This window comes from Pongo pygmaeus, chromosome 7 (assembly GCF_028885625.2).
Source record: "Pongo pygmaeus isolate AG05252 chromosome 7, NHGRI_mPonPyg2-v2.0_pri, whole genome shotgun sequence".
NCBI classification, from domain to species: domain Eukaryota; kingdom Metazoa; phylum Chordata; class Mammalia; order Primates; family Hominidae; genus Pongo; species Pongo pygmaeus.
The window spans coordinates 145,562,923-145,851,280 of record NC_072380.2 but is presented as its reverse complement, the minus strand read 5'-3'; the positions used below and the strand labels follow the sequence as shown (position 1 = coordinate 145,851,280).

At 40.6% G+C, this 288,358-nt stretch overlaps 3 protein-coding genes across 27 annotated transcripts in view; 1 reads left to right on the top strand and 2 right to left on the bottom strand.

The window, feature by feature from the left end:
- TG (thyroglobulin) overlaps nt 1-119,605 on the bottom strand; it is a 279,014-nt gene extending 159,409 nt beyond the window's left edge. Inside the window, exons 1-34 of the mRNA XM_054499133.2 lie at nt 119,496-119,605; nt 118,367-118,475; nt 116,799-116,896; nt 115,070-115,273; nt 113,709-113,868; nt 104,952-105,058; nt 104,309-104,452; nt 103,922-104,107; nt 99,377-100,477; nt 98,358-98,942; nt 92,897-93,136; nt 89,036-89,173; nt 88,576-88,653; nt 87,912-88,024; nt 86,488-86,590; nt 85,266-85,466; nt 79,913-80,125; nt 78,473-78,627; nt 73,833-73,989; nt 72,093-72,314; nt 65,858-66,007; nt 61,886-62,056; nt 56,254-56,370; nt 51,510-51,625; nt 49,325-49,433; nt 43,631-43,822; nt 33,194-33,361; nt 21,045-21,110; nt 19,043-19,123; nt 15,419-15,556; nt 14,187-14,363; nt 12,594-12,705; nt 10,264-10,343; nt 9,393-9,536 (exon numbers count right to left, since the gene is read on the bottom strand). Of these exons, the coding sequence (XP_054355108.2) occupies nt 9,393-9,536; nt 10,264-10,343; nt 12,594-12,705; nt 14,187-14,363; nt 15,419-15,556; nt 19,043-19,123; nt 21,045-21,110; nt 33,194-33,361; nt 43,631-43,822; nt 49,325-49,433; nt 51,510-51,625; nt 56,254-56,370; nt 61,886-62,056; nt 65,858-66,007; nt 72,093-72,314; nt 73,833-73,989; nt 78,473-78,627; nt 79,913-80,125; nt 85,266-85,466; nt 86,488-86,590; nt 87,912-88,024; nt 88,576-88,653; nt 89,036-89,173; nt 92,897-93,136; nt 98,358-98,942; nt 99,377-100,477; nt 103,922-104,107; nt 104,309-104,452; nt 104,952-105,058; nt 113,709-113,868; nt 115,070-115,273; nt 116,799-116,896; nt 118,367-118,475; nt 119,496-119,562 (6,202 nt within the window). The 5' untranslated portion in view covers nt 119,563-119,605. The remainder of the gene's footprint in view (nt 1-9,392; nt 9,537-10,263; nt 10,344-12,593; nt 12,706-14,186; nt 14,364-15,418; nt 15,557-19,042; nt 19,124-21,044; nt 21,111-33,193; nt 33,362-43,630; nt 43,823-49,324; nt 49,434-51,509; nt 51,626-56,253; nt 56,371-61,885; nt 62,057-65,857; nt 66,008-72,092; nt 72,315-73,832; nt 73,990-78,472; nt 78,628-79,912; nt 80,126-85,265; nt 85,467-86,487; nt 86,591-87,911; nt 88,025-88,575; nt 88,654-89,035; nt 89,174-92,896; nt 93,137-98,357; nt 98,943-99,376; nt 100,478-103,921; nt 104,108-104,308; nt 104,453-104,951; nt 105,059-113,708; nt 113,869-115,069; nt 115,274-116,798; nt 116,897-118,366; nt 118,476-119,495) is intronic.
- Nucleotides 119,606-137,840: 18,235 nt separating this feature from the next.
- On the bottom strand, nt 137,841-211,802 carry PHF20L1 (PHD finger protein 20 like 1). 19 transcript variants are annotated; one of them, XM_054497774.2, is made up of 21 exons: nt 211,474-211,802; nt 209,201-209,320; nt 192,506-192,677; nt 192,268-192,352; nt 188,258-188,346; nt 187,946-188,035; nt 183,052-183,265; nt 182,354-182,482; nt 175,964-176,046; nt 172,201-172,453; nt 169,999-170,187; nt 169,530-169,736; nt 162,988-163,044; nt 161,668-161,775; nt 154,671-154,835; nt 149,961-150,142; nt 148,871-148,970; nt 147,100-147,295; nt 143,798-144,158; nt 142,339-142,504; nt 137,841-140,878 (listed from the first exon to the last, which is right to left on the bottom strand). In XM_054497774.2, the coding sequence occupies exons 2-21, from the start codon at nt 209,281-209,283 to the stop codon at nt 140,736-140,738; spliced, it is 3,072 nt and encodes a 1,023-aa protein (XP_054353749.1). In that variant the 5' UTR covers nt 209,284-209,320; nt 211,474-211,802; the 3' UTR covers nt 137,841-140,735. The 19 variants fall into 19 exon arrangements, with proteins under 19 accessions (XP_054353749.1, XP_054353755.1, XP_054353757.1 ...); XM_054497780.2 differs by having other exon boundaries at nt 182,354-182,479; nt 187,946-188,023; nt 211,474-211,780; XM_054497782.2 differs by having other exon boundaries at nt 142,339-142,501; nt 182,354-182,479; nt 187,946-188,023; nt 211,474-211,780.
- Nucleotides 210,410-276,557, top strand: TMEM71 (transmembrane protein 71). Of its 7 annotated transcripts, none has more exons than XM_054497798.2 (11): nt 210,410-210,488; nt 210,912-211,178; nt 228,786-228,861; nt 230,410-230,470; nt 235,659-235,871; nt 240,536-240,708; nt 258,517-258,702; nt 264,420-264,495; nt 272,279-272,340; nt 272,442-272,499; nt 275,514-276,557. In XM_054497798.2, the coding sequence occupies exons 3-11, from the start codon at nt 228,822-228,824 to the stop codon at nt 275,527-275,529; spliced, it is 885 nt and encodes a 294-aa protein (XP_054353773.2). In that variant the 5' UTR covers nt 210,410-210,488; nt 210,912-211,178; nt 228,786-228,821; the 3' UTR covers nt 275,530-276,557. The 7 variants fall into 7 exon arrangements, with proteins under 7 accessions (XP_054353773.2, XP_054353771.2, XP_063525162.1 ...); XM_054497796.2 differs by having other exon boundaries at nt 210,430-210,488; nt 258,514-258,702; XM_063669092.1 differs by lacking the exons at nt 210,410-210,488; nt 210,912-211,178 and adding exons at nt 226,995-227,207; nt 260,856-260,912 and having other exon boundaries at nt 258,514-258,702.
- The last annotated feature ends 11,801 nt before the right edge of the window (nt 276,558-288,358 follow it).

Sequence of the window (288,358 nt, the reverse complement as noted above, 5' to 3'; positions counted from 1 at the left end):
TTGATCATATAGTAAACGTTCAATACATCCTGTCTATGATTCACTCTTAATACTGCCCTTTAACAATAATATACCCTTGCCATGTCTCTTGTCCCTGTGTGTCTCCATGAAAAGCCATGGGTCAGAGTCATGCTGTATTCCGGTCCCAAAGTCCTTGCGTGGGTCCCCTCACATCCACCTCCTTCTCTGCCTTCTTCACTTTGGTCAGATATGCCAAGCCCCAGCCTCTTTGGGTTCTAGAGCCTTCAATCCTATTATGTCTTTTCCCGCTTGGCATCATCTGCCTGGAAGCACCTGCTACTATCACTCTAAGGCACCAGATCTCAAACTTTGGCAGACTTCCAAATTACCTGGAAGGCATGGTAACACACACCTTGCTGGGTCCCACCCCAGAGTGTCTGATTCCGCAGGTCTGGGATGGGATCTGAGGTCTACATTTCTAGCAAGTTCCCCAGTGCTGCTGTTGCTACTGATCCACACTGAGCTAAGGCTTCTGTCATCTCACGTTCTGGGAGCTCCTAATATAACTCATAATCGCTCAGAAGTACCCCCATGTTCCTCTACATCCAGCTGGCCAGCTTGATACTTGTCACCCTGTTGTCACTTGTTTAAAATGTCTGTTCTTCCCAGAAGAGACTCTCAGAACCAGGCTCCTGAGAGTGCAATCTTCAGAGAATAATTTGACTATCTATATTGAGGGCATTCAAATGTCCACACCCTTGGATCCAGTAATTCTGAATTACTGGATCTGCTCCTAGAAATTTACTTTGAAATTCAAAGCAAGCTCTGTTTGCAAAGGAAACATTTCCCAATACTGATTGAACACTGGCAACTACATAAATGCTGAACACTATGAGAATGGTGGCGTGAGCTACAGCACATCTACCGGGGGGATTACCATGCATCTCACGTCAGCAGAGCATTTACCACACAGTTCTGCTGCGTTGCTTTACTTTCCTTTCACACCCACCATCAGTGAGAAAAAGTAACAGACATTATCATCCTTTGCGTGAGACCTGCTTTATTGTACAGGACTCAGATGAGCCCTGAGAATCCTCAGCTTCCATATGTAGGTAGCAATTTACGTAGAATCTATTCTTTATCATCATTCACATCCTATGAACAGCTTCTTAACCTTTTACTAAGCATAAAGTCTGCTGCTGGCACTAGGCTACCATTTGGCATGCAGTTATCTCATTGAATTCCCTAATAATCTGATGAGACAGGGCCTACTGTTACCGCACGCAGTGCTGTGCTGGCAAATATGTTACAACTGATGAAGCGGGAGTAAGAGCTATTTTTTACTCACAACATTGCTGATACCACATCTGTCGGGTTTTTTGCCCCCACACCAACCAATTCTTCAACCCTCTGGACCAGTGATTCAATTCAATTCAGACACTAACTACCTGGATTTAAAGTCAGACCCCACAGGTTAAGTCTCAGTCCCAGAAGACTGCCCCCCACTTCAGATACCAATCACAAGCCCTGAGCCTCCTGCACTTCTGACCATATAAATTGGGGGTCTCTGTGACCTCCTCCTTGGGGTCAATAATTTGCTAGAATGGCTCCCAGGACTCGGGGAAACCACTATCTATTAAAGTTTTATTATAAAGGATACAACTCAGAAACAGCCAAAAGGAAGGGGTGCATAGGACAAGAGGGCGGCGGGGGGAGCCTCCACACCCTGTTCAGGTGCTACACCCTCCCAGCACCTCTGTGTGTTCACCAACTCAGAAGCTCTCCAAACCTGGTTGTTGAGGGGACTTAAGGAGGTTCCATCACATATGAGGAATTGAGTAAGTCATTGGCCATTGGTCAATGAACTCAATCTCCAGCTGTTCTCTTCTTCTTGGAGGTAGGGGAGTGGGACTGAGAGTTCCAATCTTCTACTCTTGCCTTGGTCTTTGTGCGAGCTAGCCCTCCTTCTTAAGCTGTCTAGGGGTCTCCAGCCACCAGTCATCTTATTAAAAGACAAAAAGATACTTTTGTCACTCTAGATATCCCAAGGGACTCAAAAGCTCTTGACTTAGATGCCCCTTCCCCAGCCCCCTTGTCCTATGCACCCCTTCCTTTTGGCTGTTTCTGAGTCGTATCCTTTATAATAAAACTTTGATAGATAGTGGTTTCCCTGAGTCCTGGGAGCCACTCTAGCAAATTATTGACCCCAAGGAGGAGGTCATAGAGACCCCCAATTTATATGGTCAGAAGTGCAGGAGGCTCAGGGCTTGTGATTGGTATCTGAAGTGGGGGGCAGTCTTCTGGGACTGAGACTTAACCTGTGGGGTCTGACTTTAAATCCAGGTAGTTAGTGTCTGGATTGAATTGAATCACTGGTCCAGAGGGTTGAAGAATTGGTTGGTGTGGGGGCAAAAACCTGACAGATGTGTTATCAGCAATGTTGTGAGTAAAAAATAGCTCTTACTCCCGCTTCATCAGTTGTAACATATTTGCCAGCACAGCACTGCATGCGGTAACAGTAGGCCCTGTCTTATCAGATTGTTAGGGAATTAAATGAGATACTGCATGCCAAATGCCAGCAGCAGACTTTATGCTTAGTAAAAGGTTAAGAAGTAAATGTTAGTAAAAGGTTAAGAAGCTGTTCATAGGATGTGAATGATGATAAAGAATAGATTCTACAGTAAATTGCTACCTACATGTGGAAGTTTCTATGTGGGTTGCAGAGACACATAATTAGAAGAGCTTGTCATTTCCTTTCCAGATTCTTACATCTAGAATTGCAAGAGGGTCCAGAAACATTTGCTTAGCAGAAGACAGGAACTGTGAGGCTTCAACTCTCTTTTCTAGAAGTCACATTTGACTTTGTAAACAGATCTTGCCCCACTTGCAGACAATGCACAGCTGCAGATAAGATGGGCAGCCCTAGTTCTCTTCAAAGAACAGAGAGTCCCAATGCCCCAGAGGCCCACCCCTTCCAGGAAGCCCTGGGCTCTGGGGTACGTACTGCTTAACCACAGAGCAGCCCCTTATTCCACGCACCACCCCCACCTCCCCTCAGCACTTATACCCTTGTCCTCTGGAGGCTTAGAACAGTTCCTCTCTGGCTCTACTGCCAGGAAGGGGCTGCAAACAGTCTCATTTGCATTCACATTGCTTAGCCTGAGACTTTGCAATTCTATGCTAAGATGCATGGAACTTTCTGCTCACTTCTGAACTCTGCTCATAGCAGAATCAGAAGGCCCATGGCTGCAGGCTCTTTGGACTCTCCTCTTGGTGCTCTGCTGCACTAGGTCTGTGCTTTTCTCTTTCTGAATGCTGGGAGACTCTGCTCCGTCCTTTGATCTGTGACCACAGCCCTGTAAGAAAGTTATGTTGCATTGTCCATGTGTGCAGGTCTCTGCCTCTGAGGCTGTGAGATCTGTAAGGGCAGGGACATGCTACCTCCTCTCTACCTACTGCCTATGGCTAGTCAGTGGCCACTGCTCCTTCACCCCACTTCCCTTTCTCTATATCCAGCTTTCCCCCAGAGTCACTTTTGTATAATCCCTTGCAGAACAGAATTTCCTGTTCCTCTCTCATGCTCTGAAGAAGCACCCCCAACACCCTACCTCTCCCCTGGGATTCCACTACAGTAATATAAGCCACATCATGGTGTAATTCTCTGAGGCTGGGGAGGAGAACAGCACCCTCCTCCCAGAGGGGTGTGAGTTGATACAAGGAATGCCTTTAGAATAGTGTCTGTGACATGGTTTGGAGGTGTGTCCCCTCCAAATCTCATGTTGAAATGTGACCTCCAGTGTTGGAGGTGATCCTGGTGGGAGGCGTTTGGGTCATGGGGATGGATCCATCATGAATGGCTTGGTACTGTCCTCACAGTAATGAGTGAATTCTCGCTCTATGAGTTCACACAAGAAGTAGTGTTTAAAAGAGGCTGGCACCTCCTTTCTTGTTCCCTCTCTCTTTCTCTCACTCTCATCATGTGACAGGTCTGCTTCCCCTGCACCTTGTGCCATGAGTAAAAGCTTCCTGAGGCCTCTCGAGAAGCTGGGCAGACGCTGGTGCCACGCTTGCACAGCCTGCAGAACCATGAGCCAAATCAACCTCTTTTCTTTATAAATTACCCAGTCTTGGATACTCCTTTATAGCAATGCAAAATGGATGCATACAGTCTGACATACAGTAATGCTTAAGAAAGGTTTGTTTTCTTTAACATCTGTCTCCTTAGCCAGACTGTCAACCTTTTGTGGGCAGTGACTTCTACCCTCTGTACTTCCAAGGTGTTTGGCATATAGTAGGAACTCAATAAATCTCAATTCCTAATTGATCCTAGTGGCAATTCCTCAGAAACAGGGGACCTAGTGTGATACGGTTTGGCTCTGTGTCCCCACCCAAATCTCATCTTGTAGCTCCCATGATTCCCATGTGTTGCGGGAGGGACCTGGTGGGAGATGATTGAATCATGGGAGTGGGTCTTTCCCATGCTATTCTCGTGATAGTGAATGGGTCTCACAAGATCTGATGGTTTTAAAAATGGGAGTTTCCCTGCATAATTTCTCTCTTTGCCTGCTGCCATTCATGTAAGATGTGACTTGCTTCTGTCTGCCTTCCGCCACGACTGTGAGGCTTCCTCAGTCATGTGGAACCATAAGTCCAGTTAAACCTCTTTCTTTTGTAAATTATCCAGTCTTTATCAGTATGTCTTTATCAGCAGCATGAAAATGGACTAATACATAGTGTTAATGGGCTCATAGTCATCACTCAGTATAGATGTCACTACACTAAATGACCAAACCATGGACTTGAAGCAAGGCCAAAATCTATTATTGAAAATATTCATCAAATCCTTGGTAAAAAATGTTTATCTCAAGTGCCGGTGCTGACAGAGAGGTGAAGGAGAGGATCCTATCCATCCTGCAAGGCTCAGGCCCAGAGATTCCTGTCTCTAGGCAGACTTTCCTAGTCCCATAGAGGCTACTTCCTACTATTATGTATGCAATTACCTAATACAAAGCTAAGAGTGGGGAAAAAAGTAATGACAATGTCAGCTTCAGTGCTGGGATTTTACATCAGCATACTGGTGTGGTTTTGTTTACTAGAGAAAATAGACTCCAATGTACTAATGTTCAGAACTCAGCTAATAAGTATGCTTTGGCTCAAACTATATCATAAATCAAAAGATGGTTTCTTACTGGTCCACATGGCCCAGCTGTGAGAATACTGTAATTTATTAAACCAGTCTCCTTAAGTAAGGTTACCCTTCTCAACCTAGGTCTTAGGAGGAAATAATCCACAAAGTCTTAAGACTTATCCCACCACCCACTTCTGTTTGATGAAGACAACTTAAGGGAGAAAGAACCCTGTCCTGCTCTGCTGGAGAGTCAAATCACACCATGTCAACACAACCTTGTGACAGCCAGTCCTCCTCCTTCTGTTCTGAAATGAGAACCATGGAGCCACTCACACCAGAATGCCCATAAGCCATGTGCATCCCATGGTGTTTCCTGCTCAGGGGCCATGGATGGAAGAATGAGAGTCTGATGACATTGTAGCACTTTTTCTTTCTCTCCTCAGGCACCCAGACACTGAAATCAGGCAGTGCACAGTGTGAAAGGCCACCCGCTTGGGGAGAGGAGATTGCAGGAGCTGGGCCTTAGGCCAAAAAGAGGGCCCACAGGAACCTTCCAGCAACAGGCTTCCACACCTCCTCTATGGTTTCATTGTTTGTCCACTCCAAAACTCATGTTGAAATTAAATTGCCATTGCAACAGTAATAAGAGGTGAAACCTTTATGAGGCAGAGCCCTCATGGATGGGACTAATGCCATTATAAAATGGCAAGTTTGGTCCCCTTTCTTTTCTTTGCTCTTCTGCCTTTCCCCATGGAAAGAAGGCCTTTGACAGATGCTGGCTCCTTGATATTTGACTCTCCAGTCTCCAGAACTGAGAGCCAATACATTTCTGTTTATTATAAATTACCTCATCTGTGGTATTCTGTTATAGAAGCACAAAATGGACTAAGACACCTCCCAAGCACAATTTCTTTCTCCTATGTTTCCGTGACACTTTACTGATAAGTGTTCTAGTATTTCATTTCTTCTGCTATATTTAATCATATTTCCTCATATCTTTCTCACTAGACTGTGTCTAAGGAAAATGAATATATCTTATTAATCTCACTTTCCACAGTGCCCAGCACAGTATATAACTGAAAACAGACACTCAGTCAAGTTGAAAAACTTATGGTAAGAGAGACCCAGCACAAAAATGTTGTATTTATTTATAATCTTTAACTCCTTCTTAGACTGTGAGTGACTGCAAAACAGAAATCATGGCTTTTTCACCTTCAATCACACAACATAGTGATTTAGGGTCAGAAAGACTTGTGTCCAAATTCTAACTCTGATTTACCTTCTGGTGACCTTGAGTAAGTGACAGCCTCTCTGAGCCTCTACTTCCTCATGATACATGGGTGTGAAAATTAAGTGAGATAGTGCATGCAAAGTGTTTGGAATCAGCCAGGCAAGCCCAATACATAGAGGTTATATTGGTAATGCCAGAGGACCCCCAGGTATGATTAACGCTCAGTCAATGTTGGTTGAATAAGAACCCCTCTGTGAATGTTTAATTCCCTGCTCTAAGTTTCTGGTCAAAACTCCTGAGTCGAGTCCCCAGACTGACCCCACAGAATATATGCTGGAAAAAGTTAATGATCTATGCAGTCAGATGAAAAGAAAAAGAACAGATGGAATGAGTTGGGACAATGAGTACCTTGATTCCTTCCCCTGCCAACTCCTGTCAAGATGTTGTAACACTCTGGTCTGATTCTCATTACTTCTGAACAAATGAATTACTTCTTAAGCTTCTTTTTACCTGATTCTTCCATGAGTAATATGAAGACGGAAAATGACATTTTTAAGACTTTGGTGAGGTAAGGAGGTGAGAGGACAGATGGGGCAAGGGGGAAGTGAGAGGCGAGAGCTCAGTTCTGAAGTCTCCCAAATACCTAGTGCTGGCACTGGGTCTCCTTTGGGGTCAAAGACCTGGGCAGGTATTTTCTCCCTTCCTCTATGAGTTAAAGCAGGGAAACTGTTATATATGGAACATTATTCCTTTAATAGAAACCCACTGAGGATATTTCATTATACAATCCTGATGTTTTTCCTAAAATAATTTCAGACGTTAAAATAAAATAAAAAGCCAATAGAGTCAATTCAGATCAAATCACAGGATGCTGAAGGTGGACACCAGCAGGAAGATTCCATTCAAACTGGTAATAATTAACTCCAGAAACATCTTCCATGAAGTTGAGGCACTCACAGGGAATGGGTAGGCTCATGAGCAAGGGCCGAGGGCCAGATCCTGCCTGGGAGCTGCATCTGGATCTTTCAGGTTGGATATGGCTATGGAACAAGGCACCAAACCACCAACTGCTTTGATTTGTTACTTTATTAGTATTTATTCTTTTTAATGTGTTAGTCAATTTCTTGTTAATCAATTGAGTTGGGGGAAAGTCAGTCAGGAAAGATATCTAGACATTTTCCTATCTAGTCATTTTTGGGATGTGAAAGACCTGCCAGGAGGCAACATCGTAAAGGGAAGGAGAATAAGTTTGGGGTCATCAGGTCTGGGCCTGAAGCCTGCCTCTGTTTCCTACCAGCTGTGTGGTTTGGGTCAAGCAATTCAACTTTCTATGCTGCAGTCTTCTCACCTTAAAATGGAAGAAACAATACCTACTCTGCCGGAGTATTATGAGTATTAAATGGTATAACCCATGTAAATCCATCATGGTCTGAAACAGCAGGGACATGAAGAATGTAATTTCTTCTCTCTTTGCCTACTTTGGACAAAGGGTTATATTGGGTGAAATAAAGAATGTGGCTGCATGCGGTGGCTCACGCCTGTAATCCCAGCACTTTGGGAGGCTGAAGCGGGTGGATCACCTGAGGTCAGGAGTTCGAGACCACCCTGGCTAACATGGTGAAATCCCGTCTCTACTGAAAATGCAAAAATTAGCTGGGCGTGGTGGTGGGGGCCTGTAATCCCAGCTACTTGGGAGGCTGAGGCAGGAGAATCGCTTGAACCCAGGAGGCGGAGGTTGCAGTGAGCCGAGATCGCGCCATTGCACTCCAGCCCGGGTGACAAGAGCAAAACTCCGCCTCAAAAAAAAAAAAAAAAAAAAAAAAAAAGAATGGTCAAAGGTAGGGATCTCGAAGACCCCTTCCAGATTTCCAGATCAGACAGTCCATGGTTCTATTTTCTAGGGCAAGTGCTAAGTAAGAGCCAGAATTCACTGTATATTTACTCTGAAACTAACAAGGAAGCCACTAGTGGGAGAAGTTGGAAATACTAAACCTCTGCTCAGCCTCTCTCTAATTTGACTCCTCCTAATTGAACACAGGGTGTTCCATCTTTTTGGATCTGGGACATCTTTGTGAATTTGCTTCTGGGACACAGGATGAAGATGTCTAGTTTCCATGTGGCTGCCCACTATTCCCCAAATCTATCCATACCATAAACACCTGTGATGTAAGTGGTGCCAGAATCACAGTGAGTCTCATTCGCTATTTTCACCAATGGAAAAACTGAGGAAGTGGTGTGACTTTCCGAAAGACAAACCCATAGTAAGTAGATGGCAGAGTCGGAACAAACCTAATGTCTCCTTATCTGAGTCCAGGAGCTCTTATGCCACACTGTAAATGCCATTCATTCCTTCATCAATTTCATATTGAGCTCCTAAAACGTGCCAGATAGATATAATCAGAATCATACTTTAAGGACCCATATTGGGTCAATGCTGCCTTGGCCCTGAAGTCCTAACTCTATATGCATTGTCAAATACACATTGGTTGTCCCTGTTTTCCTCCATGGGACTACCATGTGCTACATTGTCTTGATTGTCAAGGTAAGAAAACCAAGGGAATGTGCCAGAGTCTATATCTATTGATTTTGCCTGTCCAGCAACAGTGCCTTCACTATTGTTTGAGGAACACCCCCTACCCTAGTGCATACCATCTTGTTAGGACTGTCAAGCTGCCCCACTCTCCCTCTGGCAATGTGTTGACTAAGCCCAGGTGGGACCAAACTCTCCCCCTTGAATTTAAAGGTTGAATGTAACCACTAAACCCTGTGGAGCAGATTAACGATGATCATGGCACACTGAAGAAGTTGCCTATTTGTTCTTGTTACATACATCCATGGAAATGGTCCATTTCCATCTTTACTGAGACCTAGTTGCTCATCCTTCCTTTGAGTCAATGAGCAAACTTCCAATAAGTTTCTTGTCTGCTTAAGTTAAACAGAATCCATTTCTGTTGCTTGAACCCAATGAATCTTGATTAATCTACTCACCAATCCAAGAACATTGTCCTAATGCATGGCTGGGAAATAGTTAACTAAAGATGCCCATATAGCTGTCATGGGAAGGGTACTTACTGGGCTTCTGGTACCATCCGAAGGGATAGGTGTGGACTTCAATGTCAGGAGAGCCACAGTCCAAAATGCGCCAGGCTCCTCCATTCTCCTCACTGCACATCTGAATTCCCAAGCTGCTCAGAGTGAGACATGTCACCTCTCCTCCTGGGGTTAAAAAAAAAAAAAAAAAACACGATCAGGTAACTGAGTACAATGGAAGAGTCTAATGAATGAGAAAAATTCTGCAAGTGCATTGTTCAGCAGACATTTGGGATAGACCACTATATTTCAGATACTATCTCAGCCACTGCTGAAAAACCTGGTACCTGAACTCAAGGAGCCTCTGATCTAAGAGCAAAGGGATAGAGGTGGCTAATACTTATCAAGCACCTATCACGTGCCCAGGGCTGTGCTAGGTCTCTGTTGGTATCACTTCACTTGGTCCTCACATAACCTTATGAGGAAGGTAGCTTTGGTAGCCCTATATACAGATGAGGAGGAAATGGAAGCTCAGGGAGATTAAGTGACTTTTCCAGAATCACTCACTAGTAAGGGAATCAACCAAACATTAAATACATGTCATACAAATGGATCCAAAGTTCGCCAAGCTGGTTGGCCCAAGTATTCGTTGAAAGATGAACAAAAGATATCTAAGCCAAGAGTACAAGAAAGGAAGTTTGGCCAGGTAGAACTGCATATGTAAAGTGATGATCACTGGACTAGGAGCCATGTCTCAGCTACACATTAGCCAGGTGCCCTCTCCAAGCCCCCATTTCCTTGTCTGTGAACGAGGATAGGAGATGCTGAGGATTTGTAAAATCATAGATGTGAATGTGTTTTCTAAACTGCAGAGTGCTGTGCGCAAGGGAGAGGAAGTTGTTACTATTATTACCTTTTAACTGGGAAACATTTAGAAATCCAAAGCCAGTGCAGCATGGGTCCGCATCACACTGTCGTTCACATTCAAAGAACCTGGCATAGGAAGAGAAAAAGCAGGCCTGAAGGTTTTCACTGGTGACCCACGACCTACTGGGTGGGCTGATGGTAGTCATTCTTGCTTTGGGGAACCAGCTTTTTTTTTTACCCCCTACTTAAACTGGGGGTGCTTTGGTCAATATGCATGAGTGGATTCTTAGCTTTGAGGTTCTTTCTGAAAACAAAATTCTACTCCTCTCAGGAATACTGTCCTGCCATTAATCATTTATTCACCCATTCATTCATCACGCATATATTCTGTGCCTATTATGTGCCAGGCTCCAACCAAGCTAACCTAGGATCCAGAATGTACTCTTTCAATCCTTTCAGGTAAGCAGAAGGTCGCAGCTTTGGACTCTGGGAAAATAAAGAAATAACAGGGAAGGCATTTCTAGAACGAGGAGAGTCCATGGGCTTACAGTCAGGGTGACCCAGCCAGGGGCCTGTTTAAGCAGCCAGAGCCGAGCCTGTGCTCCCCTTCACTTCCCCTCTTACTCACTGTACAACGTGGATAATCATGCTCTACCAATGCACTTCTGTTTACTGGGTCAGCCCATCCAGCCAGGCTCTCTCAAGACTGACCTTCTTATCCACTCAATAACTAAGCCCCACCCTCAGCTTCTACGGCTATTCATGGCAGGAGGGACTTAATGGCTCCAAACCAATGTTTCTGGGGTCAATTCCAAGTTTACCCTGCCCCGACCACTCTGCTCCAGTCTGACCACTCATTCTTGACTCCTGAGAGCTTTCTCAAACACTTAGCCCCTTCTTGGTGAGGGGATCCTGCCTCGTATTGCCATTCTCCTTCCCTGAACCCAAGCCACATCCCAGCGGTGATGCTTTTACCTGCTGGGCAGCATCTCCAATGTTGGCAGCTTCCGTGCCCTGATGCCTGCAAGTCACCTCTCTGCTTTTCCATCTCCTAGTTCTCCACTAACCCATCCACTTACCACTTCCTTTTCCTATCTCGGAAGCTCATTTCTAAGATCCAGTCTGGACCATGGATTTTCCCAGCCAACTACATTTCCCTGAGTCCAGACGCACAATCTACTCCCCTAGTTCCCATCCCAGCTCCACGGTCAGGCTGATCCCTGGTTCCAACCCTCCTTTTCATCCACTGCTCCCATCAGCACAGTGGTGTCCAGCTGAATCTCAAGACAGGCTAGCCTGCCTCATCTTTTTACCCCCATTTTCAAAAGTAGATCTTAAGCACCAGCAACGTGATTCAGTGTCATAACTCAAGAGCACTTCATAGATCAATGGTTCATGAATGGATGACCCTTGAATTTTTAAGTATAAAAGAATCACTGGGGAAGCTTCCTTAAAGGTCAGATTCTTGAACTCCATCCCAGGAAGTGCTGATTCAGCAGGTTTGAAATAGGACCCAAGGATGCAGTTTATAAATAGGACCCAAGAATGCAGATCTGTGGATCTCACCCATTAGAATTCACATTCAGCTCTCCAGGTGATTCTAATGGGTCAGATCCACAGACAATACTAGGAGAGACATCATCTTCAATTAAAACAACTAAATAATGACTAAGCAAATAAATCAATCATAAAATAAATTTAAAAAATAAATAAAAAATAAAAATTATTTATATGTATATGAGTCTGTTAAAATTTCCACTTGCTCTCTAGATTCTGAGCACTGCAATGTGAGGTTTTGAGAATCAAATTTAGTACCATACTTGATAATTTATATTAAATAATGCTCGGTGGCTCTTTCATCATCCAGCGAGTAGTTCAAGGCTAAATGTTGTGCTTACTATCAGTAATTTACCTTAGCTGAGGTTTTCAGATATGGTTACCTCCTTATTATCTTTTACCCCCTTAGCTTCGGATTTTATAGTTTTTGTGCTTTTTTTTTGTTTTTTGTTTTTTGGTTTTTTGTTTTTTTTTTTTTGACAGAGTCTTGCTCTGTTGCTAGGCTGGAGTGCAGTGGCGCAATCTCAGCTCACTGCAACCTCCACCTCCCGAGTTCAAGTGATTCTTCTGCCTCAGCCTCCTGAGTAACTGGGACTACTAGCATGTGCTGCCACCATGCCCAGCTAATTTTTGTATTTTCAGTAGAGACGGGGCTTCACCATGTTGGTCAGGATGGTCTCGATCTCTTGACCTCGTGATCCGCCCGGCTCGGCCTCCCAAAGTGCTGGGTATGCTTCTGTTTTTAGCTGTGATTGTGTCATCTTCTTTGAGGAAGTATTATTAATAATAAACATTAGGGGTGAGACACAAGTAGCTTACCCATTAGAAATAGATTTTTCCGACATGGGCACTTTATTTCTAATGGATATCCCCAACAGTTTTTGGAATGGCAGGCGAGTGTAAAAGTTCTTCACTTTATCTTCCAGTATAACTACATAGAGGAAGAAAGAAAATACATTACTTGGAGATTTGCTGTAGTCATGAAAATATGAGGACAAATGAGTAAAACATAGACTGAAAGTTTCCAGTTAAAGATGACATATTAAATTCATATTAACCCTCATTTCCTATCTCAAATCTCACTAAAATGATGGTAAGTCCACAGGGACAAAGATTTTTTTTAAAAAGTGGAGACACAGCAACAAAATGTTAGAAGCTAGAAAGCATATGGAGGAATAAAAATAGGCCTAACAGACCAAGAAAACTACTCAACTTTTCTGTGGGAAGAACCAAGAAGCAATGCCATCTGCCCTCTGGAATCCCACAAGGTTTAAGTATGGTAGCCCTGGGGGTGAAGATGGCCCAAACAGAAGTACTGGCTGGAATCTCTTTAAGAAGCTATTTGGCCTCTAGATGCTCTCCTCTCCGCAGCTGACAACAGCCCTCTCCCCACCATGGAAGAAGATAGAAGGTTCATTCTCTCAAGACGACAGAAGAGAGGATCTCTTGGGTGCGTCAGGTACAATCCATGGCACGATCACTTCACAGAAAGTAGGAGATTCTTTCAAGTCAGCCTGCATAATGAATATTGAGGTGTCCCCCCCACATTTTCCAAATTTATTTGGTGCCCAAACCACCAGAAGCCAGGTTCATGCCCCAAGGCCAGGTGTTGAGAAACTCCTCTGAAGGAGGAACCTAAAAATACTGGCATGAGGAATTCCCCAAAGGGCAACCCAACAGGATTATCCCTCAAAGAAACCTAGAGTCAACAAGTTCCCACCACACATTTGGGGGCTGCCCAGTCAGCTTGTGGACCCCTTTGACATTGGAGTGGAAAAATAAGGGTCACGGGACATCTGAGAAAGACCTCCAACAAAGAAGATAGAACAGTAAATGAAAGGTGAAAACATCTGGAGAAAACAGACTGTATGGGGTTAAAAAAATCTCCAAAAATATGGCATCATTAATGGCCTGGGAGAGAAAATCACCTTCTATCTTGTTAAAGTCAATGTTGCTGACATTCTTTGTGATATACAGCCAAATGGGATTCTGATGCATGTATTAAAGGTGGCTGTCTTAGGAGAGGATTATTTTCTACTGTCAATTTGATGCAGTTCTAAATGGCTTCACACCTCTACAAGGAACATGAATAACTTTACTTTTAAAAGAAGAATAAATTAGTTTTAAGTGTGAATAAACATTTTGGGTTTTATTTTTTTAAAGCCTACTTCTGCATTGAAATACTGCCCCCACATAACCCTTTTTCATATTTTTTGTTTAAACTGAAACAATTACGCAGTAGTTTATTGATCCTAACTGTGAAAGTTTGGATCCATGTTCCCATCTTCTTGAAACCAATAAAAGTATAAAGAAAACGTTTTTTAAATAAGAAACTAATGTGGATCTTTCTAAAACCACAGAGCCAGCAGAACATTGGAAATACAGTTTATGCAGATCTCTCCAAGTGCTCACCTTTCTTCCGGAACAGGGCCTTTGGCATCTGAGGCAGGATCAGTCTGCAGCCCTGGGCATTGGACTCCATGATGTCATCACACACCTGTGCCTCTGGGTAGAGGGTGCAGGTGAAGTACAAGGATGCACTCTCTGTTATCTCTGCGAGCTGACAGAAAGAGTGCTCCTGCACACAACCTACAGGCAAAAGAGTAGTGTGATTTTAGTTTTTGTGGGGTCTACATGGAAGAATAATCTCTACAGGATTCTCTGGGTGGGGAAATGCCTGGTAGAGATCCCTCCTAGTTAGGGCAGAGGTCTGAGACTGTCATGATCACCCAGTCTGGAAGGCCCATGCAAAAATGCTAGGGTTCTGCTAGCTGGGGAGGGGGCAGTGTGCTTCTGAATAAAGGCAGAGTTGAAGGCATAAGGGGCAAACCTCAAACTCAGCAATACAAGAGGCAAAAGAGTAACATTGCATTGGATCTACCCATGGCCATCTCAGAGGGAGTCAGGATCTGCAGACCAGAGGTCACGGGACTGTAAAAACTGTGAACTTTGTGAATGGTCTCCCTGTACCTGTGCCCAAGTCAGCCTGTGCCCCTAGTATATACAAGCTCCCCAAGGGCAAGGAACATGGTTGATTTGATTCATTTTGGGTGTTCTCTTTCATCTCCAAAATCAAACACAAAGCTTTGAACATAATGCATACTTAATAAATGCCAAATTGATGGATGGATAGATGGATGGATGGATGGATGGATGGATGGATGGATGGATGGATGGATGGATGGATGGATGGATGGGATGGATAAATGGATACATGGATGGATGGATGGATGGATGGATGGATGGATGATCAAATGGATGGATGGATGGGACGGAAGGATGGATGGATGAATGGGATGGATGGATGGATGGGATGGAAGGATGGATAGGATGGATAAATGGGTAGACGGATGGATGAATGGGATGGATGGGTGGATGGATGGATGGATGGATGGGTGAATGGACAGATAGATGGAGAGACTGGTGGAAGAAGATAGGTTATGGAAGCAGAGTAGAGATTAACTACACTGTAACCTTCTTGAAGATAGGGGTTATGTGCTATCTTTCTTTTATATCATCTACAGTGATCCATGAGTTATGACACAAAATTTGGCCTTATCTGTGTCTCAGGAGTTGCCAAACTTGGCCTGTGATGTCTGACTACAGTGTCTGGAAGAAGAAGGACGAGGCCTAAGGATACTTACGAGAAAGGCACCACAGGTTTGCCTGCTGGGCTGAAAACAGGTGCTTGAAAAGCCAGTGCTTCTGGCTGGGTAGTGATTGATTTCCATTGACAATGACCTGGTTGAGGTCCACAGGGGAGAAAAGTTCTGTTGTCAAACCTGAAAAAGAAGCAGGGAGTCAACTTCCCGCATCTTTAACTCTAGTGAATATGAGAAAAACACAAGAAAGAAACACACACACACACACACACACACACACACAGAGAGAGAGAGAGAGAGGGAGGGAGGGAGAGAGAGAGAGTGTCAGAGATAGAGACAGAGACATTTTTATGCTGTGTGAAACCAGAGCAGGATTGAAGTTAGTAGAGCTGGGAGTCGGGTCAGACAGGAATAGTTCAGAAGGCCCCAGGAAGTCCTAAAAATTATGGGATGGCAAAATCTTAGAATCTGGGTTTAGATAAAGCCTTGGAAGTTATCTGGTCCACATTTTCACCTAATGCAGAAGTTTTCCCCTGGAGACTTCTGTCTAATGCCTCTATAGCTCCACATGACATCATTGTGCTGACCACAACAGCCCATTCCATCATTAGGAAGTTGTATAGTCAAGTCCTCTTTTCGTAACTTTGAACCACTGATCCTCTTTATGTCTTCTGAAGCCACATGGAAGTCCAGCCTCTCTCCCAAATGGTAGTCTTCATCTATAAGTTCAGCTTTCAGCTCCACTTAACCCAAACTTCAAAGTTTTAGCTCAACCATTCCCTGACTCTGTCTTCAGAGATTCACATGCCATGATCCCAGCTCTTCCTGGAGGCCCCACTGCCTACGAAAATAAGTCCAGCTTCTTTTCTTAATCTGGTCTCTACTTGCATTTTGAGCCTCAACTCGGATTGTCTTGATTTGCACTTCAGCAACACAACAGCCCTGCTAACTCTAGCTCATCACCACACTGTTTGCAGTCCCCATGCAATTGCCCATGCTCTTCCCTCCGTTGGCTCAAGCTCCATTACACCTTCCTCCCCCACCCAGCTAGTGCAGCTTGTGCTTCGAGGATCAGCTTTGATCCCTCCTGCTCTGATGTCCTGTGACTCTATAAAGAGGTTCTATAGGGCCAAGGGCCCCAACACCCAGGCCCAGTGGGGATAGCTCTGTAACCTTGGAGGGCTCTGTCTTCCAGGGGGATGTACAATGGTGGCAAGATGCAGATCAGGGAGATGAGCTGGAGAATGTTTGCAATGTCCATTCATTCAGGGCTCTGTATAAGGTGTACTATATCCCATATACACCTCCACTTTGCTGTGGACTTGGGCACTGCACTTTCCTTGTAGTGCTTGTCAGCAGCCATTTTCCACACTTCATAAAGCAGGCTCAAGGAGACTGAGCTTCTTCACTAGAAAGAACCACTGGACAGGGTAAAGGCTTTATGAGTACTTGGCAAGGTCAGAAGTTTAGTGCTGGCAGAGACCCCAGAGACCATGTCGCTGTCCCAGCCTGCATCTCATGTGATTGTATGATGGCCAGTTCCCAAGCCTGTTTCCTCACTGAACCATGCCTGGCACAAGAGGACAGAGACCTCAGAGATCATATTGCCTCCCCAGCCTTCATCTCACATGATTGTATAATGGCCAGTCCCCATGTGGGTCTCCCCATTGAACCATGCCTGGCACAAAGTAGGAGCTCAGGGAGATGACAGATTCCCCCTCAAGACATCAGAAAGAGAAGAGAAAAAAGGCAGCAGGACTGAAGGCACACCTGGTCTCAGAGCCTTGGCACAGGTGTTCCCCTTACCTGGAACACCTTTTCTCAGGCGTACCTGGAAGCGTCTGGCAGATCCTTCTGGCCTCCCCCGAGAAAGCTTTCGTGCCCCTGCAGGCTGCTAGCATTCCTTCTCCTGCATTCTCACTGCACCTGACACCTGTCCACATTGCACCCCTTGCCACATTGTCATGCAGTGGCTGGCACATGGAATTCTCACTAGTGTGTGAATGTCCAAGGCCACAGCCACATGTGCTCAAAAATGTCTGGTTGGATGAAAGAATGAATACTGTAGCCACTTCATCTTATACCTGGTTTACATGCTGTATTAGATAAAGCCATTTCCTATTTCTCTTAAAACTACGTGCCCTCCTTAAAAGCAATGAGACCAATCACTCTCTTTGGCTTCCTGGGTTTGTCTTAAACATTCAGACTGATGGGAGTAACCTGATACACAAAGGGGAAGATTCCTCATGTCCTCTGAATCAGACAGGCCATTCTCATGGACCCTGAGAAGCACCATCCGAGTAAACAAGCCCACGTGGAGATGCCACTGGGCCTGGACTCAATGTGATTTTTTCTCCAGGCACTTTATCTCCTTGAGCCCAGGAATGCAATCAACTGAGAAAGGGAAAACTGAGCTGAGCCTTGCCTATTCACCCTGACTCCCCGCAAGGTCTCCAGTGGGGGCCAAGCTCCCCTTCTAGGGGAGAGGGAAGAAAGCAGGGGGCGGGGGGAGCATCTTGTGTGAATCATGTGAGAGTTTTGTAGATGCTGCCCTAAAGTAGTGTGTGATGATGGATTTGACAGAACCTTCTCAAGTGCCACTAACTCCCACACATTTACATTATCACAAGCTGTGTGGCTGCCCCTCAAAGGCACTGCCGAGGTTGAGGATTACAAACACAATGCCTGATCAAGCAGGGGAGGGCAGGGTGCTGGGCATTTTTTAGGCATGTGTTAAGCACCAGGCACTGTGCCAAGTGGTTGCTATCTAATGGGATAAGAGGTAGACAAGATTCTTTTACACATGAATCCAGGGATCTTAGCAGGGAAGCAAATTACCCATGGCCGTGCACTAAGGCATGTAGTCAGTGGCAGAAACATGGTTCAAGCTCTAGTATCTGCTCTGTAATGTGATGTTTTTTTCCCGTGTACCATGCTGCCTTCCTATGCCAGCAGTCTGATCTGGCTCTCCCTCTTCTTATTCCCTTCTCCTTCCTTCTTTCCTTCTGCTCCTACTCCTATTCCTACAGTGCATCCATGCATGCAAACACACACACACACACACACACTGCAGACCACATGCAGATGTCTTGTCTCCTGGTCCTTGCTGAGCCCATATTGAGCAGCTGATCTCCCTCTCTCTCTGAGTTTTAGCTCCACCTCAGTAATAATAATCACAGACTCTGGAGGTAGAGAAGTCCAGACAGTACATACGTACTGTTCCTATTCATGTTTGGAATCACAGCTTTCACTGTATGCCATGACATGCAAAAGATTCTCATAGACATGTCATTTATTAAACAATTTCAGAATATTTACACTTTGTTTATACTCTTCAGGGTGGACATAAGTGAAGCCCATTGGCCACAGTCGGGTGAACCTTGCTCTTTGTTTCTTTTTTCAGGTTTTGTTGTTATGGTTGTCTTCATTTCCAGTAACACTGATGAATTTGCAATGATTTTGCCTTACTTTCTGTGCCAATTGCCCATCTGAGGAGCTTCCCATATTTATGAGTTGGATAATTGGGTTAAAAGATTAAAGCTGGATACAGAATAGAGTGATGTCAATACGTCCATTCATTGATATTCATTGATTAAACTCTTGGTGCACCCATTTAGTCTCTGCATTCAGACACCTAAGTGTGTGAGAAGGTTTTGGGGTTGGTACCTGTTTCTGTTGGAGATGCTGGCCTTGGCACTGTGTCTTTTCTACATCCCATAGACTCAGGCCGAGACCCCATGTCAGAATCTAGGACGAAAAAAAAGAGTTGTTGCAATGCTGGGGAGAAGGGGTAGTACTCCACTGGTCAACAAAATGGTAGTAGTAATGTGAGAAAAATCAGGCCCTAAAGCCAGGTGCCTTAGATAAGAGCTGCAACAGATGCCCTGACATAGATCTGCACTCTTTTTTATATGGAACATCATCCAACCTCTCAATGATAGAACACTCATTATCTGTGATATTGAAATTATTAACATATGCAAAGCCCTTTCGAGTTAACAAAATATGCTCGTAAACATTGCTGTTTATAACACCCTATGTAGGTAGGGAACAAGATTTCCATTTTACTCTTGAGAAAACTGAGACTTAAAGAGGCAAAATAATTTATCCCAGACCACTCAAGTGGCCAGTAAATGAATTAGAAATTTTAAAAATTTAACTAAATGTTCAAGTCAGGAACAGGTCTTCCATGAAAGCGAGTGAGCCTGTGGTGGTGCAGGTATCAGGCAGGCCTTAAGGTACTTCCCTGTAGTGCGGCAAATGTCCTGGAGAAATGTAAGTCCCTCATTTTTCATCAGCTAACACTTTATCAGAAATTTCTGATAACTAGGAAGTGCTGGACTTGGGACCTCCTACCAGTGTCTGGTTTCAACCCCAGGACCTCCCAGGCATCCCATGGGCATTTCATGTACCCTCTCCAAGTCTCATTTTCCTTGCCTGGAAAATGAATAAAATATCACCCCCTCTTTAGGCCTACATTATAGGTATAATTAAATGAGAAAAGAAGTACATAATTTCATTTTATCTCTTTAAAATGAAAATGATGGTAAACACCTTCCTTTTCATTTTCTCCTCCCCCTCCTTTTCTCCTCTTTCTCCTCCTCTTCTTCTGTCTTCCTTTTTCTCTTCATCACCAACACCCCCACCAACATTACTCAGCAGGTATTATATGCACAGCACTGTTTTGTGCATTGACGTATTATTGCTCAGGCAGTTCTGTGGCGAGTGGCATCTGTATCGCATGTTACCCATGGGGAATCTAGGCATGAGGGGCTGGTCCATGGGCTCCCAGGCACATGAGTGGGGATTGATAGGAAAAGGATTCACATCCCATCATTCCAAGTCTGTGCCTTCCTGCTCTTTCAGTTTATCAGCATATAGAAGCAAATCACCAATCCTCTCTCGGAACACTGAAGATCAGCGAGGACAGATTAGGGGAACAGGAAGGAAGTTCTATGGGGTCAGAGGCCTTTTCTCATGCCTCTCACCCAGCACATACGGCCATGACCTGTGATGGGCCACTGCTCTATCTGCTCCCTCCTGAGGCCGGAACCCTTCAATAGTCAGGGCTGTGCCTCTCATCTCTCCCTTAAATGCCTTTCATTTTCCCTGGGTCTGAATAGGCACTTGGTCAACATTCAGAAAACTTGAAGGAGGACAAAGAAGCAGAAGGGAAGTGCCAAGCATACACATTGTCGGACTCTCCATTTTTCCCCCACTCTGTCCCACACACCCAGAGTAGCATTATCTCTGAGCAGGAGATCAGGGCACTACCTGCCTGGGGTCCTGTCCCCAGTCCCTGGGCCTAAGGGTGAAAGGCACATGGGGCTGAGTCCAGTTGGACAAATGCCTCCTGTGCTTTGCAATGGCCCTGAATTCCCCTCCTAGGAACAAGGGTGTCTTGTGGTCAGCAAGCTTTATCTCACGGGAACCTAGTGCTTCCTCTATCCAACCCTTCTTGGGTTTCCACAGTATTCCTTTTTCTTTTAGACTTTGGTATCTTATCTGATGAGTTGGGGCCCTTCTATTCCACAGAAAGTATGCATTTGGAAAGTGACTCTCTACCTATTCTTCTACGGAAATAGAGTGCCCTGTGAATGAGAGGTGGTGCCAGACAATCTCATGTAATCAGCATCCTGCTAACCCCCTTTTCCACCATGGAGCTCACCTTTCCAGAGATAAACCTGCTGAAAATTGGTAAAGGTGTCTTGAGTTCCTTCTAGGGGTGTCAGACCTGCAAAGGAAGATGTTTATTTTTATGAGCTTGAGTGTGCTGTCACTGGGTATCCACCACTACTGCAATAGCCCCATCTCCCTTGACACAGGCTCTTCCCAGGCCTGAAAACTCTGTTTCCCACGTAAGGTGTAACCCAGAAGCTTCTTGCAGCTCTATTCCAGCTCCCTGGTACAAAACCAGAGCTGGTAAGACATGGGTGTCATACTCAGGGCACCAAACGGACTACTTTCGTGAGGGGTTGTGAACCTATGATTCGGGAGAGTCATTTAAGGAACTGGAGATTGGCTTGAAGAAAGTAAAGCTCCTGGGACACTCGAGGGCTGTGTGAGTTTCTCACATCACTTAACTCCTCAGAGACTCTTGCCTCACTGGTAAATGTGGACAGCAATTTTGAGAATGGGAATACTGTATATAAACTATCCTCTGCAGTCCTCAACATTTGATAGGCAGCCACTTGTTGGCGGCTGCCACAACTCAACTGATTACTAATATTATCCAATTTTCCTTTCTGGCAAACTGTTCCCCCCTGGATCCCATTCTGGATGAGACTAGACTTGCCACACCATTTCCTGATGGTCAGTGCTGCGTCTTTTGCCCCTGCTCAGTCTTCAGTTCCTTTCAAATTCCCTGTGACATGGAAGGTGAGGGAAATAGCCCAGATAGCAGAGTCTGGAGGCAAATAAGCCCCATGCTATAGGAGAGGGCTGGCTGACAGCCTGGGACATCGAGATATGATCAAATTTTGTTTTTAATTATTATTAGGAGCTAGTCTTTTTATACCTTTATTTAAATTTTTATTTTATTTTACTTTAAGTTCCAGGATACATGTGCAAAACTTTGTGCTGGTTTGTTACATAGGTATACATGTGCCATGGTAGTGTGCTGCGCCTACCAACCTGTCATCCAGGTTTTAAGCCCGCATGCATTAGGTATTTGTCCTAATGAAGAGCTAGTTATTTATTGATAAACGGTTATTACCATTTATCCAACACTAGCAGCGGTGTCTAAGGGAAAGAATACAGTCATGGGTTCTTAGTTTCTGTTTCTGGTTGGGCCAGTAAAGCCCCTTCCTCATCACTCTTTTCTGCTTATCACTAAAGACAGAAACTAAAAACCATGGTTTCAGAATACTAAAAACCTAAAACAAAACAAAACAGAACAACAACAACAACAACAAAAGGTGGATTGGACAAGCTTGCACGAAAACCTTCCATATATTACCTAATTTAAAACTCACAGGCATGCTATAAAGTAAGGTCCCCGATTTCCACATAAAGGAATCAAAGTCAAGAAAGGTTAATGCAAGAATTTAAACCCCAACTATTTGGCTTCAAATCCCATACTCCTTCCTAACCACCACACTAGGGAGAGGATAATATACAGCCATGCATCTCTTACCAACCAGAATATGTTCTGAGAAATGCAATTTTGTTGTTGTGTGATCATAGAGTGTACTTACATAAGCCTAGATGCTCTATATACTTTTATTTACATATATTTTTTCATACAAAAAAGTCCCAGCATCATTAATGAATCTTAATCATTTCCCCTATTTGATCTGAAATGTCAGTATCAAGTGCTATGTATCAGGTTTCTATTATTATCCATTATAATCTTATGCATTAATCTTATAATATTATTCTCCATTTAATCTTATGGGACCATCATTACATACGTGGTCCTTCATTGGTCAAAATGTCTTTTTGAGGTGCATGGCTGTACTTCAGAATTCTGTCCATCTGACATGGCAAAAATGTTAAAGGTGTTTGTGTTTAAAGAGGTGAACTGAACTCTCTGGAAAACTCCGTTCTCAAAGTGACAAGTTCCCCCGGGGCTGACTATGTTCTAGGACATAAAGGTGAGACAAAAAGACCGAGTTGCACTTTCATTTGATTTTACTTCTGAAATGGGAATAAACAATGGTGCTAGAACTTCTCAGACTGTGCAATGTTGAGATGTTTCTCTAAAGGATCTACTCAAAATTCTGTCATAGCCTTCTTTAGAAGGTAAAAGTTATTTATAGCAATTTGGGAAAGTGAACACCTATGGCATCTAAGGGATGTAGACTTGGATCTCTGCAATTACTGGATTTGTCCTCCTTGTCCTCCACACTGCGGAGGAGACCTCACCATATACTCCTACTGCAACAACACAGAACCAGTGGTTGCGCACCTGCTCACTTTGTGTTCCGTTTTCACTCTCTCCTCATGATATCATCATTTGCTTATTTCAAAGCTCAGGCTATGGGGTTTTAGACTTTGTCACAAGGGAAATCAGATAATTTTTTTTAATCTTTTTTTTTTTTTTGAGATGAAGTCTTGCTCTATTGCCCAGGCTGGAGTGCAGTAGCATGATCTCGGCTCGCTGCAACTTCTGCCTCCCAGGTTCAAGCAATTCTCCTGCCTCAGCCTCCCAAGTAGCTGGGATTACAGGTGCCCACCACCATGCCCAGCTAATTTTTGTATTTTTAGTACAGACAGCATTTCACCATGTTGGCCAGGCTGGTCTTGAACTCCCGACCTCATGATCCACCTGCCTTGGCCTCCCAAAGTGCTGGGATTACAGGTGTGAGCCACTGTGCCCAGCTTTAAATCTTTGTATACCCAAATCTATTGATATATTGATTCTTTAAAGATAGATAGATAGATAGATAATAGATAGATAGATAGATAGATAGATAGATAGATAGAGATATGCCATATGTAGATACATATAGAGAGAGCTATAGATATAACCTATATACTCATATAGGTAATACAGATGTAAAGTGAATAAGATTTTTAAAATACTTTTGGTCATGCATTATAATTCTTATTTAACCTGTAAAACTTAAAGAAACAACATTTATCTCTAGAGTATTGTATTGCTCTCAAGTCTAAGGCTGAAGCCAATGACCACATTAAGAAGCAGTTTACCATGAAACACATTTGCAGCGACCTGGATGAGACTGGAGACTATTATTCTAAGTGAAGTAACTCAGGGATGAAAAACAAAACATCAAATGTTCTCACTGATATGTGGGAGCTAAGCTATGAGGACGCAAAGGCATAAGAATAATACAATGGACTTTGGGGACTTGGAGGGAAGGGTGAGACAGGGGCGAGGGATAAATGACAACAAATAGGGTGCAGTGGATACTGTTCAGATGATGGGTGCACCAAAATCTCACAAATCACCACTAAAGAACTTATTCATGTAACCAAACACCACCTTACCCCAGTAATGTATGGAAAAATAATATATACATACGTATGTGTGTGTGTGTGTGTGTGCGTGTGTGTGTGTGTATGTATGTAGTTTACCATGAAATAATTGGGGAATTTGGGTTACGGTCCCTCAATACAAATACAAATTCTGTCACATCCCCATGCCTGCCCCTTCCTAAGAGCTGTAATCCTTAGGAAATGTCAAGAGGAAAGTCTTTACCTCTCAGCAGTCTCAGTGTCTGACTTGGCGGTGAATTGGTGGTGAGTATTTCACTCTCTCTGAGACTCTTATTTTTGTCGGTGTGTGTGTCCTGTTTTACATAATGTCAAAAATTATAGATGTTCTTCACCACTCAGAGACAAACGGGTGCTTCCCGCAGGTGCACATCAGTTTGGGACTGTATTTTTGGCCCAGAATGTACTGAACTGTGATAGGAAGCAGACACCTTATACACTCTGGCCATCTCAAGGCAACAGAGCCCTGGGTCTGCCAGCCTGGGAAATATGCTGTCTTAAGTTCATCGTTGGTTTTTGCCTGTTTCAACACAATTTAATCCAATGGAATTCAACTAAATTCAGCACACATATGTAGAGCACCTTTGTAGGTCCAGAAAGTCACCTGACCAGCATCTGCAGAGATTATTGTGTCCTGGGAAGTACCTTTGTCAATCAGCACAAGGAAGGTTATAACCCCTTGGTGGTCTTCATTATTAATATGATTCCCAAGTCTCCGTAGGAATACATAGAGAATACTGGGTAAAAGAACGAATGTTGCCCTTCTTTCTCTTATCTTACTCATCTCTCATTCCCATCTCTACACCCAAACTCACTTCCTCCTGCTTTCTAAATCAGTTAATAGGACCATCTTCTTCTTGGGTCATCCTTGACTCCTTCTCCATTAGTCTCCATATCCATTCAGACTAGTCCCTAAACAGTTCTTTAATATTTCCTCTCCTCCGAACTCTTCCTCTCAGCTCAAGTCTTACCACATCTCCTAACTCCATTAGGCTTTAGCTAATCCCCACCCAGGCTTTGACCTTGGTCCACTCCCATCCCTCAGCCACATAGCCCCCAGGTACTCATCCTGAAAGACAAACCTACCTTTGGTCCTGCAGGAGCTACAAGGATGTCAGAATTCAGTTCCTTGCAATCTGGCTCATGACAGCTGAGCAGCCTCCTGCCCTGATCTGTCTCCAAAGTGCCCACCTCCCGAGTCACACTGAATGCTTGCTGTCAGGCCTCTGCGTCGTTGCATGCATTTTTCTGCCTAGAACCCTGTTCTCTTTCACTTCATTGACCTCTACTCATTCTTTAAGAATCAGGTTCTGCATCACTGCCTCCTGAAAGGCTTTCCTGAGCTCTCCAGCTGGTCACATGACCCCCTCCTCTGAGTTTGCAGTATTCAGAGATCTTCTCTTTCTCTCCCCTCATGCCTGGTAGTTACTGTCCAGATTCCTGGATACACTGTAAGTCCCCTCTTTATATCGTCCACTCCCCCAGCACAATTCTTGGCACAGAACTGGTGTTCAGTATATAAATAAACGCAAGGATAAATGAAGGAGGGAGAACAAAACAATGAATGATACTCAGAGACCACCAAATAAACACAGAACATTGCCTTCCCACGCATCAGGTTAGCCCCGAATTAGTTTTCCTAAACAGACTTCTGACCCTTTACTCCATTCCCCAAAATTTCCCTAATAGAATAGAATAAGAAGGTACACAGAACGCAAGCAAGTATCATTCCACCTCTTCCCTGATAAATGATCACAGTTTTGACTGCCTAGAAAATACTTTCATTTCTTCCACAATAACTGAGTTAGAATATCCCTTCTACACACACAGGCCTCCAGCCCCTGAATCAGGGTCGCTGCCCCTGTGATCAAGTCTGGAGGAGCACAAACACACTGAGAACTTGAGGGTCTGGGCACAGAGCCTATTCTCCAGCATTGCTGGGTGTGGCGTGGTCTTTACTCAGAAAACTTCTGAAGCAATCATGCACTGCGTCTGTGGCAGTCAATTTTAATCCACACCCTCAGATTAAACTGGACAGGATCCTAAACGGAAAAGCACACTCTAGGAGTGGTCACGTGGCACAGAAAAGCTGCTGTCCAGGAGCCCCGCCCTCCAGGAAGAAGTCACAGATACATCAACTCTTTATCCCAGTTAACACCACCACCACCGGGCTTTGTTAATTAGCATAATGAACGCTGGAAATAAGTACATATTTATTGGTCAGATTCATAGCATTCAAAACATATGGCTTGGCTAAATGTATCACAGTGTCACTCCTATGCTGGCAGGAAGAGATTGTGACAGATTCCTGAGCCCAATAGCCCTAAAGCCGTGGCTTGATTCAAGACGGGTCTGTGATCAGTCACGGATCTGAAGGATTCTTGTTCATCTGATTTTGACAAGAAGGTGAGTTGAGTTCAGCTGTGAGAATAGTATTGGTTATGTCTTAAATAAACCTTTCCAACAAGGTGCCAAGGATAGCAAGATGGGGCTTCACTGGGGTCACTGAACAGGTGACAGGTCGCGACAGTTTCTGGGCCTGTTTGCTAATAACTGCTTGGATGTGTGGCAGAATTTGGAGACTTGCTTTCATTACAATCCACTAGTGACTTGTGGGGGGAAAGACCTCCAGCCACCAAAGATGACCATTATGAAGAATCAGCTGACACTCCTGGGCCTCCAGTGTGGGTTAGGTAGGTTCAGAATGGCTGCTGTAGGTCCTAGAGGCATTGATATAAGGATGGAGTCTCCCAGGGTCCTTCCCAGCAGATGGTGCCTAGCCTCAGGGGAACCAAGGCCTGCTCAGCTGTACCAATACAGTGGCACTCGCCTCAGGAGGTCATGTGTTTCCCTTGCCCCTCTGCTAGACAGTGAGCTTCCCTAACAGGAGGCAGATATCAGGATCTCTACATCCCACTTCCCAGCGTGAAGCAGATCTCAATAACGATCATATGATCGTGGAATAAAGGAAACCTGAGCTGTGCTACTGGTGAGCTGAATAACCTTGAGGAAGTTCCCTTGAGTTCCTATGCCTTACTCTCCCCCTCAGTAAATGGAGAAAATGCCATTTCTCTCCAGGTCTTAGATGATGAGTGGAAATGACATATGCAACATGAACTGCTGGTCTATGCCCGGGGCTCTGAGGGAGCTGCAGAAAGCCACAGCTGCCCTTGGCACAGTGGCAGGATGGATGGGCTAGGAGCTGCTGCCCTCCCTGCAATTGTCAGCCAAGTCCTCTGCAGCACCACTGGGTACACACCCTGTTCCTTGGCCCAGCTGGCGGGGTCGTTCTGAAGTGTGTTTTGCACTGATCCAGGGAATTAAGTACAACCGGCCTCAGAGTCCACCCTTTATTGGCTGTTGTGTCTTCTCTGTGTTACTTCCCCTGAGACTCTGTTCATATTCCTTGTCCTTCCTATTTAAATGACACTCCTGAATCTTTGTCTCATGGTTGATTCTGGGGGAATCCAAACTATAAACTAAGACACAAACATAGCACTAAGCACATGGCAACGCACAACCTGTGACAGCAGTAACTAATAACTGTAGGGCCCTTTTTAAATGACTCATCTTATTTCTAGGCATTCATCAGCCATCTAATCTAGATGCATCTGGTTGCAATGAGTACCACAGGTATATTGTAACTTTCTCCACTGAGGTCCTGGCACCCCATGTTAATGACAATCACTGACATAAAACAGACCCCTATAAATTGAACACCAGGCATCAGGCAAAGCCTCACAATCACTCAACATCAAGCCTTTTGGATTCAGGATGAACCCAGTAGTATTTCTGCCAAGACTTTTTTTTTTCCTATCAAATTTTACATCTGTGTGGCATTAGGGGACATTTAATCTGCCTTTTTTCCATTCATTTGCACTTCAAGATTTGTCAAAAACTAGCCATATGCAGCCCCAGAGCTTTCTAAGATGTTTTTCTGACAAATAAGAGGGTTGACCCAGCCAGCAGCAAATAGTTGAATACACTCAGAAATGCTCATTGGAAATTTGGGAGATCCAGATCCTGAGTGGATTTCTCTCTGGAGAACACATGTCAACCCAGTTACCAAGGTGAAGCAAAATCTCATATTCTCAGCCATCACTCATTGCTGATGGCAGGAAAGAGAAACCTCACAGCAAAAGGTGCTGTGTCTCCAAATTAGATAAAAATAGCCTCCAGGTGTTTTGTGGGATTAGTTGTTTGGGGTATAATTGTTTGTTTGTTGGGGGCTGGTGTTAGAAGTCAGTCCTAACTTCTGTGTGGCAAGTGACCTGAATCCTTACCAAACAGGAAAGGATATGCTAAGGGGACATTCTGTGTTCCTACTATCCTTGTCAGTCCTCTAAGATGGGCAAACAGGAGGCCTGCTGTATTTAATAATCTCTGTATCTCTCACCCCATCTAGCCTGTGAGCTCCTTAAGAACAGAAACCACTGTCCCCATCTTTGCCTCTGGACCTGGCCAGGTCACCTCACCCTCACATCCACCCAGCAGCTGCTCAGGATATGAGGGAGGGAGGAGGAAACACAAGGGCTGCTCCAACCTGGGGAAGGGCTCCCCACCAACTCACCTCCTCCAAAGCTGTTTGCACATCTCCCAGCTCCCCTCTGCAACTCACAGTTGACCCTACAGCTTTCCTGAATCTTCTGTTCCCTTCTCCCAACAGCCCTGTAAAATCCTTGAAGTAGAATATCCCATTAGCAGGCATTAATAACCCAATATCTGGAGCATAGCTGGCCCCAAAGTGATGTCTGAGGAGTGACACACTCAGTTACTGGAGACTCCTTAATTTTTCTGGCACAATAACAAGGAGAACTCCAAAGCACTTTCCACTTCCAGTAAATTGCACATAGGATGGTGGAAGCAAAAGGTGGCAACGAGGAGTGGGTAGAGAGCTTCCACAAGATAGCACTGATCTCCTAAGCTGAAGGCTTGAGCCCCAGCCATGGCACTAACGCAAAGATTGTTTCTTAAAGCGTGTCACGTCATAGCTCCAAACTTCACTCTCATGAGTGAAATTGTGATATAACCAACTGCCTCACCAGAGTGCCCAAAGGATCGATTGAGTTGTACGTGAAAGTACTTTGTATAATACAGTGCAGATATTGATATATTTACTACTTGAATTTGTGTTCTCTTGGGTTGTGATTTCCTACACCTGGCAATCAATTCATTTGTCCTTTAAAAAGAAATGCCAATTCTGCATTACCCAGGTCATGTGTTGAACCATAGCCTGATAGTACCAGTGAATTGATGAAAGCAGATGTCTGCACCCAGAAGTCCCATGGATGCCTCTATTGGGTGTGCTGTTAGGGAACCAGGGACCAGAGAACAAGGCATTCTTTGACAGCCTGGGAAGCCTGCCAGCACTTCACTCAGTAATCTGTGAACGAATGCGCCCATTGCACAGACGGAGGCCCTGAGGCTGAAGGTGGTCAAATGTCTTGAATAAGGTCACAGAGCTAGGGGAAAAGCCAGGCTCAATTCCAGGCATTTTCACTCCCAGCCCTTTGTGCCACATCTCCAGTGTTCACCACGAGCCTGCCGTGCTCAGCACCACTCTGCTGCTCCACACACATTCTTCTTTAATCCTCTCAACTACCTGGAGAGTCAGAGTCCACCATTATCCTCACTGTATAATTGGGAATACCAAAGCCTAGAAGGGCCACACATTGAGGAGATATTCACACTGGAATTCAAATTCCAGGGCCTGATTCCAGAGTCTGTCTTCACAACCATCTATCCTACTGTTAAACTGGGAGGAAGAGGCCACTCCCCAATCAAGTTTAGTGGGGATGGAGTTTGTCTTTATTGTCCCTAGCACCTCCCTATGTTCTTTCAAATCATTCCATGCCCTCCCCTGCAACTGTTCCTATACCCAGAATCCTCCTCTTTTCCTCCATCAATATCTGTTGTTGGAAAAGGGTATCTATCAGTTCTTCACACTGTAGTTAGAATTTAAATTATTACACTCCCTCCCTCTCACCTCCAGGGGTTAATCGTACTAAGAGGCTGACCTCTTATTTTGAAGAGGAAATATCTGTGCCCTGTTGCCTTCAGTTGGAGGTAGCCTCCTAGTCAGCCTTTGTATAGGGCAACCTCCAATTTGGAGTATCAAGGCTGCCTGAAATCCCTATCACAGTGCACACTTCTTAAAGTCTTGCCCTCACCCACAATACACACACACACATACAGGGCACTGAAAAAAACAAACATTTCAAAAGTCTTTTGGTAACCACTACTCTGGGAGGCCAGACAAGGGCACAGTTCTCATTTCTTGGGCACATACCAAGCACATGCTCTGGGTTGAGCAATTCACTCTGGATTTACTGCCATGAATATATCATATGTCTTTCTTGAAATGCCTGTGTTCACCCTGTGCTACCTCTTGGAGTAATGAATACCATATGTTTACTACCCATCATATAAATAAGCGATTTGATTTTATCAACCCCAGAAGAAACTATTTATGCTTCACAGAATTCCACCAAATTCTGTGATTTTTATTTCAGAATTTGGTGACCATGCACTCACAGATACATGTGTCTTTTTCTATGCCATCATTATAAAGCATAGCTCAATGGTGGGAATCCAGAAATTAATGAAACACAATTCAGTTTTTAAAATATGACAGAAAACAATGACAAATTGAAAAAATAATGATAACACCATCTAATATCAATACCACAGATCAGGAACTCTGCTAGTTCTTGATCTGCAAGGGCCCATACAGAGGAGTGGTTAAGAATGGCAGTGAGAGAGCCAGAACGCCGGGCTTCAGATCCCAGCCCTCTTATTTACAAGCTCTAAGACCTAGGGAAGTCCCCTAACAGCTATGTGCCTGAGTGTCTTCAGCTGGCAAACGGGGACAATGATAATAAGAGTGCCTCCCTTGAAGCACTGTGTTGAGGACTTGTGAGTATAGGTCAAGGCCTCAGAGCAGGGCTGCCTCAGAGGGTGTGCTACATAAGTAATTTCTATTATCCTTATTTTTTTATTGTTATATCCTCTCCTTTCATCCTCCCAACCCCGTGAGATGGGTACTGGTATTACTGTCATTATATAGACAGGCAATTAGGCCTGAAAACATTCATTGACCTACTCCAGGTCACACAAGTGGTGTCCAAAGCTAGGATTTAACATCACAGACAAACCTTCCACAGACAGGCAAATGTGCAATGGTGGCACGCTGCTGACTGCACTGCCTAACAAAGGAATGGTCAGAGCATCCATGAAGCTCTGTAGTCGAGGAAGCACTAAGCCCTGTGGGTAGTCAGGGACGGCTCTTGGAGGAGGTGACATGGAATGCTCTGCCATTGGAACCCTGAGAAATGCAGGATATAAAGGTGTGAGTCTCAGAAGCTTCCCTGGGAGGCAGGAGAGAGCCTCTGCCAGCCTTTCGGAGACCACTTCCTGCAGCAACATAAGCACCCAAGGGTTCCCACAAAAAGAACACCACTGACCCTCTCACATCAGGTGCTCAGCCTATCTAGTCAGCACCTGCACATGCCTTCACTGCTCTCAACTCAGAAGGTGGAGTGGAAGCATGGAGGTGCTTTCCCAGTTCAGGTTCTGGCAGATAAATAGACAACGAGGAGCAGGGCTTCCCCTCAACCTCACTCTGGAGCTGGAAGAACGAAAGGAGCAGTTGGCCCCATCTTCATCATAACTCAGACTCTCAGCAATGGAAGGAAACTTTCAAGCCATCAGTGCTACATAAGCATTATCTGGACCACTTGTTAGAACACAGATTCCTGGGACCCACCCTGAGGGCTGGGGTGTGGCCTGAGACTCTGCATTTCTAACCAGCTTCCAGTGATGGTGGTGCTGGTCCTGTCTTTCTTGATCACATCAGTGGTACATGGCTGGCCAGTCCCTAGCCCAGCACAGAGTGGGCATCCACTTTTTCCTGATGGGGGTCTGCCGGGAGAGGCAGTGCAGAGCTGTGAAGGTAGACAGGAGATGCCACTGGCTGGGGGGGGGCCTCAGGCACTAACTGTCCCTCTCTGGAAACTGAGAGGCTGGGGCAGATGATCGCAGAGATGCAGCCTCACTATAATGTTTATATGTTTGTAGAAAAGAGCTTCCAAGAGAAAGAAGGGGCAAGAGAAAGCCCAATGGTTATTTCTGTTAGTTGAGTCCATGCAATGGAGCCCGCTGTCCCCTGCACCCATCACTAGAGTGGGCAGTACAATTGGTAAACCTGGAATTTCTTAACTTATAGAGGGGGAAAATATGCCTGGATGGGCATTAGTTTGGGGGACAGATTGCATTTCAGGCTCCAGTTTTCCATCCTTCTTTGTAGTCATACAATTTGCACATGACTTGGCAGTTCCCCCCACTAAAGGAGCAGAGTCTGTTTCCCACCCTTTGTCTCTTGTTTGGCCATGGGATTTGCTTTATCCAATAGGATGAGGCAGAAATGGTAACGTGACAGATCTGAGCTCCACCAACAGAGGCCTTGCTTATTTCTCCTTGTTCCTGCTTCTGCCATCTACAGAAGAGTACGTTCCTCCGGAGGAGGATGAGAAACTCATAGAGCAGGGCCCAGATGTGCCAACCAAGACTAGACGAAATCCATCAATTGCCAGCTAACCCCAAGATTCTTGAGAGCAGCAGACTTGCCCTGCTGGGCCATCCTGCCCACAGTCCACCTGCAATCTGAGGAGCTAAATGGATGCTTCCCATAGAGTTCTGCTGAAATGCTAGGGTTGTTTCCATCCAGTATGATTGGTAAAGTTTTCTTTTCAGAATTATAAGCTCCTCAGGCCACAAGGAGGGCTCATAAGAAAGTAGCAGAGGGCCTTGCTGGTGGGAAGAGTAATTTTGAAAGAATATGGACAAATGGCAAAGACTTACTCTTGATGAACTCCTGGCCTCCAAGATGCAATGTCACCTGGTGGCTCTCCTGGTCATATGTCACACCAGGACACGTAGCATTAGCCCGGGCTTCAGAGGGATCCATCCAGTCTTTGACATTACAAAGCAGGACACTAGGTGAGCTCAGCAACCCACAGATGACATCACCTGAGAATCACAAGAGGGAGGAGAGGTCAATGTGATGGAGGGGGACCTTTAGAGACTCTTCTCTGTCCCCTGAGAGCATTTGCAGATTAAGATAGGTGACAGCATCTCAGGAGAAGACATAGACACTAGAATTCAAGAGCCTGGTTTTAAATTGAGACAATCCTGCCTGTGATTCCTGCACTTGTCTTATTGGCAAATTTCCAAGGGAAGGGCCACCTTCAAGCCTACGGATCCTTTCCCTCCCTATGAGAGCTTTCTTTCATGGCGTCCACAGCACTAACAGCACCTCCAACATCCTGGGGGCATCACTGCCAGAATCCTCAGTCACCATGGTCTACACCTGCTGAACAGGGTGATTTTCCTGAGCTGCTGCTGCTTCAGTTTCCTCTTCCTTTTTCTCCTCCCCTTCTGCCTCATTTCCCGTCATATTCACTCTCTCTCTTTCTCTCTCACTCTCGCTGTCACTCTCACTCTCACTCTCGCTCTCTCACATGCACATACACACACACGTGATCAACCTTGAAGGGGCTCATAAAGGAGTACTTAGATTCAAAGTAAGAAACTATTTTTTTGGGGGGGATGGAGTAAGAAACTATTAAAAACTAAGACCTACGCACCAATGACACATATTACCCTATTAGGAAGTGAGCTCCTCGTCTTTGGACATATCCAAGCAGAGACTGTGTGTCCATATGCCTAGGATATGTGGAGAGAAATCTGTAACTAGGGGAGATGACATTGGACTCTTTTATCTTGAATATGTCTCCTGACTCGGAATTTTAAAAAGCTACCCAAAAATTATGACTTTGTTTAGCATCGGAAAGACCTACTCCCAAGGTAATGGAATTTGATAGTGATTTTAGCTGGATACATTCAAGTAACTCACACGTTTTTTTATATCTGCTATGTGCCAGCCACTGTGGTAAGTCTTTAAGTATATTAATTCCCTTAATTCTTATAGACATTACTATCTCCATTTTACTGATGAGGAAACTGAGTCTCATGTAAGTTAATTAAGCTGCTTGAGGATATTCAGATTTATAAATTTATATCTATGCCATTTGGATAAATAAACCTTTTAGGGAGTAGAGTTGTTCAGACTCCTCTGGAAAAAAAAAGAGCAATATATTATCCCACAACTCCTACTCCATTCCTCATTCTCATTTCCTAATTTATGTCCAATCTGGATCTAGTTCGAAACAATTCTATCTCCAAAATTTCCCCAGAGTAGGTGACTCATGGATGTCTGGCTTAAAAATTTTACATTGTGTCCTTTTCGCTTCTGCTGGCCACTGTTAAACCGCAGTAGTTAAAAAACCAGCAGCAGTGAATCTCTGAATTTTTTTAAGTGGCCTTCCAGGTCATCTCATACGGTGGTTTCTGAACAAGGATGCTTAGACTGATGACATCAGAAATGCAGGGAGGGTTTTGAAAATGCTCATTTCTAGGTATCAACCACAGACTTTCTGACTTGGTAGGTCATGTGTATGGGGCGGAGTGCATTTGGACATACATGTTTGTAAAGAGCACCATGGACAATCACTGACCTAGTTAGACCACCTCGTTTTACTGATGGGGAAACTGAGGCACAGAAAGGAAGAGTGGTTTTTCTAGGAGCTAGGAAATTGTGGAATGGCCAGCAGGCAGCAAGAGCCTCAGCAAGCTGCAGGCTTGAGGGCCGGCTGTGGAACGTGAGGGCAGCACCAGCAAGCGGCACACTCAGAGCCCGGGAGAGTTCGAGGAAGGCTGATCACTGTGGTCTGGCTCACTTGAAAGCTAGGAAACAGAATGATGCAATTAACAAGAGGCACAGTGCATTTTTCCTTTTGCTCTCAGACCTCAGTAAAGAAACCCATGCAGCTTTCCTCTTTAACTAGTGCCAAATGTCCCTGAGAAGGCTGTGCCTGAGAGGTGGGGGCCAGGGAGAGGCTGGAAGTCACTTTGCTGGTCATATATTGCCAGCTTAGCTTCAGTTGCACTCCTGTGACCCTGAGGCCATTCAAGGCCCTCAGAGCCCCACTTCCAAGCAGTCTCCACTAAAATGTAGTTCAGAAGCCCCATGAATTTTCATTAATAACTCTCAGTGGAAACAAAGCCATGGAGGGGTGGAGATTGGAGGAGGCTGGAGACTTGTTGGGAGGGGAGAAAGGAAAGGAGGGGAAGGAGAGGAATCCACCAGAGCTAAATGACTTTCCAGGCTGTGGTAAAGGATGCAGCGGAATTCTGTTCCTGGTCGTCAGCAGATCCAGCCAAAGCTTCATAAGTTAAAACTCCAGATTTGCCCACTGGACAAGACTGGGGAAAACATCTGCCTGATACTTTATGTGTATCTCAAAGAAGGCTTGACTTTCAGCATTGCAAGGTGAGTGTTTAGTTCAACATAATTCACAGATCACAGGTTAAACTTGGAGGGAAAAGCAAGCAAGCTGCCTGCCAGAAATATCATGGAAAAAAAGGATTTTGTGGGCTTACCGCTCCATGGAACAAAAACATTCTTCCATATATGATCCTAAGGAAAATGAAATCAACCTTTCCAGCTTGAAAAAAATCATATGGTCTGGTGAGTCATCGTGCATCTGGGGAAATTGTGGTATCTTCAGAAAATACATTTAGTTCAAAGAGGAATCTTGGACTTGAGTTATGTTGTTTCTAAATATAGATATACATCAAGACAAATATGGGTGTGTGTGTGTGTGTAACATATTTTTCCTATCTAAACACTAACAGGAATCCACATCACATAATCATAGAACATTAAATGTAGAAGGAATTTTAGGAATCAGCTCATTCCAATCTGTGTTCCTGCCCCACGCCTCCAACAAAACATTCTCATTTTAGCCACCTCAACCACTGTGAGCTAAACTCAGCATTTTTCAGGAATCACCTTGTTTGAACTCTCAGCAGCACTGAAGACTGTTAACAACTTCCTCACCATGCAACGATCTCCCACCCTAGCTTTCGCGAGGATCCACTATCCCCATCTCCTTCTCCCCCTCTGGCTGCTCCTTCTCCATCTCTTTGCATATTCTCTACCTGTTATGTAGCTGTTCATCAAGATCAGCTCCATCCCCCTTTATCTCCTCATTCTGCACCCTCCTCCTAGAAAACCGCATTCATATCCACACATTTGACACCACCTCGAAGCTGTAATTTACACATTTATATCTCCCATCCACACTTCCCTTCTGAGCTCTGGATCTTTGCATCTAAAAACTCAGCTGACATTTTTTGGATGTCTCAAAAGTCACTTCAAACTTAGCATACCCCACATGGACCCACGGCCTTCCTAAATCTCCCTCTCCCATCGCCAAATTGGACATCCAATCTCTTTCATGCTTTGCCACACAACAGGTGAACAAGCTAGATACCCAAGAACAATCATTGACACCTCTTCCTCAACCCCCAAATTCAAAGTCCTATTGAATTTGCCTCCTGCGAATGCTTTATATCTGTCTTCTATTCCCCCTCTCCACTGCAATAGCCCTAGCCTAGGATACCATACCTTCTACCCTGGACTACTGCGACAGTTTCTAACTCATCTCTGTATCTACTCTGACCCCTAGCCACAACCTTATCCACATTCAAGCCATGACATGACAAGCGCTCATGTCAAAGTTCAAATCTGATCATGACACTTCCTTGCTTAAAACATTCAGGGGCTTCTAGTTGTTATTAGAATAAAACAACTATTCACGCCACCTACAAGGTTCTCCTCACTGTGGCCCGGCCTCTCCCTCCTGCCCCTTAAACCTCTGGCCTTGTACTCTCTGCTCCAGGGACCACGGCTTCCTCTAGGCGTCTCTTCTTAATCCTGCACCCTCTTCCCACAGGGACTTTGCATATGCTATTCTTTCCATTTAACATCACCTTCCCTCTTCTCTTTATCTCATTTAAACCTACACATGATTCAAGATTTCGGAAAGTCTTAATTTATCTCTCTGAATGGGGCAAAACACTTATTACATGTTTTCAATGCAATATTCACTTGTCTTCAGAGTCTAGCAATTAACAATTATCCTGTTCTCCCTCTGGACCTGAGAGGAGGAGGTGGAAACGGTGGGGGTGGGAGGGGGAGTAGAGCACAAGTGTCTATGTCATAAGTCAGGAAAGCCGAGTTCCCTTTGCTGACCACTGGAACACGGGCATTTGGCAGGTCACTTCCCCACTTTGGGGTCTGCCCAATTCAGCAGCATTCCTCTGCACCTACAGTAAGCATGGCTGTCCTAAAGGCTGAGGATAAATAACTCTTTCATAGCCTGGGGAGTTCGAATCCACCAGGGAGATGGATATGTGGACTTGGATAAAAAGAGAAGGGACAAAATAGTACTCCAGGAAGAGGAAATCACAAGGAGAGCTTAAAGTTGAATAGGATGACTTGGAGGATGGGGAATCTAGTCAAGTAGGTGGGGGTTGGTGGTGAGAGGCCAATTAAGAGACTGGTACAGGTGCCAAGAAAATAATAATACAGGCTTAAATGTAGACTGAGGTGACAGGGATGGAATACACCTCGATCTCAAACAAAATAATAAGAGAGCAACAGGAAATTGGAGTGACAGCTTCACAGAAGGGAAGAGGGCTGTGGGGCATTCAGCATGATACCAGGTCTGTGGCTCAGGTGCCCTACACTGAGATCAGCTGGTTTAGGGTAAAAACTACCCATTCATTTGACTTTGAGATTCCTAACGGATGTCCAAGAGGATATATCTGGACAGCAGATGAGTGTATGGATGTCGACCTCTGCAGAGAGGTCACACCCAGAACAAAGACCCACAAGAGGTGGAGGTGGGACCTATCCATATCTAAGGATTCAACCCAGAAAGCTGAAGGAGAAGAGAAGGCGTAGTTTAAGGAGCAAGAGAAGGGCATCTTGGAGGTCAGGAGAGGAGAAGGTCGAAAGAACTGGACAGCAGGAAACAGTGACAGCTGCCAGAGACAACAGGCCTTCGGAGGACCAGAAGATGCCCCCCCTGGTGACTGGAGAGCTGGTAGAAGCAGTTTGGGGGTGAGACAGGGTCTCAGCTTGCAGGGTCTGGCTGTGGTAGAGAAGGAGAGCAACCGGAGAGGCACTCGAGGGAAGGTCGGAGGTCAAGGACTCTGTGGTGCCACGCACGTGTTGGATTTTAAGAAGGGAGAAGGGCTAAGAACACTGTATCTGCCTCCTGCTGGGGAGTCCTGGAAAACACTGGGCTGGGGACAGGTGGAGAGCAGGAAGGAGGGCAGGGGCATTGTACTAGGCTGTTCTAGCAATGATATAGAGAAATACCTGAGGCCGGGTAATTTATAAAGTAAAGAGGTTTAATTGGCTCATGATTCTGCAGATAGTACAAGAAACATGGTGCTGGCATCTACTGCTGGTGAGGCCTCAGGAAGCTTACATTCATGACAGAAGGTGAAGGAGGAGCGGGCATGTTACAGGAGATCAGGAGTTAGAGAGAGGGGAAGGTGGCATATACTTTTTTTTTTTTTTTTTCACTTTCCAACCCAAGTGTTTATTTTCTGATACACCAGACATGCATTTCATCAGTGATAAACAATTACTCTGCTTGCTTACTCACGTTAAAGCCAGCTCTAGTAGTACCCTAGAGGCCCTCAGAAAAGATACTAAGATGTAGGACAGATCCATTAAATGTTATATGTAAAAGCCACATCTTCTCCATACTTCTATATCACAAAGGTTTTGAAGACATCAGGAATGGGTCAGGTGGAAGGGCCCCTCTTCTCCAATTGCCACCATGGTTTGGGAGTTATAGATAAAACAAGACTTTCTACAGTATGACATTTATGTCTCAATGCAATCAAATTAAAAGTTTGGTGAGCATTTTACATTGTAGAATATAGTCTAATGTTTAATTGCAAAATACAGTATAATGTTCATTACCATGAACTTCAGGATCAGCTAGACTCTGTATGACCGTAGGCAAGTTTTTTGAGCTTTCTGTGTCTCTGAGTCCTCATCTGTAATACTAGGTCAATAATGCTTCATTGGTCCAGAGACTATTTTAAAGATTAAATTAGATATTATGTGTAAAATGCTCACGGAGTACCTTATATAGCAATTCATGCTAGCTATAATTTTGAACTAGGCCAATGTGCCAGCTCCTGCAAAAAATCTTCTTATACTTTCCTTCTCCAAGGGCCCTCACCCATTTCTTTTTTTTTTTATATTTTTTTTTCTTTTATTATTATTATTATTATACTTTAGGTTTTATGGTACATGTGCGCAATGTGCAGGTAAGTTACATAAGTATACATGTGCCATGCTGGTGCGCTGCACCCACCAACTTGTCATCTAGCATTAGGTATATCTCCCAATGCTATCCCTCCCCCCTCCCCCCACCCCACAACAGTCCCCGAAGTGTGATGTTCCCCTTCCTGTGTCCATGTGTTCTCATTCTTCAATTCCCACCTATGAGTGAGAATATGCGGTGTTTGGTTTTTTGTTCTTGCGATAGTTTACTGAGAATGATGATTTCCAATTTCATCCATGTCCCTACAAAGGACGTGAACTCATCATTTTTTATGGCTGCATAGTATTCCATGGTGTATATGTGCCACATTTTCTTAATCCAGTCTATCATTGTTGGACATTTGGGTTGGTTCCAAGTCTTTGCTATTGTGAATAATGCCGCAATAAACATACGTGTGCATGTGTCTTTATAGCAGCATGATTTATAGTCCTTTGGGTATATACCCAGTAATGGGATGGCTGGGTCGAATGGAATTTCTAGTTCTAGATCCCTGAGGAATCGCCACACTGACTTCCACAAGGGTTGAACTAGTTTACAGTCCCACCAACAGTGTAAAAGTGTTCCTATTTCTCCACATCCTCTCCAGCACCTGTTGTTTCCTGACTTTTTAATGATTGCCATTCTAACTGGTGTGAGATGGTATCTCATTGTGGTTTTGATTTGCATTTCTCTGATGGCCAGTGATGATGAGCATTTTTTCATGTGTTTTTTGGCTGCATAAATGTCTTCTTTTGAGAAGTGTCTGTTCATGTCCTTCGCCCACTTTTTGATGGGGTTGTTTGTTTTTTTCTTGTAAATTTGTTGGAGTTCATTGTAGATTCTGGATATTAGCCCTTTGTCAGATGAGTAGGTTGCGAAAATTTTCTCCCATTTTGTAGGTTGCCTGTTCACTCTGATGGTAGTTTCTTTTGCTGTGCAGAAGCTCTTGAGTTTAATTAGATCCCATTTGTCAATTTTGGCTTTTGTTGCCATTGCTTTTGGTGTTTTAGACATGAAGTCCTTGCCCATGCCTATGTCCTGAATGGTAATGCCTAGGTTTTCTTTTAGGGTTTTTATGGTTTTAGGTCTAACATTTAAGTCTTTAATCCATCTTGAATTGATTTTTGTATACGGTGTAAGGAAGGGATCCAGTTTCAGCTTTCTACATATGGCTAGCCAGTTTTCCCAGCACCATTTATTAAATAGGGAATCCTTTCCCCATTTCTTGTTTTTGTCAGTTTTGTCAAAGATCAGATACTTGTAGATATGCGGCATTATTTCTGACGGCTCTGTTCTGTTCCATTGATCTATATCTCTGTTTTGGTACCAGTACCATGCTGTTTTGGTTACTGTAGCCTTGTAGTATAGTTTGAAGTCAGGTAGTGTGATGCCTCCAGCTTTGTTCTTTTGGCTTAGGATTGACTTGGTGATGCGGGCTCTTTTTTGGTTCCATATGAACTTTAAAGTAGTTTTTTCCAATTCTGTGAAGAAAGTCATTGGTAGCTTGATGGGGTTGGCATTGAATCTGTAAATTACCTTGGGAAGGATGGCCATTTTCATGATATTGATTCTTCCTACCCATGAGCATGGAATGTTCTTCCATTTGTTTGTATCCTCTTTTATTTCCTTGAGCAGTGGTTTGTAGTTCTCCTTGAAGAGGTCTTTCACATCCCTTGTAAGTTGGATTCCTAGGTATTTTATTCTCTTTGAAGCAATTGCGAATGGGAGTTCACTCATGATTTGGCTCTCTGTTTGTCTGTTATTGATGTATAAGAATGCTTGTGATTTTTGCACATTGATTTTGTATCCTGAGACTTTGCTGAAGTTGCTTATCAGCTTAAGGAGATTTTGGGCTGAGACCATGGGGTTTTCTAGATATACTATCATGTCATCTGCAAACAGGGACAATTTGACTTCCTCTTTTCCTAATTGAATACCCTTGATTTCCTTCTCCTGCCTAATTGCCCTGGCCAGAACTTCCAACACTATGTTGAATAGAAGTGGTGAGAGAGGGCATCCCTGTCTTGTGCCAGTTTTCAAAGGGAATGCTTCCAGTTTTTGCCCATTCAGTATGATATTGGCTGTGGGTTTGTCATAAATAGCTCTTATTATTTTGAGATACGTCCCATCAATTCCTAATTTATTGAGAGTTTTTAGCATGAAGGGTTGTTGAATTTTGTCAAAGGCCTTTTCTGCATCTATTGAGATAATCATGTGGTTTTTGTCTTTGGTTCTGTTTATATGCTGGATCTTGCAAGAACTCACTCACTGTCACAAGGACAGCACCAAGCCATTCATGAGAGATCCACCCCTGTTACCTAACACCTCGCACTAGGCCTCACCTCCAACACTGGGGATCACATTTCAACATGAGATGAGGAGGGACAAACATCCAAATTGTATCAGGCATTGCCCTGCAAAGGTAAGACAAGGGGCTCTTGTACCCAGGAGGCAGGGTTAGTCCTTCTCAGAAGGAGACACCCTCTACCCTGAGCCTGGTGAGGATATTGTGTAGATGCTGGAGGCAGCAACAGTCCTTGAGGTGATACCAAAAAACACCTGCTTCCTGATCAGCTCCATGTCTCAGTTAATAGTCTTCAGAAAACCGGGGGTCTCTCTGTCTCTAGCTCAGCTCACAATGACACCCACTCTGAACCGAATCCTCCCACTCTCATCTAAATACTGCTCATTCCACAAAGCCTGGCCCAAGTTCCTCTTCTTCCTGGTAGCCTTCCCTGACCTCCCTGTTGTTATCCCCTTCCTTCACACTCCAAGACTTCTACGTCTCTACCTCATCAGGCATTTGCATCTCACACTGCCTAGTTCTCGAGCCTCATGCTGAGTAGTGCTCCAAACATGTTTGCTGAATGCCAGCAGCGATGAATAAATGAGTAAAGGCCATTTATTCCCCTTTCACGGTGCACACTGCCTCTCCCACCAGACCCTAAGTCCTTTTCATCTGTTTGTAATGCCTAGCACATTCAATTGCACATATATGGTGATCAGTTAGAGTCTCCTGTTGACTTAAGTGAGAACCATAACAAGACATATCAGACTATTTCAATTTTTTCTAATCTTTAGAATTTTTCATAAATTTAATGTGGCCAGTCACATAGTGGCTTACAGTTTGATGCTGCTAAGGAGAAATAGGGTTGGTTTTCATATAAAACAGTTATAGTTTGATGCTGCTAAGGAGAAATAGGATTGGTTTTCATATAAAACAGTTAAGACCCTCTTAGTCAATCAATGGCACACCAGGAGCCAAATCTATATGCAGCATTTTGCACTCATTATCTTTATAACAAGTAGTCCAATAGAAAGTATCATTATTTCTATTTTATAAACAAGGGAAGTGCAACTTCGTTTAAGTAACTTGTCCAAGATCACACAGCTAGAAAGTGACAGCAGTGACTAGAACCCAGCTCCATAACACCAAAGTCCGTTCTCAACCACTAGGCTACACTCTTGAGTACATGAATTTATTTCCATAAACAGAAGTGCATCTCCATTGCTGAGATTCTATTGAAAATGATAGGCCTATTGATCACAGGACCTGGTATGCAGTGGGTACCCAATAGATCATTGTTGAATGAATGATGGTGAGATATGGGAATGAGCTAACATTTTTTGACCAAGTATGTCCAGTCCTGGCTTCACAAGTGACAGTAAGGTGCTGTGGAAGACACAACTTGGGTCAAATCCTGGCTCTATCATTTTTCAAGGTGTCTGAACATGAGCAAATGATTTAAATTATCTGAGCCTTAGTTTCTCAGTGTGTAAAATGGAGCTTGCAATATGTCCCTTAAAGACAGTAGAAAGGAATAAACCAGTATTACAAGGTGAAGGGGCCAGCACAGTATGTGACATGTGGAATGTGAATGTGAGTATCATGTGTGTATTGTGTACTTGACTATAGCCTTCTATTTGGGTGTAGGCACTCACACTGTACTCCCCATGCAGCTCCATGTTGTGTGTCCTGGCTTCTGCATCCCTGTGTGCTCCCCATCCCTTGTTAGGCCCTGGCTCTCACCGCCAACATTACCTCCTTGGACCTGTGTGAGGACGAAGCCATCGCAACACAGATCATGGTCGCATGCAAGAAGACAGAAGAGGTGAGCATCAGTCAGATTGGCTCCTGAGGCTGAGAACACAATGGGGTTGTACAATCCAGAAAGCATGTTTTGGAAACCAGTGGGTTCAAAGCTTTTCTGAAGTGTTGTGGTGGATCCTTGGCCTGGGGGAAAGGCAGAACAAAATTTTAAAAGACCTCAAAACATGGCAGAGTTGGACAGAGCTTACTGATCTCATAGGACAGTTTGTTGACTTAGCTGCAACTGTGCTCGAGGCAGCGTGTGGGCCAAGATGAGATGCTCTCTGTGCCACAAAGCTTCTGGATGTGCCTGTGCATGAAGAGGGTAGGGCCAGCCAAGGCCATGGCCCCAAACCCAGGAGATCGGGACAAATGCCCAACACATCTTCAAGGGTCCAAAGGGTATGTGTAGAAAATGGCCATATATTTTTATGTTTATTATTACCAGCAAATATGTATTGAGCTGTAAGTATATACACAGACCCCATGCCACATGCTCTACCTACGTGGTTTCATTTGATTTTCGCTGCCTTGCTCTGCTATCACACATGTTTCTGTCACACAAATTAGTTTAAACATGTGGTAGGGAAGCTTGGCCACTGTAATGCTGAAGTCACATTGCTTGCACTATCTACAGTTTTCTGAGCATGTCATTGCCTTGTGCCACCAAACATCATTAAAGGAATGCTCTGTAGACAAACGCAGCTGAATGCAACAAACTGCAAGAACTCAGGACTGTACACAATACCCATGATCCCACATTCTTCCTCTTGCCTGAAACTGGCCCCACCCAGGGGCTGTCTTCAAAGTGACCATTGCAGAGTTTTCCCTTCCCTTTGTGCAAGCAGCCCTTGTCTCCATAACTCAGCAGCCTCAACCCTTCCTTACACCCTCCCCATCAAGCTACCTTGCCCTTTTACATTTTCAGAAGCATTTCTTTATTATGAATTCAAAATATCTTTTTTAAAACTGTTCTAGCATTTTTAAGTAGAATTGTTAATGTTTTTTTCCATTGGTCTACCTAAAAGTGGCATGGCTTGGGTTTCCCGTCCCTAAGTCTAGTTTTCAAATTAGCCCTGTTAATTTTAGAGTGTCATTTTGCAAACATGAGATTTTCCAGGGATAGATATATAGAGCACTATATCCTAAATGTCTGACCCATTCTTATGCCCATTTTCCATTTGAGGAAAAGTCTTGACATGCAAACTGTCTGGCTAGGGTTTACACAGCCGGTGAGTGGTGGACAGAACACCAGGGCCTGTGCCCTTCACCACTCTGACTTCCCATCAGCCTGGCAGATCACCACATCTTATCTGACTCACACACCTGGAGGTCATAGAGAGGTTTTCAGTGTGAGACCCAAGAGCACGAGCTTCAGGTCAAACAGATCTGAGGCACCCTGCCAAGGAAGTCCCTAATTCCTTGGATCCTCAGCCTCCCAAGCTTCCCATCTGTACAACGCGGATGATAATAAGTAATCCTCACGGACATTGAGCTGATAAAAAAAACATATACTGGGGCCGGGCACGGTGGCTCATGCCTGTAATCCCACCACTTTGGGAGGCCAAGGTGGGTGGATCACTTGAGGTCAGGAGTTTAAGACTAGCCGGGCCAAATGGTGAAACCTCGTCTCTACTAACAATACAAAAATCAGCCGGGCATGGTGGTGCATGCCTGTAGTCCTAGCTACTCGGGAGGCTGAGGCAGGAGAATCCCTTGGACCTGAGAGGCAGATGTTGCAGTGAGCCGAGATCCCGCCATTGCACTCCAGTGTGGGCAACAGAGTGAGACTCCATCTCAAAAAAACAAACAAACAAACAAAAAACCATAGACTGTATATAAAAGGGCTGAACAACAATGAGCCTGACACTTAGCTTATGCTCAGCAGGTGTTTTACATATCTCCAAAAAGCCAGCATCTTCTCCCTCCAAGCATTGGCTCACTCAGCCCCTTCTGCCTCGAACGCAAATCCACTCATCACCAAAGCCCAGCTTTATTTGAAGGGTCCATCTCTGCATTTGTACAGTTAGAATTCATCTCTCTCTGCCCTGATCTCTCATACATTCTATTTGTGCCTGTACTAAACCCTCTACCGTCCCTCTCCCTGTATTTAAGCTACTTGAGAGTCGGCCTCCCCTACAGCATGTAATTCTCCAATGTTTGATGCCGTAATCATAGCCTTATGTGACTATTTAAAAATCAATGTCAGTTAATCAAAGTTAATATTGCAATAGCAACCTTCCAAATGCTCAATAGTCATGAGTAACTAATGAACAGCATAGATTTGTAGACCATTTCCATCACTGCCAAAGGTTCCATTGGACGGCGCTGCTCTGGAGTCCAGGGCCACATCTCAGCTCCCCTTGGTATCTTCCACGTAGGGCAGGTGGCAGAGAGGACCACCTATCCTGAGAGCTTTGCATAGTGGGCTGCTTTTTTTTTTTTTTTTTTTTTTGAGATGGAGTCTCACTCTGTTGCCCAGGCTAGAGTGCAGTGGCACAATCTCGGCTCACTGCAAGCTCCACCTCCTGGGTTCACGCCATTCTCCTGCCTCAGTCCCCTGAGTAGCTGGCACTATAGGCGCCCGCCACCACGCCCAGCTAATTTTTTGTATTTTTAGTAGAGACAGGGTTTCACCGTGTTAGCCAGGATGGTCTCAATCTCCTGACCTCGTGATCCGCCTGCCTCAGCCTCCCAAAGTGCTGAGATTACTGGTGTGAGCCACTGCACCTGGCCAGTGGGCTGCTTTTCATCCTTCAGATCTCAGTTCCAATGTCCCCTCCTCTGTGATTCCTTCCCTGATCACCCTGAAGCAGCTCATACCCGTCTTTACCTCCTCGTCCTGTTTCATTTTCATCCAAGCACCTACTGCCCTCTGAGATGATCTTATTGCTGGTTCAATTCCCCTATCAATCAATGATTCTGTTTTGCTCACAGATGCATCCACAGTGCCTACAAAAGTGCTTATTGCACTGCAGTAGTAGAAGCCTAGACAATGAAGCAGGCCAGGAAGGCCTTTCAGACTCAGAGGAGGTTCCACTTTGATGTCATATGTAGTAAGATGGTTCCTTTTCCTAGACCTCATCTGTGAGATGAGGGGTTGGGCTAGACAATCTCTAAAGAACCTTTGGGCACTGACATCCTTTGATTCCGAAAGACGCCATGGCTCATCCCCCAAGTTGAAGGCCACAGACATTAAGTAGGAGTAGGCAGCATAGGGTATTGGGTGACAGATCAAGCTCTGAGACTCTGGCCCTTTCTTTAGTCCCACTGAAGGTTACTGAAGGTCAGAGATGGAAATGGACATGATTAACTACCCACTGGGAGCTGAAGACGTGTGTGGGCAACTTTCAGAAACTGTGTCCTGTCCTCCTCGGTTGTGACATAGTCCCATTTTACAGAGGAGAAACTGAGTTTCAAGTGAAATAAAGAAGTTGTTCCTGATCAGAGACAGATTCAGGAAGAGAGAGGCGGGAGTTGGAAGCCAGACCCAACTTATTCCTCCTCCCCTCCTCCTCCACTCCACCCGGGGCTAGAACGGCTGCCGGCTGCATCTTCTGCTTTAAACCAAAAAGCAAAACAAACCAAAAAAAGCAAAATGTAGTTCTGCGCTTGATTTAGTTTGGCAACAAGGAATTTTCCCGATTTCCTTTGTAATTTTCCCCAAAGTATAAACTTTCAGAAGACAAAAAGGAAAAATAAAAATAACAAACACTAGGACTTTCTGTGTGATGTTGAAAAAAAAAACAAAAAAACACTTAAACAGAAATACAATTGCATTTTTTAAAATGTCATAAAAGGGTAAGTCATGATTTTAAAGGACATTTTGGGTAGGGGTTACTGTTCTCTTTTGATTTTTATTTTTAGAAAATAATCCCTATGTTTTGTTATTTAAAAAGAAAAACAGGATAGTAAAAATAATTGGAATAAAGATTGTGGCAGAAATCCTATTGACCCTTCTCACTAGATTAGAGAGATCCGAGTGACCCTAGTCACTAGATTAGAGAGATCCAAGTGACCCTGGTCATAGATTAGAGAGAGCCGAGCTCTGCCAGACTCCAGTCTCCCAGGCAAACTCTTTGTGAAGTGGGGATGATGGCATTAGGTGAAAGAAGGACCACAGGGAAAAATACACAAACACTTGTCCCTGCTGTGGGCTCGCAATTGCTACCGAGGTCAGGGCAGCTTTGGGCCTGGGCTGTGGCATCGTCTCCACTTTCTGCTTTTCCTGGCACAAGTCTGAAGCTGCTGGAAGCCCAAGCCACTTGTCCTGAGTTACGAATCTCAGAGAGTGACACCTGTCCTCCCCTTCTCCCAACCCCCAAGTCCCAGGTCGAGCTCCCTTTGGCTGTCATCTGGTGCACAGCCATGGCCTCGGGCCCTCAGGAAACTTTTTAGCAGGAACAAAGATGATTACAGAAATGTTCTACACTCGCTGAGCTTTCCCCATGAGCCCGGCCCTGTCCTAACAGCTTCACATGTGTCACCTCATTCCAATCTGCCGATGACCTTGGTCCACCATGACTCCTGTTTTACTAAGGAGGAAACTGAAGCTGAGAATGTCAAGGAACAGGCCCAAGACCATGCAGCTCATATGCAGCAGAGCAGGGGTTCCACATAGGCAGGCGGGCCCCACTGTCCTCCCTTGCTCTGCAGCCCTTAACAGCTATGAAGGAGCTACAGGGCATAGGTCAGAGCCTGGCTGTGGCCCAGAGCGCATGGCTCAGAGCGTGCCTTGCTGGCATGTTTCCTTTGCACCCCGCCAGAGAGGAGGCAGGAGGTGAGCAGGGTGGGACAGAAGACCTCAGGATTCCAGGGAAAGAGCTCCTGCCTCTCTCACGTGCCAGCAGCAGCCCAGAGCACTTCCTTATGTGTACATGGGGATTGGAATCCCCTTTGTGCCTTTCTCCAAGAGTTTCCACGAGTGTGAAATGAAAAGATGAATGAGAAAGGAAGCCATAAACTATACAGTACTACACAGCTTGCTACTCAAAGTGTGGTCCCCGGACCAGCAGCACTGGCATTCTCTAAGGGGTGATTAGAAAGGCTAGCCCTTGGCCTGACGCCAATGATTTACTGACTCAGGGTCTGCACCTTACAGGGCCTGGGTTCGCTGGGAGGAAAACGTCCTGGGAGGGTAGAGATTAAGTGGGGAGAAGGAGAGAAGGAGAAGCTCTATGAATCAGAAAGCCCGGGAGGAGCGGCTGCTGGGAGTCCAGCACCCAGGCCCCAGCGAGCGGTTTGCTCAGCCTCTTGGGCTGCGTGGGCCTTCAAGATGGCACAGGCTGAACTCAGCGGGTTCTGCCAAGATCCTTCACTTCGTAGCTTTGTGTCCACTCTGCAACTTAGCTCTGCCTGCAGAATGAGGCTCTCAATCCTTGCTAGATTGCAATGGGATCAAATCTGATGGCACAAAGGAGAATGATGTGGAAATCCCTTTGCAGTCTCAGGGGAGGTCAGTGCCTGCCTGAGGAGCATGCTGTGCTGAGTCTGCCAAAGGATGGAGCTCAGAGAAGCCAGACTGAGGGTGTGGAGTGGGGAGGGGGACAGTCTGGCTCCTCCTCACACGCACCTGCTGGAAACCAGTTCCAAACATGACCGTGTGGAGCCACTGTGGCCCTAAGCCAACCAGCCTGACCAACCTACCCTTTTTCAAATACACAGCTGGAGAATCTTGACCACGGCTCCTCACTTTCACCTGGCAGTGAAGACTTCCAAAGCTGGTGGCCTTTGAGTTCCCCAGTGCATCTTGTTTCTGGAGATGGAAAGATGCTGCATTATTATCCTGCGATATTTAATAATTCAATCCAACAAACATTCATCCAACCCTAACCATGGCTAGGCACCAGGGCTACAAAGGTAAGTTAGTTTCTCCTGGTCTATTGGAGGAGACAGACATGTAAGAAGTAACTTGCAGCCCAGAGTGTTAGCTGCAAAGATACACATAATTAAAGAAGAGGTAATTAGAGAGGAAGGAGCAATGGATTCTATTCAGAAAGAGAAGCTAGAAAAGTTTCCCAGAAAAAGTGCATCTGAGTGAGGTTCTGCAATATTAATGAGTTTGCCGGGCCGGGTGTGGTGGCTCACACCTGTAATCCCAGCACTTTGGGATGCCGAGGTGGGTGGATCATCTGGGGTCTAGAGTTCAAGACCAGCCTGACCAACATGTTGAAACCCCATCTCTGCTAAATACAAAAAAAAAATTAACCAGGTGTGGTGGCATCTGCCTGTAATCCCAGCTACTCAGGAGGCTGAGGCGGGAGAATCGCCTGAACCCGGGAGGCGGAGGTTGCAGTGAGCCTAGATTGCACCATTGTACTCCAGCCTGGACAACAGAGTGAAACTCTGTCTCAAAAGAAAAAAAAAAAAAGAGTTTGCCAGATGGGAACAAGAGAGAGCCGATTTTAAGCAGAGGAAACAGCAGACACAGGGACCCAGAATTTCATGGGTGTTTTCAGAACTAGGTTCAGTAATTCAGTAATTTTTGGACTGTCAGTTATGAAAGGGGAGTGACAGGAGAGGAGAGAGAGGCTGGAGCTGGCTATGAAAGACCTTACAGGCACTTAGTTTCTGTTCAGGGAGTATCTAGAAGAAGGTTCTTAAGCTCGGAGATGGTGAGGTCAGACTTCCAGAGATCTTGCAATTCTCGGCCCTTTCTGATCTCTCTTTCTGACTTATTTTCAGCAGTCTTGCTATGTGGATGAGGTAGGATAAATTGGTTTGTTTTGTTCCCAGTATTTTGCCTTCCCCCTCAACGTTGCCAAATTTTGAGTTTCCTGTGGGAATTTTTGGAGGACAGGGGCTACAGCAAGGCTGTTTGAAGGCAACAGCTCTTCTTGCTTTGCAGAAAGCCTGAACTCACTGAAGAGGCAACGGCCTGGGGAGAGGAGGAAGAGCCTTGGAGAGCAAAAAGAAAGAAGAGATTCCCGCAGACCTGAGAAGAGCTCATGTTTATGCACGAGCACGTGTTCATGAATTGGGAAATTATGAGACAGGAGACTCCTGCTTTTCACTGGAGGAAGACAGGGTCTAATTATCCTAATTTGATGGTACCACATGAAACTGACAATACTCTACAAGCTTGGACTCACAGAACAGCAATGTTATGTGGTTCTAATATTTAATATTTTTTCCTTTTTAAGCCACAATTATAGGTTTTTTTGTTTGTTTTTTGATGGAGTCTTCACTCTGCAACCCAAGCTGGAGGGCAGTGGTGCAATCTCAGCTCGCTGTAACCTCCGCCTCCCGGGTTCAAGCGATTCTCCTGCCTCAGCCTCCCCAGTAGCTGGGATTACAGGTGTCCACCACCACACCTAGCTAACTATTTTGTATTTTTAGTAGAGACAGGGTTTCTCCATGTTGGCCAGGCTGGTGTCGAACCCCTGACCTTAAGTGATCCACCCGCCTAGGCCTCCCAAAGTGCTGAGATTACAGATGTGAGCCACCATGCCGGGCCAACCACAATTATGTTTTATTTCTACAATGGGAAGGCATACTCAGGTCTGGGACCCCAAGGGGCAGTGGTGTTTAGGGCCCCCTCACATCTTGCCCACACTGCCTGATGGGGCAGGCAGTTCTCTCCTGACTGACTCGTCAGGAATCCACAAGGCTCAAGCAGATGCCCCTTACTCCAGCTTCATCTTGGGTCTGTCTCTGGCCTATCGCAGCTTCAATTTGCCAAAGTCCCATTGCTTTGAAGAAATGGAGGTAACAGAGGATCAGCTCTCGACAACCTCATTCCATCACCTGCCAACCTGCTGCCCATTTCTCAGAGCACATCTGATCCAGAGTGGATGAGGAGCAGAACCACCACGTGGCTGCCCCACCTCACCTGGTCAGAAGTCATGCAGTCAACATTGTCACTTGTCCAAGCATAGAAATCACAGGAAATCTCTGGCTCCGTTGTGGACACGGTGAAGAAGCTGCAGGCCTCGTCCTCTGCGCAATCTGCAAGCACCATGGGATGGTCACTCACCTGGCTTTCCCAGGGGATGCTGAGGGCAGAGCAGACACATCCCCCTGCCCCTGCCCCACATGCCCAAACACACACACACACACACAAATATGCAGATATACAAATACACACACCCCCTCCAAATACACAAATATACACACACACATGCACACACACTTCCAAACACACAAAGACACACAAATATACACCTAAATACACACAGACACACACAAATATACACCCAAATATACACACAAACCCCCCACACACACAAACATGTGGATACACAAATACACACCCCCCTCCAAATACATACAAATAGGTACACACACATGCACACACACCTCCAAACACAAAAACACACACATACACCTAAATACACAGAGACACACAAATATACACACAAAAACCCCCCACACACAAATACACAAATACACATCCAAATACACCCAAGCACACACACACACACACACAGCTCCAAACACACATACAAATACACACCCAAATAAACACATACCTCCAAATAAACACCCAAACACACACACACAAATACACACAAATACACATTCAAATACACACACCTCCAAATACACACACACACAAATACACACACAAATACACCCCCCAAATGTACCGCCACAAACACACATATAAGCACACATTTATTAAGTACATACCATGAACCTCATGCAGTGTTAAGTGTTTTCGGTGTATTGAATCATCGATCCCCCATCTTACAGTTAAGGAACTGGAGCACAGCTCCGTTCAGGCACTTACTCACCGAGGTCACAAAGCTACCAAGTGGCAGAGCTAGGATTGAGATCTAAGTAGTCAGACTTCAGAACTTGTACAGTTACTAAGCTGTATCTGCCTAAATTAAACCTTTTTTACATTTTAATTGCTTCTATTCTATGAGGAGCCAAGCCTAGGTATCCACTGAGATCATAACTTTGTTCAAGGCTATGTCCCATTTCCATGAGGAACAGACAGCAGCCTTGCAGGGGATTGAATGATAGAATAGAATTCCCACTTCCTACAGTGAGTACCCTCTCAAGATGACAAGAGGCCACGCGCTTAATGAGGGCAGGGACCACGGCTGCTTTTTGTGGACACTGTGTGATAGGCATGAAGCATTCAACTGTGTAATATTCATGAATAATGATGGCAATTAATGATTTATCAGGGATTGAAGGTTTTGGTAGAAAATGTAAATTAAGGAGAAAAAGCGTACACTTACATATTTATCATTACAAAGCACTTTCACATATATTATTAATACTGATTCTTGCATTAGGTAAGAGGTAAATTTAGAGAGGGAATACCAAGACTAAAAATCAGTACAGTCTGTGGCTGATGGGAGCAAAGCAGTAACTTGAATACCTTTGCAATCCAATTCCTGAGCCCTTCCCACTGTATTTGCCCAGCTGAAAGGCGAGGGAAAGCCACTGGTATCTGGGATGGAGATGTCTTCCTTTTCTCTAACAGGACATCTCACAAACTGCAGCTCTACTGAGATGACATTCTTGGGTGCAGAGGTGGCCTTCTGGGGGTTTTCATCATCTCCTGATTTTCATCTCAGCATTGTACAGCTGTAATGTCTTCATGAACTAGGCACTGAGAGGTTGATAATGTCATTTTACCCAGAAACTGTCTGGCTTATTCAGAACACCCCCCGCCCCAAAAAATAATTCTGTTTTAAAATATTTTTTTGAGACAGGGTCTGACTCTGTTGCCCAGGCTGGAGTGCATTAGCGCAATCTTGGCTCACTGCAACCTCTGCCTCCTGGACTCAAGCCATCTTCCCACCTTAGCCTCTCAAGTAGCTGGGATTACAGGTACGCACCATCATGCCTGGCTAATTTTTGTATTATTATTATTTTTATTTTTTTGTAGAGATGCAGTTTCGCCACATTGCCCAGGCTGGTCTCCATCCACCTGCCTCGGCCTCCCAAAGTGCTGGCATTACAAGCACAAGCGACTGTGCCCAGCTCCAAAGAAAATAATTCTTACTGGTCCACTGGCTTATGGCTCTAAAGTTCTCCTGTCCCCTTAACTGAACTAACCTAATCTTCACGGCAAGCAGATCCCTGCTTCGGGCTCAGAGACAAATTCAGTCAAGAAAACAATTAAAGTTCTGGATCAGTGTTAGAAGGATGAGCACCCTGGACCCTGGTTGGTTAAGTGCTGAACTAGAACCAGGGTTCCTACCATGACCCCAATCATAGCTTCCCCTCACGCCCCCAACAATCCACATTCCTCTCCTATTCCCGATCATGCTATTTAGTTCTCTAGATGACTTGGTTTTCTTACCAGTCTCCCCTTTCCCCACCAACAATGATATCCACCCCTTCACTGACTCAGTGGCTTTATTTTCCTGCCACTTAGATGGCCCTTTGATCTACCATAAAACCACCTTGATTTTTTGTTATGGGCTGAATTATGTTTTATCCTCACAATTTGTATCATGTAGTCCTACCCCCAACACCACAGAATGGGACTGCATTTGGAGTTAGGGTCTTGAAAGAGGTAAATGAAGTGCATAATGAGATCATTAGGGTGGGCCCTAAGCCAATAGGACTGGTGTCCTTATGAGAAATAAAGATTAGGATACAGACACACACATAGGGAAGACCAAGTGAAGTCACAGGGAGAAGTGAGTCACCTGCAAGCCCAGGAGAGGGGCCTCAGAAGAAACCAACCCTGCCAACACCTTGATCCTGGACTTCTGGCCTCCAGAATTACAAGAAAATCCATTTTGTTGTTTAAGTCCCCCAGTCTACGGTATTTTGTCCCAGCAGCCCAAACAGACTAACACAGCGCTGGATGCCTGCCTGGACCTCTACTCAACCTGCAAATACTGCTTGTCTTGGATTGCTCTGCTCTCGTTTGTCTGATAGGATGGCATCTTGCTGGACCTCCTTGATGTGGCTCTGTTTCTCAAACTGTTGTCTGTTTCCTCTCAGCATATTTTAGACACTGAACTCAGTGGCCCACTTGGCTAAACCATCTCTGGACATGAACAGATGGACATGTTTTCCCTGCTTGCCTCACTCCCTAAGATTCTGCATCCTCTTTTGCTTCCCATCCCACCAGTTTGCCCTTCCTTTTTCTTTCTTTCTTTCTTTTTTTTTTTGACGGAGTTTCACTCTTGATGCCCAGGCTGGAGTGCAATGGAGCGATCTCGGCTCACTGCAACCTCCACCTCCCACCAGGTTCAAGCAATTCTCATGCCTCAGCCTCCTGAGTAGCTGGGATTACAGGTACCCACCAACATGCCTGGCCAATTTTTTGTATTTTTAGTAGAGACGAGGTTTCACCATGTTGGCCAGGCTGGTCACGAACTCCTGACCTCAAGTGATCCACCCCCCTCAGCCTCCAAAGTGCTGGGATTACAGGCATGAGCTACCATGCCCTGCCTGCCCTTCTAACTTAAGCTGTGTCACAGTGTGTGCACACATTAGCAGGTATATGACAATCCTTGTTGAGACAAATAACTGCCAAAGCTGTCCCTCAAGTCTGTCATCCTCATGCTGATTCCTCACATCTACTCATTTGACCACTTGGTTCTGTCCCTACATTCCTGTCAATATCTCTCATTCTACAAATATTTCCTTCAGCTTCTACTTCATGCCTTGCACTCTGTTTGTGAAACAAACTATAGTGTGCTCACCATAACCAAAGCTGATATCCAAAACAGATTTACACTCAGAGTGTTAATTACTTAATAACTACATCACATGTGGGTACTGAGGAAGGCATAATGCAGTGGTTAAAATGGCAAAAATAGACACTGGGGACTACTGGGGGGAATACAGGGAGGAGGACAGGGTTGTAAAACTAACTACTGTGACTACGCTCACTACCTGGGTGATGGACTCAATCGTACCCCAAGCCTCGGCAGCATACCACATACCCATATAACAAAACTGCATGTGCACCCCCTAAATCTAAAATCAAAGATGACATTATTTTTTAATATTTTTATTTCAATAGCTTTTAGGATACAAGTGGTTTTGAGTTACATGGATGCATTGTATAGTGGTGAAGTCTGAGATTTTAGTGCACCCCAAAGATAAAATCATTTAAAACAAAAAAAGACTGCAGGCTTTGACGTTGTTACTTTGGGTTTGAATTTAAGCCCTGACCCTTGCTGGTTCTGTGTCATTGAGCAAGTCACTTACACTCTTAAAGCTTTATTTTTGTCTTCTGTAACTCAGGATAGCAATGGCCACTTTATGGGTGGCTTTGGGATTGTGAGATAATCCTTGTAAATATGCATGCTCAATAAATACAGCCTTTATTAACACCTCTCTGACCCCACTGTTAAAATAGGGAGATACAGATCCTGACCTGGACACATAGATCTATGCCAAACTAATTTCGTTCATTTCTACTCCTTAACATGTGCCACGTGGATAGCATACAGTAGATACAATGTCAACTCTGCAATTAAATTATGAATTGAATATGCCTTCTGGAAATCAATTCATTTATAGTGTTTTTGATAAAGTATGTTTTTAAATTATAGTTTTAATGGTTTGATTTGGTTTGTCTCGACAACTCTCAGCAGAGCTTATTTCCACACCCTCTTCTGAGTGCATATCTCCCCACCACTCCTCACCTCTCAAGCACTGCATCACGGGGAACTCAGAATCAGGAACTTTGGATCTGACAGCCACAGGAGCATTGGCATCGAAGATCACCTTTGATTCTGGAGCCTTCTCAAACTTCTGCATCACTGAAAATCAAGCAGATTTAGTAAATCTGACTCAGAAGGGTGTAGGGCATCTGCAGAGAAGCCGTAAAGACTGTTAGGTCAAGAAGTCAATACCCATTCGTAGCTCTTGGTAACATAAATGTCCCAGGAAAAGCAATTCTTTTGTAAGGTAGCTCCAACATACTGCTCCATATCTAAAACTGAGAGTTACAACTTACCAGCTCTCCCTGCTTCTCCCTTATTGTCATGAAGTGAGGTGGAAATTTAATGTTAGTCCTTTCAACTATTTTCTTCTCATTAACATTGATAATATAAACTTATATTTCTCTGTCCCTATCCTTCAGTGCTAATTACATCATATAATTATTTTACTGGCATTTTCTTTGTGTAAAACAACTTGAATTCTTTCTGAAATTAGGTAAGTTATTTTTTAAAAGACATGTGCATATGTATTTAGGTAAATCTGAAGACATGTCATGTGGCTCAGGCATTTTTAAGATTGTTTAAGTGATTTATTAGCATCTGTTTTCCTAGCTACCATCAACACACTTGAGTTCCATTTGATAGGAATAACAGTCACAAGCTCATAAAACTAGACAAGTGAGGAGGAAGAAATATAATTTCTCAGGGCTATGAGAGTTGGAACTTTTTCTTCACCAAGAAAAAAAGAAAGCATGGAGGCTAACTCTCAAGGAATGAGATTCACCTTCCAAGCCACAAATTCCCAAGAGTGTCAATATCTTACAGTCTTACAGGTAACTGTCAAAAAGAAAGACTTATGTACAACCTCAAAGGCACATGAGTATTGGTTTTTTGCAAACATAATTATAAACATATATACAAGCACTAATTATGTACATCCATTGCTTTATTTAAAAAGACTTATATCTAGATTGGTTTTCATCAAGTCAATAAATTCAAGGCCATCCAAAGTGATCTTTTCTCAGCTTTCATAATAAGTGCAGAAAAAAATGTTTATTCCTTTTGGGATTGGGTTGAGAGAAGTGAGCATTAATAACATGCTCGGCCAGGCGCGGTGGCTCAGGCCTGTGATCCCAGCATGCACTAAGCCTTCAAAAGTGTGTTGATAGAGAAAAGAATTCTGATTTTACAGACTGGCCCATCCATGTTAATTGCTGAAGTTGCCAATTTCATGTGCTCTGCCCACACTCAGCCCTTCCTCGCTCATCTCTTTTTTTATTTTTATACCCTTTAGTAGCTCATTTGTAGAGACTGCAAGCTCCAGTCCAGCAAATGCCATGTTATATTCATCACAGTGTCCCTAAGTCTTGATTGGTACAGACCAGATGCTCAAAATATTCTAGGAGACTCAATAAAATTTGAAAGGTCTTTCAGTTTCTAATTAAATTCTGCCAAAGATACAGTAAATTTAGCACTTCAGTAGAGAATCTGCTGGTTTTCAGAAAAGGGACACCTTGGAGACAGAGATCTTCACATTTCAGGATTCTGTGAAGAAGCTCATGGCCAAGCAGAACAAACAATCCATGAACCAATTTGCCAATGCATTATGCCAACGGAGTCAGTTTGCAGATTTATACATTCTTTGGTATAATTTCCCATTTATCCAATTTATACTTAATGGCTATTTACAAATGTCTTAAGGAAAGCATAAAATGTTAATATTGAAGCACAGTATATATTAATATTTCATCATATTTTTTTCATAGTTTATTGTGGCTACTTAGGTTCCCATCTCCTTCCAGGGCAAAGACAATATTCTGATCATATTTGAACCCTCACTAGCCAGAATAGTAACTGAGACACTACTTTCCTGTATATTGAATGGATGGAGGGAGCGAGGGAGGGAGGATATGAGGAAAGGAGGGATAGCCAAATGAATGACTAGCAACATCATCACAACACCAGGAAACCAGGAGACAACATTATGATGGCACAATTCCAATGTCAGGTGTACACCTCTGTTCAGGCACTTGATGTGGTATATGAAATCTTCAGCATAGGTCGACAAAGATCAGAATTAGGAAAATGAACCTAAAGTTAAAGGGAAGATGAACTGGAAATATTTCCAGTGAGCAAGGTGGAAATATTTTTACTAACTCTGCAAGTAAACAAAGGAAACAGAAGATCAAAGGGAGTGCTAGGAAGCTGCAGCAGGAGAGATTTCAGAGAGAGGCAGCAGGCAGTCGGGGAGAGGCATCAACTCGGGAGTGAGCCCTCAGCTCGAGTCCCAATGCCACCACCAGCTCTGTGTCCTTGGACACCTTGCAACCTCTGAGAGTTTCAGTTTTCTGGTTGTGAGGACTAAATAATATAGCATGGAATGGTATACGGTATATGGTAACCACTCAGTAAGTGCTAAGTCCCTCTGTCCCCTGCAGAACACCTTGCCTAAGTCTCAGGGCTTGTAAAGCCCTCAGTTGACCACAGGAATTGAGGTGGTGGAAGAATCTCCTTCCCTGAAGACCTTTAGGAAATAGTTTCAAAGAATCCCATACAACTAGAGAGATTTGTTCATTCTGTCAAAGAGTACCTATGGCCCTGGAATAGAAGAAGAAATAAGACACAATTCTAGCCCCAAAGGAACATATGGTCTAATGAGGTTAGAGCCCAGAGGGAAGGCTGGGATACTGCAAATAGTGCTTTATCCCAAGAGCAATGAAGAAACACTGAAGAGTTTTAAGGGGCATTGCATAAGCAGAATCTCCTTTTAAATAACAGCTCTAGAAGCATCATAGAAAAACTGTTGGACTGAAGCAAGAAGATGAGTTAGGTGGGTATGGCAGTACCATGTAGGTAAGAGCAGAGGCCTGAACAAAGGAAGTGGCAAGAGAGCTGAGGAAGGAGCAAATTCCTCTCAGTTAGGTACCTGTCTGGGGAGGTATAAGTCCCTTGCTTAAGGACCTAGCCTCAAGGACAAAGCCTTAAACATTTTACTCCCAAAGAGAAAGTTCCTCTCAAAGGCAATTCTGAGAAGAGATGTGTTGACATCCCAGTGAGGGCCCAGCTTAGTGGCACAGAAATCCCCGGGCATATCCAGAAAGGGAAACTTAAGCTCAGAGCTTTGCATAAGAAGCCAAAGATGCTGAAGCTCTATCTGGAGGCTATTCAGAAGCCAGCGCCTCAGGGAGGCATCATCAAAGTTGTCAAAGCTCAGCTGTGACTCCTGAGCAATTCTGGTGTCACTGATTAAACCACTCTTTCTGCCCTGAACACTGGGCAGAATACACCATTAAATGCCCTACAAACTGCATAAGACAATCCTCAAGGCCAAGCCATTGACAGAGATGCAAAGAGAGCTCAGAGCACGTAAGACAATAATCCCAGGACTGACGGTGATCACCAGGGCCGCAGGGCAAGTTGTATCATCTAAGGACACAGTCTCCTTCATTTGTGAAGCATCTGGCTAACTGATCTCTCAAAGCACTTTCCTGCTATACTTCCCCTGTTTTTTCTGCCCAAGAAGATGGGTGTTGGGAAAAAAAATAAGACTTTCATTGGATTTGCAATTTATTCAAGAATACACACACACACACACACACACACACACACACACACACACACTCCTTAGGACTTGTTAGCTCTTCACTAGAGAAGGGAAATGATTGCTCTGAGAATTAGAAAATGAAAATTTCTCACTTGGATTTTCACTAATGTTTTATTCCATGAGCTGTACCAGCTTCCCTGGAGGACAGGTAGGCTATGCATGTATATGTGTGTGTATGTGAGGATATGTTTATTGAGGAAGCAGGTAAATCTAGGTGGAAACAGATTGGTGGAATGAAGAATACAAAGGTTTGGTAGTTCGACATACACCAATTCAAATTCTAGGTATATTCTATCCTAACTATGGAACCAAGAGAAGTGCTTAGACATTCTTTGCCTCAGTTTCCTCAGCTAAAATATTGGCAATAATATCTACCTTTTAGGACTACCATGGATTCAAATTTGATAAACACATAAAACACCTGGCACACAGTAAGCCCGTGTATGTTAGGCCCTCTCCTTACACAGAAATACTAAGAGACTGGCTTGCTTGGGCTTGTCAAGTGTGCAAAGGTTAGCCACAAGACCTCAAGCAGAGGCAGGTGGCTCCAGGGAAAGGTGGAACAGGGTCATAAAGACTGAGAAGATATCAGGATTAAGGGACCTTGCAGACTATTTCAGCCTCCCTCCAAGTTTAACAGATGGGGAAACAGGGAAAATACTGTTTCTGAGCCTTCTTATTCTGAGACGTTTATTACCTCTGGTAGGTAATGCCATTGCTAAGGCACTCAACGGTGGAAACCGATGTCTCCATTTTACAGACGAAGAAACTGCTGAGGGTAAGTGACTTGCCTAAGACTACACAGCCAGTAAAGACACCATTGGGATTAAACTACTTCTGATCCCACAGGACATACTCTTCTCTTCTGTTCCTCTGGTTCCCATCACACTATATATTGTAGCATATCTGATGGTTCACCTGGGACTTTCCCATCCAGTATCTCACTGAGGAACTGTACATGGTACAGGGTAGAGCTCAATACATATTTGTTGACATTACAGGTTCATGTTGATTCTCAGGAAAGAGACTGAAAGCCACTGGGGAGACTGAGGATCAGAGGGATTGAGCAACTTGCTCTAGATCACCCAGCAATTAAGATATGAAACAAGGCCTGGCACACAAGTCTTCTACAACAGAAGTCCCCAACCCCTGGGCCATAGACTGGTACCAGTCCATGGCCTGTTAGGAACTGGGCCACGCAACAAGAGGTGAGCATTGGGAGAGTGACTATTACTGCCTGAGCTCCGCCTCCTGTCAGATCAGTGGCAGCATTAGATTCTCACAGGAGTGCAAACCCTATCGTGAACTGTGCATGTGAGGGATCTAGGTTGCATGCTCCTTTGAGAATCTAATGCCTGATGATCTGCCACTGTCTCCCATCACCCCCAAATGGGACCATCTAGTTGCAGGGAAAAAAGCTTAGGGCTCCCACTGATTCTACGTTATGGTGAATTGTATAATTATTTCATTATATATTACAATGCACTAATAACAGAAATAAAATGCACAATAGATGCAATGTGTTTGAATCATCCTGAAACCATCCCCACCCTGCCACCCCTGGTCTGTGGAAAAATTGTCTTCCATGAAACTGATCCTTGATGCCAAAAAGATTGGGGACTGCTGCTCTACAACGTCCTACTGAGGAAGAAATGCTGACTAGATTAGTGAAGGCAAGCTGCCTAGAAGAATGGAGGCCTCCACAGATCTTTTAATATAAAAATTCATCTCTTGTGCATGCTGAAGTACTTAGAAGTAAGGGTTCCTGATATCTGGAATTTACATACCAAATGATTCCAAAAAAGAGAGAGTGAAATGTTAACAATTTTTGGATCTAGGTGATGGATATTTGTTCATTTTATGGCTCTTCCAACTTCTACACAGATTAAAATTTTTCAAAACAAAAAGTTGGAGACAAACGCACCTCCAGCTTCTCTCCCTTTCTAAAAAGCCCTTGAGACTACTCTCCAGTCCCCAGGAACCACGACTGATTTCACCCCCAGCACCTACTCAAACACTGTGAGTCCTCAAGTGGGGCCTCTGTTTCCCACCATGGCAGCCTCCGCCCCTCGCCGTCCACACAGAAGGCTTTCCCACTGCCCCCGTCCCTCTGGCTGGCTCGATACTGGCCATTCTGGTCACATTGCAGGCCTGCTTCGTTCCTCTGACAGTCAGTGACACCTAGAACCAATAGATTGACATAGTCATCAATAATGGGCCTCTGGAATCCCCTGACTCCTACTCCCAGGCTCTCGGTCATTGACAAGGTGTCCAAGTCACACATCTAACTCAGACATTCCAGCTTAAAACTCTTCAGTGTCCCCACTGTTCTGATCAATAAGGCCCCTGTGATTTGGCCGCCACCCACCCTAAGTTCTGCACACATAGCCCATGCTTCACACACCACCTGCTTCATTCCATGCCCTGAATACACCAATCTCTCTGATACCATTTACTCCGACACAGGCTTTGCTCATCTGGGCCCTCTCCTGGCCCACAGCTCCCCCAGTCTTTGCTGCATGAACTCTCCACCACTCACCTGTTTTCATCCCAATTCTCATTGTCTCAGGAAAGCCTTCCTACTATGGTCTAAATCTATGGGTGCCACCTGCAAAAATTCACATGTGGAAACCCAGTGCCCAGTGTGACAGTATTAGCAGTTGGTGCCTTTGGGAGATGATTAGATCATGAGAGTGGAACACTCATGAATGAGATTTGTACCCTTTAAAAGAGGCCCAAGGGGGCTCATTTGTTCCTTCCAGCATGTGAGGGCACAGTGAGAAGGCACCATCTGTGATACCTTTATCAGACACCAAATCTGCTGACACCTTGATCTTGGACTTCCCAGCCTCCAGAACTGTGAGAAATAAATTTCTGCTGTTTATAAGCCACCCAGTTTATGGTATTTTCTTATAGCAGCTCAAATGGACTAAGACATCTCTGGACGTCCCAGCCCAGTCAGGCCCAAATGTTACACACTATCCCAGGGACCCACACCTCTCCTTCACACTGTTACAATTCCCATTTTTCTGTGTGAATGAACAATTGATGACTGCTTGCCTCCCACTGGATAGACGTTCTAGAAAGGCACAGACCAGGTATGGTTTTGCTCATTATTGTATCCAAATGCCTTGCTCAGTGTCTGACCCACAAAACAAGCTTCCTCCCAAAATCAATAAATGCTAGTCAAATCCATGGATGAATACCTCTATATCCATGTTCAAGCTGTTTCTTCTTCCTAGAAGGCCTTTCTCCACTGGGCCCCCTAGCTAATGTCCCCTTGTCCTTCAAGACCTCTCACAAGCTGCTATAACAGTATCTAACATGTACCTCCATTATACTATTCATTACATCACATGGATATGCTCACATGTTTCTTTTCCCTGTCAGACTCTAAACTCCTTGAGGACAGGGACTTTATCATTACTTGTTTTATTAAATATATACCCACTATACACTTGGCAGAAAGCAGGTACTCAATAAATTTTGGATGAATAATATTAAAAGGGAATGCCTTTGTTTGGTTCTCCAGGTCTGGGAAGGAGGTGAAAGATAATATTTTATGGCCGCCCAGAGATTTCATAACATCTGAGTTTCTATATTTCCAGACTATTGGTTATGTGATTCACCATTGATTAATAAGAGCTTTTTTGTGGGAGGTTACAAAGGCCATTTTTAAATAGAATACTTTGCATGTCATGCATGCTATACATGAGCTAATACATCAATAAACAAACAAACAAGTAAATGAAGAGCTACTTCTGCTGAAAAGTTATCAGCAGAACCTCAAACATGGTCCAGTGAACCAGCTAAGTTACAAAATGTAGGAGAAAAGTATAAGTAAGATCAATAATAGAGACCTGAACTATGTAGAGGAGTTGGGATTCTAAAAGCTAACCTAACACCAAAAGGAAATCAAAGAAATATTGTAATCTGGCATTATTTAAAACTTGGCAGACTCTTCTGCCCTGTGCTTCTCTTCAGTACAATTCCATCTAAGAACACAGGCCTGGTAATTCAATGCGAGTTAATGAGTCATAGAGAAGTTTCTTAGGTATGAACAGATCCTTAGCACAGACTCCAACCTTGATCCTAGAGAACCATTCACTAAAATCTGTTTCACTGCTCAGGGAGGATGTTTGGGATAATGGCAACAATGATTCAATACAGCTCTCTACTACTGCATGAAAATGCAATCAATGCTCACCCCCAAAATGGGTGGGGAATAAATGCTTATTGTTTATGCTAAACATTTTGATTCCACTTTGCTACAGACTGATTGTTTATGTCCCTCCCCTACCAAATTTATATATGGAAGCTCTAATCCCCTGTGTGATGGTATTTGGAGGTGAGGCCTTTGGAAAGTAACTAGGTTTAGCTGAGGCCATGAGGGTGCAGCCCCCGTGATGTGGTTAATGCCCTTAGAAAGAGAAGGACAGGAGATTTTTCTTTCTCTTTCTCTGTGTATGTACTAAGCAAAAGCCATGTGAGGACATAAACAGGAAGAGAGCCTTCAACAAGAACCCAATCATATGGGCACCCTGACCTCAGACTTCCAGCCTGTAGAACTGTGTGAAATAAATGTGTTGTTTAGGCAACCCAGTGTATGGTAATTTGCAATAGCAGCCTGACCTAAGACATCCTTTATTACCACCCTGTGAGTGAGTTATCATTGGCTCCATCTGATACATGAGGGAGTTGACATTCAGAAGAGGAAGGTAGCTTGGTCCAGGTGCCAGTAAGAAGGGAGAGTGGCGATCAAACCTGGTCTGGCTGGTGCAAGCCTCAACCTGTGTCCTCTATTCCCTGCCATTTCTGTCATATCCCCTCCTTAAACAAGGCTCAGCACACTACATTAATCTTCTTTTAAGAAAGTGCTTCTCTGGTATTTTGATAGCACTTCAAGTCATCTCAAACTACAAGTACTCAAGTCACTGTGTACAAACTGAGGGTGATGCCCAGATGTCAAGGACACTCTATTTTCCCAGTGAAGAGTTTATTCTCCAGGAAGAATGCCAGACTCTCAGCCTATAAAATTCCTTTTACTTTTATTTTATCGGAATTACTGTTCTATTATTACTGCTTTCCTGACCAGGAAACTTCCCTGAGCAAAGAAAGTATCTTGATCTTTTCTGATGACTTGTTTTAAAAATTCTAGAAATTATTTAGATTGTAAGCACAACAGTTTCCTTCACATTGACACAGTTTCAGACTAACAAGAAGAGATGCACAACAAGGCAAGTTAGGGGTCCTTGCTAGGAAAAAAACCCAACGATACCCAGAGGACTATTAAGTAAGTAGGTCGAGTGAAATCACGTGACATATAGGAAGGCCACACGTACATACAGTCCTGGCAAATTCATGCAGCAGAAAAGGAAGATGAGCTACATAGCAGTAATGACTATAGGTGGAAAATATCTTCCATTTTTCAATCTGATAAGGTTGACTTACAAAAATCAGAAGTTTCAGAACTAGATAAAACCAAGATCAAAGACCAGTTACATCATCCATTAGCTGAGTGACTTTGACTAACTTTCTTTTCTTGGAGTCTTAGCTTTCTTATCTGTAAAAGTTGGGCTACTAATATTGGAAGAGGTATTGGGAGCATTGAATGAGGCAACACAGGTAAAATGCCTGGCCCAGAGCCTGGCAGTGGGTAAGTATTCAAAGATGGCAGCCCCTTTGATTATTATGTTGTGTACCCAATAGTTCTTACAGGTAGGCAATTTTGCTCTCCCTGCCATTTCCACCCAAGAGACATTTGGCAATGTCTGGAGACATGTTTGGCTGTCACAACTTAGGGAGGGGTGCTACTGGCATCTGAGAGCTAATGATGCTACTAAATAGCCTACCAAGCACAGGCCAACCCTGCACAAAGAATTATCTGTCCCAAAATGTCAATAGTGCAGAGATTGGGAAACCCTGTTGTGTTCCATTTCATTGCAGGGCTTCTCTTTCAAAGAAGCACCCCACAGAACTTACAGTGAGTCTGGCTGAAAGCTCCGGCAGAAATGGTCATTCTGCCCACAGGACATGGGACACAGGCCAAGCTCCCTGCCTGTTCTTGGTAGAATCCAACAGGACAAGGAATGCATTCCTCATCTTCGGAATAGCTTCCTTCAGGACACTTAACTAGAAAAAAAACAAACAGAGAAATGATGTTAAAAATCAAGACACATGCTTCACAGTTACAATCCCAGAACACACAGGGTAAAGAAAATCCTCAAACCAGTTCAAGAGCTCATTCATTTAACAAATGTCCACTGAGAACCTACTGTGTGTCAGACTCTAAGAAGCAGGGAAGCAGCTGTGAAGAAGTCAGGCGAGCTTCCTGCTGTCCAGGAAGTGACATGCTTGTAGGAGATGAGAGGGTCAGACAGGGATTTCAAATATGGGTAAAATAAAGACGGGGGTTGTTTTACTTTGTTTCTGGGTTCAGAGTTGTGTTCTTGAGAGTCTGCCAAATAACTTCCAGAATAAGTGAGCTTTTACCCAGCAAAAGGTGGAAGCTAAAATCCCGCTCACTACTGGCAGCCCTTAGTCTATCGCCCTGTTACATATGTTAATACATCACTCCCATGGAAAGTCTGTATTTTATCGCCATTTCACAGTTGAGAAAGCTGAGCCTCAGACATCCATGCATGACTTCCTTGTATGCTTTTCAGCAAAGGGCAGTGGGAAATTAAATTATAGAATATGCCAAGCACAGTGCAGATATTTTAATCTGTTTTTCTTACAACCCTATGAGGGAGTTATCATCTCCATATAAGAGTAGAGAGAACTGAGGTTCAAGGTTAGGGTTGGCCAAGCAGTGAGGTGTCAGAGGTGAGATTTGAGCCCCATTCATTCATCTCCAAACCAAAGTCTTTGTTCCTTCCACCAATCCAGCCACCTCCCTCTGGCAGAGAAGTCAGTACCAATGAGTGGGACGTGCTGAGATGGAGCCAATGTTGATTTAACAACTACTATCTCTGGTCTACATGTGTAGTTGGCATTTCTGAGTAAATTAGAAACTCGAGCCACATCTTGGAAACTGAACAGTGTGTTTTTTGGTCTGCCCAGAGCAATTAATATCCTCCCTCCGAGAGTGGAGTTTCGTTACTTCTATGAGTCAAGTTGGTGATGATTATCTCTAGCATTTCAACCCCAGAACTGTGGCCTTTTTTCAAGTGGCCTCCAAATTCACCGCTGAAGGAAAACAAAAGCCTTTCGGCCAGCCTGCATTGCCCAGCCTCCAAAAGCCTAGGTGCGGGCAACTAGCAGAAATGAGAGAGCTAGAACTTTACTTCCGCTGCAAACCCCACAGGTCCCAGACTCTTGTCTGCGCTCAGGGAATGCACACGCTGTTTCCTCCCACCGGTTCTCTCCGTCTCTGACGTCAAGTCTTTTCCACCCAAAAGAGCACGTTTCTAAGTCAGAATGAGACCACGGCTGCCTTACTGTCAACCTTCCCTCGGGAGAAGGGGCTCTCTCAAGACCATTGGGTCCACTGCCACCAATAGGTGCTGACCCTCAGTTAAATCCCTCGAAATCACTGGAAAATCCTTTAGCCTCAGACCCCTCCTTCATATTAAGCTGGTGCAAAAGTAATTGTGGTTTTTGCAATTAAAAAAAAAAAAAAATTGCAAAAACCGTAATTACTTTTGCACCAGCCTAATAAAATAAGACAGTTAAACCTATTTGAGTTTGAGAGTCTCACAGAGCTTTAGGGCCAGGCCACCCCTCCTGCCAACCCTTGTCCACAAACCCCCCCAACAGTGACAGCTGCATTTCTGCTGAAGAAAGACATCTGTGAGGAACCGTAAATGTCCTTCAACCCTTCGGAAGGTGGCTCAAACCCACACCTGGTCCTCTCTTTCTCCAGCTTAAAGTCCTTCCATGATCCCATCTCCAGCCCACTCCCCTTGCTGTGCTCCGAGGCCTCTCCTAGCCTGTCCCTGTCTCTCTGGCCCCACCTCCTGTCACGTTCCCCACATACCCCATTCCCCAGCTGTACAAATTATGAGCACTGTTTCCAAAGAGTCAGCAACTTCTTGACTCCCTGCATTTATACCAATTTTCTGGAATGTTCTTCTTCACTTTAGCACCCTCAGCACAGGTATACACACACACACACACATATACGTGCACAAACATGCACTACCTTCTGTCTGCTCTTGTCTGAGCAACGATTCCTCCTCAGCTTTCAAGATTTCTGCCAGCATTTCCTATCCCAGCACACCTGCCCTGACCACCCTGGCTGTGATGTAACAGGCTTCTTCACAGGATGATCCAGCTGAATACTCACTGACCTCTCCCCAGCCAGGCTGTGAGTGCCTTGAGAGTGGAGCTTTGTTTTTTGCCTCCCTTAGTGTGTAAGATGGCATATAATATTTTGAAAGTCTGGATGGATGACAGGAAAGAAGTAAAAAAGGAAGTAAGGGAACGAAGGAAGGAAGGAAGGAAGGAAGGAAGGAAGGAGGGAGGGAGGGAGGGAGAGAGGGAGGGAAAGAAGGAAGGAAGGAAGGAAAGAAGAAAGGAAGGAAGGAAGGTAGGCAGGCAGGCAGGCATAATTGGTTCAGGAAAAAAAAAATCCATAGGGAACCAGCTCTATTAGAAGAAATTATAGTGAATGAGTGAAAGTTAATATCATCTAGAATGGAATATGAAAAATATAGACAATTTCTCTGTTATTCTCCTTCATAAACTAATCTGCTATGAAGGCTGCCAGCAGGTAATTTCAAGGAGAAGCCATATGGCTGGCCTTGAGGCAAGAGGGTGAACAAAACTGACTCCATCAGGCCTGCAAATAAGGTCTCTGCTCCCTGGCCATCACCAATTCCCTGGATCAAGGCTGCTGTGCCTACATGAGTCATGAGCGATAGACTTTCCTACTGGACCTCTGAGTCACTGCCCTCTGAGGGGGCCATCCTGATTAGCCCTCCTCCAGGATGACACAGAGAATCCTGCTTTATTGCCACAGGACAGTGCTCTGCCTTGTAACATCAAGGCTGTGTCCCAGATATGTTTTCAAGAGAAAAGTGCCAATAAGAATAGATACAAGAATGAGAGGGTGTGATTTCACCAAGAACCTCCTTGTTGAGAAGGGAGACATGTGATGCAGAGGACAGAACAAAGAACTTGGAGGCAGACAGAGTTGGATTTAGATCTCAGCACTGCCAATTTTCACAACAAACCATTTGCCAACAGTTTATTAAGTGCTGTGCTCTGCATTATTTCATGCTATCTAAACAACAATAGGTATTACCCCATGCAATAAGTATTATTATCCCAATTTTTCAGAAGATGTCTAGTGAGAATAATGGACTTTCTCCAGGATCCACAATGAGAAAGTGTTGGAGCTAGGACTCGAACCCGGGTCCACCTGACTTCACAGAGCAGTTTCCTGAAGTTGTATAGCACTATAGGCCCCTCGGTTCCTCGTCCATTAGACAGAATTAATAACACCTGAGTCTCTGGACAGTAAAATGTTAGTAAGGCCACACAAATATCAAAAACTCAGTAAGGGGCAGGTACTAGAACTGATGCTGAAGAAAATTCAGGGCTTTTGTTACTGCTTTTGAGACTTCCATTCTGGATCTTTCCAACCCTTTGGAGTAAGAGGATGGGGCTATGTGGTGTGATTGACAAGTCTTTGTGAGTCAGCTAAAGGCTGCAGCAGCTGGAAGATAGAGTGTAGGTTTATCTAGAGCAAGACTGGCAAACCACAGCCCATGAGCCAAATTCAGCTCATCTTCTGTCTTGGTAAATAAAGTTTTATTAGAACACAGCCATATGTTTCTCCCCACAATGGCTGAGTTGAGTCACTGAGACAGAGACCGTATGGCCCCCAATGCCTAAAACATTGCCATCTGGCCCTTTACAGGAAAGGTTTGCTGAGTCCTGTTTCAGCCCAGGTGTGCCCTGGGCAAGGTCTCCCATGCAGTCTCTTCCCTGCGTCCCATCCTGTGGCTCCCACAGGGTCCCTCGGAAGCCCCGTGCCCTGACACCAGCTGCTGATTCCCAGGCCCTACTCTTTCCTCTTCAGGCAAAGTTGAGCTGAGCGGCCCCTCCCATCATTCTTGTTGACAGGAACTAATAATTGAGCTTCCTAGAAGGAATCTTGAAACCAAGTTTCTTGGCCAGCCCCTTTATTTTACCTGTGTGTTGTGGGGGATGGAAAGGAAGACACTCAGAGGAGATAGAACTTCCTTGAAGGCACAGAGTCAACACAGGTTCTCTGCCTTCCCTTTACCTCCTTCTCTGGCTGCAGAGGGCACCCCTGAGGACAAGGAAACTCCTGGGGCTGCTTCCAGACCCACGTGGTACATCACCTGGGGCAGCTATGAAAAGCAGGCTCCTGTGGCCCCTGCTGCCAACACGCACACACACAACATACACATGTGCATACACACATAGACACATCATACACATGCATACAAAAACACAAACACACTCACACATATGCATATGTACATCAGACACATATATACACACCACACACATACATACACCAATACACATACACACTCACACACTCATACACACCACACACACAAGTACACCCCTGCTAGTTCAGCATCTGGCGTTGAAGCCAAGGGCTCTTCACAATAAAGTCTGTGAACATGGGGCAGGTGCTCTCTATGTGACTCTCCCTCTCTGCAACCCTATTTCACCCACCCTGGGGTGGCACCATCCACTCCTGCTTCTGTTTCTTGTCCCCTTGGTTTGGGCAGCTCTGATGGAATGGAAAGAAAGATCACAGGCTCTGGTCCCAGAGGACCTGGGCTTACTCGCCCTCTATTAAACAGTTAGGTGAGCTAGAGTCCCTCCTCTGTGTCAGCCCCATCCCAGGCACGACAGGTGCCCAATCTCATTTAATCTGAACCCCAGCTTCTTTGTCAAATGAGGAAAGGACCTGCCACCAGGGGCTATTGTGAGAGTTAAGTGTTTGTGCAGGTGCACTCGAACTGCAGAATTCTCCATAAATGCTAGTGGGAAGTGGTTGTCTTTCTGTTTTCTGTGTTAGGATTTAGCTGCATCTTAAATCCAATGTGGAGTTTACAATTTGGCATAGATTTCAGAAAAGGAAAGGCCATTTGGCTTTTATGTTGCGACCAACATAAATAATTGAAAAAAATAACTGAGAAACATCTTCTCTTTCTTTAGCTCCATAAAAATGTCTTTCTATCTCATCCCACACAGGAGGAAGGCTTCTCATCAAGAGACCTTTGAATCTTCAATGGTAGACATGACAAAGGTCCCCCCAAAGATATCCATGTCCCAGTCCTCAGAATCTGTGAATATGTTAGGTTACATGGCAAAGGGAAATTACCAGTGCAGATTTAATTAAGGTCGCTAATTGGCTGACCTCAAAATAAGGGAGTATCCTGAATCATGCAGCTGTGTGTAGTTCTAAGGTCCTTGGAGGTGAAAGAGAGTCAGAGGAGATGCGACCAGGGAAGGGGGGTCAGAGAGCTGAAATGTTGCTGGTTTGGTGAGCAAGAAAGGAAGCCACCAGCCAAGAAATGTGGACAACCTCAAGAAAGTGGAAAAGATGAGGAAACAGATTTCCCCAGGGGCCTCTGGGAGGGGTGCAGGCCCTGCCAACAGCTTGGTTTTAGCCCAGTGATGCCCGCATTGTAATCCAAACCTATAGAAATGTAAGATAATACATCTGTATTGTTTTCTGCCACAAAATTTTTGGTCATTTACTATGGTAGCAACAGGAAACTAATGCAACTTCCATTAAAGGAATCTGCATCACTTTCCCGTTAAAAATGGCCCCCAAAATATTCACAGGCGAGGCAAGAGCAACCCAAGTGAACCTCAGTCAGGAACCATTTCCCTGAGTTTTAAAGCCCTGGGCTGATGAACGACCATTTGGAAATTGTGGTGAGTAACATTGCCACAACCAGACTGAGAAATGTGCGCCCAGGATACAAATGGATGTTAGCCTTCATCACAATGATGGGGCAGCCCAGGCCCAGGGTCCAAGCGTATCAATAACTAACAGAAAGAATCACTGCAAATATGGGGCTCTTCCTTCTGCCATGCCACCTAGCAGATGGAGACTATACACCCATGCACAGTAGATGATTGAAAACTTTTGCTCATCAACTAAATGGATGATTCTCAGCCCTGGATGTCCAGAGTAGCCTCTCTCCAGTGCTGAGGTGGCCTTTCCTAAAGCCTCACACAGCTCCACAGGAGATATCCAGGGAGAGAGTGGACCTACCGCATCCCAGTCCATCCTGACTGGCCTCACTTGTCAAGACTTGGTAGAATCCTTCTGAGCACCCAAACCATGTCCTGGGAGAGGTGCCAAAGTGGTCCCCTTGGAGGAAGCGGATGGTGGTGTCCGCTGGGAACGTCTTGGAATCCAGATGAAGCTGGAATGAGCCACTCTGGATCAGATCTGTGAAGCGCCCAAGGAGATCCTTGCCCACCAAGGCTCTCTCTGTAAGACACAGGATAAGGTAGAGGTCACCCCCACTGTACTCTGCTAGGGCCAGGGAGGATCAAGCAGGGCAGAGATGCCTAGAATATCCAGGCTGGAATGAGACATAGGCATCATGTGGTGTCTCATTTTACAGAGGGAGGAACTGAGGCCTGGAGAAGGGGATGGACTGGCTCAAGGTCACCCAGGAATCGGAAGCACAAGTAGGGACTCCAACCCAGATTTCCTGGCTCTTGCCATTTCTGTGGCACCAGTGCAACCCGTATTAACATAGGAGATCAGGTCTTCAGTCACTAGTCTAAGGTTCAAGATTCAGATACTCATCCACCTCAACCCTCAATGAGGCACTGAACACCTGTGAGCCTCAGTTTTCTCATCTGAAAAACGGCTTGGGAATGGCTCTCTTTGCAGTTGGTGAGGGTCCTAGGAGAGAATGTGTGTGAAGTGACCACTCAAAAAGAAAGCAAGGACTTGAAGAGGCAACAGGGCCTTCTGCCTCAGTGTTTAGCTAAACACCGAGAGGCCTCCAGTTGTCAAATGATAAGTAGTTCCTAGGAAGAAAGCAGGTGAGCGCCGTGCCAGGAGCTGGGGCAGATCCCTGCACACAGCAAACATTTCGGCTGTAACAGGCTACTGTAGAGCCAGCCCATGGTCTCCAATCACAGTCTCACTGCCTCACCATTGAAACAAGCAATAAACATCTCATGTTTTTACAGCTCCAAACATACCCACATTATCCATGCTCTCTTTGGAGAAAGATGGAAGGGGACCCCTAATCCACAATGCTGGGGCTCCTGGAGAATTCATAATTCTTCTGAATTATTATTTAGAGGATTATTATCCTGAGAACTAGTGAATGACAGAGATGCAGTCTCCTTCCCGGCAATGTTTTCCGGAAGTTCTTCCCCATAGAACAGAGGACAAACTCCAGCCAATCCTGCCCCGGATGTTTGGCCACTGGATGGTGGAAGAGAGAATGGAGTTGCCTCTCATTCTCTGGTCAGAAATGTACGGGCTCTTTCCTACCCTACCAGAAAGCTCAGAGCTGAACATGGCACATGCCCACAGTAGGTATCATAAAATCCATTCTTCTTCTCTCTCTCTTCTGTTGACTCATCCATATCACGACTGCCCTGTTTTAAATGGTGTAAGTGGTCTGAAACGTTTTACAATTGGAAGTGGATGAGACACAAGTTAAAAACTAATAAAGACTTCCCCAGCCCACCCTGCTGTTCTCTTCACACATTCTGTTTCACCTCTCTGCATGCAGAAAGTCAAGAGAAGTATTAGCAGATGTTCACGACACAGAACCAGGCTCTTTGCTGACATTATTTAACTCTAGTAAACGATTGGCAAGAAGTCTATTGATTATTATATATTTTAAAATGATTAGCTCTCCCCATAATCTTCATAAGAAGACATCATGGGCTTCTTCACTAGCTCCATTTGGCAGATGAGAAAACTGAGACTCAGAGAGGCTGCATAGCTTATTCTAGGTACTACCACAGAAAAACATACCAATGTCATGTAAGTCAGGAAGAGAAGCCACTGGGATGTCCTCAAGCCGTGATTTCCATGTAACATTCACTCCCAAACGCTCCCTGGACAGACAACCCACCTGCACAGAGGAGTTGTTGCAGACAGGAATGGAAACCGGGGTGCCAAAAGTCTTCACCTACAAGAAGACAGACACTTTCAGCTCAAGAACACAGAGTAGAAATCTAGTTTTGTTGGGTCCATACCAGGAACCGGAACTTGGCTTATGTTACTCCCTTCAATCCTCCACCAACCCTACTTCAGGGGGTCAAGGAATAGTGACCCCCTTTTCCACACGTGAGGAAAACAGGGTTCAGAGAAGTTAAATAATCTGCCCTGGTCACGTGGTGTACAGAAGTATAAGTGGAGGAAGAGCAGGGCTCCATGCTTCAAAAGCCCAGTCACCATATTTCACTGGTGAAACAACTTTAGCCAACTCTGCAAATGTCTTCACCATACATGTATTCAGCAGGACATCTCCGAATCCCTATAGCATCCATCAGCTCCTCAACGTTGGCTATGCAGCCTGGTCTCTCCTCCCAGCCTAAGTATGGCTGAGTTGTGCCCACTGAATTTCTGTGAGTGATGTACTGCAGGCTCCTCAGGGTTGGGGAGAAAGAGACGGTTGTGAGGCCTGTTAGCCCAAGGATGGTGCCAGGCTTTGGTCCAGGGTTGAACACAAGGTTCATCTCTCCCTCTTCATATCAGCCCCTTTCAAAGGGTGTCTTAGCTCATTTGGATGAATATTATGAAATAACCACAGACTGTGTGTCTTATAAACAACAGAACTTCATTTCTCATAGTTCTGGAGGCTGGGAAGTCCAAGATCAAGATGCCCGCCATGCATGGTGAAGGTTCTCTTCATAAATGTCTGTCTTCTCACTGTGTCCATGGTGGAAGGGGCAAGGATCTCTCTGGGGCCTCTTTTATAAGGACACTAACCCCATTCATGAGGGCTGCACCCTCATGACCTAACACAAAGTCCCCTAATACTATCATGTTGGGGATTACGGTTTGGATATGAATTTCGGGGGGACACAAGCATTCAGATGATGGCAAAAGGTAACATTCCAAGAGAGTTTATATAAAGCCCAACGGGAAGTCAGTTTATCAAAAGCTTGGGTGCCTAGAGAGTGAATGGAGGGTTCTAGAAGGAAAGTGAACTCTGTCACCAATGAGTAATTCAGAGTTGATGTGGCCCTGGCCCTCAGCCTTCACCACAAAGGGCCTCAACTACCTTCTTCAGAATGCAGACAGTACCCTGAAAGCCGGCCCCAGGGGTCCAATGCATATGAAGCCTGAATGTCAGCATGCCATCCATCCCAATGGCCCTGGTACCCAGACCTTACTACGTGCCATACCCAGTGCCACACCCCTGGTGAAGGTGAGAACGTGGATGTGGGTGTCCATATAGTTGTCATTTAATGAGATCCTGCTGTGTGCCAGGGGCTTAGTATTCTCAGAAGACACTGTGGCACGATTTTTGAACATGTGTTATTCATCAGGCCCTGTGTGAAGTGCTTTAAACATATTAGCTAGTTTAATCTCCAAAACAAGTCTATGGAGTTGGGACTCGCATTACCCCCATTACAAATGGAGAATTTGCCTCTGAGAGGCTGAGAAACTGTCTAGGATCCCACAGCCAGTAGGTGGTAGAGCCGAGATTCAGAACTCCACTAACCCCAGAACCTCCTTAGCTCTCAGCAGAGGGTAAAGAGAAAAAGCTTTGGATCTGTATGTTATCTCACTTAACCTGACCCTCCAAGATGGGTTCTCCTAACCCCATTTCACAGATGATTGAAGCTTACCAAGCCTGGGAAAGGCCCAGGTCACACTGGTAGGAGTGCTGGAGCCAAGGTTTGGAGCCAGATCCAACTGACTTGAAAGTCTATGTATCATCTCCTCCTTCTGAAGAATAAGACTCCCTTCTTAGAAGCTCTGACCTTAGAAGCTCTCTGTCTCATGGCCATACCCTGACACCTTGTTTAGGAAGCCATTAGGACTAGGTCCCTGCCCAGCTTCCTCCTGACCCTATCTCTGTCTTCAGCATGGTCCTCAGCTCTCTAGTCCCCTGGATTCCAGAACATTTTACTCCTTTCTGCATGGGATTTAATTTCCCCATGTTTGAAACACATGTCTTCAGCCATTCCCTGCATCCAAAACCTTAGTCATCCTCAACACTTCCATCTTCCCACAACACATCAACTACTACACAGTCTTGTAGGCTCTGTGGTCCCAATATGTAAAGATTCCTGCTGCTTCTCATGTTCTGCACTGCCGCCTGGCCCTAGGCTGCAGTGAGGACCCCTGCTCCTACCTTGAACCCCTCAAAGCCTACCCTCTACATAGCAGCTGGAGAAAACTGTAAAACTCCCATCATCCTGTCACTTTTTCAACTTCAGTGAGGTCCCATCACATGCAGAATAAAACTCACCATCCTAGCCACAGCCAACAAGGCCTTGAGCCATTTTCAACATGCACACCCCAATTTGCAGTTCCCTCTTTTGCTCTGCTCACTCATACTGGTTCCCTCAATTTTATGGCTCACACTAAGTATGTGCCCATCACAGAAACTCTGACCTTCTATTTCCTCTGCAGGGGTTCCTCTCTCCCAGAACTCACAGGCCCTCAGCCTTACCTCACTCCCGTCCCTTCCAATAGCACCTCTTGGAGGCCTCTCCCTGAGCTTTCTATGTAAAACCCTTCTCATCTCACCATCTTCCCTCTCAAGCAAGGCCTGACCTGCTTTATTTCCCCTCTTAGCTCTTACCTTTACCTGACAGGTACTTGTTTAGTGTCATCTCCCCAAAGAGCAAAGAGGTGATCTCGTTAACTGCTGCATCCTGAAGACTCTGTCATGAACCAAACTCTAGCCAGGCTCCTCTGAGCCCTCTTACTAGACCTCAGCCTTGACCTCAAAAGACTTGAACAGGCACTAACATTGTTTCTAACAGCTCAAGGCCAGACCCCTGGGAAGACCCTAGCCCCTAAAGTGCCTGTCTAGAAAACTCAAGGCTGCCAAGAGAATTCACTGTTAGTTCCAGCAAACACCTGAAGATGGGGCCCCTGTCTCCAGCCTCTGTGGGAGGCTGCAATAGCACCGGTTAGCAAACCCGGATGGGTTTTACATGGATTAACTCCCTTTCCTGTTTTTTTTTTTAATTTTTTGCTTTCCTGATGCTACTGAACCCCTGTTTATCACCCCCATTCCCTCACTCTCCTTTTAAAATGCCCAGTCACCTCTGCACAAACTGAAGTTGAGTTCAGTTCATGATGAACTCTTTTCCCCACTGCAATAATATATTCCTGATTAAAATCTGTCCTGACCACTTTAACTAGTATTGGCTTTATTTACCTTCAATAATCCTCAGTGCCTAAATACGTGCCTAGACTGTAATAGACACTCAAATATTTGTTAAATGTAAGAATGAGTGAATGAGTGAATCAATAAATGAATGAATTAATTTGGTCTAGATAGACCTGGACTTATTAAGGGATGAGAAATCTTGGACAACTAACTCACCTATGTCTTTAGTTAATTCACTTGTAAATTGAAGGCTACTGATACCCACCAAGCAGGGTGCTGTGATGATTACAGGTAAGGAATGTAGAGCTTCTAGCATGGCATCACAAATAACGACACCCAATAATTAATAGGTATCACTGACACTGTTGTGAGTGTATTTCCTTGAATAAAAGGACAAAGTCTATTCATGCCTCTGTTTTAACATCAGTAATCTCTGTGTATTGTTTTATAAAAAGTGTGTTCTCCAAAATTCTTTTTTTATTTTTTTAAATAATTTACATGATACTCAACCCTAATGTTCTCCAAAATTCTTAACATGAGGTCCCAAAAATGAGTTGCTCTGATGATTTAGCAAACTTTGAGCAGAAAAAATGATTTATTTAACTGAGCAACCTTTAAAGACTCCTTCTTTAAACACTTGTGACTTCAAATAACCAAAGCCCTTATATATTACACAGCTGAAAAACTCTATTTTATATGGTAGGATGCCTTTCCAGGTGGCATGCAATATTCTTCTTCTGGGGAGGATCCATAATGCCTCCTCTCGGTTTTGTTAAGAAACACATCTAACACTGTGGTGCGCAGAGTACATTGTGAGGTTTTAGCCTTCCTGCCCCATGTTCCCAAGCTCTTTCTCTATGGGTGGTGGAGGTGCTAAAAGGTGATCACAGCTCTGTGATCAAGTCAGCCAGCCTGGCCCTACCTTCTCCTGGTTGTATGACTCTGGAACAAGTCTTTCAGCTCGCCGGTCTTCATTTTCCTCATATGCACAATAGCAATAATAATAAAGTCCCTATGAGGATTGCATTAGCTAATTTATACCAAAGGATGCCCATATTAAGTGCTCAGTAACTGTTTGACATCTTTATGTAGAAAGAATGGCCAATGATGAGATGGGTATGGATTCTGCCTCTGCTGCTATGTAATTAACCTTGGCCAAACTACTTCCCATTTCCGGGTTTTTTTTTTTTTGCACATTGATAAAATAGTGAGGGTTGAACTCAAACCCTCAGGTTAATGTGAGCCCTCAGGTTTTCTGACACAGTAACCTTGAGTTCAGTCCAAGCCCTCACTGTGGGGAAGGCCAGGCACGTACCTGGATCTGGCAGAAGCCGCGGGCCGTCAGCTCATCCAATATGAAAACCTGGAAAGTCTGCAGCAAACCTGCGTAGTCAGCACTGCACATCTTGCCCGGCGGGAGCTGGAGCTGAAAGTGCCCTTGGGTCTGGATGGTCTGCCACAGCTGGGGCCCTGCAGGCAAGCACCAGAGGTCAGCAGACAGAGGCAACGGGCCTGTGGAGTTATTTTATTTGTCTGGCATTTCCTCTGCAAAAATAACCCTTCCTCATTTAGCTCGAAACACACAAGCACTGCCATTTTGCATTGTCATTCTGAGTCTAAGTACTTTCCAGCATAACAGGTTGTCTCTGAAATTACTGAGCATCCTCACAGAAAGCTCAGTCCTGCCTCATCCTCCAAACCAGGGTGCTTTACATTTTGGGGTCCTGGACATTCTCCTTGGAGAATCTTCTATGACATCTTGCATACAGACAGGGCCACTCTGTATGGTTTTTCAGGTTAAGAATAGACATCACAGATGATGGGAATGAATGGTATTCTCTAAGGTTGTTCAGTGCACAACCTGAACAATCATGCACAGCAGCCTGTATTCAACTTCAGGAGCTCAAGATTTGTGCCTCTTTTCCCCAAAGTCCTTTGCTCTAGGGTCAGTTGTGACCATCCTGGTCTTGATTTCAGCATAGTCAAAGTGACAGGCCATTATTTATTCAAATCACATTTTGAATTTTCTGGATGGGGACCCTCTATAACCCAGAGTGCTTTGCAACAAATGCTCTCCTTGACACTCTGGCATCCACCCAGAGCCTTGTGACAGTCCCAGGATCTTGGTCTCTCTCCCAGATGCCCTTCCCACTGCACTGGGTGGACCAAGTGCCAGGTCCCAGAGTGGGTTCAGTGTGTGACAAGGCAAAAGGAGCTCTGGTCAGAGCACTGGGAAAGAGGGCCGAAACTTACACAAGTTCCAGCAATCAGGACTGATGCCCTACCTGGAGCAGAGTCCAGGGCCTCCTTCTAAGCCAGGCATTAGCCCTGGAAGTCCAGGTGGTCTTGGAGAGAGGCTGATGGGGCAGGGTCACTCAGAGACCAGGAGAGCAGCTCTGACATGCTGCTGAGCATGTGAGCCACCTATCCAGCTGTTGGAGCACTGACCTGCCCAGTATTTTTCCTGAATCCAAGACATCCCAAGAAAGTTGTAAGGATGGCAATTCTCTCAAGGAGCAGATGGTTCCAGAGAAGGGACAAAGAAAGCCTAACTCCAGGGGTCTGTGAAGGACATCTGCTCCTTCTAGAAGAAAATGCTCCATGGGACTCTCTCTCATCTCTTGGTGCCACCTGGCGTACCGTGAACATGCTACATTTGGGTGGGGAAATGGAGCAGCCACACCTCCACATCTCGGTCCCAGCCCTAGCCCTGAGAGGGAGCAGGGTACAGGATAGATGCTCTGAGGCCACTCACGTTGGCAGGCCCGGGGCTGAGGCGGCTGTGACTCCCAGCGTCCGCTCTCCAGGCTACATATCAATGGCCCCGGTGGAAACACGCTCCGGGAGCCCTGGCGGCACAGCAATTGGCACTGCTGGATGGCAGCCCCTATGGGGCCTGAGGTTGTCTCACACAGGATTGTTCCACCAACCACCTCCGACACGTTGAATGGCAGCGGACATCGCGGGCCTGGGAGAAGGAAAGTGGAGCCGTGGTGGGCACCTGCCCAGCCTCGGGAGGACTGAGCACGCCTGTTTGTGGGCATCTCCTTCTCACTCACACTGAGCCCTCCTCCTCTTCCCTTCCCTGGATCTGTCAAGCTCTCAGGGCCTGGCCTGGGCCTGCTCCCCTTCCTCTCTGCCCTGCCCTCTACTTGGATGAGCCCACCTGCTCTCAGTTTTAACAGACACCTAAGCATGAATGCCTCGTGTAGCTTCATGTCCAGCTCAGGCACTCGAGCTTCTTCTCATCTCTAAAGCCAATTAATTACCACCTGGTCTCTTCACCTCAAAGCCCACCGTCCAGGCCTGAACTTAGTATCTGCCGCCCCTGCCTCAGTGCCCCAGGCACAAGGATCAGTACCACCAGCCACCCAGCCGTCCCAAGCCAGCCACCAGGTGGCCTTCCTGCAGGGTTCATCTCCTCTGTCTTGGTCACCATTCACACCTGCTCCATGTCTCTTCGTTCCCACCGCCACCTCCCTCATTTAGACATCCTTCATTTTCTGCCTGAACTGCCAGCAAATGCTCTTTGCCAGGTTTCTGCATTTAGGCCTCACCTCCTCCTGCCTTTCTGCTCATACGTCCCACTCAGTCCCCGCTGCTGGCAGAGAAATTATGCCAGAGCCAAATATCAGCTCTCAACTCCCTCCTGTGCAGGCTGAGCCTGCCTTCCTCTTCACTCTCATCTCCTCCAGCTCCCCAGTGCCTCCAGGAATATCTATTACTCCCTGAACACATCTCCAAGCCTTCCTTCTGCCTGCTCCTGTCTGGAAGATTCCTTTTTGACCCTCAAATATCAACTCAACACGTTCTGTTGTCTACTACTGTCATGATTCTCCCAGGCAGACTTAGGTCTTCCTTTTTTTGAATTCCCAGGCCACCGGGTACAGGCCTTCCTTTTGTCAATTGTTAGAACCTCTAATCAGTGGCATGCTGGTCACCCCACTGGGTTGAGTCCACAGGGAAAAAGAGGGCACCTCTCCTCTGTTCACCCAGGCCAAGGCACACAGCTGCCCCAGACACAGCTCAATGAATATGAGTTAAGTAAATGGGAAAATGAGTAAATTAAAGAGCAAACACACACATCGTGACAATTTCACACCATTAGAGATTTAGTTCATTATCAGACTCAGGCACAGTCTTTTGACCAGTATATGCCTTAACATCTGCAATCTGTAAGGAATATGAGGGTATTCAGGGCTTCAAAGAGGAAGAATGACCTATTTTGATCTCCAGAACCAAACCTGGGCTTTTTTGTGATAAGGGCAATGGTCCCTGGCCAAGAATTTGCACAGCGATTTGCAGTAGGCTTCTTGAGCTGTCTTTTACCAAGTCCCAAGTGTAAGTGGGATGGCAAGAGTTCACCTATGAGCTCTGGACCAGCCTGCAGGCTATGAATCCTGGCCCTAATACTCACTAGTTCAGGGTCCTAAAGCAAATTAATTAGTGTTTCTGTGACAGTTTCCTCACCCATAAAATGGTGAAGATGGCAATAATGCCTACCTCCTAGTAGGAGTATTTATTTAAAAACTACTATGGGATATGTAGTATGTGCCAGGTATACCATTAAGAGCTTTGGTAATGTCAGTTCATATAATGTTCCCCACAACCCTATGGGATAGGTCCCATTATCCCTATACGGACGCCAATACTGAGGCACACAGAGGGTGAATGCCTCTTCTTTGGTGGGACAGCTAGTAAACAGAAAAATCAGGATTTGAATCCCATTATCTTTGCCCCAGAATCCACGTCCTCCACCAGTGTGCTAGATGCATGTGTGTACATAGGTAAGAAGTGGGGTGTCAATGAGTGTGTAAGCATCCTTCCCATTTCAGTGAATACAGGTTTCCCCTCTTATCCCACAGGAATGGTCTGCACCTGTGGTTTTTCCGGTTTTTTGTTTGTTTGTTTGTTTGTTTGTTTGCTTTTTACCCTCCCTTGCCTTTTGGAAGTGGGCCAGTGAGTGATCTGATTCGGCTAGAAAGGGGTTTTCCTCCTGGGGCCACAAACATCACCTAGGACACTGACGCTTCTCTTGCCAGGGCACCTACCCTCCCCAGCGGACCTGTTTTCCCACAGCCTTATTCCCCATGTCACTGAAATGAAGTGACTCCCTGGCTATGGAACAACCCAGCTGGCCCCCACCACCAGGGAGGAGTGGCTAAGGAGAGAAGGAAGAAGTGCAGAAACTAAAATTATCTGAATATCCACAGTGGGCCCAGCCCCAAAGAGTACACTTTACATCTTTAATTTCATGAAATCCTTCCAAAACTATACCACTGGGAGCCCTTATTGCTACTTTAGAGATGAAGAAAACAGAGATTCAAAGGAGCTAAGTGGCTCTCCTGGGGACATGTGTTGGTGATTGGACTAGAAGCCAGACCTGCTCACTCCCACCTGCCATCGTACAAGAGCTTGCGAGCACTGCCTGTCTTCTGTATGCCAGGACTGCCCAAAGGCCTCCCAGGCATTGACTCCATCTTCACAGCAACTCTGTGGGGCTGGACTGTTATCAGCCACGTCCTGCAGATGAGGCCCCTGAAGCCTAGAGGCTTAATTTTGCCACCCAAAGCCCAACACCAGGAAGTGTTGTGCTTTGAGCTACCAGGCTAATGCTCACTGGAGGCAGGATTTTCCAGGAATATGACATTGGATGCAGAGAGAGGCAACTTGGTATCTGTGCAAGTCCAGCCCCTAAGTAATACCGGCAAAAATAGTAATAATATGTATTAAGTGTATTAGTGATTCCAGTGCTCAACCGTTTACAGAGATTGTCTTAATTAGTGCTAATAATGACTCAAATAGCTACTATTCTCCTTTCTCATTTCACAGATTGAGACACTGACATCCAGAGAGGTTAGGGGACCAGCCCAAGGTCACCTGGCAAGTGAGTGGTGGAGCTGCCATTCAAGCCTGTCTGTCTGCCCCCTGCCCCTCCATCACAGTCTGCAGTGAGTCAGCAGAAAGAGGTTTGGGCGTCTCATGTTAACGCCATCCTCCTGGTGCACTGAGCATGGCCAGCCTCTGGCCTCAACTCCAGGACCCCAGGACTATTCCACTGTCCTGTGTTTAAATGAATGGTGTTTGTTGGTTCCTGATCGCATGACCAGGAGCCTGGTCACTTTAAGACTCTCAGGAAACCTGGGCAATGTTCCAAATTACTGTCTATATTAAATCTCTCAGCTTTTCCCAAACTCCCTTGCCCCGCTGTGGAATCGGAAGAGGCCAATGCTGGTTGTTCCCACCACCGCCCATTCCATCTGCACCTGCATGGGGCAGGAGTGGCCTGCCAGGCCCGGCAAGAATTAGGAATCTTCCTAGACTTCCAGCCCAATCCCAAAGGCTGGTGGCATCAGAAGAGCAAGTGAGCACCTACCCAACCGTCAAACCCACGATGAAGCCTTAACAAATGTTAGCTCCCCAGTCTTAAAAACAACTCAGCCAATGAACTGCTCCCTTATAAGGAGAGGAGGCCAAAGCTCTTCCTTTGGACATATTTATCTTTTTTCTTTCTTCATTCAATAAGGCCACTAAATGACCTTCTGGAGCCTTCCTCCTGCCTTCTTCTAAAGCCCTTACAGCTGTACAGCACAGGGTTTCATCAGCGGGACTCCAGGTTAAATCCTGGCTGCTCCACCTGCTAACCGTGTGACTTTGGACATGTTCATAAGCCTGAGCCTCAGTTTTGCCATCTGAAAAATGTGGAGATAGAAGAGCTCTATTTACCTGCATTGTTGGAAGGCAAAAATGGGATAAGGGATGTGAAAGGCACCTTTGAACAGGTAACCTGTACACAGGAACTATATCATGGAGTCCTACATGGCCAAGCCACATAGAGTCTTCCTAAGCGCTAAAGGAGCTGTGCTCCAGACCTGTTCCTGGAGGAGGCCACACCGGTCTGTGTCCTGGGTCTCAGTGCAGACCACTCCTAGATGACCTGGAAGTTGAATGTTGATTGTGTCTGACTTAAGGTGGACCCTTCATTTCTCTCCCTATTTCAGAAGCACAGGGCAGGCAGTTGCACGCATACATATCCACGGAGCACCTACTGTGTATCCTGCATAGTGATAGCAGCTGAGAGTCAAGATGCGGATGAAGCAGGGCCCCACGCAGAGGGGAGCAAAACAGGACTTTGGGGAAACGGTGTGTGGTAAGAGCCTTGGGCACAACACAGGTTCAGGGCAGGAGGGAGTACGGACAAAACTGGAAAGCAGCCCCCGCAAAGAGAGTGGGGGGACTCTTCCCTCCCACCCCTGCTTCTGAGGCTCCTCCCGTCTCTTTACAAATATCAGCCAGAAGTATCACTAGACCTAATTAAATTTCCCTGCAGTTCCAAAATGTTGCTTAGAGATTAGAAAATAAAAATAAGGAAAGAATAACAACATCAAAAGAAAGGCAATTGTGGCTAACTCAGAATCATTTAGCACAGTATTTTGCAACTTTGCCAGACCCACCACCCCAATTTGTAATAAGTATTTTGTAATGTCTCCATTTCCTGCCCTGAAAAGAAATTCACAGATAGTCTAACCCACCTACTCACATAAATTTAAAAATGACTGTAATGTCCTGTGACTTGAGCAGATTGGAGAAATAAAAGGTTAAAAATCAATAATAATATATTTTAATATTTAACAATATAGTTCAATATTCTATATATTGATGTGATGTATATTTCAATATTTGACATTCACTAAATTTTCAAAACTTGAAATAAAAATAAACAAGTTAACACCTCTACAAATTCCTGAAGTGCCCCAGTGAGGATGGAACCATCACACTGAGATCCTGCAACCACGGTCCTTCTCCACTTCTGAAGACACAGAGAATAAGACCCAAAACTCCCGGGCAGGACAGCCCCCAAGCTTCTTGAGGTGCCAGTTCTGGAGGTTCCCTGCCCAGGCTCTTTCTGACTTCAGTTCCCAGCAGGAGCGTCTTCAGGAAGTAGATGTAAGTTTTCACACAAAGGGACTCAACCACAACTACATCCCTCCTGCACTTCCTGCCTCCCCTCCCACCCCTGGCTTCCCAGCTTCTCTAGAACTTCACCCAGTCTGGATCAAAGAACAGATATGCAGGCGTTGTCGTTCCCCCAGTGGGTCATGACTTACTCTCGCAGGCTGGCTGGCTCCCGGCCACACGTGTCCCAGGCACCTCTTCACCGCTGTCCATGACACACCAGCAGCTGCCCTGGGCCTGGTCGCATTGCACTAGGGAAAAGCCCCCGTCCTCTGCCCTGCAGGCTGGGACATAGCCTGGGCCGACTCTCCTGGAGAGGACTCCACTCTTGAGCACATTGCAGAGGCTTGGGCCTGACACAGAGACAAGCCAGGTGGGCTGGGGACTCGGTGCCCACTCCCTGCTCAGATGCCCAATCACCCTCCCCACCACCCACGGCCACCCTCAGCCCACCTGCCTGCAGGGCCTTCCAGAGGTCTGGGGCTGCCTGCCCACCAGGAGGTTGAATGACAACAAGGCAAAAACCAGGCCTGGCTCAGGTCTGTACTCTCTCCCCTCCACTGCCTGCCCTCAAGCAGCTTAGAGTCTTAAAGGAGAGTTAACAAGTAGGTAAGCCGGTATAGTTCTGTGAAATAAAGGCAACAATAGTGCAGTGTAGGAGTCTATGGAGGAAGACAGAGGCCAGCAGAGGCTTCCTAGAGGGACAGATGTGTGGTCGGAGCAAGAATTTGTCAGGTGGGGGGTGGGGGAGGGGATAGACAGACATATTGCAGGTGGCACAGCCAGAACGCGTGAAGGCCCAAGTGGAAGAAAGCGTCTTCCTTTTTCAAAAGTCTGACCAGAATTTATCACAACTGCACCCTGAAGCACAACTGATGGAGAGGAAAGAGAAGCTGAAGAAGACACACCAGAGCCAGATGCGCAGGGCCCTCGAGCCATTCCAGGGAGCTCGAGCATGGCCCTGAGGATGATGGGAGCATTTACGGTGTTTAGGCAGAAGAGGGACATCTGCACATTGCCCTTTGGGGACATCACCTGGGCTTCACTACGGAAACCAGATGGCAGGACCACACATCCGGCCAGCCCTCCAAAGCCCTAGGGCCCCCTTTGATGGGGACCAATGCTGGTTTGCACTTCTTAGACACAAAGCACAGCCTACTCCCTCCCACGTTTGCTTCTCCCAAGAAACTGCAGAGATGGGAGAATATTGCCCCTATTTCATAGATGAGAAAACTGAGGCATAGTGAGGTCAGTAGCTGTGCCCCCACAGCTATGGAAGCGGTAGAGCTGGGACATGAAGCCAGCTCTTTGGGCTCCATGCTCAGTGCCCTACAGAAGAGGTGAGAAGCCATGCCAGGAGGGGCTGCCACTCACACTGGGCACTGCTGTTCGAGCCAGGCAGCAACTCTTCTCCTGATGCAGGGTCCACACACCAGGTGCCAGCATCCGATGCCTGCAGCCTGGCATACTCTCCTGTCTGAGACAAAGCCGGGGTCATGTCAGTCACTGTGGGCAAGACGCTCTAGTGGCCAACCTGCTGCTGACCGATGTCAAAAGTGTCCCTTCCAAAACAACAGGTGATGGCTTCTCCAGATGGAGAGATGTGGAGGTGGGGAGAGGTGCTCTCCTGTTCCCAGCCCTTTACATGCATCATTTGATTGATGGCTACAACAGCCTCATGAGGCATGGACCATGGTTCTACCACTTTTGGGTGGGGGAAACTGAAGCTCTCTCAGAGAGGGAAAGTGGGGCAACGCCTCATAGCTGGTGAGTGAGAGGCAGGTCAGGTCCGGGCCCAAACATCTAGACCCAAAGCCTAGCCATGCTCCTGGACCAGCCTCACTAATTCCAGAAATGATTTTGACAAGTACTAGAGTCCTCCACAGGAACTGGCCTTGCAAACCACACCTCAGAGTGCCTCTAAGCTCCACTCTGTAATCCCTTTTCCCACCATGGGACATTGTGGCTTCTACCTCTCCTTCTCTCTGTGGAAGCATCAGTGCCCAGGAAGGAGAAGCAGAATTGCATTCCACAGTAGGTGCTTTCCAGCCAAGATTTAAAAACTAAATGATATTGACTAACTTCTCTATGAAACTATTCTTAAGAGGGTCCATGCTTACAGTACCAAACAATAATAAGGAAACTTTTGCTTAGCACTGTACAGTTTCATGAGTTTCAACACTGCTGTTCCATCTGCTTCTCATCAAGTCTTTGGAAGCTGAGCAGAGTGGGTGGTGGTGTTCCTACCATCCTATTTTAGAAAAAGGACACTGAGCCCAGAGACTTCCCTCACTTGGCAAGTAAGTGGTTAAGTTCTGGGCATAAATTCGTTCTCTAGGAGCTCTATATCAGTACTTGCCTGAATTATGAATTGTTACAATCACCCCGGGAGCTAGGGAGGGAAAGAAGCTGGTGTCCTCTGTGTGTTGAGAACCTGGGACACAGTAAGCATAGGGCCTTGGCCAAGATGCCTTTAGGAAAAATATGATAGCATGTTTTGTTTATTTTTCAAAGAGTTCTTATGAAAGGTATTTCCCTGGAGTCTCAAAACAATCCTAGCATTAGCTAGAACAAAATGTGGCCTGATCTTATGATTAAACAAAAGAAACTGGGACACAGAAAAGGTAAGTAAATGGCCCAAGGTCACAGAACCAGGTTCTAGCAGGCCCAGACAAACACTCAGGCTGAGAACGTTATGTGAGCTTTTAACTAAGCTGAATGTATTGAACAAAAAGAAAAATCATCTTCGACCAGCAGGGACAAGTCCCGGCTCCAATCCTGTGCTTCCAGACCCTTACCTCTAGGCAGGCTGGAACGAACAGGTCTTTTGGAGATGGGTTTTCTTGGGATCTAGCCTGTTTCCAACTGGAAAGCAGCCCACTGGTTCGAGATTTCTCGCAGGTTGTCTGGCCTGTGGGAGAGAGAGGTGCTTGTAAAGGACTGGTCGTGTCAGCCAAGGGAAAGAGGGGATCCCAGGCTGACCCTAGGTTTCAGGGTCATGGGCCTGGGTGAATGCAGGTGCTCTTCATAGAGAGTCAGAACCTCTGAGGACAAAGACTCATGTGGGACATGCCAGCTTTGAGATGCCAAGTGGATTGTGGATTACACATGGCTGAGCCTCAGGAGAGGGATTGGGGCTGCAGGTTCAGAAGTGAGGCGGTTGCTGAAACTACAGGAGTGGCTGAAACTGCCCAGCAGGTGTACAGAGCGGGAGAACCAGGGGTCTTTCAACAGTCTCAGCTGTTTCCTTCCACCTGCAAAGCTGGGAGCCTTCCAACTAGGAAGTGCCAAGGTCAGCGCAAGCTTGCAGGCCTGGGGACTTGGGAAATGTGTCTGGCTGCACCCGGGGCCTGGCTGAAGGGCTGGGCCGTGGAGTCTCCAGTGGTTGGGCAACCACAGCTGACTAGACCAGTGATGCCCACCAAGGGGGGTCAGGAGGAGAACTCTGCAGGCTTCACTTACACTGTGGAATCTGCAGAGAGCGGGCAGTCAGTGAGGCAGGGATGAACCCTCCTTTCTCATCTACACACCAGCAGTGCCCTGGAAAAAAGCCAAGAGGAGAACACTCAGGAATGGCACTAGGGACTTACCCTGGAGTGTCCCATGAACAACTTTTCTTCTTCACTCATAGCAGTGCAAGCCTGGTCGCCTTCTGTCCCCAGTCTAGACCCCCAGTTGGACATTGTCCACAATCACTCTGATGCCCCCAGTAACCACCCACTTGTCTTTCAGGCTGGTGGAAGTTCCCTGCTCCTGTTACACAAGTGAGATAACTGGAGGCCAGAGAAGCTAAGGAATTTGTCACCAGCTGCTAAAGAAGAGCCTAAGAGTCCAGCTCACTTGCCTCACAGTGTGGGGCTCTGTCCTCTAAAATAAAAAAGGGGTGTCACTTGGCCACCTGAAGGTGCCTATCCCTCCTTACCAGTCCCGGTGTGGCACTGCACAGGCTCCCAACTTCCAAACGCATCACACTGTGGCATGTAGGGGCCCGACCGCAGAAGGGCGGATGCTCCAGCCGAGTCGTCCAGGGAAAAGCGGCGTCTCTGATAGAAGCTTAAGGCTGGAGTCAGGGAAGGAGAAAAGCAGAATACGACCACCTGCTCTGTGTGGGCTCTGTCGCTGAGAACAACCACATATGTCCTGGTTCCAACATAAGGAGGCCTTCTTATTTATTTATTTGACAAACATTTCAACCCACAGTATTACAAAGGCTCCTTGCACAGTAGGCAAGCACTCAACAGATTGTCCTTTAAGAATAACACTTAGGCTGAAGCTTGAAAGAAGGTTATAGTAGACCTCTACAATAACTTCCATACAGAAATCAGTAGGTCAGTGAAGTGTCTTCAGGCACATGAGATAATAGTAATAATAGATAGGCTCTATACTCATATGTTATGTGCCAGGCACTAGCTAAATACATACCTTAATTAATTTAATCCTCACAGCAATCTAGAAGAAATGTCATGTTATCCCATTTAATGGATGAGAAAACTGAGACACAGATGGATTAAGCAACTTAACCAAGGGTTCACAGACAGAAAGGGGCGTGGTTGGCCTTGGAACACAAGTGGGCAATCGACGTCACCTGCCCTCATATGTTTCCCTACCAAACTCCTACAGTTTAGTTTTTAACCCCTTTGAAACTTTGATATCCACAAAAATCATTATCAGATCTTCACAGCAGCTCCATGAAGCCAGAACTTTTACCCCAGGTGAGGACACAGAGGCTCAATGAGGGAGGTTATATGATGAACCACTGGCCACCCCACTAATGAAACTGCATCTGTCCTCAGCTCTTGCAGGCCCCGACACGCTGGGCTTTGCACATGGCTTTCCCCACCACCAACATAGTACATAGTGTTCCCATTTATTGTGTTAGATTTGCCTCCTCCGCACTAGCATTTAAGCTCTTTGGTGCAGAGATTAGTGTTTATTTTGCATGTAGAGGAGTGTCTGGCTCATAGCAGGCACTCAAGAAATCACCGATTGGGAAAAAAGCATGAATGAATGCATGAGGGAGACAGAAAGAAGCAAGGGTGGGCAGCAGGCGGGACACACATCAGTTTGGTGTGGGTCTTACCAGGCCCAGTCTGATTGGCCCTGACCACCACCCTCCTCCTAAGTGGCCATGAACTGTCACCTGAGCTCTTTCTCCACCCCTGCTGGCGCTTGGGGCAGGTTGGGGTTCCTCACCAGGATCCTGGAGGGAGAACGGGAATATCTAGGGCAGCACTGTTGGCAGTCACCTGCAGCCCATTGGGACAGTTCTCCCCACTCCCCACCTTTCAGAAACAGGCTTCATGGCTCCAAATGGGAGAGCTTGCAGATACAAGGATGCCACCAACTCACAGTCAGAGCCCATCTGGGGACACCAGGACCGACCTCTGAAGCAGCCCCATACAGTGGACAGCGTTCTGGAGTCTGCCAGGCCTCCTTCTGAATCCCGGCACTGCACCTCCTAACTGTGATCATGAGCAAGTTGCCCAACCTCTCTGAGCCTCAGTTTCCTCATCTATGGAATGGGTCTAACACTCACCTAACAAGACAACTGTGATATTTACATCAAAGGAGCTGATAGGCATTAAGCACCAAGTGCTTGCCAGACACAGCTGTGTGCATTTCCTCCCATAGCCTTCGCCACCCTCATTAGGCCCTCAGACATGGCTACCATGTTCTAGTGGCCAAAGGCACTTCACTCTGGGCCCTCAATCCCCAGACTCTCAGGGAAAAGACCAGGCCTGGTCCTCTATGGTCCCTTCCTCTTTTCTCTACAAGCTCAGACATGCAAAGCGGAGCATGTGGCTACTTGGATAGGAACTTCTCGGCTCGACTTCTGAAGAAAATGCCAACATGCCATTCAATGACTAATCTCAACAGCACCAGCAACGTTGCCTCCCCTTTCTCGACATTTCCCTCCCTGACCAAAGCAGTCACAACTGAAGGAACATCAATCCCACTTCTCTCTTTGATTACCTCAAATCCTGTCTTTGTACAAAAATGTAAAACAACACGGTTCTTCCCAAAAGCAGAAGTCTCTGAGTCTCTGAGGAACAGAGAAAAGCAGTGTCCAGGCATAGGATGAGGGTAGTAGATGGAAGAGAGAGAAAGAAGGGAGGAAGGAAGCAATAAGGATGGTTAACCACCAGCTACTGAGCTCTTTGTAGGTGTCAGGCACTGTGCCACACACCAGGGATATAGAAAGAATAAGACATAGTGCCTTGTTCTCCAAAAGAGATGTCTGGTGTGAGAGAGAAGCAGGAAACAAAGATGGCACACATGAGATTGTCACGTGGTATTAGGAGAACAAAAAGATCACTGAGACCCAATCCCACGCTGGCCATAGACAACGTGGAGTGCCTGCTGGAGTGGATGGGAAGGCAGGGAGCTGCCCTCCTGCTGGAGGGATTCTCTTTGACTTGGAGCAGATGTTGTCAGGGGAGGACTGCCTTGCTGTTTGGTGACTCAAGCCCAGAAAGCTAGACAGGGAATCAGCTGAGACCATTTGACAGGGATGTGGATCCTGAGTAAGATTCAAAGACAGATGAATCATTTGTCCTTGTCAAGTTGATGTGGGGTCAGTGAGAAATCTTGGAAGGGACCTGTTCTCCTGCTAGAGCAGCTGTGAGGCCATGGAGGAAAAACAAGTGCTCTAGGATGAGGCAGAGCTAGGCACCGACCTCAGCAATACCTGGAATCTGCCTGGCGGGGAACAGGAGAGATGAACTGGAGGACCAGGTCTCTGGGCTTCCCATCCAGGCCCACTGGTTATCACTTGTGTGAATTCGGGCAAGTGACTTAACCTCAGACTCCGTTTCCCCATTTGCAAAGAATTGTGGATGGTGATTATACCGTCATTCTCCTGGAGCTGTCAGAGGATTAAATGTGAAGATCTGATAATCTACTTAGCACAGTAAGTGCCCGCTCAAAGGTGAGGTTAGAATATTGTTTAGCTGGCCGAGGACTGTGACTCATGCCTGTAATCCCGGCACTTTGGGAGGCCGAGGCAGATAGATCACTTGAAGTCACAGGTTCAAGACCAGCCTGGCCAACATGGTGAAATCCTGTCTCTACTAAAAATGTGCAAATATTAGCTGTGCATGGTGGCACACACCTGCAGTCCCAGCTACTCAGGTGGTTCAGGTGGGAGGATTACTTGAGTCCAGGAGTTCGAGGCTGTGGTGAGCTATGATTGTGCCACTGCACCCCAGCCTGGGTGACACAGCAAGACTCCGTCTCAAAAAAAAAAAAATAGCATATTGTTCAGCTGTTATTATAGACCAGAGGACTGCAAGCTCCCTGAGCTTATGCCTCTGTTGCCTGCAGGTAGTAATTCCTGCTTTTTGGAGTTACTCTTGGGATCAGATGAGATCAATGTGTCATAGTTCCTTAATATTGAGGCTTCCTCTCCCCTCCCGCTGTATGGTGTTCCTGAATCCCTGGAAATGGAGGGAAGCTTTGGAGCAGGCCATGAGGGGTGTTTGAGCATTCACGGGCTTGGGTCCCTCACATTTTAACAAGAATATTGGCTTTGTGGGAGCGGCAGGTGCCATCTGAAACCTGCCCTAGGATAGATTCGCTGGAGAATTAAGGAGCATTTTAGAGATGCGTGCAGCATTCCAGCTTTGACTGGTGCCCCCAAACCACTTTGCCTTTTCCTTCCCAAGAACCCATCAGTCTGGTAAAGCCAAACCACAAAGTCCTAAGGATGACTGAGGAGAGACGAATTTAAGCTCCTGCTTTTCCAAAGCGATGCAGTAAGAAAGCTGAAGGGCACCACACTCACTAGACTGAGCCGCCAGGCGAATGGCGTAATCACTCCCGCGCAGAAACTGCTCCGCGAAAGCCTCCCGGGGCGGGAAGAGCGGAGGAAGGCCGAGGTCCTCATTCCTCAGCCGGATTCCCTTGGCCACCAGGAAACTCTCCCCCGGAGGGAACCGAGAACTGTTGGAAGCTGAAACAATATCTTCCGTTTCCCTAATGAACTGCAGTACACGGAGCTTCGCTTCCTCACAGGAGCCAGGACCTAGGGGAATAAAAATAACACAGATGGACTCACTCACCACGTGGACCTCCCTCTGACTCCCATGAAGCATGTGTGCCCTCACACACACACATACACACCACACACACACACACCACACACATACACACCACCCCCCTACACCACACACACATACCACCCCCTCACACACACACATACATACCACACAACACACCGCACACATACACACCACCCCCATACTACACACATACACACCACACACATACACACACCACACCACACACATACACACACCACACCACACACATATACGCCACCCCCCCACACTACACACATACACACCCCACACACACCACACCACACACACACACACAACACCCCCCCACACTACACACATACACACCACAAACACACCACACACACATATACACACCATACACACAGTATGCACATACAGATCACATACACCACACGTACACATACACACACACCACCCCCACACACACCACACACATACACACCACACACATACACACACACCACATATACACACCACACACACTCACATACACACCACACACACACCACACTCACCACACACATACACACCACCCACACACCACACATACCACACACACACCACACATACACACACAGATACACACCACACACAGACACCCTCCACACATATACCACACACATACATGAACACCACACACATACACACACCACTCAGACACATCACACACCATACACACATACCACACACACACACCACACACCACCCACATACACACCATACACACAACCACACACATACACACCACACACAGTACACACACATCACACACAGTACACACACACCACACCACACACACATGCACACACGCACACCACACACACATACACCACATCACACACATACACACACACCACACACATAAACACACACACCACACTCATACACGTACCACACATACACACACAACACACACCTACGCACATACCACACACATAAACGCACACACCATACACCCATATAGAAATACACACACCCCATAAATGCACATCACACACACATACATAAACACCCACTACACCACACACATACACACACTACACAATACACACCCACACGTGAGCACATTTTTGCCTCAGCTGTTTCCTTCGCAGCAGCTCTTTCCACAACCTGGAATGTTCCTTGTTTTGCCTCCACACTCTCATTCAGTCACCATTTGTGGAGGACCCACTGCATAAGATGAGTAATAGCTCATACTCGCTCCATGCTGGGCATCATCCTGAGCACATCTACACAGACAATCTAATTGATGCAACAGTCCAATAAAATATTCTTATTCTCATGCTACAGATGAGAAACTGAGGCATGGAGAAGTCATATAATTTAAACAAGTTCCCAGCTAGCAAGTAGCTGATTCAGAATTTCAATCTAGACAGTCTCACTCTGGGAATAGTGACCTTGACTAGCTGTCTCTAATGAAGGACAGACAGATGATGGATGGATGGATGCATGGATAGATGGATGGATGGAGGGATGCATGGATAGATGGTTGGATGGATGGGTGGATATCTAAAGTTGAAGGGAGGCACTGTAGGTTAGCAGAGAGTTATTCCTGTGAAGAGGAAAGACTGTGGCACTCAAAGACCTTTGTGTTCAATTTTTTGGGTCATTTATTAGTTGTGCGACCATGGATAATGCACTTAACTTCTCTGAGCTTCAGCCTCCTGATCTGTGCAATGGGAAAAATTGGGGCATCTAGTCCACGGGGTTTTGTAATGAGTCTTTTAAGTGTTGCAGTTGAAGTGCTTGGCACAGCATCTGGCACATGCTGTCCTTGGCAGTGTCACTTAGCAAAATCCACCCTCGCCAAATTTACTTCAAACATCACATTGTGAATTCAACAGTGAGGGTGTCACTGGATTCTTTTGAGAACATGGGATCAACAGAAAACTTTGATTTCCAGAATTTGAAGTTATTGTTTTCTTGTTCAAAAGGATATTATCAAATAATTTATTCTATTAATCCCAGGGATTTTGCATCTCTGAAGCAAAAACTCACATTTAAAAACCTTGGCTTGCTCTACATTTCTTCCAGGATAAAGTGAAAATCTACAACTGGGCACATAAGATCTTTTAAAATATATCCCCAGCTGGATGCAGTGGTTCATGCCTGTAATCCTAGCACTTTGGGAGGCCAAGGCAGACAGATCACTTGAGCCCAGGAGTTCAAGACCAGCCTGGACAACATGGTAAAACCCCGTCTCTACAAGAAATGCAAAAATTAGCTGGGCATGATGGTGCATGCTTGTAGTCCCAGCTACTTAGAGGCTGAGGTGGGAGGATCGCGTGAGCCTGCAAGGTTGAGGCTGCAGTTAACTGAGATCATGCCACTGCACTCCAACATAGGCAACAGAGCAAGACCCTGTCTCAAAAATATTATAATCTGTTCCCAATTTACTATCCGCCTCCTCTTCTTTCATTCCCTCCTGCGTCCCCTCCCCTCCTACGTCTATAACCTTTTCTCCACCTCACTCACAGCTTCATTGACTCAGTGCATGCTATTTCCTCTGTCCCAAAGGGCCTGCCACATCTGTGCCTGGACAAATCCCTCTTAAGATTCATCCCAGTAGTTGGGGTCAAGCTAATCTTTACCCCAATCTTCAATGAGTTAGTAGCCCCTTTCTCTGAGCACCCTCCACTGCATTCTCCATGTACATTATCTCTGTTCCACCATTGCCATTTATTACTTTCCTGATAACATCCTTGGTTTCCCCACTGGTCTCTGAGCTTCTCAGAGCAGACACCATCCTTCACCTGACTGTCTTCCCATCATACAGTATGGTGCACACAGTAGGCAGTTCATAAACGCATATTAAATGAAGAAAGCAAAATTTCAAACAGGCCAGAGATAGCAATGCAGACTCAGACTCCTAGAGGCCCGAGCCATCACCCGTGTGGGTGACGCATGTAGGAAGTTATTGGTCCCTTCATTACTCACTATCAACTGTATTAATCCAACCATCACTTATTAAGTACTTCCTGTGTGCCAAGTCTAGCACTTTACATCTATTACCTTTTGTAATTCTTCCAACAAGCCTTTGAGGCAGTTATGTATCGTAACTCAGATTTTACAGATGACTCTAAGACTCAAAAGAGCCTCTCTTAGGTCACAGAGCAGTACATGGTAGAACCATGGTACAAGACAGCTACTGTTCTGTCCTTCAGGCCAGTCCTCCTCAAGCTTTTGGCTGCATTGAATTCCCCTGGGAATATTGTAGAAATGCAAGTTTTGATTCAATAGGTGGGGCCTGAGATCCTGAATCTTTAACGAGTTCCCAAGGTGAATGCCAATGCCGCTGGACCACACTTTGAGTATCAAACCCTTTCAATAGCATACCCTTATCAACAAAAGAGTTTGAATATGCACCCCCCCAAAAATGGGTATTTCTTTATAAGGCATGTATACATACTACTAAAATAATACACTACATGAAGATTTTTAACTGTTTCAGCTGTTAAACATTTAATTGCAAAAATGAAAATATTAATAGAAATGTGAAAGGAAGATAGGAAATACTGAATAGAGATGGAAGTTCTAACATTTTCTCCCTAATGGATCATCTTGTATCCAGTCTCTTGTTACTCAATTAAAAAAAAAAAAAAAAGGCCAATTACTCCAAGTCTAGTTCTAACACTCTATCCAGAATTCAGACTAAGGTAAGACTAGTCACTAAAGTAATCCCAGCACTTTGGGAGGCTGTGGCGGGTGGATCACCTGAGGTCAGGAGTTCAAGACCAGCCTGGCCAACATGGTGAAACCCCATCTCTACTAAAAATACAAAAAAAAAAAAATTAGCTGGGTGTGGTGGCAGGCACCTGTAATCCCAGTTACTTAGGAGACTGAGGCAGGACAATTGCTTGAACCTGGCAGGCGGAGGTTGCAGTGAGCCAAGATCGCTCCATTGCACTCCAGCCTGGGCAATAAGAGTGAAACTCAGTCTCAAAATAAAATAAAATAAAGTTACTAGGTACTTTTGGTATCAACAACTCACGCTCCTAAAATTGCATACAAATAGGACCAAATTTAGTCTTAGATAATTTAAAATTATAGGAATGTCCCCATGTAAGAGACCTGACCACTGGTATGGAGAATGATTCTACAAATACCACAAAAATAAATAAGACTTCTTATCTAACAGCCAGGCCAAGATCAATGTGTTAACCTTGAGGGTTCTATTGCTAGAACTTGACATTTGAATGGAGAATCCTTGCATTGTCATCTCTGGGCTGTTCAAAATGCCAAGGGTATTACTGTTCTCATCACATGGTACTTTCACCCGACATTTAAAAAACCCAGTTGCTGCTAAAGCCTAAAATTTGGCTAATATCAAAATAGTCTAATGGATTTTAACATTACTCAGGAAGGTCCACACAATATTAAACTTGCAAAGAATGAATTGAGAGATTTCACTGAACAGCTGTCATATCACCTATAATATTAGCAATGGCTGGTTAGAGAGATTTGGATTTGGTGATAACAGTGTTGAACATGTCTGATTGTTCTTTCAAACTGCTGGCACAGCTAAGGGGGATAAGGCATTTTAACTGAAACTCAGTGTCAGCTTCATTCTATTTATGGCTCGTATATCATAGCTTTCCCATAAGTCTACCTGCCACAAAGCTGAATGTATAGACCTCAATTAGCGGCTCTCCAATCAGCCCCTTAGTTAAATCCTTCCAAATCAATTAAAGCCACTTCAGGTGGCACTCTCCTGAGATCTGCGCATTTAGCAGCATTCTGTGCAAGTAGCAGGTTCACTGTAATACTCATTGGTCAATTAAAAGGTACACCTAACATAGGAGCGATTACCAAACATTAACCATAGGAGGACAAGGGCCAGGTCATCTCCACTTTCATAGCCTTCATCAGCTCTAAGATGAAGATGCTTTGCACACAGAAGACATCCAGTAAAAATCTAAGACACTGATTGAAGTAATCAATTATATGGAAGTTTTAAAATATGCTGTATCAATCTTGCCAACACCTGACTGTGTTGATACAGGGAAGTCCCTTCCCCTCTGTGAGCCTTGGTTTTCTCAGCCATCTCTAAACTCCATTCTAGCTTTGACACTCAATACCCTCCCACTAGACATCCTTTTTTTATATGTTACACACACACACACACACACACACACATTTAACTCTTCATATGCGTTAGCTCACATGTTGGGAGCTTGCTTGGCTCAGCCCGCGTTCCTTCCAGTTCCTGGCCAGCCTCATCCACACACCAGCAGTTCCGAAGGTCGAAATGTGCCAAAAGAGTGCTGAAGTCTGAGTAGGACCCCGGGTATTGGCTGAGTTGGCCATTTAAGATCTGCCAGAAGAGGTAGGGCTCCAGGAGGACATTCTCCCTGGGCTGGGGCCGTTTCCCTTCCAGTGCTGCTAGTGGGACATCTTGCAGAGAAGGGTATTGTGACAGCACCGGGAAGACACCTTGCTGGCCAGCTTCATACAGACTTTGAATAAAGAAACTGAAGTTTCCGGAAGCTGCTTCTCTGTAGCTCATGATCTTCACTAGCAGCTTGGCAGGCGTCAGATCCTGGCCCTTGTTCTGAGCCTCCCATCGTTGGTACCACTCGAAGACCTGCTCAGGAGGCCCATCGCATTGCACTTGTCTCCACTGCCCATCGGGACTGCACTGTGGGATGTAGGTGTCGGAAAGGGTGGGTAGCATGCTGGAGTTAGAGAGCAGGGCCTGCACCGTCCTGAGGAGAGCTTGCTCAGCCTGTAATTGACAGGGTGTGGGGCCTGGGGAGGAACAATGAGCAGGTGTTTCAGTTTAAGAAATTTAACAAACTGGAAATACCAAGATAAAACCACTTAACTGTCCAAACTCCGTCTAAAACCTTATATAGCCATAGAAATACCATGAAGCTTAAATTTGTAAATAATATCTAGATAGGCATTGCCCCATGACTAAATCAGCACCATTGACATCAGTTGGTGGTCAGCACTGCAGAAATGTGGCAGTTCTTTAAGGTTAAACAAATCTCCCTATTTACTCCTAGGTCTAATTAACATTATCTAGGCATTCCTGGATAATTTTTAATATAAGCAGTCAATTTTGTCCTTAACTGAAGTGTAAGCATTGGCCAGGAGTGGATTTCTATTACTGTACTGCATTGGGTCAGGTCCTAAAGAGAGACTAGGGAACCTACAGATTGAATACCCAACAGACTTACATTTCTTGGGCTTCCCTATTGCACTTCGAGTTCCAGGAATGGCCTGACCCTCAGCATCAACACAGTAGCACTCTGAGTTGAAGCACTGGACAGGCAGGAAATGTCCCTCACTAGTACAGGCAGGGACAAACAAGCTGGAGCCAGCAGGCTGGCTGCCCATGAGGCTTTGCATGCGAGCCCTTTGCTTTTCACAGTCTGTGGGGCACCTCGGCTGTCCACCTCTGACTCTTGAGCCTGGAAGCTCTTTGCCCCAGGAATTCACACACCAGCAGTCTCCGGCAAAGCACTGGACATCCTCATAGCTTCCTTCTGTCGTGCATGATGGGACAAATAGCCTTTCAGGTGTCTGCTCACAGGTCTGGGAGCTGAGCACCATTTCCATCACATCACCTAAATCTCTTGCCACATCTTCAGGCACAGAGATAGCATGTTGCAAGAAGAGAAGGAATTCTGGAAGCTCCAGGAGAGAAGCAAGGAATTTAAGGGCGTTTTGGTTCTCTCGTAGGTTAATTTCAAAGCCAAAGCTGCCCACCGTTGGCTTATTCATAGTACCATCCTTCTTAGCAGCTTCAGCGGTTCCTGTGGAAGAATTTGAATCTAATCCCACAGAGAGTGGCTTGGCCAAATCTTCTTGTCTCCCTCCATTCAAGAAGCTTGCAAGACCAAGTTGCTGGAAAAATTGACTGAAGTTAAATGTGCCTCTTGTGCCAAGGGCTCCAGACAAGTTAAACTGGCCAACATTCACCAAAAATTTCCCTCCAAAAAGGTTTTGCTGGAGTCTCTTTGGGTTGGTGGTAAACTGAAGGGCAAGACGAGCCAGCCCTCGGGAGGGAAAAATTGCTCGGATGGCTTCTTTGAGAAGACTTTCTGAGACAGAAAACTGTTGGCTCTGTCCCTCCACCATTGGGTGGAGAAGCCCAGAGTCCACAAAGAGCTCCTTGATCGTGGGTGGGCAGGATGTGGCAAATCTGGCTACTCTTGGAGAGGCCCATCTTTTCTCTGGGGAAGAGAACAGGTCGTGCTGGCTGAAGTAGCCTGAGGTCCCAAAGTAGAGTCTCGACAAGGCCTGCTGCCTTTTGGAGGCACAAGATTGGCCTTCAGCTGCATGAGACAAAGTGAAATGGGAGAAAAGGTTTTAATGTCACAAGCAATCCTGAGACAGCTCCTCAGATCTTTTAGGTAGTAAGAAGCCAGAACGTTCAATGAAGGACACCTATGTTAGAAACCACTTTCTTCTCTGTGTCATTTTATTTTTTCCTTTCCCCTGAGCTGCCTTTGTGGGGCCATTTTGGAGGTGTGACTTTTCCAGTTGGCATGACCACTCCCCCAGCTCTAACTAGAGGTTGATCCCTTCTAAGGCAAGTCTTGAAAATACTGGCTCACTTTCTGAAAATCTGACCTCACTTGCCAATGGTACTCAGGTGAATAGTGTCCCCCCCACACACACAGACATGATGTTCATGTCTACAGGGAACCTCAGAATGTGATTTAGAAATAGGGTCTTTGCAGATGTCACCAAGTTAAGATGATGTCATACTGGATTGGGGGGGCTCTAAATCCAATGACTGATGTCCTTATAAGAAGGTCATGTAAAGAAACAAAGATGCACACAGGGAAGAAGGCTGTGTGCAGACAGAGGCACAGATTGGAGGGAGGCAGCCACAAGCCAAAGACACCAGGGATTGCCAGCAACCACCAGAAACCAGGGAGGGACAAGGAAGAATTCTGTCATAGAACCTTCAGGGAGAGCATGGCCCTGCCCACACCTTGATTTCAGACTTCTGGCCTCCAGAACTAGGAGGGAATAAATTTCTGTTGTTTTAAACCACCTGGTTTGTGGTGACTTGTTGTGGCAGCTCTGGGAGACTAGTACACCACACATTCCTATGTGTATTTAATGAAATGTTGTCTTCCAGCATTCTCTCGTTGGAATTCTCAATAGACTTTAATGCCTCACTATGTGCTTTTAGTATGGCTAATTCCTCCTTGGGAGTAGTCTTTTCTAGGCTAGCTATGGTCTCCTTGAGGGCAAGAACCATATCTGAAATGCTGTTAAGTGGTTCCTATGATAAGAAATATTTTCCTGTATTGTAATATATATTATAATATAGGAAATATAATACTTCCTATAATATAAAACAATAATGCCTACTCAGTGTACACACTTAGAACATTCTTTGGCTTCTTGACCTTTCCTAGAAATTACTAATTTAACAGTGATCAGCTCAGCCAACTCTTTGCATGGTCAAGTCATTCTATCTGAACATCCTAGGCTGACTGTGGCCACATTAAGAGAAAAAAAATGTAAAATTCAAACACCAAGGAGCTGTCTCAGTTACATAGGTGGATGTAAGTAAGCTCCATTTTTCTCCATAAAATCATAACTCTTACCTTTTAACCACCACGCCCCCCCCAACTTTTAAAAAATATTTTTTTCCTCTTGATTCACACAAATGCCAAAAAGAAAGTCAGCCAATTTCCTTCTGTAACCAGGCAACAGAGAAAGAACTGGAAAATGTGGTGGGAGGGGAGAGATTGGCAGCATCAGAGCACGTAACATCCCTCAATGAGGCCATGGCCTTTTTTAACGGATATTACAGGAAGGTATGGCAGAAATAAAGTTTACTGCTTTGCTTAGTCTTCTTCCAAATTAAGAGCTTACCCTTTCCCTTTCCATCCATTTGTTATGTAGTGTTACCAAAGCAAGGAAATTCAATTACTGTTTCCATGTGGCATTTATTTCCACAGAAATAGGACCTGATATACCAGACAGAACAAGTGAAAATACATAATCTATTTGTGCACTTGATAGAGCCATTTATGGTCTTTAATTTGGAAAGCCATAGTTCTTCATTTCCACCTGGAAGTTGGATGGCATAACATTCTCTAGGTTTTAGTAGAAATGAAATGTGATTGTAAATACTTTCAAGAAAGTGTCTCCAAATTTTCTTTTTCGACATTCTCACACTTAGCAGATAGAATATAACCACACACCATGAAGAATATTCAAAAGGTTAAGTTGGACAAATGCAATGATTTAGCAGGAATTATTGAATGAATGTTAATATATATATTGAAGCTGTAAAAAACCCTGCATTGGTGTATCACTATTCCAAATCTTTTAAAATCTACCCAGCATCCCCAAGTTGGAAGCCTAGGAATGCTCCTGGTTCTTCCCTTCCTCATCATAACATCCTTCAAAATTTCACCAGGAGGAGAAAATGGGGTCTGGCTGGAATGCCTAATAAGAGTTCTCACTGTCTCCCACTGTTTCTGCTTTAATGTTGGCCCCATACTGGGTTGAATAGTGTCCCTCAAAATTCATGCTCTTCCCAGAACCACAGAATGTGACCTTATTCGGCAGGAAGGTCATTGTAGATGGGATTAGTTAAGATGATGTCTGACTGGATCAAGTGGAGCCTTAACCCAACATGACTGGTCTCCTTGTAAGAAGAGGAGAAGACTCACAGACAGACACAGAGGGAAGATGGCTATGTGGCAATGGAGGCAAAGACTACAGTAATGCTCCCCTAAACCAAACAATGCACAGATTGCTGGCAGCCACAACAAGCTAGGAAGAGGAAAGAAAGGATCCTCCCCTAGAGCTTTCAGAGGGAGCACGGCCCCGGCTGACACCCTGATTTTGGACTTCCAACCTCCAGAACAGAGACAGTACATTTCAGTTGCTCTCAGATGCCCACTTTGTGGTGATTTATTACCATAGCCCTAGAAAATTAATACAGACCCCATCATCTCTGGAACATGGCAATGACCTTCGAATTAGCCCCGTTGCCTCCAGACTAGTGCTCCTTTGAGTCTCTCCTCCAGAATTTCTTTGCCTTACATGCAAAATCCACAATGATACTGTCCAACTTAAAACCTTTCACTGTCTTCACCTGACCTCCAGGATGAAGCCCCCAAGCCTTTGTTAGGATAACAAAGACCTCATTGTCTTACCCCTGCCTTTCTTCAGAGTCCGGAGCACCTCCCTATTCATACTCCAGCAATTTTTTTATCTATCCTTCTTGCAGATTAGATGATTATTGGCATATCAATGCCTATTATTCTGTCCTTCTAATTTTGCTTCTCCTGCTCTCTATATAGAGAACACCTTTCCTTACTCCTCTCCTTCAGGAAACATCTTAGAAGATTCTGATCAAGTATGGCCTCTTCCATGCATTCTTCCTAAATGCCTCCTTCCCATACCTGCTACAAGATCGAATGCCCACCTCACCATGCTCCTTTAGTTACGTGCATGCTCCTGTCTCATGGCACATGGGAACTCAATTCTCTTTTATTTTTCTTCATCTATGAGCCCCCTAATATTCCCTGAGCTCCCTGAAAATGCAACGAGGTCTGACACAAGATGAGAAACATGTTGGAAGTTAATGATGATAAACTGGTTCTCAGACAGGTTGAGCTTGAAGGGCCAGTGGGGCACACCAGAAGGCAGTTGAATTAATGGGGTTCAGAGAGGTTGGTCTGGAGGACCGCTAAAGTAATATGATCCGAGGCCGAAAGAGGAAGCCCCCAGAGGAAACCCACCACAAGATGGCGGCTCCCCTTGCTGCCGAGTTCCATGCATTTCCTTCCCCTGGGCGTCCACACACCAGCAGGGCCCTTCCATCTGGCACTGCACCGCCTGATAGTCTCCATTTTGGTGGCAGCTTGGAACATAGGGGTGACCAAAGCTGGTTGCCGTAAACCGCTCCACTTCACATTTTGTGGGGCCTAGAGGAAATCCACACAGTAAAGAAGACAGTGTCAACAATGCTTGGTGTCTTCACAGCATGCACTGCTGCTGGCTCTTAACGATTCTTTTCATCTCTGCCCTCACTTTGGTGGAGCAGCCACACACACCATAGCGACTTTGAAATCCAAGAGGCGTCCTCCTAATGGAAACACGCACATTGTTGGCAGTTTATTACTTACATCGGAATCTGCCAGAGATGAGTGATTGAACTGCGAGGAACCGTCTCTGCAGTATCCGGTACAGGGTGGTTTCAGTGAAGGTGGAAGGAAGGTCCAGGCCAGCAAAAATGGTGTCATAAATTTCATCCAGTAACAACTCCAAACCTGAGCAAAGACAGCAAGACTTTCAGAGATGGTCTCATTCAGAAAAGAAGCCCTGACCTTGTTGTGCAAACAGATACTGAGAGAGAGTGCCTTCACCAGCATCATTAGGCAATAAGTCTGAACAACAATTTAACAGTTTCCAAAGTCAGAGCTGCTGTGGATGGTTGTGCAGGTTGTTCATAGGAACAAAGGAGCAGTGCTTATAGAATAAGAGATTAAATCCATCCTGTGCTCCACTCGCCAATTTCGGGGCTGCATCTGCCCAGAGCGGGGCACTTCTTTCCAGTGTGCACAAAGGCACTACGTGGGCCAGCAGCAGCTGCATTCACCATACTGCAAGATGACAGTTTGCTAAGGTTGTGTCCTCCTCAGTGCCCACAGCAGCCTGGCAGGGGGCAGGCAGTCACTCTAGCTGTGCTTTACAAGCAATGTTATCCAGGCTTTCAGACCTGAGGAATAACACTCCCTCCCTTCAGATCATCTGAGGGGTGTCACTCACCTGTCTCAGCCAGTTCCCGCCCTTGGCTGTCAGCACAGTGGCAATACCCAGATACCTCAGGGAACCTCCTCTGGAAGGAACTGAAGGTCACAAATGCATCTGGAAACCTTGGAGAGAATAAGATTTACGGTCACCATTCATAAAGGCAAGTCATCACAAGCTTTTCCTGTAGAAATAAATGTGGCCAAGTCCACGCCTAGTGAAAAGGAATGTCTACTTTCTTATCACATGACAGTTGCTTCATGCTTCCTGCAGTAAATGCATTTCCTTTACAAATTAGTTTAACCTGGCTGGAACCAGGCTGGACCTTGTAAAATAAAGCTGTGCATAGCTGTCGCCTACTAATTAGCTGTTTTCCTCACTTATGGCATTTGACCAATTTATGCCCATGCGTTTGTCTCATAGGGCAAGGCAGAAAGCAGTCAAGGAAAATCACATTAACTGGTTCCTTTCCTGGAATACAGCTCTCGAGACTAAAGGCCAAGTCTGCTTTACAAACATATGGTACATTGGAGATGATCTCACTTTGGGAGATCAAATGACTTCAGGCCCCTTTACAACTTTTCAAAAGCTTGAAAAGAAGCCAGCTGCCACCACAGGAAATCCTTAAGAAGGAAATGTATCCAGTCCCATAGTTGAAAAAAAACACAAATCAATACAGCATCACTAACAAGGGCTATCCATCTCTTTCCGCAAACTGAGGAAAGAGATCCCCTAATCACATCTGGCCTGGCAATTGTTATAACGAGCTCATCAGCTGGGTTCCCTTTCTTAGAAGTAATAGAGAGGTAAGGTATAAAAAGCCATATTGAGGAGTTCTACCCCTGTGCAATGATTTAGCAACCAGAGAGCAACTGTTCATCTTTTATAACATTTAGAGATTTGTTTTCATGCCCTATATAACTATATAACTAATATATGAGGTCCAAGCATAATGTGTTTCTACCTATGTCTGAAATATATTTCCCAACAATAAGTTAATGGAAGCAGCAGCTCTGTACATTGATAGGCCAATTGCTGTGCAATCTATTCTAGCAAAATATTGAAAAGAACATTAATGTCCAATAGTAGAAAATTAAGAAGTAAATTATAGTAAATGCCCTAAATATAATAAAATTCTATGATTGAGGATGATGCTTATAAATTCTAGCCAAAAGGGAGCGTGTATAACATTATGTAAAAAGGTTAGATTATAAAATGCCATACACATGTATTGCAATTACAACTGTACAACTGAATCACTATTGGAAGTCAATGTATGGTGTAGTAATTGCTGAGAGCCTGGCTTTGAATTTCCATTCAAGTTAATAACTATTATTTAATTTGAATGGAAATGGATATGCAAAACAAAAGCTATAAATGCACTATAGGATTATGGATGAGGTTTTTTTCCATGCTATTTATCTATTATTCTGTGTATGTGTGTTAAACAGAATGTTACAATAAGCGTGTTGCATAACAAAAATTAAAAACTCACTTTGCTTAGTTGCCACTAATAGGGAGGTAGGGGGTATATAATAAAAGTTCATTAATCAGAGCCTAGGATAATTCAATTTTAAAAATACTCATAATAGTATAATAATAACTTTTATTTACTGAGCACTACTTTGTAAAAGACTATCTGCAAATTGTTTTAGTACACATTGATTCATTTGATCCACCTAACACTCCTAAAAGGAAGATGGTACATTTTAATCCCCCTTTTAGAGATTAAGAAGGTGAGGTATATGGGCCACTGTTTTGAACTAGTGGTGGGAACTAGGGTTCAAACCCTGGTCTTATCCACTACATGCTGCCTATCTCTGCCAGTGGTATTATTCAGTGTGTTTTTGGCTGCACCTGGCTTCTGTCCTACATCCTACCCTGCAAGGCATGTGACTCTGTCTGACACTGCTCCATATGCCCAGCACCTCGCTCTTCCTGGCATCTCATAGATGTTGATGACACAAGTGCTGGCCCGAGGTGGGTTCTGAAACACATTGCAGCGTGAGGCACAAGTTTAAATCACTCTAGTTCCATGCTTGGCTAATTCAACCCAGAGACCCACCTCAGCGTCCTGGCTCATGGCAGACAGGACCTCCACGGTCTTTGAGCCATCTTCATCCTACCACTTTATGGTCAGAGCCCCTCTCTGGGAGTTTCTGGTCTTATAAACTGCCCAGTACCTGGACCTACCAGTGTTTTTTGCATGGACCTCACTCTTGATATTCCTGCTTCTCGCATATTGGAGATCACCCTGTCTTCAGCTCTGGAGAGGGTCCTCCCACCCTCCCAGTAAGACCACCCTAAGGCCAGTTACTGCCATCTGGGCTCTCTAGGGCTGTTCTTTGCTGACCTTTAGTACAGACACCCTGTGCTGCCATCTTTAATCCCTTCTTGCTAATTCTGTATATAGTGAGAAGAGCTAATATGATTGTTGCTATTAATTACTATTCATAAAATAATCACAGGTGATACGTATGAACAATCAGACCAAACGCTCTCCATATTTGTCTCATTTAATTCTCACAACCCTTTAAAAATCTCCATTTCCCAAATGAGAAAACTAGGATTCTGTGTGGTGATGTGACTGGGTCAAGATCATCCAGCCAAGACCAGGGGCCAAGAATCCCAAGTCCATTTCCAGTGCCCTTTCAACAACAGCAGGTGGCCAAAGGGTGAGACTACCACTCCAATAGAGCACAGTCCTCTGGGGGCCCTGCCCTGCAATCACCAGTGATTTCAAGCTCTAATCTTCCCAATTTCCTGTGTGCCCACAACTCCATTTGATACAGTTTGATTTCTGTGGCTAATTTCTGAAATGATATCACTATCTATGCATTTTGGACTCCTTCTCCATGGTGCTAATAATAATTAGCACCATGAAGATTGTTTAGCTGTTATTCTGCTACTGTCATTAGTGACTTACTGTCATCAGGGAACAGGGGTTCTGTCATGCTTTCAACCTCCTCTTTATTAGATCTCCTGCCCCACATCAACCAAAAGAAGTCAAAGTACTGAGACAGAACCCAAAGCCCTGATGAAAGCTGGAAAGTCTGGCTCCATCCCTAGCCTTGGGTCAGCTGGACCAAAGAATGCCCCCAAAGGAGGTGAGTTTGAATGGGATTCTAAAGCCACAAATGGTGATTTGACCAGGAGACAACAGAGGAGTGAAGAACATATGTAGAAGGGTCATTTGCATGCCTCCAACTTCAAGGTGGGAGACAGAACCAAGGTGTGGGCAGCAAGGAAAACTGAGATATTGGTAGTCACCGAGGGAGGTACAAGTCTGGTAGAGAATGCCAGGACCCAAGATTCGCAGTCTCTGAAATACGGCACCTGAAGACGATTTTTTTTTTTTTTTTTTTTTTTGAGACAGAGTCTCTCTCTGTCACCAGGCTGGAGTGCAGTGGTGCGATCTCGGCTCACTGCAAGCTCCGCCTCCTGGGTTCAAGCGATTCTCCTGCCTCAGCCTCCTGAGTAGCTGGGACCACAGGTGCCCACCACCACACCCAGCTAATTTTTTGTATTTTTAGTAGAGACGAGGTTTCACCGTCTTAGCCAGGATAGCGTCAATCTCCTGACCTCGTGATCTGCCCGCCTTGGCCTCCCAAAGTGCTAGGATTACAGGCCTGAGCCAGCGCACTGGCCCTGAAGATGCTTTTTATAGGTGCCAGCCTTTGGAAACCACTGGTCCTTCAGCAGCAGGACATTGTCAAGTCGTATGGTCCCCTGTGGCATACAGTGTTCCCCCCTGCATGAGGACCCAAGGAACCAAGTTCCCTCCATCATCAATAGAAGAAAACATTGTGATCCCTGAGAAACTCGTATTTTTATCTGGTAGAAACCAAGCAACTTAGACTATTTCTTTTCTTTTCTTTGGTTACAGGGAGCTCACAGCCAAATATGCAGCCCCTCACATTTGTTAGGACTTTGTAGAATGAGTGATGTGGGCCAATCTTTGCCTTGCCGTATTCTGATTTTCTACTTTTATGTTGCCTTCCTCATGATTCCCTCTAATTTCCATTTTTATCCTGTTTTGGGCATACCAGAAGAAAAGAGGAAGATAAAATCTACACAATTTTTAAAAATTGAAAAATAATATATTTTGGACTACCACTCCAATAGAGCAATCACCAGTGAGTTCAAGCTCAGAATCTTCCTAATTTTCTGTGTACCCACAGTCTAGTGGAAAAGGAGGTTTGCCTTTTGTTGAATAAAAAGCAAAATCTCAGGGTGGCTATAGAAGAATCCTCAAGAAAGCAAATGCTAGCAGAGGGGCAAGGGGTGGCATTTCTGAGTTTATGCTCAGATTACGGCCAACCTGGACAGAGAAATTACAACCAAGGCTCAGAGGAATGCAAAATTCTGGTCTCCACTGGGCATCTGGTCTTGTTCATTTGCAGAGTCTGATTCCTGCCTCTGGGCTCAGTAAGATTCTCTAATGTCTCCCACAGGCAGTTCTTTGGAAATCTAAACAATGACTCACAAATGAGCCATGTATTTCATTCTCTCCTGGACTAGGGAGGGTGCTCCTTAAAAGAGGGGGCCGTACCGGGTGCAGTGGCTCACACCTGTAATCCCAGCACTTTGGGAGACTGAGGTGGGTGGATCACTTGTGGTCAGGAGTTTGAGACCAGCCTGACCAACATAGTGAACCCCGTCTCCAGTAAAAAACACAAAAATTAGCTATGCGGGGTGGCGCATGCCTGTAATCCCAGCTACTTGGGAGGCTGAGGCAGGAGAATTGTTTCAGCTTGGGGGGCAGAGGTTGCAGTGAGCTGAGATCACACCACTACAATCCAGCCTGGGTGACAAAGTGAGACTCTGTCTCAAAAAAAAAAAAATAAAATAAGAGGGGGCTGTAGCCTAGCAGAGCACCTAATGCATAGCCAACCACCGCAGGTGTCTGTAATGAGGGTGATCTGGTGCTTCCCCAGTGAGGATTTCTCCATACAGTACCTTCCACGCTCTGGTTACAATGCCCCTTTACTATATATTAAGACACATCTGATCCTTCTTCCCACTGGGCAATCTGGGTAGCATGGGTGGCTAAGGCATTTGAAGTTAGACTGGTTGCTAAGAAGTTTGAGTGTGTTTAGTCATTAAGGACAAGGGTTAACAAAGAAGCCAATTAACTCAGATCATTAAGGCTTTGATAATGGCATTAGCCCTGCTTGAAGGCTCTTAAGACCTTTACTTATGATCTGCTTAGTCAGAATATGTGTCCACAGTTAATGGTTGGGCTAGGGCAATATAAAAGATGGGGCATGAGTCAGAAGGACCAGTGAAGCTTGCTCCCCATTACAACATGGTTCTTTAAAATTTTCCAGCCAAACAGATATTGTAAGCAGTAGCCTTCTTGAAGGGCAAAAGGACCTACTTCAGATGGGCAAACACCATTGTCAAATTCAAGTGCAAACCATCACCCAACACATAAATAACTCACAGCAACAGGTCAGCGAATGAGCTGCCCACAGGATTCCAGCCTTCTGTTGACCCCAGGGAAGTAAGTAACTGCCTTCTGCCACTTCTCCATTTGAATTTTCCAAAAAAATCCCCTTCGATTCAACATCCCAAAACAAAGCTTGTGGCTTTTCCTTTTCAAATTTATCCTCAAGAATCCATCCAGAAACCAGACCTAGGAGTCATTCTTGACTCCCCCAGACCCTCACCTCCATATCAATTCCTTCACCGAGTTCTGTGGATTCCATCTGGTAAATATTCCTCCAGTCTCACCTCATCTCTTGGCTGTCCTCTCCGACACTTGCTCCATGTCAACGCTGTCTCTTGCCTGGACTAGCGCAGTAGCCTCCAAACTCGGAGGGCTGCCTCCTTGCACCCACTCTGCTCTTCCCTCACCCATTCCATTTTTTCAGAAATCCAAGTCCGATGGTGATTATGATATACCCTTCCCCAATCCCAAGCTTCACATGCTTGCTGCAATATTGAAACATACTTACACTGAAAAAAAAAATTACTCTTTGCTATCTGAAATTCAAATGTAACTTGCTGTCTCGTATTTTACCTAGAAACCTGAGTCGCTAAGCTTAGGCCCTCTATATGGCCTCCAAGGCTCCTTCCACTGTGCCCAGAGAAGTCACTGGGCCTGCGACTACCCAGGTCTACTTAAGTATCGGAAAATCCCTGATTGCAGCTGGGCTTCCAGTAACCAACCACCCAACCCTTCCCATGACCTTTTGATACCAGAATTTACTCAGAGACATGCTTGCTTACAAAATGAAAAGGATCCCATTTCAGGAGTAAATTTTTGTGCGTTTCTTTTAAACAAAGGATGCTTCGTTCTGAACTTTTGCATTTAACTCGACTGCCCTCTTGTGGAAATAGCTGTGAATTGTGCCTCAGTCTCAGTGTGGCACACACCAGCGTCTTGGATGCATTCACCAATTCCTTAAGCACTGATTCCAGACCTGCTGCGTGCAAGGCTCTGTGCCATGCACTGTAGGGGAATAGAGATGAGTTACATTTATGTGGGATACTAAAAGGAGCCAGAAAGTTCTAGCACCTAAGCTTACTAGGGTGAGTTCCTTAACCTTGTGTTTCAGTAATCATTTGTATAGTAGTGACTATAATTATCTAATTATTTCTATAAGTATTAAGGTAAGTTAAAGGATATAAAACTCCCTTTATATAGTAAGCACTCAGATGATCTTTAACTGAGAACACATTGGTTTGCAGCAATGAGTATTCAATAAAACTGGCTGTTTGAGATTTACACGTGCTCGCAGGCAGGCCAGGCCTGGAGGGGGAAAATCTAACCTACATTTGCTGAAGCTGGCTGATGCATAAGAATCACCTACAGAAATATAGTAATTTACAACTTTGTAAATTCACACCCATGGTTTCATAGATGAGGCCTCATCAAATCTTCACTATGATGTAATGAGCAGGGCCTTGTCCTCTATTTGACAGATGGGAACACTGAGGCTCTGAGAGAGTAAGTGACCAGGTCACTGTGCTAAGCAGTGGCAAAGGCAGAAGGCAGGTCCCAAAGGCAAATGCTACAGGACCAGGCAAGTCATATAAATGAATGAAGTAGGCAGTGGTGTGGCAACAGAACACAGAGGGACCTGGACCACAGAAGGGCGTGTCCTTGGTGTAAAAAGAGCAGCAAAGCCATGTCTTGATGCCACCAGTGAGTGCGTGCGTGCAGCCTCTCACCCTTGTTCTTTAAAATCAGAAATTCAGAATTGTGTGTTTTAGGTTGAACATGTGAAACTTCTCATGTTCAACTATTTTTTAACCTACAAAAATAGAAATTTCATGGGGTTCAACCTAATAAAAGTTTCCAGTTTTTAAAATATGATGCAGTTCAAACAAAGTCTGCCTATGGGACAGTTCTGCACACAGGCTGCTAGTCTGAGATTCCTCCTGGCACAGCCCATGAGAATTTCCTCCCTCACACATGGAAAGAAACTGGTTGTTTTGGAAACCAGCCACAGAGAGGCTCAAGTTCTCCGAGAGAATTCATATCGGTCTTTGCAGACTAGTATTCATGTTTCTTTTTACTCCAAATGGTTCAATTACATCTAAAGTCTGCGTGAACACTTTACAAGAAACAAGTGGCCAGTGTGAATGACCAGAAGCTACTCTGGCTATTTGGGTCAAGATCTATAATGCCTCTCTCTGTTTATATTCATTATTTACATTTTTAAAGTTATTCGTAAGTGCACATATACACACAGTTTACAAAAATTCACAAATATAATGATATCCATGCTTTTGGGAGTGCTGCCTTTTTTCCTCTTCTGCAGATCCCCTTTCTGCCTCCTCTTTATTTATTTATTTTTTATTTCATTTTATTTTTCTTTTGAGACGGAGTCTCACTCTGTCACCTAGGCTAGAGTGCAGTGGCACAATCTCGGCTCACTGCAACCCCTGCCTCCCAGGTTCAAGTGATTCTCCTGCCTCAGCCTCCCAAGTAGCTGGGACTACAGGTACGCACCAACACGCCTGGCTAATTTTTGTATTTTTTTCAGTAGAGACAGGGTTTCACCATATTGGCAAGGCTGGTCTCCAACCCCTGACCTCGTGATCTGCCCACCTCGGCCTCCCAAATTTCTGGAATTACAGACGTGAGCCACTGCGCCCGGCCTTCTGCCTACTCTTTCTTCTGCAGAGCAGCCCTGGCCCTAAAGCAGCCCAGGATAACCGTGCACTTTATGCACCTTCCTGTTACCCTCTGTGCTCACATAGTCTTATATAGAGACCTGCATAATAATATAGTCATATAAGCACGAATAAAGAATCCTTTTGCTCATTTGTTCTTTAAAAATTAAAGCATATTATATTATCTGTGTTTTGTATCTTGTATTGTATTATCGTAATATACTGTGGCCTCCTCCGCAGGTCAAACGTTCTAGCAGATCTAAGGCAGTCTTTTTAATGGCTACATAAATATTTATGGCAGACTCACATTTATTCAGCCAGCCACCTTTTGATGATCACTTTGTTCCCAGTTTCCTGCTACAATGAAAAATGATGCAGTGGGCACCCTAGCCCATATGTCTTCACATTCTGATGTTTTACATTTCATTGGCCAGAGGGCACGTCTATTTTTCATTAAATACCAATTGCCAGTTTGCTTTGTTAAAAAACGCCATGGCACTTTAGATGCCCAGCATGGCTCATGAGAAAGAGGCGGCTCTTAACTCCTTATCATGCTGCACGTATGACACATGGAGGCCCCCAGCTCAAGGTGAGTGTGGGCTTTGGCAGGTGATGGCCCAGTGACAGGCACACCCCGGCTCCCCTTACCTGTTGTAGCTGTGGACCAGATCAAAAATCATCATGTCTGTGGTGTTGACAAATTTGCACTGGACAGGCATAAACTCTCCCTCCGCAGAACACTGGGGTGGTGACTTGTCTCCCACCCCGTGGAGAAGACGACGATTTCTTATTTCACAGCTCCTTGGACCTAAACATTTTCATGAAAAAAAAAATTCTTATGTATGAGTAGACACATATTTCTGCAGTCGAGCAGCATATACAGTCATGTGTCCCTTAGCAATGGGGATGAGCTCTGAGAAATGCATCTTTCGGCGGTTTCATTGTTGTGTGAACATCAGAGTGTACTTATGCAGACCTAGATGGTTTGCCTACAGCACACCTGGGCTATATGGTCTAACCTGGTGCTCCCAGGCTACAAACCTGTACAGCATGTTATTTTAATGAGTACTGTAGGCAATTGTAAGACAATGGTGAGTATTTGTGTATCTAGACATACCTAAGCATAGAAACGGTACAATAAAAATACAGTACAAAAGATAAAGAATAGTACACCTGTATGGGGTACTTACCATGAACGGAGCTTGCAGGACTGGCAGTTGCTCCAGGTGAGTCAGTGAGAGAATGTGAAAGCCAAGGACATTCACGTGCACTGTTGTAGACTTTATCAACGCTATGCACTGAGGCTACACTAAGTTTATAATTTTTTCTCTCTCTTCAGTAATAAGTTAACCTTAGCTTACCGCAACATTCTTACTTTATACATTTTTTAATTTTTTAAAACTTTTGACTCTTTTATGATAACACTTAGCTTAAAACAGGAACACATGGTACAGCTGTACAAAAATATTTTATTTCTTTATATCCTTCTTCTATAAACTTTTCCTTATTTTTAATTTTTGTTTTAATCTTAAACATTTTTGTTAAAAACTAAGAGATACACACACACATTAGCCTAGGCCTGCTCGGGGTCAAGATCATCATTACATCACTAGGCAATAGGAATTTTTCAGCTCTATTACAATCTTATGGGACCACCATCAGGTATGTGGTCCATTGGTGACCAAAACATCCGTATGCAGCACATGGCAGTGCTTATACTATACACATGACAGTTAGAGACCCATGCAGTGACTCAGGTCTGCAACAGGAGACTCACGACGTTCAATGAAATCCTGCTTATGTTTCTAATGATCAGCCAGCAAATATGGCTTGTCTACCATATGGAAATATGAGAACAATAAAAACTTCCCTTTGAAGCTTTTATTTTCCCTAATGAGGGCCTGGTTCTCTGCCCATTTCGGCAGGAAACCCTAAATGCTTTGGATCGCAGTGAGGAAAGCTTCAGCCCCTCCCCAGCTCTAGGGGTGCAGGCGCTCAGTGAAACTCACATCGCTTTGGCCTCCCCAGCTGGCGGGTCCCATACACCTCCATCCCCTCTGCATCCACACACCAGCAATGGACCTGCTGCACGTCACACTGAACAGGCGTGTAGTCTCCTGAATCCTGACACTGAGGGAGGTAGGAGGTGTCTGTGCTGTTAATGTAGCCACTCAGTAAGATCTGCTGTTTCTGTAGCTGACAAAATGACAGACCTGTGGATACAAGGAGCAGTGTTAGATAGAACTGCAGGGAAATTTCCAGGGGGCAGAGCCCAGGAAAACTCATGCTCCCTCCCCAAAGGGACACAGCTAAGAGGGGAATGACCCACCCAAGGACACTCAGTGATGGGGTGGCAGCCACAGAACAGGCCTAGCTAGTATCCTGTGGACTGAGTCAGAGAAGGGCTGATCTCGCTGGTGCCACATCAATCAGTCAGGTACCCCAGAGCACAGTACTGTGGAGGGGAGATTGGATCAGAGTGCAGGCCTGGCATTAACAGAGCTTTTCTGAGTCCAGTTTTCTCCATGGGCTCGCTGTGTAACCCTGGGGAAGCTGTTTCACCACTCTGCTTGAAGGTTAGTGACATTAACTGCTACAGTTTCAGCATTTGTCCCCTCCAAATCTCATGTTGAAATCTGATCCCCAATGTGTGAGGTGTTTGAGTCCTGGAAGTGGATCCCTTTTGAAGAGATGAATGCCTTCCCTCAGAGTGAGTGAGTTCCAGCTCCATTAGTGTCCATAAGAGCTGAATGTTAAACAGAGCCTGGCACCTCCACCCTCTTTCTCTCTAGCTTTTCCTCTCACATGAACTCTGCACAGATGGTTCCTCTTCCCCTTCCACCATGAGTGGAAGCAGCCTGAGGTCCTCAGCAGCAGCAGAAGCTAGTGGCATGCTTCTGCACCGCCTGCAGAGCTGTGAGCCAAACACATCTCTTTTCTTTATAAATTATCTAGCCTCAGGCATTTCTTTATAACAACACAAATGGACGGAGACATTAGCAATGATCGCCCCTACTGAATACCTACTATGTGCCTAGTGTTTACACGTGTTCTAAATCCTCACATCATACAAGGCAGATGCTATATTCATGTTACAGATGAGGACTCATAGCTCAGTGAGGATGCCTGACTCAGCCAAGCTCACACAGCAGGAGAGTATGGGGCCAGCGTGCCCCCATGACAGCCACACTAGATGCATAAAACCAGTGCCCCAAACAGAGCTTTTAATCAGTCAAAGGATAGTTTTGGTTTTAGGCTCAATTTCCTCATTTTGAGGTGGTTGGCTTAAGTTAAGCATTGTTTTAGAGTCATGACATGCTTTAAATAGCGACTGTGTTTCTTTGATTACTCACTATAATAATTATCTTAACTGGATAGCTTTGACCCAAGTCTTAAATTTTAGAAACACCTCACACCACAGGTGAGAAGGCACTCGTATTTTTCTGGTCACTTTCTGATTTCAGGAGATGTTGATGTCTGTTCACCATTGTCTTCTCAGCACCTGGCTCATGGGAGGAACTGGGTAGATATTTATTGAACAAATGACTGGACTTTCACAGTAGCCCTGCAGGAAATAGGGACTTCCATGGCTTTCAGGGATGATTCTTATTCACAGAGGAGAAGCCAGCGGCCCAGAGGGAGGACCTGCTCAGTCACCCACCCAAACCCAGTGCTCATTCCTGGAAGTGAGTTGTCCTACCAGGGTCCCTCCAAGGGACGTCCCCCACTCCCACTTACAAGCCACAGGCCGTCCTGGCTGCCTGCTGCCCAGCACTTCACTGCCATCGGCACCCACACACCAGCAGGAGCGGCCGTCGTTCTGGCACTGGACAGTCCTGAGGAGAAGACACAGACTAGGTGACCCTGGGATGGGCTCCCAAAGCCACATGCCGGCTCCCACTCAGGCTACTTTTTTCTTCATTTCCATTCCTCCAAGTTTTGTTTCGTTTAAATTAGGGAGAGAGTGGAGTGGAGAAGGGTGGCTGACCTGGGAAAAGAAAGGCCCCGCTCTTCCTGCCTGGCTAACACTCGCTCTGGCTCCTGCCCCAGCCATTCATTCACCACCTGTCCAGCCTGCCAGCCCCGAAACAAGTGACCCACCCTGGAGTGCAGAGTTTCAGCCACATCCACCAAGAGTCCTCAGGCATTATGAGGCTGCAGAGGGTAAAGGCAGTGCCCATACTGTATGGATAGGGAGTGGGGGCTTGGGGGTGGGATGTTAGTGGGATCAGGGGCCAGCAGGGTATATTGGGAAGCACATGGGTGGGGTCAGGCCAGGCCATAGAGTTGACTCTCCAGAAATGATGACTGAACTGAGACCTGCAGGATGGTCAGAGGTATAAGAAGGTAAAAGATATTCCAGGTAAAGGGAACAGCGTATGCAAAGCCTCCTGAAGAGAGGCCACGTTTGAAACTGCAAGAGGCCAGAACAAGAGAGTTGGGAATGGGAACATAAATAAGGCTGGTGAAAGTGAGATTTCCTCCTTAACTCCTTCCTTGCTGTTCCAGAATTCCCAGTGATCTAAGGAGGGACTGCTGTAGCAGCGTCTCTGCACAATTGTGGGAGGTTAGGCGCATTAGGAGTGTACATAAGATAGTGGCAGGGAGGGAGGTTTCACAGACATTTCCCAGAACGCAGTCATATAAATGGAGTTCCCCTGATTCAACATGACTGGAATAGCACAAGGAAATTTCAATGCATGCACATTGCAAAGGATTCCTGTCTATTCTGAAGGGAAGAATTGTCTAGATTATTACCACACTCTCCACAGAGAGGGTCTCAGGCCCCAAGTCTGCATTAGGGCAGCTGGAGAAACCCCCTTCAGAGAGCAGCTCAACGCAGAGACAGCGACCCAAAAGCCCAGAGACAGCCTAGAAAGCTGGCCCAGGCAGGGTAGGCAGCAGCTAAGGACTAGGAAGTCAAGGCAGCCTCTGCTTCCACCACCACAGCTTCTCAAGAGGATACTTGGAGGAGGGAGAGGTCCCAAAGCACAGATCATTTGACACCCTCCTCAACCTGCCCTACTCCCACACACGTCGTTTATTCAAGCCATCACAGAAAAAGTGATGGCAAGAAGAGAAGGGAGGGCAGTGGGAGGATGAAGCATGGATTGGGGTTCACTTGGTCAGATTGTCCAGTGTTGATCAGTTTGGGGAACTGAAAGGCAGGCACCTCCAAATGACAGTGGCCAAGCCTCACATGCACAAAGGAGTTGCAGGGCAGAGCTTGGGAAGAGGGAGGAAGGCACGAGATGCTCTTTATGGCATCTTGGACCTTGAGAGTTCACTGCTGACATAAGCCTTACTGGAAGCTGCCATCCTCTGCGCACTGGGGCACGTAGTCTGCTTGCTTCAGAAAGGCCGTTTCCCTCTGCAGCTCACAGGGACGAAGGGGCTGGGCATCCACCTGGTACTCTAGGAAAAGAAAAGTGGTTCATCAGAGAAGAGTGTGGACTGGGCTGCCAGGACAGAGACGGGCTCTCATAAGCACAGATGCTTTTCCAGGGTCATCATCATTACCTATGACAGCCTATCTTAAAATTTGGCAGCTAAGCACACTTTTTTCTAAGTATGACATTAGCTCATTTAATGTGCAACATTCCCCTGAGAGGTGACAGGCAATATATCCTTGTCACTCATGAGACACCAAGTCTCAGGCAGTGAAAGTCATCTGCCCAAAGTCACGTAACTGGCAAGTGAAGGATTCCAAAATCAACGCTGGGGCTACACATTCCCCGCCCGCCCCCACCCTGCCGCAATTCCCATGAGGCTATTTGGAGTAAGTTAGAGAACCATAAGGAAGTTCTTCTTGAATCTATCAAGCCATGCCCTGCAGATGTAGCACGTTCCAGATACACACTGAAATACAAATTAATTAATAATGTACATGACTTATTCTCCATTGAGAATTCTTTTAACACATAGGGTCCTACCCAGAAATCACAACCACATCATGAGGTGTGTGTTATTTGTTTACTTTTTAAATGGAAAAAAAAACAAACACACACACACAGAAGCTTGGCACTTTGCCCCAAGTCACATGGGTAAGTGGCTGAGCCAAGGACAGAACTTAGGGCTATTTCACTCCACAGGTAGATTTCTTTTTCTACTGCTTCTAAAATACCTGTTATGGATGACACAGACTTTGCAATAGCTAAGGGGACAAAAACCCAAGGTCAATGCCAAATGTTTGCCAAAATGGTGGGGTGAGGAGGACCTAGAATTGAATTAGGAAGATCAACCACATTTCCCATCTCTGCTCCATCAATCACCTCTCTCTAAATCTGCCTCTTCATCTGAAAAAAAAGCAAATCACTGACATGTGGGCATTTGTGAAGATTAAATTAGATCGCATCTCTTCAAAGGCCCAGGGCAGAGCCTGGCTGACACTGGAGCTCCCTCCCCAACCCCTGGCTCCGTGGCCTCAGAACTTACCAAAGATATTGGCTGACACCCAGCAGACGGAGGCCAGCAGGCTGAAGATCCCCAGGACCAGGGCCATTTTCCTGGCCCTTCCCAAGAGGAAGGAGGAGAAACCACTCCTTGCCCTAGGTCCCCTGGCCAGGGAGCTTTTATAGAGCTACCGTTGGCACTTTCCTTCCCACCCACAGGTCCTCAGTGAGGCAGTGCCCCATCCTGTTTTCTCTGCTGGTCACAAGGAGCTCCCTCCACCTGTGTCTACTCTTTCTGAGGGCACTTGTGTGGCCAGTGGAGCATGAGGATCTTGTCTAAACTGTGGGGGAACAGAACTGGGTGGGGTGACTTCAAAATCCTTTTTTATGGGTAAAGACCAAAGCTCTGTATCTTTGGAGGCAACAGGCTCAAGCCCATAGTGAGGGAAAAGCAATCCTTTGTTCTTTCCTTATCCCCCCACCCTTTCTCCTTCTCCTTCCTTCTTTCCTTCCTTTGTTGCCTTCCTTCCTTCCTTTCTTCCTTCTTTCCTTCTTATCTTCCTTCCTTTCTTCTTTCCTTTCTTCCTTTCTTTCTTCTTTCCTTTCTTCCTTTCTTCTTTCCTTCCTTCCTTCTTTCCTTCCTTTCTCCCTTCTATCCTTCTTTCCTTTCTTCCTTCCTTCTTTCTTTCCTTCCTTCCTTCTTTCTTTTCTTTCCTCCTTCTTTCCTTCCTTCCTTCTTCCTTTCTTTCTTCTATTCTTTCTCTAACAACCTTTTAGAGTTCCACAGTAGCAGGCACCTTATCTAGACAATGAGGATATGGCAGAGAACAAAACAGACAAAATCATGCCCTCATTAATATAGACTGTGAAAACTTTAGTGAGGGAAGCAAATACACACACACTCATATTCATATTTCTATTATTTTCCTCTCTTTCCTAGGACCTCAGATTTTGTCAACCAAAACAGAGCAGGAACTGTGTATTCCACAGAAAGCCTGTATGTCCGTTTGGTTTCTCACGGCAGACATGGCTTCCTTCCTTCAGTTCTGTTCCTGTGAAACCTGGAAAAACTCACCTCATCTCCCTAAGCCCCAGCCTCCTTCTCTGGAAAGCAAAGTTAAAAGGAGAATAACAATATGTCCCTATTTGTTAAGGTAGTTGTAAGAGAATAGACATTGAAGAGCACATGCTCTTTAGACACTAGCAGTTATTATTATTATTATTATTATTGATTTTCTTATTTTGCAAAAGCATCATGCCAGGGAACGGCAAGTATTCAGAAGACCAACCCAGCCGGGTAAGGAGCTAGTGACAGATAGGGTCAGGAACTGGCAGGTAATGAGGGCAGATTGCTGAGCCTGGCACATGGGGAGAGATGGAGGGAACTGTGAGAATCTGGAGGACATGGTCCCAGGTAGAGTGAAGGGCAGGAAGACAAGCTGGAAAGTGGAAGAGACTCCAAACCCTGGGGAAAATAAAGGGCCGATATAGCTGCCGTGCCGTAGACTGTACTACCTTCCACAAATAGGGTTGCTATGAATATTAAATATGTTAAAATATGCAAAGTGCTTAAAACAGTATTTGACACATAATAAGTATCCAGTGTTAGCTACTGTACTAGTCTGCTATGGGTGTCATCACAAAGTATCACAGACTGGGTGGTGGCTTAAGTAACAGAAATTTATTTTCTCATAGTTCTGAAGGCTGGAAGTCCAAGATCAAGGTGTCAGCACTGTTGGTTTCTTTGGAAGCTCCTCTCCTGGGCTTGCGGATGGCCATCTCCTCCCTGGGTCCTCACTTGGTCTTCCCTGTGTGTGTGTTTGTGTCCTAATATTTATTTCCTTTAAGGACACCAGTCATATTGGATTAGAGCCCACCCTTGTGACCTCATTATGCACTTAATTACCTCTTTAAAGACCTTACCTCCAAATGCAGTCACATTCTGAGGTCCTGGTTTTAGGACTTCAGCATATGGATTTGGGGGGAGGACACAATTCAGTCCATAACAGCTACTGTCATCATTGTTGGGTTCATGATATAAACAAGAGAAAGTAGAACACAACAGTCATTTTAAGTGTCAGGGTGTGGGAGTAAAAACAGGTGAGAACCCGTGCTCTGCCCATCCTTCCTGGGGACCACACATGCCTGGAGCTCCTACATCTCTCTCTAGCTCAGTCTCCAGCCAGACTTTTTTGAGCTCAGGTCCACTCTGCCTGGACACCCTACAGATATTTCAAATTCAACACATCCCAATCTGAACTCCTCAACCTTTCTCCTGACATCACACCATTGGCTGTCTCTGTGATAGCAAATCCAAGCCCCATCCTAAGCTTCTCCCCTCAAGTCTTACCAGCCTCCAGGTCCTACCAGGCTGCTGCTCATTTCTACTTCTTGGGTCCTCCCCTCCTCTGCATCCTCACTTTTCCTGCCTCCATCATATCCCTTAAGCTCAGAATCAGCCAGCCAGAACAGCCTGCTGTACTGCCCCTCACCAGGGCTTCCCCACCAGCTGCAGGAACAGTCCTCTAAAATATGTCCTTCCATGTCACCTTGTAGATTCTACAAAAAGAGTGTTTGGATCCTGGTGAATCAAAACACTGTTTCCATTCTGTGATATTAAACAGCACATCACAAGGCGTTTTCACGGGTGGGGAATGAGACTCAGCCAACAAATGCTCAGGAGGTGCCGTGGCAGGAAGACCAGTTCACCCTGGGGAGTGGGAGGACAAGTTGGATTAAGACCTAGATGTTAGGCAAAGGTGAGCTGGGGAGTGTATTGGCATTTACGGAAAAGGCGATACAAGAGGAAGAACTCACCTGCCTGACTCCCTGCTGCCCCATTAGATAGGCCTAGTTCACCCCAGGCTATGGAGAACGGGCAGCATCCTTCTTTCTACAGCAATATAATAAGCACAGCATTGTGCAGTCCCTGGTCATTTCTCCATTTCTACATGTTCTAAAGCAGAGAAATCTTAGAAAAAGTTGAATGTGGTTAAAGATTTACCACAAACCTCACTCACCACGCTTCTCATTGCCCTAAAATGCATGCATAAAGCTTGCACAGGTTGGCCTGTGTGCTGAATCATTCTTGCTGGCCTGGCCCCTGAGAAGCAACCCACAGACCCATGCCAGAGGTATCTCTGCTTCACTGGGTTTGGTGCTTTAGGAACTCTGGGCTCAGGGTTCATGAAGCAGGCCAAGATATCACTGGAATGAAGAGTACTACGAGAGAGGAATGGCAGGCCTGTGAGCTGACCACGTCAGACCCCACCTGGAGAAGCAGCAAGGCGTTAGGAGCCTGTGGGGGAGCACTTAGTAGTCCAAAATGCAGAGGCTGCCTTCAAAATCCATGCAAAGAGCTTCCCTCCATACGCAAAAGCAGAGGTGCTTCTTTCCACTCAAGCAACAAAGCAGCAAGCTTCAAGAGAATCGAGCCAACGTGTCACTTCCACCACCATGAAACCCTCTTTCTCATAGTGACTCAGCTACTGGTCCCTACTTTTACCTCCTCTCCACTGAGCTCTGAGAACAAACAGGCTTCCACAGCGACTCCACATGGCAATGTCCTAATATTTCTTCATCAACTTGCTCCTTTCTCAGGCCTCCATCACTCTGGCAGGCTCTTCATCGCTGGCCCTGCCTCCTCTCCCACTCTTCTTTTCCAAAATACAACTGCATAAGCTTCTCTTTCATCTCCTTCATTTTTTAATACTAAGGTGCTTCATATAATAGGTGCTTACTGAAAATTTAGGGGGAGATGGAGAGTAATAGGAATATAGAGGAGGAAAGGGCTTCAAATGGATCATCAGACACCACTGTTTCTGACATCCATCCATCAGCTGTCATGCACCACAGGAAATTGCTTCCCAGTCATCTCTCCTCTAGTCCAGCCTGCTACCATATTGCTGGATCCCTGCTACCTACCACTTATGGACAGCTTCTCCCCATCCCCCACATACCCAGGGACACAAAGCCACAATCCGTCTTCTCCTAGGTTTCTAGGGCAATACTAAACATTTCTGGTTCTTGATTTCTCACCCCAGAAAGATAGAGTGAAAAATACACTTTTCCCTATACCTCTTACTAAGTATAGCTAAAACCACGAATATTATACATAAAACAAACATAAGAAGGCACTGAAAGGTAGAGAGAAAAAGACTGGCTATCAACCTCAGGATCAGAGGGACGAGATATATGGTAGCAGTTTCCTGGATTTTATTCGGCCTCCTGTGTCTCAGATGAGATGTTGGAGAAGCTGGATACTCAGAAATGCCAGGGAGCACAGACAAAACAAGCCCCCAGAAAAGCCTCTTGAGCCAAAGTTCCAGGAAAGGGCGGCAGACTGGTAAGACAGAAAACTTTTAGATAACAACCTCTTTACTATATCAAACATCACAGAAAATCTGTCTCTAACCCCACCAGGCCATCAAAGGTCAAGTGAGGAGCCCAGATTTCCACCTTTGTCAATCTGTAAGGAGGTTCCCCAATCCCGCTGACCGGGTTTGTCAGAGGAGACAGAGTGTGGAGCTGTGACTTTTACCCTGCTGGGCAGTAATGAGCCTCCTCTTTCTGCAGTGTCAGTGGAGACCTTGTAGAGAGCCTGGACTTCCGCTCACATCCAGTGGTAATAAGGTGGCACTCTCCCCCTTGACACTTAGGTGGTGTCAGAAGAGACGTAGTGAAGAATCAGGACCTTCATAATTGCCCAGCAGTAACAAGGCCATCTCCCAGTGGTGTCCATGAAAGGCCACGTGATGAGCAGTAATGAGGCAATCCTGACCCTCCCAGGCAGGGTGGCATCAGCCGAGAGAAGAGACTGAATTGCCATCCCTGCCCAGCAGTACAGAAAAGCACAACAGCTTCCAGGTGTCAATGGAGTAAGAACTTGAACTTCCAGCCCTGCTTGGCAGTAATGAAGTGGCATCTCCTGTTTCCCAATGCAGTGATGTTATAAGAGTTCTTCTAAAATGAGATCCAGAGTTTCTTAACACCCAAATTGTCCAAGTTTTGTTCAAAAATCATTAATTGTACCAAGAACTAGGAAAATCTCAACTTCAGTGAGAAAAGACTATCAATATATGTCAGCATCTGGTGACACAGATGTCAGAATTCTTTGATGTGGATTTTAAAACAGTCATCATAAAAATGCTTTAGCAAGCAATTATAAATGTATTCAAAGCAAGTGAAAAAAATAGACATTCTCAGTAAAGAAATAGAAGATATAAAGAATAACTATATGGAAATTTTAGAACTGAAAAACAAAATAACCAAAATAAAACACTCAATATATGTGGCCAAACAACAAAATGGAACAAACAGAGAAAATAACCCAGGAACTTGACAGAACAATAAAAATAACCCAATCTGAAAAACAGAGAGAATATAAACAGAAACTGAATGACCTACAGAACTATAACAAAAGATCTAACATTCATGTTATTAGAATGCAAGAAAGAGAGAAAAAAAGGTGGAACTGAAAATTTGAATTAAAATAATGGCTGAAAATTTTCCAAATTTGGCAAAAGCCATAAAACTACAGATTTAGGAAACTGAGTAAACACCAGAGTATGAACTCAAAGAAAACAGTACCAAGACACATCAAAGTCAAACATCTGAAAATTAAAGACAAAAATAAATTGTGAGAGTGGCAAGAGAGAAACAACATCTTTCCTACAGAGGAAAAACAATTTGAATAATAGCAGATTTCCCATGAAAAATAATGGAGGGCAGAAGGTTGTGGTACAACACTTTTCAAGTGCTGAAAGAAAGGAATTGTCAGTCCAGAATTCCATCTCCAGCGAAACTATATTTTTTAAAAATAAGGACATGAATCAAGAGATTCTCAGGTGAAGGAAAACTATTTGTCATCAAAAGACCTTCCCTAAAAGAATGGCTAAAGAAAGTTTCAAAACAGAATGAAAATGACAAAAAAAGAAATCTTGAAACATTAGTAAAGAAAAAGGAACAATAAAACGAAAAAGAAATGGGTAGAGGCTATAGATCTTTCTTCTCTTCCTGAGTTTTCTAACTTATCTTTGATGATTGAAACAAAAATAACAACACTGTCTGATGTGGCTCCAACTATATACAGAGGAAATATTTAAGACAATTATAAATGGTGGAGGGTAAAAATATGAAAAAGGGATAAGCTTTCTATACTTCACTCAAACTGGGAAAGATGCCAATACCAGTACATTATATGTTATGTATGTATAATGTAATACATAGAGCAGTCACTGAAAAAGCTATACAAAGAGATACACTCAAAAAATGTCATAGATAAATCAAAATAGAATTCTAAAAAAAAAAAAAAAGTTCAAGTAGCTCACGGAAAGGGAGAAAAAAGAAAATAGAGAAATGGAAAACAGAGAGAACCAGCATGGCTCATGCGTGTAATCCTGGCACTTTGGGAGGCCGAGGCAGGCAGATAGCCTGAGATCAGGAGTTCAAGACCAGCCTGGCTAACGTGTCGAAACCCCATCTCTACTAAAAATACAAAAATGGGCATGGTGGTGCACACCTGAAGTCCCAGCTACTCGGGAGACTAAACCAGAAGAATTTCTTGAACCCAGGAGGTGGAGATTGCAGTGAGCCAAGATCACACCACTGCACTCCAGCCTGGGTGACAGAGCGAGACTCTGTCTCAAAAATAAAATTAAATTTAAATTAAAATAGCAGATTTAAGCCCCAAAATATCAATTATTACAATATAGTTAAAATTAGTACAATATTAAAAGACAGAGGTTGGTAGAGTGTATAATAAAATATGACTCACCGATATACTGTCTACAAAAGGCTCACTTCAATTATAATAACATACGTGGTTGAAAGTAAGGAATGAAAAATGATGTACCAAGCAAATATTAATCAAAAGAAAGGAGTGGCTTTACTAATATCAGATAAAACAGATTTGATAGCAAATAAAATTCTGAGGGACAGAAAGGAATAGTACACAATGACCTAAGGATTAATCCTCCAAGAAAACATAGCAGTCCTAATGTGCATGCATTGAACAACAGAGCTGCAAAGTAGGTGAGGCAAAAACTATAGAACTGAAAGGAGAAATAGACAAATCAATTGTAGTTGGAGACTTGAACACCTCTCCCTCAACAATTGATGGAACAACTAGATTGAAAATCAGCAAGGATACAAAAGAACTCAACACCAGTAGCATCTAATCAACATTTGTAGAATATCCCATCCAACAGAGCAGAATACATGTTCTTTTCAAGCATCCATGGAATATATACCAAGATAGACCATATCCTGAGCCAGAAAACAAATGCTGACAAATTTAAAAGAATTGAAATCATACAGAATGTGTTCTGTTAACAAATGGAATCAAAGTAGAAATAAATAAGGGAAAGACAACTGGAAAATTTCCGATCTCTTGGAAACTAAACATACTTTTAAGTATCCCCTGGATGCTTAAATGGAAAACAGAGAGAACCAGCATGGCTCATGCCTGTAATCCCAGCACTTTAGGAGGCCATGGATCAAAGAGGAAGACTCAAAGGATATTTTAAAATACATTGAACTGCATTAAAATGTAAATACAACATAACAAAATTTGTTGAACACAGCTAAAGCAGTACTGAAAGAGAAATTCATAGCAAAAATTTATAGTAAAAACATTTACATTAGAAAAAGAGGAAAAGTTACTCATCAACCAGGTAACTATCAACATCTATGGAAAAGGGATGAAACAAAAAGCCAAGAGCATTTAGGGAAGAAGTCTTCTCATAGTTTGAAAATCAGGAATGAGGCAGAACCACTCCCAAGTTTCCCAAAATGCCTCCCTCCATACCCTGCCTAAGTCCAGTGGTCTTCACCATTTAAAAAAGAATGGCTAACTCTCGGAGAGGAAAAGACCATCCATCAGAGTCACCCTGCATTCATAAGAGTGGTGCTGGTCTCCATGACACTCTACCAAGAGTACTAACTATATGATCTTGGACAAGCTATTTAATCTCTCTGTGCCCCAATTTCCTCATCTATAAAGTTGCAATGCTATTAGTGCCCAACTTCATAGGATAATGTAATTATAAATGAAGTAATACATATAAAATGCTGTTAGTGCCCAACTTCATAGGATGATGTAATTATAAATGAAGTAATAAATATAAGATGCATAGTAGTGCCTATCATTTTTCTTGAAAAAATAAGAATGTTTCAATGGTGGCAGCCCCAGATGCTAGTCTTATTTAAGATGCATCTCCTTGTGTTGAACATACTTGAAACCTCTCAATTTCTATTTCTCCTTTGATCCCAATATGCAACACTGAAGGTGGATGTATCTGGCCTTACTTCTTCTACTGGTTCTTGTGAACAGCCATGTACAGCCCTGTCTCACACTGGCTGCTGCCCTGGAATTTTGCAACCCTCTGAAATCTTACCATTGGGAATGTTTCCTCCTTGTCCCCCGATTTTTTTAGTGGAAGTATCATTTTTAGCTTATGGAGGTTTCTGAAGGCTGTCACTCTATGGGACTGGTAATGATTAGAAGCCCATTGCTCCCGCAAACACTGCTTTTCTTTATTTTCAACTGTTCTGTGTCTTGAGTAGTAGTTGTGTTGCTACATTGTTTTCTGCTGTAGAGAAATACGGCATTGGCATTTTGTTTTCCACTATGGTTCTCCCTTTTGCTTTCTGAAAGGCCCAGCCCGTTTTCCAATAGGTTAACTAGCTTAAGTCACCCTCCTTTCTTCTCTGATTCATTTTGGGCTGGGATGGTTTGTTGGATTTGAGCCCTTCTTTTAGTTCTGTTCTTTCTAGAAATATTTTTAAACATATGCCACTAGATTTTGTCCACTTGTTTGTCTCAGATCTGAGGAGACAAAATCAGTATACTCTGGGACTGCCCAAAGCATCAGTTATTCAGACCTATTTTGTCCACTGCCACTTCCTCAAGTGTCTCTGTCAAGACATTCTGCCATGTGACCAACAGTTCAGACATGTACACTATCCTGTTTTGCCTGGCCCCTTCAATGGCTCTCATATTAGTGTGCCTCACTTTAGAGCCATCATTCTGTAAATATTTCAGGCACGTTTCCTTGGGGCACAAGTAGCATTTGTATCTCCACCTCTGCATGAAGATGGCTGCCTCACCTTGAAACTCACTAAAACTACTTTGAGTACTCTGTATATTTGGTCCAATCTTATTACATATGTCTAGGTTTTCTGTAAGCATCCCATATAGTAGCCCATTCTTCATGGGATGGTTCCCAATTACTGAGCTATTTGTGGTTTTAAGATGGAACTTCTCAACTGTTGGTTGATCCTAGTTCTCTCCTTGAAGAAATCCAACAAAAGAGCCAAGATCTTCCAAGATCTCAGAGTGCAGTGTGGTCCAAACTTTCCAAGTTTGTTTTGATTTGCAAAAATTAAGATGTTTCTGCTTTCTCTAGTGTCTACTTTCAGAGCAATTGAATTCCCTGTGCATCTCCACTTCCCACTTGTATCAGTCTACCCAGGCCTTCAAAGCTCTATTTTATATTTAAATCTGACCAGTCTGCCTTCACAGATTGCACCATTTCTCCAAAGCAACACTCTCTTCTATCTTCCTTAATTTCGTTTTCATTATTTCAAGGCTTCTTTTTCTCATGACTGCATTTCCTCCTTGATTCACTGAGCCAGCCTAATTCCTAGAGACAGTGTGTTGCAAGGATGAACTTTAAATTGCCTGTGGGTTTGTAATAATTTCACTGAATTTTTTTCTTTCTCAAACTAAAAAGATAGCATATTAAAATTATCCTTTCATATTTCTTTTTCAGAAATAGAAATAAATTAGAAGTTTTTAATTTTTTTAAATTAACAGACTTTACAGTTTTAGATTTACAGAAAATTGAGCAGATAGTACAGAGTTCCCATATACCCTCCTTCCCCATGCAGTTCTCCCTACTGTTCACATTTTATATCAGTGTGGTGCATTTGTTATAATTAACCACTATTGGTGCATTCTGAACTACAATCCATAGGTTGTGTTTTCACTCTTGTCTCATATAGTTTTTTCTTTAACTTTTTATTTTGAAATAATTACAGACTTACCCAAGTCGCAGTAGTAGTACAAAGTTTCTGTATACCCCTTAATCAATTTCACTTAATGTTAACATCACATCAGAATAATACTATTAACCAAACTGAATACTGTAATAGAATTTCACCAATTATTGCACTAATGTTCCTCTTTCTGTTCCAGGGTCCAATCCAGGATTTAACCTTTTATTTGGCTGTAACATCTCCTTGGTTTCATCATAGTCAACAATTTGATGTATATGTGTTCTTTAAAAAATTTTTTTAAAGACTTTGGTGAGATAACTCACATACCATACAATTTGCCTATTTAAAGTGTATTCAACACTTTAATAGCTGTTGGTACAGCTATTAAACAGCTTTTGGTACATTTACATAACTTTGCATCAACAACTATAAATTTTAGAATGTTATTCTCAAAAGAATCCCCCACCCTTTAGCCATCATCCTCCAATTTCCCCATTCCCCGCCCCGCCACAGCCTTAGGTAACCACTAATCAATCCAGTTTCTGTCTCTATAGATTTTTCTATTCTGGAAAATTCATATAAATTGAATCATACAATATGCGGTCTTTTGTGATTGGCTTCATTCACTTAGTATGAGGGTTTCAATGTTCATCTATGTTATAGATGTGTTGTAGCATGTATCAGTAATTCATTTGTTTTTATTGCTGAATAATATTCCATTATGTAGATACACTAGCTTTTATTGATCCATTTATCAATTGGTGCACATTTATGTTGTTTCTGCTTTTTGGCCATTATGAATAATATTGCTATGAACATTTGTAAATAAGTTTTTATGTAGACATGTTTTCATTGCTCTTGGGTACATCAATATCAGAACAGATTTTAAGACAAGGAGTATTACTAGAAACAAAAAGTCATATTTAATAACAATGAAAAGGTTAATATGCCAGGATATAAAAAATTGTAAATACACACACACACACACACACACACACAAACTACAACAAGAAAGGCCGAAAAAGCACAATATAAAAATTGATTTAATTTAAACGACAAATAGACGATTCAATCATTTTAGCTGGTAATTTCAATATCTCTTTCTTAATAGTTGATATACCAACTAGAGAGAAATCAGTGAAGATATAGTAGACCCGAGCTAAACTCTTAACCAAGTTGACCTAACTGATACGTATAGAACACTTCACATAACAATAGCATAATACACCTTCTTTTCAAGTGCACATTTAATATGCTAGGCATAAAACAAGACTTAATAAATTGAAAAGGACTAAAATTATATAAGAATATTCTCCAACAATATTGGAATAAAATTACAAACAATCAACAGAAGAAATCTGAGAAATACCCATGTACTAGGAAATTAAACATTTCTAAATAATCCATGGTCAATAAGAAATCACAAGAGAAATTAGAAAATATCTCTAACTGAATGAAAATAAAAAGTACAACATGTCAAAAAGTATGATATGCAATTAAGTCAGTGCCTAGATGGAAATTTACAGCTTTAAATGCCTAGATTCAAAAGAAGAAAGATCTAAAATCAATAATCATAGTTTTTACCTCAAGAAGGTAAAGGAGGGAAAAAAATAAAGGGAAGAAAGAAAGGAAATTCAAAAGATCAGAGCAGAAATTAATAAAACATAATACAAAACACAACAGAAAAACTAAAATAAAGCAACAGCTTCTTGAAAGGGTAACAAAATTGACAAACTTCTAGGTAGACTGAGGATTTGGGGTGAGGGGAAGAAGAGAAAGGAAGGAAGGAAGGTGGGAGAGAGGGAGGGAGAGACAAGCAGCCAATTATAAAATCAAGAATAAGAGACATGACTACAGACTAACCATAAATTAAAAGAATTTCAAGAGACAATTACAAAAACTCACATTAGACAATTAGATGAAATGTACATGTTCCTAGAAAGATGCAAACTTCTAAAATGAGCTCAAAGAAGAAATATCCAAATATCTATATTGATAAAATATTTTTATTTTATCAGTAATCAGTAACTTAAAATCTTCTCCAAATGTGAAGGCCAATCCCAGTGGTTACACTGGTGAATTCTACTACACATTTAAGAAAGAAATAATACTAAATTCACTTAAGTCTTCAGAAATTACAGAAAAAAAAAGGAACCCTTTCCAATTAATTTAATAGAGCCAGTATTACCCTGATATCAAAGCCACACAAAAATCTTATGAGAAAATAAAACTACAGAACAATAGTCCTTTATGAATACAAACACAAAAATCCTTAGCAACATAGTAGCAAATCAAATCCAGCAATATATAAAATGCAATATATATCATGACAAAGCAGGGTCTATTCTGGGAATTCAAAGTTGGTTTAACCTCTGAAAGAATTCATGTACTACACTATATTAAAAAATACAAAAGTTATACGACCATGTCAACAGAAACAGAAAAACACATTGTCAAAATCCAACGCCCATTAATAATAACCATAAAAAAACTCTTAACAAACCAGAAAAAAAGGTAACTTCAATCTGATAAAAGGCATGTACCAAAAATTTAAAGATAACATCATCTTTAATAGTGAAAGACTGAATGTTTTCTCCCAAGGGAATGAGGCAAGAATGTCCACTCTCACCTCTTTTATTCATATTGGACTGAATGATCTTGCCTGTGCAATAATGCAATGAGAAATAAACATATACACATTAATAAAGAATAAATAAATGTGTCTGTATTCATAGAAAACATAATTTATATAGAAAATCTTAGGGAATATACAAAAATTCTAGGACTAATGAGTGATTTTAGCAGATATAAGATTTTAAAAACTCAATTATATTTATCTGTTCTAGTAGTAAAACATGTAAAAATGAAATTAAGAAAACAGTTCCATTTAAAATATAATCAAGAAAAAATACTTAGAAATAAATTTAACAAAATAAGTGCAAAATCTGAACACTCAAAATTACAAGAAAACTGCTGAGAAAAAAATACATAGATTCTACACAAATGTAGAAATATACCATGCTCCTGGATCAGAAGATTCAATATTGTTGAGACAGCAATTGATCTATAGATTCAGTGCAATTCCTGTCAAAATTCCAGCAGGTTTTAAAAGAAGCTGACAAGCTGATCCTAAAATGTTTATGGAAGTGCAAAAATAAAATCTAGAATTAGCAAAAACATTTTATGGAACAACTTAATTAGAATTTTTCTACCTGATTCCAAACCTCACTAGAAAGCTATAGTAATTAAGACAGTCTCATGTTGGCATAAGGATAGACATATATATTAGTGGAAAAAGAATATAGGATGCAGAAATAAACTAACATAACTATGGTTACTTTTCTCTCAAGAAAGGCACTAAGGTAATTCAAAGGGAAAAAAGATAATCTTTTCAACAAATGGTACTGGAGCAATTGGATATCGACATGGAAATTAAAACAATAAGACAGGCCAGGTGCCGTGGCTCACATCTGTAATCCCAGCACTTTGGGAGGCTTAGGCAGGCGGATCACCTGAGGTCTGGAGTTCAAGACCAGCCTGGCCAATATGGTGAAACCCCGTCTCTACTAAAAATACAAAAATTAGCTGCGTGTGGTGGCTCGTGCCTGTAATCCCAGCTACTCAAGAGGCTGAGGCATGAGAATCACTTGAACTGGGGAGGTGGAGGTTGCAGTGAGCCAAGATCACACCACTGCACTCCAGCCTGGGGGACAGAGTGAGACTCTGTCTCAAAAAAAAAAAAAAAAAAAAAAAAAAACCAGTAAGATAGCACTGCACACTTAAACAGCTAAAATCTTAAACACTAACACTACCAAATGCTGGCAAGGATATGGAGCAAGTGAAACTCTCATTCAATTGACCATGTTTTTAGGTCTATATCTGGATTCTCTATTTTTGTACCATGGATCTACATCTCTATCTTTATGCCATGTCTACACTGTCTTGATGATTGAAGCTTTATAATAAGCCTCAAAATTAGAAATTGGATTACCTCCAACTTTGTTCTTCTTGAAATTTCTTTGGCTATTCTAGGTCCTTTGCATTTTCATATAAATTGTAGAATAAGCTTGATAATCTATTTCAAAAAGTCTTCTGGGATTTTAAGTAGGATTGCATTATATTTACAGGTCAATTTTGGGAGAACTGACATTTCAGCAACACTGAGTCTTCCAATCCATTATCCTGGTATATCTTTCTATTTATTTGTGTCATCTTTAATTATCCTCAGCATTGTTTTTTTAGTTTTCTGCATATATCTTAAACATTTTAAAAAATTTATCCCTATTTATATTTTGATACTGCTGAAAATGGCATTTATTTCTAAATTCTAATTTCCAATTGCCCATTGCTAATGCACAGAAATATTAGATCTGGTAGCATTTTGGTAGATTCCTTAGACTTTTCCAGGTACAAAACATGTCAGCTAAAAATGTTTCTTCTTCCTTTCCAATTGGTTTACTTTTATTTTCTTTTCTTTATTGCCCAGTTCCATCTTACACTGGCAGGACCTCCAATACAATGCTGGATAGAAGTGGTGATAGTGGACGTTCTTGCTTTGCCCCTCATCTTAGGGAGGGACATATTCTTTTGCCACTATGATGTTAGATTAAGTTTCTTGGTATATGCCCTTTGCATAGTTATAAATTATAAATTTCTTTCTAATCTTTGTTTTCTGATCATTTTAAATCATGAATGGATGTTGAAATTTGTGAAATACTTTTCATTTATTGAGATTAACATATACTTCGTATTTTTTTTTTTTTTTTTTTTGAGGCGGAGTCACGCTCTGTCGCCCAGCCTGGAGTGCAGTGGCGTGATCTCGGCTCACTGCAAGCTCCGCCTCCCGGGTTCACACCATTCTCCCGCCTCAGCCTCCGGAGTAGCTGGGACTACAGGCGCCCGCCACCACGCCCGGCTAATGTTTTTGTATTTTTTAGTAGAGACAGGGTTTCACCGTGTTAACCAGGATGGTCTCGATCTCCTGACCTTGTGATCCGCCCACCTCGGCCTCCCAAAGTGCTGGGATTACAGGCGTGAGCCACCGCACCTGGCCATAGTTTGTATTCTTTTATTGACCTGTTTTATTGCATTGTTAAATTATTAAGCCAACTTCATATTCCTAGGAAAATACTCAACCTGATCTTGATGTATTATCCTTTATATTGCTGGGTTTGGTTTGCTAATATTTTGCTGAGGATTTTTTACCTACACTCAGGAGGAATATGTATTGATCTTTTTTTTTTCTGGTTTTGGCACGAGGTCAAAGTTCATCTCAAGACATAAGATACTAAATGCTTTCTTGTACTTTCTGCCAGTGTTGACATAAAATCGAGATTACATTTTCCTTAAATGTTATAATAGAATTCATATTTAGACCTGAAGGTTTTTTCTATTGTTTTGAGAGAGGGCCTTGCCCTGTCACCCAGGCTGGAGTGCAGTGGCACAATCACCACTCACTGCAGCCTCAACCACCTGGGCTCAAAGCGATCCTCCCACCTCAGCCTCTTGAGTAGCTAGGACTACAGGCAGGTGCCACTACACCTAGCAATTGTTTATTATTATTATTTTACTTTTTGTAGAAACAGGGTGTTATTATGTTGCCCAGGCTGGTCTGGAATCCCTGGGCTCAAGTGATACTTTTGTTTTGGCCTCCCAAATTGCTGAGATTACAGGCATGAGTCACTGTGCTCAGCCTAGATTTTTAATTATAAATTCTCCTTCTGCGATTTGTTTTTTCGGTAATTTGTGTCCTTTGAGGGATTTTCCCATTTCAGCTAAGCCTCAAATTTATGGAAATGTATTCACTGTGTTTTCAAAAACTGTTGGATCCACAGTAATGTACCCCTCCTCCATTCTAATTATTTATCAATCTCCAAGAGAGTATCAATTTTTGTTCTGTTCCAAGAACCAGCTTTCTATCTATATCTGTATTTTGTTCATTTAGTATTTCATTGGTTCCAGCACTGTCATTATTTCCTTGCTATTATGCTTATTTGGCTTTAATTTGCTCTTTATCTTCTGGTTTCTTAAGGTGAAATCTTTTATCAGTGATTTTGTACTTTTATAAATATAAGCAAAGCTGTAATTTCTAACATTGATTGAGGTGTATCCCACAAATTTTAACATGTTGTTTTCATTTTCATTCTATTTAAAATATTTTCTAATTTTACCTGTAACATTTTTTTTCTTGGGCTCATGGGTTATTTAGAAGTACACTGTTTAATTCCCTAACATTTGGGAACTTTTCCAGATTATCTTCCTGGTATTGATTTCCAATTTAATTCAGTTGTGGTCAGACAGCATATTGTGCATGATTTCAATTATTTTACATTTATTGAGACTTTTATATTTACCTTTATTGAGACATATTGTTTTATGGCCTAGTATATAGTCTATCATCTTTACTGTTCCATGTACACTTAAAAAGAAAATGTATGTTCTTGTGTTGTTGGACAGAATGTTCCATAAATGTCCATTTTAAGTCATTTTGGGTGATCATTTTTGCTTAAGTCTTCTATTAATATATCTTGACTTTGTCTACTTGTTCTATCAATTAGTGTTAAATTAGGAGGGGTGCAATGTTCAACTACAATTGTAAATTTTTCTATTTATTCAGTGATATTAGTGTTTGCGGTGTGTATTTTGATGCTTTTTAAAATTGCAATGCACCATTTTTTGTGGACAAAAGTATGAGAGGGTGATAAAGACCTATAATTACAGAAAACAATATTCTGTTAGTAAGTAACGTGGAAAGGCAGAAGGAAGAATATAAACATATGTAAAATTTCTAAATGTTAAAGATTGCTCATGTATTTTAAAAACAGATGTTGGTAAGTAACAAAACTGTATTCTGATTCTATTGTATACATTTAAAAATAATGTAACTGGTTTATTTGAATGTCAATATTTGCAAATTGGAAATCATCCTTTGCAATAGTTTAAATTTACAAACAACTTCAAATGGAAGAATCGAAGCCCCATTGCTCATGGCAGTGTCTTCAATTATGCATATTTATATTAGCTTTTTCCCTCCCCTCCCACACCTTTGTTTCTCCCTCATTTCAACTTCCTTGGATCATTTCCTGAATAAACTAAGTACAATCAAGTCTTATCTCTTGCTCTACTTTCAGGAGTACCCAAAGACAGGTGTACCAGGAGTGAAATGCTTTAGAGAGGCCACTTACAGTCAAAAGATATGAGAAGACCACTGTTTTAATTAACAAGCATCATCTATTTCCCAAAAACCCCTCCACCTACAAGTCTAATTATCTTTCATCTCCTTGTACTCTCTGATAGCACCTATCTTGTTGAAAAATATTTTTATGCTTCCATTAGTCTATGGACTGTGATCTTATTAATCCCATATCCATCCCCAGCCTCTAAGCTTAATAGCTGGCACATGGACAACCCTAATGTCTAATGAAATTTCTATTTATTTAGTAACAGTTTCTAGGTACTTTATTTGCTTTACTTAATTCTCAAAACAAGGCTCTAAGCTGGGCATTATTCCCATTTTACAGATAAGGATAGTAAAGTTCCAAAAGATCACACTGCTAGTAAATTGCCAGAGTGAAAATTTGAGTCCAAGACTGCAAAGTTCATGCCTGTTCCACTATATTATTAATCACTGATGTAGTTCCTCCATATCTTGGTACAATGCAGGATACCATGAAAGGTTTTCAGTAATGGATCACTTCTCATAGGAAAAGAAATGAAGTTTGAAGGGTTGTCTGGGTTTACAGAGGGACAATAAACAGTGGAGAATCTTCCAGAAGAGGAAAACAATACGAAGGTAATAGAGGAAAACAAGTGTGGTCCATTTAACAGTGAGGCTACATTTAAATAACTTTGAGGATTATGTAAATTGCAAAAGATCCAGATTACAAAGACCTGACATGGTTTGAAACAGGGAGTCACTAGACATTCCAGAGCAGAAAACTGAAATGACAAGAATAGTTGAAGCACATTTGCTGGAAAGACTATGAACTTGAATAGCACAGGATTTGAATCCTGAACCTGCCCCCTTATGTCTTATCCAGGATGTTTCTAAATGTCTCTATCCCTCAGCCTCATCTAGAAAATGATCATTTTACCTTATTTTATGAACAAATTAGATACTGCAGGTAACATGTACAATGCATGGAACATGTGCAATGCATGGAACAGTCTGGCAGTGACAACTGTGATGAATTAGAATAAAGGCAAAGTTACAGTTTTAGAGGTCAGTGGTAATATCTTCATGACATTATTTTATAAAAAATGTTGGACCTTCAGTAGGATTCAGAAGTAAGAAGACAACATTATCTGTTTTAATGATATGGATATGAGGGAGGACTCGGTGTTTGAAGCCTGGACTCTTAGGGTAACGTTATTAACGGAGACAGTGAAGTTGGCAGGAGACTTCGTTTATTGGAGGGGAAATAGTATGCTTCATTTTGAACATGTGAAATATGAACATCTGAGAGGAAATAAGACAGTGGAAATAAGATGAATGTTAGGAAAAGGGGTTTTACCTGAAATTTAAAGAATAACCAAGTTGTTTTCAAAGTACATTACTCTTAAGTTTGGAGATAAGTCAGTAGAACCACAAACAAGTATGAGGAAGTACAAGTTTATCAGTAACATACCAAGAGGGAGCCTTCTCTACCAATGCTCATTCTGTTCTGCCTGGTGGCAAATAAAACATTGTCTTTTCAAGAAACACTCTCTCTAGTTTATTGCTTCTATTTAAATACATATAGTGATATTTAAAAAGACTAAAAGAAAATAATCTCATCTGAAACTTTTCACAATGGATTGACTTCTCAGAAACTAATTCATTCTCTTAAAGAAAAGGCTCAGCGCACTAGTTGTGAAAGGCTTCAATTGATTGATATACTCTATATTAAATGAAAATATGCATAAAAATAATTTGATTTAAAGATCTAAATTTTAAAATTCAGATTTCCAGTTCGTATACATATAAGCAGAGCAAAAATTTCAGTAATCTAATAATGGAATTTTCGATTTGCTGGCTAACAAATAAATTGATCTAATTTTTAGAAACTACAAGAACAAATGTGCATGAATTTAACCGTGTTCACCAGGAATCGAGAGGATGAATGTTACTAGGTACAAAGGGTCTTCTGTGTGTGTGACAAGAATCTAGGCAACACCATTATTCATAGGTTAAGGATGCTATTTGCTCCATATCTGAAAAAAAGAAGATATAAATTCAATGTCTAGAATGTAGCCATGACAGGGAAAATATTAGAGCCATTATTTTAAAACGCAAAGGAAAAATAATAGTATCAATCATAAAATATAGACATTAGCAAATTTACTCCACACATGGAATACAGGCACTACTTTTTTACTTTGATATGCAAATTTAAGCAATTACCCCACAATACCACCTCTGCTAAAGCTTTTCATTTATCAGTAAGATCTTTCACAAAGTTAAAGTATGACAAGTAAATACACAGGACTATATTTTCTGTCTGTTGATCTTTGGCACATTTGTCAAGTTGGAGAATCTCAAAAGGCAATAAAAATTTCTGACTGTTCTGCACATTCTTTTAATCTTTACATCAAAATATAAGGCCGCAAAAAGGCAAGCTGAAATTTTAGGATATGTGGAATAGTTTTAATAAAGAGTTTTACATACAGTACCCTTACATATAGAACAATGTGTTTGCAAATTTAAATAATATCTGAATGTACAGTGGCATGTATTCTTATCAAAGATAAATTCAAGTTTACTGTCTATCAGTTCTAAAATGCATTTATACAGATTGCGAGAACTGATAAACAGAATGAGGCATAAAATATTCAAGTGTTATGTCACCAAATAGCCTCCTCTTAACAGTCTTTTTCCCCTTTTAAAAAAATTTCAAAACCTATACATACATTTTTAATTTTTAAAAACAGTCTGTTAAAAGGTAACATTTCATGTTAACCACCAATTCGTGTAGTCTATAGTAATAAAACTAGATATGTGATATAAATATGTGTAGATTATGTACATATGTACGTTGAGTGTTTGTTTAAAACAAGCATACACACTTACGCATACCTGCGTATGTAGCACTGGGGGCACATACAACTCACATGAGTACTGGCAGACAGTAGGACCTAGGCTCAAAATCCAGCAAGAGCTAACACAGCAACTTAGTTGCCTTTGGTTTCAGAAATTTGTCCATTTGTGATCAAAGCTAAAAGTTTTGAGTGTGCATGTATTTTTTAAAAATAAAATTCATCTTCAGAAATGAAGCTTTTCCAGTATTCCACTACTAGCAGTTAAAAAAATCCACAGCCACAAATTATTTTGATATTCTGTCACTCCTCATCCCAGCTGAGGTTATTTACAATGTTGGTTTTTTTTTTTTTTTTTTTCTCTGAAGGCAAACACCAAGCATACTCAGGATCAAACTGTACATTGAGCCTGAATACTGCTATTCAACTATATATATGATATATATAGTATAGGTGATATATAGGTTTTGGATGGACTGGTGGCATTACGTTAAGACTTAGGGTGGGAGAACTCCCACAATATTTAAAATTCTCTTTCCAGCAGAATCATGATCACTTGGCACATCAGACCCTTCTGCAAGCCAGTTTGTTTTTAATGAGCTTAATGCCTGCAATGTATTCCAATTATTTGGTGTTTGTTTTTTAAATACATTCATAATGAAGTAAGAATTCCACAACTGTTTTCCCCAGAAGTGAGACTTCTACTGTCAGTTTTCTGATTAAGAACATTCATCGCCCAAGAAACAGCTCATGATCCTATAAAAGTTTAAATACCCTAAATTTCCGTACAGCTGGATCAACTGCTGAGAAGACAGTTCTTAGAGCAACCCTGTAGAATTCTCCAGAATTTAAATTTCCTTTACAATTTTGTTTTTGGCCAAGTGCTGGTTTATAAACGTAGATCTTTCTATTAAAAACTATATAAATATACCATATTTCTTTCTACAGGTATCTTGAGCTTCATGTAAGCAACTACTCAAAAATTCTGCCAACTTGAAATCCCTTAGTATACATTATATTCTACTTCATTGTTCCTTGGCATATAACACATTCTCATTTGCAGCTTGCTCATGAATTTGTTTTTAAATACTAGCTTCCTTGATAAAGTTGTTCTTCATTTTTCTTTCCAAGGTGCCATCCTATTGACATCACAAATCAGTGAATGACCAGACATTACTAAGCTTTTAAATTATCCACTTAGCCGTCACATGGATAATAAAAACGCTTTGACTGAAGAAAGCCACATTCTTTCATTAAGTGTTCACTGTTGTCATACAGAGCAAAGAGTTGCTATCTGCTGTACTTTGCCCATGTCAATTAGGAGCTGTTTTATGTGGCGTTTAAGTTGGGGCAATCTTGCAAGAGGATCTGGTGGTTCCAACTCCCCTGTGAAATCAAGCCAGCTTTCCAGAACTAAAAGAGAGAAGAAAATAAACAAATTTAAACTGCAACTGGAAGAACAGACAGAAAACGAAACAATTAGAAAGCTGGAGCTGTGATGGAGTTAAGGGTTCACTTCCCCGTCTTTAGAAGGCCAACATACTCAAGACATTTCCGAGAGGTTAGCGTCCTGTCATCCCACCCCACAGAGTTCTAGTCCCTCTTGGCAATTTTTATCTGTCATTTAAGATAATTTTCCCCTTTATATATATAGGAATTATATATTTTTATATATAAGGGGGAAAATACATATACACACACACATAAACATATACACACACTAACTTCATTTTGAAGGTCTCCTTTTACTCACTTCTGGAATAAGATACAACAGTTCCCTATGTCTGCTCAAGCTTTCTATTAATTTAGACTTGTCATCTCTACACAAAACATACCTAATCATATTTTTTAATCCAGAAGTTCTTTTTAACAAAGAAAAGGAAGTAGCAACTTCTCAGTGTTCTTTTCAGTTCCACTATTTTAACACTACATTTTAAAAGACACACAAGCATATTAAAATTCTAGGCAGAATGCAATTGATTATATTCTGTAGTTTTTATTAATGTTTCCTTTGGAAATCTACCCTAATAATATGAACTAGTGTCAAGATGCATTTTCTTTTCTTCAAACATCGACTCAAAACATTACATTAACTCTACAGTTAGCTTACACCCAGATGGAAGAGGCTTCTAAAATGGGTTTCCATTTTCTCTCTTATTCTCTCAAGGGGGAAAAAAAGGAGTAGGAGCTCTAACTTAGTATAGAGGAGAGGTATCATGTGCTTATGCCAAATTAAAAAAAGTAAAGTTGGGGTGCAGAATATCGTCTATGATGTTAGGAAGAAACAGGAGTCAGAAAGCATTAAGAACAACACAGACTGAGAATCAGGTAATCTAAGTTACTCTAGTTTCTCAACTATAAAGTCATGAGAGTATCTTTCTTGCTCACTTTTCAGGCCTCCTGTGTGATGATACAACTTTAAAATATAAAAGAAAACCACTTAAGGTTTACCTACTTAACTTTGTAGAAGTTTTTGTTAATTTAACAAGTGCTAACCAAAGTAAAAAATATTCAAAATGTTTTCACATTTCAAACATGCTTAAATTCCTTATGTTGACTTCCAAAGAAAGCTTAGTTCAATGAAACTAATAAATTTATCCATAAATGATCTATCTGGAGCCTGGCAGATAGACAGTATTTAATAAATATCCACCTTAAAAAAATAAAAACCACCTAAGATCATACCCAGTCATATTGTTTTAAGCGTAAAAGATCCCAAATGTGTTAAATACAATACAAAGGGAGTAATAAAGCCCCATCGGTATGGAGAGTATCTGCAGTTTTCATCCCATAATTTAAGAATTTTAAGTAACTTCTTCATAGTAACAATAAATTCACTATAGTAACTGTATTCTAGTTCTTTCTTAAATTACCATCGACTTCTTTTTCTATTAGGTCCATCCTGCTGGTAACTTCATTCTGCACATTTTCTATGTGTGTAAGGAGATTGAGCTGCCACTGAAGATGTGAGTCTCCTGGGTCTTCGGTGCCCTTTTTATCATTATAAACAAATACTGTATTCCCTTCAGCTGGATTCTTCTCCAAAGGACCATTGGAAAATAAACACAAAGAACGGGATGAAATGCAGTCATTGAGGTAAGGATACATGAAACACCTCATCAGTGGTAACAGTTAGTGAGATCCAATCTGACTCCTGGGGTATCTTTAAAGAAGTACTGCTACATAACCAAATTCCAGCTGGTGGTTCTTAAGAGCAGATGCACCCACCACCTCCCTCCACTATGCCTCGCATGGTGCTACACAGGCAAGAAGCCTTCAATAAAATGCACTAAATAAATGAAGTCACTAATTCTCTTCTATAATTAGAATTCCTGACTAATTTAGACTGGCCTCTTCCTCAATTAATCTCAACTGGTGATATAAGCGGACATAAGAGGGGAAAGCAATGATGAAAAGAAATCAAGAGCATTTCCAAAGACCAGTATAAAATCTAATTAACTATAGACTGGACTTTACTGTTACAGTACAGTAAATCAATGAGGGGAGAGAAAGGCAAAAACCTTTTACAAGTTTCAAAAGTACAAACTACTTCTCACACACACACACACGCGCACACACACAGACACACAATGTGCGTTTAGGTTTGCCAGAGATAACTCATTTTGCACAAGGGATATTAATTAAACAAAATAACTCACCACAAACTTTATGATACGAAATACAAATGTTCCAGTTCAGTTAAGTACTTATTTACAGTAATTACTTGTTAAGGAATGCAGAAAAATAAAAAAATAAAAAACAACTAATTTTAAAGTGGCCTCATTAATTGAAAATCAGTAAAAAATAAAGGTACATTTCTAAGATAATCCCAGTGAACAGGAAATAAATTTATAGATGTCCAATGCACATAGATCTGTCAGAATTCAGCTTACAGAATAGTGGGATGCATTGACAAACATGCTAAAATTTTTTAAAAAGACAATTAGAGTGCCACCTTTTATCTAACTCACATAAAGAGGAAGACAAATCATTACACCCATATGTACTTTCACATTCTTACACACAGACATTTTCGTTTTGAATACAATGTGGTTCATTTTTTAGAAGCATCTAAATGTACTTATACAATTGAAACTTTTGTTAGAGTAACAGTTTATTGAATTACTACAATTCTGAATTAGGAGATAATCAAATGTTCAAATGGCCAGTGTTTTCCTGTAGAGAAAACAAAAAAATCTCCTTACTTTAACAAGGTACTGGGGAACTTGGAAATACAAGTAAAATCTGGGAATTCAGAATGTCTTATTTTATAAAATTTTCCTTTGTTGTTCTATCATAGTTTCCAAGCAAAGAAAAATGAACTAGTTTTACCTTTTCAGGCATTCCGTGTTCTTTTGCTGAGTACTGTAAACGGTTTTTATTTCTCATGTGGAATTCTTGTTCTTCTTCCAAACTACTAACATCATCATCATCTGAGCTCCCAGGGTCTGCGAGAGATTTACAGTCCTGACCAAAACTTTGTGGCTTTTGATAGCTATGCTCACTTGTTATATAAGTTCCTTCCATTTTTAGGGGCAAACGAGGTGGTTCTTTATGGTTCTGTACATATTTCTTTTCTTCTCGATTAACTGTGTCTTGAGCTACTTTTTTCTCCACCCCAGCTATTATTTGATCTTGGTCTTTTCGCTTCCCAGAACAAGCCCAGAGATGAAGGTCAGGATGATGTTTATTCCTTAAAACAAAGTTGGAAAAACAGCAGTTCAGAAAAAAAAAAAAAAAAAAATCTATTAACAGGCTGAATACAATAATCTATTTCAGAACTAGGTTAGGAGGACATCTAGGACTCAAGACAAAAGCAAAGGTAATCTTTAAGTTAACTCCCTCCAGGATTTCATCCAAAATTTGAATCTTCTCAATTAAAGAAATAATACTCAGAAAAGCAATAACAAATTGTGTTGATAATTCACATCATCATTTGATACAGGCATTTCTTTTTCTACTGATTTTTCATTGTCATTTTTTCATTGTAAAATTTGAAAAACTTTAATGTGAGCATATTTTTAAGACTTTCATTCAGTCAAAAAGTGATTAATTCCTGATGACAAAAATCCTAAATATAAATGCACAGAAAGTAAAAATTTCCTCTCCCATGGCAAACATAAATAACTGAGGTATAATCTTCCAGACTTGTTCTGTATACCTAAAATTAGTTCTTAAATGGATAAGTACACCCATCTTCTTGCGACACAACCAGGACACATACAATCTGCCTTTTTGTACGTAACATGCTATGGGCATCTTGCCATATCATGTCCTACAGATAGATTTCCCTTACTTTTCCTCTAGAGCTGAATAGTTACAAATGTACCAGTCAAGCCAACCAATTCCCTACTGTTATATGTTTGTGTACCTGTGTGTATCTTTGCGCACAAGTCAGAATATTTCAGTCAGGTAAATTTCTAGATATGGAATTGCTGGATAACATGCACATTTATTTTGATAGGTACTACCCAAGTGACCTCAAAAGGGCTTATACTAATTACAACCCCATCAACAATCTTTGATAATGCCCATTTACCTCATCCTCACTGAACATGTAAGCATGATATTGTACAGTTAATTCTGCAGTAAGTAAAACAGAAATCCAATCATCAGAGCTGAAGTGAAAAGACATTTGGGAGATATAAACCTTTCAAAAGGCTCAATAATGTTTGCATATTAATACTTTCCAAATTAGATACATACTGAGTCAAATTAGTTCTCTTCCAATAACACTCAAGTATTGTTTCTGAAATTATAAATTTTATCATTTGAATCCCTAGTAATTTAATATTCAGAAAATACTAAAACACTCAATCAGTAAAAGGCATAGTAGAAGAAAAGCTGGCACTGTAGTCCAATAGTCCAAGGGGTTGAATTCTGCTGTGCCATAGAGAAGCCTGAACAAGTCACAAAATCTCTGTCTTTCACTACCCAACAATGAAATGAGGTAGCTTATTATAAGGATTAAATAAAATATCACATGAAAGCACATGACGTGTAGGACTTTCTATAAATTGTACATACTAACAGATATTATGATTTAAAATATTAACATAAAGAGGGCCTATAAGTATATGAAACAGAAAGGGTCCAATTAAAATCCTTGGCAAAATTATGAATGCAGAGAAACTCATACTGATACCAAGAAGGAAATCAGGTTTTAAAAAAAGACCTAATAAATTATTCCCTCCCTTAAGTCTTAGCACTTACATGGCCTTTTAAAAAACAAATTCATATTCAGGCTTATGATAAAAAACTGAAGCAAATTTTATTCAACAAATAGTTACTGAGTACTTACCCTACACTATCAATTAGAGACAAAATGATGAATAGGACACAAGCCCTATTTTAAAGGATCCCATGTCTTAGTAAGGGGAGACAGGCATAAAAAAATTAAGTATACCAAAGTGCCTGACACAAGTATGCGTGGAGTTTGCCAAGAAGAACATGGTCCACTCTAGTTGGGCAGGTAATTATGAAAGGCATCTGCTAGGGGCACTAGTGGTAGAAGCTTATCCTGGGTTGTGAGTAAATGAAGTGATGGAAAAGCTTGCTTCATTTAGGGATTATGGTTTGGGATAGCTGGGACGTTTGGGGGAAAAAGCACAGGGATTATGTGGCAATAAAATGGTAGACAGAGTATGTGTCATGGAAGGACTCAGTCCATTGGGCAACAGGAAGATGGTCTAGTACATTAAGTTGGAGAGAGACAAGCTGATATTTATCTTTTACTAAGCTTACACTGGCAGCAGTACAAAGAATGAACTGATAGAGTACAAGGCTGGAGCCACAGAGAATGGACAAGCATGGCAATGGTTCATGTGAAATGTTAACAACCTGGCTGAGACAGTACCAGTGAGAAGTGAGAGAGGAATGGACTGAACAATGTTCACAAATTGCAATGCATAGGATGTGAAAGACACAAGGATGGGAAGGGAAGGAGAGGATAGGGCAAGTTTCTGGCCGAGGCAAGTGCATCTAAATGAAGAAAATCTTGTGAAGAACCAGTGAATCATCCTGTTTTTACTTAAAATGTGGGTTTTTGTTTGTTTGTTCTTTTAAAGAAGAATTCCAGTCAGGCATTAGGAAGGACTGGAAATAAGGACTTCAAGAATATTCTGATATGTTCTTTAAAGACTTGTTTAAGAGAAAATTCTATGGGATGACTAACATATTTGGTGCACAGCAGAGAAGTGAATTCGGTTTGTAGGCTCCCTTCATCACCTTTAAATCAATCTTTATTAAAAAAAACACTCACCCTGCTTAGAATCTATTTCATCTTGATAGCATTCCTGAAGGAGGACACAACGTATAGGGTTCACCACAGCAACTGCACTTAATTTTGCACATATGGTAAGCATACAAAACAGTGGGACAGGAGCTAAAATGTGTTGAAATACTAGTTGCTGTATCTACCTTTAACCACACTTACACATTCTAGGAGAATAGACAGGAAGCACCAACGCATCCAAAAGGTTGTTAATCTTTCCTTATTTTTAAAAATGCAACTTTATTCAAATACCTGTTCTCTCCTCCAAACTGTTACTCTGGATCATCAAAAGGCCAACAGTGTTGGTTTGAATTAAATTGTTCACTGAAGTGTGACCCTCCCTTTGCTGCCCTTCACTTACTTTAGTATTCCAATCTTCAGCTGTAGCCCGTGTAGCACTTCTGTAACACCATAGACATCAGCAAGCAGGTGATGTGTAGAAACTATCTTTTTGGCATTGAGATGAGAATAATTTTCTTTGAAAAATGATAACCCGCACATTCTCCCATTATTCAACCACTCCTTATCATAACGATATTTTGCACTCCACCTCTGACCTGCAGATGAAGTTGACATTAAATCACAGAGGACTGCACTTATTCGGATTTTTCATCAACTGCTACCCTACTAATGTTGCTCATTAAGCAAGGCAAACTCTACCACTAGGAGCAGATTCAAAAAGAGTAAGACAGCATTCTGAGGAACTGGTGCAGGAAGAGCTCCTCCACACCTTCAGCGTTCCTGCCCACCCAGGAGAAGAAACACCATTAAGGACATGGTCAGTGGCAGACGACACTTGCAAAGGGAACCTTGAGTGTACCGCTTTCAATTTTTTTGTAGTCATCATCTGTCCTCTAAAAAGGCTCAAAGGGCTGGATAAAAACTAGACAGGGATTATTTCTCACTAACCTTTGTTTTGAATTGGATGAACCATAGAGTTCTAGTTGAGTGAATAGGAACCCTTCCCCCATGTCTGTGATTTCACAGAATCCTATGAAATTCCATATCCTCCATGTTAATACAAATTAGATCCTATTACAATCAGGTGTTTATGTGACTATGTCCCATACTATACTACTAGCTAGTTGAAGGCATGGTTTAAATCAATCATCTCACCACAGTGGCAAATAGAAGCCATCCAATAAATGCTTCTGAATAAATAACAAATATCTACATTTGTTATTGAATAAATACAATGAATAATGAACACTATAAATGTTGGTGAATGAACAAATGTCTACATTCACATGGCTGTGAATAATTAATTCTCTTGCTTCTTACTGTGACTTTTTTGTGACTTATTGTGACTTTTTTCTCTTTTTCCAGTAGTCATGGGACCAATTCACCACATGCCTATTATTTGAGAAAACCTAGTTATTTCCTGCCTGGAGGCTGAAGTTAAATTCGATATGCAGAATATGCTATCTGAAGATCCTCTAGCATAGAAGAAGGCACCAAGTAGACAGCATGGTGGATTGAGAGTCCAAAGGCATAGATTTCATCTCAGTCTGCCTCATCAGTAAAATAAAGGCATCACAGGTAGTATTCTAAGACCCCACCTGCTCTACAATGAGTCAAACATGCAGAACTGCCAGGTCAATAGCATGCAAGTTCAGAATGCAGATCTACTCCAATTGCCACAAATAAGCCTAGCTAGAAGTGGATACAGAGGAACAGACAGAGGCTAATTCTTCTCCAGGAAAAAGTCACACCTCTTCCCTTCCAGTAGGATAGTAATTTTGTTGATAAATATATGCTAATGTATTTGTCTAAGTAATCAATGTGGAAAATAAAAATGTAACAGTGAAAAAATATTTTAAAATTTTAATATGGAAGTGGAGTCTAACTGACCAAGAAGTACAGTGAGTCCTCACTAAGCGTAATCAATAGGTTCTTGGAAGCTGGCGCACTGAATAATGAAATGAATTGTACTATAAGCTAATTGATACATACAAGTTAAGTTCCTATGGCATATAGCATGCTGTTTCATTTGGAGTCATAGTTTCCAAGAACCTATCAATGACATCATGTGAGAACTTGCTGTAGTGGTGGTGAACACAGCTGATATACTCTGGGATCCTGGAGGAGACACAGAGGCATCCTGGCAATCAGCACGGCACAGAAAGCCTTACCTGGTGGGTCCCGGCAGATATAGCAGATGTACTGCTCTGGAATGCTCTCCTCCAGCAGTCCCATGCACACGCTGTGCTGCCAACACAAGCACTCTTCACACTGCAGGAAACAGACAAGTATTACAGTCACCCGATCCTCACTAGGAATAAGCTAGGAATAAAGATACATGCCCTTTCTTTGAATTGGCTGGCTTGGCTTCTTACTGCCACTATCACTTCGATTCTTATTCGACACAACAAAATCAAGTCATGACTTAAGATGAATTTTATCTTTGAAATGGTCAACTACTTCACGAACTTTCTTTTGTTGCACCTATTAGAATATGCTTTGATCAAGTACTTAAGTCATACAAAAGTCATAATTTCTCTAATTTAATTCCCACTGATATTTACACAATCATATCATAAAACTCTTAAAATAGTTTATTAAAATGCGGAAATTAGGGGAAAAAAGTTGGTAGCAGTGTCTATAGCAATGATCTCTTAAAGTACTACTTCTGTGGTGAAGTTATAAATTCATAGTTCCCTCCATAAAACCACGGAAAAACGGGAGGAAAAAGATTACTCTTTCTTCATGCTCTCAACTAACATCTCCAAATCTTCTGGCATCACAAAATGTGGGTTATGCTTTCCTTTTATCTTAAAGATATCTTTCTTACAAGAAGAAGTTGTTAACTCCGGCAACAAAATTTTTCCTTTAATAATACTGGACATTTTTATGTTTTAATCACTGACAAGTGAAGGGTGACTATAAATTATTAATTATTATAATAATTAACATGAATGCAGATGAGGAAGAGAAAGGTTGCTGCAGCCTGCCCTTTCGTGTGAGGGCTTACCACCCTAATCACTCTAAAGAGTTTCAGTTTGAAGGCACTGAACTACATATCCTAGAAAAGGAAGAGAGACGCTAAAATAAGAACATTGTCTACTTAACGAGGAAATCTCCTATCATTACTATGGGTATTTTCCACATAGTAAGTTAGAAACCACTATCTTCAGTAGTAAAGAAATAAAACACCATGATGCATTTGCTAAGCACCTGAAACAACTAACTCATTATTATAGGGAAGACAGGTTAACCAATTACCTGGATCATGAAGCCATTCTCCTCATCCATCTCACAAATACATCGCACAATTTCATTAAGAGCATCATCCTCATCCTGAGATTCCTCAAAATTGGTTGAATCAAAGTCCTGATTGTATTCATCCCCACTCAGAAGCAAACTCTCCGTTGAAGAATCATCTAGGAAGTCTACATCTGATAAGTCTAGAATATATACAAAAAGTATACTTAGCACAACTTTTCTATTTTCATGTTATTTTTCATAAAGAAAGGAGCTATGAGAAGCGATCATAAGCTATTAAACATTTTAAAAGGGGGAGCAAACAAATAAGAACACTGTACTGTACTTGTCTCTGGACATAGAAACAAACGATTTACATCTTATAGGATACACTATTATAAGTAACTCAAAGTATCTTTTAGACTTCATGCTTACAGAATTTATGGCTAAGGCTGATGTCAATGATTTAAATTTGCAGTTTCCATACACTTTCACAAACATTATCCCTTCTGACCCTCATAAAAACCCTGGGCTGTCCCCTTGTGATATTATCAGTGTGACACCACTGTCCGTGGACCTGGGGACAGGTGTGTAGTAAGCCCCCATTAGCCAGCACAAGCTGGCTCTAGCACACCACTGATTCTTCATTCTTTTTCTTCTTTCTTTTTTGGATTAATAAAGTGCTTTTTGAAAAATCACTTAAAAAAAAAAACTCTGGATTGTAAAGAGGACAGGTTTTATTATTCGTACTATAAACAACTTCAGAGAGGTAAAGGAGCTTGCCTAGGGTCTAAAATCAACAATACCATTATTGACAGTATCAACAGCATCAACTACTACAGCACTTAGTAAGCACACAGTGCTGTACTAAGCACTTAGTAAGCACACAGTGCTGTACTAAGCACTTAGTAAGCACACAGTGCTGTACTAAGCACTTAGTAAGCACACAGTGCTGTACTAAGCACTTAGTAAGCACACAGTGCTGTACTAAGCACTTAGTAAGCACACAGTGCTGTACTAAGCACTTAGTAAGCACACAGTGCTGTACTAAGCACTTAGTAAGCACACAGTGCTGTACTAAGCACTTAGTAAGCACACAGTGCTGTACTAAGCACTTAGTAAGCACACAGTGCTGTACTAAGCACTTAGTAAGCACACAGTGCTGTACTAAGCACTTAGTAAGCACACAGTGCTGTACTAAGCACTTAGTAAGCACACAGTGCTGTACTAAGCACTTAGTAAGCACACAGTGCTGTACTAAGCACTTAGTAAGCACACAGTGCTGTATTAAGCACTTTAAACACAGGATATATAACTTGCTTGAGAAACGCAGCCATGGAGTGGGAAAACCAACTGAATACCAGGAATGCCTGATTCTCAAGCCTGTGTTCTTAATGACTTTACCAGTATTTCTTAAAACTGGAACCATGAGTTCCCCAAGGAATTTTTAAATGTATTAATTTTGTCTCGGTAAAAATATTTTTTTAGATTAAGCATATCCTAGAAACTAGACTATATGGATGACTACTACATACAACTCAATTTACATGCCAGGTTTTAGGCGTGTGTGTATAACAGTGACAATGCCAAAGCCTACCATTTTGCTCAGGTTACTGAGGAAAAGAAAATTGAGACAGACACGGGGGAATCTTTATTTATAACAAAGGAAAATAAATGATGATGGAACACTAAAATTTTTGCAGTAGTTTGGATGGAGAAATGTTAGGAAAACTGAGTCATCATGAGAAACAGAACATCGTATAATGCTGTGTGAGCTCCTGACAGAGGCTAATCAGCAGAGCACCTTCCTACCTCACATCCTATCCCCCAGCCACATTCTGAGTTATCCCTTCACCTGCTTATCATGTCTTCTCTTACTAGAATATCAAAATCCATGACAGCAAGAACTTTGCATTGTTGAATGCTACCTCCCCAATGATTAGAATGAGTCCTGATATATAATATAGCCACTCCAGAATGTTTGTAGAAGAACTAAGAAGAGAGTCAGAGGGAGAATATTTTCTTTTCAGACTTAATCAGATCGGACCGAAGTTGAACAGATCTGAACTTTAAAAATTCACGCTATTTATACTCTACATATTTCACATGACTTAGTGTTTCCTCTATCAGATTCTAATCTTGCTTACTTCTTTCTTGATTCAATGTTTTTGAATGTTTTGTTGTTGATTAATGTTTTATAGAAAAATAAAGTTTTCTTCTCTTTGAAGTCACAGGGACATACAGAAGGAAGGACAGCAGAAATAGATAATAAAGAAATATCTGAAAATATTCATGGAGCTAGTAAATCAACTAGATATGGAAAATCTAGTATGAACAGTATAACTTGTTTTAAAAGAACCTAAAGAGGAAAATTTCACCCAACCACAATCTTGCTGGCTTAAATCCAAATTTTCTTTTGGGCTTTCTCAAGTTCATTGGAATGTGGATAAAACAGTTTCAAACACTGTTGTAGCATATAAACAGTATTAAATGGGCCGGGCACAGTGGCTCACACGTGTAATCCCAGCACTTTGGGAGGCCATGGTGAGAGGATCACTTTAAGTTAGGAGTTTGAAACCAGCCTGGACAACAAAGCAAGACCTCATCTCTACAAAAGCAAAAATAATTTGCTAGGCATGATGACCTGTGCTGGTAGTCTTAGCTACTCAGGAGGCTGAGGCAAGAGGATTGCTTGAGCCAAGGAGTTTGAGGCTGCAATGAACTACGATCATATCACAGTATTTCAGCCTAAGCGACAGAGCAAGAACTTGCCTCAATAAATAAATAAATAAAAATTAATTTGAAATTATACCATTGAAAGGAATTAGTGTATCTCACATATACTTGCATGGCAAAGATTACCAGTTTTATGGTGTTAGCAAGCAAATTTATCATACTCTCCAGAAAATCTAGTTTGAATAACTCCCAAGCATTAAACTTATGCTTAGCTGAGTTTTGGAAGTTGAGTAAAATGGATGACAGAGCTGAAAGTTATGTAAGAAGCAAATAAAAGTTCCCCCTTAAACTGGAATAGCCACCTAGACAATGGCTCCAACTGAGTAGCCACAAGAATAGCTGTTGCCTTCCAACAACTACCCCTTAAACTGTCATTGCTATTTCCTGAGACAGCATTTTGCAAGTGTGGTTTCCTAATCAGCAACATTATCATCACCTGGGAACTTGCTGGAACTCAGAAATTCTGAGGGTGAGGCCCAGAAATGTGTTTTAACACACTCTCTGGGCAGTTCTGACACATGCTAACATTGAGAATTTCTGGCCTAAGACCTTATTAACATTCCTTTTCTTTCTCCTGACTCAGTACTTGATCATAAGGGCAGGGCAGAGACTAAGAAGAACAGAGAGTACACATCTATGGCTCTTTTCATGCTCTTTCAAGGGTTCTTGTTTCAGCACCACAACTAGCCTAGATATAACCCCTATTCTCCATCTCTCTATAGCAAGAGATAATCTTCAGATCTTGATGATTCACAGTAAGGAAGTTCTTAATGTGATTATGAACCTCTGCTTCTCCACAGAATCACCTAGAAGTTGTATCTTGCCAGGATCCTTCCAGAAATCTCATTCAATTGTGCCTCATGCTAGGATCCATGATCAGTATAGTTTAAAAGAACCACAGCAATGATTGTAAGGTTCACTGGGGGTGAAGAACCACTGAACCGTGGGAAAAAGCAGACTTGTATTTGCTGGAAAAGAGTGGTGGTAACTTCTTTTTAATCCCCTCCCATACCTCAAGCTTCTAAAAATAAAATCTCACAAGTGTCATGTGCTATAAAGGAAAGAAAATGCTTTCTCCATAACGAGCCAGGGAGGACTTAGACCTGGAAGCAAACGGTGCAAAAGCAAACATTTAACCTAGTATCCACCATCAAGGTCAGTCAGAAGAAAGAAAAAGGGAGGAAGTGAGCTGACTCATAAGGATCCTAGGTTGCACTTCTGCTGAAGGCCCCGTCCCTTATTCCTCGCTCTCTGACTCTGGTAGCTACTGCATTAGAGCTCTACTCTTACACCACAGCCCTCAATGTCTAGAGCTGGGATCTCTCTTCCTATTGTTTACAATATTGGAAGCAAGGTAAGAGTCTTCAACACTTCCCACTGTCAGGATTGGACCTGCAGGAAAGTCTAACAGATTTGAACTCCAGTGCTCCCTTCACTGCTGACGTGGCCTTCTGACTACCTAAGGGCGCTTAGTTCCTGCCTGTGTTTAAATCAGTTGTCTGACTACATCTCAGGACTTTGGTTACAGAGGTATCTGACCAGGAATTCAAAGTATACTTTTAAGATTACCATAAATATTTATTTAAGAAAGCATTATCTATGGAGTTAAGACAGACCTTGGTTACAGTTTTAATTCTAACACTAGCTAAGCCGAAAAGCTACTTACCCTGTAAGTTTCGGCTTGTTTATATATCAAATGTGAATAATACCTACTCTGTCAGTTGATAGTGAAGAATATAAAAATATATGTACAAAAACCTACAGAAGTATATACACTAGTAATATTTTCCTTATGACTCTTTTCCACCAATAAGTATAAAGCCAATTTAACTTCATATAAATTAAAAAGTAGCTCAAATTTCTCACATCAAGACTTTCATATTAGTTTAGCTAACAAGTTTTTAAATCGCGTGCCCTTAACAGAGTATGTTTTATTCTCAGTTACACATTTAGGAATTCTAAGTCTTGTTTTAACCATCACATGGTTACACATACTTTCACCACTAAGATCAACGGACAGAATTGCCCTTGGGTACTGATAGGTTGTAGTTTTCTCCGTAAACGTGCTTCGTGGAGCCAGAGAACTCCCAGAAGATCGAGTTAGTGGAGAAGAGCACCTTTCCAAAAATTCGAGGGAACTGTCTTCATAGTCTGAATAGTCTGCAACATAAGATACAGAAAGAAATATTAATAAAGTGTCAGATAATTAAGGTCACTATAAAAATAACGAAAGTCATGTTTCAGGATACATCAAATAATCATGCTACCACTTTCGCTTCTCATCCACGAAAAGCTACATATGTATCTGATGAACTGGGTTTAGCAAGAACACTTGGGAAACAAATATACCCCAGACAATATATACATAGTAGGGGGCACCAGGTTCTAACTGGTACCGGTAAACTTTTGTGAAGTACTACAGAGGTGAAAAAGGATTATTTCACATTTTCTCTCCATTATAATCACAACTATGTCTGCAGTAAAATATGCAAGATGACAACACATGGACACATGGGGAAGAACAACACACACTGGGGCCTGCGGGAAGTGGGGGAGGGTATCAGCAAGAATAGCTAATGCGTGCTGGGCTTAACACCTAGGTGATGGGTTGATCTGTGCAGCAAACCACCATGGCACACGTTTACCTGTGTAACAAACCTGCACATCCTGTACATGTACCCCAGAACTTATTCGGTTGGTGCAAAAGTAATTGAGGTACTTTTGTACCAACCTAATAAAAGTTGAAGAGGAAAAAAAAAGATATGCAAGATGGTAATTCACCTTTTTTCTTCCTCGCAATTCGTAAAAGAGGTTCTCCTGATGTCTGGCACACCAATTATAAAGGATAATCTGATCAATAAATTTTTCAAGTAAAAAATCTCTCAAGGTAATTAACTAGTCCTGGAAGAACTCTGTAAAAATTCTGTTTTTCTCAGTTTTGTAATGAGTCCCACAGATGTTTGCAAGGAGAGAGGCCATACGCAGCTTACTGAAGAGTTGAGGGTATAGTGAGGGAAGGAAAAAAGGAGGTGGGGGTGTGATTCCAGGCATGTGGGAAGGCTCTGAAGCTGAAGAGTGCATGCCACATTTGGCAAGCTGTAAGACTGGCTGGAACACAGTGAATAAGGGGGAAACAAAGCTAGAGTGACAGGAGCCAGATTAGCTTTTTTTTAAAAGTTTTACCTTAATGCAATAAAAAGTCATTCAATGCTTGTGTGGAGGAGGAGCAAGATGTGACAGTTTCATTTCCAGAGGATCACTCTAGCTGTGGAATGGAGGATGGAGCGCAGGAAGGCACACACAGAAGTGCGGGGACAGTTCAGAGGCTACAGCAGTAGTCCAGGCAAGAAATGTTGGTGGCTCAGAACTCGGGTGATGGCAACTAAGGGGAAGATTTCAAGGAAGATGGAGTGCTGTTATAGACTGGAGGCCGAGAGCTAAGATGGCATTATCAAGATTGATTTCCAGGTTTATGCTTGAGCAACAAGGCAACAAAAGTGGGTCTGAGATGGGGCTGAAGAGTAAATGCAGGGTGGAGAAACCAGAGAAGAAACGGAAGTTTAGAAGAGGGCTCTGTAAGATGGGAAATCTTACACATCACTTACATGAACCTTAAGATGTGGGAAAGGGGGATGGCAGTGGTGAGAAATGCTAGATTAAGAAAAGCAGACATTCCTTCCATTTTAATAGAGGCTAAGAAGATGAATATTTTCATGTAAGCATGAAGATGTTGCGGACAGAGTATGAGCAAGTTCCCACCTGATGATGTCTGTCTCCTCAACTCTGTGAGGAAAAGGATGTCAAGTGACACAGGTTAGGGAATACATGAGAGGTGGAAATGAGAGGTGGAAATGAGTGGGAAAAAGGAAAGACAGAGAGTGGAAAAGTGAGCTTATAAGACACACTGGTCTGTACTAAGTATTCATTTGAAGCTGGCAGTTGTGGGAGGCAGAATAGTCTGCCAAAAATGTCTATGACCTAAACCCTAGAACTTTTAAATAGGCTAAGAGATGTGGAAAAGTGGAATTAAGGTTGCTAATCCACTGACCTTACAACAGGGAGAGTACCCTGGATTATATGGGTGGGCCCAATGTAATGGCAAGGGTCCTTAAAAGTGAAAGGATGGAGGCAGAAGAGATGACGTGGGAGTGAAACAATATGAGAAAGACTGGACCACTGCTGACTTTGAAGATGGGAGCAGGACAAGAGCCAAGAAATGCAGAAGCCTCTGGAAACTAGAAGAGGCAAGAAAACAGACTGTCCCTAAGAGCCTCCAGAGAAAAATGGAGCCCTGTTGATACCTTGGTTTTAACCCAGAGAGACCCATTTTGGACTCCTGACCTCCAGAACTTTAAGATAATAAATACGTATTTTTTTAAACCACTGATGTGCAGTAATTTGCAACAGCAGCAATGGGAAACTTACACTCATCATCATAAATACCACGGCACAACCAACACTGATTGAGGGCTCTCTATGTGCCAAATGCAATTTTCAGTTCTTTATGTGTATTAACTCTTTTAATCCTCACAAGCATCTAATGAGCGAAGTAGGACTGCGAGTAAAGAATTGAGGCAGGACAGATGTAGTAAATTGCCCAAGAATATACAACTATCAACGGCAAAGCCAACATTCAAACCCAGGCAGCCTGACTATGGAAGCTGCACTCTTAACAAACAAATGATATCGGTGTATTTCAACATTTAAAGGGTGCACAAGCTGGCAAGCTTGTTAAACCCCAGATTCCTGGGCCTCATCTCCAGTACACTGGGAATGAAACACTCCCAGATGATGCCGATGCTGTCAGATCACAGCAGTCTTTGGGCAGCACTATGCTATTCTGATTCCAGTGGCCTCACCATAACCACAGTTTCCCCAACACCATATAGGCCCCGACATGGAAAGGGCATTTATTAAATGCCAGGTACTATATCAAGTACTTTACAATGATTACTTTATTTAATTCAAATAATAAATCTATGTAATAAAACTATCAATTACCATTTATTTTAGAAGAAAGGAAATTGGGATGTAGAGAATTTAAATAACCTGTCAAAGGTCGCTTAGCTATAAGTGTTATGGGCAGGATTTGAATCCCTATAGTAAACCTTCAAGGCTGCCTTCTTATCAACTCCATTATATGTTGCCCTTTCAGCAAAAGTAAAAGTAGAAGCAGAATCTGATTGTAAAAATAATGAAAGAAATCTCAGTTTTGTGCTAAAATAAAACATGGCTGATATTTAATAGGTAAAACCTGGCGTTCTGCACCCTGTCTGTATTCCCCACTTCAATTCCCTTTGGCTACTATGAATAAAAGTTGGTTATGTTTCAAGGCTTAGATCAGAAGTAGTCTCCTACATAAAGTCCCTTCCTTGATTGTGCCAACTTTTCTAGCTTAAATGTTTATTTTGTACCACTCTTACCACAAATATCAGACCTTCCTGGTAGAGATTTATGTATGCTTATCTCTCTTACTATATACTTCAATGACTTAGAAGCTCCTCAAAGGAATCTTTTTTACTATGCAATGCTTTCAATTCTCTTTTCACTTCTAACCCTATTTCTTTTTAATCTCTGTATGCCTGTAGTATCCTTATATTTACAGACACATGAAAGACAGATGAAGTGATTTGCTCAAAGTAACAAAGCTAAAAACTGGCAAAGATGACACTCTTAAATCCCAACACGGTGCCTTCTCATACACACAAATTAAACACAATGTTAGTATTATGTCTTGTAAACCAATTCTGTTAATCAAAACATATCTTAACCTACTACCTCATAAAATAATAAAAAACAACTAATCTAAATTATTACTTTGCATAACTGCATTAAAATAACAGATAGGGACAAGAACTTGGTATGCCAATAAAAACAAGTAAAAACTTGATGAAGAGAAGAATACACAGTTTGATAAACAGTATTTCAGGTATTAATAACAGCATGGTGATTAAAGTTAAAAATTCAGACTTGTAAGTCAGACTGCTTGGATTTGAAATGAATCTGCTTTTCACCACTAGCTAGCTATGAGAGCTGGAGAGCTCTCTTTCTCACTCTCTCTCAGTTAACTGTTGGTAAAATGGAGAAAACAGATCCTATTGTAAAGGGTTAATATGAGGATTAAATGAAGTAATAACATTTATAAAATGCTTAGTTTTGGGTACATAAGTACCAGCAGGATATATAAAATAATGTTGAGTGGTAAATAAAAGAATTTTGAAACTCCCTCATGGTGCTAACTATAGACTAAAAAACATACTAGAAGCCTCATACAGTAATAATGTCAATTCTTTAACATTCAGATGTCTTTAAAATTTCAAAGTTACTTCAAATCCTGTATTTCCCGCTTAAAGACCACTCTTCTAATTTAACCATCTGGGGAAAAGTGCCATTTCTAAGATAAAGTAAATAGCTCAGAATAAATTCTCCTCAAATGCAATAATTAATTACAAAGATGACAGTGATTACCAAACTCAACACCTGCTGTTTATAAATAGCAATGTTTCTGTGCATCTTACCAGGACTCTATTTACAAAGTTAAGATTTTCATTTGTAAGCCTGATTTCAAAACGTGAACAAACATATAAGATTTTCTTTTTCATTAAAAAATAAAAATATATGCCATTTAAAGTATGTTTTAATGGCTCTTTGTAAAGGGTTACATAGTTAAGGGATGGTCACAATACTAAGGTGCAAGTTTTTTTTGGCCATTTTTCCTCTATTAATCCTAATTGCTCTTCCTTCTCTCAAGTTACAATTTCCTGCCTTCTCTTAAGCTCTAGCCCTCATATTTTGCTGCCAAGTGTGGGCCCCTTCTTATTTTGTTTTGTATCAGCTGCTGTTATCTTTTTCCCCACTTTCACAGGTATTTTGTATGTAAGATTCTGTGTCTGCTACTAAATATTAGAACAGAACACAGTTTGTTGCTGTGCCGTAAGATAACCTGAAATAGCTGGCCATTCCTGCACTGACAATGCAGGTCTCCATTGGAACACCTAAGCTAGGCAAATCCCCTCAGAGCCTTTGGTCAGGTGGGAGTTCATCTGGAAGTTTTATTTGCAGCCTGAGCTTCTCATTTCTGTATTGTGACATACCGCTCACAGGAGGGTATTCAGTAATCAAATGAATTCACAGTGAATAGTTTTTGTTTACCAAACTCCGGAGTTTCCTACCTCTACATCATTTCTAGCTTGAATTCCACAGTTATATATGAAGAGGTGATGGGGGGGTGGGCAGAAGGGAAAGGAGTGAGGAGCAAGGCACACACAGAAGTGCCCGGAAATGTTCAAGACTCTCTGGAAAGCAGTTTCAAGCTTTGAACCCCATTTTGATCCTGTATCTTCAAATTTACTCTGGCAGCTTTAGAATTCGAGAATGTGAAAACTTCACATTCTGTGGGAAAATTAAATGTTATTTTTGGACCATGGAGAGAGTTAAAATCTGAAGAATTTACCAACAATGATTACCAACCACAAAACTGCCCAGTTGGATTTGTATTTTTTAAAACTGGTTTTATTAAATGTCTAATAAATATGAAAAAAATGGGTATGACACAAAGAATATCAATAGCACAAAACACTTAGGTACTGATCACGCAGTTTAAGAGAATATCATAATTTTTGAAGGTCCCTTTGCACCATTTTCCAGTTTGAACTGATAATGGCCCTTCCCCACCTTAGAGGCAACCACTCTCTTGAATTTTGTTCATCATTCTCTAGTTTTTCTTTATGCTTTTCCCACACACAGTTGAATCTCTTAAAAATATACTGTTTAGTTTTAAAACTTTTTTATCTTTATATAAGTGAAACATTATGTTTTCTTCAGTTACTTGGTTTTTAGCTTACCATTTTGTTCCTGAGATTCTGTAGCTGTAATTCATTTATTTATTCCACTGAAGGAATGCATGACTTTTGATGGAGAGCTGGGCTGTTCCCAGTGCTGCTGTGAACACTCTCATATTTGATGCACTGTGTGAGTTTCCCCAGGAGTTTTTAGGCCACATGGCACACACATCGTCACCTTACTCCCTGGTCCCCATCTGTTTCCCACAGTAGTTGTGTAGTTGCCTTCATTTCCTCAGCAACATCTGCTATTACCTACCTGGTTAGTTGTGCCAATACAGCACGTTTGAAACAGACTTCACTATGTTTTAACAATTGAGTTTCATCTAATTTTCTGATACAATTTTGCATACCAACTCTATGTGGTCATATCATTTTAACACATCGTTAGATTTAATTTCATAACATTTATTTATGGATTTTGGATCTATATCCATAAGTAAGAAGAGTTTGTGGCTGTGCTTTCCCATATTATTCTCTCCTGATTTTGATAGCAAAGTTATTTAAATCATTTAAAATAAATTTGGAGTTGTGTTCATTCCTAGGGGTGCCATAAGAAATTACCATAAATTCAGTGGCTTAAAACAACAGCAATTTATTCTCTCAAAGTTCTGAAAGCTGGAAGTCCAAAATCAGGGCTTGACAACGAAGTGCTCCCTCTGGAAGCCCCCGGGCCAAATCCTTCCTTGCCTCTTGCAGCTTCTGGTTCCTCTGGCTCCTTGGCTTGGGGCTGCATCCCTCTGATTTCTGCTCCATCTTCACATGGCCTTTGCTGATACCAAATTCTGTTGGTTTCTCAAATTCTTCTAAAAATATCTATTTCACTCTCATTCTTGAAAGCTAACTTAAGGAACTCCACAATTCTAGACTGAGAATAATTACTTGAGCATGCTAAAGGGTGCTTGGTCAGGGCATCGAGTCTACCATAATGCTGGAAGGAAAAATGTCTAATCAGTTGCAACAATTAATTTATAGGCCAGAGTGAAACAGAGTAGTATATTTTTGAAATTTCATGTCAAAGGAAAGCTACAGAAACCTTTCAGTTCTCAACACGGGGATCTTGTCATGACTCCATTTTGTAAAAGAAAAGGGGAATCAAAGGAAACTTCAAATTTTAAAAAAAGAGGGAATAACCATCTCAGTGTACTTACCATGCTGCTTAGATTTCTTTTTCTTTTTTTTCTTCTTTTTCTGTTTTGGTTTGTAGTGATCTTTGTCTCTCTTCTCTCTTCTTTCCTTATCTTTTTCTTTTCTCTTACCTAAAAGATAAAAGTGAATACTTTAGCAATCACGACTGATCCTGAGTTGTTCCTTTGTGGTTAACCTAAAAGCAGCATTTATGTTTTAATCAGCTATTCCAGTCACCTGCCCAGAGTGGATGGGTTCAATTAAACTGTTCATGTCATGACTCTGGAAGTCCTGATAAGCTTATTGGACTATAAGAGGGGATCTTCATTAGCAGTGCTGAGAAATCCCAACTCCTGATACCTTAAAGTTAACACAGACAGTAGTTAAAACCTTTCAATGAGTAATATTCTCAATTTCCTGATGTGGTAAAAAGTTAAACTCCACAATTTACAAAGGACCTGAATGAAGAGACTCAGCATTTCCATATGTAATTTAATGAGAGAATAAATTAGGAGATTTAAAAAAAAAAAAAAAAAACCTGATGTACTTTTTGCTTTGGATAAGCTTTAAAAATAATTAAATCAATTCATAAACAACTCCTCCAGTCTTTATTTACATTCTTTGTGTGTTTAACAATGAAGGCTAAGAACATGAGGAAAAAAATGTATTTCATTAAACTAATTTTTCCAAAATTGTAAAGCATTCTTTTCCCCAATCATATGTACTTAAAAAAATAAATATTAGAGCAGTATCCTACATTTCAAATTAAATCATCACACATATCCTACTAGCTATTGCTCCAACTCGCAATGGTTTAGCCTATAATTTATCCAACATATTTCAGCAACTTTCAGTGACTCAAGCTCCAGTTAACTAATCTACAGTATATTTAAGACTATCGTCCATTATTTTGTGACTTTTAGTCATTACAGCACAGAAAACAGAAAATATAGCAGAAAACTCAATAACATTTTTATAAACTATAATGAAGAAGAAAGTGTGAAAAAATTACTATTTTAATCTATCATCCATTCTCTAAAGTCTCAACAATATTAAATCGAGGTCTATTTTTGAATAGCCATAATTTTGACTAGGGATGATCATAAACACAAAAGTTCCTTCAGAGAAAGCAAGAGACTCTCTTGACAAAAAAGTTACATATAAAACAAGATATGTGTTTAATAAATCATATATCTGGAGCTGACTAACACTAGTAAGAACTAAAACAGATGATCACTTACACCTAAGGTAGCATTAACTGGTAAAGAGTAAGGGGCAGACTATGTCCTCCCTCTCTGTCAAGCTTTATAGTCTTTTGCTTAAAGATTACTTTCTGTTCATACCAAATGCTGTTGAGCTTTTTTCCTCCAATTTCATTTTTTTTTCTGTTTTCGATATTCCTGTGGGTTAGGGGAAAAAATATGTAAGTTTAATCAGAAAAACTTAAAAGTATGGGACAATATTTTACATTACAATTGCTCATAAAAGCAATTTTTATGACTCTTTTTCTCCTAACGGTCTACATGTTTTACTGCCTGAACTGGTAACAAAGCAGTGAGATTTCTTACCTTAAAAAACAACCAAAACAATAAATTAAATGTGATTTTTGTTATTCAAACTACTTAAGTTCAACTTCTGGTTCCACCACTTACTAGCTCTGTGGCCTTGAGGACATCATTTAATGCCTCTGTGCTTCTGTATCTGTCAAACAGGAATAAGTCTATATACCTCATGGAGTTATAACGATTATGTGAGTCAAAATATGTAAGATGTCTAGTCCAAAGATTGGTAAATATGTAATTTTTTTCATTTTCTCCTTTGTGGTAGGGTAATAATTTGACACTACACTATTTCCAGAAATAGCATAAATAGGGGTCTAACCATAAAGAAAAAGTTAACTGTACTAGGCCATCAGTAAAGGTCTACTCTAGCACCACAGCCTTTGGCAATCCAAAAGATTCTGAAATTCATCTGAGTAGTAGTTCCAGGTACCATTTCTACTTCTGTGACAGTTATGACATGAATGCTATCTGGATTATCCAAATGAAATATTAAACTCCATATTAGAGCATACTGGTTTTCAACAATCTGTACACATTTTTAAAACTAACATTTAAGCTCTTGTGCCTAAAACAAACTTGTACCTTTGAACTCCATCATGAATGCACTGTTAGGTAATGATAATAGCCAAAATAAAACTGTTCTGCAAACCACTTTTGTTCTATATATAAATGTAAGATACAAAGACATACTTATACATTAAAATATTCAATCTCAATAAATATTCCAATAAAACATAGGTATTATTAATAGTCCAAAATTCATTTTTAAACCAATATTGCACTTTTAATTACTGTGCAGCTGACACAGGTACATTTAATCAATTCATATTCAACCATTCCCAATGCTAATATCTATTTGTGGCTAATGTTCATCTAAGAAAAATACTACAGTACATGTAAAATACAATTTTAGTCTATTAAATTATGCTTTAATGTCACCATTTACCAGTTTTTTAATTTTTTAAGATCATTCTACAACAGTACCAAAAAAGCTGACATTTCATTCATCTTACTTCAAATATTTTCTATCATTTAAACATAATAAAAATATAAAAATACCACTCAAATCAAGTGCCAATAAGGCTCTAGCAAGTAGGTTTAAACCTAAATAAGAATACCAATAATCTCCATTTCTTATGACAGAAAAAATGAAAGAGATATCACAGCAAAGGGAAACACAATTAAATTTTCTTATTAGCAAGACTGTTGAAGAAATGCATCACTTCTGTTTACTACTTGCTGCACTATCTGAACTTTATAAATTTTATGCAATTTCCTTGAAAACAATAAAGCATTTACAATGCAAACCATGAGGCATGTGCTTTCCAAATCCTCAGTGGTAGTACAGATATATTCAGATATATTGCTAACAGTGATCATTGCCTCTTAAGTTCTTACATCTCTGGAGCACTGGATCTCTAGGGAAAAGGTGGAGCAATGACGTTTAGAATCTCCTGGAGTGGGGACAGGGAGTCAGATTAAAGGAACTGCCTTACTAGGCTACTTTTACTGAATGGAATGTGTGCACCCCTTAGGTACTTGGAAGACAAATAAAGCAGTTATGAACCACTGCACCAGAAACACAGAAGTTAACACAGCAGAAGAGATGCAGTCATTCCCAGAGTGGAGTCCAGAGAGTCAGTTCTAGATTTAGTTTTTACTTGTTCTAGTGGTTCCCAAACCTTTCGATTTCATAAATGATAAAATTTCAAAAGTAAAACTGGGAGACTCATAAAGGGTTGATGTTGATGTTGATGTTGATGTTTTACTCAAGTAAGGATATTAAAATAAATATTCATATATGCAACGGCAGGACTTTAAAAAATACTTACACACAAATAGGAAAACAAAACAGACCATTCCAGAAGTCAACAAGAAAAATAAGTTTAGTTTTACAAGAAGTTCACTATCTCGTCCTTATTTTACCACATGCTAGAATTTGGTGACCAAAGTACCAGAACATTAGCTTGTAGAATAGTAATCTTTAAACTAAATTTTAACAACAGAACATTTAAAAAAAAAAAAATTATCTGGCAGCTGAATACAAAACGCAGCAACAAAAACCAAAACACAAATGGAGCTACTCTAGTTAAAGTCAGAGAGGCAGATCTCTGAACCATGCCTGCCTGCACACAACTCAAAAAACTAGTAATGTAGAGTGGTTTCTCAAGCCTCTTCTGGTATGCTAAACATTACAGATTCTTCTGACTAAAAAGAGAGGCAATCTCTGAGACTCTCCATGGAAACCCCAGGCTCTGTAGAAGCCATGAACATTTGGTATGAGGGTGGAGGCAATAGAGTCTCCAGTTGTAGTTTTGTTTTGAACAAATCTGGAAAATAAATTGAAAAACAATTTAAAACAAAAAGACTTTTAAATAGTAAATGTAAAGTTCACATGAGATGTTGGAATAAAAATGTAGGCCATTTCAAAACCCGCCACAGGCAGATTAGGTAGAACTGAGAACATGCTTTTTTGCCATACTTAGACCAACCCCATGACCTACTTCTGTTTTTCACTGGTGATAAAATGGATAATATTAACCAATCGATAATATAATTCATGAGCACTCTACAGAAGATTCACTAAGAAGAGTCCAACTATCTCATCTATGATAGTAAGTATCATAGTATCTATGTAAGTATCTATGTAATAAGTAAATACATTTACTTACATCTACATTTCATTTAAAAACTAAGATGACTGAATGACACTGAAGCAAAGCCTGATGCACTTCATCGAATGCTACCCGAAAACTCAGGGCACCTGCTCATGGACATCCTGATGTTACATAAAGGTACACTCTGCATGGCCACATCAAGCCAACATTCCTATCCATGCTAACTAAGACATGCTGCAATAAAACAGGTAAATGCTCCTTGATACTTATTTACTAATTTGCTAAAAAATAAAAAAAAAAAAATGAAGATGTGTTACTAAAAGTATTTCTTTTAATACAAGAGTAACTTTTTAAAATGGCTCAAAATTATATTCATACAACCTACTAATGCCAATTTTGTCTTCACAGTGGTTACAAACAGTAAGTTATCATCTCTAAGGCTATCTTAATTGACGTTTTTAAGCTGAAAATAATCCTATATCATAATCTTTTTTTTTTGGAATAAACATAGACTCTATCAAATGCCTGATTAATGATAAGTAAAACATCAACATTGTAGAGCCAAAAGTGACCACAGACATCATCTACTATAATCTCATCATATAGATGAAAAACTGAGTTTCAAGGAAGCAGGAAGAGAAGGCAGATGGTTTGTCTCTCCAGAGTTTTTAAGAGGCTCTACCAGAGGCCTCTTGGGGCAATCTTTTCTTCCTTTACACCCAAGAGTACTTTACACCTCTTCAGGCACTTACATCTTGCTTTAAATATTTGTATTTCAGTTATTAGCTTTGTGTCCCTTCTAGACTCTAAGTTTCCGGAAGGCACATTCCATATCTGTTCACACTGTGCTTCCCACCTAAAGAGAATTGTGTGACAAGGGGCAATAGATAACTGTTGGCCCAAGGTGCCTGTGAGAACCTGAACCAAGAGTATTTTTCAAAAGACCACTTTTCAAAAAACTTGATTTACTCTATCCTCCCAGATACTAACAGAATTAAGATTTCCTGAGGCTGTATCCTTATCTAAAATTGACTGGCTCTGTGAGAAAGCATCCTGATAGTAAAATAAAAACAAAGGCATCAATTTTTACAAAGATACAAATTACTTGTTTGGTAATGTAGGCAGCAATAGCATTCTTAACAGTGGCTAGACATGTGGGCATCCATCCCAGTAGAACATAGATTATTGCAAGTTCATTACCTCTACTGGAAAACAATTAAGAAAAGTTGTATATAATAACTGGACTATTTGCAAATCTCATCAATCCTTCAGCATCAAATGCTAAACTCAACAGCGTGAATTTATCTTGCTCCCCCAAAAGTAAAAACCTAACCATGTCGAACAATTTCACAGTTAGCAACTAACACCCTCATCATTCTAAACTCCCCAAGAGTTTCAATTTGATAAAAATAACTCAGAAAATGTCTCTGACAAACTGTAAAGAATGTTTTCAATTATCAGTTTTAAAATTCAACAGTAACAAAATTTACTTTTATAATTAATATGGACACCAACCAAACATACATGTGTGTATGAGTGTGTGCATATATGTATATATGTATCAGAGAAATAAAAACATAAAAACCTGGCACTTTGACTCTAGATGTAAGAGGACTTGGGGAACAGACAGAAGCATAACAAATACTGCAAAATGGTCAAGAGAGGGTGAATAACAAAAAGGTTAAGGAGAAAAGCATAGAGACCACTGAGAATTTAATGCAAGTGGGACAGGCGCACAAAGGTTGTAATCAAAAGGTGTTCAGTTCGAACATGACCTAAATTGCACTACTTTCTTCAAAAACTAAAAATTAAGAGGTCACAGAAACAAATTAGAATTTTACCTCCCTCTATTCAAATACTGTGTTCAACCCTCTAATAAACCTTCAGTAATTAACAATTAAAACTATGCATTTCCTTGCCATAATCAATTAAAGTTGACAGCTACTGTACTATTAAGCTCATCATACCCAGATAATCCTTACTCTTCCACAAATTCAAATTATAGCTAAACTCCTCTCTACCTTTTACTTTCTCAGAAAACGATCTTATTTATTTTACTTTTCCAATAGTTACTGCTAATATTTAAAAAGGGAAAGAATATTCGTGTGCCTTCCTCTAAGGTAGTCAGCCATATTGCCACAAATATGCTAGAAATTCTGAAAAGAGGAGGTTAATAATCTGGTTAGAAGCAAAATCATCTAAGTCAAGGACTTCCATGCACAATCACTACATTGATATTTTAGGACATATAATCTGTTAATGTAAGACTCTTAGTTATTACACAGTTACTTATATTGGCCTATATTTCAATATTGTTACTAGTATTAGAATACTTTTAAAGAAAAATGTAAATATTTTCACATGTACATCTGAAAATAATTTTCCCAATGGATATACAACCTTATAACTTTAACATATTTTTCATATATTCAGTACGGTAACAAATTCCAGATCGTTAAAAACTGAATAAGCCCTTTATCAAAAAAGTATCTCAATGGGTCAATGATAATTTGGAAATCTTGTGGAAAAGTGGAAAAGAAAAATTAATTATCTTAAGGAAAGACCAAGAGTCAAAAGACAATAGAATTGATTTAAGAAACTACAGGAAATGTTTCAAAATCTACAAATATTCAGATTTGGGTATTGTTTTATTTTTTTAAACATGATAAAGAATTATCATGTACAAAGTAACTTCAACCTTTATATAAAGATAAAAATTAATAAAAATGAGTATATGTCTCTTAAGTTACTTCAATCATTTTATTTCAATACATGCCATCACCATAAAAGAATAAGTTTCATTTTATGCTTCATCCAAAAAATGGATAAAGTGGTTTCAGGGAAGACGCCTGTAAACACAATGATCACCAACACCCTTGGTAACGAAATCAACAAACTGCCTTATGTTTTTCTCCAACTCACAACAAACTAAATTCAGACTTCCTTCAAACATCTAATTCCAATAGTAATTTACCAGAAGTGCATTTGTAACTAGTATTGGCCTTTTCTTATTATGTGTATTCTGGATCAGGTTATAATTCTTAAAAACTTCTAAATAAAACAATGCACCCACATAAGGGAAACATGAATCGATATTCTGTTAGATTTAAAATATCAGCTTGGTAAAATACACATCCAAATGCTTTCGAACTACAATAAATATCACAAAATCATGCAAAAAATGTGTTATTAAGGATGGCTGATTTTACATCTTGCACTCCTCAAATAACTTTATAGCAAATTTAATTCAATTTGGAGGATTCTGCCCCAAAATATGGAATTATACTTAAGATACAGGCATATAGTTCAGTGTTTCTTAAATATTAAATTCTATCAAAATCCTTAAACCAAAGTACTGATCCCATTAAGTATTTCCTGGCTTCAAAAGTAAGAATTCCTGTAATTATACTTGGCTCTAATAATTTATATTTAATAGAAATAAGGATATATAAAAAAGAAGCAGGGAGAAGGAAACAGATCAAGTGACAAGGTTAAGAAGCATGTATGTCCAGGGAATATGATTGTAAAATGATCACACAAAAGACCTTTAAAACAGAGAAGCTCTCCTATAAATGTTAAAGTATTTATGAAAAGGAATTATATAGGAATCAAAATAATGTAGTTAAACCTCAAAATGTTTATACCTAATAACTGCAAGCCTAGCTACTTATCTACTTATAAGAGCCTTTATTTTTTTTCTTTTACCTGCTGCTGCTGGAGGTCCTCTTCCATCAGCTATTGCTTTGGAAGAAGGATTTGGAAGCATCTGTGTATCCTCTTTTTCTGCCCTGGGACATTCATTATGGTAAGAGGAATCTGAGGCTACTGGTGCTGTAACTTCTGAACCACGACTTAAGTCAAGAGGGAGACAGGGTCCCAGCTTCTCAAGTGGCAAATGTGCAACATCAGGCACTACACAAAATAAAGAGTGTAATATAATATTAACACAGATAAAATGGCTCAGTTACTATCACTGTGAATTAAAGTGTTACATAATTTAAACAGTGCCTGGCACAAAGAAGGCACTCAATAAATATTTGTAGAATAAGTGAAGTGCTTATAACTCCAGAAGATATAAGAGCAGAAATATCTTAATATTTTAAAAATCTTTATCTTTTAGTTTTTTCTTTATCTTCTTTTATGTTTGGTTCTATAGGAAATCAATATACATTACCCTCTGGTACTGAAGATTCTTGCTGATTTTGAGAACTGATGGAGAATACTTTCCCATCAGTGGCTGGAGAGGGAGAAGAAACCTTTTCTACAGAATCATCAGGCATGGGTAAGGTGGCTAAACGCTGAGATCTTCTTCTCCGCTCACTATGCTTGAAAGGTCTAGGGGGATTCACAGGCTGTGGAGGACCTAGAAAAAGATCTTCAATGTTCACGAAGCAGATACATACCAGGAGCATCTTATAATATTTAAGGAGATAAATGGGAAAAAATGATTTATATTCTTCCCTCTGATGTTGTTATAAGATATCCACAAGGAATGGCATGTTCCAAAGGTAATCAAAGGCAAAAATTGTGCCCTCATTCAAAATGAGTCAATCAAAAATTGTAAAATCTACACTCTACTAGAACTAAAAGAAAATAAAATGGAACATTAATTTCAAGTAGCTCCCCCAAGTGACAGACCACAGTTAATTTCCCTAACTGCAGATCGTTGTGTAAATTGCCATTTTTCCTTCGGGAAAATAGTCTCTTTACAGCAAAAGATAAGGAAAAAAATATATATATATATTCCTTTTGCTACATTGCAAATCTAGAAACTCTAAGGGAAAAAAGGCAGGGACATAGATGATATAACATTATAGAGTTAGTGATTTACTTTACACTAATGTAAATAATTTTATCCCATCATCATCCCCCCAAAATGGAGTTTTATAAACATGTCTGGGCCTGATTCATTAAAAAAAAAAAAAAAAAAAATGAACAAAAACAACTTTGTATACTTATTGTGAGCAAATAATGAGGATATTTAAGATTATGACATTGTATACTTGTGTTTTTTAACAACTTGGTAAGTAATTTAGGCATCTTCTAGCAATATAATATAAATATTTGGAAATGTCTCTCACACTTTTAGATATCTTCTTTCTACATGGCATATAAACACATTTGACTAGAATAGGCAAGATTATATATGCCAGTATATTCATGTTAATTTAGAAAGAGGAAATAAGAACAGTCTAAAGAGATTGATGTTTGGGTATTTAAGAGTAATTTTACAATCAAAACGAAAAAGACATGTTGATAACTAAAAAATATGAAAGAACAAAATTTAATTGCTATAATATTGTGGTTATAATACCGAGATATAATTTCCAAAATAAAATGTTTATTAATGTCATATGACATTCCAGTGACTACTACTGACATTATTTCATGATAAATGCCATAACGAAATGAAGCTTATTAGGAAAACAATTGAATTATGTTCCCATTCTTTCCACCTATTAAAAAGAACAAAAAAGCAAAACCTGATCAAAATGAAAAAATGATTCAGTAGAAAATATGGCAACTGAAGGAAAACAGATTAATATGTTTGATAAAAGTCTTCTGAATGCCAACATCTTTGATTATTCTGGAAGACACAATATGGAATAGTTCATAAGGAAACATGTCATATTCACTCAACTGATCATGTATTTCATTTGTTGCATAAAGAGCAAAAAAAACCATCATTTACCAAATGACTTTTCAAATAACTGTTATTCATGTCTCCAACTTAGAATACTAAACTAATATGAGAAACTCAGGGTCAACACAAATCTTGTATTATTTATATATACAGATATATAGGGAGATAGATATACCCATGTGAAAGGTGTTTTCGAAAAAGACTGCGTTAACTCTTGAAAAATTAGAAGTACTGAAACAGTAAAATCTTTAAAAATACAATCATGGGAGCATTTTTTTTCATTAAAAAGATTAAACTGAAGTCTAGACTATAAATATTATAATAAGAATGAATAAAATGTATTGCAGAGGGAAGTTATAGACAAGTGGGGACAAAAAATCTACAGGAATAGTCTTAAGTAAAAATAGCTATCATGGGTCTTTTTATAACTTTCTTTTTTTTTGTAATGAATCAGGCCTCTCAGTATGCTTGGATTATGAGCTGAGGAGAGTCAAACTACAGTGGAATCTGTGTTATTAAATGGAAAGGATTCTCAACCAGCAGTAGTCTCTAAACAATAAATCAGTAAGAAATGTCTATGGTTTTTGCCCCTGAAATAGTTTCAAGCCTTCCCTATCATATTCACTTGAGTTTTTAAAAAGCAACTTCATAAAAATACAATATAACTACAATCAAACTGTTTTTAATGTATCTTATAGGATAAATAACTATTTTTTAAAAATCTGTGCTCACTAGTTTTATTTATCACTGAAGAAGAAAGCTGAGATACAAGCGTCAAATCCTCGACTTGTATTAATTCTGGGGAAAGTGGTGATTTAGGGGGTTTTATACACCCAGAAGAATCTCCAGATTCATGTTTGCATTTCTTGCTGCGAGCCTTCCCTGAAGACAAAGTTGAGGATAACAGTGCAGGTTTCTGAGTGTTGGCAGAACTGCTAATGTCAGCTTCATTTTTTTTCTGACTTTGAGGTTTAGGTGAAATCGCCTGAATAAATAATAAAAAATTGATATTTTTATTTTGGCTTCTTCATTTTTGTTCTTGTATTCTATTTTGACTGTTAAGCAACTTTAGTATCCAGAAACATTGTTAAGCAACATATAACATTTCTATTACAAATGAAAAACCAAAAAGAACCCCACAAATTATTAACTAAAAGTTGAATAGGCTGTCTTTAAAGGGATGCTGTCAACTTTCAGTCTAAATTCATTTTTTAAAATATATTATTCACAATATTTTCAGAACATAAAATGTTATCTTACTGGACAAATATTTTCAGTATTAAATAGAAATATACTCCTTTAGGGACCATAATCGCCAATGACAATAATTCAAAAAATAAACAGCATTTTCATGTTTTAAAGGATTAGAGGAATACATTTAAGCTTTTGATTTTAGATGTTTTCTTATAAAATATTTTCTTTTAAGTTGAATGTGAAGATCTAAGTAGACAGTTTCCCTTTAAAGAAAGATCTGAACAGGAAAAACAATGACCAAATTAACAAAACATTATCTTTAACTCATTTTAGTGCTGAAAGCTAGAGTTTCATAAGCACAATGCATCATGAAATCAGAGCCACCAGCAATACAGAGTTAAAAGACTAAAAAAAATACAAAACAAGCAACAACAACAAAAAAAAACCAAAGAGATAAAGTGTAAGTTAAAAACATTGGATTTAAAAACAAAATACGTCGCATTCTTAGATGAGAGTTTTTACCTTCTTCCTGCCAACTGATACTTTTAAAAAAAAATTAGAACTTTGTCAGTTCTTTCATAAAAGAACATTTTTATTCATTTGGCTGTAAAATTTCCTACATGTTAAAATATGTGTGAATGTGTCCATTTTTCAAAACAAGAGAAAATAGCTACATTGGATGAATTTGCAATCTATGGTTCTGCAATACCTCTATCTCCTTCTGATATACTTATCTGAGAGCAAAATATATAATACGCATTTTTTGAAAATCTATTCTACCATAGGCCTTTATAAAGAATCAAATTGCTAGCACTATAAACAACATGCTTGTCCCCAAGACATCTTTTTACTTCCATATCTTGTGGAGAATAACTATCAGGTCTACTGTCCGTAGTTCTCTGGAGTATGAAAGATCATTTTCTGGGGACTAAATAAATAAATAATTCTGTTCCCACTGAGATACAAGTCAAATTTTGCTGGGGAAGAAGAGTGCATATTTGGTATTAAGTAGGGCACCTTGAATGCTCTATAGACAGCATGTTGGACATACCACATAAAAGGCCTGGTGTCAAGTGTCCCATTCATTCAGTTGTCATCATTTCTATAATTGAATTTACTCATTATAAATGTGTATAAGTGCAGATTAATTATTTGAAAAGGTACTTCATAAATGGATAGTATTCCTAACCTTATTATAAAAGGTGTTGCCAGAAAAGTAATTAGAGCCATTACTTGTAAATAAACAATTTTATTGTTCATCTTCACATATGTGAAAGACATCACTACAGCATCCATTACTCTCAAGTTACAAAGTTATAAAACAAGATTTTAAAACTTAATATCTTGATAAGGTGCTTAACTTCTAAACAAGGAAAAATTAACATTGTTTTTAAAACTTACTGAGTTATTATGCATCTAATGCAAGTTTTATCCAAAAGTAAATATAACATGACATATCCCTAATACAATTAAATAATCTATAATTAATAAGCTGAGAATTGGGGTTCAAGACCACAGAGTTTGAATTTTTAAAAAATATAAATAAGTCCATTAGCACAGTAAGTTTTGACTACAGGCCTGTTATCAATCTATGTCATGAGTGACATTACTTTAACTCATTAGGAAACAGAGGTTAGTAACAATCAATACCTCTCCTTTAGGTCTATTGCTGATACCAATTGAGATGTAATTAAGAGCTTTATAACTCGGCTTTTTAACTATGAAGCGAGGCTAACACATAGGATAAAAATAAGTGCTTGTTCACAAAACATTTTCACATTGAAATCAACCTGAATGACAAGTAGAAAATGAGGGAATGGCATGGTGTTCCTGAAAATCTAAAATAATTTACAAGGTTTTCATTAATGATTGTTGGTCTCTTTGTTACAAAACTGGCAAGGACTCTCAAAAGTTTCTAATTATGAAAATAGAAACAGCCGAGTTACATAATTTTCCTTTCTTTCTTTTTTAAATTCAATTTCAAAACGTGGTTTTCTGTACTTCTCTCTAAGATGGGTACTGCCCTCTACACTAACTTCCACATTTAATAAGTACTTTTCATAATCACATTCACCTCAGCAGGATTGTGCATAATCAAAGATTGACATTGTAATGAATTTTCCAGAAACATTTTATTACCCAAGTCCCTGATTTATCGCATTCTGAGAATACCATAAACAGTGGTGAAAATACAAAATATTGTTATATCTGGGACGTTGAATATAGTAATACACAGTAAAAAAAGTTATTTAAAATTTGGTTGATATATTGACAATAACGGCAAAGACTTAACCGTTTGATGATCACAGAAAATCAGAAGGTATGATTCAATGACAATCAATTTAAAAGACCCATTGATTTAATACAACATTAATGGAGGCACCAAAACAATGCATTGTTATCAAATCAGGCCTAAAATAACCCTGAAAAACTCAATACAATATCAATTAAATTTGGAATAGTTTTTAAAACGCGTCTAGAGGAGAGCAAAAGATACTCATTTTAAAGTCTTCTTTATTAGGCTACTAATAAAGAAAAGTAATACAAAAAGGATATATTAAAACTACATTAAGGCTCAGATTTTAAAACAGGAGAACCAAGGAAATCCAGTTATGGCTATTACTGAGTTCTTATAGTCTTACAGTGCCTAAGAAGTTAAGCCCTTAGAGAATGTAAAAGCATGCACAGTTCATTATGTACAAGTATTGTGGGAATCTGAAGGTAGCCAAGGCAAAATCTAGCAACTGCAACCTTCACTTTTAAATTCCTCTATTAGGTGGTTTAAAGACAGACCCTTAATAGTTTTTTAAACTCTCTTTTTTTGTAGTTATTAAAATATACATCCTAGCAAAAATGTATGGCTCATTGATCAATTCATAAAACACATAGTCAGTCTAACAACACCAATTGTTACAATATAAAAGAAACTTCTTACAAAAGAAGCTTTATTAGATGTCAAAAAACCCTGTTTTAACTCACAAATGGAAAGTATTTGTGTAAGGGTCTTTTTGTAAGCTAGTTAAAGGTGATCCAGCTGGAAGCTTATACCCTGGGATGCCTGTCTCCAGGCCTTCAAATTTTGGAGACAAAGGCTTTAATGCCAGTCTATGAAATCAAACACTAATGAAGTCTGTAGTTATCTGTATACCTTGGAGAAGGCAGAGTTAAAAATATATCATCAATTAATTAGCTTCCTATTCCCATATCTGATCAAAAGGGGAATTTCAATTACGTAGAAACTAGAGCTCCGTGATCATTCCAGTGGGAACCTTGAAAAAAATCAAATGCTACCATTTCATACCTGCTCCAGCATTGGAGCTGTTTCATTGTAGTCTTCCTTTTTTTCAGCACCATCCACCCCAACAGCTTTGGATGCCAACAAACCTTGAGAAAAATTGTACAGAAATTGCTTATTAGAAAAAATACTGATTTACACCCTAATTAACTTTGCAAAAATCTTAGCAGTTGAAATTTCCTGTACTTTTTAATATATAGGAAGTAATCGCAAATGTTCTTTTCAAAAATACAAATACGCTTAATAATAAGCCAAGGGACTGAATCAGAACTTGAGAGTTGCTTACATAGCTGTGTCTTTTAATATTACTCAATTAAATCACTGAAAACACACACTTGCACACACATTTATTCTGTAAAAAGTTAAAATTCTATATCTTAATGTCCACATTAAGGTTGCTCAGGTTGCTAATACTTATAATACAGGTTTTGTCTATACAACTATAAAAACAGAATAAGAAGAAATCCTTCCAAACATCCAGAACATAAAAAAAGATTTTCTGTTGTTTTAGTAGCTAAAAAAGCTACCAATTCTTAAGTTCATTTAGATCCTTTTAATCTAAGCTTTATGTGTGTCCAGTTGTACCTTATCTTCTTATAAGAGTTTAAACACAGATGGATCCATTTTATGTTAAGGGAAAAAGTGTGGGTCTTTCCTAGAACATCTGAACTTAATATTATCATTCATTTTGTCATTTTGTCTATCAATGACAAAAATTTTTAGAAGTTCCAGTTTTCTTCTATGTATGTCACTAATTCTCAAATTTAAAAGACAGAATAGGCCAGGCGCAGTGGCTCACCCCTGTAATCCCAGCACTTTGGGAGGCCGAGGTGGGCAGATCACTTGAGGTCAGGAGTTCAAGACCAGTCTGGCCAACATGGTGAAACCCCCTCTCTACTAAAAATACAAAAATTAGCTGGTGTGGTGGCAGGCGCCTATAATCCAAGCTACTCAGGAGGCTGAGGCAGGAGAATCGCTTAGACCCAGGAGGCAGAAGTTGCAATGAGCCGAGATCCCGCCACTGCACTCCACCCTAGGTGGCAGAGCGAGACTCCGTCACAAAAAAAAAAAAAAAAAAAAAAAAAAGAATATTTTATTGTAATATATAACTGTATTATTAATTTGAATCCCAAGACATTAAAACTCTGCTTTAATAAAATATAGGCATTTACTTGGTTAAAATTCTTTGCTAAGCCTGTCAGGTACCTTCAATGAAGTCTAGTTTATAAGCTTTGTTTAAGGCCACCCTGCTCATAAAAGGCCACCAAAATTCATTTCTGTGTCATTTCAAGGTTGTCAGGTACCTTCAGTGAACCCCAGTTTATAAGCCTAGAATAAGTATTTGTTTTTGTTTATGGCCACCCTGCTCATAAAAGGTCACCAAAAATCATTTTTGTGTCATTTCAAAGTTGGCCACACAAAAACTTTGCTCCAAAGGAAGCATGTTTAACAACTGACAACTTAATAGTAAACTGACTACAGCAATTACACTACATACATTACAGAAGCTATCCACAACATATTTAACAGGAGAAAAATGGTGCCCCCTCAAAGGCAGTATGATGTAAAGGTATCCATGAGGCAACATGTCTTGACTTTATCAGATAGCTACCCTAAGGAAGTTAAGTGATCTAGGTAGGAATTCACATATTAAAATTATATTCTTGGGCCCAGCACGGTGGCTCATGCCCGTAATCCCAGCACTTTGGGAGGCTGAGACGGGAGAATCACCTGAGGTCAAGAGTTCGAGACCAGCCTGGCCAACACGGTGAAACACCATCTCTACTAAAAATACAAAAATTAGCTGGGTGTGGACGTACACACCTGTAATCCCAGTTACTTGGGAGGCTGAGGCACGACAATCGCTTGAACCTGGGAGGCGAAAGTTGCAGTGAGCCAAGATGGCACCACTGCACTCCATCCTGGGGAACAGAGTGAGATTCCATCTCTAAATAAATAACTACATAGATAAATAAATAAAAAAAATTATCTTCTTAAAGTAGTACTCAAGCAAATTCTAAATTAAGCAAAAGGTACCTAGTACTCAGAATGTACTTTAAAATAAAAAAGGCTGAGTGTAAGACAATGATTTTGATACATCTATGATTAGTATTAAAACTGGTATTTAAGGTCAGGCACGGTGGCTCATGCTTGTAACACTTTGGGAGGCCGAGCTGGGTGGGTTGCTTGAGCCCAGGAGTTTGAGACCAGCTTGGACAATATAGCAAGACCCCATCTCTATATTAAAAAATAAGTAGAAAACAACAACAACAAAAACCTGGTGTTTTTCCCAGTTTGAGATTAAAAAAAAAAAAAAAGCAAAAACCAAAAAACTATATAGTTTGTTACAGTCTCATACCACATCAACCATATATAAACAATTTTACAAAAACAGCTTCAATCCTAATTATATTCTGAACATATTTTTACATTACTGAAAAAGATATAGTACTGAATATTTATTTAACATTTAAAGCCACATTCATTAGGTTTTTATTCTCCAGCTAATATTCTTAAGGCCCAATGAACTATTGAAATAAAAATAATTAGAAAATCAAGTTCTTCTTTTGCAGGAAACTGAGTAGAGTTATATTTCTAAGGACTATTCAAACAAGACAAATCTTGCTATTCAATATATTATATAATTATATCTTTTACTTTGTTTCCTTTCACACAGGCGGTAGAAATACTTTTTAATACTCAATAGATGAAACAGATCACAAACTAAAAAACTGAAAATAAGGTACCACAAGTAATAAAAGAAACAAAATAATTCACCCATAACATATGGATTTACATTAGGATATTACAGACCCAGTTTATTAAAATTCCTTTCCATTAATGGTTTGAGAAGGAAAAATAAAGCATTGTAATGTCTTCATAAAAAGTACTGAGATTTAAGAAAAACTACTTAAAATTAGATTTTAAAATGCATACTTGGTTATCTAGAGTTTAAAAGCCCAAATATGATTAATAAAGTTTTTTCATGCTTTACATTCACATCAACTTACAAAAGAGTTATTAAATATAAACAATAAAATGGAACAAATAACAAAATAGGTATTTGAAGAGATAACTCTGACTACTTCTGCCTTAAGAGGCAGTCCAAAATCTGTTATCTTGACCTGCTAATATTCTAGGAAAAAATGCACTATCCATAGAAAATGAGAAGAATTAACTGAAAGGAAATTATCAGCAAGTACCTATTAATTATCTATGTATTACTAACAGGCCCTCTTCTAGAAGAATACACCTATGGGATAAAATTGCCCAACAAGAATGCATTATGCTGCTTCAAGAAATTATTTAAACTTAGGTAAAAGAAGAATATCAAATAGTTATCAGTTCCACCCACCAATAAAGTTACAACTTTCCAATATTCTATATTAGCTATAAAATACACAGCTGGTCTCTTCCTGCCAATAGGAATAAGTAGAACAGAGCCCAGAGCTCCCTGGAATGGGAAAGGGGAACAAAGAAAGAGCAAAGTGGTTACATTCTTGGTCTACTTTTCATCCAGGTATTTCAAAACACAATCTTCTTGCTGGGACTAAGAATCAAATATTCTTGATATTATTACCAATAACACACTACTGGTCAATTCAAATTTCAGGATTTTTTAAACTTTTTAAATTCCTTAAGTTACAGAAACACATCTAAGCTAGCTGAAATTCCAGGAACTCTTAGAGCCTATTAGAAACAGATCATGCACCAAATGCTGATGTTTTTTTCCTTTATTCTCTTGACATTCTGTAGTTTAAAGTCTACTCAAATTCAATTTGTTTGTGACTTTGCTCCAAAAGTATGGACTACTAGTTTTCTAAGTAAAATTGTTTATTTCAAAACAGTATGCATAAGCCATATAATAATAGCTATCAATAAGGTACATTACATAATGAAAAATATGAACTGGGAAGTTGTGTGTGCATATATATATTGCACAGTATATGCGATATGTATATATGTACATATATGAAATATGTATAAGTGTATATATGGAAATATATATGTATATGTATGTATATATGTGTGTATATATGTATATACATATATACATATTCCATATACTGTGCAACTATATTGTCAATGTCTACCTATTTGGAATCTCTGAAAAAAGCCATCCTTTTAACATTCTCTATACAGAAATCGGGTTTAAAATCATCACATGGTGTGTATGTGGCAAAGTGAATAGAAAGAATGATAAATATATTAATTAAAGTTATCCAATAGCTAGTCCACATATTTAAGTTAGAACTCTTTAAAAAAATAATAAAATAGAGTGGAGAGAAATACATCAGAGCAGGCTGCCATGATCCCAGCTCCAATCCTCTCAGTAGTAAAAGGACAAAAAGACACATACAGATGAGCTTGATGAATTTAAAATATATCATAATGCCATAACAAAATTACTATTTTATATTAGTTCTCATTTATCTTTATAAACTATAAATGAAATTTACTGTAAAAAGGCAAGCCTGAATTTCAACTATTGAAGACAATCTTACAATATCTACTGTCTTTTTGCATGACATAGTTGCAACATGAAATCAGAAACAGATGTAGAAAGATGAACTATTAAAAAGATTATCACACACTTAAATTTTCTAAGTAAATAAAGAGAAAAGATCATAATGGTTTCACATTCATAAAATCTTATGCTCTGCTGCTGCTGTCAAACTGTAACTTATTCATTTGAGACTCCCAAGGGAAAGTGAAGAGAAAATCCCACCATGGAAGGGAAGGGTGTTACTAAGCAACCAGTATTACAAACTTGAGGCACATGGTAAAATGGTACTTTTTTTCCCCACTACTGTCTTTTCAAGGCCATAGAGAAATAATGCATCACTGTGGGCTCAGCTGAGTTTTTGTGTTGTAGTTTTTTGTTTTTTTTACTTCTTTAAACGTTGAGCTTGAATCTCCCAGTAAGGCATATGTAAGAGTATATTGATTGAAACTATTAAAAGCAGGTTATCCAAATTGAAGGGAAAAAGCATGATGCTGGAAAGCTGGCAGTTGTATCATGTCAGTGTCATCTCCGTCTTCTTTGATCTCGACTCCTCCAATAGTGTTGTTTCAATCTTTGTATCACAGGAGTTAGAAATACTATTCCACTTCTGCCCAGCACATAGCACTGGGTTCCATATTTTAAGGCAAAACTGAAGTCTCATGCCATAAGAACAAACACTTAGAGAACATTTGGCTTTCTCCAAGGTTAATAGTTTACAAGGAAAAGGTGTAACAGGTTAATTGATTTAAAATATTTCCTCTCCTGGGGCCAAATATATCCTTTATCAGAGACAGGCATGAAAATAATATATACAAATGGAAAGAGACTAAATATTCTCACCTGCTAAAACCAATTATAACCACTTAGATAAACAATATAAATGAAATGGTGGTTCTAAACAACCCTCAGCTCCAGAGTCACCTTTCAGTTAGCTTCCTCTTCAGAAAATGGTCAAAATGTTTAGTTTACATTTATTCCTAAATCTGACCATGAAATCAAGCTTCTTCAAGTTGAAGCCAACAAAGGTTTATACAGCTTTATTAGGCCAAAGGCACTAAAAAAAGGTTCTGTCCTTTTAATAAGAACATATGACTAAATCATGAAAGTATTTAAACTCCCCTTTTAACATATACTCAGAAAAGGTAAATATGTTCACAATTTCTTTTGAAGACTAGAATCACTAGGCTGAATAGACTGTGGAAATGGCAGGATGTAGTATGACTGGCCCTAATTCTAATCCTTCAATCCTCTCTTCCATGAACATGAACCAGGCTAGAATTTTCAGTGTTTTCTAACAGCCTAACACTGCTATTTCCTAAACTAAATTACAAGAAATCATATGGAAATAAATAAACCCAGATTCTTGTGACCAACCTGAAGAGTAGAAATTAAAAAAAAAAAAACTTATAGAAATACTTTCACATCAGAAATACAGAAATTAACAGATTCAGGAAGTAAATGTAAGTAGACAGTCATCTTTCCAACTATATATGGCACCATCTTTAAGTAAGATTGGTCAAGTAGAAGAATGTATAAAAAAATTTAAAATCTGAGGAACTGTCACCATAAGTTGACAAAATAATTCTTCTAGAAACTACTACTACCACCAAGGTAATTTAAAAATGACTGAGCTTTGTAGCATTTGTCCTTATCAACCCTCACAACATCCCTGTGAGGTAGGTAGAAGATATGTGGTATTTTTCACATTTTACAACAGAAAAAGCTGACAGTGTTGAAAGACATTGACCTTGAAGAACCACAAAGTAACCGTCTTTGTTACTAACAGGTCCATGACACTAAACCAAAACCATTTTACTTCATTAAAAATAAATTACTCTAAAATTAAACCTTCCATTTCCCCCCCTCAAAAAAAAATCATTGTAGTTTACCAGTAATCTTGTTAAGTCGAGCTCTCTTTGCCTGAAATGAGTTGCCTTGATTATTTTTCCTCTTGTTTGATAATGTGCTCTCTGGCTGTGGAAAGACCATCTTTGGAACGTTCTCTACATGAAGTCCTACTTTCAATAGAACACATATATGAGAGTTTATCTAGAATCCAAATTAAAACACATGATTTTTTAATAGCAAATAGTAAAAATGCTTTGCACATTAGTTTTTTTTAATCTACTACTTGATACAGACCTTTGAAAAAACACAAATCCCTCTAGACTAATATATTAGAAATAAAAGACTACTAAAGCAGTTATTCTTAAAGAAAAGCAGGAAGAAAATGACTTAACTGCTTTTTCCATATTACATATTGAAGCATACACAGAAGCATTTAAAAGGTTGAAGAAAAAACACAAAACTAAAGAAAAAATCTCAAAAGCCTGCTATCAAGAAGTTACAAATCAAAATCTCAACCTATTTCTATTCAAGAACACTGAGGGCATCCAATATCAAGTAACCCACACTACAGTTCAGGTCTAACTGTAAGATGCTAAAAAAGTTAGCCATCATATTATGCTAGGGACAAAAGCCTAAAAATTTAATTATACATTCAAAATCAAAGGAAGCCAAGGGATTTGACTTTACTACATGAGTTTACCAGTGTCATAAGGAATTAACGTAAGAATGTATTTTGTACCAAATGTTTCACTAGATGTAGGCAGATCTTCCTTCTTCTCTACGTCTGGTGTGGCTATACAAGTTGAAGTTTCTTCCTTCTTTGAAGGTACTTTAAACCACTTTCTCTCATCTTTATCCTTATCTTTATTGCTGTTAGCGCTGGTTCGAGGTTTACTCCCTGTTTTGTTCTTGGCTGCAGCTGCAGCAGCTGCTTTGACTAACGCTATCCAATCCTCCAAAGGAAAAACACAAAACATGTGAAGTATTAAAAATTAATTAAAATGTAATTACACTAATAAAAATATGTGTCACATTTTCAAAGCTACTTTCACATGTAACTACACAAACACAAATATAGAGATAACAATATTTACATGATAGCTGAACATGGTAGGTTATCAAATTTAATAATCAAATGAGTTAGATTGCATAACCTCTCATAAAATAGGAAGCATATTCAATAACAGGTATTCCATGGATATATTTTCACAGGAATAAAATCTAAAATAGCAGAGGAAACCTATGGCAGATATGGAATACTACATGACATTCTACCTTAGTATTTTAGGGCTCAAATGTTGAATTCCATCTCTTTCTCATAATACAAAGGACTAAAAGAAGGGAAAAATGCTATCTTGCAATTCTACAAAGATTAAAAATAGTGTATTCTCACCTACCAAATTGCTATTCCTTATTAGGACAAATGTACCATTCAAATTATAGTCAATCTCATAGAAATCAAGAAAGGTATGATTTTTATTATTTTCTAAAGCTACTGAAGTTCAGATAGCAATTTATCACAACAGCTTAATAAAACTGATGAAGAAGAAAAGAGCTCCATTGACCAAGGTAAAGCATTAACTGTCAAAACTCCACATTATCTCCCTATACAACATCCTAGGTCTCTGTTTGGTACCATTCTTCTGAGGTACAAATATTTATTTTTCCTGTGTTAATTTAGTTTGTTGCGAAATACATTTTACTATTGTATTTTTAACTAAAAATGCTTATTATAAAAAAATATACAAAGGTGTAAGGAAGTATAAAGTGGTCCTAACATTTTAATTTTCACAATCAAAATGTTTTTAAAACAAACATTTTAAAACAAATACAAATATCTCTACAAAGTGAATCTGCTGAGACTACTAAGCTCTGTCAAACAGACTACCAGTTCAGATTTACTCAAAATACTTTAAATCCCTAGTCCAAGCAACTAAAAATTTCACAACATCAAATGAATTTAATTCACGGTTTAGATTAACAAATATAAGCAAAATACGTTAATAAAATTAAGCAATGAACAACATAGATTAACACTGCCTTAAAAATATATGGTGAAAACAATTAGCCATTAAAAAAAAAAAACGAAATCTGTATTTCTCTTTCTCTCATGATTGAAATTAACTGAAAACATCATGTGATTGCACTTAACACATTCAATCAACAATTTTCTATTGAATACCCTGTCCTATATGCCAGGTACTAGGCTAAGCATTCAAGAGACCGCAACTGATAAAAGACTGGTCCTGTCCATAAGGAATTCGCAGGTAAATACAATTAGCTATAAGTCGTGACAGGAGATGTACTAGAGAAATAAACAAAATCCTATAGAACAGAAAAGAAAAGATTGATTTTGACTGAAGAGAAAGACTAATGCAAAGCTTCAGGGAAAATGATAGATGAGCTGAACCCTAAACATAAGTAGGAATTTGCTAGGGAAAGGGGTAGTGGAAAAAGAGAAAAGGCTACTCCAAGCAAAAGGAAAAACATTAAACAAAGGCCAGGAGTAAAAGTGTACACAAAAGTGAAAGAGCGATGAAAGGTTCAAGGAGCAATATGGGCAGCTAAAAGCAGTATGGCTAAGTTGAGCTTTCAGACTAACATTTAAGCAGTAAGAAAAGAAAGCACCATCAATGAAAAAAAAAAAAAAAAAAGGATTGAGAGAGAACAATCAACAAAGTGGGAAGAGAAACAAGAGTAAGTACAATCAGACAACCAAAAGGAAAGTGTTATATGCCACAGAGATCATACGTTTGAAGACCTATTAAGAGTAGAGCATTTAATCCTGGGTTCCACATTATGGGGAAAATTTTAAGTTGTCAGAGTTGCTGGAAGATGTCAGAAGTAGTTTCCATCCCAAGTTGTTTTCTACCTCCAATAAAGAAAAAACTAAAAAGAGAATCATACTGCACCTTTTAAAATTTAAATACGTTTTTTAAATGCTTTCCAATCATATGACTTGCATGGGAATCACTGTAGCTCTGTGATTAAAGAATTCTCCCATTGTTTTGCTCTTTTATTTTTATGTTGAGTTCTATTTTGTGTTTGCTTTTATGTTTATTTATACAAATTTATGGGATACATGTGAAATTTTGTTACATGTATATAATTAGTAGTGATCAATTCAGTGTATTTAGGGTGTCCATCACTCAAATATAATACATTTTTATTAACTATAGTCACTCTACTCTACTATCAAACACTGAATTTATTCCTTCCATAGAAAAGCTTCATTGTTAAAAATAACTGAAGTGTGATCTTTCCATGAACTATAACTAATAATGATGTTTTCCAGCTCTTTGTAGATAACATAATAGAATATTGCACTAAATAGGGCACTGTGTTTGAAATCAGAAACTCTGGGTTAAAGAAATCACTTTGCACAGAACGAGTAAAATTTTAAGTCACTCAATTCTCTAAGTTCTGAATTCTTCAAATGTGAAACAGAAATATTAGCCATACTTATGTCAAAGGATCTACTATGAGAATCCAACGAAACAAGGCACACAAAAAATGTTTTGTAAATATTAATAGCAAAGGACCTATAAGCCAACCATTAACACTAGTGAGTCACAACGTATATTTTATATCAGCACGCCCTCAGGAAGAAGAAATGAGAGAAAAGGCAAGTACTTCTGTTACAAGCTTCCAAATTAAAAATATAATGGCTCAATCTCTCACCCTGTAATTACTACTGCTCTTATTAGGGTAGAAAACCAGAAGGAACAAGGAGGTAGCTCATAAGATAAAGGAATCAATCCCCCTCCTATAATACATGTCAGTTTCATAGCTATTTATGTATCAACACTACCATTCCACACAAAATTATGTGGAAGAAGAAAAAACTGTAGATAGGGAGAAAAAGAGGGGATCTTATTTTGGGCTGGTAACATGTCTACCATTACCTTCTTTCCCAGTGAGAAAAATGTCTACAAATACAGTGTTAGAAGGACTACAGCTCACACTGCACCCACTGTAATATTAAAAGCTCTTTAAGGTGCTCAAGCTAACCTCCTAATGCAAGCAGAAGTTTATCCAGTATTAACCAACTGGTTCAGAGTCAAAAACAAGAGAATTAAAATTTATTTAGGCTTAAGAATATTAACTACTTTGGAGGTTTGCATATACAAAAGTGTTATTAATGTCACATTTTAGACAGGTTCAGGAAGAGCATTTTCACAGTGCATTAATTTGATGCACTACTCCTTGCTAGCTTAATTTAAAAATTATCTTTCTAAAGAAATTCTCAAAGTACTCAAAATTTAGAAAATATTATGCAAGATAGGCCACCCCCTTAGCTTTGCCCAAATAACACCTGATTTGGCATATTTCTTTGATGAAGGCAAGTCAAAAGCTTGTTGGTAAAAAGCAACTCATAAAATGAGAGTCATTTATAAAACACTATTCTACAAATATTGTTAATGTTGCTGTAATTAAGAATTATAAAGAAAAACAATGAAAAATTAAAAGAAATATACTACTACCCAAATATTATTTCAGTTGTTTTATATCTTGGCACTGATCTTAATGTTATAATGCATCATAGTGTGACTAAAGAATCACTACTTATTAAAAACAAACATCCATAACATCCAATAAATTTAATTTTTACAAGCTGTAATTTTACCACAAACCAAATTGGCTCAGTGTCCCACTTTGAAAAAATAAAGTTTTAAGGCAATAATATTAATGTCAATTCATGAACATCTGATCAACCAGAATAACAAAATAATTGTTTTAAAGCAAAAAAAAAAAAAAAAAAAAATTGAGACTTTTGTTTAAGCAGGTATATACAATGTTCCCAACCTTTTAATCAATCTATGTAGTAACCAAGAAATCACACCACTGAATGCTTAAAAGAACACTTTATTTATACATACATGTGGGAAGACACAAAGCCACTTCCTGATCAAAAGCATTTTCATTTTAAATTGCATTTACATATTAATTAGAGGAAATCTGCTTGCTAATCATTTCATAACTAAATTTTTGAAAACCAGGCAATTTAAAACAATTACACTTATTTCTTCATGAATAATTTTTTTAATGTGGTAGATATACATTTCTAGAGCACTAAATCTTTACACTTGACTGAAGCTGACCAGGTAATTTCAATACATTTCAGAATGACAGTTTTCACTGCATGGTATGGAACAAATACGTAGCATATTTCCATATTAGACATTTTTACACACTACTTTCAATTTCTTAAAATTAATTGTAGGTCCAGGTGCTGAAAATCCCAAATAACAGCAGAATAGAAAAGAAAATATTTTAAATTTCTAATGGCACCTTTCTTTCCAGTATTTCAGAAAACATAGCCAACAAATGGAATTGTGGTTTTTACCTCCACCCAAGATTCTCCTTCCAAAGCTTACCATCCATTCTTGCTTTGAGCAGTGACAAAGCATACAATACACTGCTTCCATCATATGACTCAGAGAGCCCTATCTGAAACAGCCTACAGAGTGTCAGGTAAGCGCCTTTTAAAGAAAGATGAATGACTATGATTTGTAGAAGGAAAGAAGAAGATAAGAACTCAATGTAAATTTTTATATTAAAAATTTTTAACTTTCTAAATGACATTATATACCAGGAAAAACAAAACAAAATTTAAAAAAAAAGGCACTTACCTCACTTCCCATAGACTGGTTACACGATCCAGCTGGGTCGATAGGACAACACCAGCTTAGTGGATGCTGGGATTTCACCTGGAACAGAAACTAGTGACCTATAACTTTAGCAGGTCTAAACCAAAGAAGCAAAAATCAAATGTATAATTTATTTTACAGTCTAAGCTTCCTTTTCTTGCTGCTATTTGGGGCTATCAGCACATAACCCTACAATTAGTTCATTTTTAGAAAATATATGTATAAATATATTTTGATCAGTCACCGTTCAAGAAGATATCCCTTTGGGTAGCTAGGAATACTGAACACTCTTACCTGCCCCTTAGCATCCTCGGGCATGGCTTTAATGTGCATTCTTTTTAAACAACGAATTACTCCATCATAAAACTGAACTGTAAATGTTCCTGAAACAGGAGCAAGTCAGAATCATTAGAAAATATAATTCAAGTTTACAGCAACACTTGAAATCTAACAAGTAGTGACTTGTATAGATAAATGCTTTAGGAATGCAAAAACTACAAATGCTCCTGTTAAGGACTCCATCAAGTTTACTTTCTCCCTCCCTCTAAAAACAACTCTGAACTCCTGTTTCCCCTAACAAGTATGCAAATTAAGTCTTGATAAGTTAGTTCTATGTATTTCTGATTTTTACTAAGAAATTTTATAATTTATTTTGCAGTAATTTAAATGTTTAGACTCATAACATAGCTGACAAAAGTAAAATCATTACTTACAAAAATATATAATATTTCCATAGGCATTACCATTTGCTCTTTGAATGTTTCTTTCAAAAGTAGTTAATACAGAGAAGGAGCTGATATGCAAAAAAGATCATTTGCCCTGGAAAAGATTATTCCTTGGGCAATAACAACAAACTGGAAAATAAGAATTGTGGTTCCAGACTTTAAAGCTAGAAAGTATTTTACAAATCATCTAGATAAAAGTCTTCATGAGTAGCTCAGAATACTGAACTCTAGAGGAAGGCTAAATGCTACACCCAATGGCATTCACCTCAGTGGCAGGCAGCACAGCCATAATTAATACCTCCGATCTCATCTAGTCATCCATGTCCTTCCCACAAACTCATTCTACTTGAAGGACTCAAGATTTTGTTTGTCTATTATGAAGCATATTCACTTTTTGTTGCAGACCCTATGCCTTCAAGTCAATATAAGCCAGTACTATTAGAAGATATATAAATTATGTATAATGCCTACTTAAGGAAATTCAAATGTTTTCCTGTCATTTCCTAGATAAATGTTCTTCCACCATTTCCCCAATGAAGGCAGAGTCCCACTTTAAGTAAACAGATACTTGGTCTTTATAAAAGAATTATAAACAAGAAATGTGACAATCATTACTAATGTCCTTGGGGTTGGCACCAAAGCCAATAATATATATGTGCAAAGATTTTTTTTGGGGTACTCTGAATAACACCATTTGATTTTATATCTTTCTATAATCAGCATAACGTTGAATTTCACAGATATAAAGATCTAAATTCAAGTTATGCAATAACTGATCAGGCGAATAGCAAGGATGTGAAGACACTGGAAAAATTTTGAGAATGCCAAACTCTGTGTACACCTTGCACTCCCATCTTTCCTGCAACTTTCTGTCTTCCTTCTTCAATACAGCATTCCAGAAAAATTCAGCTTGCACACCAGGCCATCTGGGCATTAATACCTCTCTGCCTTTGCTCATGCTATTTCCCCTGTTGTGATGCCTTTCTCCTTTCCTTATGTCTATCTAAACCCGGGTCCACTCTTCAAGGACCATTCCCAAGATGAAAACTTCCCCAACGACTCCAGTACACACTGACTGGCCCCTTTTCTTCGCTTCTATATGCTGTATTACAAATGCCTAAATGTTCACAATTGTTCGTTTTGTTTTGCTCTTACACTGAATGGACGGTTTCTTTTGCCCTTCTGATTTTTGTCAAGGTGGGGAGGGGGCAGGCCTATCCACCACTTGGGGCATACACAAATCACAAAATTAATACCTTTCAGAAAACAAATAGTATCCGCCAATATTTAACTATGTGTTCACTGAAACTACTCTTGAAATGCCAGGGATCACAATCAGTATCATCACTCTTCCACTAAGGTAAGCAGAATTTTCTATATTAAATGCCAGTAGATGAAAGGGATAGAATAAAGAATGAGGGTGGTTTTGTTCTGAGTGTGTGTGCTATGTGTGTACTTGCATCTGCACACACACAGGCAACTTTAAGCATGGAACAAAGGTCCCAAAGCTCTTAAAAGAAACTGTTATGAATTAATGTAGAGGGCAATGACTGTTTAATTTTACTTTGTTTTGGGTACATCTTATTACCCAACAGAAGAGATTTTACTTCTTCCTTTACTTCCACAAATTGTTACTGACTGTCTACTATGTGCTAGGCTCTGGACTAGACACTCAGAAGCCAATGTGAATAAGACTTGGGAATGTAAGCTCCATAACACAGCTCCACAGAAGTGTAAGTGCACAGGGAAATACAGGCCCCACTAGAAAAGAAGAAACAGCCTGCACACCTAACAACTGAGATGCCTCTCAACTCTTTCTGTAGGGGTAACCAGTGGTAAGAAAACCATAGCCATATTCATGATTTCAATTCATTAAAACAATACACTGGATTAAGGTCTTTATAAAGTTATATCATGATTTCTAGCTAGACTACTATGATTTATTTTTTCACACCTAACATTCCTTAATATATCTCTGTTTTCCTCTTTTATCTTCTCTTACCTCCTATTTTCTCTCAAGTTTGTTGTTAGATTAAATCCTCAACCTAAAAAACTCTTCCATGGCTTCCATCATCTCCAAATAAAATTCTAATTCTTTAGCAAGATTACATGACACTTCATATACCAATCTTTGCCTTTCTCTCCAACCTGTACTCTAGCTATTCTATCACCTTTAAACGAATCTTTCATTCTAAGCAACCTGCAGTTCCTTAAAATGACATGGCATGCCTCTCCCACTTGTTATTTTCCACATATTTCTTCCACCAGAAAAGCCCTTTGATCACTACTTTAGCTAACTTAGTTGTCTTTCAAGACTCAGTTTAAAGGAAATGTCCCCTTACTTAGATTAAATGCCCTTCTTGCCAAGAAGCTGTCACTCAATGTTTGTTTCTTTAGTAATAACAATGAATACAGAAATCCCCCTTATCCGCGATTTCGCTTTCCACAGTTGCAGTCAACCGCGGTCTGAAAAGGAGTGAGTACAGCACAATAAGATATTTTGCAAGAGAGAGACAAGAGAGAGTAAGAGAGAGAGGAAGGAAGAAAGAGAGAGACCACATTCATATAACTTTTATTACAATATACTGTTTGATTATTCTGTTTTATTATTGTTAACTTCTTACTGTGCCTAATTTATAAATTAAACTTTATCATTCATATACATGTACAGTATAGGAAAAAACATAGTATATATAGGGTTCAGTAGTTTCCGAAGTTTCAAGTACCCACTAGGGGTCTTGGAATGTATCCCCCATGGATAAGGAAGGACTACTGTTAAGTGGTCAAGTTTAAGAAATAACTTTAGTAGAAAATTAATGTATTACTGAATTTAAAAAACACGTGCAAGTATTCCAAAATTTTTAAATGAGAAATTTAAATAAAATATTCAGGTATGTTTTCAATAATAATTTAATTATTAATTCTCACAACTTTCCAAATTAATCAGCATATGAATTCTGTTTTAAATTAATGATCTGTCCAATAGATTTCCCAGTCTTATGCAACACTAATACGCCTAATTTCTGTATTACTTTCAACATTTTTGATTACTTAACTTTGGCTCAGTATCTAATATTCTAACAAATGTCCACAAAAAGCTACTAGAAAATTAACTCAATTATCTGTAGAAATTAATGATAGGACAGCAGGGAGAGACACAATAAAGGAAATCCTCAAATTGGTAAAAATTCCATCCTCTTTCCGAACTGATCTGAATTCTCCTAAATCTTTAACCTTTCCTCACACTCTTGGGTAGATGCTCATAAATATAACTTGGCCACAAACTAGAAACAGAGAAGTAGAAATAAAATGCGTATGATATAAGCCTGTGAATTGAAAGTTGAAAAATTTTAACCAACTATTTTTGTCTACTAATTTAAACACTACTTAGGTAGCAAACCATATAGCATTTTATTCTTGACAACATATAACAAATCAATTGCTCCCAAAAAAGAATACTTACAGAAAATATAAAAGTTATACGTAATGATTACATAACACACACTAATTAAAATTTAAAATACAGTGAAATTTTACTATTAATCTAATTTTAAGTCTCAGATCATTTCAAACACATACCTTCTTTGTTAATTGCTTCAATCTTGGCAGGGTAATAGCGACAGTCTGTCCAACGAGCCAGAACTTCTTCTCCAGCTTTAAAATCCTATTTTAAACAACTTTTAAGATCAATTCCATGTATATTAAATAAGCATTTCTTAACAAAAACAGGCTTTTGTATAATTTAACAGAATCCTTTTAAAATATGTCATTACGTAGCTGGCAAAACTAGCAAACAGGAAAAAAACTTGCTACTTACAAAGAAATCTTCCTCATCTTTTAGCCCTTCTTTTCTTAGTGCTGGTCTCTCAAGGGGTCGCAATCTATTGCTATCCCAGTAAATCCACTCATCATAACGATGACTCCAGCGCTCAAAATGGACCAACATCTTGCCCTCCTCATAGTCAATTTTTTCAATTCGTGATGGATACCTCAAAAATCAAAATGCTTCATATAAAGAGAAAATCCTTATATTTGTTTATACAAAGTATTATACATAGAAGATTTAGCTGAATGTTGCTTACCATTAAAACCATGAAGAAAACAATAAATACGCCCATATTTTAAAACTAACCAAAAAACTCTGCTTTATTGTCTTTATAAATGATCGTCCTCAAGATCTGAATAAACTCCTTGATACACTCCCAGTAGAAATATAAATGACTGCACTGTTTTGTGAAGTAATGTGGTAACATACATCAAGAACCTTAAACATATTCCTACTTTCTGACCCAACAACTTCAATTCTGGAATTATATACAGAAAACATTATTTATAATAACAAATAAAGTGGAAACCATCTAAATATATGGTTGGAAAAACTGAAGACTGTCTACAGCTATACAAACAATGATATATCCACTGAATGAAATATTATGTAGTCACTGAATGCGGTGTTTACAAAGAATTTACAATGTGGGGAAAATGTAAAAAACAAGAACTCTATTTAGCATAAATATAAATATGTAAATTTTGTCTAGCAAAAAATACACCAGCATGTACACTGTCTTTATATGGCATAAGCTCACTTTAATTCTTTTTTTTCTGTATTTATCAATATTTTATAAAGAGCAACAATGATGGTAAGGCTCAGTAAAACCTTAAATTTAAAAATACAAAATATTTCATTGTTCTGTCTTCACATGTGATAATTCTGTAATTCCACAACAGGAATTAGTTAACTTAAAACTTTTTACAAGGAAAGTTGCTTCATCATTCTTAATGTACTGTATTAAAATGTTAACAGATGACTCAATTTTTTTTAAAGTATGATTAAATAACATTCAGAACTCAATAGCAGCACACAGTGGATGATTCAGCCATACAGTTTATCCCATATTCTTCCTAGCTTTTGCTAAATTCAGAATCTTTGTTTTCCCCGTGGAAAACTAGCTTTAAATATAAAGTACAATGGACTTTATATAACTTTGAAATGTAGGAAATGATTACTACCTACTTTATAGCTAAATCCTGCTATTCAGAGTTTTTCAGACATTTCAAGGATCATTCTCTGGTAGAGCTTCTTCGATCTCTGACATTCAACCCCACTTTGATCTAACGACATTGAGTTCTTGGATTTTCCTCAAATATACATTGCTCTGTGTCAAGCATTCGTGCTATTCTCCATTCTATTCTTTCTGTCCGAGCCCTAAACCACCCTTCCCTTCCTTTGTATACAAATCACTGCAGACTTGGTTAAACACAGAACTGCTTGTGTGAAGACTTCCCTAACTCCCTGACTCCTGCTGCTCTGACAGCACTCATCTCATTAGAGCTGTACATCACCTCTGCACAGGTTCTCACTCAAACTGGGTGCTGCAGAACATTTATATCTCTTGGAACACTGATATGTGTGGCACTAAAAAAAAAAAGAAAAGAAAAAAGGGGTCTTGTTGTCAAATAAGCTAGGGAATTACCGGATTAAAAAAAGTTAGGCTACATTCTTTATTGAAAGACTTCTTGGTGCAGTCAACGAGATGGAGATAAAGCATTCAGTGTTACTAGATTCAAGAAAACATGTAACCCCTTTTATCATGAAAATGTATTAACATTTCTTGAGATAGCAAATAGCTAAGGAAGATGAGGTTAGAAATGCTACTCTGGCCTGTGAGCTTCTGGAGATAAATGAGTCATGTTTACTTTTGTAGTCCCCAGGACCTAGCACCATGACAGGACACAAAACTGCTACTCAGGGAATGTTTGCAGGTGTAAGCAACAGCTTTAAAGAAAGGCGGGAATGTTTGCAGGCATAAGAAGCAGCTTTAAAAAAAGGCAATTTGCTCATTTCTTCAGAACTAAGAAGGCAGTTGACCCAATTATAGCCTTGTTAGATCTTAGTCTTTTGGAAGGAGTAAGCATAGGTGAGGGAAGACCTGTGTTAAAGGCATAAAAACAAGAAAACTTGGGAGATTAACATACTTCCTGAGGTGGACATGCCTACCCCACCCACTTAGAATCAATGCTGTAATACTTGTCTTTTGCAGTGTCGCTCTGGTTTTGTTTTTGTTGCCCTGGTTTTTAAAACATAAAAATTGTCAATAGCATTAAGAAAAACCTAGAACAAGGTTGTTCTTTATTTTTCAACATTCGCTAGCCACTGAAGTACTATAAAAAGATATTCTATCAATTGTAAAAATTGATGTTTCTTTCAAAACATAAAGCCTCTAATTTCATGTGCTTAATTTGTCCTATCATTTATATTTTGAATAAAAAAATAAGGAGTTTACTCTTTAGGTTCCCTCATATTCTAAATGTATACAACTCTATATATTTGAAACATTTCTCAAAGTGAGAATAGTCCACAGTAACAGAGTTAAACACATCTTTATTTTCACAACATGACTTAATTCAGTAAAGAATCAGTATCTAGGTGAGTTCAAATAATTTAAATCTGGATTGCATTTTAAAGCGACTTACGGTTTTTCTAAAATATTTTAAATTATTCTGGCTGAGATGCCTGATCCATCAACCAAAATGAAAATTATGTTTTGCGGATCCTCTTTAGGGTAAATCATAGCATGCTGTACTCTCTACATAAATATCTAGAAACTGATACGTACAGTTGGGATGAAGGCCAAGAATTAAGTAAGTAGCACAGATATACAAGATTCTTCTCTATTATAATTTTTATCATGTTCACTAATCAAATTTTGAATCTTAAAGGTGTTAAAAATATTACCATTATCAAAAATGTCCACATTTCTGTTCATTCATTAAACATTTATTTGAACATCCAAGAAGACTAAGGCACTTGCTAGGCACTATTGGTACATAAAAAGGAAACGAAACAACTCAGCCAGGCATGGTGGCTCACACCTGTAATCCCAGCACTCTGGGAGGCCAGCGGGTGGATCACCTGAGGTAGAGAGTTTGAGACCAGCATGACCAACATGGAGAAACCCGGTCTCTAGTAAAAATACAAAATTTGCCGGGCATGGTGGCACATGACTGTAATCCCAGCTACTCGGGAGGCTGAGGCAGGAGAATCACTTGAACCCGGGAGGCAGAGGTTGCAGTGAGCCGAGATCGCACCATTGCACTGGGCAACAATAGCGAAACTCCATATCAAAAAAAAAAAAAAAGGAAATAACTCCTATCACTGATGGGCTTAGCTTAGGATCAGATTAGGAGAAAGAGAGAAGAATCAGAATATTTACTATCACAGATATGTCAGGCTCTGTGTTTTTTACTTATTGAGTGCCAACTGTTCTTTCTATATGTTTTCTCATTTCATCTTGGTAATCATAAAAGGTATTGAAAACATAGTGTACATTTAACAGATGAAGACCTGTCCAAGAATACACATGGTGCAGCCAGTATTAAAAACCAAGACTAAGTGGCACAAAAGTCTGTACTCTATGCCAAAAGAAGAAACGGGATAAGGCCTACCTAAGTGATTATTTCATACATAGTAAAACTGGTAAGTGTATACAAAAACTGTATATAAGATGCTTTAATAGTCCATAGAAAATCTGGGAATTTACTGAAGGTTCTCGGGAGACGTTACTTATGTTAGACTTGCTAGGGGACATATAGAATACAAACCTAATGAGCACAAAGTGTATACACAGAGCATAATTCATTTACTCAATGTTCACTTACTTAAAACCATCACATGACTCTGAGTTAGGCAAGCAGCCATGGAGGATTTCAAGATAAGTAGGATATGGTTATTTGTCCTCAAAGACCTCATGTTCAGAGACTGGAGGAGCACTTAAAGGAAAGAGTAACAGTCCTTTTGGCTAGACTACATGGTAAGTAGTAAAGCAGGTAAAGGAGACTAGTAAGACATCAGATGGGACTTCTTAGTCTGGTCGAAACTTGAAGGGCTTTGAAATAGCAAACTAATGAATCAACCCTTTATTCTACAGAAAACAGGGAGTGACTTAAAGTTTGTACTTAATTTGGTTACCAGTTACACCTCAAGAGGAAAAAAATTGTAACATCGAGATCTTTGCAATACACGTAAAATGCATTAAATGGTAATTTAACATATAGCTTTGCACAGTGAAGTTATTTCTAGCAGATGGCTCATAGTAATAATGTTTTGATACATACAGTGAAGAAAAAACGCTGTTGAACACAAATGTATTCACAAATGCCTCTGTAGGCTGAACTACAACAATATTATTTTGATGCACTATTTATGTTTTATTCTAATTGACTGTGAATTAAACATAAGATTTTTCTGATTGAATCTGGAAGCTGTAGTGTTAATGCTGTTGTTTTGTCATTTTTTTAAAGGTTGAATCATAGGAAGCTGTTAAATTAAAGAATAGTGATTAGGCACAATCCCAGACATTTACAAGTAATTTGGAAAAATATTCAAGAAGTGGAAGACTGAAGTCTCAGAGTTTAAAGAGTCAGAGATAAGATGCCGATAACAATGATTAGAGATAAAAAAAGAAAATAACCATAGCTGACATCTCTCAAGGGTTCAACAGAAAGAGATGGAGAGAAGGCAACTTCACTAAAAGTAGGATTTCTCAGTGCCAAAATTCTACATAGAGCTCTCTTACCCTTTATATATTACTGCATTATACCATAAAATTTCTGCTATATCCCTTCCCTAATTCCACTTAAAACTTCATGCATTGTTTAAATGTTATCTACTTGTGTAGAAAATAATCACCTCCACTGCTGAGCCTATCTTGCTCTCTCGTATGTCTTGTACACTTGAATCCCAGGAAAGAGTTTACCCTCAGAAAACTTAACAAGAAAAATAATTCACTCTAAAATGGATTCTTTATTGTTTATTTGGCTTAATGGAAATGAAGAGCATTCCAAAACAGAGAAGACTTTAAAATGATTCTTGCTGAATTTAACAGAATTTTCACATACTCAATTCTACTAATCTCAACTGATTTCTTGAGACCCTTTCTGAATTAGTGTGGGACCCTTTTGAATTAAAGTCCTCTAATGGCCAAGTCAAACTGTAGCCATAACTAGAGTAGAGCAAAGCCATCACCAAGAATAAAATTTTTTTCACCTTCTCTAAACTCCTATAGCATATTATTGCATTATCTGATGTTGTCATTTTAACACTATGACTCCCACTTGTACAAGACTCTTCAGAGAGTGGCAGTATCTACAGATTCTGGACTAACACCATAATCTCATAAGAACAGAAACTGACCAGAGGTTAGCTATACAGTAAACATACATTATCAGTTCCCTGTTGTATCAACTCTTAAGTGTTATCAAAACATAAATATGTTTTGCTTAAAATTTATTTTTACATATTTTACAGAAACCTAAAATGGGAATTATTACCAGTGAATTCTTATTCTGGCTCACATTGTTAACTGTTTTACATGGGCAGGTCTGGACTCATCCACTAGATCAGGAGACTGAATTCCCTGAGGCTGCATGCAAAATGCTATGTGCTTGGTGTAGATGTATATGGGTATTCTTTTGAGGTGAGAATTCCCAAGTTTAATCAGATTTTCAAAGTGGTCCACATTCACAAAACCAAAAACTTTTGAAAGGCAAGATGATTTATTAACTCAAACTGTCAGCGCTTCTGTATCCTAGGATAAAAGAGGGAAGCAATGGTGGGCATGCAGCTATGCCAGAAATATAATCTGATGGATTAATTTTAAAAATTTCTTTGCATTAAACATAGGAACATTAATACAATTAAACATCATTTGCATTTAAGGAATTCATTCTGATTTATCTTCTAATTTAAAATATATATCCAGATTTTTATCTGTATTGATTAAAAAAAGTCAACCATGAGAAAATGACAATGGAAATTAACTGATATAACCTAGAATCTCCTGCACTTAAGTCAAGATAGAGTTGACAACTACCTCAATGACAGGTTGCAATCCACCAAGCAGGGCCAGAATATGCTGACAAATGCCCTAAAGACCGTGAGAATTCATGAAAAGATTTAGATTTAACTAATTATTTGAATAAGCACCATATCAATCAAAATGGCAACATAATTTTATAAACTGCCTCAATAAGTTATTCAAATTATGTATTTTAAATAATCACTTTCTTGTTTATATGGATAAGCCAATAGGATGTCTAATTCATGTAAATTTAGAAATTGACAGTTCCTCATTCATTTCATTTATTCAACAAAGAAAAAGAGTCAAGTAAGTTAACACAATTCAACATAATGATAGCTAGTATAACAAAGACATTATGCTAGCACACAGAAAGAGTATCTGAACAAGGATGTTCTCTTGGACAAGGCAGTTCTTTTGTTTTAAAGGATAGTATGTATGAAATACACCTAAAATATGACTTAAACATAACTAAAATATTAGCAGAATCCTAGGGATCTAGGACTAACAATTCAAAATAGTTTTGTGGATAAGAACTTCATCTATAACTATGGTAGTCATAAAAAATGACTAAAAGATTAGAAGAACTAGAAATAGAAGGGTAAGAGCTGTCTTACATCCAATTATTAGTGAGAGGATTATTTGCCAAATAACAAAAATTAACACAGAATGTAACCCAAAGCAAACAAAATATTCTTGTATCCTAGTTACCCTTTAAAATTTTTAGTTTCCTGGTAGCACTTTAAATTTACATTAAGCTTTATAGTTTTCAAAAATGTTTTCTCATTCACCCATTGATTATAACTGCAATAATGATATCACGTACTACAATTACAGTATTTTAAATTCAGCACTTTCAGATACTGCACGTTCATTTGCTTCATACTTCAAAAACAACAAACCGAAAGCAAAACTCTCTTGATTAATTCAAACTCAATATTCCACAATGCAATGTTAATACAAAATAGTCTAAAAATTTCAAATCATTCAGATGATAGCTTATAGGTCAAAATTATATCCTCTCCAACACTGAAGTTTAAGAACCTCATCATATTATTTCTCAGGTCTTTTCAGACCTATTGATCCCCATAATACACATCTGGCACGAGCTGACAGTTCACCCTGCTTCCTACTTGTCCACAACTTTTACAACAAAGAGAAGAACAGAATTAGCTATGTCTTCTCTTTTAGAACCTTGTGGCAGGTACTTTGCAAATTAATGTTTCACTTCAGATCACTGTATTTAAGTTCCTGTTCCTCTCTCCTCCCACCTCCCCAGCACCTGAATTCTGCCATGCCTATATTCACTCGCACTGTCAGTTCTAACCAAATCAAAATACCTGTACCATATCCTTTGTACTCACTACCTTCTCCCACCACAAGCATCCATTAGACCATAGAGAATTTCTTTCCGACTCCACTAAAACATGATCTTCCTGTCATGAGTATTTGACTCAAAGTTTATGAACTTCATACAGTTTTTTAAGCTACAACTAAACTTTTGTTACTTAATTGTGCTAGCAAAACTCAAAATCTAGCAGGTTGCAATCACCCAGTTCTATTTCTTAACATTTAGCACTTTCCAAAAAACTTTACTACAGATAGTTATATTTGTTTATATGCCTACTGATTAAAGTCTGATGAATTTACATCGATTCCTCCTGCATTTGACTCTACCTTCTTAAAATAACGAATGTTCATGTTATTGTTATGATTAAAACTAATGTTTATGTGCCTACCATGAGGCATATAACATGCATTATTTTGCTTAAATCCTCAAAGAACCCTTTAAATGAAGTACTAATATTGTTACCAGTTTTTAAAGGGAGGTCATGGAGGCTCTGAAAGATTCAGTAACTTGCTCATGTTAAAAGAGGTAATGAATGGTGGATCCTGGAACTGAGGTATTCCTGTCCATAAAGACTATGCATTCAATCATTACAGATTCTGCATCTTGCAACTGATGAGTTTCAGTTCATATTACATTTATGGCAGCGTTTCAATATGGGGGCTCTTACCAAAGATGTATTAAAAACAGATAAAACAATACAAAAGTCAAGTTATTTTATCTATTTTTCCTTAAAATTTTACTTTTAATCTCTCATATACAAGCAACATGCCTAAAGTTGGTTTTTGTTAGACCAAAGAGTATGGAAAATAATTGTACAAAATAAATATCCTCCATGCATAAAATTACTAAGCAAAGATAAGAGGCTCTTCTGTTTTATTATTAAAATTTCTCAAAACAAAAGGGCACTACATCTCAGCTATGACTAAGTATAATACATCACATTATTAAAATTAAATAATTGGAGTAAAGAAAGTAGCTTAACTTTCATCACGTTTGAAACTCATAAATTTTTAAATTAAGAGGAAATCTCGGATATGATACGTTACAGAACTAAGGAAAACAAAAAGTGATTTTAAAAATAAATTAAATTTGCTAATCTAGGTTAACAAATATCATCTTATGTTTAGTTTTCAATCCAAAAGTCACAATGTATTTGCCATAATTTTCTGAAATGGTAACTAGGTTATTTCAAGATATCCCAAAACTTTTGTCTTCATTCATCCTTTTTAAACCCAACAAAATTCAATAAACTTTGCTGGGCACCTTTTATGAGTAAGTTACTATGTTAAGGCCTTGTAGATATACCATTTCATATAAGTAGCTTATACTTCAGTACCCTAGCTAATCATGATGTACCAGAAATAAATTTATTTCTAATTGATGGTAACTTTTTTGGCAATAAGAAAACAGACTTTCAAGACACTCTGAATATTAAGTAAATATCTATACTCTTCCTTCAACTTTACTGCAACAATCCTCTCAAAGTTGAGGTAATTATAATTACTGAAATAACATAAAACTTGCATACCAACTTCTAATTTAATAAGAAGTATATTTTTATGTGCTAACGATCTGTAGCAAGAAATGATAGGGAGTGGTCAACACTTCTTCAAAATATACAGTTACAGTAAAAATACTAAAAAACTGGGACCTTAATGAAGAACAGCAGAACTAAGCTGTCTTTTCAATACTCCGTTAATTTCTTTTAAAAATTGTACTACTGATATTCAAAACTTAAAATTAAAACTAGTATTTTCTCCCTCAGCTTAAAAGAAATCACTTAAAACCAAAATTAAAAACATAAGCATCTGCAGATGCCATTTCTGTCTACTCAGCAAAACTAGAATTGCAAAACTTTCTTTTTAGTAGAGTTAACTACCACAACAGATAAACTGTTTCCCAGCTAGTGGCTTTCATCAACCTCCAACTAAAAACTAAACCATTATCTAATGTGATGTGACAGTGTGAAATCTCATAATACATAATAACATTCGGCAGGAATAATGTAACAAATAGGGAGCTGGATGCGTGTGATACGTGATGGCTGGACTTCAACCAAATGTCAGATAAGCAAATAAAACGGTTTTTCTCTTGTTCCAACCCTTGCCACTATATGATCACACACACATAAAGCACAGCACAGTAAGTCTGAGATTCCTGGACTTTACCCTCATTATAAATTGATGAAGGAGGCTAAGAAATCATCAGCTTGGAGGTTTTATTCTGAAGTAAATTTAGGAGGAAAGCTCTCTAGGATGGATAAACTTGAAATTTACCTACCTTGCTCAAGCCCTCTAATTCCAATGAAAAAGAGTGGCATAGGCTTGCCAGACTTTCAGGGCCCTTCTAGATGCCAGACATACACTCACAACTACAATTGGTCAGAAACTACGGTGGCCCATGAACACTGAGCCCATTTAGTTAACTGAGGCTCAAAGCTTTAGGAAATCTATGCGAGACAATGGGTTACAGTGGAGAAATCACTACATTGGGAGGCAAAAGGTTTCATGCCCAATATAGTTATACCCCAAATAGCTCAAACCTCTATATTTTTTCCAAATTATATTCAGTTTTCCACATTTTTCTCATTTTCTCCTCTAGTAGCCAGCAGTTTTGAACTACCTATGACTTTTTGTCTACCTTACCTCTGCCTCAAGTTTGTGTTATTTACCCATCTAAAAGTGTGATTTAAAAAAAAAAAATCTGTCATCCCTGAATAGGTGAAAATCGATAAAAAGAAACTGAGTTTGGAATTCAATTGCACCTGAAAGATCATCTAAAATGTAAGACTTTCATTTTAAGGTCATTAAAGCAGAGAAATACCTCTCCAAAATCACATAGTTCATGGCAAAATAGCACTTAAAACCTATATTTTAAGACTTCCAGTTTAATTTACTTTTTCCAATCCTTTTGTTTTCCAAAAAAACTAGGATAAGCAGAAAAAGCTTATAAATCAGAAAAAGTTCTATAAAAAACGAATTAACATAAAAAGGAAGAACACTAGAGCAAGAACAACCTGAAACCAGGTGTGTTTTCAAATAAACAAGTCTTCTCTGTCCCTAAATCATGCTTTTCACATTTTTGAAGGGGTAGAGGGACGCTTTCTTATATTTAGCATTGTTCAAAGGAATTTATGGGGCTTTCTTTTGTGGAAATTTTAAAAAGTTAAAGAAGTAAAATGTTTGTGCACTGGTACAAACCTGCTTGATAATTAAACTGGATGATTCACTTTGACCTTAGGATTCAAAATTTGTGACTATCTAAATGTAAATTATCTCAGAATTTTTAAACAAAACTTACAGATTTCAAATGAATTGTCTGCAAGAAGGGTCCTTAACCTAGAGGTCATGTATAAGTTTTCTATGAACTTATGACCATAGTATATAATTCATTTATTTTGGTGTATACATACAACTGTGTATTTTTTCTGAGTCTACGGCTGGCATCGGTTTTCAAAGGTAATGACTCAAAATAATAATCATTACTTTCCACATATAGACAAACTGAAAGAATCCCAAATTACAAAAAGACAAAAACTGCATGCATATTAATATTAGCAAAAGAACCTCTATTTTTGAAGTATTCACCTAGTGTTCCTACAACACTATATTTGATCTACATGTTACATTTTAGGACCATTCTCCTACTCTAAATATAGATGACACAACTTATCTCTAGTAGCATTTTCCTTTGAATAGTTAAATCTAATTAGAAAAAAAGTAACTTTTTATTCAGAAAATGTGTATTTTTATTTAAATTAACAAGTATTTGTACTTGCTACAATGTAAATTTCCTTAATTCTCCTATACTATTAAAATTCTGCACGAACATCTTAAAAACTCACATTTGCAAATGTTCCATACAGTTCAAAAAACTCCAAATGTGTGAAAACAGCATTTGCCAATTCAAATTTATACTGTTCTATTAAACTCTGATACTTGGAGATATCTCCACATTTTTTAATCTTTCATTTTCCTTTTCTTTAGATTTAGAAGAGAATTAAATAGAAATATTCCAAAAGAGACAGAGGAGCATATCTCATTTGAATGTTTTAAATTGACTCTATATTTCAAATTTATTTTAAGATTAACACCATAGCATGTTATTTAATCTCTTGTGTTTTTGTAACAATCGCTTACTGTAGAATAACTATTTTAATTTCAATCAAAAAACAGGAGTTAAATCAGTAGTCAACGCCAGTGTGATTTTATCAGTTTTCTTACTAAGCAATATTCAGAATGATTAGATACTTTAATATTTGCAAGCAAACTCTATAAAACTCTGTGGAAACATGAGGATTTTATTATCACTTCAAAAAGACTGTCTACAACTTTGGAAGAACAAGACAGATGGAAAAACTGCTTGAGCCCACGAATTCAAGACCAGCCTGGGCAACCCAGAGAGACCCCTTTCTCTACCACAAAAAAAAAAGAAAAAGAAAATCAGCATGTTACTAAGGCATACGCCTGTAGTCCCAGCTACTTGGGAGGCTGAAGCAGGAGGATGGCTTGAGCCCCGGGAGGTAAAGGCTGCAGGCTGCTTCAGGTCATGATCTCATGACTGCACTGCAACCTGGGCAACAGTAAAACTTTGTCTCAAAAGAAAAAAAGAAAAAGAAAAAAATGTCATCAGTTTGTTGCAATGACATGTTTTGCCTTCTATGATTCCAAGCCACTCACCTGTCAACTAAAGCTACATTTACAAACTCAATCACTTAACTCTTCAGATCCCCAAAGATTTACTTTTCTGTTCTCCCTCTCCCCTTGCATTTACCTCCATGCTTTATGATTATGTACCAATCTGTAGAATTTAAAGCAATACATAATTTTATTTGAACCTTAAAAACCAACCTCTAAATAAAAGCCAGTAATACTGCTTCCATTTTACTGCTAAGAAAACCAAGTTAAAGGACTTACCCATATTTACAGGATTAATAAGTAACAGTCTGAATTTAAACCCACCCGCTTACAGTGTCTCCAATGTAACTTCAACTCTCAACTTTCTCCTTCCCCAAATATACTTCCATATCAACACACCTATACTCATTTTTATTCTTATGATGTTACTACCTTCCAGAGATTATAAAACTGAATATCAAGGTTTGGATGCACAGAGTTTGTTGTGAAAAACATGATGAAAATAAGATAAAAAATAGTTGACTGTGCTAACTGTAAACATTAGCATGTCAAAGTCTTTATGCAGATGACTGAAAAAGTTACAAGAAAATGTTTTTAAAATATTGTAAAGCTATAATATTTTTAAAAATTAAAACAGCCCACACTACTCAGGAGTTATGTTTGGTCACTGTAGGAGAGATCCAATTATCAAAAAGCAAATACTGGGACTAAGATGACTGACCTCTTGATGGCTTCTCAGGGCCTGTGTGCATTAGTACTGATAAATAAACCACCAATGAGTGTTCTTCTGTAGCTATAAAGTTACTTTGAAAATAAAAATAAATCACTACTTAAGGCCTGGAGCAGTGGCTCACGCCTGTAATCCCAGCACTTTGGGGGGCTGAGGCAGGCAGATCGCAAGGTCAAGAGATGGAGACTACCCTGGAAAACATGGCGAAACCCCATCTCTACTAAAAATACAAAAAAAATTAGCTGGGCATGGTGGCGTGCGCCTGTAGTCCCAGCTACTCGGGAGGCTGAGGCAGGGGAATTGCTTGAACCTGGGAGGCGGAGGGAGGTTGCAGCGAGCGGAGGTTGCAATGAGCCGAGATTGTGCCACTGAATTCCAGCCTGGCGAAAGAGCAAGACTCTGTCTCAAAAAAATAAATAAAATAAGATAAAATAAAAATAAATAAATCACTGCTTAAAAAGGTACAATGCATTTTCAAAGATAAGGTATCTTTCTGATGTTTAAGAATTATGTGATATGGTTTATTCCAGCAATAATAACATACTTTTCCTGAGAAACACAGATTGAGTCTTCCTGTTAAATCAAATCTACCCCAAAGCTAAAAGTGAGAGCTTAACTTCAGATTATTTCCACCTACTAAATTTAGAGTTTATCCTTTTATGTCTAGACACATACCAGAAACTATTTTCCTTTTTTATATATGAGAAACCAGCCAGGAGTGCACTTTGGGAGGCTGAGGTGGGAGGATCATTTGAGGCCAGGAATTCCAGACCAGCCTGGGCAATACAGTGACACTTCATCTCTACAAAAAAAAAATTTTTTTTTAATTAGCCCAGACCTGTGGTGCACACCTATAGTTCCAGCTATTCAAGAGGCTGAGGTGGCAGGATAACTCGAGCCCAGGAGGTAGAGGTTTTAGTGAGCCAAGATCATGCCACTGCACTCCCAGCCTGGGCAACAGAAAAGACTCTTGTCTCAAAAAAAAAAAAAAAAAAAAAGGCAAGAAAAACCTTTAATAGGCATTTTGGGTTCTTTACTAGCACCACTTTCCTTTTGCACTTCTCTTCAAAAGGTGATTTATCAACATGTGATAAGTTAGTTTCTCAGTAATATACTGCTTATTGTAAATGTTTTGAGTATAGAGACAGTAAGCAAGATTTGCATTCCTGCTCCTCCCTATCCAATGCCTATAATAGTTCAAACTACATTTATCTCAAAGATGACTCAATACTTTTCAAAGAGAATTGAATAAATTTGGAAGACTAAGCATTCAATATGGATGCAAAAAATAGAATATGAAAGAAGGGAAAGAGAGAAGAGTGGGAGAAGAGGGAGAAAAGAATTTCCGTATATTTTCAATGATTAACTATAATATTTTGCTTCTCACAAGAATGTCAGTTTATCGTCAAATAATCCTATAATTTTACTTAATATTAATGCAAAAATTTACAGAATTTCCATGAAATGTAAAATGGTCATTTACAAATGGAATAATATGAAGAATTAAGTTTATTATCCTATTTATAAATAAAATCTGTTAAGAGCACTAATCTCATAGAACTTTTGTGTCCCATATAAAATTCAGTACATCTTAGTAATTAAATAGTTGGTCCAACAGCACACCACCTAATACTAAATTTAAGGGGCACCTAAGCCTAACTAGTTCTTGAAACTACTGACATTAATAAGAAAAATTACATAAGAAAATTATTTTTGTAAATTACCTAGAATACATATATAAAATATTCTTAATCCTTTTTTAAATAAGGAGCCACCTGAAACGGAATGCCAAAATCTTTATATAAATCAGCTTCTAAAAATAAAACTGATAACAAGTTTCAGTGATAATATGTGATTATCCTGGCTAATGCTTATTTCCATTAAAGAGAACTATTATTACCAGGGTCATTAAAATTAAATCTAAACTTCATCAGTGAGTACATCTGCATGACACCACTCAAATAAGCACATATGAATTTTGTGGCAAGAAGATACAACTTTCATTTGTTCTCTGAAATTCCAAGTATTCTAAAAACACAGAATACTCTAAAAGTACATTCAAGCATGGTTTTAAAAGTTCTTTTTTGTAGTCTTTTGAACTACTGGATCATAAATTTAACAGCTCCTAAGTTAGAAAACATTTTACTACTGAAAGAAAATTTCTCACTAATATCAAAGTTATATTAATATCCCTGAAAATTCCTGACAGAACTAATAAACTATGTGTTTCTCCAAAACTGGAAGCTAGCTCAACTGCAACACTGTCAGTTAGGAAGCATAATATATTAATATGAATTAACTAAGTCACAAAGCCAGTAACTTAAAAAGTAAATAAATCACTTAAGAGTAATATCAAAGAAGTAACAAGTATTATTTCTTATACCCTTGTATCTCACAGACATTCAGTAGTATGCCTTTGGAGTAGAAAGCTTTTCTTGGTCAAATGAGAACCAAGATAGCCAAGTGCTGCCTCAACTGGCATTTTTTGTTGCATGGTCTAATGCTGAGTTTCTCAATCATTTTTACCGCCACCCACCCTCATTCCAGTTGTCATTTGGCAATGTCTGGAGACATTTTGATCATCACTAGGAGAGACGCTACTGCCTAGTTCCCAGGTGCTTCCCAAACCCCTCCTGAGAACTACCATGTACATTCTTCACCTAGTGACAGTATCAATTAACCTCCCCATCTCAAATTGTAGCTTCAAACTGTTCTAAAGTGGAGCTCAAAACAAGAGGTCATTAAGCTGGGGTCAGAGATATGTGCCAAGCTCTAACGCCAGACGTTAAGAGAGAGAAACCCCAGCCTGGTCTATACAGTCAAATATCATGACTAAACAAGATTTCTCTGCCTGCCATTGCCAACTCAGGAAGTTGACTTAATACAAATCAATCAAAAGTAAATCTACAAAATGCCCACTATGGGTTTAAATGAGAGAAAATGTCAAAAAGTCTGGGAAAGTCCAAGAACTGCTAAACCAGAGCTCGCATCAAAAAAAATGGGCTTTCAGGAGGAGCAAAGGCAGCATCCCTCCCAGAAGCGGAACCCCTCTGATGCCCCTCTCAGGTGAGGAGCCTGCAAATGACAACAAAAAGACATCTGCCAAGACAGCAGAATGAGGGGCCAATTAACCCAAATGAGGAACATGCTCCTTAGGAGAAAGGAGAATCCTCCTCATTCCTACTCTGGCCCAGGGACCCCTGCGTGTAGCTTCCCCTTCCCTCCTTTCCAGATAGTAGTTTTATACCAATTCATCAACTTTTCCTAACCACTGTATAAAGGCTATGTTGGGAGGTGTTTAAATTTACCACTTACCACAATGGCCAGAATAGGGGGAGACACACAAGTTCTGAAAGGACAGCCTATTTTGCACTGGAGACAGTAACAACCTGCCTTTAGGTTAAGGCCCACCAGGGAAAATAGGAGGTTAAGTGTGATTTTGGTTTTAGGTGAGATAATGAATAGTGGAGATGTTTTTGAAAGTGTTCACTATGAAAAAAATGCTATGCTAACCATTAATATACTCTGTAGTTTGAAAGACTACCACTGACAGACCAAAAATACCAATTTAAATCAAAATTTATCCAAAACGTGAGAAGTTGGTTCTCTGGATTACTCCTCTCTCTACTTCCACCAATACAGCTCATGTGAGGTCTACATGAGGTATACATAATCCTCATACTCTAGACAATTATTTTCATTTCTCAAACACCAAAAATGATTGTTCTAAATAATTTAGTCAGTTGACTAAAAATAGTTTTTAAATGCTAAACCTAAAAAGCGTAAAGAGTAGGAAAACTAAAAAACAACATATATGTGTAATCGAATGTGAATACACTGATGTTTCTGCTACCATCAGTGGAAGTTGCTGTTTTAATTAACATGTAAGGCTACAGATATTGTGATTATTTAGGTGAAAGTTCTATATTTTCCATACCATTTTTGTAAGTAGTCCAGTGCCTCCAAACGAGCACCAATCTCAAAAGTGATTCCAGGGCGATTTGGGGGCTTTTTACTCATCTTGAGATCCTATTCTTCAGTATTCTCTTTTCACTACCTCAAGAGAAAGAAAAAAGTTAGATTCCAATGCAGAAAATGCATAGGAAGTAGAGTATAAGGGAACAGGTAAAATTAAAATTAAACAGAATTTCTAAAACAATACATGAGAATATAAAATACTTGCCAAATTGTTAAGAAATCTGAAGGAGTATTACCAACATCTCTATATAAAGTTCTGTGCAATCTGCAGGCAATCTTGATAATGATTTAAGAAAAAGAACAAAGAAAAGATAACTATCTAAAAAGAATGAATAAATGGATTGTTAAAAACTGTTAATAGCTAAAAATGCTTTACATTTTAGCTTCCAGATACCCAAGAAAACTCTCCACGGGGACAGCTGAAAATGTTTTCCTGCCTTTGAAAAATTAAGACAGCTGAGTGTTCTGGAATATGACTACTGAAATTCTTGAGAACAAAATCAATTTTTAATTTCAACAAATATTTGTTGAGTGCCTCATAATACAAAACACTAGATAAGGCCCTACAGCACACAAAGATGGAGGCAACAGTAGGCACACTCCTCTGCCAGTGAAGATACCAGTAATTCCTCTTGGGATTAGGATTTTTCGTTACCCATGATCTCCTACCTTGGTAGCACATAATTCAACAATTTTAATTTAACATATAGTGTTACAAAAGAGACTGCTTTCTTATACTTTACATTCAACAAGCAATAATAACATGCTTTTGTTAACTCTGAGTATTTCTACTATATTTCAATATAGATAGTATCCACATTGATAATAAAAGTGGTTGTAATGCTAGAACAAAAACTGCAAAGGAGTACCTATGTACCCCTAGGTCATTCACATGCAAAGTATTATATTTTGGGCCACAGTGGCCGCCGAGCACACTTGAGGTGGCCTCTTTTTCACTAATGGGTATGTGAGGAATATGAATACATTTTGAGATAACCTAATCAAAACATAACTCATAATTAAGAATGTAAATTGATTGTTATCAGGAGCGAGGAGAGATCCGTAAAATGTCCTTCGATATTTGAGATCACTAATGACTATGTTCCCTACAGTTTAAAAAGAAAAAAAGAAACATACACACTTGTCATCTTTTATAATGGTTTTGTCACAATTCATAATAGACAAAATAGAACAACAAACATAAAATTCCAACTGCTCCCTCTTTTCTCTTTGAAAGAGTCTGATAGGTAAGGGAAAAAATAGCATCAATACTGGCCATGAAAATATGCGAACTCAAATACCCATGGTTGGAGGGGGAGGGTGGGTATCCTCCTGCTATGGTATGAGAAAATATTACAGCATTAAAAAGTTAACAGGCAGCTTGTCCAGGGTGTAGCCGGTGCAAAAGAACAAATGTATGAATATTTTTAATAGAGGTCTTGTCAGTGCGCAACATGTAAGGCAGTTACTTAAATGTTTGTGTAGAAATCGAATCAACCTTTTCTGCTGTCTGTCACAGGAAGAATTCAGTAAGGGATAGTTCACAAGGTACACTAACATCTAGAATCAAACTTACAGCCCATATTTAAGTGATGGATTGAATAAGTATAATCCCCCAGTGATACTTAGGGATGAAGTACCAGAAAAAACAAGATTTTCCTTTGTCTTAGGTTCGAAGAGGGAAGGATGAAGAGGGATTTGAATTAAGGAACTTTTATAAAGTAAGACAGTCTACTGGGAGTAAAACTTGAAGCAAAAAGAAGGCAGAAAGCACGGAGAGGAGTAAAAACAGAAGGGAAAGGAGCGAAGAATGGCAAGAAATAGGACAGTGGAAGTTTTCGGAGATGACAAGTTAGAGGGAAGATGAAATGAGCAAGAAGACATAGAGACGGACAATGTAAAGCAATGGTCAGAGAACGACCGCCAGGCCAAAAAAGGTGAGGAGGTGAGGCCAGACAGAGAGGGGGTGGCACGACACAGGCAGGAAAGGCTGAGACCGGGCTAGCAGGGAGCTGGAGAAGCCTCCAGGTTTGACAGCCATCCGGCCCTCGGCAGGGGGGTAAAGAAGGGAGGGGAAGGGGGAGCGGCGGCGCCCAGACAATAGGGCCGGCGAGTTACTGGGAGGGAGGCGGGAGGGGAGCGGGCCGGAGAGAGAGACACCAGAATGGGGGCGTCCCGGGCGGCCCGGCGGGGGCCAGGCGGCCTGCCGGCTCAGCCGCCGCCGCCTCTTACCGACTCGGCCTCCTCTCTGCACAGCAGCCGGGCTGTCCGGGGCCGAGCTGGGGCACGAGCAGGGCGGCCAGCCCGGGCCTCTGCCTCTGCCTCCGCCCAGGCAGCGGCCGGGGAGGGAGCAGGAGCGGAGCGAGCTGGGGCCGCAGCGCCGGATCGGCCCAAGGTTTCGCGGGAGGGAGCTGGGTCCGAGCCCTCAAGCTCGCTCAGGGTCCGCTGCCATCACCGCCGCCACCGCCTCCGCCGCCGGCCAGCCCTGACGCGACGCCGGGCCCCGGCGACGTCAGCCGCCCGCGACGTGCCGGAAGCGGGCCTGGCCTTGTCACGTGACTCACGAGGGTTGGGCCCGGGCCGCGCAGCCGATTGGCGGGCCGCCGTGGGAGGCGGGGCTTTGCGGTCGTTGACGGACCGCTAGCGGGCGGGGCTCTGGTTAGCGGAGGAAAGAACGCGAGCTCTTGGTGCCTATTGGTAGTTGTGAAGTGTTTGACCTTTGAGATTTGAGGACGAAGGGCATTGCTTATTATTCTTGATTCGTTGGGAACCACGTCACCAAAACCCCGCTACCCAGGACCCTTGGCAAACTTTTTCAAATGCACTACATGCTTTCTTAGATATCCACCCCATTCCACATCAAGAATAGAGCATGGTTACTACTACAAAATCAATAAACCTCCCTTGAATGAATGCTTTGTGATAGACACTAGGCTGTAAATATGTCACATGACAATCACAATTGTACAACTGTATTACAATTGTATTGCTTTCCAGTCTTGGAGATCTTTACAATACAAAGACGAATATTACTAAGATGTGTGTGTACGCACGCGCTCAGGCACAGCTGAATAACCTTAACCTGTGGCTACATGGATATCACTTCCCCAAAACTACACAGCTAATGATAGCAGAACTGCTTTTATCGAATACCTACCCTCCCAAACTCTACTAAGCACAGGAGACAGTATCCCTGCTGTGGGGAGAAACCAATAAGTGAACACATTGAAAATAATATTGAAATGAAACATCTTTTTTCTCTTGCTTTCCACTGTATCACTCTGGCTTTCAAGTGCAACGTTGCATACAAATGACACTTATATTTATCTTGCTTCATAGTGTGGAGTTAAAATAGCAAAGTAACTCTCTTTAAGCTTCAGTTATAGTAAGATTTGGTAAATTAAACAATTATTCTTTTTTTATTCAACAAACATTCATTCAGCACCTACGTCACTAATAGCTACTGAGCTAGACTGAGCATGGTGACACATAGAAAAGATATAAATAAGACAGTCTCTAGTGGATATTTGTTATCTTGTTTTTTGGTTGCCCAGCATCTCAACTCTCTTTCCATGTTTGAGAAATTTCTCATCATGGTTGCATTAGTTCAGAACACCAAATACTTGTAGCGTCTTCCTTAGGATATGACAGGATTATACTTTCCACCCTCCTTAGAATTATGTATGGCTATTTGATTTGCTTTGGCTGATAAAATGTAATTAGAAGTGAGATTTGTCATGGCCAGTTGGTAATTTTTAACGCCAGCTCGCCAAACTTTCTGTCTCTGGCACAGTGTAAAGCGCTGTTTGAGATGATAGCTGCTCTACCACCCAGGTTCTAGACAGATTATGAGGAACGAAGGCCTCACTGATAATCTACAACTACTGTGTTGTATAAGGAAAAAAATAAATATTTATTATTTTAAGCTATGGAGATTTGGGCATTGGATTGTTTGTTACACAGCATAATCCTACCCAAACTAAATGATACATCCACCTTATGAATCTTGGATGCAGAATCAACCTCCCACTAAATAAGATGAAAATATCAGAAACTCATGTTTTCAGACTCCCTTGCAGCTAAAGTTCTAGCCTCAAGTAAAACTCTTTTACCAAGGACTTTGTATCAGAAGTTGCTAATGATGTTCAAAATAAGGAAAGTTTTCTCCCGCATCTGTGGCAGTACCAGTATTCAAGTTTCTGATGGTCAGCCTGGAGTTAAATCTTTCTGAACTCTGGCAGAACCCCTGCTGAATCACAAGCTAGTAATTGAGAAAAAATAAATATCTATTATTGTACACCACTAAAAACTTGAGGTTATTTGCAATTTAAATAAAATACATACATAAAGAACAACAGATTCTGTCCATTCTCCCAACCATTTGTTGAGAATCCACCCTGGAAAGATGATTGTTCCATTTTAATTGGAACTGGACAATGGGTCTTCCAATAATGACACTTGAAAGAAAAAAATAAGATAAGGTCTTATGTAAATGATTCCTGGCTTCAGTGGATTGTATAGGCTTAGTAATCCTCTGTGGAGTTAATACTGTCCCCTAGAGGGCACTTTGGAAATGGAGGATGGTATTTTATTGTCTCAGGATTGGGGTAGGGCACTGCTACTATTTATAGTGGGAAGGGACCAGGGCTGCTAGACATCCTGAAATGCACAGTGCAGTTCCATACCTTGAAGAATTGCCCCAGGTCATGCATGACTTCCAGATGTCCTTCCAGACATTCATGTAGGTGAAAAACCTGTTTATAATTGTCTGTGCCTAGAACTGCATTTCACATATAAGTATTTTTGGAAGGTTTTAATATACATTAAATTTTGCAGGAATGAAGCAACTGTGTAATGTAAGGAAACACTGACCTTTTTTCTGAACATTATCAGGAGTCTATCTCATTTTAAAATATCATGCCACCGATGGCTAATTACTCATAGTATTTGAGGCACTGATAGAATGCACCTGTGTCAGCCTAGTTGCATAGCTGTTACATTTAGGGAAATCTAAATTTAGATACAAGCACTTCACTACTTCATTATATATTTCTGTGATACATGGCTGAATATTATGCATTGAAATATATATGATTTTTATGAATTATTTTCATAAATTTTTTATATTATCATTGTCATATTGATTTTCAAGTATATATGTATAGCTTGGTTATGTTATTTATGAAGTTAATTTTGGAAAGTGGAGAGGGTGTGAATATAATATTGACTCTAAAAGGAAGGCATTAAGCCTGATAAAACTGACAAAAAATTCATGTAGGATGTCATTTCCTCTTTTAACCACATAGAGTCAAAGGTCGGGATCAGGGTAGGGATACAGGATATACAAAATTCTAGTACTGATTCCCTGGCCATGTAGTGAAGCTATGCATTGCTCTGTCCCTTCTCCACTCTTCCATCCAACACACCCTGTTCCAGATGGTTGATGCCCAGCCATCAGTCACTCCATCTCCAAATATAGAAAGAAAGAACTTACAGCTGTGTTTGAGCAGAACCAAACAAGCAGTGAGCAAATTATCTTGAAACAACAGTTGTTAGGCAGAAATCACTGAACTAAATTCCTCCAACATTAAAAATATGAATATGGAACCATAATGTCTCCTGGAATATTTAACAAATGTATACCTATTTTAAGGTAGAAAAAAAAGTTACTACTAAATACCAGATACTCCTTGATTACAAATAAAACACAAGATAGCTATTTTTTGTGTGTGTACTTAATATTTACAATTAGCATTAGTAAAGAAAATCAAAGCAATTCAAATTTTGTTTTTAAGGTTAGTTTAGCAGAAACGTAAACTACTGTGATAGATAGCCTCTGTCAATTCTCTTCATTCCAGGTGCATAAAAATCTTTGAAAATAGCACTGACATCATTTTCCTCACCTGCCAAAGAGCTCACTTATCTTTCCTCTGTCACCATATCCCTTTATCAACTGAACAGAAATTATAGTTATTCCAGAATTAATCCCTGGCAATAGGAGCTCTAGGCCATGTATGAATTGGCAGAGATGTCATCTCTCCCAGTGTTCCCATAGCATTTTTTTCACCTCTCTAATGTATTCCTCACTGTGATTCATAGGTTTACATTCCACTTTCTTAGAACGAGCCAACTCTAAGGATGATAGGGTGTTCCAGATTACTTTAAACATACTTATATATACAAATAAAATAAAGAAATATAATGTTATTAAAGTAAATAATAATACATATGTATTATAAATACAAAGTACGTAATATTGAAGTAATATATATTACTTTGATATATATGTATATATGTAAGTTTATGTGTTACTCAGTTTACGTGTTACTCAGTTTACGTGTTACTCAGAGCCACATGGATCTCTGAGATTTTTAAAACTTTTAGGCTTGGCAGTAATGATTCTAAGATATCAAAGCCTCTGCTACTAAGGGTCATAAAATAGAAAAAATATGTATGTCTATTTCAGCAAATGCAGCAAGAGAGACAAAGAACTCTTGTGTGTGTGTGCAGATTACCATGAAGCAAGAGAGTGAACATAAAATTTATCATCCAACCCTGAACACTTTTGAGAATGCAAGGAAGGGCTATTAATAATTACACCAGAATGACAGGTGGATCCCAGACAGTTCCAGATAAACTGAGATATCTGGTCATGACACATAAAGCAGGAATAAATAATCATGAGAAATTAGTAAAGATTTTATAAATAGAAGTACACTGAATATGGAATCCACTCGTGATACTGCACAGGATTTTCACATTTCTGATTTAGGACAAAGGATGGTCTCTGCTTCCTGTTGCTATGTGATACTTTGCACCTCCCCTGATTTTTATTGTTGTTAACTAGTGTCTCTTGCATTAACTATATTAGTATTTCTCGAGCTTTGGTCTGCCAATTATCTGCATTATGGAGATGTGCATACAGCTCAGGGGCACTGTTTTTAACAAGATGGTCTGTTAAAATGCAACACTTGATAAAATGCAAGTTCCTGGACCCGGATTTATATCTTAGGTTTGGGGACTGGAAATCTGCATTTTAGCAAGCTATCCTAAACAATTCATACGTACATGAAAAATTCAGACCCGCAGTGTGTGAGGATTCTTTTTGTCGCATGTAACAGAAAATTTTATGAAAACACGCGTAAGCAAAAAGGGAATTTTTCAGTTTGGGGAATTAATAGAAGATAAGGAATAAGTCTGCCTTCTGTGTGAGTTTGATTTAGTGAAAAATTATAACATCTTTCACTCTACTTCCTAAGGTTTAGCTTGATTCTGGGGATCCCCAACAGCTTAAGACATTACAGCATCCTGGTGACTGTAAAAACAAATACTAGGAGTCTTTCTCGCACTGGCGGAAATAAAGTTAGGTGCCTAAACCTGAACAAAGCATGGTGGCCATGGGGATGACTTGTACTGATTCGGCTTAAACTGGGTTCCTATTCCTAATCAGGCAGGTAAGCATGAAGACTGGTCCAAACCTCGTGGACTGAGCGATGGGAATGAGTGGGTTCCTTAATGCAGAATTCGAGTGCTGTTACTTAAAAGAAAGAGACTGGAATTTGGACAACAAAATAACTAATATTCAACACAACTGTAACTCCAAATTACAATTTACAGCCATTCAACAAAGCTGAGAATTCTCTTCCAGGAGGCTTGCAAAGTTAGAAAACCAAGCCAAATGAGAGACAAATCTAGTGAGAGATTGACCTAACATTCACATTCCTAATTCTGTAGGTGTTTGATTTTAGAGATAGTCTCTACAACGTACAATCCCCATATCTGTGGATTGTTAAAACTGCGGTAGGAAAGGGTGAGCAACAGAACACAGCAGCTATACAAATTAACAGTCACCAAATAGTGAATACTTTTACTCTCTTAGTGATCATTCTTTTCGTTGAGAACAGAGCTAGCAGCAATTCAGTGGCATCCTGAAATATGGCAGACAGCATACATGCATGCATGCAATATTCATTTATTTGCATGCATTCATTCATCATTAATTTATTTGTTTAATCACTTAATGTCTTAATTTGTGCTGCTATTTAAAAAATATCATAGACTGGGTAGCTTAAACAACAGAAATTTATTCCTAACAGTTCTAGAGGCTGGGAAGTCCAAGATCGAGGTGCCAATTGATTTGGTGCCTGGGATTCTTCCTGGTTTGCAGTTGGCTGCCTTCTCACTGTGTCCTCACATGACAGACAGAGATCATCTCTCTCATGTTTCTTCTAAGGGACTAATCTCATTCATGAAGGCTCAACCTTCATTACATAGTTACTTACTAAAGGCCCCACTTCCAAGTACCATCGCATTGGGGATTAGGGCTTCAATATATTAATTTAGGGGACAGGGAGACACACATAGTCAGTTCATAGCACTCAACAAACTCTTTTTGAATTCTTACCTAATGCTAGAGACTGGGTGATGTAGAGTAAGGGAACAGGAAGAAAAATAAAACTAGATGCCCATTCAAAGTTGACTTGTCATGATGCAGACATGGATACAGAAACAACTAAACACAATATGAAGCTAAATATAAATCAGTTTGAAATAAAGATACTATTGGAATATGGTCATTCTGACTTGACAAATCAAGAAAGACAGCATAGAAGAAGAGACATTCAAAATATGCTTTGAAGGATGAGTAAGCTTCAAATAAGAGTTCTATGCAGACTTTATAATTATTAATGCCTTACAGTTCTTTATAGTTTCAATGCAAGAACTGACAAATGAAAATATTCTACTTCCATTTCTTTTCCACATGCATTTATTGAACATCTGTAGTGTGCCAAGCACACAGCACTAGTTTCGGGGAGCATAAGGGATAAGTTTAATTCCTGATCATTGTTAAGACATTTAACAATGTAGAAATGTACACAAACATGCAAACAGATAACTTCAATACATTGTAAGTGTTAGTGTGGAAGAATGTGCAGGGTCAGCATTTGGGCTCTAACTGGTCACTCACAGTTTGTCTAAATGTCTGGCTTCTTGGCCAGGACCAGAAAGCAATAACACTATCTCCAAGGTAATTGTGGACATTCAAATGAAATAACTCCCCTTCTGCAGGAGGGAGAGGGAGTAGGGAAGGGGCGGATAATTTGTCAGCACAAGCATTGCACAGCTCGTGGTTTGCCTTAGTAAAAGTATTGAGGCAACACACCCTTGTGGTCGAGTATCGGATTACTTCCTCTTTTGGATTTTGCAAAACATTCAACAGAGCCAGTTTCACCAGAATGAGGAGAAACACCCTTTAGTTTTTCTTCTTTTCTCTCCTATTTTTTTTTTATAACTATGTGGTCTTCAAGATATTAGGAGACTGTAGATTTGAAGGAAATCAATCCATTAACTTGCTTTTTGCTATTTTTTTTTAAATAACAAAATAATAAACTGTATAAGATCCAGGGATCTGGAATGAGACCAAGAATTGTACGTTAGACCTGACACATTTCCAGTTTGTTTGGGGACTAGATACTTCTCTGATTTGCTCTTCTTCACATGTAAATTAAAAATTTTAACCTACTTTGCAGAGTTGTAATGAAGATTAAATTAAATAGAAATTATGTTTTGCAAATTATAATTGATATACAATTGACAGGTGCTTCCTAACGTTCCTTTCTCATCATTTTCGGGGACTCATATACTAATTATTGTAATCTCTAAGAATAATCCCGGTTTTACTATGATTCCATGAAAACACACATTTGCTGAGGGCATGCTGTGTCAAGCCCTGTGTTTGCTTCTAGAGATTACAAAGATGACTAAGACACTGTTCTTGCTGCCCAGAATGTAAGCTCTTATTAAGATTTTATTGTAAAATTTCCACTAGCTAATCAGTCTCTCTTGATGTGGCTCCTCTGCACCCTCATTTCATAATCTGTCTCTCCCTATCTCTGTCTCTCTCAAAAAAAAAAAAAAATTGCTGCAATTGAAAATGAACCCTGAGCAAACAGTAGGGATATACATATAGCATTTTTGAGAGACAGAATTCTAGTTGCAGGAAATATCCTATAAATCCTAAAAAGACGCATTAGCAGCAAATGATCTGCCTGCCTCAGCCTCCCAAAGTGCTGGGATTACAGATGTGAGCCACCGTGCCCTGCCAAACACAACATTTTTTAAAGTAGAAGAGAGGAATGTAAATATTTGTGACCAAAGGAAATTTGAGAACATCAATTATAAGAAAATCAAATCTAAGGCAAATAATGAAAGTACTACAATGAATTTAACGATGTAGAAATTGTAGATTCTAAAAAGCAGGACAAAGCATCCAAAATCTCATTCTTCTATCACTATCTGGACGTGAACTATTCCAGTGTTATTACAAGGGAATTGAGGTGAGCCAGTTTAAATAAATCAAATCTAGCCTGGTTTGCCACTTTTCTGATTTCTACGTCCTTTCTTAGTACATCACTTATAATTTAATTATTGTCATATTCTCTAAATACTCATATATATAATCCCCATCCCTACCCCCATATTACGTGTAAGTAACATAATTCCTTAATGGCATTGTGATCTCGTAATCTCATCACAACTCATACCGCCAACATAATCTTTTTCTCATAAAGCCAAAGAGTTTGAAAGTTCTTCAAAGACGTGCCCATGAATTATTCACCCGACACAGGACAGATGCCTAAGCAACAGGTTGTCCAATAAGCTCAAGCTGCTAGCAGTTAAAAACGAAGAGCTAGGCCAGGCGTGGTGGCTCACACCTGTAATCCCAGCACTTTGGGAGGCCAAGGCGGGCAGATCATGAGGTCAGGAGATCGAGACCATCCTGACCAACATGGTGTGAAACCCCATCTCTACTAAAATACAAAAAATTAGCTGGGCATGGTGGTGCACACCTGTAGTCCCAGCTACTTGGGAGGCTGAGGCAGGGGAATCGCTTGAGCCCGGGAGGCAGAGGTTGCAGTGAGCTGAGATCGCGCCACTGCACTCCAGCCTGGCAACAGAGCAAGACTCCATCTAAAAAAAAAAAAAAAAAAAAAAAAAAAAAAAAAAAAAACCAAAGAGATAGGTATGTCTCAAAACAATTATAAGCATGAATATTGACACAAGAAGCTGACTGGAATCAAATGCATGAAAAGTTGTTGATATGTTCTTAGAATAGAATGTACAGTCAAAGAGGTACCAGCTTGGTATCAAAGAGATTATGACAACTAAAAATTTCAAAGTTATCTTTCCATTTGCTAACTTCTACAAGCAGAAAGTAAGTTGAGAAAGTTGCTCAGCCCCCAAGAAAGGCATATTCTCTAATCTTCAGAGGAGGCCAAGGAGAGTAATGGAAAAGGAATACTTTTACTTTCCAGAGGGTAGAAACAAGAGCCACAATTGCCTAAGTTACTACCCCTGAGGAGCAGAATCAGAGCTGTATCAAGGAACATTCTCTACTCACAGGGTACAAGGCTTTTGTAACAACTGATCAAACTGATCATTCCATTTCAGAATAGCCCCATTATTCTCTTGCTAAATAGGAGAAGTTTTGATGGAAGTTACTCCATCTCTGTTCTGATATTGAATGTTGAACATACAGGCTAAGATGTTTTAGAAGTCTTTGTATCAAGAAAAACCACATCGATATACAGATTATTATGAGATTCTGGACTGGAAGTCTGTTGCCATGATTAAATAAGATTTTGGCATGTTCTCTGGAAAGATGAAGTGAAAACAGCATTTTTTTTTTTTTTTTTTTGAGACAGAGTCTTGCTCTGTTGCCCAGGCTAGGCTACGCAATCTTGGCTCATTGCCACCTCTGCTTCCCTCGCTCAAACGATCCTACTGCCTCAGCCTCCTGAGTAGTCGCGACCACAGGCTTAAATCACTACACCTGGCTATTCTTTGTAGAGACAAGGTTTCCTCATGTTGCCCAAGCTGGTCTTGAACTCCTGAGCTTAAGTGATCCGCCTACCTCGGCCTCCCAAGATGCTGGGATTACAGTCATAAGCCACTGTGCCTAGCTGAATACAGCATTTTTTTTTTAAAGTAAAAAGGAGGAATCTAAATATTTGTGACCAATGTGGAGAGCTGTAGTAAATTATACAACAATTCCCAGTTCTTCCTTTCCCCCCGCCCCCCGTGTACTTCTGCTATACATCTACCCATCACCCTATGACTTACAGTGCTTCCCCCGGAGGTGTGTACTTCCCTATCCTGATGGCATTGAACTTGACCATGCGGTGTGCTTTGACCAAGGAAATATGGGTAAAAATTTCAGATGTCAGCTCTGAAAAGCTTTAAAAGCCATTATGTGTTTCTGACAGCTCTCCTGTTCTCTTCCCTCTGCCGCAAGAAAGGGAAGTCCCTCACAAGGGGTATTGCCTCCAGGAATGATGGCACAAGGAGCAAAGCTACAGCCAACTTGCGGTTAACACAGGTCAAGATGTGTTAGATTCGGCAGGGTGCAGTGGCTCATGTCTGTAATCCCAGCATTTTAGGAGGCTGAGGCAGGTGGATCACCTGAGGTCAGGAGCTGGAGACCAGCCTGGCCAACACGGTGAAACCCCATCTGTACTAAAAGATACAAAAATTAGCTGGTGGAGGGTGCCTGTAATCCCAGCTACTCAGGAGGCTGAGGCAGGAGAATCGCCTGAATCTGGGAGGCGAAGGCTGCAGTGAGCCGAGATCGTGCCACTGCACTCCAGCATGGGTGACAGAGCGAGACTGTCTCAAAAGATAATAATAATAATAGTAATAATAATAATAATAATAAAAAGATGTGTTAGATTCAAGTAGAGAAGCAGAACCACTAGGAATGATGCAGAATTGCAATTGTGTAAAATAGAGATTGAACCTTGTATAATCACGGACACTGGTAAGCGAGCTCAGTTTGGCTGTTTCTTAGGAGGGGTGCTGAGCCTGAAATCACAAGGCAGTGGTCAATATCAAAAGATGGACAGGAAGCAGAGGAGAGCAGGGAAAACTGGAATCCACAAAGAACCATCTGGAACACGCATCTGTCTATCACCAAAAGCCATATAGGCCTTTTCCTATCTCTGAGACTCCACCCTCATTGCAGGGTATACTCTAAACAGAAGCTAGCATTCTTTCTGTAGAGCCACACCCTCTCCTCTACTAGGACTTGTGAAATGGAAGGAAGTGATCTGCAGGGACTGGAGCTTTGGGCCAAGTCCTTACATCAAGCCAGCAGGTCTGTGAAAACGTGCATGAGATGCCGCAAAGTCTAACTTGCGGGGACCTTCCAAAAATACACACAGCTTCAGCTCCACTTTCATCTTCCAAATCTTGCACAAGTTGCTTTTAGGGCCTGTCTTAACCAGGAGCATACAAAAAAGGAATTCTGGGAAATGTAGTTTCAATTAGCCAAGTTAACATATTACAAAGCCATCAAGTGGGAAAATGAAAGTTTACTGCTGTATGCCACTAAGACTTGGAGGTTGATTTTTACTGTGGCATAACTGTTATGATAAAATTGCTAGCTTCCAACTCCTTCCAGATTAGTAGCCTGTCCAGGCTTTGGCCCATATATCTCCTTCTGGCCCTTGTGTGCTATGTGTGGCAGAGAACCTAGCCAGACTTGGATGATAAAAAATCTTATTCACATATTATTAAGTGCCTACTATGCTGATGATAGAAACTGTAATAGCAAACTAGGAAAGCATTCTCCTTATTCTCTGAGATCTCACAGTGTAGCAGGAGGAACCAACATGGACAGAAACTTGGCTCATTAGTTCCAATTCTGATGCATCCTCTGAAAGGAAAGTGCAGACAGCTATGGGATCCATAACCTGGTCTGGGAGGGTCAGAGAGGCTGCTCAGAGAAAAAGCTCTTTCAGAAAGAGATGGGAGATGAAGAAAATAGCACATTCCAAGGGCCTGAGGTGGAGCAAAGCTAGAGAAGCTGAAAGGAAGCCAGCATGGTTGAATTCTAAAAGACAGATGGGGCCTGTTGAGGGAACAACGAGGCTGAAACATAGTCAGGTGCAGACCCTACCAGGCCTGGGAGGCCTTGAAGAGGATTTTGAACTTGACAGGAGAGAGGAGCAAGGGCAAGCACTGATGGATTTAATCAGGGGAGTGACATAATCAGATATTCTATTGGAAAGGTCATTCTGACCATGGCTTGGGGAATGTATTGGAGAGAGGCCAAGTGACTTTGGCATGTTGGCACGGAAGTCCACCAACAAGTGCAATACACACACACACACACAACTTCCCAGTTCATATTTTTCATTATGTAATGTACCTTATTGATAGCTATTATTATATGGCTTATGCATACTGATTTGATGTAGCTGGAGCCCCAGAGCAGAGAGTGGAGATGATAAGCCTAAGAGCTACATGAAGAGGAATCACGATTTCAAGTCCGTGTTCAAAAGCTACATGGAGAGGAGTCACAATTTCTCCCAGTTTTCTGGCATGAGTGATTGGGTGGAAGATGTTGCCATCTAATGGGACACAGTGTTCCAGAGCAGGATGAGGCCTGGGTAGGAAGAGAGATAATGTGTACATGAGGGATTTAAGCAAGCATGCAGACATGTTTGTTTGTTGCTTGTAGTATGTTAAAATTGAATTTGTCAAGTTCATCAATTTATGTCAGCATTTCCTAACATGAGTTCTTTAGCATTCCACCTGTCAAAGAGTATCTTAGGGACTAACAGTTTTGGCTTTACCTGGCAGCTGATGTGAAACACTGTCTCCAATTCCCTTACTTCTGTAAGATCCTCTGTGATTCATAGCACATGAACGTTTGCAACACATAGCTCTGGAACTGGGGTCTTGGGAGATATTATGTGACCAAAAGATTCTCAAGGCAAATAATTTTGACAGATGGTGAGACCATGTTTCCTGTGTATAGTAGCAAGTCCGAATATCATTTAAAAGGTTCTATAGTGACCTCTATTAGAGACCTATGCTTTCTAGAAGTTTTTGTACCTAAATTTGCCACTCATCTTTTCCCCATCCACACGCATCACCTCCATTAATAGTGGAGAATTGAATATTCTGTGGAACATGCTTTTAGAAACATTGATTTATAACATGCAGAATAAAGGCAAGTCTACCTGGATGTAATTAATTTATTTGTTAATTCTACAAACATTAATTGATAACCTACTATATGGGAAGCACTATTCTTTATACTTGGGCTATTAAAATGAAGAAAAATGACAATATTCTCTGCTCTTTTAATGCTTATGTTCTGGCTGAGGAGTATGTTTCTTATTACAAGGAATGAATTGTGTGATATATTCCTTGGTAAAAAGTGCTAAGGAGAAGAATAAAGCAGGAAGAGACTAGGGAGTGGTGTGGAGGGCAACTTAATTAGTAGCAAGGCAGTGGAGCAAAGAGCTGAGGAAGGGGAGGAAGAAAGCCCTGTGACCCTTAGGGCGAGGGAACACTAACCTCAAGGATCTTGAAGTAGACCCGTGTCTAGTGTTTGAGAAACAAGAAGAAGATGAGTGGGCCTCAAGAGAGAAGATTGAGAGGGGAACCATAGGGTTGGAATTTAGTTCTGGCCCTTGGCAATTTTGAAAGATTTATGCAGACTCTATAAACCTCTGTCCTGCATGTGGATAATAATTGCACTTATTTTCTAGGGCTATGTGAGGTTGAAACAAGATTACATATGTACAGTGTTTAGTGCAGTGCCTGGTTTGTAGGAAATGCTGACACACGTTGGATATGATCATTACACTTATAGGTTAAGAAAGCAAACTCGAGAGCCATCTCACCAGGGTTTGAATCCTAGCTCTACTTACTCATCACATACTGGCTATGTGAATTTGGGCAACTCTCTAAACTCAATTTGCTCTTCTGTAAAATTAGAATAATAATACAGCATCTCCCATGGAATTGATATAACAATTAATGTGTCGATATGTGGAAAGGCCTTAGAACAGTGCCTGGTACATAGTAAGCACTTCTTAAAGTTAGCAATTGTTACGATCATTAGTAACAAGGTTCTAATATGTGCCAGATCTTTAAAAAAAAAAAAAATTAGACCAAAGTCTTTCTGATGTGAGCTGTTTGGAAAAGTGGATTTGTGGGCACAGGAAGAGCAGAGGGTCTCGAATAAGTTAGAAAGATTTTCCTCCCTGATCTAGAAGAGATAAGCCAAGGCTGGAAGGGGGAGGATGAGGGATAAGAAAAACAGGAAAAGGAGAAGAAGAGAACTGTTGATTCCAGTAAAGAGAATACCAGACAGCTGTGGAGCAGAATAGCTGTCTGGTAAATCTAGGCAGATGTGACCAGAAGTAGCCTTGAGTAAATGTGACTATATTCTACAAGAGTCACTAAAGCAGCAGATAGTCAGCAATGACAGATGGCTCAGGAAGTGACCTGTGTTAGGACTATGCATCTGCTACCTGTTGCTGTGTAACAGATTACCTCAAAACGTGGTGGTTTGAAACACCATTTGTCACCTCCCAGTTTGCGTGGGCCAGGGAGCTGGGCAGGGCTAGCCTGGGTTGTCTGCTTCTGGGTCTTTCCCAGTTCCAATCAAGCATTAGATGGGGCTGCAGTCAGCTCAAGGCTCAACTGGAGAAGGATCCACTTCCAAGCTCACACACTTGGTTTTTGGCTGGATTCCTGGCTGTTGGATGGAGCATCCAACCCTTACTGGCTTTTGAGACAACTCTTGATTCCTTGTGACATGGGCTTCTCCACCATGGCAGTTTGCTTCATCAAAGTGGGCAAGCAAGAAAGTAATAGAATCCAACAAGAAGGAAGCCTCATCATGGTAGTGAAAACCCAGCACCTTTGCCTTACTTTATTTACAAGGAACATGTCAGCAGCCTCAGTCTACACTCAAGGGATGGAGATTAGACATGAAGTTCCAGAGACAGAGAACTTTGAAATTAGATGGGCCCTCCTCCTGACAGTTTCTGCTGCCTAGAACATGTTCTACAGAAGATCTTGCCATGTGGCAGAACCTCAGGGGGAAAGGGAACCCCAAGAAAGGATGAGATTAACTTTTCTGCCAGCCTGACCAACTGGTGCCTCAGAAGAGAACTTGATTTACAGAAAACAAATAAAGAATACACCTTGCACATCTGTGCTGAGGACTCAATTATTTCTCATTTCTTTTATTTCATTTAATTCTTCAAGCCATCATATGACATATACATTTTTATGTTTATAATTGAGAAAACTGCAACTCAAAGGGGTAAGTCACAAATCTGAGGTCACACAGCTAGGATGGTAGACAGGTTGAATTTCTGTCTATGTGACCCTAGAACCCATACTCTTTCCACTATGCAGTGGTACCTCAATGTTGCTGGAATATATATTTGAATGTACGTCTCTTTTATCACTTATAATAGTACAGATGTGTATGAACCCACAAACACCGTCAAGTCTTTGAGCTCTACTATAACGTAAATGTAAAATGCCATCTATAGAGTTTTTTGTGAAGTCCAACCTTCATTGGATAAACCTATTGCCTCTATAGAAATTTTCATAAGATCAAGCTCTTGGTATTTAATAGTATTCTGAATTTAATAGCATCAGTGCATTATCCTCAATAAATTTAAGTGATTTGGACAAAGATCACTACTCTGCACTACTTATAACTGAATGTGGCCATATGATGAGCAAGAAATGTTGGTTCGCTGAGTCTTTCTCACGTTCTCGCAGCCAAAGGTGACAAGTTAGCTCAGAAAACCACCCCTCCAGTGACCAGGGTGTAACCAGCTGGCCTGACACATGCGCTGCACATTTCCTGCCGCTGGCCCAGGAAACTCTCTGAAATCTTCAGCACACTCCTCCGTGTGAATGCCACTGATGTGAGCCCAACAGGAAGTGTGACCTCATTCTGCTTCTTGGCCTCTGGTTACGCAGGCTGCTTTCAAAAGAAAACAAGAGAAGTTGTAAGACTGACTTTCCCAAGAACTATACACTCATTTATACCAGGAAACAGACAAGAGAACAAGAGGCTGCTGAAGACAAAACTTCCCTGCAAGCACCTGTGCACAGCAATGTGAATGGGCATCTGTGAGAAAAAGGTAGGGTGGGATTCCCTTTATTAAGACACTTCTGCACCTGTTGACATTCAGACATTTTCAGCCAAGGAACTGCTCAGTCCTCAATTTTTCCACTGTCAACCACAGGAAGCTTCGTATTTCAGTAATAATTTTGTCCTTTGTCAATTGGAAGAAGAGGCTGGGAACTCCCTTTGGAAGGAACACGTACACACACATTATTTTTCAGAATAGATGTGTTGCTTTGATGGAGCTGGCAGATTCTGTTTCTTGAAAAGTTTTAGATTTGTAACTGAAGGGCTTTTTTTTCTACTGTTACTAATTTTCTATTGAATGTCAGTGTACTGCTGTAGATTCTTCTAAGCACTTGTGAGACAGAGCAATAAGACCTTGCTTTTGCTGCAGGATTTATAGGCTTAAAATTAAGCTTAATACTTGGGGAACACTAAAATAAGGTAATTTGGGCTGGGCGTATCCATACAATATTGATCAAAAATGAAAAGAACAAGTAACATACTAATATATTACATTACATTGGGATTATTTTATATCCCCAACAAATGAAATTTGTAAATGTGTGCTTTGATTTAGAGATCTTCCAAGGAAGGCCAGAAAGTTCTCCTGACATCTTTACAGGTCTCTATAATAGGTTTATATTTTATAATATAATAGGTTTAAATTTTCTAATAGGGTTTGTTTATAATTTATTGAAATATTCAACTTGAAGCTGTAGAATTAGCCTGGTTTGATTGATTGTATTACAGCTACAAAAACAATCCATTACTAGTTCTCATGTTACAAAATGTGGCCATAGGTGGTGAATCAGAAAAGAATTTACTCCTACCTTATAAAGCGATTAGGATAGTGATATTATATACAAAGTTTCATAGTCAACAAAAGTTGGTTCTATCTGATGAACAGTAAATGATCAAAGTTTGCATAATTTACATACTTTGATATGTTTTAAATTCATAATTGAGAAATTAAATTATGTCTTCATGAGAACTAAGTTCTAAAATCTTCCCAGTGGTATGCTATCTTTAGTGCAATGTTACTTATGCTGTTTAGGAATGTCCAGGCTGATAAAAACTATTAAAAAACACTCTCTATGACTACCTGTCAGTGGTTCAAGTTGTTGGGCAAAAGACAGACACCAATCTCCAAGCACCGTTTGAAACTTGATAATGAAGTTGTTTTGTGTCAGATGATTAAAATACACGTAAGTTTGTTCTGGGGCTTAATGACTGTTAGAACCAGTCATTTTATTAAGGTTTCTTAATCACATACCTCACTTTCATTATTTCCTTTGGATTACAAATCAACCTTTTTAAGTCTAGATTTTCCAAATAAAGTGTGGTTCTTATCTACAGAAAAAGGTTATTGAGATGCATTGAGTGAGGCAATGGAAAACGTTCAAAGTCATAGAGGCAGACAAAACTTTAGAGAAGTTGTGTCTTCAATCTGGTCTCCTACCTTCAATTCTGTATCTCTGCATTATTTCAGTAAACAAATCTGACTAGTGCAATTAGTAGATGCCATCTGTTTTGGCATAATTTTTCTATTTTTAATATACAGTCCACCTTTTTTTAACGTCTTTTGCAGAGAATCTGTGAAGTTTGAGCAAGCGGCCTTCCCAAGATGTACCGAATATCTCAACTGATGTCAACACCAGTAGCAAGTAAATGTAGAAGAACTGTGATACGCAATTATCTTTTGAACGATTAGACTCCTTTTAGCAATTTCCTTGCTTTGATTTTGCTGATACTCAGACCATTAACCATCTGTCAGTAGCTTGTGCTTCTTAAATGCCAGTGTTCACTTTGGCAATGATTTTGACTTCATTTTTTTCCTTGAAAGAAATGTGGTATTTTTCCTTCTAGTAGAAAAAAAATCACCGTTTTTTTTAGATGCCTGTGCATAAATGTGAAAGGAGATTGTTTATCAGCTACTATTAAGATGCAAAACTGTTTGTGTATAAAAAATGCTGAATGATTTTGATAGCTACTTGCAGAAAATAAGGGCGCTGTTAAAACGGTAGTGGTTTCAAGTTTCTTCCTTCCTCTTGATATTTTCTCCCAAAACCCCACTTCTAACTCTCCCTCACACACCCACAGTTTTGTCTTTACAAATCAACCAGTCCAATCTGAAAGTCTAAATTCCTTTCTTTGTCCTAGATACTAATTGTCCATAATGGAATCAAATTTCACTAAGCTTGTCTGTTAGGACTATTGACACCATCTCTGCACACGATAAAATTCTGCTTTAGAGTTTAGAATATTAATCAACTCCAACTTTCTCCAAGTAAAGTCTGTTGCCACGCCTTTGGTTAAACTGGAATGAACGAATGGATGATGTTTCTATAATTAAGAATACTCACAGTCTTTATACATTGGAAAATTTTATATAAAACAAAACAAAACTTTATTTCTTCCCCACTAATGTCTTTTGCTCATTATTTTACAGTAGAAGTGTCTTAATATGCACTAATGACGGACAGTCTAGAACAATGATTGAATTCCTCAGATTACTGAGTAAGCTGCAGTAACCAACACATTGGGTAATTGATTTGGGTTTTCTCCTGCTTCACACAAGACGTTTTTTCCCATCCTTATATGAGCTCAGTTTGATGCTAATGATTTATTATTGCCTCATTCTGCACTAAGGAATTTTTTTTTTTTTTTTTTTTTTTTTGTGAGAGAGTCTTGCTGTCTCCCAGGCTGGAGTGCAGTGGCGTGATCTCAGCTCGCTGCAAGCTCTGCCTCCCAGGTTCACGCCATTCTCCTGCATCAGCCTCCCGAGTAGCTGGGACTACAGGCGCCCACCACCACGCCCGGCTAATTTTTTATATATTTTAGTAGAGACGGGGTGTCACCGTGTTAGCCAGGATGGCCTAGATCTTCTGACTTCGTGATCTGCCCGCCTCGGCCTCCCAAATTCTGAGATTACAGGAGTGAGCCACTGCGCCCGGAACTTCTAGAGTGTTATGTAGGAAAAGGAACAGAAGATAGAAGCCTCTAGTTTATGTCTTGCTTCCGGTAGAGCCCTGATGATAAGGGTACCTGCACTACTGGAGTCTTCCTGCTGAAGCTGGGACATCAGCTATTCCCATCTTCTTACATGCCTCCACTGTTTGCAATTATACATATTGATACATGTATCAACATATATAACTGTTGATCAGGTATGACACATTTCTCTCTTATTTCTCTCTCATTTGTTTATGCAGGCTCTTCCAGGTTGGAAAGAGAATATGCTGGAGAGCTGTCTCCCACGTGCATTTTCCCAAGGTATACTATGGGGCTTCTTTTAAAAAGTAATCATTCTGGCCCGGCGTGGTGGCTCACGCCTGTAATCCCAGCACTTTGGGAGGCCGAGGCGGGCAGATCACGAGATCAGGAGATGGAGACCACCCTGGCTAACACGGTGAAACCCCGTCTCCACTAAAAATAAAAATAAAATAAAAATAAAAAAATCAGCGCGGCGTGGTGGCGGGCCCCTGTAGTCCCAGCTACTTGAGAGGCTGAGGCAGGAGAATGACGTGAACCCGGGAGGCAGAGCTTGCAGTGAGCCGAGATTGCGCCACCGCACTCCAACCTGGGCAACAGAGTGAGACTTGTCTAAAAAAAAAAAAAATTATTCTTTGCTGGGCATGGTGGCTCACGCCTGTAATCCCAGTACTTTCGGAGGCCGAAGTGGGTGGATGGATCACTTGAGGTCAGGAATTTGAGACCAGCTTGGGTAAAACATGGTGAAACCTTGTCTCTACTAAAAATACAAAAATTAGCCGGGCATGGTGGTGTGTGCCTGTAATCCCAGCTACTCGGGAGGCTGAGGTGGGAGAATCACTTGAACCTGGGAGGCAGAGGTTGCAGTGAGCCAAGACTGCACCACTGCACTCCAGCCTGGGCAACAGAGTGAGTCTCAAAATAATAATAATAATAATTATATTATTATTATTATTATTTTCCTGTATGTCTTGCTTTGTCGTATTATTGGTTTGAAATTATTATTTTAGCTATCATCTAGTTTTGAAAGGTTATTTCTTTTTGGTGCCATGTATATACTAAATAAAAACTTGCCTAATAGAATGATGAATATATATATATATATATAAAATATATGTTAGTGTCAATATATGGGCAGTTGTGAATTGTTTCTCTGGTGAGTGGTGAAACTATTGAATACTGATGAATGGTTACTTTTTCTCAATCTGATGTCTTTTTAAATATGCTTCCCTATCTTGTTTTACAAGAGCAACAGAATTCTATACCAATGGCCAAATTTTATGCTCTACCAAAACATGTGCAGTCTACCATTTTCCTGAAGTACTACAAGGAAGTCTTTTTTCTTTCTTTTTTTAATGACTCTCTGACTGTCTCTTATGCCTTATACAGACATCAGTTGATGTTTACCCTAGCATCGTGAAATGTGCCTATAGCATAAAGAGATCATATATTCATTTTAGGACCTGCTCCTTCTTGTAAATTGTAGGCCTCCTGATACTACCAAATGAATCAATATGAACAGAGGCACATGTGGAAAGAATCCATGTTTTAGAGTCCGATAGGCTAGGGTTCATATCATAGTTCTGCCACTTACTAGCTATGTAAAATATCCAAGTAATTCGCTGTTTTTGTAAATCATTTTTTCCTGCTATATGATGAGGATAATAATGATACTTAGCTTTTAGAGATTTGTGAAGAGTAGATAAAGGGCAAAGTAGGGGGCCAGGCTCATGCTAAGTGTTCAATAACTCATATTAATTTGAAACAGTATTTTATTACAGGGCTGAGTGCATATATTCATTGTATATAAGCTTTTAGATGTAAAAATATCAGAAATTCAGTAGAGCATGAGGCGGATGTGTAGAAAGATGAGAGACATTTTGTAATCTATCAGTGTGTAATTATCTAACATTTTTTAATGGTCCTAATGATATTTGTCCTTTCACCAACCAGTCTTTGTCCTATCCTAGGAGGCATGATTTAGGCTCTTCTAAGGCCTAGTCAGTAACCTCACAAGAAAAGAAAGGGCTTTGTCTTTGGGCAGTCGGGCTTGTTGCTGGGCTCTGCTGTGGGATTGGACTTTAGAAACCAATTGGAAAGGACCTGCTAAAAAAGAATCCGCTACTAAGTTTATTAGAGCAGAATGAAGCAAGAGTCAAGATCTAGAGATAATTTTGTTATCTGCTCTAAAGGTTTGATATTGTTCAGAAGGGTCCTTTTTTTTAAACTATGATCCAGGTGTTGGAAGAGTGTCTTCATTTTGTTTACAACCAAGAGAGGATAGATAAAGGTAGGGGCATTATAAAGGAAAGATGCCAGGGGAATAGGGAGGCTACAGTTGATAACTGTTGAATGTTGAAGCCTTGGAAATTGGAGTGCAGATAGAAATACAGGTCCAGAACTCTGAAACCTCGTAAGTGTCCAGCACCATATAGTTGCCCCATTAATTCTCATGGAAGCAAAAGGATGTAGAAGAAAGAGCACTAGAGTAGGAGAAAAAAAGATGTAGATTTTTACCTTGCCTCTCCAACTTGTAAGCCCTCAGTTATTGAACAATGAACTTAACTTACTGGAGCCTCCATTTTTGCACTTATTAATAGGGGTAAAAAGAACCAAAGTGTGCTGTTAAAGTGGGTCAGTGCATGTCTGGAAATAGTCCCTTTTGATGTTTCCAAAGTCTCAGATTTCTACCCGTACTATTCAATATTTTCATCAATGATTCTGACTGAGGACATATAGATTCCAAATACAACATATTTGTATGGCATCATGTAAATATATTAAAAGTATTGTGTAACATAATCAGAATCCCTTAAAATTCTAACAGCACAAACTGAATAGCCATTCAAATAGTAGTCAACATATTTAGCTTACCACCCTTAGGCAATGGAACGCACAGGCATTAACAACCTCCATTAAATTATGACATTAAATATTTATAGAAATCTATGCGGTTTATTTTGGGTGATCTTTACTGCACAGATTCATATTTGTTAGAAAAACAAAAAACAAAAAACAAAAAAAAACTAAGCCTTGGAGAGAATAATCAGCAAGAGGTAGAGCCAGGATTGAAACCAAGGGTATAAACCTAGCTCTATCTGTGAAGTCTTAATTACATATTGACCTTGTAGTATAAAATTGGTCCAAAAGTCTAAGCGAGGAAAGGTACATCTAAATATACAGGAAAAAGACTAGAAATCGATAGTTTATTTAGATGAGATCAGGCACGTTCAGGGTGGTATGGCCGTAGACTTGATAGTCTATTTAATAGTGTGATAATATGTTGGCAACTGGAGGGAAAAAAAAAGAATCAAGCTAATGTCACTTAAGCTTCATTGCTAAAGACATGGATTCTATAATGAGGGAGGTGATAGTCCCTGTATCCCTTGGGCAGACACACCTAACGGACTGGGTTCTATGGTTGGCATGATATTTAAGAGGAACTCTAAAAAGTGAAGAATACTCAGAGAAAAGCCATCAAACTATGATAGCTAAGGGATCAAATCTACATCATGTCATATAAAGATTAATTAAATGAACTGGAGGACTTTTAGTATGGAGAAGCGAGGACCCAGGGAGGACATGGAAACTCTCTTTAAATAGCTGAATAGATCTCATATGGAAGATAGAAGGAACAGAAAAGGAAGGGAAAGAAAAGAAGGGAGGAAGTGAACATTTATTAAGCCCATACTAGGTGCTAAGCACAGACCATTTATTTCATTATTTAATTATTAAGATAACCCGATAGTGGAGATTTTTTTTCTCATTTTACAGATAAGGAAACAGTCTAAGAGGCTAAGTGACTGGATTAATGTTACTCACCTAAGCAATGACAGAGTTGGAATTATGGGCTTAGAGGGGGATTGACTTCAAATTCCCTGTTTTGTCCGCTATGCTACAGTCCATATTTGTTCAGTGAAGGGTTGTGGGGGTGCTTAGTAAGTGTGGGGTCCTTCTTACTGAAGGTGTGCATGCAGAGACGGGACAATGTTTATCGGAAATACAGCAGATGGGACAAGCAGAATTTGGTGGGGCTGCAGACATGACCGCCAAAACTCCTTCTGATTCTTAGAATCTGTGGTTTTCTGGAAGCATATGGTCCCAATTTATGCAATTAAGTGGAATACATAATATGTAGAAATTACTGAAAACATCAAGGTAAAGAGCACATGAGAGCTATTATACTATCAGTGCTATTAATTGATGGACACAAAACCACCCCAAGAATTCAAATATATTCAGACAATATATATTTTCATAGGTTTTACCAGATTTCCATAGCCTGTCATGTGATTTCATTCAGTAACTGGCACTGAGTTTATTTACATACTGAACATTTTTTAGGCTCACAGTGTCTGCCCTCCAGTAATGTATAAAATAATTACTGAGGCGGACATACATACACAAAAATCACAGTGAGATTAGTTGGGGTTTAGGACAAAGAAAAATAATTTTTAAGTCAGAAAAGAGGGGAAAAAACAAGCAGTTTTGAAGAAAGAACACATAACATATTATTTTCTCCAATATGGCTCTATTACTATTGTCACCAGGCTTCCACCAAACCTCAACTCAAGAAATGTTACATTTATGAAACATTTTCATAATCATTTGGTTGCCTTTCAATTATAGGGCCATGTGATTCCTTCCTTCCTTCCTTCCCTTCTTCCTTTCTTCCCTTCTCTCTTTCCCTCTTTTTTTCTCTCTCTCTTATTCCTTCCTTTAGATACAGGGTCTTTGCTATGGTGCCCAGGCTGGAGCACAGTGGCTATTCACAGGCATGAATAGCACACTGCAGCTTCAAACTTCCTGGGCTAGAGGGATCCTCCTGCCTTAGCCTTCTGAGTAGCTGGGACTATAGGCACATGCCACCATGCCCAACTCAATGTGATAGTTTTTTAAAACTAAGACACATATAGATTTACTCAAGGAATTATGAGGCTTCCCTGGATACCAAATCAGGGAAGGTATCCATGTGTCCATGTGTACAGCCAACCTGGAGGGAAATTTGCAAAGGCCAAAAATGATCATTTTGACCGCATGTTCACCCTGTTTCCGATGGCTACATAGTTATAATGTGTCTATTACAGTGACAAGATTAAAGATCTGGCAACTGAAGGGCTATTCAAAGTAAGCGAGTAGAGGGGATTTTGAGCTTCCAACATCCCATCCAGAAAAATACAACAGTCTAACATCAAACATAGGTTCATCATATGGTGAGGAAAGTGATTAGCCATCGTGTTTTCACCGAAGTTTAAAACAGAAAGAAGCGCTAAAGTTTATGTAGTTCAATGCTGTCATAGGTGAGGAGATGGAGCCCAGAAGGTTAAGAGTGACATTCCTAATGGTTGCAGAAGTAATTGACAGTCATGGATGCAAAGATGTTATTTTCCTTCACAGTGATGAGACATGGTTTATTTGGGACTGGATGTACTGAATAGAGATTTAAAGTGCTTTCCCTTTTCCTTCTTAGTTTCACCTGTGATTCCCTGGATGGTGACCATTCTTTTGAATGCCGCTCCATAGATCCCCTGACAGGCTCCCACTATACCTGTCGCCGAAGTCCCAGACTCCTCACCAATGGCTACTATATTTGGACTGAAGACAGCTTCCTGTGCAACAAAGATGGCAACATAACTCTGAACCCATCCCAGACCAGTGTTATGTACAAAGAGAACTTAGTTAGGTAAGTAGGGCATATTACAGAAAGAAATCTGAAATCCAATCCATCCATTAATTGTTCATTCATTCATTTATTCACTCAACTGTCTTTTATAAGGAGGCCATTATTGCTCCAGACTGTGGAAATACAAAGGGTAAGAGGGGAACCTGTCAACAGGTCAATCCATCCATTAATTGTTCACTCATTCATTTATTCACCCAACTGTCTTTTATAAGGAGCCCATTATTGCTCCAGACTGTGGAAATACAAAGGGTAAGAGGGAATGGGCATAGCCGGCATGAAAACAAATTAAAGCAATGAAATAATACGGGTGCCAGGATAGAAACCTGTCAGGGTACAGTGAAGGGATAAAAGAAAGGAGATCCATTTTACTTGGGGAATAGGTAAAAATAAACTCACTAGTGGTGGTGGTGGCTGATTTAAGTCTTGAAAAATGTAGGATGTTAGTTAAAATCAAAGTAGGAAAGAGGACTTCTGGAAAGATGGCATAGGCCTGGGGTTCTGAGAGACCCTGGTAAAACTTGGGGAATAGCAAATAGTTTGGTAGGAATAAACTTAGGGTGGGAAGGGGTGTTTTGTAAGAAAGAAGACTGAGCACAGGAGCAGGGTCTGGATGAAAGGGGTTAAATTTAAGGCTAAGAAGTTTGAGCAGCACTCTATAGATAAAGAGGGGCCATTGATAAATTATCAGATGTATTCTTAGAAAGATAATAGTGACTGCTATGGAAAGGATGGGCAGTTGGATGTGTGTGAATATGTGAGTAGACAGTGAGTACAATGGGAAAAATGAAGGCAAGGTATCCACAGGTTAAAAGCAAGTTGTGGTAGCAATGATGAAAGAGTAATGGTGGGGAAATAGATAAAAAGAATGGTAAAGGGGTGGAATCTTCATCATCCAAAGATGTGGGAGGTCCAGCAAAGGAAGAACACTTACATGAATCTTAGGACTCGGGTTCTGTCAACTGGATGTATGGTAGGACCATTTACCAAGATCAGAAAGAAAGGACTGGCATGTCTGAGGAAAGAAGATGGATGAGTTCACTTTGCATTGGTAAACTGGGATAATCACATTCATTTTCTTTTGCTTCAAAACCACCTATATGCTGACTGTATCAGTCAGCTATTGACACAATAAAGCTGTGTAACAAGTAACTGTCAAATCTTGATGATATAAAACAATAAGTCCACACATGTTTGAAAGTCAGTTGGAGTAGGTTGGTTTAGTCTGAACTAGGTTGAGGTTGGCTTCAGTTGGAATCAAGTATGCATTATATAGGTCATTCCCTTGAGACCATTGGACTACAGGAAAATGTTCTTTCCATTGTAATTACATAAATGCAAGAGGACATACCCCAACAGCAGATACATTTTAAGCCTCCATGTGCATCAATCTGCTACCATCTCATTGGTCAATTCAACTTATATGGGCAAGTTGTAATAAGGGTCAGGGAAATATATTCTACCCTTGTTGATGAGTGAGGGAGGGATTTCCTATAGGCATCTCAAACCCAGTATGTCCAAAACAGAAAAGGTCACCTTTCTTTCAAAATGTTTCTCACATGATTTCAATTTCATTGAAAAGAAGCACCATTTATCCTCTGTTGTGAGTCTCTCTAGACTTGACCTTTTTATTCATACATCCCTTTTAGTCAGTCGGTCAGGATAAGATGGTATAGGTAGTAACCTATAGATCTAAATATGTAATGATTCAAACAAACCAGATTTTATTTCTTTTTCTTTTCTTTTCTTTTTTTTTTTTTTTTTTGAGATGGAGTCTTGCTCTTTCGCCAGGCTGGAGTACAGTGGCGCTATCTCTGCTCACTGCAACCTCTGACTCCCTGGTTCAAGCGATTCTACTGCCTCAGCCTCCCAAGTAGCTGGGATTACAGGCATGCACCACCATGTCCAGCTAATTTTTGTATTTTTAGTGGAGATGGGGTTTCACCATGTTGGCCAGGATGGTCTCGATCTCCTGACCTTGTGATCCACCTGCCTCAAACTCCCAAAGTGCTGGGTTACAGGCGTGAGCCACTGTGCCGGGCCCAGATTTTATTTCTTGCTCATGTAACTGTCCAGCATGAGTGTTCTAGCTTAACTGGTGACCCACCTTGAAGCAGAGACTCGGAGACCCGGATTTCTTTCATCATATGCATCTACTAAACATGCGAGCCTTGTAGAGGCTGTGCCATGGTGGAATTTGCCTGGAGCCAACTGGTAAAAGTAGAAAGAATGTGAGCTGAAGGAACACCTACTTCCCCCAAACCTCCAGCCCATAAATGGCACAGATCGCTTCTGCTCACATTCCGCTGAGGAGACCTTAGACTCATGACCACACCTAATGGCAAGGGAGAAGAAAGATGTAGTTCAGTTGTGTGTCCAGGTACAGTGTATTTGGTGAGAAGTTTATTGTTTCCACCACAAATGTGAAGACCAAATGAATCTACTTCCTAAAATTATTTTGAATTGTTCCTCTTGTCTTTCTTCCCATAGCTATTTTCTTCATTCAGGCCACCATCACCTCCTGTTTAGATTTCTGCCATGGTTATCTTAGTATTCTGATGCCTCCTGGATTACCTACCTTCCAGTACATTCTCCAGGCCAGGCTACTGCAAGGTGGTTTTCTTACATTGGATAGGCACCCTCCTTCAGGAAACTTTTACTCCATTTTCTTTCTTCTCATTTCACCTTACATAACTGCCAATATTTGTTATAAGAAAAATAAATGTATTGATTGCTTTCTGTATGCTAGGGACTATCTCAACTGTTCTGGATATATGCTACCATTTGATTCCAAACTCCTGCTCTGGAATCTTACGACATAGATTTTATTACTGTCATTTCCATTTCACAAAGGTGAAACGTATGTTCAGAGAGGTTAAGTAATTTTCCTAAGCTCAGAGGGCTATTAGGTGGAAATAGGATTCCAGCTCAGATGTTCTGACTTTAGAGAATCAGTTTTGAAACACCACTTTTAACTCCAGCCCACATTATATAGATATTCTTGATGTTAAAGATGTTTCATCCATACTTTTTGTTCTCAAATTTGATGAGTGCCCACCCATCCCATAATAGGTACTCAATAAAGAGTTGTTTAGTGAATTAATGAATATAAGAATAAATGAATAAAAAATTCTAATTCCTGTTTATTCAATTTTAAATGATCTCATCTTAGAATCTACAAGAATCTTTCAAATTTGGTTCATTTTCACAAGAATGTGTCCCATTGTCATGAACTCTACCATTTTTCTCAACTTGCCGTTCCTGAAACCTATGACAGAGAGAGTTCAAATAAAGCAGATTTTCTCAACAGTAGCACTATTCACATTTTGTACCAAATAATTATTTGTTTTGGGCAACTGCCCTGTGCATTGTAGGATGTTTAATGGCATCTCTAGCCTCTTCTCACCATCTGCCAGGAGCACTCCTTCCCTGGTGTAACATTAACAAAATGTCTCCAAAACCTGCCAGATGTTCCCTGCAGCCAAAATCAACTTGGTCGAGAACCATCAGGATAAAGAAGGCACAAGGCTTGTTGTAATTCATCCTAACCACCAAGGGAAAGCACAATTGAAAAGGCATCTTTTGATAGCAGCTATAGCTAAAGAGCAGAATTTTGTGATGGGAAAACTGTTCCATGCCCACATTGCATGTGATGGGAAAGCTGTCCCACTCGACCTTGCATTACCTAGCTTTAGTTCAGGCCCTCAGTATTTTTCATGAGCACAGTGTGCTCAGCACAGGGCTTGACACAGATACGCAACAGTGAATCCCCTGTGCACTTCAATTAGCCCCTCTGCCCTCAGTCTTGCACCTCTGAGCCACCCTCTGTTACCAACAATTTTGGAAATGCAAACCGAATTATGTCATCACTACTCTCTTCCCTGTAGCCATGCTTTAGAAGTCTCCCTTTGTTCCAACACTAAATTCCAACTCCCTTGTATCATATAAGTTCATCATTACCTGCCTTCCTTTTACCTGTCCAGCTTCATTTCTTGGTATGACCTAATCACACTTACTGGTTCCTCAATGAACAGGTCAGATCATCTCATGCACCTTAGAACTCACTTCTCCCAGAAAAACTCCCTTGATTATCAATTAGCACTGCCATTCCTGGTGCCCTCAGAGCAGCCTCTAGGTAATCCTTTCAGAGCACATATCCCCTATATAGCATAGTGATCAAAAGCAAAGACAATGGAGACAGACTCTCTGGGTTTGCATCCCAGCTATGTTACTTACTAGCTGCATGACCTCAGCCAAGTGACTTAACCTATCTGTGCCTAAGTTTCCTGATCAGAAAAATGGGATAATAATAGTATCTATTTCATAGAGCTGTTCTGAAGATAATGTGAGTTAATCTATGTAAAGCACTAAGAAAGATGCCTGGCACAGAATAAACTCTAGGAAAGCATTACCTATATGTGCATTATTATTTTTTTCTTTCTCCTGTAATACATTGTGAACTTTTCACACACCAAGTTTTGTCTTTTATCTCAGTACTCTTGACATTGAGCCAAGGACCTGGCACACAGTACTATTTTGAGAAACTTCTGTAGAATTAATGCAGTGAGCAGACTTGGGTTGTGGAAATGTACTCTGAGCATCAAATCACAGTTTTGAACTAAAGGTAACTATTATTCATTGTTCACCATGCTTTCATTTCTCTCTAGGATATTTAGAAAAAAAAAGAGAATCCGCCATCCCTTTTCTTCTCTCTTCAACCTCAGTACCTCCAAGTCTTGGCTGCACGGCAGTATCTTTGGTGACATCGACTCTTCTCCAAGTGAAGACAACTGGTTGGAGGGGATCAGGAGGTTGGACACAGACCATTGTAATGGAAATGGTGAGTTTGAGTCTTCCTTTCCATAGTAAAATTTTATCTCCAAGTGGGCAGTGGTAACCCTGTGGTCCTCAACCAATGTCAGTTCCAGAGATGACAGTCATTTTGATGGAGAGATGGGCCACATTTTTAAAATTCACTTAAAGTTCTCTCTATATTACATGTGTGATCAAAACACATATGTGTCTATGTCATGCAAAATAGCCTAATGTAAATGTGTAAATTATTAAGTTGATCATGCTGGGAAGATATTTGCACATCTCCACTATATTTTTTCTGTAAGGGATATTGGTGGAGAGAGGATACTGGAGTCAGATTTAGAAGACCTGTATTGGAAAAAACGTACTGGAGTCAGGGTTCAAGTCCCAGTATGAGTACACTTGGATAGTACTTAACTTTGCTGAGTTTCAATTTCTTCCTTTTTAAAACCATATATATATATATACACACACACATATATGTGTGTGTGTTTGTATGTATATAAACATATAACTGTTGAAATATAATATATAAGATACATACAATATATACATATTGTGTAATAACATTAACAGTAACACAAGTAAATATGTGTATATACATGTATATAAACACAGCGATGGGAACTCAAAGCATATATTTTAAAATTTATTTTTCTTTTTCCACTTTTATTTTAGAATCAGAAGGTACACATGCAGGTTTGTTACCTGAGTATATTATGTGATGTTGAGGTTTGGGTTATGAATGATCCCATCACTCAGGTACTAAGCATAGTACCCAACAGTTAGTTTTTCAACCCTTGCTCCCTTCTCTCTCTCCCTCATCTAGTATCCCCAGTATCTATTGTCGCCATCTTTATATTCATGAATATCCAGTGTTTAGCTCCCACTTATAGGTGAGAACATAGGGTATTTGGTTTTCTCTTCCTGTGTTAATTTGCTTGGGATAATGGCCTCTAGCTGCAGCCATGTTGCTGCAAAGGGTATGATTTCATTATTTTTAATGGCTGTGTAGTATTCCATGGTGTCTATGTACCATTTTCTTCATTCAATTCAATGTTGATGGAAACCTAGGTTGATTCTTTGTCTTTGTTATTGTGAACAGTGCTCCTGGAAATGTGAGTGTATGTGTTGTTTTTGTATAATGATTTGTTTCCTCTTGGATATATACATAGTAGTGGGATTGCTGGATGAAATGGTGGTTCTAAGGACTTTGAGAAATTTCCAAACTGCTTTCCACAGTGGCTGAACTAATTTACATTCCCACCAACAATGTATAAGCATTCCCTTTTCTCTGCAGCCTCATCAACATCTGTTGTTTTTTGACTTTTTAATAGTTGCCATTCTGACTGATGTGTGATATAGTGTCCCATTGTGCTTTTGATTTGCATTTCTATGATTAGTGATGATGAACATTTTTACATATGTTTGTTGCTGCATGTATGTCTTCTTTTGTAAAGTGTCTGTTCAAATCTTTTGCCCATTTTTATATGGGGTTATTTGGTTTTTGCTTATTCAATTGTTTAAACTCCTTATAGGTTCTAGATATTAGACCTCTGTTAGAGTCATAGTTTGTGAATATTTCTACCATTCTGTAGGTTGTGTATTTACTCTTGTTGATAGTTTCTTTTGTTGTGCAGAAGTTCTTTAGTTTAATTAGGTTCTATTTGTCAATTTTTGTTTTTGTTGCAATTGCTTTTGAGGACTTAGTCATAAATTATTTTCCAAGGCTGATGTCCAGAATGGTGTTGCCTAGGTTTTCTTCTAGGATTCTTATAGGTTAAGGGAGGTCTTACATTGAAATCTTTAATTAATCTTGAGTTAATTTTTGTATATGGTGAAAGGTAGAGGTCCAGTTTTATTCTTCTGCATATAGCTATCCCAGCTCCATTTATTGAATAGAGAGTCCTTTCCCTATTGCTATTTTTTGTCAACTTTGTCAAAGATTAGATGGCTGTATGTGTGAAGCTTTACTTCTGGTTTCTCTATTCCATTTCGTGGGTCTATGAATTTGTTTTTGTACCAGTACCATGCTGTTTTGGTTACTATTGCTTTATGGTATATTTTGAAGTTGGGTAATATGATGCCTCTGGCTTTGTTCTTTTTGCTTAGAATTGCTTTGGCTATTCAAACTCTTTTTGGTACCACATGAAATTTAAATAGTTTTTCCAACTCTGTGAAAAATAATATTGATAGTTTGATAGGAATAGTTTGAATCTGCAGATTGCTTTAGGCAATATGGCCATTTTTGTGATATTGATTCTTCCAATCCATGAGCATGAGATGTTTTTCCATTTTTTTGTGTCACTTATAATTTCTTTAAGCAGTTCTTTGTAGTTCTTCTTGTAGAGATCTTTTACATCCTTGGTTAGAGGTATTCCCAGTTACATTATTTTTTGTGGCTATTGTAAATGGGATTGCATTCTTGATTTGGCTCTCAGCTTGAATGTTGTTGGTGTACACAATGTTATTAGGGTACAGAATTGACTACTGATTTCTGTACATTGATTCTCAAAGCATATTTTAAAGATGAAATGGGACAATGACTATCAGTCATAGTTCAATGTCTGGTGCTCAGTACGTTGTACTTATAATTATTTTTATTACTAGAATGGAAACAACAAATATTTATTGGGCACTTATCATTTTCCAGGCACTGTGGTAGGTCAGGGGATACAAAGATGAATATAAACAATGTAACCCCTGTCTTCTTGGGCCTTATGGTTTACTGGAGCAGGGACTGAGGTTCAGCTCTTTGTTAAATAAGTGCACAAACATGACATAATGATTGTGGTAGGTGCCATGAAAAAAGTTATATGATATAATGGGGAATTTGACTCATTTGGAAACTTAAGAAAGGCTTCCCTGTGGAACTGGCAATGGAGATCAGTGCTAGACAATGAGAGAGGATTTTGCTGGGTGAAGGGGAAAGGTAAGAACATTCTGTGCTGAGGAGACAAAAAAGTCTGGAGTGTGAGTTGCCTAGTGAGTAGTCGTGCTTGGTGAGGGAAGATAGCATGCACGGTTTGGAACACAGTGAGTTTAAGTTTCTTTGGGACATCCAAGAGACAATGTCAAGATGGTGTTGATATTTGCAATCTGGAGCTCAGAGGAGGAATCTGAGTTAAAGTTATACATCTGGGAGTCATATCAGTCTAGGTGGTCACTGAGGCCTTGCAGTGGATGAGATGGATTAGGAAGAGGGTATACGGTTTTCCAAAGAGGGAGCCTAAAATGGAATGTTGTGAACTCAAACATTGAATAAGTGAATAGGACAGGATTAACTTGCAAAAGAGATTAGGAAGGAAGCATTCACAGAGGTGAGTGGAAAACCGAGAGAGTGCTGTGTAATGAAATTCCTGGGATAATAGTGGTATAAAAGGTGGGAGTACTCAGCAATGGCAAATCATGCTAGAAAGGTAAATAGGATGAGGACTGAGTGTTCAACAGATTCATTGGCCTAGGGGTGACTGGTAGTGGAGGGAAGGTGGCAGAAGAGAACTAGGAGTACAATGAAGAGAGAGTGAGAGGTAAGGAAAGAAAGGAATGGTCTATAGAAGGCTCTGATGTCTGCTGGGAAGGGAAAGGGAGAGGTGAAGGAGGGCGAAGGCAAATGAGAAGATTGAGTGAGTCCCTGCTGCCTCTTCTTCCTCTTTCTCCTCCTCCTATCAACAATGGGGGAAATTTGAGCATGTGTCATGATATGGTTTGGCTGTGTCCCCACCCAAATCTCATCTTGAATTCCCACGTGTTGTGGGAGGGGCCTGGTGGGAGGTAATTGAATCATGGGGGCAGGTCTTTCCCATGCTATTTTCCTGATAGTGAATAAGTCTCACGAGATCTGATGATTCTATAAGGGGAAGTTTCCCTGCATGAACTCTCTCTTTCCCTGCTAAGGATCAAATCCCATGTAAGAAGTGATTTGATCCTCCTTGCCTTCTGCCGTGACTGTGAGGCTTTCCTAGCCATTTGGAACTGTAAGTCCATTAAACCTCTTTCTTTTGTAAATTGCCCAGTCTTGGGTATGTCTTTATCAGCAGCCTGAAAACGGACTAATACATGTCACTTCATCAACAAATGGGCCTGAATTAAAAATGGGTTTGCAGGTCTACTTCGATATGTTATATACTCATTTAACAGTCATTCTTTCATTTATTCATTCACTCATCAAACTCACTGAGTATGTGCTATGTGCCAGCCACTGCACTAAACACAACACTCTCCCAAGCTAAGTAAGACATGACCCTAACCTTGAGAAATTCCTGGTTTAAAACAGGTAGATAAATACATTTGCAAATAATTTGAGTATAATGCCTGAAACAGCATGAGAGACTTAAGAGTAGTATGTGGAGAGAATGTCAGAGGTTTAAGCAGGGGAGGCAGTGTTAGCTGTACCTAGAGGTGGCTGGGAGGGCTTCAGAGGAAGAAAACATCTGAGTGGTTTTTTTTTTTTTTTTTTTCCTAGACAGAGTCTCCTTCTGTTGCCCAGGCTGGAGTGCAGTGGCACAATCTTGGCTCACTGCAACCTCCGACTCCCTGGTTCAAGCAATTCTTCTCCCTCAGCCTCTCGAGTAGTTGGGATTACAGGCATGCGCCACCAGACCCAGCTAACTTTTATATTTTTAGTAGAGACGGGGTTTCACCACGTGGGCCAGGATGGCCTCGATCTCCTGACCTCATGATCTGCCTGCCTCAGCCTCCCAAAGTGCTGGGATTACAGGTGTGAGCCACCACGCCCAGCCCTGAGTGGGTCTTACAGGATGAGTAGGATGGCTAGGCAGAGATGAGCTGGGGTGATATTCCCAGCTTCCCCATTCTATCTTCCAAACTGCTGCGAGGCTAACCTTTTTAAGGCATAAGTGTGGCCTTCTCATTCCTTAACATAGCATACAAGACCATTTGAACATTTCCTACTTCTCCAACCCAGACTGGCTGCATAATTTTCAGGCCCAGTGCAGAATAAAATACAGGGACCCCTGTTCAAAAATGCTTAAGAATTGCAAGTGTCAACCAAGAAAAACTGTTAAACCAAGAAAAAGGCCCTCGGGAGCAAGAAGCCCCGTGCGATGGCACTTGTCAAAGGTCCGTGTGGCTGGTCTTGTCTTCAACTCCATTGTTTTCCTTTCCCGGACATGCAACTGACACAAATCACACTGATCTTTCAGTTTCCTGAATGGATCCTGCTCTTCCACACATCTGTGGCTTTACTTATGTCACTTGCTCTGCTGTAATTCATTTATGAATTCATTTGGAAGATTTTATCGAGGGCCAACGATGTGCCAGGCATTATCCTACACAATGGACATAGTGGTGAATAAAATGGACAAAATGACTTGCTCTTGTGGAACTTGCATTTCTGTAGGGGGAGATAGACAATAAATAAATTATGTAGCATGTTAATAAGCGGTGAATGGTATGGGAAACAAGAAAGGGGGAAGTGATGAGGATTGCAAATGTAAATAAAATGGTTAGAGAAGGCCTCATTGAGAAGGACTTTTGAGCATTGGCTTAAAAGCAAAAGCAAAACAGCTCTGTAGATATCTGGGAGAGGAACAATCCAGGCAAGTGAAATGCTGGTATACAAGTTCTAGTCTCGGAGCCTGCGCTGGGCTGAGTGAGTGAGGGGGGATAGTAGGGAAAAGACTGAAAGGTGTGTCAGGAACGCAAGTGGAAAAGGACAAGGGGAGCTGTGGGGTCATTTCAAAGGCTTTGCTTTCATACTCTGAGTGGAGCAAACCACTGGAGGATTCTGAGCTGAGGAATAACTTGTTTCAATTTACGTGTTAAAAGGATTATTCCAGCTGCTGGGTTCAGATTAGATGTCAGGTATTAGGAACAGAAGCAAGAAACCTGTGAAGAGGTTGTTGGAGTGATTCAGGTGGGAGATAATGGCAGCTTGAACTAAGATGATAGCAGAATGGTGATGAGAAGTAGGATTCCAGATTCGTTTTACAGGTAGAGGCAACAAGATTTGCCTACGTGGCTGTGAGAGAAAAAGAGAAGTCAAGGGTGCTTATTCCATGCTGAACACTTCACATTTTGTCTTTCTAAAATATATTAGCTTGTTTACATACATTATCTTGTTTAAATATCCCCAAAACTCATAGGAAGTAGGTCATATTATCATATTTATTATAATTATGATAAAACTGAAGTTCAGGGTTAAGGAACTTGCCAAAGTTAATTTAGCTTATAAACAGCAGAGTTGGGGCCGGGCACGGTAGCTCACTCCTGTAATCCCAGCACTTTGGGAGGCTGAGGCGGGTGGATCACGAGGTCAGGAGATCGAGACCATCCTGGCTAACATGGTGAAACCCCATCTCTACTAAAAATACAAAAAATTAGCCGGGTGTGGTGGCGGGTGCCTGTAGTCCCAGCTACTCAGGAAGCTGAGGCAGGAGAATGGCGTGAACCTGGGAGGCGGAGCTTGCAGTGAGTGGAGATTGCGCCACTGCACTCCAGCCTGGGTGACAGAGCAAGACTCCGTCTCAAAAAACAAAAACAAAAACAAAAACAAAAACAAAACAAAACAAAAAAAAACAGCAGAGTTGGAATTCAACCAAGGTCTATCTGATTTAAAAGTCCAGACTCTGCTCTGCTGCCAGGAAGGTCTTTGTTCTCCTTTTCAAGGAGAAATCCATCATGTCCCTCATAGTGCAGGCCCAAAGAGCAAGCTAGAGGAGTCGTATAATGCAATAATCTATTAATTTAAATGTGTAGCAATTACATGGCTATGATTTTTCTTAATCTGCTTCCTAGATAGAAGACACACATAGCATTTTTTTAAAATTTTCAGTAACTTTGATTCACAAAATATTACAAAAAATAGTATAGAGAGGGTCAGTGTATGCTTCACCCAGCTTTGCCCACTGATAACTACTTATACAACTATAGCACATTATCAAAACCAGGAAATGGATGTTGGTACAATGCCATGAAGATTCTACCAATTTTTACATATATTCCTGTGTGTGTGTGTGTGCCTGTAATACTAGATTAGTTGTAAAAATACAATAAGTGCTTGTTAAATGAAGAAACAGTTCTTAATATGATCAAACGATTACTTAAATTGAGTGATTCTCGTTTTCCACAATAACAAGCGTGTATAAGCAGGAAGAAGAGAGGGGAAAGAGCAGGGATGTGGGGGGTGAGGCCAGAAATATTAATCATAGATATTTGAAGAACCTTTTGTGCCATGTTGAGAATTTGGGGTTTTATCTAATCAATCAAGAATATTTTTTGATGGCTCTTAAGCAGGGTGATGATGCAATCAGATTTGGAATTTTCAAGTTATCTTTGCAGTAGCACAATTGAGGATTGGATGGGAGCTCTGAGGCAATTAAAATCAACCAGTATCCTAAGGAAGTGGCAGGAAATAGGGAGGAAGGAAGAGACTTAAAGAATATTTTCCAAGGTAGAATTGATAAGTTGGTGATAGACAGAATATAGTAGTGAGAAAGTGGGAGAATCAAAGAAAACTGATGTATTTAATTTGGGAGATTGCATAAAAAATTCTGCAAGTCACCAAGGGCTGGAAGATAGTGTGGTAGAGTGATAAGGAAAATGAGCTTTTGAACTGGATGAACCTGAATTCAAATCCTAGAACCACCTTTTCCCACCTAAGTGTTCTTGGCAAGTTACTGACTAACCTCTCTGATCCTCCACTTCTTATATATAAAATAAGAAAAATAATAGCATATAAAATGGGAAGGATGAAATGCAATAATTCATGAAAAATGTCACACCTCTAATACCTCTTATGAATACCAGGGGCTGGTATTCTGCTTAATACACATTAGCTCTAAAAAGGCAGAAAAGAACAGATGGGGATCATCAAAACAGACAACGAATTTTATTTCTTATGGGTTGAATTTGAGATACCTTATGGGAAATAGATAACCAGTAGAGGTTTGGAAACATAAGAAGGGGGTTCAGGAGTAAGGAAGGATCTATAGACATTGATTCATAAGCTAATCTGAAAAGCAATACAGTTTTTTGGAATAAAGAAGTCTACTCACGGAAAACAAGTGAATAAGGAGAAAGAAGAGTTAAGAAAGGAATTCAGGAGGTTGAACAGAAGCCCCAGTAATAATGATCCCTAATTGTGTGAGTGCTAGGGGCGAGCACAGTTCCAAGAAAGCCACATGTCACGTCATCACTTCTCTGCAAAGCCTCTGAGTGAGTTATTATTATTTATCCCTATTTTCCAGGGGAACAAGCTAAAGCAGCTTAGGTACTATATATGAGGCCACACAGGTAAGAAGTCGCATAGCCAGGATTTGAAGAGAAAATTCTGAGCGTGTGCTCTTAATCACTGGACTACACTGGGAAAAAGCTCTTTGGCGAAAGTTTCTGAGGCAAGGAAGCAGGAGAGCGTGGTGTTATGAAAGAAAAGAATATGAAGAACTGGCTAATGAAGCACAGCTTGATAAGGAGGTCAACTCAAGAATTCTGTAGTCCCTGGTAGATGTGTTATGTGTGGAATCTTCCCTCAGAAGGCAAAGGAGAAGTTATCTCTCTGACTCTTTCTGACTGTGGCACAAATATCTTAGTACAGAGCTCTCATTACTTTTTAATTGAGATATAATCCACGTTCCTTAAAACCTACCTACTTAACGTATACAGTTTGGTGATTTTTTAGGATAGTCACAAGGAGGTCATGCAATCATGACTGCTTTCCCGTTCCAGAACATTCCATCAGCCCCAAAGAGAAACCTTATACTCACTTGCAGTCACTCCTCCTTCCCCACCAGCCCCTGACGACCAATATTCATCTACTTTCAGTCTCCATGGATTTGCCTATTTTGGACTCTCATTATTTTGTTTCATTTTGATAAAATGTTTAATTAAGGTGTTTTTGATAAAGTGGGCAATGTGATGCTTCAATATATGTATACATTGTGAAATGGCGAAATCAAGTTAATTAACATATCCATCACCTCATATACTTACCATTTGTTATTGTTGTTGTGAGAATATTTAAGAGCTGCTCTCTTAGCAATTTTTTTTTTTGAGGCAGAGTCTCACTCTGTTGCCCAGGCTGGGGTGCAGTGGTCCAGTCTCGGCTTACTGCAACCTCCACCTCCCTGATTCAAGCAATTCTCCTGCCTCAGCCTCCCGAGTATCTGGAACTACAGGCATGAGCCACCACGCCTGGCTAAGTTTTTGCATTTTTCAGTTGAGATGGGGTTTCACCATGTTGGCCAGGCTGGTCTCAAACTCCTGAGCTCAAGTAATCTGCCCGCTTCGGCTTTCCAATGTACTGGGATTACAGGCGTGAGCTACCATGCCTGGCCCTCTCCTAGCAATTTTCAAGAATACAACACATTATTATTAACTCTAGTCACCATGCTATAGGATAGATTTCCAGAACATTTTTCATCCTGTCTGACTGGAATTTTGTACCCTTTGACCAACATCTCCCCATCCCCTACCCCACCCACTCATGATTTTCTGAGGCTGCCTCTTTATCTCAGTGGTTACTGCTGCTCCAGGAATGGCTTACTCAAGCTCACCTCTAATGTGCCTTTTGGAGTGTCCATCCATTGATTCTCCCCTGTTTTTTCTGGAGCAACAAGGCAAGTGTCTTCTCAGTTCTAAAGCAATGTTTTCTAAGGTGTAGGGTAGGGTAGGAAATGCTGCTAGCACATAGCAACAGTGAACGTTGAATCACACAGTAAGAGAGAAGTTGTGGCTCCTCTTCCAATTCCCTTACAATCCTTCTGATAAAACCAAGAAGACCAAGGCTCAGTTTAGAACCTTGGTAGCTGTCAGATTCTCTAACATTTGCTGCAATCTCTTTGGTTTTAACAAAGTTCTTCTTAACCAAGAACAGGCTCAGAGCTTTCTGCTACACCAGTATTTCACACATATTAAATAAGGTTACATTTTCCATTGTACTTATTTTTACCTTTACTTTCTGTTTAGGGCATTTATGTGACTGATATAAAGTTTGCTTTAAAGTAAAAATGTAAAATGAGACAATCTTAAGAAAATATTAAATGGCTGAGAGCAAGCAGGTTCCGGGATTTGGCAAAAATCAGGAAAATAATGCCTGGATGACTAAAGTCTGAGAATCACTGTTCTAAAGACAGTATTTCACATATTTAGAAATTAACATCTAGTTTTTCCTTCGTTGTCTCTTCGAAATATGTCCAAACAATTTCAAAGTGATTGGACCACAGCAATGCTGCACGTGCATGAGGTATCTTATTAAAATTCTCATGGTTTCCAAATATCCTCTAAATATAACAAATCAAACTACCTCTATCCAAAATCAGTAATTAGTCAACCTGGGCGCACACAGGACTTTGAAATCTTTCATCTCTGCTGTCAAAGCAATCACATCTTCCCCAGACTTCTTGCTTTCCAGATTTACCCAAGGCCCCATGACTTTTATCAGCAATTTATTTTTCTCTGGAAATGCCTAGTTAGAAGACTCCAGAAGAAATCAAAATTAAATTGTTTTGCTGTTTTCTCTCTGAGCAATGGATGCAATCAAACATTACTTCCCCTGATTTTCTTGTGCTTCATTTTTCAGGCAAGAGGATGTTTTTGCCTGTTTTGTTTGTCCTCAGTTCACCCCTTTCCCAGCTGTGTTGACACCTTTCCTCATTAGTTGCAATTCATTCTTGAGCCACAGAATTTTGCAGCTACCCAGGCTCCAATACTGCAATTCGGGATGTGTTCCCGGAGCCTGTGAGTCATACTGAAGGAGAGTAGAGGATTCACGCAGGGAGGACTGAACAGGATGGACTCTATTTCTGCCAGTCCTGGAAAAGGCAGGATGACTCCAGGCAAGTCACCTGAGCTTGAGGTGCATGCCTTTCTCTAAAACTCATGCCTGTCACATAAATATCTTTGGGATGGCAACATCTGTATGTGGCTTTGGGCTTCTCTTTATAGCAAATAATGCCCATTTTTATATAAAAGGATATGGAAGATGTGCTTAGAAGATACAGAATCTTCCCAACAGAGGTAAAGTACATCAAATTTAGAAATCAAGTTAAACAGAATGAAATAGATATCTTCAACAATAATACAACTAGAGTTATTTGGTAAAATATTTTTTGCCTTATAATCCTTTTATTTGTTATTAAGTTTGGAGAAGAAAATTCGCGGTCAATTAGGGAAAGTAAGTTTGGGTTAAATCATGTCTTTTCAGAGATGAAAAATCTCCTTGATCATTTTTGAATGTTAAGACTTTTTTGTGGTTTCTCTGTTGAATACCATCTTTTCTTTTAGAAAATTTTGTGTACAATTTCCAGTATTCTACATATTTTTTATTTCATCCAACTCTCAGCAGCAAAGCTTTATGTTCAACTGGGCAGCCCTGGGAAACAGCACATCTTTTTACTGTTGTTATAGTCTCGTCCACATCTACCCAGATTGTAGTTAAGGGGCACTCATGACTACATAATTAGCCGTGGAAGTTCCCATCTCTTTCTCACTTCCACATTGATTTGATCAGCTAGCCTCCTCTTTTTTTTAACAGCTTTATTGGAGTGTAAGTGCTATACAGAGAACTGCACATATTTCATGTGTACAATTTTATGACTTTAGACATATGCAGACACCTGTGAATTCCATCACCACAATCAAGATAATAGACATATCCAATATGTCCCAAAGGTTCCTGTGTCTCCGTGTGTGTGTGTGTGTTTGTGTGTGTGTGTGTGTGTAAGAACATAACATGAGAGCTACCTTGTTAATAAATACCATATTGTTAACTACAGGTACTATGTTGTAGAGCAGATCTCTATAACTCATCCTTCCAGGGTAACTGAGACAATATTCACATTGAACAATGGCTCCCAATTTCCCCCACCCCAACCCCTAACCCCTGGCAGCCACTATTATGCTCTCTGCTCCTATGAGTTTGACTATTTTGGCTACCTCATAGAAGGAGAATCATGCAATATTTGTCCTTCTGTCACTGGCTTATTTCACTTGGCATACTGTGCTCCAGGTTTATCCATGTTCTTGCAAATGGCAGGATTTCCTTCTTTCTTTAAAATTGAATAACATTCCATTGGATGCATATACCACATTTTCATCATCCATTCATCTATGGATGGACACTTAGGCTGCTTCCACATCTTGGCTACCATGCATGGTGCTGGGATGGGCATGGTCCAGGGCCCCCTCAGGAGGCTGGTCATTTTTGGATGATCTGCATGTTTCATTTTCTGTCACTCCTTTCTCTGTGGCAACCAGCAGGGATGCATCCACAGACTGCTTTTTCAAGCTGCCAAAGGCTATGTGTAAGATGGTGCAAGGAAGCCTGCAGGGTTAGTAGGAATTCCCCAGTCCAAAACCCCCAGCTCAGTATCCAGGCTGAGTGGGACCACACGTGAAGCCAGCCCACCAGCTATTCTCCTCTCTTGAAGTCGCAGTCTTAGCTCAGCCTTAGCCTCCGTGGTGGCAAATACCAACCCACTTCCTCTGTAGTTACTGTACCCTGTTATAACGGGCCTACGTTAGATTTTGCAAATAACAACACTACACATCTTAACCTCCCACCCCTTACCGAAATCTCCGTAAAACTTACTGAATGCTAACTATGAGCTGGGTACTAATTGCTGGTGTCTGGGACAGATGAAGTGACATTTTTCTCATGGAGCCTTTTGTCTAGTGAGGGAGGCAGACACTAAACAACAACAACAACAACAAAAAAAAACCACACAAATTATGTATTCTATTGTCTGTATTTCTGTAACAATTATAAAATCATAAATTATGATCTGTCCTCTGAAGGCAGAGAACAGAGTGTTTTGACCAGAGTAAGCACAACCAGGAAAATACAGACACGTGATTCCCACTTGAAGCACGTACAAGAGTTGTTGAAAGGACTCTAATGATCCAGTTGCCTTAGACAGCTAGGTCAGCTCTCTCAATAACAGGGTTTCTCAGCCTCAGCATCATAGTATCGTGGGCAGGTAATGCCTTGTTGTGGCATCTGTCCTGTGCACTGTTGGGTGTCTAATAGCATCGCTGGCCTCTGTTCAGTAGATGCCCGTAACACCCCTCACCTCACTCCAAGTTGTGACAACGTAAACTGTCTCAAGATATTGCACCATGTCCCTGGGGAGGAGAAATCACCCCCTATTAAGAATTACTGTTGTATGAGGACCCCAGTGTCTCTTGGAGCCCCATAGTCACTCAGCTCCTAGAATGGGAGACTGGGAATCTCGCAAATCTCTCACTGCTGAGTGAGCATTTTAACACACAAAGCAACTCATGTTACACTCATTCTCAAATTTTTTTAATGACTCTAAATCACCCACAGAATCAATATTAGCTTGGAGTGTGACATGAGACCCCACACAATGTGACCTCTGCTTAGCAGCCCAGACAGAATCATCTCCTGGGACTGACCTTATGCACATGCTCTTGTCTAGCTACACAGGAGGACTCACTCTTCTGGGAACCCACCCTGGTCTCTCATAGATTGATGTATTGTAATTTCTCCCCATCCCCACTTACTCTCTTCCTCTCTGCCTGGCCTGTCCTCTTCCTGCTGCCTCTCTGGAAGAACTGTTACTCTTCCTTCCAGTTTCCACTGAAGCACTGCCTCGTCTGTGAAGCCTCCCTGGATTTCCCTCAGACAGACTCAGATACCCCTTCCTAGACTCCCACTGGATAACTTGTTCCAGCCTTCATTGTAGCAGTTACCTCATTGCATCCTAATTGTTCATTTGCATGTATGTCCCTCTCCAGATCATGAGTAGGGCAAAGCAGTATCTTATTTGACCTCCTTCTTCCAGAGCAGCATTTGCAGTATGTACAATAACTGCATTGAATGAATAAATAGATCTGCCTGGCCCATATCCAAGCAGCTTTTGCCTCCCCCCTTACTTTTGCTCCACCTCCCAACTCCTCTGGCTTGGGGGTCTTCTCTGGGGATGTCACCTGGGGGTTGCCTCAGTCTTTCCTCCCAGCTGGTTTGGTACCTTTAGTTAGTCATTTTATGTTCCAGACATTCCATGCAGGAATCAAGGCAGAGAAAGTTTCTATTTGTTAACTGGGGCTGTTCAGATTCCACTGCTTGTTCCCTTGAAGTTCCTACTACATGGTAAAAATCACCTTGTTGATTCTTTCCTTTCTTCCTCCCTGTTTTTCGTTTGTCCCTGTCTCTTAACCTTTCTCAGGAGCTGTGGCTATTCCCCACCAGGTCAAGTTGGTCTTTCCCAGAAGCCCTCTTGCTATGCCTGTTCAGCTCTGTGATGGGGCAGGGGGCAGAGATTACAGTCTTTTCCCTCTGCTGGGGCACTTTCTTCTAGAGAGGACCCTGTCCTATGGTGAAGTCAGGGCAAGTAAGCAGCCATATGGGATAAACCCTGTGCCTTGAAATCTCTGGAGCAGGTTTAGGAATCCCTTCATGGTATAACAAATTCCTGCATATCTAATTCAAAGTAAATATTACCTTCCCCAAGGTCAAGTAATAAGCTTCTTTTATTATTGAATGATAAATTCTTGAAAATCACTTCCACCTTGAAACATCCTTTGATGACTCATCAGCACCCTTCTCCCACCCCCCACTCCCCATGCAGTTGATTATCACATTTGGTCACGTAACTAGGGACTATATCTATTATAATGTCTATTAGCAATAGAAGTTTCAATTCTCTCCATCTAAACTATATGTTGGTATGTTTACATTTTTGTCTCTTCTCCTTCACTTATCACAGCTGTAAAAAAGTAGACATTACTATCCTATTTTACATGAAGAAACTCAGGGTCAGAAAAATTAAGCAAAGTGCCCTGTTACTAGTATTAGAATGTATGTTTCAGTCTTTCTGATGCCAAAGTCCTTGAAATTTCCACAAAACCATATTTCATCTCTTTTTAGCAAATGGTAGTCTGTTTCCCCTGTCCATAACTGATGCCTTCTTTATTGCCTCCCACTGTTGACTCGTGTGTACATGCACACACACACAAACACACACACATGCACACATGCACACACACACACACGCACCCTAGATTTCAACTTCTTTGGGACAGTGTCTTATTCTCCCTTGTTTCCCTCCTATCTAAGTGTCCTACAGTTCATAAGTTTACCAAATATTTGCCCAGTCTATATGCATATTTCCCTTAGTCATGAAATCAAGGCTTAGATGGACCATAGAAGTAATTGTCCTGTTTAGACAAGAAGCAAAAATAAGGACATACTATGGGTATAAAATAACCACAAAAAACACAAATTTTATAGGTCTTCAGAGTTTCCCCAAGATAAAATAAATTAGGACAACTTCTCCAAACACCATGGCTCCTGCTCAAAGCTTAAAGCCAGACGGTAATATCCTGGCTACTCCCATCATCTCCCACTGCAGGATTATCTTTTTCTGAAGCACCATATTTATTCTTCTTACCCATGGGAGATTATCTCCCTGCGTAATTTATAATTTTAGATTGTGAGCTCATGTCCTTTGGGCTTTATCTGGGGAAATCTGTGCAGCTTGGGCTGAGAGTGTGTTTCCACAGAGAGCTTTTATGTTGGCTTCTGGCAGATATCACAAGGCCAGTACCAGCATGAGACTTTTTAAAATATTAATTTCCCAGGTTAGTATAAATTTTAACTCAAGGCCAGGCACGGTGGCTCATGCCTGTAATCCCAGCACTTTGGGAGGCTGAGGTGGGTGGATCACCTGAGGTCAGGAGTTCAAGACTAGTCTGACCAACATGGAGAAACCCTGTCTCTACTAAAAATACAAAATTAGCTGGGCATGGTGGCACATGCCTGTAATCCCAGCTACTCGGGAGGCTGAGGCAGGAGAATCACCTGAACCTGGGAGGCGGAGGTTGCCATGAGCTGAGATTGCACCATTGCACTCCAGCCTGGGCAACAAGAGCAAAACTCCATTTCAAAAAAAAAAAAATTAACTGAAAACCCACTTACTTATAAAGTGTTGGTGGAGACATTTTCCTCCCACCCACTACATAGGCCAAAACAGATAAGCTTTCATGCCTTCTCCTAGAACTAGTGGGCAGATTTTTTTTCCTAGCAATCCTTTCACTGAGGAAATAGCATTTTGAGTCCCTACAGAAACTCGGTTTTAATTTTTTTGCCTCTCTTGAGACCAAGGCCTTTTTTCTGTCCCTAATGTCATTTAATCCATAGACCTTTGACTACTATGACTTCTAAGGCCCTCTCCCCACCCCTTTTGGAAGCTTTGTCCACAGTGTATGCTTAGAGTTATAGGTTTCCCTGGCTTGGCCTTTGGGAATATTTCCTTCTTTTGAGCTCAGCTATAAAGAAAAATACATTTGTTGGGCATGTGCAGTCCCTTTTAGATGTCAGCTTAGAAAACACCTACATCCCGAAGCAGGACTGGCTACTCTTTCTGAGTGGCTTTGCTTCCAAGTCAATGAGCTCTAAACTGGCACGAATTCTTACCCAAGATCATAAGAGTAAAGTTAAACCCTGGAATATGACACAGACCACTCAAGACAGAACCAAGAGGATTCCTAGGTACATTTATGCCAGGTGAGCCAAATGGGAGACTTCAGTGATTGAGTCAGAGGTGTGGTGCTTAACTATCCCTGTGGTTGAAAGGCATTCTTAACACATTCATCCTTTCCAAGGAAGCTTTGGTTTATACAGTTTTGGATCCCCTAATCTCTGACTCAAACTAAGAATCAAGGATTAAAATTCATTCCTTGGTGACCTCACATTGAAGACACCAAGTGTTATGAGAAGTCATCTTAGCATGTTTGAAACTTGATGTTGCATGCATGCTTTTGCAATAAACTTGACTTTTTTGTGAGAATGTCAGTCTAAGTTTAGGGCCAGTAAAATATATTTATGTATGAATCATCATAGGAGAAAATGGGTGCATGTTCTTAAAGCTATGTATGTATGAAATAGCCTCTTTGAATAAAAAAATTTAAACAGATGGTTGCTATATTTTATCTAGGCATTTCAATGTATTTTATAGAGGCAGAATTTCCTTCATGACACTTATCACAAGATATTTTCTCCCCTGCCACTCAGCAATATGTAAGGAGAGAGATGTTGTTCTAATTCACCACTATATCCCAGCAGCTAGGTCAGTTTCTAATATATAGTCACATTCAATAAATGTTGAATGAATAAATGAATCAGAAGTAGGAGGAGTTGACTTAAAGTTTGGTCCTATAAAGATGTGAGGTTCATATACTGACTACATATCCTTTAAATTCATCTATACAAATCTCAGTGTCATTGAAGATGCCTCTGGCCTTTGTTTATCTCTGCACCGAAGATATTTCTCTTCAACCTTCAAGTATGAAGACAAATTGAAATGCCATTTGAAATGGTTTGCCTGTGTCCTCACCCAAATCTCATCTTGAATTGTAGCTCCCACAATGCCCACATGTTGTGAGAGGGATCTGGTGGGAGGGAATTGAATCATGGTGATGGGTCTTTCTCATGCTGTTCTCATGATAGTGAATAAGTCTTACGAGATCTGATGGTTTTATAAGGGATTTCTCTTTTCACTTGACTCTTATTCTCTCTTTGCCTGCCACTATCCATGTAAGATGTGACTTTGCTCCTCCTTGCCTTCCACCATGATTGTGAAGCCTCCCCAGCCATGTGGAACTGTGAGTCCATTAAATCTCTTTTTCTTTATAAATTACCCAGTCTCAGGAAAGTCTTTATCAGCAGCATGAAAACAGATGAATACATCATCTCATCTCATCCAAAAATCCTTCTCCCATCCCACTATGGTAGTGCAATACTGTATCAATGTTACTATTTTTGTGATTATTAGGAACTAACTGTGCATTGAGCAGTCACTGAACACACACACACACACACTCACACTGAACCCCTCTGCTTTTTCAGCAGATGATTTAGACTGTTCTTCTCTGACTGATGACTGGGAGTCAGGGAAGATGAATGCAGAGTCTGTGATCACCTCCTCTTCTAGCCGCATCATATCTCAGCCTCCTGGAGGAAACTCCCACAGCTTGTCTCTTCAGTCCCAGTTGACAGCTTCTGAACGTTTCCAAGAGAATAGTTCGGATCATTCAGGTGAGTTCAGGTGTTTTAAATATTTGCCACACCCAAAGAATTCTTCCTTTCAGAGCCTGAGAATGACTTGGAGATGACTAATATGCACTTAGGAGCTGGTACCAACCTGTGCGAGGAAAGGAGGACATGGGGCCTCTGCCAAAGCCCAGGTGACCCTTTGCAGAGGAGATGACTGCCTTTGAGTGTCATGTTAGAGGCATCAAAAGCACCGGATTTGCAGTGTTTTACTTAAAAAATATTCAGAGACCGGGCATGGCAGGTCAGGCCTGTAATCCCAGCACTTTGGGAGGCCAAGGCGGGTGGATCACGAGGTCAGGAGATCGAGACCGTCCTGGCTAACATGGTGAAACCCTGTCTCTACTAAAAATACAAAAAATTAGATGGGCATGGTGGCAGGTGCCTGTAGTCCCAGCTACTTGGGAGACTGAGGCAGGAGAATGGCATGAACCCAGGAGGCGGAGGTTGCAGTGAGCTGAGGTCACGCCACTGCACTCCAGCCTGGGTGACAGAGCGAGACTCCATCTCAAAAAAAAAAAAATTCTGAGAATATTTTGTAAAATGTTAGGCTTCAATAAAGCAAAGTGGAAGATACACAGATGTTTGCTATTTTAATTCTTAGCTGCATATTGGACATACTACATAAGAAGAAAAAAGAGGCCAGGCACAGTGGCTCACACCTGTAATCTCAGTATTTTGGGAGGCTGAGGTGGGTGGAACACCTGAGGTCAGGAGTTCGAGACCAGCCTGGCCAACATGGCAAAAGTCCATCTCTACTAAAAATAGAAAAATTAGCTGGGCATGGTGGTGCATGCCTGTAATCCCAGCTACTCTGGAGGCTGAGACAGGGAGAGTCACTTGAACCTGGGAGGTGGAGGTTGCAGTGAGTCGAGATCACTCGAGATCACACCACCACTGCATTCCAGCCTGGGTGACAGAGTGAGACTCCAAAAAAAAAAAAAAAAAAGAAGAAGAAGAAGAAGAGGAAACAACAAAAAGAACATCCTTTAATGCTATGCTTCTAACAAGGAAAAGTCAAAAGATAATAAAGGCATTGGTATTTTCTGGCAGGAGTAAAGCTGTAATAAATTCAACAAGCATGTCCCTTAATCTCTGGTTTACTAATGTCAGATTAAGCATGTTTGGACATGGTGCCGCACCAAGGTGAAAGAGCCCACTCTGTCATTGGCTTGCTGAGATTAAAAGCCCAGATCTCTACTCGTTAGCTATAACTCAGGAGCAGTTTACCAAACCCTCTCAAACTTAACATTTTTATCTCTACATGGAGATGATCATAATTCCTACCTTGTCATGACTAAAATAACTCATGTAAAGTACTTAGCATACTATGTCATATCTATTGAATACTCAGTAAATGTGAAGTTATTGTTACATAAAATTGAAGTTAAATGGAAAAAATATTTTCCGTTTATTTGCTTTCACAAAATCATAAATATTCCCTTCACTGGCCATCACTCTTCTAGTCCTGAAGATCAATATGCTTTGTACATTTTGTTCCTAGTGCAGCTACTAGATAAGTGTTCAAGGGTTTTGTTTTGTTTTGTTTTGGCTTGTTTTTTGTTTTTTTATAGTTCCCTTTCCAGGTGTTGAAATGACAGGTTATCAACACCTAAGAAGGCTCAATAGCCACCTCCTCCAGGGAGCTCACCCTTCTTGGTGCTCCCCTAGCTCCCAGGACTTCTCTTTCTCATGCCCATTATTTGCACTGTCACTGCATCTTTGCCTCTGTGAGCACCTTAAAGATGAGCACTAGGTCATAGTCATCTGTGAATTCCAAAATGCCCACATAGGCACAGAGATGATGCTTCATTACTGGTGGACCAATTAATAAGTGTGCTACCTCCATTTTACACATAAGAATATTCAGATTCAGACAGGGAAAGTCAACCTTTGTACTCTTTGCCAAGAGTTTTGTAAGAACAAATATAAACTCTTTGCTGTGTCTGGAATCTCTCTCCCATCTGCTATACCTGGGCGGCCCCCTACTTTTCCTCAAGTCTCAAATTAAATGAGACCATCTCTATGCACCTTCTCTACCCCCTTCTGGCTGGTGGAGGTAGCACTTCACTTCGCCTTGATTCCCTAGCACTCTATATATTGCTATAGAAACTGTTTATTTTCCTCTTTCTCACTAGGCTATGAAGTCCTGGGTGGACAAAGTCTCCATCTTCCATTAAGCCATTCACATGTAGGTATGTAGGTATGTAGGTATTGCATGTGTGTTCTCTTCCAGGTGCTAAAGATATAGGCAGATGCACCAATTGTATCAGTTGAAGATTTTTGAGATCCAGTGGATGGAAACCCAACTCAAAGTGGATTAATCAATAGAATTTATTGGCTCATCTTAATGAAAATTCCAGGCTTACAGTGCAGGATCCTGTCATTCTCTGTCTTTTGTTGTCTCTTCTCTTCTGTGTCTGTGTTACTCTTTAAAAGATTGTACCAGACCAGCCTGGGTGACATAGTGAGACCTCGTCTCTACAAAAAATACAAAAATTAGCCAGTCATGGTGTCTCATGCCTGTAGTCCCAGCTACTCAGGAGGCTGAGGTGATAGGATCGTATGAGCCCAGGAGTTGGAGACCAGCCTGGGCAACATGGTGAGACCCCATTTCTACAAAACATTATCTGGGCATAGTGGTGCATGCCTGAAGTCCCAGCTTCCTGGGAAGCTGAGGTAGAAGAATCACCTGAGCCTAAGAAGTCAAGGCCGCAGTGAGCCAAGATCATGCACTGCACTACAGCCTGGGAAATAGAGTGAGATCCTGTCAAAAAAAAAAGAAAAGAAAAGAAAAGAAACAAAGGCCCTCCATCCATGGTGGATCCTGGTGGCTCTGTGCCTACACCTTTCCAGTTTCCAGTTCTGCAGAAAGAGATTACATCTGTCTAGGCTAATGACAAGAGGCCAATAATCGAGTTTTATTGGTTTTGGAAGGGCCTGTTTCACATGAACAAAACTTTGTTGATAAGTATGTGTGTTGCGGGAAGTCAGGCACCCTGAATGGAGGGACTGGCTGGAGCTGCAGCAGAGGAACATAAGTAGTGAAGAGTTCATGGACATTTATCACTTCTCTAATAATGCTTCCATAATTTGTTATGCCTGTCTTTATTTTAATCTCTTAATCCTGTCATCTTCATAAGCTGAGGATGTACGTCACCTCATGAACACTGTGATGATTGCGTTAACTGTACAAACTGATGTCAAATATGTTTGTTTGAACAATATGAAATCAGTGCACCTTGAAAACAAACAGAATAACAGCGATTTTAGGGAACAAGGGAAGACAACCATAAGGTCTGACTGCCTGTGGGGTCGGGCAAAAAGAGCCATATTTTCTTCTTGCAGAGAGCTTATAAATGGATGTGCAAGTAGGAGAGACATCGCTAAATTCTTTTCCTAGCAAGGAATATTAATATTAAGACCCTAGGAAAAGAATTGCATTCCTGGAGGGAGGTCTATAAACGGCTGCTCTGGGAGTGTCTGTCCTATGACATTGAGATAAGGACTGAGATATGCCCTGGTCTCCTGCAGTACCCTCAGGCTTACTAGGATTGGGAAACCCCAGCCCTGGTAAATTTGAGGTCAGACCGGTTCTCTGCTCTCAAACCCTGTTTTCTGTTAAGATGTTTATCAAGACAGTATGTGCACCACTGAACATAGTCCCTTATCGGGAGTTTCTGATTTTGCCCTGGCCCTGTTTCCTCAGAAGCATGTGATCTTTGTTCTCCTTTTTGCCCTTTGAAGCATGTGATCTTTGTGACCTACTCCCTGTTCTTGCACCCCCTCCCCTTTTAAAATTCTCCATAAAACTTGCTGGTTTTATGGCTCAGGTGGGCATCATGGTCCTACCAGTATGTGATGTCACCCCCGGCGGCCCAGCTGTAAAATTCCTCTCTTTGTACTCTTTCTGTTTATTTCTCAGACTGGCCGACACTTAGGGAAAATAGGAAGAACCTATGTTGAAATGTTGAGGGTGGGTTCCCCCAATATATGTGAAACTCCAAAAAGCTTGAAAGGAATCAAATGCTAGGAGGAAAGTCAGAAAAAAATCAGTCACTTCACCTAAACTGTGTACCAAGAGAGGGGGAGAGGTGATTCCTCAAGGAAAATATGGGCGCTGTCCCCAGAGAACAGGAAATCAATGCTATTTTCTCCATGAGCTTGCAGTCTAGTGGGGGAATATTGAGAAATATTATAGAATTTTTAATTCAATGTGAAAAGAGAGTTAGCGGAGATTTGAACAAGGTATAATGGGAGCACAGGGAGGGAGCAGCTAAGGGCCAAGGAGGAGCCAGTAGAATCAAGGTAGGCTTCCTAAAGGAGGTTATACCTGAGCTGAGCTGAGAAAGGCATTCAGCAAATGGCCACTTAAGGAAGGAATCCATGAATAATTCGTCCCAAATCACACAACTCATGTCTTTGTAGATCTCAAATTTAAACCCATTCATCCTTCAGTATCCAAGTCTAGTGATCTTTGCAGTTTTTCAAGCTAGATTTGTTTCTGAGGAAATGTTTTCCAAATGCCACATGAAATCAGGGGAGGCTAAGAATAGAAACACACTTTAGAAGGATGGTTGAGTATTCAATTGAACCCACAATAACTGAATTCACAATGTACATGAACAACTGTACATTTGCAGTGACATAATTTACTACTGTGATATTTTGAATTGCCAATCTTCAGCATTCCACCCGCATTATGGGCTAAGTAGGTTTTGTTAGCTGACTCAATCCTCATTCATGGCATAAATAGCAAAAATAAATGCATTCATAACATAAAGTCATTCCAAGTTTTAAACAACTGTTGCAAAATTGAGCTTTTGAAGCATTTGGCAAAAATTAAGTTGAGGTCTGTTTATATTCTCCTTTAGGTTTTTTATGTGGTAATCCTCAAACCAGCTTTAATTTATTTAAGGTGATTAGAATAATACTGAGGTTCATGATTGAATTAACTCTTATGCTTATAATTGCTGGATGATTTGTAGTTTCTACTGTGGCTTGGCAGTACTGAAATATTGTACTGATTGCAAAGAGTTTTCAAAGACAAATATTTCATAATGTATGTTCTCATTTTTGGTCTTTAGAGACTTCCATTATGCAAAGTCACAATTGTCTTTCCCTGCCCACTTCAGACAAAATGTTATGTTCTGTCTAGATGTGGTTTTTAAATCTTGGCTGTGACACCTCATAGCTATGTGACCTTGGATGAGTTCATCATTTCTCTTAGTCTTTTTCTTCTCTTTGCAGAACTAAGATAATGGCATCCACCTCACAGAGTTGTTGTGCTGTTTAAGTGAACAAATGTATAGAAGCTCTTTGTGAATTATAAGGCACTTACAGATTTTAGACATTATTATTATCACAATCACAGAGTTAAATTTCTTACATTATCATAAACTCTACAAAGCCTTTCCCCAACATTAAATCAAAAGGCAAGCCCTAAACTGTGTAAATAGCATAGTCTTTTATTTTATAGTGATTGAAGAAAGTAATTATTTGCAGAAATTTTCTAATGACAGCCCTGTATAACAGTAGGTAATTTTATCTTGTTATTTATGACACATTGCTTGAACTGACATACGTTCCAAAACTTTTTTTTTTTCTTGGTGGGTAGAAGGGAAGTTTGAGATGATTTTTTCTTCCAAGATGATTGAATCAGCAATGATTTCTAATTTATTTATTTTTGTTCTTCCTATTAGAAACCAGTTTGTTGCAAGAGGTCTTCTTTCAGGCAATCCTGCTTGCTGTGTGCTTAATCATTTTTGCATGTGCAAGGTAATTCACATTTTATTTTCATGCAGCGGTATTTCATAATTAGTGAAGCTATAGCTGATTGATGATTTCCTTGCCTTATTCCACAAAACGTTTTAGGTAGCTCTGTGGTTGAGATTTGTTCATTTGTCTGTCCATGATAAGTTTCCCTTTATCTCTCATTGCCCACCTCTATCCTCTCGCAAAGCATACAAAACCTAGAAAGTGGGCCAGGCATGGTGGCTCATGCCTGTAATCCCAGGACTCTGGGAGGCCGAGGTAGAAGGATCACCTGAGGTCAGCAGTTCGAGACCAGCCTGACCAACATGGTGAAAATTAAAAATATGAAATTATCCACACGTGGTGGCTCATGTCTGTAATGCCAGCTACTCAGGAGGCCAAGGCAGGAGAATTGCTTGAACCTGGAGGCAGAGGTTGCAGTGAGCCGAGATCCTGCCATTGCACTCCAGCCTTGGCAACAAGAGCAAAGCTCTGCCAAAAAACAAACAAAAAAACAAAACAAAAAAAAAAACCCACCTAGAAAGCATACAAAACATTGTGTATGTTGCTTAAAACTGTATTTTACAGTGTATTGCTTTTTTGTCCAAAGAGAAGTGGCTCCTGTTACAGATATACTCTAAGTATAGCTGGAGTTTAAAGCCACTTGAAGTTCCCACTATGCGATTTAGGGTCCCTGCAGAGACTCCACCCTTCCCATTGTATTTGTATATCCCCACATAAATTGTCTCTTTATGCCTTCTTATAGGTATGTTTGTTCTCTACCCTCTGACCTGTATGTTCTTCCTCTGCCTTCTTTTCCTTTCCCTATTCAAGTCTCCAGGGCAGTGATCAAGTTCCTTGGTGCTAGGCCCACTCCTGTCTCAGGGCCTTTGCACTTGCTTTTCACTCTGCCTCTTAGAATCCTCCAGATAGCCTCATTACATGTGACCTTACTTCTTTACAAAATCCGTTCAAATGTCACATCATCAAAGAGATCTTCCCTGAAAATCCTTTACAAATAGCATGCCACTCTTTGTCGCATGCACCTTGCTTTACTTTTCTTTTGAGCACTTATTACCCCCTGACCTGTGACATGATTAGCTGTTGAAGTTTTAATGGGATCTGCCTCTCCCTAGAAGAATGTGAGCTGCCTGACAGCAGACATATTGTGCGTCTCCCTCACTTCAGTATCCTCAGTGCCAGGGGTTCTTCAATATGTATTGAATCAATGAAACAAAGGTGAATACAACAGTCCAAGGGGTCTTTATGGTTTTTGAACTCTAGCCAGCAAGGGCTGCCTGCTCTCTAGTCCCACATTTTGAGGGTCAAATACAGCAGCATCACTTGGAGAAGGTGCTTTTTTAAATACAAAGTCCTAGATCCCATCTCTTGAGATTCTAATTTAGATTTACTGAGAATTGGTAATTTAAAATAAGCTTCCCAGATAATTATGAGGTTTGCAAAACATTTTTAGATCACAATGGGACCACAAGAACAAAAGTGGAGTGTGTGTGTGTTGGAGGGGGTGCTCTTGTGGTTAAAAATAAATTTGCAAAATTCTGCATTCTATATCCCAAATTGGAAGACCATGATGTGCATTAGTATAATAATCAGTGAAATAATGTGGTGAAGGAACACGTCTAGCTTTATTTCACTTAGTGTTTTCCAAACCTCCAAGTTGATCGCAGAGCCCTTTCTTTTCTTTCACAGGACTGTAAATGATATGTTTCTTAGGTTAATGTTTGTGGATACTCCTCCCTTAAGAGGTGGAGCTTAACTCTTAATCCTTTGAGGGAGGGCTGCATTTAGAAACTTCTTCCAGGGAGTAGAGTAAGGAAGAGGGTAAGAAAGGTAACTCTTCAGTGGAGAAACTGGACAAACACTGCTGCAAGTGAACAAGTCAGCATCAACAGGGATAAGTTACACTGATTGCATGTCCCCTTGATATGATGTGGTGAGAATGGCCCTTTACCTCTGTGGTCTTCCATATCCCAGTCTACCAAAAGAAAAACAGCGAAAAAAAAAATTAAGGGACATTCAACACATTATCTGAGCAGGACTTTCCAAAACTGTCAAGGTCATCAAAACCAGGGAAAGTGACAAACTCTCAGAGTCCAGAGGAGCCTAGCAGACACAATGGCTAAACATATGTGGTGACCTGGATGGGATCCTGGAACAGAAAAAGGAAAAATCCAAATGAAGTGTAGAGTTGAGATCATAGTTACCATGTTCCTTCATTGTGACAAACATACCACAGTAATAATAATAGAGGAAGCTGACTGAAGACCACATGAGAACCCTCTGTCCTAATTTTCTGATTTCTCTGCATATCTAAAATTATTCTAATAATGTTTATTTGAATTAAAAATTGTCTAAAACTGTATAGATGTGGGCAAGAGCATGGATGTTTCTCATAGAGATGTAAGTGATAGATGACAGAGAGGAAAGTTGATATGTTTGCACATACAGGTTGATCATGCCTCATACAAAATGCTTGGAACCAGAAGTATTTTGGATTTTGGACTTTTTTTACATTTGGGAATATTTGCATATACATGATGAGATATCTTGAGGATGAGAATCAAATCTAAACAAAATTCATTTATGTTTCATTTACACACAGCCTAAAGGTAACTTTACACAATATTTTAAGTAATTTTCTGCACTTGTGGCATGAAGTCAGGTGTGGAAGTTTCCACTTGTGGCATCATGTAGGCACTCAAAAAGTTTCAAACTTGGGGCATTTCAGATTTTGAATTTTTTATTTAGAGATTCTCAACGTGTATATATAAAATTCAAGAAAAGGCAAGACAAATCAATTATTATAGATGTAAGAATAGTGATTTATTCTGAGGGTATATACTGAAAAGGACAACCAAGGAACCTTAAAGGCTGCAGGAAATATTCTGTATCTTGATCTGGGTAGCAATTACAGGTGTTTATACAAAAAATCAAAATCAAGTTGTACACTTTATAGGCTTTGCTGTATTTATGTTAGAGCTCATTTTAGAATAACAGTTTTAAAATGCATATAAAGAGATTTCCAAAGGATATTCACCAGATTTTATTAATAACTTCTTCTGTATGGTGGGATTTTTCTGATGATATTTTCTTTTCTTTTTTGTATTTATTTGTAATCTCTTTCAAATGATTCACATTTTGAAAATAAAAACAATAAAAATACTATTCTTTTTTAAAATAAATCTACTCAGTGACATCATCACCCATCATATTGGCAAAAATTCAAATGCTTGGTCACGCTTTTTTGACAAGGTTGTGAAGTAGCAGACATGCTCCATCATTGCTGTGAAATTTTTAATAATTTATTCTTAAAATCCCCAGGTAGGGAGGCTGGACGCGATGGCTCACGCCTGTAGTCCCAGCACTTTGGGAGGTTGCGGTGGGTGGATCACAAAGTAATGAGATGGAGGCCATCCTGGCTAACATGGTGAAACCCCATCTGTACTAAAAATATAAAAAATTATCCGGGCATGGAAGCGGGCGCCTGTAGTCCCAGCTACAGGCCTCGGGAGGCTGAGGCAGGAGAATGGTGTGAACCCGGGAGGTGGAGCTTGCAGTGAGCCAGGATTGTGCCACTGCACTCCAGGCTGGGCAACAGAGTGAGACTCCATCTCAAAAAAAAAAAAGAAAATCCCCAGGTAGTGAGATTCCATAATGTCGACCAAGTTTAAAGTTACATGTCTCCTTTGACTTGGCCAGGACTTTTCAAATAATTTATTGTGTGAAATGACATATGTAAAATGCTATTCATTGTATTTTTAAACAGTTTTTAAAAATTATTTTTAAGTGCACCTTTAGTGGTTTTAGTATATTCACAAAATTGTGTAACCATCACCACTATAATTCTATAACAATTTCATCACTGAAAAAAGAAACCCTCTACCCATTAGCAGTTACTCTCCTTTCCTTCCTCTTCCACCTCCTGAAAACCACTAATGTACTTTCTCTCTCTGTGAATTTGTCTATTCTGGACATTTCCTATAGAGTTATACAATATGTGGACTTCTGTGTCTGGTATGACTTATGTAGCATAATGTTTTCAGAGTTCATCCAAGTTGTAGCATGTATCAGTACTTCATCCTTTTCTATGGAAGAATAACATTCCATTGCATAGATATACTGCATTTTGTTTATCCATTCATCAGTTGATGGGCATTTGAGTTTTTCCCCCTCTTTGACCATTATGAATAATGTTGCTATGAACACTGGTGTACAAGTATTGTATGGACATACAGTTTCATTTTTCTTGGTTAAATATCTAGAAATGGAGTTTCTGGGCATATAGTAAGTCTATATTCAATATTTTTAGAAACTGCTGAAACGTTTTCCAATAGGACTGCACCATCTTACACTCCCACCCCCACCAGCAATGTATGAGGAATCCAAATTTTCCTCATCCTCAACATTTGTTATTGTCTGTCTTTTTGACTAGAGCCATCCTGGTGGGTGTGGTGTGATATCTCACTGTGGTTTTGATTTGCATTTCCCTGATGGCTAATGATGTTGACCATGTTTCCATGCACTTATTGGATGTTTGTTTGTGTATCTGTTTTACAGAAATGTCTATTCAAGTACTCTGACACGTTTTAAACCAGGTTGTTTGCTTTTTGTTGTTAAGTTAAAATAATTCTTTATATATTCTGCATATTAACCCCTTCTCAGATATGTGATTTACAAATGTTTTTCCTATTCTGTGGTTTGCCTTTTCACTCTGTCGAATGTATTCTTTGATGTGTAGAAGTTTTAAATTTTGATGTAGCCCAACTTCTCTACTTTTTTTCTTTTTTAATGGTCTGTGCTTTTGGTGTCACATTCAATAAATCATTGCCAAATCCAATGTCATGAAGTTTCTCACCTATCTTTTGTTATGTTTTATAGTTTTAGCTCTTACATTTAGGTTTTTAATTCATTTTGATTTAATCTTTATATATGGCATAAAGTAATGCTTCAACTTCATTCTTTTGCGTGTAGTGTAGTAAGTTTTGAAGTGAAAAAGCATGAGCCTTCCAACTTTGTTTTCCTTCCTCAAGATTGTTTTAGCTATTTTGGGTCCCTTGAACATCATTTTGGTAATAGCAAAAAATAGAAACAACCCAAATGTCCATAAATGGAGGACTGAATAAATAAATTCACACCACAGAACAAGGTGCAGTTGTGAAGTGAAATAGAGATAGATGTAGTAATAAAGTTAGAGATGGGGTGGGAAAGACAGAGAGACAGAGACAGAGAGGATAATTTATATCTTTCAAGTTATAAATTATTCATAACTGGAAAGTACAAGCATTGAATACAGTTGTCCCTCAATACCCAAGGGGGTTTGATTCTAGAGCTTCCCTCAGATACCAAAATCCTTGAATACTAAAGCCTCTTATATAAGATGATGTAGTATTTGCATATACCCTATGTATATCCTCCCATATAGTTTAAATCATCTCTAGATTACTTATGTAGATGGGTTATATTACTTATGAACTTTATTTCAGGATAAGAAGAGGCATCACTGTTATTAAATGAAATGTTTGTTTTTAAAAGGGGGTATTAGGTCTGACTGGTCTGAATAGATTTTTTACAGACAAAATATGCTATGGAATATACAGGTTTGGGTGATCTAGATCTCCATCTCTTCACTGCCATGACTCTGATTCAGATATATATTGAGCCTTTACAAGCAAGGTGTGGAGTGGTGAGGGGTGTGTGAGCAAACAAGTGTGGGGTCTGGTCACTGCTAGGTTGCAATAGCACCCGGGCCTAGCCACAACTTTGCTCCGAAATCAGAGCGGGCAACGGGAGCAGGGAGAGGCCGGGGCAGGAGCAGGCGCTTCCAAGCCTGCAGGGGCAGGGGGGCTTCCAAGGCCCCCAAGAGTGCAGGGATGTCTGAGTTCAGAGCCATGGCTGAGCGGATGCAGCTGCACCTGGGAGGGTAGGGCTCCCTCCATTTCCGGGCTCCCTCCTGTTCTCGGCTCCCTCGGGCTCTGTGAAGCGCAAAACCCTGGCCAGGCCTCGCCTGCTGCAGCTGGCGTCTTTGCAGCAGCCACTCCAGATGAACTGCTGCTTCCATCACTTATGGGACTTCAGTTTTTCCCACCATTTCTGTCTTCCCTTAATTTCTTATTTTGTCAGAACAAATTATTTCTCTCATGGAATATTTTGCTTGTATATGATTAATACAGAAAACTATTCACCTCCTCTAAGAAAATATACTAACCCACAGCAATAACAAATGTGCTATTCTACAATTAGCTCATGCCTTTTTGTTGCTGAATCATATTCCATTGTATGGATGTACCACAGTTTGTTTATACATTAACCTATTGAAGGGTGTCTTGGTTGCTTCCAGTTTTTGACCATTTTGAATAAAGCGTCTACAAAGAATCATATGCAGATTTTTATACAGGCACAGAGTTCAACTCAGTTGAATTAATACCAAGGGGTGCAGCTGTTGGGTTATATGGCAAGTCTATGTTTAACTTTGTAAGCAAGTGCAGCTGTTGGGTTATATGGTAAGTCTATGTTTAACTTTGTAAGCAAGGGCCAAACTATCTTCCAACTGTTTGCACCCTTTTCATTCTTTTTTTTTCCTTTTTTTTTTTTTTTTTTTGCGACGGAGTCTTGCTCTGTCACTCAGGCTGGAGTACAGTGGCACGATCTCAGCTCACTGCAAGCTCCACCACCCAGGTTCACGCCATTCTCCTGCCTCAGCCTCCCAAGTAGCTGGGACTACAGGTGCCCACCACCACGCCCGGCTAATTTTTTTGTATTTTTAGTAGAGACGGGTTTTCACCGTGTTAGCCTGGATGGTCTCGATCTCCTGACCTTGTGATCTGCCCGCCTCGGCCTCCCAAAGTGCTGGGATTACAGGCGTGAGCGACCGCACACTGCTGCATCCTTTTCATTCTTAACCGCAATGAATGAGAGTTTCTGTTGCTCTGCATCCTCCCAGCATTTTGTATTGCCAGTTGTTTGGGTTTTAGCCATTCTACTAGGTATGCAGTGATATCTCACTGTTTTAATTTGCATTACTCTAATGAGGAATGGTGTTGAACATCTGTTTTTATACTTATTAACATTTGTATATATTCTTTGGTGAAGTGTCTGTTCAGATCTTTTGCTCATTTTTTCAAGTGGGTTGCTTATTTTCTTATTATTGAATTTTGAGAGTTCTTTATGTATTATGGATAGAAGTCCTTGATTAGATACATAATTTGCAAATGTTTCCTCACAGGCTGTACCTTGTCTTTTCATTCTCTTAGCAGTGTCTTTCACAGTGCAAAAGTTTTACATTTTGATAAAGTCCAATTATTTCTTTCTTTTCTTTCATGGATTGTGCATTTGGTATTGCATTTAAAAACTCATTGCCAAATGCAACGTCATATTAATATTTCCCTATGTTTTCTTCTAGAAGTTTTACACTTTTACAAGCTACATTTTTGGTCTATGACCCATTTTGAGTTAAATTTTGTGTAAGGTGTGTTATATATGTGGAGGTTCATTTTTTTGCATGTAAATATCCAATTGTTTCAACACCATTGGTTGAAAAGATGGTATGTTCTTGTTTGAATTGCTTCTATGCCTCAATTAAAATCAGTTTATCTGTATAAGTCTACTTCTGGGCTGTCTACTCTCTTTCATTGATCTGTATGTCTGTCCATTTTCCAATACCACTGTCTTTATTACTGTAGTTTCATAGTAAACCTCGAAATCATAATTCTATAGTAAGTCTAAAAAACTCATATAGGTTGGAAATGCACAATTAGTATGCTAAATCAGAGCAATCTTGTTGTTTCAGATGGTTTATGGGAGAAATATTAGCCAGTGTCTTCACATGCTCATTGATGATAACTGTAGCTTGTAAGTAACTGTTTCCCAGATTACTGCGATGATGCCTGTATTTCATTCCAATTTTGGTCACTTTAAAATGATTTTAAAATATTTTCTCTGTTTCACTCAAGATGTGAAATCAATGTTTCTCAGCCTTGCCAGCTATTTCAAAACCACTGCCTGTGCTCGGTAAGTGTTGCCTGTGTCATCATTATTGTATGGACCAAGGTGACCATAATTTGATATCTGAGAATGGTTTCTGCTGCATAGTAGATGGCAATGACTATGTACAGGAAACGTCCTGATCATTCGTCCTGAAGACTACTTTCTGTTACTGCTAAAATTTAATAGTATTATCATCCTGCCTCCTAAATTTTTACATCAAAATAATTGTTAAGCACTTAGAAAATAATTTGAAAGGCAATGTCCTTTAAAATAATTTTTAAAGTGATTTTGTAGATTCATAGCACTACACTTTATAAATACCTCATATTAAGAAACCTTTGTGTTAGACGTTCCCAAATAGCTGGCAAACTGCCCATGAAATGATCTCAGTTACAAACTGTGATTTCTGTGCCTTCTCTTATTCATTTAATGATCCCCTTGCGTGTTAACTGCCATGGTTCAGCATATTTCAAAGGGTTACTGGGGTCTGGTTGGGATGCCCATAGAATTTCAAACAGTCTGGAAAGCACCATCTTGTTGCAAGACGAACTGTGTTAATTACCTTCACTTCAATATGGCTGCCAGAGGCAAACTCACATGGCTTGGAGACTGAGGTCTGTAATTCACCATGGCACTCTTACAAAATCTGCGCTAATTCTGAAATCACAATGGGGTTTAGTGAAAATTTATTTTGGTTAGGATTCTAGCCGATATTGATTTACTGACATTTTGAGTGATGCTTCCCATAATTTCTCTGTATTTCAGGTTTCTGGGGGTGCACATATAGCTAAGTTTTATTCAACCTGATATTTAGAAAATTGAATCTTTGGGTAGCTCAAGAAATCCTTATAATTTAGCCCTTGAAATTAATGACAAGGCTGGGTGTGGTGGCTCACACCTATAATCTCAGCACTTTGGGAAGCTGAGGCAGAAGACTTCCTTGAGTCCAGGAGTTCTAGACCAGCTTGAGCAACATAGTGAGACCTACAAAAAATAAACAAAATTAGCTGGGTTTGGTGATGCGCACCTGTAGTCCCAGCTACTGGGGAAACTAAGATGGAGGGATTGCTTGAGCTGGGAGGTTGAGGCTGCTGTGAGCCGTGATTGTGCCCATGCCACTGCACTTCAGCCTGGGCTACAGAGAGATAATTTGTCTTAAAAACAAAAAGAAAAAGAAAAAAGGAAAAGGAATTAATGACATTTGTTTAAAACAATTATTGATTTCTAAAGTGGCACCACCTAAGTTACCAAATCTTTATTAAGAATTTACGATATGTTCTATACAGTATGGGGTACCCAGTTTAGCTCAACTGCTGTTAATGAAGTGTCTACCACGGGTTAGACACAGTCACTAGGTACCAGGGTGTGAATGCCCCAGCATGTGGCTGGCCTTGAGATTTTATCATCTCATTAGAGTGAAGGACATGTAAGGGGCAAGGTGAAGTTGCCTTTTAATACGGTAAGTGCAAATATCAGGTTAGTACAGGAGCCGGGGGAGCACAAGGAGGTCAGTTTCCCAGACTAAGAGGAGTGGGGAGTATGTTCAGGGAGGGCCTCCTGGAAGAGCCAATATCCGACCTGCAGGGATTATATCACCTGCTATTTTCTCAGAACTTCCCATTGTTCTGAGCTCATTGTTTGTTCTCCCCTAAAAGAAATTACATCAGGACAATATTTCTATCCTGAACAAACACTCTTATCTTCTGACTCATTTATGGAATGAGATCCTTTCTTTGATTATTTGTGTACATACTTTGACTTGTTCTTCTCTTGTTTCCAACTCCATTTTTTCCTGTTTCCTGCCCACCAGCCTCATATACACATATTTGCATGTAAGGCCTGTGAAAACAAGGACTATTGACTTCATTTTTGTATCTACAACCAAAGCCTTGAAAATAGTATGTACTCTGTACATAGTCATTAAATTTAATGTATTTACTGCATCATTTCTTGAAGTACTTCCTTGAAAGCCAAGAGCTCTGCGTGTACATTAAAGACTTTGCAACCCTCTCCTTCTTATATAAACATACCGAGAAACTAATAAACCAAGACATTGTTATTAATATCGAGAGTCAAGAATGACTCATAAGTCTCCTCTAACAATCAATGATGAGAATCTAAGGAAGTGGAGGGCAAGCACTGAATTCAGCAACAAATATTAATGCTGCACCCTCCCCCCATCACACACACCCATCCTGCACTGTGCAAGTTAGATTAACTTTGGTGTCTCTTTAGCACCTCACACTTCTCACATCATATCCCTTTTCATAACATAATGAAATTCTTAGTCAACTGCTTTCCTGATTAAATTTAAAGCCTGTGAAGATAGAGACTATCTATCTTGTCCACCATTGGCCTGAGTGTCCCTTGCAAATGAAGGTCAGCACAGGTATCTCATGTTAGTAACGATGTGTTAGCATCAGCAGTACACGTTTTGCACACTTATGATTTCATAGTAACAAAATGTGTCACATCTGTTCTCTCTTAAATGAAGGAATGTATGTTCACATGCTTAATGAATGAGTGAATAAACTTTGGGGAATAGAAATATGGGGAAAATCCACCTGTTACCCTACAGGCTGTTCTACGGGGCAGGAGAGAGCCATTTTCTGGAAGGTGTATTCTTTTGAGTCATTTTCTTTACCAAGTTTCTAATCTTCTTGAGGCTCATGATTACCTTTCACTTAAAGTGCAATTAAAATACAGATATAATACAGAAAAATGCCATAAGAGCAGGTGGGAAGAGGAAACCATAGGAAATGTTAGTTAACTAAGTACAATGCTGGACTGAGAGGTCAAAACCTCTATAGCCTTTCAGACAAAAAGGAGAGCACTAAGAACTGCTGGGATAAAAGCAAAAACGAAAAGTACCCTTAGTTGAGGCTGCACTCTTCCTATTTGTGATAATTCAGGACAGTTGTGGGTATGGGTGTGGGTGTGTGCATATATATGCACAAATGGGTATGCAGTGATTAGATACTGCATTTCCTGTGCATGGGGATGAATTATGCATTTCTTTTCTTATTTCTCCAATCTAGGCTTGTCAAAATTTGACAACCATTTAGGAATGCCTTCGATGAATGTCTTCCATCTGAATATCTGGAAATTGTCCAACTTGCAGTCTACTGGGAATCAAGTATTTTATTGGAAGGGAGTAAGCGAGTAATTGAGAAAAAGCCATTTTAGTTTGACTGTGATTTTAAAATGATCTCAGTTTTTCCATCAAAATTATAATATGCTCATGAAAATAATATTAATATGCCTTCCCTTTGCAAACACCAGCAGTTGAAAGAAAAAGGATGGGGAATGTGATGGAAAAGAGACCACCTGGAATAAATGTCCCCCTATGATTCTCTAAGGCAGTGGTTCTCGAGCTTGAATTTTCATTAGGAAATTCTGTGAGGAGCTTGTAACCAGATTTCTGGGTTTGCCACATGCACCTATCTCTTGTTGAATTGCTTTAATACAATAATGAGAGCAAGTTTGTCTAACTAATACCAGCCTGACAACTTGAATAACAATAAATGCAATTTGTACGTAAAATAGAATGCTGCAAAAGTTTGTCATTCACCTCAGTGGAGTGACTTGATATTAGATAGTAACCGTAGATGATGGTTGATGTGAAAATGGACAGGAAAGAAGCATTTTCTGAAAGTTATATTCTTTTGAACCACTTTCTAAACCAAGTTTTTAATCTTCTTGGGGCTCGTAATTACCTTTCACCTTAATTTCACTTAAAGATATAACACAGAAAAATGCCTTGAGGACAAAATGTAGGCAAAACACCAGTGCGCTTTGAAATGCATGAAAATGGTGCAGTTGTACCCTTGAGCCTTGACTCAAGGGCTGTAGAAGATGTTCCCTTTTCACCCCCCACACTTGGTGCATGTTCACAAAGCAAATATGGGCTGCAATTCAAATTTGTTCTATGTGATATTCTCTGAGTAAAAACTCATACATGCAGAAAATTGTCTTTGCTCGAAATGGTAATGCCAAAATATAACGTTATATGTAATTTGCATTTAGTACATTTTTGATTAAAAAAATAAACTAATAAATAAGTGGAGTCATCAGCAAATTTATATTTGTGTGTGTGTATATATATATTTTTTTTTTTTTTTGAGAAATCATGGAGGAACATCATTAATTGAAGACTGTATTATTTCCCTATTGCTGCCTTAACAAATTACCCTAAACCAAGTGGCTTATAGCAACACAAAGTTATTGTTTTACAGTTCTGGAGCTCAAAAGTCTAAAATAAAGGTCAGCAGAGTTATTTTCCCTCTGGAGGCTTTAGGGAAAAATCTATTTCCTTGAGTTTTTTAGCTTCCAGAGGCTGTCTGTATTCGTTGGCTTGTGGCCCCCTCCTCCACCTCCATAGCACACCACTCTGATTTCTTACTTCCATCATTACATCACCTTCTCCTCTTCTGCAGTAAAATCTCCCTCCACCTCCCTCTTTAAAGGACACTTGAGACTACATTTAGGATCCACTCTGATAATCCAAGATAAAATCTTTGACTTAATAACACCTGCAAGGCCCCTATTTTCATATAAGGTAACATTCATGGGTTCCTGTGATTAGAACGTGGCTATTTTGGGGGACGATTAGTAAGCTTACCACAGTTGTATTTGAAATAGCCTTGTGTAATAATTTAGTAGGTCTGGGATATGTCCCATGCATTTGCCATTTTTACAAGTAGGTTAAGTGATCACAAAGTGATCCACAATCCACATGCATGAATGCTTTGAAGTGGGATTTAAAATGAATTTAATGGAGAACTAAATGCATATGGAGCCTTTCATTTAATACACTATTAGGAGAGCTTCCATTGAGAATTTCTACATTTCCTTTGTCTATGTGTAACACACATTTTTCTACAGGGTCATTTGATTTAAATGATAACGTTTTTCAAAGTAAGATACTGAAATAGTACTAACTGTTTACATGCATATAATGCTTCATTGTTGACAAGGACATTTTCTCCCAGGCTGTATGAGCTTACTATGGCTACAATAACAAGTTACCACAGATTTGGTGGCTTAAAACAATGCAAATTTATTATCTTACAGTTTTGGGGGTCAGTCCAAAATGAGCCTTACAAGGCTAAAACCTAGAGACTTGCATTCCCTGGCCCCTGGCCCCCTCCTCCATCTTCAAACCACTTCACACTAGCCTCTGCTTCTGTGGTCACATCTCCTTTACTGACTTTAGACATCTTGCCTCCTTCTTAAAATAATTTTTGTAATTACATGGGGCCCACCCAGATAATCCAAAATAATCTTTCCATTTAAAATCCTTAACTTCATCCCATTTACAAAGTCCCTTTGCCACATAAGGTAATCTAGTCATAGGTTCCAGAGTTCTGGAATGCAGACATTTTCCAGGACCCAATGGCTAAGGCCTTCCCCAGTGAAAGCTTCAGATGAGAGGCCAGCGCAGGACAACACCTTCTTTACGACCTTGCAGAGGACGCAGTTAAAGCTGTGGTTCTGACCTACAGAAACTGAGATAATAAATGTGTGTTCTAAGCTGCTAAGCTTGTGCTAATGTCATTACCTGGTGATAGATAATGAACACAACATCCACTGATTCTCCCCCAAGTTTATAAAGTGTGTTGCTGTGCAAAATGACTTTAGGACATGTCCCTTAGCAGAGGGCTCTAGCCAGATGGTTGCTCTTGAGTCCCACTACTCAGAGTGGCGAGTATAACCTAAATACCCTGCAGATCCATCTGTGACAGAGGTGCACAGGGCCTGACTAGTGATGTGTATGCCACCAGGAAGACTTGTACATCACTGGGTGTCAGCTCTCCGCCAATGGCCAGCCTCAATCCTCTTAAGGTCCTATTTGTTATTGTAGTCTAGCAGCGGGCAGCATTGTTATAAAGAACCATGTCTGCTGTACACAAAAAATTCTCAGTGATGTGGAATCCACTACTTGGGAATTTGTAACTTTGCTGAAGTTAATAGTCATCATCAGAATATGATTTTATGTATATATTTGATTTTACAGTTTCATTTATTAATTCATTTAGTAAATATATATTTAGTCCAACCATGTGCCAAGAGCCAGTCTAGCCCCTGGGAGTATGATGGTGAAGAATACAGACGAGGTTCCTGTACTTATTAAATGTCATGTTTATGTAGGCACCATTCATTCTGTGAAATAGGTGGAACAGCTATTTTTAAAAACCTGTATTGTTCAAATACTAGAAAAACAGAAAATAGTGTAAAAATTATTATAAGGCAAATGCCCTGTTTTAGTCTGTTTTGTGTTGCTGTACCAGAATATCACAGACTGTGTAATTTATTTTTAAAAAGAAACATATTTCTCACAGTTCTCGCAGCTGTGAAACCCAGTATCAAGGTGCTGGCATCTGGCAAGAGCCTTCTTGCTGTGTCATCTCATGGCTGAAGGTGAGAGAAGGCCAAAGGGAGGAAAGGGGCCAAACTCATCTGTCTATCAGGAACCTACTCTCAAGATAACTAATCCATTCTCATAATAATAACATTAATTCATTCATGAGGGCTGAGCCCTCATGACCTAATCCCCTCTTTAAGGTCCCATGTCTCAACACTGTTGCATTGGGGATTAAGTTTCCAACATATGAAATTTTCAGGTCACATTCAAACCATAGCATGCCCTTTTAAGAACCAAGGAATAAAAAGAGATGAAATCTTGCTAGCTATATCAGGAGCCCTCCAGCTGCCCCTTCCAACATCCTCACCTTCAGAATAACCACTATGGCTGAGTTTATGATAATCACCTCTGTATCTTGCTTTATAGTTTTTATTACCAATTACATTTCCAAATACTATAGTATAGCTCTGTCTGGTTTTATTTGTTTGTTTAATATGCCTTTTGGATCTCTTTTAATGCGTAAGTTCTTCCTCCTTGACCTTTGAAGTTTGTTTCTTTGAAAACTGCATCATTTGTCTTGTAGACTTTACTCCATTGGAATTTTGCTGATTGCATGTCTGTAGTAAAGTTTAATGTCTCCTCAGTCTTCTGTATTTCTTGCCAACTGAAAGTTGATTACAGAGGCTTCATTATTTTTTGTTTTGAATTTTGTGGGGAACAATTACTTCCTAGGTGGTGTAATATTCTTTGTCAAGAGTGACATTATGTCATCAGCATACTTCCTGGTTTGCAGATGGCTGTCTTCTTGTTTCAGCTTCACATGTGTTGTCAGCAGCCATTTCTGATCAGTGGTTAGATATCTAATTAATTAGAGATTGAAAATGATGATATTCCAGTTTGATCACATCTTCTTTATTTATTTATTGGGAATACATCTGTGCAAGGAGACATCTACCATCTGAATGCCCAGTGGTTCAGATTTTATAGGAAAGGAGAGATGAATGCTTGAGTGTCTTCCTTTATTTGCTAATTTTCAAAACAAAAAGTTTATTTCTTATTATCTTTTAAAGGTGGCCAGGATGCTATGTGTAATCAACATTTATATACATGAAGGAACCATGTTTAATACATAAAATTTCCCAGAAGGCATGCCTTCCAACTTCCAAACTCTATGTACTTTGTACCTCATCAAGATGCTAAAAAGATTGAGAAAGTAGATTAAAGTGTGGGAGGTATATAGATAATAACTCAACTTTTAAAATTCAAATACCATTTGTTTTTTTTGAGAGCCTGCTACCTGCAAGAACTGACTGAGTCAGGTATAGATGTTTTAAAATATGGTGCCTGCCCTCAACAAACTTGCTCTCTAATAGGGGAAACAAGGCATTGCATGAAACAAGAAGGGTAAGACCACAGGGCCAATACTGATGGAAGATGCTAAAGGACTATAGAGGATTTCCACTCACCCACTGTCATAGCTCAGACTGCTCTAACAAAATACTATAGACTCAGTGTCTTACACAACAAACATGTACTTTTTTCTTAATTCTAAAGGCTGCAAAGTTCAAGATCAAGGTGCCAGCTGATTTGGTGTCTGGTGAGGGCTCACTTCCTGGTTTGCAGATGGCTGTCTTCTTGTTTCAGCTTCACATGTTGGAAAGAAAGATCCAGTGTCTCCTCCTCTTTTTACAATAGAACAAACCCCATTCATGGAGGACCCATTATCATGACCAGATCATTTTCCAAAGTCCCCACCTCCAAATACCATAACACTGGGGATTAGAGCTTCTACATATGCATCTTATAGGGACAAAAACATTCGGTACGTAATACTCAGTTACCAAAAATGTATACCTAATACATTTTAGAGATTCAATACTTCTGAATTGAACATCATTGTTTTGACTTACAGGTCTTTTAATGCCTTTTACTAGAGATATTATTTTGCTGCTCTAGAAAGTATAAATGGTTTGTAGTTGTTCTAGCTCATTCATCCATGAGTTCAATCAATCCAATCAATCATTATTATAATTGATCACCTGATAATTACCTGGCACTTCCTAGGAACCAAGGATTTTTTAAGTGAAAGAAATACAATTCTACTCTCAAGGAGCAGATGTCATAGCAGACTGAGAACCAGCTAAGCATGTAATTACAAGTGTCAAATATACTCTAGAGCCAAAAAAAATGCGTTTCTTTGAAAACATTTACAAGGTCAGATTCTCTGGTAATTTAGATGAATTCTTCCTTTGGGTTAATGGGAATTATGGTATTGTGTTCTCTTTTTGAGAGCCGAGAGAGATGAGACATGAAAGGAGAAACAAAGTATCAGAAACAGGTAGTGAGGAGAAGAAAATAAAAGAAATGATTACAGTGGCAATAAGTTAACAGTAATAGGAAATACGATCACTGGGGTACTTTTATTCTGAGCCTGATCCTGTCCCTGGCAAGTTCATGTTGCATATTCTATTAAATCTCATAACAACCACTTTAGCTAGGCAGGTGTGATGGTTAATTTTATGTGTCAACTTGGATATATCACGATGAATGGTTGCTTGGTCAAAAACTGGTCTAGATGTTCCTGTGAAGGTATTTTGTGGATGTGATTAATGTTTGCAATCAGTTGACATTAAATAAAGCAGATTATCCTCCATAATGTGGGTGGGCCTCATTCAACACATTGAAAGCCTTAAGAGCAAAGACGGATGTTTACTAAAGAAGAAGGAAGTCTGCCTCCAAATTGCAATATAAACATTCTGCCTGAGTTTCCAGCCTGTAGAGTCAAGACAGTAACATTATCTCTCACTTGAATAGCCAGACTGCCATCTTGCTGTATGGATTCTGGACTTGTCAGCTCACTACAATTGTCTAAGCCAATTCCTTAAAATCTCTCTCTCTCTTTCCATATATATATAGTGTATATATACTGTATTAGTTAAGGTTCTCCAGAGAAACAGAACCAATAGGATGTGTAATATAGATATACATGTATTACATATAATATACAAAAAATGTATATAATTCATCACATAACCAATAGGACATATAATATATGTGATTATGTATAATATATGTGACATATGTAATATATATGTTTATAATATATCATATATCCTATTGTTTCTGTATCTCTGGACAACCCTGTCTAATATAGCAGATATGATAATTGCCATTTTATACATTTAATAACGTTAGACAGGTTGAATAACTTTCCTAAGGGTTTCCGAAGATGGTAAGTAAGTGGGAGATCTAGATTTCAAAGCCAAGCCTATCTGACCCACAGCCCTTACTTCCCCTACTACTGATTGCTGCTGAGAAGGTTACATGGGAGGGGCCTGGTGCCTTGGTGATCAAAGACTGTGTGAGTCATTCTCGCTAGAAATGCTAACTCAGGAGAAAGTTTTCCATGAGGCGAAACATTAAATGAACAGAGCCATCTTTCAAAGACAATGATGACCTTCACCTTTTTTCTTGTATCTCAGGGTTCTCAAATCTAGTTTCTTGGAGAATTGGCATGAATGAGATGCAATGTAAAGAGAGGAATTATCTAACATTGTCTGGTCTGCTTTAGAGCCTCTGTTCACAGAGGCTGATGTAGCTACAGAGCTCATAAAAAGAATTGCTGTTTTGTTGGCACATCTACTATATGCCAGGTGATTTATCTTCTTTGTCTGTAATCGTTGCCACCATCCTGCTGAGGACTACTCTTGGTTTGGTAAGCTTCCACAGTATGTAAACCCACATCATGTCTGATGGGGTCAGCCAGCCGTCCTTCATCTTGTAACCATGCTGTATGGCCTCCAAGCTTGCCTGGCATATTCCGTCTTAATTGTCTCTGACTGGGAAGTGTCATGTCCCTTCATTTATAGGACTGGTCATATGACCCACTTATGCAAGGTGGTGGAGAAAGCAGGAAAGTACACGGATCTTTGACGAGCTTTAGCAGCTCTGCCACCCACTCTCATTTAAAAGTGAGGAAGGCAAACTTCAAGGAGGATGTATTGCTCACCCTGAGTCATACACCACAGGTCTCTAAGGCGCCTGTGCCACTCACCTCCACCCCCTCCCCAACACCCTCACTGCAATGCTCCTCCAAGCAGATATCTACTGTAGTTACTTCAAAACAACACAGTTGCAAAACAGTCTGCTTGTGCTGCAGGAGAGGCCAACCACCACCCCCAAAAGGAATCCCACTACTGCAAACACAATGCAGCAGACACAGACACCTGCCAACTTGGCATACTTTGCATCAATGCCACATTTTCCTACCAGGCTTTGATGAAGGTCTGGTCATGTATTTAAAAAAAAATCTACCCTACTGTGCAAGCTGTATCCCCTCCATCTGTCCCATGCAGGGTAAAATCTGCTACAGCTGCAAGCTACACCTGCTAGAGAGTCAGACAGGGTACCTTGGGAGTGGAGGGCAATTTAGCAGGTGGATGCTAAAAGCTGGAAACTATTTTGCAAAAATTTTCTTATCCTTTTGTAGCCTTAAAGGAAATTTTAAAAAAGAAAATAAGATGCAAAGGGTAAAACAAAGGCTGGTGAATCAGGACTTGTACTTTCAACGCAAAATGAAATTTTGCATTTGCATTGTAGAGAGAGAAGGTAGCCCCTCCTCCAGCCCAGGCCAAATTGAAACAACATACCTTTGTGTGGGTGAAGCTCATCTTCAGGCTGCAAGGGATCTGCTGTGGGGGAGACAGCTGAAACTCACTGCCAGCAGTTCCATTTTATTCTCATTTTCTTTTCTCTTTTTCAGTAAAAGAAAAGGTCAAGAAACACATTCTAGAGCCTTCCACCTTCCTAATCTTCCTTGTTTTTCTCTTGCTGCGTCCTTCGAAGAGTAGCATTGCAGTATAGCATGATACTTCAGCTCTGGAGTCAGAGGAGACCTGGGACTAGACTGTGACCCAGCTACTTAACTGCTTTCACTTTGGACAAGTGATTTCACCTTTCTAAGCTTTAATTTCCCAGTCTTTAAAATTAGACAAAAATATTACCTAATTCATCTAACTTTTACCAGATTAAACAAGTTCATGCTGGCAAAATGTTAACACTTAAAACAGTGTTAGATCATAAGCTTTTCTGAAGTGGGAGCTGCAATTATTATTATTATCATTATTATTGTGTAATAATAGCAGTGGTGACAGTAGTAGTAGTTTTTATGACTTCTGGGACAATGGACATTTTTCAGTTATTGGATGAGATGATAGAAAGGAGAGACTAACTGTGGGCTGAGGCTTAGCTATGGCCATGTTAATCTAGCTGAATAAATACTTCTTCCAATATTTAATACAAGTTAGAATGGTATGAAGGCAAAAATACAGATTTTGAGGTCAGATAGACATATACGTAGACTTAGACACAGACATAGACTCTGGCTGTTCCACCATTTCTAGCTTTGTGATATTGGACCTATTAGTCAACTTCATTGACCCTCACTTTGCTCATTTATAAAACAGGAGTGGAGGGCAATTTAGCAGGTGGATGCTAAAAGCATGACTTGTGGCCTTCTCTGAAGTGCTAATTTCATGACTTGTGGCCTTCTCTGAAGTGCTTGCTGCAGTGTGGAGTGATCGTATGGCTTTATTGTCATAGAGAAGACCAAATAAGAGAAAGTAAGCTTATATAGTGGCATGAGAAAAGATTGGCTTTAAAAATAACTTCTTTAATTCAATTTTCTTTATTTTGAAAGTGACTCACCATCATTTTATTTAAATAGGAAGGAAAGAATTCAAATAAGCAAAAGAGAAGAAATTACACATCATCCCTCAACTCAAGAATAGCCAAGGCCAACATCTTGATGTTTATCCAAGAAAATTATCTTGGCTGCAAGGTTGATGAGATATGAAAGCGGGCCACCTAGAGAGGGGGACTTTGGGCCTAGGAGCTGCCACCATCTGGGGTCAATCATGTGGCCATTGCTGTGTTGGAAGCAGAGGGCTCTACCAGATGACAGGCTCAACCCCCTGCTATGATTTATTGTAAGGGAAGTGCCATCAGCTGTCACACTGCGCCAGTGTCGTCCCACTTCCCATCCCCAACCTGGGGGCAAGATGGCCACACAATAAGTTGGTTTTAAAGACACTTTATCCAAAGGGAAGCAGGACATAAACTAAAATCTAGTGCATTTGGTGTGTCTTCCCACCTTCCTTTTCTCCCTCCCTTATTTTTTGTTTCAACACTCAGGTCTTTGTTAGTTCTGGGGTCCATGCAGCTCAGGAGCTCACAGTCAAGATGGAGACAACTGCAGGTAGCCCTTCCCACCTCTGCCTGAATAACAGAAAGACAGACAGAAAAGCTTCCCAGGCATCCTCTGTACTTCCCCTGCACAGTGCTCAGCACACTGGTCTAAGTCCAGTGTCCGTCTTTCCTCATGACTACAAGCTCCAGGAGGGAAAAGATCATTTGCTCTGTGGTCATTACTCTATTCCCAGTGCCTCTGGGGAGGCACTCAGTAACTGTTGATCAGACTGCTGCTATTGAAAGAATATATGAGCCGGGTGGTATTTGTAGTGAACATTTGTTGTCCTGTTCTGTATCCCAGTGCTGTGGTTTGAATGTTTATCCCCTCCAAAACTCATGTTAAAATTTAATTGCCATTGTAACAGTGCTAAGAGGTGCGACCCTTAAAAAAGGTGATTAGGCCATGAGGGCTCCCTCTTCATAGACAAGGTTGGTGCCATTATAAAAGAGCAAGCCCCCTCTTGTTCGTTCTTGCCCTTCCATCTTCCTCCACGGATACCACAGCAAGAAAGTTCTTGCAAGATACCAACACCTCGATCTTGAACTTCTCACATTCCAGAACTGTGAGCCGATAAATTTCTGTTCATTTTAAATTATCAAGTATGTGGTATTCTGTCATGGCAGCATAAAAATGAGGAAGACACTCTATCACTTTGTTTTCTATTCTGATTCCTATAAACACCCTTTTCTTAGGGCAATCACTCCTCCTCAGTCCATAAATTTTAGTAAGGCTACTGATCTCAAACCCAGACCCCAAACCTTGGGGACAATGGATGTATAAGACACAAGCTTGGGCAATCAGATTCTGTTTCTATTTCTTTTTTTACAGACAGGATCTCCCTCTGTCACCTAGGCTGGAGTGCAAGTGCAGAGGCACAATCACAGTTCATTGCAGCCTAGAACCCCTCGGCTCAAGCAATCCTCCTGCGTCAGCCTCCCAAGTAGCTGGGACTACAGGCATACACCACTGCATCTGGCTAATTATTATTATTATTATTTTTTTTTTGTAGAGGCGGGGGTCTTACTTTTTTCCCCAGGCTGGTCTTCAACTCCTGGCCACAAGTAATGGTACCACTTCAGCCTCCCAAAATGTTGGGATTACACATGTTATTCATTAACATGAACTGCTGCACCCAGCTATCAATCAGACTCTTTTTCTCCCAGAGCCAGCTGGTGATGAGAGGAAGGCCATGACCAAGTCCAGGGGACTGAGGGCTGCACTCATTCCTGCTGGCTTCTCCCAAAACCTGGTTGATTGGGTCTGTCAGGGAGTCTCTGAGGAACCTCACTGCCTTTCCCAACAATCTCTCCTTTTAAGTTAGTCAGAACACATTTATCTTGCTTGCTACGAAAAAGAAAATAATATATATCTAATATGCTCTTTTTTGCCTTTAAGAAGTTTAATTGAGGTGAAATTCATATGGCATAACATTTACCGCTTAAAGGTGTACAATTCAGTGTCATTTAGTACAGTTGCAGTGTTGTGAACCCACAACACTGTGGTTCCAGAACACAATCTATCAAGTTCCAAAACATTTTTGTAAACTGAAGAGAAAATCCTGAACTCATTAAGAAGTCACTCTCCATTCCGTCCTTCCCTGGCCCCTGGCAACCACTAGTCTTCTATCTATGGATTTATTCTGGCTATTTCATATAATTGGAATTATATGATATGTGACCTATTGCATTTGGTTTGTTTCACTTAACATAATGTTTGTATGTTTATCCTACTCACATCTTAGCATGTATTAGCACTTCTTTCCTTTCCATGGCTGAATAATAGTCCACTGTGTGGATACAACACATTTTGTTTATTCATTTGTCTGCTGGTGGATGTTTGGGTTATTACCACTTTTGGGGCTATTGTGAATGGTTGTGAAGTGCTCTTGAAAAAAACAGAGTGAGTGAGTGAGTTTGGCAGGTAAGGAAAATGGGAAAGGATGTTTGAAGGAAACGGAACAACTTATTCCAGGGCAGAGAAAGCTTCCTACCTGGCCTTCCCTCTTTTCACTCTTCCAGGCTGCAGTCTCCACGCAGCAATTACAATGATCTCTCTAAAGCCGACATCAGGCCACATGGCTTCCTTGTTAATTACCCTCAATCCCATCTTACATTTCTTCTTGCTTACTACGCCATGGCACCTAGCACTGCTCCCCTTTCTGTTCTTATAATGTCACCAAACTCAGCTCTACCTCAAGGCTTTGGCAATTGTAGGACACTCAGGCAGAAACACTCTTCTTTCTGAACTTCTCATGGCCAGCTTCCTCTCATCATGCAAATACCTCCCCCATAGAGAGGACGTCCCTAGCATCTTAGGGATGTTCTCCCTATTCACGCACGCCATCTCTGGTCACTCAACTATCTCATTATCAGAAATTATCATTCTTTTTTTTTTTTTTTTTGAGAAGGAGTCTCGCTCTGTTGCCCAGACTGGAGTGCAGTGGCACCATCTCGGCTCATTGCAAGCTGCAAGCTCCACCTCCCGAGTTCACGCCATTTTCCTGCCTCAGCCTCCTGAGTAGCTGGGACTGTAGGCGCTGGCCACCACGCCCAGCTAGTTTTTGTATTTTTAGTAGAGAGGCGTTTCACTGTGTTAGCCAGGATGGTCTCGATCTCCTGACCTTATGATCCACCCACTTTGGCCTCCCAAAGTGCTGGGATTACAGGCGTGAGCCACCGCGCCCGGCTTATTTTTCTTTTTGAGACGGAGTTTCACTCTGTTGCCCAGGCTGGAGTGCAGTGGTGTGATCTCAGCTCACTGTAACTTCTGCCTCCTGGACTCAAGCAATTCTTCTGCCTCGGCTTCCCAAATAGCTGGGATTACAGGCGTCTGCCATGGCACCCAGCTAATTTTTGTACATATATATATATATATATATATATATATATATTTTTTTTTTAAGTAGAAGCAGAGTTCGCCATTTTCGCCAGGCTGGCCTTGAACTCCTGACTTCAGGAGATCAGCCCGCCTCGGCCTCCCAAAGTGCTGGGATTACAGGTGTGCACCATCGCACCCAGTCAGGAATTATCATTCTTATTCATTTGTGGTGTGTGATTTTTGTTAGTTTGGTTTGGTTCTTGGTTCCTCTCTGTTCTGCACTATTTTTTTCACTGGAACAGAAGCTCCAAAAATAAGTAATTGCTTAAGGAGTGGATGGCTGGATATGACCCATTAGTGAACTGGCAAGGAATATATTGTGTCTGGTGCAGAGAAAGAGAGCTTCAGGTGGCACAGCATGTGGTAGAAATATTGACTGTGCCCCGATTATT

What these genes read in the sequence shown, in the direction of transcription:
- PHF20L1 (XM_054497774.2), bottom strand. Translation starts at nt 209,283, where the DNA reads ATGAGTAAAAAGCCCCCAAATCGCCCTGGAATCACTTTTGAGATTGGT. An exon ending in ACCAGTCTATGGGAAGTGAG is followed by an intron (nt 183,266 to 187,945) that starts GTAAGTGCCTTT and finishes TTTCCTTTGGAG; the next exon opens with GATTGGATAGCGTTAGTCAA. An exon ending in AAAGAAATCTAAGCAGCATG is followed by an intron (nt 154,836 to 161,667) that starts GTAAGTACACTG and finishes CTTATGTTGCAG; the next exon opens with ACTATTCAGACTATGAAGAC.
- TMEM71 (XM_063669092.1), top strand. Translation starts at nt 228,822, where the DNA reads ATGTACCGAATATCTCAACTGATGTCAACACCAGTAGCAA. An exon ending in ATTAAGCCATTCACATGTAG is followed by an intron (nt 260,913 to 264,419) that starts GTATGTAGGTAT and finishes TCTTCCTATTAG; the next exon opens with AAACCAGTTTGTTGCAAGAG. An exon ending in ATTGATGATAACTGTAGCTT is followed by an intron (nt 272,341 to 272,441) that starts GTAAGTAACTGT and finishes GTTTCACTCAAG; the next exon opens with ATGTGAAATCAATGTTTCTC.